The sequence below is a fragment of the Carassius auratus genome, chromosome 15, assembly GCF_003368295.1.
Source record: "Carassius auratus strain Wakin chromosome 15, ASM336829v1, whole genome shotgun sequence".
Taxonomy (NCBI): domain Eukaryota; kingdom Metazoa; phylum Chordata; class Actinopteri; order Cypriniformes; family Cyprinidae; genus Carassius; species Carassius auratus.
The window spans coordinates 18,338,971-18,627,328 of NC_039257.1; the positions used below are offsets into that span (position 1 = coordinate 18,338,971).

The window sequence follows — 288,358 nt, forward strand, 5'->3', positions numbered from 1 at the left end:
AAAGTAATAGGTCAATGACATGACAGTATATCTTTGAAATTATTCAAAATACATTGCTCAAGACAATTTGACCTTTTTATGACGAGCCAAAGTTAGCTTCGATTGTAAAATCTAGTGGTGTGATTCCTCCCAAAACTGTATGAATTAATAAATTATGAAAAACATTTTGATTGAAATATGAGTTTTACTGAAATATGTATTTAGAAACATAAAAAGATATTATTAAAATGTGTATAATTACACTTTTGATGAAGATAGTAAAAAAAAAATAAAAAAAAAGTTTTTCACCAACAGGAATATAACGTACTGTACATTTCTAAGACCTTGGCAAGTGTTGTAAACTATTTATTCATTTATTTAATATTTACTTTATTGTGGATACTGAACTTTTATACAGAAAATATTGCATTCTTTTTTTAAACATTTTCTTGCACACAAAGATTTGAAATAAATCAGAACAGACTCTGTTTAGTTTCTTATTATCTATTTCTAGAGCTATATTATGGATTAGCCAGTGCATGTTATTTAAAAAAAAAAATCATTTTTGTAATCATTGTAATTTTGTAATCATAAATCTAAATACAGTATGTAGACATCCAAAACGCCCCTTTTATCACCGCACGTACCGCCGCCGCGACGTCTGTAAAGTGCATTTGCAGCTTTTGACCACCGCTGTGTGGCGCTTTAACCACAAGTTATCAAACAAGCGCATCAAAGCACATTTCCGGCTTCAGTCACGGAAAATGAAAGAAAAACACTATAGTTAAAATATTTGAAATATTTAATGTGTAATATTCACAGATGAAGTTTGGTACTTATGAAGTTATGTGCATTTCTTAGAAAGAATTCAAGCAGGATAAATGTCAAGCCTGTGCCTGAGTCTGTGCTTTTGATTTCTCTAGCTACATGGTATTAAACCATATTTTAGATTTGATACATTTAAAAGGTGTGGAGTGTTATTTATATTATATACGAATTATGTCTTATATTATTCAAAAGAAATTGTGGTTTACTTTGCATCGGAGCATTACAAGTGGTAGCCTATTTTAGGGGGATTGGCTACATGGAAACAACTTTGCCACAACTCTTCTAAATGTTAAGAATCTCTAAACTTCTTCAACAATTCAATCAGTTCTTAATGGATAAAATCAAGTACCAGGTTTTTTTCTTTCTTGATGAATATTTCATTAGACTCGCTTTTAATTTACAGCACTGACATGGTTAGTGAACATCGTTTTTTTATAATGACTTTAGATACATTTCAGAACTTTCTTTTGAAAGTGAACAAATCAGGTAGCTTAGTTTTCATTTTTATAATTTCTGTATTTATGGGCCATAAATAAATGAATAAAACCAACTGCCTCAAAGCATGAATATGGAATCAGTTCTTCACTGATTTTAATAGTACCCACTTGTCTAATGTTTTCTCAACACTCTTTCAAGGTTCATTTTACAGTCAAGTAGGAACAGATGGAGAGCAAGAGGAAGTCCTGGAGGAGTGTACTGTATTTCAGCCCCGAGCTTCAACTTCAAAAGCATTTCATTGGAGAACATGCTTCTGACTAAGAGCTTCAGAAATAATAGTCATTCGCTTGAATACACATTCGCTCTCTCTCTCTCACACACACACACACACACGCACACACACACACACACACACACCAATATGCATTATAAATGCAAAGTCATATGTTATCCATTCTTAGGGCAACCTTACATTTCATTGGTATTTGTATATATATGGCTAATATAATTTGCTTATTTTACAATATATCCATTTTATTAGAGTTTTTACTTTTTACATTTTCAGATTTTATTTGAATCCCAAAACTGGAAAGTTTACTAAAAAAAAAAGTTATAAAAAAATAAATAAATCATGGAACAAATGAGACACCATATACAGCTGGCCATGTCTGAAGATATGAATCTATTATTCACTATTCTCACCACTGTTGAGTGTAATGCGCTTTCATGTACTGGTTTATTTATTGACATGTCTAAAACACTCTCATCTCTCCAGGAATGATGCTCGCATACAGAGATAGAGATCCTAAGGGTCTCTGTCAAGTTTCAAGACATTTTAATCCAGACTTTCTGAAGTATACTTCTGTAATCAAAATGCATCTGTTGCAGTGCAAAAAAAAAAAAAAAATATTCCTGTACTGCTTCATTTGATGGTCCATAAATTTGTTAATAAAAATGACAAATATTTGGTGGGGCTCTATTTTGTTTTGCCAGACTCTACCCTCCTCTAGAACCTAATTTCTGTGTATGAATATTTCAATCACTTGTGCAAAACTACAAACGAAAATTGTAAACACCTCATTACACAATGTACAATTAGATGCCAGAACCACTTAACGTCAAACTCCACACTGAAGGCATTAATTTGCAGTTGCACTTTGAAGCAAATTGACATGAAATAGCTTAAGACAGTGTACTTTTTTTCTGTGCTTTGGAGATATTTGGATTTATAATGTTTGCAAGCATCTAAAATCCTTTAACTTGGGGCTCTGGAGTAAAATAGCTTACTAATCCAGGAGTATTACTATAAATGCAAAGGATGTGAAGACTGTACCATACTGCAGCATATAGTACAATATATAGTACAATTTTCAAATGTGTGCAATTATTGCCATTTTCACATAAAATAAATTAAACCAGTGGTCAAGGGTAGGGTTCTGGAAACCTGTTTGAAAACAGTTATTTAAAAAAAAAAAAAAAATTAAATACGATTCAAATCACAATGACGTGAAATAAATGTAAACACAAAATATTCTTTATTTTTTCGTCTTTAACTAAAGACTACACAGATTCACTGCTGTAGCTCTAAAAGGTATCTACATTTGCATTTTATTTACAGCCCATTTCTTGTCATCTTATTTACATTTTCAAAGAGAAGCATTTAGAAACACAGTGTTGAGAACAAACGAAAAGTCCAAATGAGTCCAAACATTTAGAAAAAAAGAAAAGCCTTACGATGCATGTCAATGCAATTAAACACATTGCATTTTTTTCTTCATTCATCATTGTTTTTAAATACAGCGATATTGTCAGACAGATGTTTTCACTGCATTCAATGACAGTAAAATAAACCAGAATATGCTCGACAATATTATACATCTTGAAACAATTGATCTATTCATCTTGGTGACCATTCTCAAGTGATTTCCCCAAGAGTGACAGCAGGGGCAGATTCATAAACCAGATGCTAACGTGAAGCGCCAATGCACCATCATGTCCGACATATTAACACAATCCATCCAGAAATAGACACTCTTTGAAGTGTCCAGATGATGGGTTGACGTCCATTTCAACCTCTAAATGATGCACCTTCAGGCTTTAATGCATTTCAGGGAGCTTGCAGACCTTCACATTCAGAGCACTTAAGACGTTGCCCCATGCTTGGGAGACCCTCGGGGCAAAGGCTGTTCACAAGGGTTGTCACCTTTCCTTACCACAATGTGTAGTGCTTGCAGCACTAAGTACATTTCTTAAAAAAAAAAAAAAAGGAGTCTGAGTGCATGTTTAAGTAATGCGTTTTTTTTTTTTTTTAAGCATTCATGCCGTTTTACGCTTGAAGCATTTATTTCACTGACAAACATGAGGATGTATACTCCTCTAAAAAACACAGCACTAAAATAAATACTGTCATTCTTAGGAATGGTCCATATGCAACTCTTTGTTTTCACCATGAAAACAAATTAATTGAATTGACCGATTTTCTGGACTTTATTCCATGTGTTGAAACACTAGGCATTGTTCAAGTACAACAATTAGCGAGGGACAAGTGTTCACATTTCTGTATGCTTTCACAATTTTTTTTTTATACTGTTTTGTGAATGTTACCATGAAATAACTTGTTGCTTTCAAACTATTATATATATATATATATATATATATATATATATATATATATATATATATATATATATATATATATGTATATGTATATATATATATATATAAACAAAACAAAAACAAACTTCTTCATAGTCTCAGTAGCTCCCTTCCTAAACCTAGTGAGCTGCTTTGCTAGGCAGCAACCTAACAAGAATGAACCATCATAAGTGATTAATCTGGATCTCTGCATGGCACACAAATAACATAAGAGAATTGATTGTAATACAGTTAGCATGTTGCTACGCTATAAATGCACTATATTCTAATATGCATAATACATAGCACAGAAATATTGGATAAGAGTCCATATAATAGTAGTTCAGATAACTACTATTGATACTTTAAAGTAGTGAGTTAAATATACAAATATTTATAATCAACATCTCTCTCAAATTGTTGGCCATCTAGAATTTTTTGTACTTGTCTTCAAAACAAAGGACACATGCAACGCCGCCTTGAGACTAAATCTAACTGCCTACTGGAACATCTGTCTAGGTTTTCATATGCTGTCTAGGTAGTCAGCTCACTAGGTTTTGGAGCTAATATCTTTTAAACTGTGTTGTTTCATTTTCAAAAGTACCTTTCATCACATGTGCTTACTATTTCCTATTTGTTTCTTAAATGTCTGTAAATTTTTCCAGAATTTCTAGACTTTATTATTCTTTTCCCTTTCTATTCATGCTTTATGCCATTTGGTCAAAATTAGAAATTCAAATAATAATAAACAAAATAATGTTACCGGCAAGCCACCCCCAGTCCCAAAATATTACAAGACACCACGACAGGTTTTGAACATGAGATGGGTTTAGCTAGAAGTCTGAACTGGTAGTGGTGCACTGCAAACACCAATGTCCTTGTTTAAGTATGACACAGCCGGTGGGCTTTCAAGTATAAAAAGAAGCGATTAAAAGAGGTCTCTCCTTGGCTGAGGCGCAGGAAAAGGCAGAGTGGAGTGAAGCTCGTGAATAACAATCTGCTCGTCTGGCAGCAGGCTGAGCCAGTGAGCATAATGCATTACCAGCTTTCTTCCTATATTCCTTTGAGCAAACCCACAAACTTGAAGGCAGAACCGAAAAAAACTGCTGACACTGCCATATGCCGTCTTCTAGCAGCCACACTTAAGGGGCAAAGGGGGTTTAAGAATTACCAAAAGAGAGAAGGGCACTCTGCTGTTGTCGACAGTCGACACCATGTACATCATGTATTAAAAAAATAAGTCTGGCACAGTCAACATAAAAATAAAGTAACATAATATGGTCACAAACGCAACTTGTCTTTGGCAAGAAGTCCTGGACGCTGAGTCCGAGCATTGGTTCCCCTCGCGTTCATGTCACCTGCGACCCATCTCAGTCTGTCGCAAAAACTGGATGTTATTTACGTTGTCGGCCAACTCGGGGAACTGGTCGACTGATACTATGTAAAAGCCCTCGTAGCTCTGAACGCGTCCGGTACTCAGGAGCTGCTGCCTCTCCCCGTCCGTCCAAGCACGAGAACCCTCTTCACCATGCCGTAGCCGGTGTCGTTCACGAGCCCAGGCGGCCACGACGACCCTCTGACGCGCGAGCTCCAGCACACGGACCTTCTCTTCATCCTGGCTGCTGCCGTAGCGGACGTTGAGGCAGAGCATACCGTATTGTAGCTGGATGTCGGTTATGCGGCGCGAGCGACCGCCAAGGACGGTGTTGACCTGCGAGACAGTTACGTTCACACCCGTCTCTAGTGTGCGCTGGCCCACCGTCATGCCCAGCAGAGACAGATCGCCCTCTACTGGTCCCGATTTGACAAAGTAGTGCGTGTCCAAACCTGCGATGGTGAAGTGTAAATCCTGTAGGTAGGTGGCCTTGTCTAGGACCGCCGCTATCCGCCGCCCATCCTCGTTGGCCAGGCTAATGATGTCTGCAGTAACACGTCCCTCCCGGATGGCTACTTTCACACCTTTTCCGAAGAGCGAGGCCCCAGTGGCGAAGAGTGTGCGGAGAGGGGTTTGAGGGCAACCAGAATCACTCGACCCGTAGATCTGGTCGAACCGCTCCAACCGGACGAAAGACTTCAGCTGCCTCTGGACTTCACATTGTACCCCAAGAACGGACTGCAAGAAGACAAACAAAACCCTGTGAGTTTCCTGGCATCGGTTTAACATTGATCATGGTTGACTACTTTTTTTGAGTGAATAAATTAAACGTATGATACCGCATCTTCAAAACAACATTCGCAATAACCGTTGGTCAGAGTGAGGATTGTGGTGGTACTGATTGAATGTGACACGTTGCATCTCGGCAAAACACTGTACATTGTAAATCCTTGCATATGATTTTCACATTCATTATGTTATCTCCTCCAGTAAGCAGGCATCATTGCGCCCACCGCCGTTGCTGCCGCTATTTCCTGGGAGTAAGTAACATTTCCTGATGGTTTGTGCAGGATGGGTGATCTCAGCGGGAAACTCATCCTACCCCCGCGTTCAGCTGCTCAACTTTCCCCTCAACCAAGAATCGTGCTGCTTCATTAACACTTCAAACATTTCACATTTCCTGATATAACTATGTAGCATAACTCATTCTATTTTATGTTCAGGTGTGAAGAAGTGTGGATCAGGGGATTTTTTTCTCTCCAAATGAGCTGATCTGACTCTTCAACTCTGGAATAACTTTGGTTTGTAGAGAGTAAATAGACTCTCTCTTTAGGCCAACAATAAAGTAGTGATAAGTCATGCTCTCGTTTAATGTGACTTGACGGGAAACCCTTGCCCCAAGAGAAGATTTAGATAACCATGAGGGACCTAAGGGTGCAGATGGATTGTACTAGACCTAGAAATAGTTTCAGACTCCAGGGCACCTCTCCGGAAGAAGAAACAAAGTCCAGCTGAAGCTCTGGCACTGGCACAAAGTTCTTGGGTTATCTGATATGATTCCCTCAGAGTATATGTCCCTTTCTTTCCCTTTGCTTCATTTTTGCTCTCTGAGTGTCGCCCTTCACAATAGATTAAGTTACCGAACTTGGAAAAAACAAAAGGGCTCTTCAATGACTCAGTTGTTTTTCCTAGACAGTGATGAGATTAAATGGACAGCAAATGGATTCTCCTGTACCTCACATGTTTCTCCTGATTAAAATTCCCTGGTAATCTCATATGCACATTCTCTAGGATTTCAGAAGATATCTCAGCATTGTCTCAAACTGTTGAAATCTTCAAGATAAAATTACTAGAGCTGCTATTCACATTGCATTTACAGTACTTGAAGCAAATATTTTAAGCATTTAATGAAATGCCTGCCTTAGAGGTATACTTCACACCGCACCACAATATGTTTGTTTACTCCACCAGCATTTTTATTCTGGTCACAGTTCAGAGGGCAAAATGAGATAAACGGATGGTGGGGGTTGTCTATGCTGCAACCTACCTATTTGACTTTTCTCTTACCAAAAAAATAAAAAATAAAATAAAAATATAATTCAAACAGTACTGGGTGGTTAGACAGCATGGAGGCCTATCAGCGCAGGGCTCTGATCAAAGTCAAAATCAATCTGCGGACATCCAGTGGATATCAGCCAGAACATTTACATCATTTCTCATCCACATAGGTCTTTAAGACCCTGGGAGTTTAAACTGCAAGGAGAAACGGAGTGATAAAAAGTCAGCGCTCACTATCCAGCTGTTGCTGGAAATTTCCAGAGCACTAAATCCATCACACTTAGTGTTAGAAGCAGCAGAACTCCCAAAAACCAAAAACCTCCAACAAAATTAGAAAGTGCTGGCTGAGAGTAAGAACAAAGGACTGAGCAGGTGAATCTCAAAGCCAGAGCCAATATTTCACACCGAAATTCTAAATCTATATTCAATTATATTTTGTCAAAATGACAACAAAGTCTAACTTTGTCACCATTAATTCCATTGGGACAATTTCAGTATATGACAATTAATGACATCCTGGACAGGTAATGATATCCTGTTAATAAGAACTTGGAGAGAATGAATTGTCATGAACATAATGTCCCACAAATTGTATTATAACCCATGTTCTTTATAAGACTATTTCAGTTGTTCTTCCGTGGGTACATGGTAGTAGGTTTATTAACAGTTGCAAAATATGAAATTTCAGCCAGAAAAAAAAAATGGAGCAAAAATAGCTAGTAATGAATGGTCATTTCCTCTATGCCTTCAGATACTCTGCACTGCAGGTCTTGTAAATGTAACATGGACATTATGGAATAAACAACCCACTTTAGACTCTCAAAAGAGCAGCAGTACAGCTGCAAGGCCATTAGTAGATTTTTTTTTTTTTTTTTTAATGCAGCTGCTGTAAAAGCCCATAAATGATCCCACAATTACATTGGCAAAAAGCAAATTGGTTGGCAATTAGAATTGTTTACTGCTCCCTAATAAAAGGGAAAAATCTGTGTGTGGGGTTGAGCTAGAGAGAGCTGATTTATGGGTAACTCAGTAGACTTGACTATGTAAAGGGCTGCGGGACACAGATTGTTCCTTTTTCGGTCTCACTTCGACAGTAAAATTTAATTCTCAGAGTAAACATTCAAAAGTTTTACGGTCACGTAAAGAATATAAAAAAACAACATTTGAAATGGAAAATTCAAGCAAGGTTTTGGAATTGAATTAGGCTCTTTTGAGAGAAGCCTTGAAAGAGGTATTGGATACGCTTCTGAGGTTCCCATAGGAGAGGAACCCTACGATGTACATGATAGAGTGGGAGTCTCCCTTGAGGGCTGAGATTGCTGCCCAACAGAGTCCATCGTTGCATCTCTGTATTGTGTCCAAGTTGATCTGAAGTCAGCTCACACCACTCCCAAAGAAACAAACCTTCGAGTGCGATTCTTTTAACTTTCCACAGGTTTTGAGAAGTGGTCACACTAGAAAAGTTTATTTCCCGCTCTGTTGATGGTTGGATCCAATGGCCACAAGTAACAGTTTTTATGTTTTGCATTGGTGTAGACCTTTTAAATACATGCTATGACAATTTAAACAGCTTTGTATGCAAGAGCACGCTACGAGAGGAGAATGTGTGCTCTTGATTAAATTATAATGATTGGTTCCCAAAAGAGAATTCATTAGGACAAATCTGGTTTGATACCTTCTACAACAGAGATACTCTGTTGGGAGGTGAGTCTGTATGGCCTTCAAAACCAAACAGATGGTTTTCCCTCAAAACTAAACAACATTTGGGGTGTCTAAAACTTAAAAGTCCTTTTTTGGATACTCCAGTTCTCCTTGAATGCATGAAAGCCATATGAAACCTGCCAGGCTGACGGCTTCAAATAGCTCTATCACATTAGATTTCAAATCTCATATCTCAGCTGTCCTGAGGCTCACCCATGTCGCTCAGCCTCAAAAAGCCTTATTATAGAGCCTGATAGTTTGAGGTTGTGCTGCGTATACTGTTTGACACGTGGAATGGAAGTTCTTACCTTCTGGACTGGACTTAACATACAAGCCTTATTAGTTTTAAAATTCAAGTAGTTTAAGTTGCTTTTGTACATCGATACAGGCCCTAGAGGTGGGCAGTAAACATTTTTTATAAAACACTATCAACACAATATATACAGTACAGACCAAAAGTTTGGACACACCTTCTCATTCAAAGAGTTTTCTTTATTTTCATGACTATGAAAACTGTAGAGTCACACTGAATGCATCAAGGGCTATTTGACCAAGGAGGAGAGTGATGGGGTTTCACACTTTTTTGTTATGTATATAATTCCATATATAATTCGACACGTGTTAATTCATAGTTCTGATGCCTTCAGTGTTAATCTACAAATTTCATAGTCATGAAAATAAAGAAAACTCTTTGAATGAGAAGGTGTGTCCAAACTTTTGGTCTGTACTGTATTTTCATTACCTTATCTGGATATTAAAAAAAAAAAATGGGTAATGCATTAAATGGCTGTTCTAATGGCTTGATAAAACACAGTACAAGGGAAATACAGTAAAATAATGCTACAATTTAATAACTTTTCTATTTTTAAATATTTTAAAATGTAATTTATTCCTGTGATTCCTGTAAAGGTTAAACTATTATCAATCTTAAAAACTGTGATAATACTGCTAAAAAGCTATTTAAAATAATTTTAAATAGAATACGGCATTTCACATAGAAGGATATGCCAACTTCTCCAAAAGTATTTAACATGTCAGCTAGCAATAATACTTTAAAGCCCTATATACGCTTTATCTTCTCCAAAGAACCATTAGTTTGAGCAGGGACAGCTTAAGAGGTAAGGTGTCCTTAAGAACAGCCAAAAGAGCCATGTCCAACTGGCTTCTCAATTATTCAGATGGCTTAAAGAAGGCTCGATAATCAGTGCATGTCTGAGGCCGAGAAAACAGGGAGCACTGAGACAAAGAAGCAGAAAGATAGGGAAAGAGAGGGAGACAACATCTTTTAGAGGGCTAAAGAGTGTGAAAGACTGAGCTGAAATCAATGGCTGCTGCTGGAGGAAATTTGGAGTGAATTTCCCTAATGGCAGTCCTATTAAAAGAGCTCTTTAGCTTGACCCCTTTCCCTTGGCTTGAGGAGCCAGAGCAGAGGCCACGCTTATTTGCACAAGGATCTGGGTTGATTGCTGTGAACACCTTTGGGAGGCGGCAAACTGAAAGGTCAAGGTACTGCAAATAACAGCTGAAGTTGGAGTCAAAAGCCAGGTGTGTTTTTAAAGAGGTGGACAAACAAAAAGACAAATTTGTTGGATAGATTACCTTGGTGCTATCCCACTCCTGAGTCTTCATCTGAGTGTGAATGAGCTCATAAGAAGGCTCCATGGTGTCCATGGCAGGTTTGTGGTAGCCAGGGATGACGTTGTATAGCTGGAAACCAAATGTCACTAGCCAGCTGTTAACATCTGTTGAAAGAGAAATGCTGCAATGAAATACACTTACAGCAGAGAAAAAGGTAACTGCAGCGCTCAGTGATAATGCCTGTATAATAATTTACTCTATTTGGGGTGAACTACACCACAAAAGCGTGATTCATTGCAAATCAGGACACATGCCAAGTGAGCTCCTTCTTGAAATAAGCTCCCGCAGTCATTACAGGCAACACTAGTTTCAGAGACTGGACTAAATATGATTAATCCTCTACAGGAAGTGGCACATCTCCAAAAAAAGATGATAGCATTTTGTCCACAAACAAAAATCACTAAAATTATATCCGGCATGTGAGAAAATCGATGTTTGAGATCTGCTGGTTTGCTTGATAATCATACATATTTCACGTCGTGACCATATGTGTCACCCTTTCTTTAATCAGAATATGTATTTTTATTTTTGTGCATATTCATAGGCATTAGCATGAATAGCGAATCATAGTATAATATACAGAGGGTCTGAAGCTTACCAGAATCGAACGGCCTTTTGATTTTTCCCTGCTGCATCAAATACATTAGTCATGGACAGAAGAGACATTGCTATAACAATGAAGTGCACACTGACGACTGCTCCTTTATTTAAGGCTGTGTCACTTGATAGAGTTGTTTTAAATATGAATTTGATTAAGGACAATGAAAGGACCCTTCTGCATTTCAGAGGAATGAAAATGTCAAGGCCATCGTTCATAAAAGGCTGACAGCCCACTCAAGTACATCTAATATCCAGCAGAATCTCTAGATTTCCTTATTCAAAGCTAGCTTTAATGATGTAGGCTACAGCCTAGCGGTTAGGTGTTTAGCTGAGCTTGGAATATGGGTGGTCCACAGTAATATTAGCATACATATTCTATATCCTTCTGAAAAAAAAGGCATAAATTACTACAGTAGCACATGCTAGTTTAGAAAAGGCTGGTTAGTTCTGGTATAGTTTGAGCACCAGTATGTGCTTATTTGCTTGGGAGCATAAAATACAGATTTTCAAAAGAAAAATCATAAGAAACACAACAAAGTTGCATTTTGGAGAATGGTATACAAAGCACAAAATAAGCAAGTAACCAGATATAGTATTTTGTAGTAGTGCTACATGAAAGGTAAAAAAAAAATAATTCTGAAAAACTATCACAAAGTTCACTTTTGCTGCATCCAAGGTAAGGGTTAGGGGTTGCTTCAGCACTCCAAATAAGCTCAGTGTATGCATATTGCATATGAATATTCAGAGAACAAGGGCTCATCTCACCACAAATCTTTTCGACAGGATACTCAAAAGAAAAACACAAAGGAACACACTAGAACAAGGCTGCTCTAACAAACAACCGATATTGTGATTTTATAGAGTTCATTTCCTTTGATAGCAAGGTCACAAACCAAGGCTTTGATTTCAGACAAAAAACAAGCACGCATTCACTGTTTTAGACAACAAATGTGACTATAATATTTTATTTTCTGCGATTTCACTTTCAAGTGGAAAGAAAGGGTGAATCAGCCCCTAGCTACTAGTTCCATGGACGTCTTTGTGTTATTTGTCTAACACTGGGGAGTATTCACTACTATTTACATCCTGCACAAGCTGGGGAAGCAAAGACTGATGGGATATTTCAGAGGAACAACCTGAATGAAGAACAAAGGGGACTTTGTTGTGCTGTCATTGCTCTCAAGCAGTGTATGTGGAGGCAAGATCACCCCAAGCTGGGGCTGGGACGAGAGCCTGAAAAATAATCACTCTAGTGCAAAGATTCTTGGCACCAGGTGCTCATGGTGTTTTAGATGGCTGAAGGTAAAATGTAACACTTAAGTTATTTACAGGCTATTGAATTGCCCTCCCAGCCTTTTGCCTGAGGCACTTGGGATAGGCTTCCTCAGCCCTATGACCTTACACAGGACAAGCCATTTTTTGATAATAAATGGATGGACTGATGTATTAAAGAATGTTCACCTCAGTCTATTCCAACACAATATTTATTATAAATTATTTGTTTACCTGTCATGTAGCACTTGGTTTCTTGGTTGTTGCTCAGTGGGTTGTTGTTCTTAAACATGTAGAGGTTGAAGGGCACAATGTTGTTGCTGTTGAGTCGCTTCCAAACATCATGGTCAGGAGTGGTCCATCGGCCTGCAAGAACATCGTAATCTCTGCGTCCCATGTGGACAAGCTTTGTAAGGGGCTCATAAAGGCCACTCTGATAGCCTATAACTAGCTGGAAACTTGGGTTGGAGTCCAAATACACTTCCCCAAAAGCTGTGTGCAGGATCTGTTTGATCATGAGACCGGCACCACTAAATACAGCCAACGGTGTACCAATGTTGTCACAGGCCACGTAGAACTCATCTCCACTGCTCAATTCCATAGCAAAGAGGTGGCCCTGAAGGTCATAGTAGAGCGAGGTGATCTCTGAGCTTGAGTGATTATACATGTGCGTGACTCTGGTGGGACTGGACAAGTCTGCGTAGAAGAATTGCAGATGGTGGCCTTGGCTGCTTCGACTGGACACTCTCCTGCCCAAGCCATCATACCGGTACTTGATGGTCCATCCGTTAACTTTGTTGTAGGCTTTAACAAGCAACCCAGCAGAGTTATACTCAAAGAAGTCATTGCCTCTCTGCCGGAGAAATCCATCCTCGTCCAACCGGTACTGCACGTCACCTAATCGAGTAATGCGGTCCCGAATGTCATAGCGTAGCGGTGTAAGTCTGGCACTATTACCAGGACTAAGGAGGTGCAGATTTCCATTCAGATCATAGCTGTAGCGCCAAAGAGGCTTGTCGTTGATGGACACCACCTGGAGTTGGCCATCAGCATCATACTCGTAGGCATAACGGGTGGTATTTGCATAAGGCCCTACTTTAAGCTCCTTGGCCACCACTCGCCCCATGTTGTCATACTGTACCATCATCCAGAACATAAGCGAACGGAAAATCTCATACTGCACCTCTTTAACTCGTCCATAGGCATCAAAGTGTTTGGTGTGAGTCATGACAGCTGTGGTAATGATCTGGTTAATGTCATAGTAGATGACTCCAAACTTGCCAAACTGCTCAGTTTTACCTGACACGTCATCGTAGCGATATAGGTCAATAGGCAAGGGGGTTTCATTGATGACGGCTTGCATGCTGGTGACTCGGAAGCTGTTGTCATAGTTGTAGTCAAACCGAGCATTCACCATGCCCTCCTCACTGAAACGAAAGATTTGTCTGTCGATGAGTGGTCCGATCTGCCGGTAGCGTATGGTACATGCAAAGCCTTCACTTTGAAGCCCCACCGTTTTCAGCATGCCTGCAGATTCATCGTAAGAAAAGGCAATCCGTGTTGTATCATAAAGGATTTCCAGCAGGCGGGAGAGTTTCCCATACTTGTAAATGACTCTACGCCCCGTTCCTTGGTGGATGGTTTGCAGGAGCAGTCCATCTTCGCTGTAATCTTGCAAAACTGTGGCGTTGCCCTCAGGTGGCTTGTATGTGTTTCTGTAATAGCCGATGGAACGGGTGGTCTCCAAGGTCTGTCTGGCTACATTGGGCATTGTTACTGAAGAGAGGCGATCGTTCTTGTCAAACTCGAAGATGTATTGTCGCTGACTGTATAGCAGAAGCACCATGGACTGCCAAAGAAAAATGACAGAATTATGCTCAGTAAGCAGATTTAATGGAGCATAGTAATTCCCAACACATTCCTAGAGCACTTCAAACAGTTAAATGTGTAATTCTCCACCCAGTGAAAGTGAAGGTCACTAAGTACCCAGGAGTCACATTGCATCACATGACTAGCTGCACAACAAACCATAGGGTGTCACAGAATCGCTTCAGGGTGCATAAAAATTACAAATATGCTGCTCTACAACACTGACTGAAAAATGAAGAAGGGCAAAATCTCATTTAATGAGGATTAAGTCATCATACCCCCCCTCCCCTGATACCATTTTTAATAATGTCACCTTATATGGAGGTCAGTGGGAGGATATTCTGGAGTTTATATTTTAACAGGAAACAGATCTTCTTCATCTTCTTTTTTTTAACTTTGAAGTTATTGATCTTACCAGCACATGGCCATTTTAGAATGGCAAGAAACATTAAATAGAGCTTACAATCAATACTTTTAAACCCATGTATTGGGATGTCAGCTTTTCAATGTACTAAACAGCTGCCATTTTCGAATTACACGGTAAGGTCTTGCATTTCTCAGATATTGGTTCTATTTAACAAGACAGTGACATTTTACTTTTTTTTTTTTCAGTGATATTTTAGGAACAAGTTCGTTGTCAGGCTGCATGCAATAACACATAACATTAAACAGGGATCATTGCTAAAGCACATAATGTTAAAGCTTATTAATGTAACAAATTAACAGGGTTCAACAGAGATCTAGCAATTATTTTTCAACCTGATAATTTTCCAGATAAAGATACTTACTTTTTCAAGGTAGGTGTAGCTCCATGACTTTCCATCTGCAAATGTCTTTGAGGTGATTCTCCCATTTGGGTCATATTCCATTCGGACTGACATAGTGCCCCTTTGGATGCCTGCGATGTGGCCACCTGGTGAGTAGGTGACATTGACACCATTTAGCCGACTACTTGGAGCCCACAAAGTGGGTCTTCCTGCTTGGTCATAGTGAATCCTCAAGGTGAACTTCCTGTGGTCATCATAGACTTTCTCAGTCCTGGTTACTCGGTCAAAATCCATGGATAACAAGTTCCTGTTATGAACCTATACCATAAAAAGGAAGATAGGCAGATTAGGCCTCTGAATTCAACACATGGACTTCAACAACAGTCTTCTCTGAAACTCAAGTTATGTTTTACTCTAATTATTTGTTTACTGCATACCTCTAGAGGCCACAAGCTTTTTAATTGAATTGATTTCATTGTTTGCTGCATGTTAAAATGAAAAGAATGAGAAAAGCTCTCAGTATAATCATCTGTCTTGCCTTTTGAGGAAGGAATTATTGAGGGGTAGATAACTTCCATTGTATTTGAAGCAGGAGGAAAACAATAGCACTTGATGTGTATATGAAGTTCAAAGCCCAGTACATTGTTTGAATGATGTCATACTGAGTTTTGGGCTCAGTCCGAATGTGTAGAGCCCTCTGACCCCAGAACATGCTGAGATCAGAGCTGAGAACCAGTCCTACATGGCTAGTAATCCCAAAAGCACACACAGGTCAAAGCGGGAGGGGTGGGATTTAAGGATTTAGAGGCCTTAATACCTTCAACCCTTTGCACAATGCACTAGAATCTTTATTGCTGTGATGTGAATTTTGGTATTGGTGGATAATAAATGGGGTAACCAGCTAGACCTAACTCAATATCAACGTTGTATTAGCAGGTCCACAAAGAACCTACACTTGCTGTTGAGAATTACAATGCAAAAATAAATAGCACTCTACATGGTAACCTGAAAGTACTATGAAATCGGCTAAGATATTTACGAACAATTTTCATTATCTGGCATGAATTCAAACTCAAAATTTGCTGTGAAACTTATATTTTTTCCAAGCAAACCACTTTGTTGTATTATGTTTGCAGGGTTGAATGAGTACTGACTAAACAACCATCTGGAAGTTTGGGCCAAACAGTCTTTGAAATGCATTATAATTAAACACTAATTTCCCCATATCTCTTATCAGTGTAATGTGTCCTTAATTGATCTTGGTTTTTATCATCAGGTACTCAGGAACCCGGCTTGGCTCGCTGCTGGCAAGGCTTAACAGAGTCTTAAAGTGATTTTGCGAGTTGTTGTTGGCTTTGGTCCAGTGGTATGGCGGAAGGGGGGAAGAACAGCAAGCAAGAGCTTTCGCTCTCTCTCTCCTCCTCGTGGGCATGCTGGGAGCTCTCATCTGTGAAGGGACAATTACACTGGGGCCAATTAATGTCACTAATACCTAATTGAGAGGATTATTTTACATTAAAAGCAAGCAGCTCATGAATAGGAGAATTCCCGGTGGGGGTGACAGAACAAAGAGGTTGACAGAATAAAGGGCAGATATTTTTCCCTCCCCACTTCTTTAAGCCTCACCCACCAACTGATGAACATGGCCCCCATTTCTCTTACTCTCACTTTTTCAAATACAGCCTGACTCTTTGATCTGAAGATACAAAGATTGAAAACTTACTCAATCCATCAATCCTCCATCCATCCATCCAACCACCCACCCACCCATAAACAGTTATTATTTGTGCTATTCTTTTTGGTTACATAATTCACTTAAGTGTTATTTACAAGACATTCCAGGGCATCAAAAAGCCAAGCTTTTCTGGCTCTGAGGATGAGAGAACTTTTGTCAAGGGACAATTTGCCCAGAGTAGGATGACAGGGGACTGAAGCAATAGGTTTGAAGAAAAAATTAAAGATAGAATGAAAGTGAAGGTTGGATGCTCATGCCAGGCTCTGGTTGAGCAGAGGCCCAATGGGCTGAAAAAAAAAAAGCTCTTTTGGCAGTGAGATCCTGGGTCTCTGGAGAATGGAAACCCACTCAAGGGGAATGTCTTAAATTGGACATTCCTTTAAATGGACTAAGCTTTAGGAAAGTAGATATATGGTGGGAGGAAGGAGATTGGACTTGGGTAGAGTTGGGAAACAGGTGGTTTAAGAGAGAGTGTCTAAAACTCCCCAAAAAGGACATCAAGACAAAAAGTACTACTTCTTACACTAAACCATATTATTCCACATGTCACCTAAGACACATTTCAACAGTATCTACAAATATTTTTGTATGGGACTCATTTTGACACTCAAACGAAAATCACAAACAGCAAGTTGCCCAAAAGTTATCATTCAAAAGATTGGGGTTAGTAAGATGAATAAAATATTAGCATTAATTCAGGTAGAGTGCATTGAATTGATCAAAAGGGACAGATAAAAGTAATCTACATCGTTTAAAAGATTTCTGTTTCAACCCTCCATTCATCAATTCCTGAAAAAAGTACTGTTGTTTCCATAAAAATATTAAGCATTACTAATATTCAACATTAATAATAATAATAAGTAACAGGTTACAGGTGCTATTCCCTTTCACTGCACAGAAAAAAGCAGCATGGACATTCTGTAAAACATCTCCTTTAGTTGTTCACTGAAGAATTGACAGAATTGTCATTTTTGGGTGAACTAACCTTTATAGTTGATGTTTTGATGACTGAAATTCCAGAAAGGTTATCGTATAATTCACACACTGTATTGGGGAATGTTAGACAGACACTTGCCATGTTTCTCCCTCCCTTCTTTGACAGCCGGATGAAATTTGCATGCTTTGCTGATCAAAATACAACTACTTTGAGATTACCCGACTGGTTGTCAAACAAACAATGATTAAAACTGGGAACAAACGATAACACTTTTTTTTTTCATAACTCGGCTAATTATGAGAATATCTTAGGACTGTCACTAATGCACTTTTGTTAATGAATATACAACTTGTAAGTAGCGTTTGTTTTGATAAATCACCATCAATAATTCAAATTTCCCATTCCGTATTCGAAAAGTCAACAAACCTGTCAAACAGCATTTGATATTCTTCTCCACTGTAATAAAAAATGTATTCAAGTTTTTGTTCTTCAAATCCAATATTTGCTCGTCGCTTTGCCAATCATTTATAATTTCCCCCATCCGCTGCTGTGGTAAGAACTGTAATCTTGTTTGCTCAGTGCGATTTGTCTCTTCCTTCAGTAAACACACTTGCCCACGTGTTGGTTTTGTTTGTTTGGAGGCAGTATAGGACACCGTTCTAATAATGTAAAGCAAACATTTAGAGAACTGTCAGTCGAGGCCTTGCGTTTAAGCCTTCAGTGGTTTTTGAGATTTGAGCTCGCTCTGAGGGGACAATTTACACTACTATTTTTCCAGAGCCCCGTTGTTGTCAGGAGATGTGGTTGCTATGGAGACAAGAATAATTTTGGCCGCCTGGCAGCTGTTCTTGATGGTGTGTAGTAGCCGATGTGATGGACATGTGACCACAGTAATGCTTCAGGCTGCTAGTGACCCACATTTCTACTAGGGCTGGGTATCACCAACTACATCTTCATTCAAAACACACTGCAATATAAATCAAATGATTCAATGGATCACAATGCATCACAATATTGTAATTGGAAGTCGTTTAGCTTCTGGTTTGTGAGACGCCTCATAGAAGCTTTGTTAACTGAACTGTGGGAAAGATTATGAATGCACACATTAAAAGTCATTGATATACTGTATGGTTAAAATCACTGTAATATAATTTTCCTAAAGAGTCATTGTAATACGCTATATGCTTTTGTAAATGTGTCCATTCAAATCTCTTTCTGATCTGCCCTTAATTCTCTTGGCTTCATGTCAACTTGACAAACATCCTCAAAGCCAGCAGCTTCACCACTCAAACACCACACACACACACACACACACACACACACACACACACACACACACACACACAGGTAATATAACTTGACGTCACTCAAATATGCTCAATGACCTCAGAACAGATTATATATATATATATATATATATATATATATATATATATATATATATATATGTATATATATATATATATATATATATACACACACGCACGTCCTGATTTTGCCAAGTTCGAAGTGTTCCTAGGTCAACATATTTTGTTGACCCTGGAACAACATTTTACTCCAAAAATATATTCTTAACCATATCCCTACACCTAAACCTAACCTTAACCATGAGTAATCCCTAAAATCAGAGGAAATGATAGATTAATGACACTTATGTACAAGCACCAAACACTGATTTTAAGCGTAAACTTCACAAAATCTAAAAACTGGTTCTTCAAATCTGATTGGTTAATCACAATGTTGTTCCAGGGTCAACAACGATGTTGTCCCAGGAACATGTCTCACTTGGTAAAATCAGGTTCTGCATACACACACACACATATATATTACTGCTATTAATTGATTAAAAAAAAACTAATTAAATGGCACTTCATTTATGAAATCCCACCTAACATTAAAGTTTTTAAATATACTTTATATTGCAATAATTTCACATTAGAGCTTCAAATTAATGTAAAAACTGATACCAGTGCTACTGATGTCTCTATAAAAATGTTTTCCCCCTAATATTTAACCATTGACTACAGCTATCCAACATTAATGTAAAATTGAGAGCTATCAATTTGAACATTTATTAGAATAAAAAAAACTTAAAACGATCTTCACATAAAGCAAGTAATAAATGTCATATGTACCTGTGCCCTTCAGCAGCAATATACAGACATTGAAATTTAAGTTATCAAACACTTAATTCTAAATTAAATATAGATGAATCCTTTTAGATGATAGATGATTTCCTCTTTTTCTTTTGTTCTTTGATTGAAAGACATCACAGCAGCTGTATATTCTGTTGTTTTGGCTGCTATTTCTTTAAGAGCTGCCGCTGCTGACAGTGACGCAGATCTGACATACATTACATTTTCTCTTTTCATTCATTCAACTCTTTTTACCTTTTCTGACCCACTTCAGGTCTTATAGTCATTACTAATTAATTGACGAGATCAATCGAGGATATTAGATGAGGTAGACAGTGCTGGGCTGCTCCAGGACAGTTTTGAAAACATTTCGGAGATATGTTCTTAAATGTGACTCATATAAAATATATTACATGCATGCAGAGTTTTAAGGTAGCTTTAATTGCCTTTTTGGTAACTTCATGACTTAACTGACCACAACATTACATGCACATAGTTTATTTCACACTTTGATATTAAATTATATAGGTTACAGTGTGTGGCGGCATGCTCTATAAGCACAGTACCATTTCTGAGCTCAGTTCCAGTTTGATGTGGTTAAAAAAAAACTTGTGTGACTGAGTAAATGCACTTCGTGTCACAGAAACAGCAGTTTTGAGTGGGGTGGCCAAGCCTAGCTCTGCCCCTGCGTTAATTGCGTTAAATATTTCTAATGTTTTCAACTGAAAAAATAAATTGCCTGTGTTTAATGCAGTAATTTTGAGTGCTGTCAAACGATTAATCGTGATTAATCACATCTAAAATAAAAGTTTTAAAAAACTAATATTCATTTTCACTGAATTTTCAGTATCATTACTTCAGGTTTCAGTGTCACAAGTTCATTCAAAAAACTTAATCTGCTCATTTGATGCTCAAGAAATATTTATTATTATTATTATTACTGATAAAACAGTTGTATTTGAACATAAATTCTGCATTTTTTCTCAGGATTCTTTCAGTAACAAAGTTCAAAAGAACGCATTTATATGAAATAGAAATCATTTGTGGCATCATAAATGTCTTAACTATACATTTTGATAAATTTAATGCATTCTTGCTGAATAAAAACATTAATCTATAAAATCCTACTGACCTCAAACTTCTAAATGGTAGTCTGTACATGCACATATCATCTTGCAAAAGCTGTGAGGTGGTCCCATTACTGGCAGCAAAAGAAATATGAAGACATCAGATGCTGTCTGAGGAAACCCTCAGGGTTTTGATCACGAGAGAGTCAACCCTGCCCTAGGCACTGACCTCAGCCCTCAGGGTCGTAGAGACACGGCTGGTGAATGATGGATCGACCGCTGAGACACATACAAGCGCTCACATGTGCAAACTGACCTTGGAAGACAGCTACTTGACCGGTAAGGCCTGGCTAGACTCTACGGGGTAGCCATAATAAGAGTGATCAGTCTAAAGGACAGGCGCAGCGTGTGTGACTCCGAGACTGATGAGAAGAAGCAGTAGAGATTATAATCGAGAAGCAATTACTGCAAGTACAGGGGCCTTGATGCTCGGATGAGCTGCTATGTGGAGGTGTGAATGCGAGGTATGGAACTGTGCCTGTGTAAAATTAACTCGGGATGAACAGATGACAACGTTGAGGTAACGCTGGGGTCTGTTCACAATTACATGACTATGTGAGGCTCTGATGACAGGTAGGCTGTGGAGTTAGACTCTCAAAAAACAATGATAGTTTTTATATAATGAATAGAATAAAATACAAATGCAAAATGTAAGATGTAAAAGATTAGGCAACAGCAAGAATAAACAATTTATCTTAGTTTTAAAATAGCAGGTATTTGAGCAAAAGTAATGCTATGCATGTTTACTGATATTTCTTATTTGATCCAAAAAGCTTTTAAAGGTGGCTTAGTGGTTAGAGCGTTTGACTCCTAACCCTAAGGTTGTTGGTTCGAGTCTCGGGCTGGCAATACCATGACTTAGGTGCCCTTGAACAAGCCACTGAACCCCCAACTGCTTCCAGGGTGCCGCAGCATAAAAAATGGCTGCCCACTGGGAGTGTGTGTGTGTTCACTGCTGTGTGTGTGTGGACTTTGGATGGGTTTAATGCAGAGCACAAATTTTGAGTATGGGTCACCATACTTGGCTGTATGTCACTTCACTTCACCATACTTTCAGAGTACATTGACAATGTAAGTTCTTACATTAAAATGTAAAACAAATTCTTTCTGAATTTTATCACATTAGATATTCTAGGAATTCTTTCTCAATTTTATCACATTAGACCATAATTAGATACCTCTATTTACAAGATTAGGTGTTTTAGGGTATAAAAGCATCTTCTAAATGACTAAATAGCCTGTCAACAGTATAAAGAGTAGCTTATGAATTAATCTCGAACAATTTGGCCTTGGATGTGTTGCCAGTGGGCTTCATAGCTCTCATAATTCCTTCTTAAATTTGTCTAAAACACTTCCACATGCTGTCTAATAACATTTTCCAGTGACAGGAAAGAACTGCCAGCTTTTAGAAATAATTTGACGCTGGAATTCATGTTGTAAATAAGAGAAAATAAATTCATATGCAGCAGCATTAAATGGGGAAAGAAAAGTCTGTGACGTTCTTACCCTGAGTCTGCGTCCATACACTGTGACCTGTCCCCGTGCCTGTTCTTTCCGTTGTCTCCATTCGACCAGGTTGAGTCCGTTGTCGATGGGCAGAGTGACATTTCTCTTGCTTATGGTCGGGTTGACTGTTCCTGACAGCAGGTGAGGCTCCGTGTGAAGAGACACTTCCATACCATTGGCCAATACCAGACGCAAGGAGCCATCCAAACCAATGTAGTAACTGTTTTTGACTTGATCTACAATGTAAAGACAAACAATCTAGTCTCACAAACTAATTGTGGAATTATTACCCAACACTGAATCATAAATGAAAAATGTGTTTTCATCTACTTACTCACTCAATGCAAGTATCAGTAAAAGCTGACAGGATTTTACAGACTATGACTAATCTCCACCCTTCATTGGTTACATTCTGTATTTCGCTCAAAATGGCAGCCGAATTCATGACACCACTGTTTGTTGAACACGACCAGGCAGACAGTGAAACAAAGGGATGATTCAAAGCCTAGTTAGTCTTTGAGTTGCCCTCAGAAGACCAAAAGAGAGAGAGTGAAAGAGAGGCAGAAAACTATAATAGTTGAAGCCGTCTGCCTGTGGCAACTGAGATGCAACTAAATCTGAAACTGTCTGTCTTCATCCCCAGGTGGTCTCACTAAGCGCTTTGGAGGGACACAGAAGATGGAAGACAGTTAAAGAGAAAAAGGGGTTGAACCTGAGAGAAATCCAGAGCGAAGACAGCGAATGGGAGAGAGACTGTTAACAAGAATGGCGTACCAAATGAGAAGATGTCAGTGAGTGCTTTGATGAAACTCATTACTAGTCAAAGGGAATTAATGACGCAGCAAAAGCAATGCAGACAGCAGCCATACAGACAAGCTAGCATGTGAAGCTAACATGTAGCTAGTGGAAACTCACCTGTTAAAAACAAACTGAATTATATTAAAATTAAATACAGTGAAAGTCAGCGTTTGTGACAGAAAACAGTCCTTTTACAGATAACCAAATCAGATGCTGTCTGAGGAAACCTGAGGATAAACAAATCATTTAACAGCCATCTTGCTAATACCCTCAGGTGGCTAAGTTTTACCTGCACCTACAGTACATCTACTTTATTAGGAATAACACAGATTATTATTATCTTTATCAATTAAAATGTTACATCTTTCAAGTATAAATAAGTAATTGAGACTATATCTCACAATTTTGCGACTGTATTTCTCATAAACAGCTTTCATTGTCACAATGACGTTATATCTCATAATTGCAACTTTGTTTATAGCAAAAAAAGTAATTATGACTATTTCCAGCAAAGGCAACTTCAGCTAACTACAACTAACACATTTATATCTAACGATTTGACTGTTAATATTTTAAACTTTATCTCAAAATGTATTTTATTTTGTTAGAAACAGTCTTCAATAAAATTCAGATATCATATCTGATAACAATGACATCTTAAATTTAGTGTCTTTATCTCAAATCATTCTAAACAACATAATAGGCTTGCTTTTAATTGAAAGGCAGGACTTTCAACTCCCATGAGTTGTCCGTTTCGTCCTCTATACTATCTTTGAAGATGAACAAAGTTGTGCATAAATTGGGTCATAGCAATGTCAAATGTATAAGCAGCTCTTGCATATTTATCTTTTTGATGGCTTATTCAGGTAAATAATATTGGTGCCCTGAAAAAAACCTCTGACTGAATGACCTGGAAATCGAACACATGCTCACTCAACCTTGGAAAGTCAATAAACAGCACAAGGTCACAACCTCCGTGAAATGCATATCCAGACTCTGTGTTGGAGCTAAAGCCAAACTGGTTTCCGTTTACAAAGCAGACAATGGTGAATTAATTAGCAGCAAAGCGTTTGGCAGTAAGCCCTCTTTCTCTCCCTCTCTCTTTCTCCAGCAGGTGTCCAGGACAAGGTCACCATGCGTAGGTGACCATTAGTTTAGTCTAGGATAAGAACATCAGCAGAACTTTACGCCCTCTACCTCTTCTCTCAGAAGCAGTCGTGGGTGAACCAATTGAAGCCTAGGGGAGGAGGACAGCCCTTCAAATCAAACGCTCACAGGAGCGCAGAAAAATCTTTACAGTTTCTGAGGAAATAGAGCAGGGTACAGGGAGTTCAAAGCTATTTATTGGGAATCGATGGAGCGCTTGGTTAGGTGAAAAACAGGATATCCAAATGCCAAAGTATGCAAGGAAAATCACAAGCTAGAATGGCGGCCCCTGACCCCGACCACACCCCTAAGTCTCGAGGGCCAAAGTGATTAAGATTTGGTTTTCTAAGATGGACAGGAAAAGCAGGAGCTTGGTGAAAATGGGAGACTGGAACAAACAAAAGTGTTGGACAGGAAATCAATAAGGACTTCTTTCTTCGTGAGTGGGCGGTCTTGCGATTTTAGAGAAAATACAAACACTCATGCCTCTATTGATTTCATTGCTTCCCACAAACATATCAATTCTGCCTCACAGTTATTTTACTTTATGTACAGCTACTAAGTTTCTAGTATGTAAGAAAAGAAAGGAAGTAATTACTTTTGGGTGACCTGTTCCTTCGTTTCTTTATGTAATAATTTGTATAATGTGATATTTGGAAGAATCCTCTTTAAAAAAAAATCATTATTCGGTAATAATCTCCCCCTCTAATGAGCTTTTGACTCATGTACCACTATGACTGATGCTACATTTACACAACAACGATGTAGTCAAAAATTGAAACGTTTTTCCCTTGCGTTTTTAAAAAGTTTCAAGTATACACAACAACGTTTTCAAAACGATTCGCATTTACACATATCCGTGAAAACGGCCAAAAACGCTGTATTATGTATACCAGGCCAGTAGTTGGCACTGTTACCTTGTTAACAAACAGTACCTGTAGGGAAGTGACTATTATATGTTGAATATAATGCGTTTTCGCTGTTGGTTGTAATATTCGTGAAGTAAATCCACACTTTGCTGAAGAAGTTTTAGCAAACTCTTGAGCAGCTACAAAAGTAACATGATGTACTCCGCCATTGATGTGTATGTTAGTTCATGCTTGCCTTTAAAATCGACATGTACTGTGCATGTTTACAGTACATACCTAACACATACTACGTCACCATTTTCGGTAGCACTTTATTTTACAGTCCTGTTCCTCATGTACATACTATGTACTTAATATAGTAATTACAATAACTATGTAATAACTACGTACTAACCCTGAACCTACCCCTAAACCTAACACTACCCCATGTAGTTACCTTGTATTACCAGAACTTTCTTAGATAAATAAAATGTAAGAACACTATAAGTACATGTTAGTACACGTACTGTAAAATAAAGTGCAAACAAAATTTCGTTGCGTAAAAAGGCCCCTGAATCATTCAATTCAGAGTGAGTGAGCTTGAGAAACTGATTACTTCAGTTCACGCCCAAATCATTAAGTCTAAACAAATGATTAAATTAAAAAAAACTTGATTTATTAAAATTATTAATTAAAAAGAACTAGCTTAAAATTACATTTCAATATTTTATCCAGACCTTACGTTCAGTTCAGTTACATAATGATTCAACAGTTCTTGATTCAACAGTCACTGAATGGCTTCAGAAGCCTTGACATATAAGTACAAGTCATGTTAACTACTTTCATTATGATTTTATTTATTTATATATTTTTTCCATTTTTTGAGCTGGTCACATCATACAGGTTTGGCACAACATGAAGGCGGGTATATGATGGAAGAATTTCATTTTTGTGAACTAACCCTTGAAATGTATTGAATTTATACTATCTAGGCTAATTCTTTAACCAGTTCCCAAGAATTGTCCCCTACGATGTGTTAAATAAGGGCTACACAAACTAGTTTGGAAATATTCTTACCTTGCATGAGTGTGTAGAAGGTTCCTGAGGCCGAGAGGTTTGTGGTGACCGTGACGTCCTCTTTGTTGGATCCCTCGGTTTGGACTCGCACAGTACTGTCTGTATCAGTGCGGTAACTGCTCACCCTGCCTGTGGGGTAAGTCACGTTTGTCAGCCGTCCATAGTTGTCATACCTGAAGAGATGGAGAAAACAGTGTATGAAATAAGATGGCTCAACTTGTCTTTAATGAGACCAACTGTGGATTTCAATCAAATGCAAGGTCTGGCTTTTTAATAAGGGACTGTCAAAGTGAGCTGTACAATCAAGAGAATGGTCTAAGAAAAATGTAACTGTGTCGCAAAACAAAATATTTTGGAACATAATGGAAGAGGGTTAAAGGTCCTTTCTCGATTTTTGAAACTGTTTACCACTGTGGCAGACATCATTAATTTTCTAGTTCGGTATGCTTTTGCAAGTAGCACAAAAATAACACTTCAACGTCAATCTCTGCAACAAAACTGACCTTAATTGTTAAGCAACGGCTTGAAGAACTTCTTACACAAGCTCATATTTCCCAACAGGCTTGCTGTATTTGAATATGGCCCTCATGGCTTGTGAAGTTCAGTGCTTAGACTTAAATGAAAATTATTATTTTCTAGCCCTTATGTCATTCCAACCCTTTGTGATTTTCTTTTATCTTTAGTGGAAAACAAAAGATGATATTTTGAGAAATAACTGTTTGGGTCCCAATTTTGTCTTCAAGAGTCTTCTTTTGTGTTCCACAGAAGAACGAAAGGGTGGGAAAATGACAGAAATGTCATTTTTTTCTTTCTTTCATGAACTATCCCTTAAGAACACGACTAGTTTGAGCTTCAAACCAACTATCACTGTAGAGCAGCTGTACAGAGTCAAATTTATTAGCTAATCTGAAATTGCTTGGTTCTGAAAATAAAATGCAATACGCCAATTTCACTGGGAGGAAGAACTGAGTGTACAGCGGTACTCTTGCAGACAGATATTTCGTCCAACTAGATGTGACAGCAGCAAGTTGTCTGTGAAAGAAACCAACAAACATTAAAAACTTCAAAGATAACAAATCTGATTTGGTGGAGATACTTATTTTATTTTCTATGACTTCTTTGGGATTTGAATCCAATATTTCCTTAAAACACAGGTGCTTGGACCATCTAAACTATAGTACCAATTTCACAGGCTTTACAAAATGTGTCTCCTCCATTTTCATTTGTATAGGTAATAAAGAAGAAAGCTTCTGTGATACGTTTCTTATCATCCTCTTTATTCCACATCCAAAACTCTTTTCATCGCATCATTTTTGCTGGTCCATTTTTTTCAAGAGGCAGAGAAAGGAGGTTAGGGGCTGGCAACTAAATAGAAGAGTGAACGACTGCAGTCAACCCACAACCGTTTTGTTCTGTTCTCTGGCAAGCAAACTAAATTATCCTGTTTTCTTCTCCTACTTTGTTCCTTTCCTCCCTATATTTTTTATTTGTCAGCCTCCACGTGAGCGCTCTCTCAGCAGGCCGAGTGTGGAGTAAGTGCCGACTGATTCATCTCGGTGACCAAACATCTCCTTTTTAGAGCAACAGTCTATTGTAGTCACAGAGAACTGACCGCCTCAAAGCACCATGGGATTGAAGTATTGGTCGAGATGTACCACTGAGTCACGGACACTGTTCACATTACAGGACACAAATACAGCGGGGGGAAGAAAGCATTTGTAAACAACAGTGTGATCTGTCTGAGACTCTTTGTGTCACATGACTGACATGAAAGCATGAAAAAGTATGGACTCTTTTGGTAAGATTTTATTTTTTGAAACAAGTCTTTTATGCTCACCAAGACTGAATGTATTTGATCAACAGCACAGTAAAAGAGTAATATTGTGATAAAAATGCATTTTCACACTTACAATGATTACATTTATTACTACTTAAAATAGTAGAATTAAACATTTTCTAATACATATTTTAAAATATAATTTAATCCTAGGATGCAAAGCTGAATTATCAGAATCATTGCTCCAGTCTTCAATGTCACATGATATGACAGAAATTATTCTAACATGCAGATTTTCTGCTCAAGAAACGTAATTTTCTTCTTATTATCAATATTGGAAACAGTTGTGTTGCTTCATATTTTTTGTGGAAACCATGACAGAATTTTTGAGGATTTTTAAATTATTAAAACAAAAATGAATTAAAAAAAATGAATTAAATTAAAGCTATACATCTAGCAGACACTTTTATCCAAAGCGACTTACATTGCATTCAAGCTTACAATTTTCGTCTAACGTGTTCCCTGGGATTCAAACCCCCAACCTTGCTAACACAATGCTCTACCACTTGAGCGACAGGAAAAAAATAAATAAAATCTATTTAGTTTTAAATAAAACTTATTCCTTTAAAGGTTTTTATTCTTGCTGAATAAAAATAAAAATAAAAACATTTCTAAACCCCAAATATTTAAATGGACGTATTTTCTTTATTTATATTTTTTAAACCTGAGCATATTTACAACAATATTTTATACGAATATGGAACAATTTATAATGTTATTTTTGAATTCATGTTTAATTCACTGTTCCAAAGCTCAATGACACTATACAATCAATAAGATTAAAATAAATAAATAAACCTAATGTATTTAATTACAATTATATAGCATTTTTGTGAAAACTCAAAAGCTATAATACAAATATTTTAAAATAATTTTTAAAAACATTTGAGTCAACTGTTTATTTATAGAAATTAATGTAATATATAAGATTTTGAGTACAATTAAAATGTCATTCCTTTAAGGATATGGTTAACTGCAAATACTGTTTAATCAGTAAAAGAATGCAGATGTTCCAGAATAAAATACAAAATATTATTCTTATTATTATTATTTTAAAGAACTCTGTTAGTACACACAAACGCACATTTCCTCCAGAGTTGAATAGACCCACACCGTAGCAGAAGTCTTTGTTATGCTTACACTCCTCGCCGTACAGTTTCTGCATGAGTCCTGGCCGATGTAACGTCCGCAGGCAAACACGCTTCACAGGGACTTAATGAATTCAGGTGGCAGGGATGATAAACCGCATCTGCCACACTTTGGAGTGTGCAGATAAATTGTTTTAGCTGCTCTGTTTTAGTGCAGGAAAACAGTGACTTTGACCCTCAGATGGCAGCTTGACCTTCAAAGTTAATTATGCAAAATAACATATCAAATTACAAATTACAAAAAAAAAAGAAAAAAAAAAAGAGGGGGGCAAAAAAACAACAACCAAGCTTTCTTTATCACAAAAGACGACCTCATGTTGCCAGAGGGAATGGACGGATCTAATTGCTTAGGAAGGGAAAAAAAAAAACAACAGAGCAACTATTCCTAATGTTAATTATTGTTTTTTCTCTTTCACTAATTGCAATTATTCAGTAAATTAACTTTGCCTGCCATTTGTTCATTTGGCAAACAGGGTATTAAATAAATGATATGACAGCATGGGTCTGAGACAAAGGACGAAAAACTGAACTTTCTTCAACGCTTGAGGCAATTCCACTTACGGCTGGTTATCTACAACCATTTAATGCGCCTTATCAAATATGCAGCATTTGTACATTAAAATAAACAGTACAATCAATAAATGCGTGTGAAGAAGTTTTAAATTAGTTTTGCCTACAGTCAAGGTCACATGAAAGTAATGCTAATGAATGTGCTACATGAGTATTAATGCAAACACGTTTTGTTGTAATACAGACCGAGAGCTGAGTCAAAATAATTTTCTCTAGAAAAAGATTTACATTTTAGTAGGGCTGCACGATTAATCGCATTTGATTGTCATGCATGTAAAGACAAGACATGCATGATGGAGCGTCACTTACTCGTAGTTCGCTGACAAGCTACGCGATATCACGTTCATAACCGAATACGATTCATCTGCGATTATGACGCGGTATTGCTTAGCTTGTCGGTGAACTATGGTTCTGTGTAGTAAGTGCCGCTCCATTTGAAAGCAGGTGATGGATATTTAGTAGTAATCACAGAACCAGCTTTACTGATGAAACACGCATGACAATCGCATGCGATTAATCGTGCAGCCCTACATTTTAGTTAATCTGGAATTAGTAACAAGGGATGGATTTACTGTTTGGGTGGGCATCCAAAAAAATAGTGGACCTTCAAGCAAATTGAAAATTTATAAACAAAATAGAAAACTTAGACGGATAGCTAGCTAGTCTCAGCCTCAGACGTCACGCCCATGGACCGTTGGCTAAACGTCTGATTCATATGGGACACAAAAGAAGAAACACTTCAGGGGTGTCAAAGTTGTTATCGGATTGGTTGAATTCTACAGGATTTCTGCGAGACGTGTATGTCACATTCTTTAAAGTTCCACCTGGAAACAAAGATACCATGGCACCAAACCCCCTCACGAATGAAGAAAGCCGCTGTGTTAACTGTGACGACAAGCGCTTATCAGGATCAACTAAATGCTGGATTTTCAAAAGTATGTAAAATATTTAAAGTTCACAACATAGAATCTTTAAAATATGTCAGATTTGTTATTGTGGCGACATTTTCACACATCAAAACGTGACGATGAATGAAACAAATTGCGATTGGTTGTTTGACATGTCAGTTAAACGACCTCATGGGTGGACCTTGGCCAAAGAAAGCTGCCATGAATTCCAGAACTTCAGTTTGAAGGTCTGGCTACGCGAGACTATACATTAGCTAGCGTGCTTGTGCCATCACTGACTTCACAGAATAACATGCCTGGTTGAACAAAACAAATTATAACTAATGCAAAACCAGTATTCAGACTTATAGGTAAAAACACAGATGGAACATTAGTGCCACTGTGGGCCATTGGCTGAAACTTATCAGTTTATTCTGGCTCTATATATGTTATAAATATTTGACTTTTTTATTCATATAATCAAAAAAAGTATTTAAGATTAGATTGCGTAAATGTGAAACGAAAATGAGTGCCTGAACTGCAGGAACTCTAAAAACAACGCTGTTGGAGATACTCCTGAAACCAATTACCTTACAGCAGTTGACTGAAGTCCAATAAACCACAGAGACCTTGTGAACTCTTGACTGTATCTACAGTAACATGACCCTCAGCCAACCAAGACCTTTGCAATTACGGTGAGCAAGAGTAAATTTAGCTTCCAGTAGCTGAGAGAAGCTCGCTGTGAAGTATGCAGTGATAAATGTGAAACTCTGTATGCAGCCAGAAACTGATGTGTCTCTTTAAGATATAGCTTTAATAAGTATAAAAAAATAGTGTGAAAATAATTATTGGCATTAAAAAGGATAAAGTTTAAAATGTACTAATTAATAAAGAAATAAAATATACATGGAAAATGTAATAATAATAACAATAATTTTTGTGTATTACATTATTACATTATAATATATATATATATATATATATATATATATATATATATATATATATATATATATATATATATATATATATATATATATATTATTACATTATAATATATATATATATATATATTTGACGTTCATATATATTTTATGTGTATGATGTATTCTACAATTGATGTGCCATGGAAAAGTTATCAGCCTTTAGTATAGAAAACAAAGTATAGAAATTTTACTCACTCGTAGAAGGTAGTCCATCCGTCTTCATTGCTTTTCGTGGCCAGCAGACCTGAGCTTCCATGATAAGTCATCATGGCAAGCTCTTGACCCTGGGCAGCAACACTCTTCAGTGCATTATTAGTTCCAATGGTGAACCAGAACGTCTGGCCATCAGGACCCATCAGCCAGAGCGGCAATCCCGTCGTGTCTCTACGAATGGTCACTTTGTTTTTATTCTTGTCCATGATGCTGCTCAGGTCACCATCGCCAGAGTAGGTGAAGTTGTACAGGTAGTCTCCAGTGGTCAGGCTCTGAGTGTAGATGTGACTCCCGTTCACGTCAAACAGGTAGAGTTCGTCATCGATGGGTGAGGAAACCTCATACATGTTGAGCGGGTTGAGGAACGCTTTGTTCCTCCTGACATATCGGATGCGTATGTTACCCAGGTCGGCGATGAAGAGTTCTCCATCGGGTGAAACCGCTAATGAGGAGGGTGCGTTTAGTTTGGCATCTTTGGCGTAGCCGTCGTCGCCCGAGTAGCAGTCGCAGTTAGCGTCGTTCTTGCAGTCGCAGCCACTGGGGGCGCCAGCGAGCAGAGAGATCTCTCCATTGGTTGAGACCTGACGGACTCGGTTGATCTTCTTCTCATCCGACTCAGAGATGTAAAGCAAGCCATTGTGGGAGACGGCAAGAGCGTTGGCAGATTCCAAGGTGGCGTGGATGGCGATTTTACTGACTAGGAAGTGATCTAGGCCGGGAACCTGGCAGTGCATTGGCCTCCCTGCTACAATCCTGACTTGATGGTTCTCTGAGATCTGCAGAACTACATTGTTGTCCAGAACATAAAGCGAATTGTCCATCGGGCTCACCGCCAGATCAGTGGGCCATTCTAAACGCACCTATGGGAGACAGGGGGAAAATACAATGTTATAATGCGACATTAAGAATTTAATTTACTTGTTAGGTTTGGCAGAAACTATTTTAAAAATACTTATTTTAATAGTTAAATAGCTACATTTCTGTTTGTAGAGTGAGTGTTGCACTTTTTTCTAAAGAGTAGGAAGTGAAAACAGAAATGCCAGATGCTACATTAATTAAGGAAAAGCAAATACGAAAAAAAAAAAAAGGTTCAAATAGGTCACAATTGCCGCAGAAGACAGAGTTGAGGCTGCTTTATCTGATGAACATGAAAGTTATAAAGGGAAGTTGAAATGTTGATAAGAAAGGAGAGAAAAAGTGAGTCGAATGATTAGATTAAACCATGGACTCCCAAAAAACTATACTTGCACCTCCCCACACTTTTTCTAGCTTTGGCTTATTAATTTCATAATGGAAAGCGAATGCACCAGGGGAACAGGACCGAAACAAAACGTGGCACACGTATCAAACAAGACCTGCTGCTGCCTCCTGCTCGGCTGACTAAATTATGACTTATTGTTCTGAAAATAATACAGCAGGCTTTTAACATAGAAATGATTGAATCTGGTGAATTTGCACAGACCCTTTCTTCACTAGGGGACTGTAATCGCTCTCTTAGGGCCCGAGTGTGAAGTGTCTTATTTCAATAGTGTTCTTGGCACGCTAACAAGGCTGGCTGATTAAAAGATGCTTTTAATGCACTCTGAGAATAGACAGAAAGCTACCAAGCTGAGCTTAATATTAAAAGTATTACATAAAAGTCGCAAACTATACTAATCTGTAGACGTCGAATGGCACATGTTGGCTTTTATGGAGAAGTGAGAAAAGCTATGTTTAAAGTTTTCTAATCATAACAGATTCCTAAATGCGACTGTTTATAACTGAAGAGACAGAAAAAACATTATGTTGACATTTTCATCAGAGACTCAAGCAAGCAGATGTGGCATTTAAACTAAAAAAAAAAAGAAATAGATTCAAACTTTATTTTACAGACTTTTTTTTTCTTTTAGACTTTACTTATTATGATATAATAATTAGTTCTCTCAAACAATTCATTTAATTGAGATAAATCAAATCAAAAACAAAAGTTTTGTTTACATACTGTAATATATGTGTGTGTACTATGTACATTTATCACACACATACATACAGTATATATTTTTGAAAATATTTACGTGTATTTACATAAAAGAATATATAAATTATACATATTAATATATATACTGTATATATTTATTATATTTATATCAATACACACACATGCTGTATATATTTAAGAAATAATTTATGTTTATATTTTAAATATATTAATCGCAATTAATCATTTGACAGCACTAACAATAATGTCATGTATCATAAAGCAGCATGTTACATTTTCTGTCCATTTTTTTTGTCCACAAAACAAAACAAAAGCATTTTTTTATTTTATTATAATTATTGCATTCAAGCTAACCCAAGTCTGTGTAAATGTCAAATTTTGGTATGATCAAATAAATAGTAAAAAAAAAAAAAAATCTAACTGAATAAAATATAAAAATCTAATTTAGCTTTAACTTAAAAAAAAAAAAAAACTGACATTACAACAATAATGAAATAAAATACAATAATCTCCAAAGTGTAAGCACTTTCATACATTTTGGTATTTCATGCAAACAAAAACCTTGATAATTAGGAATATCAGAATATCAAAATCAGGCACATGAGCTAACAGACTGCATTACATAAAAACTTCAAAACTGCAATGGCCTTGCGGAACAAGAAACTGTTAAAAAGTAGGGACAAGCCATATTATAGCTCATCTCTCGAGTGCAAGGATTTCAGTATCCTGAAGATGCTGGACTGTCCGATAAGTCCTCAACAACATAAAACATAGCACTCAATACACCATTCTGCCCTCATTCCTGGAAATGATGCCCGCACCCTGAGCTGATCTATATCAAACTGCCTCCTGGACGCTGGTCTGGAGTAATCTATTGGCCACAACCACTGCCATGGCTTAAGTAGCACCACGCATTGATTTTAAGATACGATTAAGTCACAGTAAGACCCGAAGAAAGAAGACTCTCACTGCCTAACTGAGTCACCGTGTTCTGTTCAATATCGGTCAGTGATATCTCCCCCGAGCTGAAGCCTATAACACACACACACACACACACAACATGATATCGAGATTTCTTATCACGGCAAAGGATACATATAATAAGACACATCATGGAGCAGCAGAGCAGAAGAGGATTTGGTGATGGACAGGTTTAACCGAAACCAAATGCCAATTTAAAACAATCAGGAGGGAACGAGGAAAGTTACAGAGTATGACGAGACGTCAGTGAAAGAACATCATCTGGAAAGCATCGAATTTGGTTTTAAGTGCAATATGTGTGTACAAATCTAGTAAAGGTCTATTCTAGTCTAAACCAAGGCTATTCAAAATTTTTAATGTCAAGTAACCCTGAATATGATTTGAGAAGGACTCAAAATGTTTTTAGCAGATGGTTTTTTATCCAAAGTGACTTACATTGCATTGAAGCTAACAATTTTCTACTAACATGTGTTCCATGGGATTCGAACCCACAACCTTGGACCACTTCAAGAAAAACTATACAAAACTATATTTTTTGCGGGAAACTTTAAATGTGATTTCCTTAAGTAGGACGAGTTTATTTTGGTCTTGGAACAACACTGCCAATAACCAATCAGATTTTAATGTTAGGCACAGGGTCCGACCAATAAGATTTCAGAGTTAGGGTTAAGTCCCAGGTTAGGGATTCAACAGCACTCTAACCCACCAATCACTTTCAAAAAAATTCCAGGGTAGGTTCAGCAATAACAATATGATTAGATGATGACTTAATGCTACAAATTGTATTCCAGGCCCAGAAAGGATGTTCATTTCAGGGATCCTTGGTTTTTTGCAGCATATTGCATAAAAAAAAAAAAATTAAAAAAAAAACTTAAGACATTTTCCTGATTGAAACGCACTAGATGAACAGATGTCTTGATGTTTTTGTGATATCAGGGTAGCTCTTTGTTTATTAAATCCATTTTCTTTGGAACAGTGGCGATTAAATATTCAGCGCCTGTGTGTGTGTGTGTGTGTGTGTGTGTGGGGCGGAGGTGGGATTTGATACCTCTCTGAGTGATAGACAGGATGTATCATCTCTATTTCTCCATCTACTCCTCACACTTTCACACACTAGCAGAGTGAGAGAGAGAATAAACTGCTCACACCCTCGTAAATCCAACACTAAAACAGCTGCCGTTAAATCCTTCAACATACGCTGAAGCACGCGTAATGAGAACACGCAGGCTTGACCTTGTCCGAAAGCATGTAAGCCAGCTTGCATCTCAAAGAGCCTTTTCAAAATACACTCCTTACTGCGACATTTCTTATCAATCTTGATTCACGTCATAAAAAGGAAAATAATCATTCGCTTAGTTTGAAGTCATGCTGTTTCGGAGCAGCCGTTGCTGTAGATAACAGGGTTGCGCACCATTTAAATTCCAATCCAATTTCTGAGGTAGCAAACAGGATGCAGAATTTGATGTAACTAAGCTTTGCCCCCCTTAAACTCTTAAGTTACTATCAACACTACAATGAGCTGAATCGATAAGTAAATGAATAACATCGTCAAGCTCTTAACTACTCAAGATTTTATTTAATTTTTTTTTTTTAAACTGAGTACTTAGCAAGTGCTCATTCATCAAAGTAACTGTGGAGACATTTATAACGTTACGTAAGATTTCTATTTGAAATACATTTTGTTCTTTAGAACATTCTTTTCATCAACACATCCTGAACGTTGAAAACATGTCATGGTTTCCACAAAAACACCAGTTTTTATCTTTGATAAATAATATTAAGAAATATTTGTCGAGCAGCAGATCGGCATATTATAATGATTTCTGAAGGATCATGTGACACTGAAAACTGCTGAAAAATCAGTGTTGCCATCACAGAAATTAATGACATTTTAAAATGAAAACAGTCCTATTTCGCAATATTACTGTATTTTTGATCAAATAAATGAAGCCTTGGTGAGCATAAAACTTTTATCCAAACACAACTTCTATCCTCTCTGTATACACTGTGTCACTATTATAAGACTTATTTTTTGGATAATATTCTATAATATTAAGTTATATTATTAGTAGTGCTGTCAAACAATTAATCGTGATTAACTGCATCCAAAATAATACTTTTTGTTTACACACACACGTACACACACACACATATACACACACACACACATGCATATGTTTAAATACATTTAAATATTTTCAAAATATATACTGTATGTGTGTGTATTTATATATACATAATACATATACACAATAAATATATTATGCAAATAAAAGCTTTTCTTTTGAATGCAATTAATCACTATTAGTCATTTGACAGCACTGTTTTTATATAATAATACAGTATATAATATGAAAACTATCTAAACACACATATACTCTTATAGTCTTACTGTACACTAAACAAGTCCAAAACATGAACATATGTTGGGTGGCAACAGCTGCTAAGGTAGGATTTCTTAGTAATGTTTTAAAGCAGGGCTAAGCGAAGGGTCAGCCAAATTCATATTTATTTTACATTTTAATTTGAGGAAGGCCAGTTCAAATTGAACTAAATAAACATTTTATGTAGAGTTTACAATCAAATTCATTTTTCTCCTTTTTTTAAATTCTAAATTTCACCGAACCCCAGTTGTAAATCCCTGAATAGCGTACCAAAAATAACAATCACTGAAGTAAAAAAGACATTTAAATACTCCCATTCCTCCGAGAATATGCTTTTATCACCATATTTCTACGTTCACCAGGGGATGAGGAGAATATTTATTCCAGAAACCAATGTAAGAGTTGAGGAGGAACATTCTTGCCAAGTCTCAAATTCATAGCGCTCGTGCAGGGTGCCTGCGCTGCCCGAAAGGCAAACAAATTTGGAATATAATGCGAGGTGTGCTCTGAATGCAAGATCTGAATAGTAAGTGGAAAGGAATGAAGCCATCACAGAATTGAAGCTTCCAAGGGGGGCTTATTGGAAGCGGAGATATCGGGACCTAAAGAGCATCACATGTTAATGAACTCAGCACCCGGCACCAAAAAATATGATATTTTTTCTTGGATCTAGGTGAGAATTGGCAGGCGGTGTATGAGAGGGAGGAAACAGGCTTCAGATGAGCCCTCAAAAGTGTGGCAGCAGCAGGCTTAAGTAATGCGGCGGCGTGTTTGATGCAGTGAGTGTGTGCTGCACATGCATTTTTAATGGATGCTTTTTACTGTCTGAGTGTCTTTGGCAGAAGCTGGTGTGATTTGTCATCATTGAGGCTGGGACTGCAGTGGTCTTTCTGTGAGTGTGTGTGTGTATGTGTGTGTTTCAGGCTAGAAAGGTTTTCTCTGTGGTGCAGCTGGAGGTCGCCTCCCCAGTGATCCATGTCCTCTCAGCAAAATAAAGCCTCTCAGTCAGGCGGCAGAGGCATTACTGAGCAAACCGTAAGCTGGACAGGTATACAGTATGCAAGCAAAACCAGTTCTCTTTTCATTCAGTTTATGATCTTTATACTGTGGTTTTGAAAGGTCATCAAAGATGAGACCATAAAAATATGTATCAAATTTCATTGGTTGTAAGTTCTATCCCACAAAAACTGTCAAGAATTTGCCTGGCCTCACAAAGTAAAAAAAAACAACAACTGTCAACACTGAAAGGTTTCTTTAGCAGCACATAATATTAATATGATTTCTCAAGGATTTATGTTGGAGTAATGGCTGCTAAAAAATTGGCTGTGTCATCACAGGAATAAATTACATTTTAAGATATATTCAAATAGAAAACTCTTCTTTTAAATTGAAATAGTATTTCAATATATCAACATTTTTACAGTATTTCTGATCAATAAAGCATTCTTGCAGACCGGGTGAGTATAAAAGGCCAGAACTTTTGAATTTTAAATCAATATTTAATTTAAATATATCAATGAGTCAAAGGCTCCATATTACATTAGCAAAGTTTAACAAATTACCATTACTGTAATATGAATAAAGAAAATAAAAATAAAAAATACTATAATGCACAAAATGATGATTTTTTTTATTTAAAGCTCAATTGTACGTGTAATCAAACAAAAAAAAAATACATATACATATACATATATATATATATATATATATATATATATATATATATATATATATATATATATATATATATATATATATATATATATATATATATATATATATTAAATTAAATTAAATTAAGTTTAAATTTAAATGCATGCATTTGGCAGACGCTTTTATCCAAAGTGACTTACAGTGCATTCAGGCAATCAATTTTTACCTATCATAATAATAATAATAAAATATTATATATATATATATATATATATATATATATATATATATATATATATATATATATATATATACAATACTATGATTTTCCTCTGTATTTTTTATTTTGTGTACTGCAGCAATGAGAAATTGCTTTCTTCAGTCTTTTAGTATAACAGCAGCTTTGACTCACTGATAATTTGTATTTGCTAAATGTCTGCCATTACCTGTCTACATCTACCTGTCTACATCTACCTGGATTACTGCCATTTTCAAGAGACACCTTATACGGTCATGACAAGATTTGAAAAAATAAATACATATTTTTTTCTTTGCCGGAAGTCCGCCTTGCTGTGTGGTTCTATTTCACTTTTCCAATAACGATGCTATAACACAGACTTTATGAGTTCAGTGCAATGAGTCATTAATCAGTCACTGAACATTTCAGTTTGCATAAAACTGCATCAAAAACATAAAATTGGGTAATGAAATGTATAATGAAGACGTTTACTATACAATCAAGGCAAAGGCTTACTGCAGTCAACTATATTTTCTTTGTCATTATAACCGCAGGCGTTGTTGATTGTCTTGACACTGGGAGAACGTTGCAGGCAAAATAAAGTAAAGGAAAACCAAAGCAGCCGAAAATGCTCCAGGTCTGGACCTTTAGGGCAGTGTCACATCCCAAAATGATACTTTAGAGATGGCAGTCAGCGCAGTGTCCTTGCCGGGGGTGACAGGTAACATTTGGATTGGTTAACAGCGCCTAGGGTGGCGAGAGAGTGCGCGTCTCTGTGAGCATGCATACGAGCGTGTTTTTGGGATGGAGGGAGCAGCGCTGTCATTCAGGTTGTAGGTCAGCTTGAAACTGGGTTTCGGAGGCCTGCAGCTGTAGGCAGCATCTGGGTTACTGGGACCCAAGGGAGCACAGAGACCCCTGACCTGCCCGGAAGAGATGTCAGCTGCAACCCTTCACCCTCAGTAAGGCTGACATGATGACTCCACCGAACATGGTGTGCAGAACAGTATAGTCGTGCTGGCCTTTCACAAATCCTGCCATAAACTGGCCTTTATAAAGAGCCCTGATGGGTGAGAAAGCCGCAGAGGGAACACAAGAAGGCTACCCACCTGCGAGATGTCCATCACCGAGTCACAGCTCAGGGGTCGTGCTGAGGTCAAGTCGTTGAAGCCCAGCAGGGTGGATATGATCCCGTTCTGATCGATGCGGCGGATCATGGTGCCGTCTACAAAGAAGATCACGCCATACTTGTCCACAGTAATGCCTGGAGACGAGAGAAAGAAAAAAGGTATGGATCCTTGCTGATAGGACTGAATAATGATCAACAATTAGTTGAATTGCATAGCTGTAATCCAAACGCTACATAGCTATCAAGAAGATGAATTTATGACACAAATCTAAATAAATAAATACAACATTTTTATAAATAGTTAAATACAGACATTTAAGCCAGGTTTTGTAACACCACATAATATATATTTACAATGAAATTCAATTACAATACAATATAATTCTCAAAACCATAAAAAAAAAAAAAAAACAAAAAAAAACAGAAAATGGTAAGTGATAGTATTTGTTATAATAGCATTTGCTGTACAACATTTAATGCATGCCATTGTAAATAAAATGCTAATGTAAAAAACTAATAATATAATTTATTGGTAAAAATAAAATTTAACTGGAATCACCTTTAACATAAGTAAACAAACAAATGAATGAAAGAATGAATGAATAAATAAATGAGGGTAATATGCCTAATTATGGAAAAAAAAAAATCTAATAATAATAATAAAAAATGTAATCTATTAAAATTTTTCTTATTTCAATAATACATTTCTATGACAATCATCACTAACAAAAATAAAATAATACAATTGTAATACCTCTATTTTTTTCTTTACATTTTGATGTGAAATGCGACCTTTGCAACTTTCAGATTCAAACAAACAAAAAAAAAGTAAAGCAAAAACAATAAAACAAAACACAACACATCAAAACAGGAACAACAGGAATTTGCATAAATGCTAAGAGCATATTCAAATTTGGAATGATAAATAAAGTTGGAATTATAGAGCTATAATTTTAAGGACAGAATGGAATGCGTATCTCTCAGCATCAACATGCTCAATAGAAAGCCAGAAGTCTAATAAAAAATCCATGCGTTCAATTCATTATTTATGTCTGAGGAACAACAACCAGGCATTGAGCAATGCATCCTGGGGAAAAGAGATGCGTGTGGTGCTGTTCAAGCTATTTAAGAGCATGTGAATCATTTCAACGTCACTGCGGATGACAAAGGGGTACGTGACGCTGGGAACATCCTCTTTCATTTGCATTTTATAATGCAATGATAATCACAGCTTCAATCACAAATGTTTCTTAATTCTCAAATGATGGAAAGCAGACTAGGAAATGCCATTATATTATTGCTTTGTGTTGGTGAAAATAGAAGGAAACATTAATTCGAGCCCCCACAAGATTCCCCTCAGAGCACTACATATGCTACACTAGGAGTATGAGTCCTCTCTATACTGGAAAACTGACAAGCGTATGCAAACCACAGGTTTTGCTATCAATTTCATGCTGTGGTTTTGGGGTTTGCTCTGAATTTGTTGCTTAGGGCTTGTACTGGTACAAACATATGGAGGAAGCAAATTTTGGAGAGAGTATGTGGCTAAAGCAAAATAGGCGAAATTGCTTACAGCATCTTTAATTTAAAGGAATTTGCTAATAGCCTAATGGGAATGATGGGAAAATTGAAACAGTAATGCTAAAATTGCTGTCCGTTTCTGAAATAAATCAACAGTTATTCAGATATATGGAGACTCACCTCTAGGGTTGTTAAGTGTGGCCTCCACAGCCTTGCCTCCGTCCCCGCAGCGAGTCTCATCGTAGGGTAGACACTGATCGCCTGTGCCGGCCACCAGCTCTAGATTCTTTGCCACATCTTTCACTGTGTTCAGAGATTTTACTTTAAACACCTTCCTGCTGCTGGTGTCCGAAAGATACAGAGCCTCCGAAACAGGACTAGTAGCCAGGTAATATTTGTGTGCAGGACTATTGCTAAAAAAAAAAAAAAAAAAACATCAAGCAAAGAAAACCAATTAATTTGTGTAAAGTATGTATTTGTAAGACTTGTTTGAGATTTCAGATTTGGCAACACTTTATTTTTAAGTTGTCCTTACTACACGTTATAAAAACTATAAATTATGCATAATTGCATGCAAGTAACCCTAATCCAAACCCTAACCATATAATAAGTACATGTAGTTATTTAATATTACTCAGCACTTAAATGTGTCATTACACTGTAACAAGGACACCTTAAAATAAAGTTTAACCCAGATTTATAATTGATAAAATGTATTCATATGATATGTAAATGTAATTATAATGCAGTAAGAGCAGGCTTTTGAAACATTTCGACATTGTAACATGTGAATCGTGTATCATGTTTAATTCCATGCATTACAAACCGCCTCAGAGAAGGGAATTTGCAGTGAGGGTTTATATATAAAAATAGGAATCAAGGGTTGACAGATCCACTGCCATGGCTTGAGACATCTCTGCCATGTTCTCTTCGCATCAATCTTTTATGCATTTACTCTCATTCCAAATATAGAAACGCATGTAGTGTGTGTAAAGCCTGTGGTTAATGCAGTCGGCCCAGCATCTAATGTGCTGCCAGTGCACATTCAAATAGGTATGCCACCAACTCCCCTAAAGGGAAACTTTCTTCTGGAGATGCATGTGGTCTAGAGCTGTTATCTAAACACATTATGCATTCCTGGAGCAAAAATGGCCCACAGGCTGAAAAAACAGTCCATTACATGGTAAAACTGGACAGTCAAAGTCATCCCTCACAACCACACAGGGGGCTAAAGAACATGAAAGCCCAACAAAATGGCTCCAATCAGGCTAGAGAGGGTCTCACGAGTGAAAAAAACCCCCCCCTCTGATCTGGATGCAACGTACTGAGTCTACTCTCTATAGTGTACTAATCATATTCTGAGATAACAATAGAAAGGCTAGGCACCTGGACCGAAATGTTACACTTTTCAAGTTAATTTGTGATATGCTCTAATTATACTGTTGCTCTGCTGATGGCTACATCTGTGGTCAAGGACTGCTTGTGGTGAAATGTGGATGAAATTCCCCTAAAAATGTTACTTCAGGCTTGTGAAATTTCCATCAGCTGAAGTACAGTGAAAAACAAAGAATTACTGTACTGGCTGATGTAACATATGTTTCAGAAAAGGTGAAAATCATAATGTTCAACTCGTGATAAATGCGAAAATGTGTGAATATTCAGCAGTTGAAAACGTAAAACGTTCTCGCCTTTCTGGAATGGTGTCTTGAGGGGTTAATTGGTTTTGAACAAAGTGAGAAAGGTCACATCGTGAGAACAAAAATGTTAAGTGAAAAGCATTCTTCATTAGATGACTAGCAATGGCACATGCTATCATATCACATCATATCTGCCAAGAAATATCACTGCTTACAGCCAACTTCTGTTTAGCATTTAAAATCTTGAATTAAAATTTAAATGGGAAAGGTCATTCAAGACAGCAAAAACATTAATTGAACAATATATTCTTTGTGAAAAGTGCCACTCGGTTGATAAGATTGTGTTAGTATGCTAGTGATAACTAGCCAACGTAAATGCTATGTGACACAAAAGCAATCTTGGATCCAGATTTAAAACTTGAGAAAGTGAAAAAGGTCAAAATATTGTGAACAAAATGTTATATGAAAAGCATTCTTCATGCTTGCACTGTGACAAATGCCTGCTATAAGCCATTGTTGCTAACAACCAACTTGTCAAAGTATAAACATTTGGAACTTAAAGTGAGAAAGGTTACAGCAATTGAGTGAAAATGTTAAGTGAAAAATATTCTTTGTATAAAGTGGTACGTACCCCCTGCGTTATAGGACTAGTTCTCTCAAGATAACTAGCCACTGCAAATGCTACGACACTGCTAAATACCATCATTGCTAACATCCAATTTATCTAAAGATTAGCATTCCAAACCTTACAAAGTTAGAAAGGTCACTGCAAGAGTACAAAAACATTCAGGGACAGGCATTCTTCATAAGATGACTACCCTAAGCAAATGCTACAACACCCATCCGCTAAATACCACCATCCCTAAAAAACAACTTGTCTTTAATCCATATAAAAAAAAACACCAAGTTGAAAAAAGCTGACACCAAGAGAATAAAAGCATTAATTGAAAATATTTGCTTCAAAAGAGTCACACCACTCCTTATGAAAATTAATTAGTTTTTTTTTGGTGCATTGATTACCATTTGTATAACCACACTTTTACTACAAATACCATGGTTAAACTATGGTTAATGTAGCAAAACTATGGTTAATTTGTGGTTACCGCTGTTTAACTATACTGACTATGGATTTCTGGTTTTATTTGTATAAAAACCATGGTTAACTTTATAATGTACCTATAGGTCTACTCTAGAGATGACTAGCTACAGTGAATGTTATGATACACATCTGCCAAAACCATCTTAGCTAACACCAAATTTTTCTAAGGATCAGTATTTAAAACTGAAGAGTTAAAGGCCACTGGAACAGATCAATCACATTCACCATTCTTCTGCCATCTTTACTAACAACCAGCCTGTCTCAGGATCCACATTCAAAATCTTACAAGGTTGGTAAGGTTGCTGAAAGAGAACAAAAATGTCAAGTTGGTAGGGCTACAGTAGGTTAGAGATGACTAGCCATAGCAAACACACATCTGCCATATAACATCATATTCAACAACTAACCTGTCCTCGGATCAGCATTTAAAACCGATTAAACAAATCCGAAACATGTTCCCCTGAAATTCTGTGGCTGTTAGTGTCAAAGCCCAGTGGGCCAATGTGAGAGTGTGGAAAGGAAAAGTGGCAGGTCTGCAGCATTGTCAGCTTCGGTCTATTATTCAGACCGACAACTGACCTTCCAGAAGATCGCTGGAAACAGGCTGCTTCGGTTGACCTGGGGCTTGGCATGTCACTGTGTGGCTGCTGACCATGCTGAATGATGTCCTCGGTTTGGAAAGAAGGTAAAACAGATTTGTCAAGAAAAATCTCAATCCCATTCTGCAAGGGGGGGCGTGACCCTTCGGGTAGATGCTTTTCAGTCCCAGCAGTCTCTGTGTTTCACTTTGTGTTATTGGAGGCATGCACCATTGTGCTTTCTGTGATGAGGAGAACACCCTGACCTTCATAGGCTCCATCTATATTCAACAACTAAAGCCAGTCTGGGGAGGATAATTGGATTTTTCAGCATGTTGCTGTGACGATGGAGGTGAGCGACTCTTGTGGAAAGGGGGTCAGCGGGTATGTCAGAGAGATCATATTCTCTCATCTGTTTGCACATACATAAACACTGAGATGCCTTTATTTGTTTTCACACAACAGTGATGACTCTTTCCTTTCTGGTTGCAAATATGATTTTGGCCTTTTCAGCAGTCATTTCTACACAGGTATATTTCTAAAATGAATTATTGGAACGTGTTCTGGTGAGTGATTTAGCCCGAAGCACAACTTTTACAATCAAAAGAACAAACACAAACCTGGTTCAAGGCCGATAATACAAAGCAGCACCTACAAAAACACTACAAAGCATTTAGAGGCCCTTTGGACAAAAAGTGACTCTGAGAGAAACACAAATGCTTGTTTACTTGGCAGACAGTTTGATGGACATAAATGCATGAGATCATTTTTTAAGAGCGAAACAGGGGAATTCAACCCTGTTCCTGGAGGGTCTCAGCTCCGCAGAGTTTAAGCTGCATTATAGCTACGATATTTTATTTTTCTGCGATATATATTGCGATATGAAATCTAATATAATTTTTTCTTACAAACAAAAATGGGGTGATCACACCTGCATTCTCATTTTAATTTGATTTAAACATTGACACCGTCATGTCAAATGATTAATATGCGCGAGGGATAGAGAGCAAGACAGCGCTCGTGTTGTTTGAAGACGGTGAGCGTGCGGCCGGGGCTCGCTCGCTCACTCTCTCTCTCTGTCTCTCTCTCTTTCGCGCTCTCTCTCTCTCTCTCTCTGTCACGCTCTCTCTCCCACTCTCTCTCTCTCTCTGCCCTGTTAAACTGACAGGACTTAAAAACACATGCAAATGATAAACTTTCACTCTATGATGGTTAAGCTGTGCAATTAATCCGTGAATCACATTCGTCAAGGGCCGGGGAGCAGCTGGCCCATTCAGTTAATGAATAACGGATCAACTACAGAAAGCCTACGGACAGCGTACATAGCACATTCTGTGATGTGACTATCGTGGATTCGTATATCGCAATATCGATGCTTAAACGACACATCGTGCAGCCCCAAGCTGCATTCACACCATTTCGTAATTCCGAGATGACAACATGTGATGTTCTACTATGAGTTGTTCCAACTCCTGGGAACAGAGAATAGGGTATATCTGGGAATAGGGACTTTAAGCAACAGCCACTGATGGAATGGCAACAGCACTCTGATGTTGTGTTGTGCATATGAGACTGTAACAGTTACTTTGTGACATTCTACTGTAACCATCTACTACGGGAGAAAAGGTTTGCTGTAGTCATTACAATGTGACAGATTAGGCTGGTAAATGGTTTCATGGTATATAACATTGTAATTGCATCTCTATACGATTCTACCATTAGTCTTTTATTTAATCTCTGGTGATGTGTTTTAAACTTGAGATAATAAAAAAAAAAAAAAAATTGTTTGTACAAAGATATGTCTGCTGTTGGCAACAACACCTCAGGTAGCACTTAGACTAGAGCTGATGTGATGCGGACAATGTAAGTATTGCCCAAACATCCTTCTCATGATCCATCATTCATACTTCAATAAATGACTGAACGCCACATTGAGCCATCTTGTTTATGGTTGCTCAGTGATTTTTACGTTCTCTGCTATGGCGGTGTAAAAGCTTGCTTTCCGGTCATCTTAGCCGTTCCATTTGCAGATGTTGTTTAAAATCCCTAATATTCTGAGACATACATCTTGGACCATGTGACTACTATACCACCTGAACACACCATCAGATTCATTTATGTGCAACTTAAGTGCTACACCCGAGTCCATGAACAGCTCTGAGGTTGCAAAGTGGAAAACAATGTGAAGCTTGAGTAGAACGCCAAATGTTGAAATACGGTAATTATGACATGGCGTGAATGCAGCTTTAGTTCGAATCCTAGTTAAGCACTCCTCAACCTGTTAATCAAGGACTTCAGGCTTACAAAAAATTTCCAAGCAGTCGTTTTGGGGAAAGTTGGAGACCCTTGTTCCGAAGCACAGCTGGTCTCGAAAATGTTCATTGATCAACAGATGCCTTCATGACAGAGCATGTTCAAGGTTCTTCTTGGTGGCATGACAAGAGTGTCAATTTCGTAGGCCCTTGCTTTTCTTCCATTCGTCACTGGAATGCATCTTCCCAATTGAAATAAACTGACTTGCAGTGATTGTCTTTGTAGTCTAGTGCATTGGTTCCCAATCATGTTTCTGGACGCCCGCCCAACACTGCACGTTCTTCATGTCTCCTTAATCAAACACAACTGATCCAGATCATCAGCTCATTAATTCAGTCTCAAAGACCTGAAATGGATGTGTCATTAAAAAGGAGAGATGCAGAATTTGCAGGGTTTCGGGGGCGGGGGGGGGGGGAGCACTAACATCTACTATGTTAATGCTCAGCTATCAATGCAAATATGCAGTAAACAGTATTGAGCCATTTACCGCAGCATTGCACATGTGCCCATATCTAATAGTGACATGATGAGCGATGCCACCCCTTGTCTTGACGAAACTGTCCACAGGTAAGTCACGACCTGAGGACGCAGGGTTAAACGGAGATTTCATCATGAAGGATGGCATTTTTGAAGCCCGCAGGTGTCCTGAATTTACCCAACCTCTCGCCAAGAACCCACTCATATCCTGTCAGTCATACGTGAGCTTCATACTGTTAGCTGTCACACTGCTGCCTGTCAAAACCCACAGCTGGTTGTGCCACGCATCCCATATTAAGGGTTCATAACACCACAGGGAGGATGTGGGTTATATTTGAAAGCTTAGATCGAAGTTTGATGCCTGATGCTTTTTTTTCCTCGATACCACGCTGCCATTTGTCAAATTAAACATGTTAACGAACTGTGTATTCAGATCCGACGGCGATTTAAATGTGTAATTTGTCATCGGGTGAAATATTACACTGTATTGTGGGTAATGCAGCATGGGTACTTCTAATGGGGAGGGGTGGGTAATTGTATTCTTTAAGGAAGCAGAGTCCCCTGAGGGTGAGAAATATTTAAAACGCTGATACCGGGCTTATGCTAAGCTGGTAACTGCTGTTCCTGTCATGATCCTGGCTCCCTTTCCCCTTTTCCCCTCCCCTCTCTGATGCTTTTTCTTCTCTTCTCTTTGCACTAATCTTTCTTCTCTCGTTAATCTCCTTCAGCTGCTCCTCATTGCGCTACTCTTCGCGCTTGGCTTCCCGCACCTGTTTCCTCTTCTCCTCTGATTAACACTCCTACATCTTTCCCTTTCCTCCCTACCTGCCTTGCCAGATTATTCCCCTAAATACGCTTAACTGGTATGTCTTATTCCCTGTCGTTTTGTCCCAGTCTTAGTCCTGTTTGTTCGGGGTGCTGTGTGTGTGAGCCTGGAAGTTTAGCCGCTGCTCGTCTCCTGACCTGCTGATCTCTCCCTCTCTACTGCGAGGTTGCGGAGCTGTCCACCTTACTCAATCCGCCGGGGCGGCCGGTGGCTTTTGCTTTCTCCTTTTGTTCAAAGACGAGTTTTGGTTCCAGTTTTGCCCTTTGGGCTTTTTTTTCTGTTTGCATTCCCTAATACTCTGAAGCTCCTGAGTTTGAACATTAAAGACTATATTTGCTCCGCGAATTTCTCTCTCCGGTCCTCTTTCCTCACAACAGAATAATCTGGCCATTATGGACCCAGCAGGAGAGCATCCGATACAGACGGCCGTCGAGATCCAGGGAGTTATGCTGGGTAAACACGAGGAGGAATTATCGGCCGCCAGACAGGCCGTGGAGACGCTGGCGGCTCAGGTGACGGATCTGGCTAGACAACTCCACCAGTGTAGTCTCAATCCGCCAGCCCTGTCCGGATCCGTTCACTCCACGGAGCCTCGCATTAACAACCCGCCGTGCTATTCCGGTGAGCCCACCCAGTGCCGTTCATTTTTAATCCAATGCGAGGTTGTGTTTTCCCTCCAGCCGTCAACCTATTCTGGGGACAGGGCCAGGATCGCCTACGTTATCTCTCTCCTCTCCGGACGGGCTCGCCAGTGGGGAACGGCAGTCTGGAAATCAAGGGCTGTGTGTGTCGAGCGTTTTTCCCTCTTCAAGGAGGAGATGATCCGTGTCTTCGACCGGTCTGTCTACGGGGAGGAGGCCTCCCGCCTCTTGTCTTCTCTGCGCCAGGGTAAGCGCTCAGTTACAGACTTTTCTATCGAGTTCCGCACTCTGGCAACCTCCTGTGGCTGGAATGAACCGGCGCTGCTCGCTCGTTTTCTGGAGGGGCTCCACGGGGGTATAAGGGATGAGATATTGTCCAGGGAGGTCCCTACTCGCCTGGATGCACTGATCGACTTGGCCTTACGCATCGAGAAGCGTTTTGACCAGCGCCGCCGCGCTCGGGGTCTGGAGTCCGCCCTACTGGCCCCTCCGCCCGCCGATCCCCTGGCACTTCCCTCCTCTGAACCTGAGGCCATGCAACTGGGCGGCATCCGCATTTCCGCTGCAGAGCGAGAACGAAGAGTGGTCAATCGACTCTGCATGTATTGCGCTTCACCTGCGCATTTTGTCGCCGTGTGTCCGTTAAAAGACAGAGCTCGTCAGTGAGGGGAGGGCTTCTGGCGAGCGCAACCACTCTAGTCTCTCCTCCTAACTCCTGCACCACCTTCTCGATCCATCTTCGCTGGCCTGGTTCCTCTGCCTCCTGCAGGGCTCTGATTGACTCCGGGGCCGAGGGCAATTTCGTGGATGAGTCATGGGCTCGTGCGCAAGGTATTCCCCTGATGGAGTTAGATGCACCCTCTCCCCTATTTGCTCTAGATGGAAGCTCTCTCCCGAGGGTTAACCATGAGACTCCACCCTTAACACTCACTATCTCCGGTAACCACCGTGAGACCATATCCTTTTTAACTTTTCATTCTCCTTATTTCCCAGTAGTTTTAGGGCATCCCTGGCTAGTACTTCATAATCCCCAGATTAACTGGATAAGGGGTACCATCCTCTCTTGGAATGTGTCTTGTCATGTCAACTGTTTAACCTCTGCTATTCCTCCTGTATCCTCTGTCTCTGTGTTTCAGGAAGATCCAGGGGATTTGTCTGGGGTGCCGGAGGAGTATCACGATCTGCGGATGGTTTTCAGTCGTTCGCGGGCCGCTTCTCTCCCCCCTCACCGCCCTTATGACTGTAGCATCGACCTTCTCCCGGGCACTACGCCACCTCGTGGTAGACTGTATTCCCTGTCGAGGCTAGAACGCGAAGCTCTTGAAAAATATCTATCGGAGTCCCTGGACGCAGGTACCATAGTTCCCTCATCCTCTCCCGCGGGCGCCGGGTTCTTCTTCGTTAAGAAGAAGGATGGTTCCTTGCGCCCCTGTATAGACTATCGGGGCCTTAACGAGATAACTATTAAGAACCGTTATCCATTACCCCTCATGTCATCGGCCTTTGAGGTCTTGCAGGGCGCCAAATTCTTCACGAAGTTGGACCTTCGCAACGCCTATCACTTAATTCGCATAAAGGAGGGGGATGAATGGAAGACCGCGTTTAACACGCCCCTTGGGCACTTTGAGTATCGCGTTCTCCCGTTCGGCCTCGTAAACGCCCCCGCGGTTTTTCAGGCGTTGGTAAATGATGTTCTTAGAGACATGCTAAATATATTTGTTTTCGTCTATCTAGATGACATTCTTATCTTCTCGCCCTCCCTCCAGGTGCACGTCCAGCAGGTTCGCCGCGTTCTTCAAAGGCTTCTCGAGAATAGGCTGTTCGTCAAAGCGGAGAAATGCTGCTTTCACGCGCGCTCGGTCACCTTTTTGGGATCGGTTATTTCAGGGGAGGGCATTAGCATGGCCCCCGCTAAGGTTAAGGCGGTAATTGACTGGCCAGTTCCTGATTCTCGCGTCGCCTTGCAGCGTTTCTTGGGGTTCGCCAATTTTTACCGCCGCTTCATTTGCAACTACAGTCAGGTCGCCGCGCCCCTAACCGCCCTTACCTCTGTCAAGTCCAGTTTTGAATGGACCGAGTCCGCCCAGCGCGCTTTTGACCGCCTGAAGACCCTTTTCACGTCCGCTCCCATCCTAATGACCCCTGACCCCTCCAAACAGTTCATAGTCGAGGTTGACGCGTCCGAAGTAGGCGTTGGAGCTATACTCTCCCAGCGGTCTGCCTCCGATGGTCAGATCCACCCCTGCGCTTTTTTCTCGCACCGACTAACTCCCTCCGAGCGTAATTACGACGTGGGTAATCGTGAACTACTCGCTATCCGCCTCGCGCTAAGTGAATGGCGTCAGTGGCTAGAAGGTTCCTGCGTTCCTTTCTTGGTATGGACGGATCACAGGAATCTCGAATATATTCGTTCAGCGAGGAGGTTGAGTGCCCGTCAGGCTCGTTGGGCATTATTTTTCACCCGTTTCGACTTTTCTATTTCCTACCGACCCGGCTCGAAGAACGTCAAGCCTGATGCTCTGTCCCGCCTCTTCGATTCCTCAGAGTGCTCCGAGTCACGCGTTCCCGTTATCCCCGAGGGGCGTGTGATTGGTGCGGCCATCTGGGGAATCGAGAGACTAGTCAAACGAGCTCTTTCTCACTCCGCCACTCCCCGTCGATGCCCCTCTAATCTTCTTTTCGTCCCTGCATCCGTCCGTCCGGCTGTCCTCCAGTGGGCTCATACGTCCAAATTAGCTGCCCATCCCGGCGTTAGGGGCACCCTGGCTTCCATAGGCCAACGGTTCTGGTGGCCCTCCCGCGAACGGGACACTCGTAGTTTTGTAGCCGCCTGCGCGGTGTGCGCACAGACGAAATCTGGTAACTCCCCTCCGGCCGGCCTTCTTAGACCCCTCCCCATTCCCTCACGCCCGTGGTCCCATATCGCCCTTGATTTCATTTCGGGTCTTCCCCCGTCGGCTGGAAATACCGTTATCCTCACTGTCATCGACCGCTTCTCTAAAGCAGCGCATTTTATTCCTTTACCCAAACTCCCCTCCGCCAAGGAGACCGCCCAGACTGTCGTTGAGAATGTTTTTAAGCTACATGGTCTACCTTCTGATGTCGTCTCTGATAGAGGTCCACAATTCGCTTCGCAGTTCTGGAAGGAGTTCTGCCGTTTAATCGGTGCATCCGCTAGCCTCTCGTCCGGTTTCCATCCTCAGACTAATGGTCAGGCCGAACGAGCCAATCAGACCATCGGCCGCATATTACGTAGTCTTGCGTTTCGCAACCCAGCATCATGGTCTGAACAGCTCCCTTGGGCTGAATATGCCCATAATTCGCTCCCGTCCTCGGCCACTGGGCTATCCCCTTTTCAAGCTAGTCTCGGTTATCAGCCACCCCTGTTCTCGTGCAAGGACTCGGAGTCCAACGTCCCGTCGGCTCAGGCGTTCGTTCAGCGCTGTAAGCGTACCTGGAGGAGGGTCAGATCCGCTCTTTGCCGTTTTAGAGACCGGACCCTACGTATCGCTAATCGCCGCCGAGTCAAGAGCCCTAGATATATTTGCGGTCAAAGGGTTTGGCTGTCTACTCTTAACCTGCCCCTCCAGTCGATCTCACGCAAATTGACCCCTCGTTTCATTGGGCCGTTTCGAGTTTCTAAGATTATTAGTCCTGTCGCGGTCCGCCTCCAACTCCCTCCCAATCTCCGTCGTGTCCATCCTGTTTTTCATGTGTCTTGCATTAAACCGGTTATCCGCGCCCCACCCCGGTCTTCCACCCCCCCCGTTCAGGTTGAGGGATCCCCTGTCTACAGGGTTCGTAGATTATTGGACGTCCGCCGCCGGGGGCGGGGTCGACAGTACCTAGTGGACTGGGAGGGTTATGGCCCCGAGGAGAGAAGTTGGATCCCCTCCCGGGACGTTCTGGACCATTCGCTTATTGATGATTTCCTCCGCTCCCGCCAGGCTTCCCCCTTGGGAGCGCCAGGAGGCGCTCGTTGAGGCGGGGGCACTGTCATGATCCTGGCTCCCTTTCCCCTTTTCCCCTCCCCTCTCTGATGCTTTTTCTTCTCTTCTCTTTGCACTAATCTTTCTTCTCTCGTTAATCTCCTTCAGCTGCTCCTCATTGCGCTACTCTTCGCGCTTGGCTTCCCGCACCTGTTTCCTCTTCTCCTCTGATTAACACTCCTACATCTTTCCCTTTCCTCCCTACCTGCCTTGCCAGATTATTCCCCTAAATACGCTTAACTGGTATGTCTTATTCCCTGTCGTTTTGTCCCAGTCTTAGTCCTGTTTGTTCGGGGTGCTGTGTGTGTGAGCCTGGAAGTTTAGCCGCTGCTCGTCTCCTGACCTGCTGATCTCTCCCTCTCTACTGCGAGGTTGCGGAGCTGTCCACCTTACTCAATCCGCCGGGGCGGCCGGTGGCTTTTGCTTTCTCCTTTTGTTCAAAGACGAGTTTTGGTTCCAGTTTTGCCCTTTGGGCTTTTTTTTCTGTTTGCATTCCCTAATACTCTGAAGCTCCTGAGTTTGAACATTAAAGACTATATTTGCTCCGCGAATTTCTCTCTCCGGTCCTCTTTCCTCACAACAGTTCCATCATCCTGTCTGACATTTCAAATGATGTGCCCTGACTCTGGTTTCCTTAACGCGCACAATTCTTTAATCATTTTTTTCTGTTGCAGTAACCCACTTTGAGAGTTTACCCATGCGTCAAACTGGTCTCCATTGATCCACAGTACCAAATCAAAGCTCAGTCGTAGCACTGCCCATTTTACTGCTATCCAGAGAGTACGTGTTTTAATGCACTCCTTAGTACGCCTTCATTTACGAAAAAACACGTCCTGTGCATTCCACAGGCGGCCACAAAAGCAACTCTACATCAAAACAAAGACTGCATGGAGTATTTAGCTGAAGTTCATTCATCACAATAAATAGTATGACTCTTTAGAAGAGCTCTTACCTATGTCTGAAATCTTTATTTCTGTATTTAGCGAGAGCAGCATGAAAAGAAGAAAGTGGGAAAATAGGTTAGCTCAAAGTGTTAGTACTTAATTCATGCATTAATGTACAGAGAAAAGGTTAGAGTAGTAAAATTATACTACTACTATAATTCTACAAGCATATCTACTGTATTCATAATGAATAGAAAGGATTCCCTCATAGCACACATACTTATGTAGCCTAGGCCAGTGATTCTTAACTGGTGTGTCACTAGAGAAAATGGGTCACAGGTCTGTGCTTATGTGAAAAAACTAAGCTAAAAACAAAATGTATGTTATATTGCACACTTTTTTATTGTATGGTACAGTCTTGCAACAACACTTAATCCAGTGTAAACACTAAGTAAACCAGTTGAGAATGTCTGGCCTAGATGTCTATTTTCTGAATTTTATCTAGAAATGTAATGTATAGAGTTTGTTTGTTCTCAGTTCATCTCTAAAACGCATCCAGGTGGCTGCTGTGGCTTGTAAAGTATAAAATGCAAATTTACTAACAAATGTCTATGCCCAATAATAAATTGACGTTTTCCAAATTATTTTTTCTTTAACAGATATCTTGAAGATGTATGTGTGCTTATTGGGTCAAAGAAATGAATGATTTTTTTGCAAGGTTCATATTCATCCTATACATTTCTGAGCAATAGCAATTACATTTAAACAAATACTGTGGTTTATCCCGGCAAAAATGAATATTCAACAAATCCAATGGGGGTCTTTTGCAGCCGGACAGGTTTGCAATGATACCAACAATAAAATATTCTTTATTCTCTATTTCTTTAAAAGTAAAAGGCCAGTAACATTAATCCTGTTTTATAAGTACTGATAGTCAGATATTTTTTGGTTTGTGAGCAACTTATCTAACAGGATGTACAAAGCAAGTTGTCATTTTGGTGGGTATGCGAATACTTGTGTTTCTATACACATGCAGAATGCCAAACCTGAGCTCCAAGACACTCGTGACATTTCCCGTGGTGAAGATCCGACGGAGGTAGTTGAAATCCCCCACATACAGACTACCATCCGACCCACAGGCTAAAGCTACAGGTGCGAGCAGCTTGTTTCCGTCCGCAAGCCCGTTGCAGCTTGGACAGGAGATACTGCGCCTTCGCCCGTTACCCATGATGCTTCCGATGACAGGGGGCTGCTGGGAAATGAAGATGTTCTCGCCGTTACCCTTGTGCAGGATACCTGAGAGCCAAAGAGAGAGACGTCATAAGTGTTTTGTCCATTCATTCAGAGCAGCCTTCGCTCTGCAGTAAATCAACAGGTTTTATCGGATATGAGAAGCGGAGGTTTTAAAGCGGATTCAATTGTGCACAAATTTAATGACATTAAATGTGTTTGTATGGAGCTTTTCTCTGTCACAGAGCTATGGGACAGCTGCTGGCGCTTGAGAAAGGATTTTGCTAAATAACCAGCAGGATCGAGATGTGCTAAACGGAACTGAATTCATTTATCGAAAGGAGTTATTTTTCACTTGCACAGCCAGATGCTGCTGTACAGAGCCCAGCTAAGTAAAGGTTCACAGTCACAGCATGAAAGACAACTTCCTCTTATTATCAGTATCACAGTCAATCTGAATCTCCATGGCATGCCTCAATGAATCTCCAGCGCTGAACAGTTCACCGCAAACGCCACTCAAAAGTGGCAGAGTGGCAAAGTTTGCGAAACTCAATTTCCTGTGATTTTTATTGTGCGCCGTATTCTCCCCGAGCACCTGTTGAATAGTGCTGTGTTTTGAGAGATGCTAAATAACAGCGCTTCCAGTCTGCCCATGCTGATTGGCTGGAAATGCAGGTGGGTTTACTGGCATTCATGCAAAGGTTTATTCTGATCAAGCTCGAAAATTCACTGCAAATTTCACTGTGTAAAAAGCTTTCAGTTGAAACCATGCATTTCCTTGAAGCTTTAAAGCAATTTTGGAATACATTTACCTGCTGGTAAAGGTTTTAGAAAAATACAAATTACTGATCAGTCACATATCAGCTTTTGCGCCGAAGAGTTTTCCAGATAAATGTGGAGCTGTTTAAAAAAGTTTTTGTAAATTGAATGGATTAGGCATTAAAACACAAAAAGTCAGAGAGTGAATCACTTTATTTGGAAAATAACTTTTCACAAACCCTAAACTTCTAGCAAAACCTCACGAAATTGTGTGGCATGTTTGGTGTGAATAGTTTTACGGTGAAAAAATAAGTTAAATTAATTTTGCCTAACTTTCAGGTGTACACACAAAAACGTGAGATTTTGCTTCAGTGCGTTCATTTTCTTTACGTTTTACAATTTTTTGTACATTTTTTTTTACAAAGCCTGGCATTATTTTTTTGTCTGATATATATATATATATATAGATTTTGTAATTTTTTTGGCAGCAATTCAAGTTTACATGAGTGTGATTAAGTTTCATTCAGGTGTAAAAACTTTTCATAGAGCCTGATAAAATTTTGTTGTGCACTCTGTGTGAATAATTTGACGGCGGAAATTACCGGAGCCAAGGAGAAGCAATTATGAAGAGGACATTAAAACAAGTGTAAACGAAATGGTTGCAAATTCACTTGGGAAAAGAGAGGGTAAGAGTGAGTTGACACTTGAAGAATTTGAGCAAATTTTTACCGGAAGTCCTCACGTCGACATCGCTGGGTTTTAGTGACAGACCAAGCTGCCACCTGCGCTCCTAACACTTGTGCTGAAAGTGCGCCTCATTTACCGAGATAAGTGCGCCTGTGCGCTGTCAGAAAGACTACTTGACAGGAACTGAACGGAGCAGTTTAGGCAATCACCGATTTCAGAGCCAATTCAGCACCAGTAGGAAAACTGACATGTTCTACTCCAATAAGGAGTTGCTGTCATACGGATATAATCACTGAACCGATTTGAGCTAAATAATAATGACACTATTGTTTTCTGTAGAGCTGCTAATAGCTGAATTGAACATTTCATGATTGACTGTTATTTTCCTGTTTATCAATTTGAATCTGTATTGTATAAGGTGCTATACTGTATGAATTCATGTGATAACATCTGGTCACAGTCCAAGCTGTGTCTTCTCAAGCAACACATGTTTGTCTTCAGCAAGTAGTGAGCATTTCTGAGAGTTTCCACAATGGGGAAAACCCTACAAATCGAATCATTAATAAGCAACTGTGTGTCTGTAAGCAACTGAATATCTTTCATGTTTCTAGATGTACTAGCTCACCACTTTGGATATTTAGAGCATGATGTTTGTCCACGCTCCAGCCGCCCAGGTGGGATGCAGTGGTTTCGTATCCTTGCAGGATGGCTGTTCGCTTCTCCCAGAGGATCAGATCCGGACAGGATTCATACTCGAAGCCCACCGACACTAGCAGGAGTGAATTAGAGCCACATTTGAACTTGAGTGACAACAGCTCTGAGAAATGAGACACTGACAACGTCATTCTCCACTTACCGAAAGCCTCAGACAGCCCATACACTTTCTGGCTGTAGACATCGGCCTTGTCCCAGACAAAGTCGTAGGAGAGGTTGGGTGTAGCTGAGAACCACTTCCTGAAGAGCCTACCCTCGACGGCCACCATGAGGTGCACCTTCATCAGGCTGAAGGGGATGGTGGAGTGGGTCAGGGTGATCCGCAGGAGGGACTTGTACCCCGATGTCCGGCTGCTCAGGTAACTCAAACGCACATCTGTACCTGGGATCCGCACTTCCTCCTGGAGGGTCTGGAGAGAGAGAGGTGAAATTGTTCATTTTAGTCACAAGAAAACAGAGCAAAGAGTAACAAATTTGCTAATTTTGTGGGGAATGAACCCTGCTGAGAAGTGTTTGCATTATTTAGCATCTCCGGTATATACGCAAATGAGAATGAATTAATTTTTTCACAGCAGACGTTTTATTATACAGTGCAAAAAATACCAATTATTGGGTGAATCTAGGGCATATTTCACCTCAAAGAGAAAGAATAAACTTTTGATATAAAAAACGCTTTTATATATAAAAAAAATCTCCAAATATACACTACTTTGGTTTGGGGTTGAAAAGATTGTTTCTGAAGAAGTCTCTTGGCTCAACAAGGCTACATTTATTTGCTCAAAAATACAGTTAGTCAGTACTATTGTGAAGTACTGTATTATTACAAGTTACAAGACTTGGTTTCTATTTTAATACGTATACAGTAAGTCATTCCTGTGATGGCAAAGATGATTTATAAGTATATAAAATATACACATATATGTATAAAATATATACACATACACACCATTTTTTTAAATTATATTATACACATTGCTTTCCAAAAAAAAAATATAATAATAATAGAATAATGCTGTTTATTTCACCATATATTAGATAAATGATCACACATCATGCCAATAGTCTCTGTTCTTATGGTGAACCTCTAACAAATATCCTATTAAAAAATAAAAATAACATAAGTATATACATACTTTATATATATATATATATATATATATATATATATATATATATATATATATATATATATATATAAATAAATATATATATATATATATATATATATATATATATATATATATATATATATATATATATATATATATATATATATATATATATATATATAAACAATTTGAACTTGCAATCTAGCCCTGATGAAGGCAAGTGCGATCAAAAAGGTGAAATATACAGTATTAATTTTATTTCTGATTTGACCTCTCCTGGTGTGCATTAAAAAAAAAAATACTACTACTACTACTAATAATAATAATGATTTTTCCCCTTCCATACACTTTGTAGATTCTGTAAATTTTCCTTAGAACAACCATAGTTCCACCTAAATGTTTTTAATATAATTTTGGGGTTGAAATGTGACCCAGAAACCTGTAAAATACTTAATTATCGTAAAAAGTTAACAAATTACTCATTGAAAAGCAATACATATGTCTAGGTCACACAGGCATCAACAACACCTTCATTTTCGCACTGGAAGTCAGTTCGGAGATTTGGTGGCTCTGAGGTTTCTCATTGCTCACAGCAGAGCTCTCATTAACTCTCAGCGTATCGCTCCTTTATCACAGTCGGGCACAAAGCTGACCAATAAACACAGCCGATCGGTACTGCGTCAATAAACACTGATAAGAAAAGCTCCTCCATAGACATTTCCGTTTGTAAACCTGTGAAAACTCTCTGTGTGGGTGTGTGTAGAGGTGTACGAATAAATAGCCTGAAGATTTGGGATGGGACAGATCTGTGCCGATATTAATAGCCCAGACAAGCACAATGCATGTGAGGCTGACTCATTTATCTTGTTAACCAAATAAGACGACAAAATAATTAGAAAGGTGGCATACAGGTACAAGTAGAACAATCAGTACTCAAACAAACACACACACACATGCGTATTACAAAATATCTATTTAAAGGATACAATGAAATGAACATACATATACTCACACACATAAAACCTAGATGACAGTCAACGCAAGTCCAAAACACAGATATTTTTTGCAAGCACTGACTGTGAAGCACCTCCAGGAGTCAGACTCAAAAAGCTTCCATGCTGTTTTTGTCTAAATGTAATTATAGTTCTTCAGAAAATGTCTGGCGTAGTAAATTGGACTGTGTATGTCTGCCCAATTACACACAGGAGATAAAATCACAGGACTGCCACCCCAGACAGATCCTCCTACATTCCCTTCTGATGTACATTTCCCAATATATGCCGCTGCTGTCTATCAGAAAATCATTACGAAGCAGTACCAGTCTGGGATCAATTGTGGCAAATTACCAAATTTTTTCATCAGTTTGAGACAGCCGTCGAATTCTGAACGGTTTGTAACTGTCAGACTAAACGAGAATCAGACTGTTTAAAAACATTAGTCTTAAAAGTTAAGATGAAGACAAAAATATAGTTAAATCAAAACAAACAAAAAACAAGCTTTTTAAATACACAAATTGGAATTGAAAATGTAATTAAAGTTTACATTTGAGTTAAAAAAAAAAAGTGTTGGACTTTATCCATTGGTTGTTGATTAGATAGCGGTAGATCAGAATTTTAAGACGAATAGTAAGAAAAGAGGCGGAGTTTAAGAGGCCAAAATAATAGAAGAATCTAGAAGTCTGTCATTTAACTGGAATCACGGAGTACAAAGATAAAATAAAAAATGTATATATGTCAGTGCTGATAGCCTTGTGGGAAGCATGCCTACATGTAGCACTGTTGTGCTACGGGTGTCTTGAGTTCAAATCCCGGCTGGAGGACCTTCCAGATCCCGCCCCCCTCTTCTCGCCCACTTCCTGTCAACTCTGAAATTTCCTATTATCATAAAGTCATAATCGTGAAAAAAAAAACTGAAAAAACAAATGAATGTATGTATAAATCACCTACAGTAACATGGATTTAAAACTTTATATTTTCATTTAGTATGTTTGTATCATGATGCATTTTCTAGAACATTTAGTGGGGGTAACTATATTGAGAAGGAATACATTAAATTGGATATTTTTTTGTCAAAATTATGTTGCCCTGCCCTCATTATTTTGGTTGCATTAACTGATCAATCGTACACATTTAGAATTGTAACACATTTTTCACTTCCTCTCTATAGCTTATCACCTGGATCTCTGGAACGATGTTGCCCCTCTCGACGCAGGTCCCTGCGAATGCTGTCAACGGGGCAGGCAGGACGATGGGCATGGGACGGGTGAAGCTGCTCAGGTCACAGCTGGGGATGTCATTGACCTCATGTCTCATCACGATGGTGTCCATGACAAAGAAGCGTCCCCACGGCAACCACAAGGTGTGCTCCTGAGTGATGAACGGAGCGCGCTCAAACCTCAGGGCTACAGCCACACCCCCGTTACTCACCAGGTCAAAGCTGAAGAAAAGACAACATGTACAGTTAGACACGGAGCAGCGACTGTGATAAAGCCATTCATTCATTTTCAATAATGTTAGAATATAAAGTAGTTTTCTTTTAGAAATTGTAACTTTGCAGTTGTGGTTATCAAAATCTGGGTCGGTAACCGCAAGGTTGTTGGGTTTAAGCCCCACAAAGAACTATCCATTAATGATCACCTTTATCCCCTTAAGTAAAACTTCTACCATAAAATTACTCTTCCCCTTATATTATGTTGCAAACTGACCCGTTTTGAGTTCTCACAAATAAAGGCTAACCTATGGTGTTTTAACAATCTGATTTGTTGTTCAATGTGCATACAAAATGTATTATGATTATGATATTTGGAGGTTCATTTGACCTGCATATTTAATCATTAATGGCAGCTACACGGACCCAAAATTAATTTTTTGAAATTGTCAATTTCTCAACTACCCTTTGAGGCTATTTACACTTATGCCTTAACTCTTATGAAAGAGTTTCCAAATTGGATGAACAACTATTTTGAAATAAACATTAATCATTTATAAGCGTCTATACCATATTTCCATACCATAATTCTCTACATCTACCAATCTATTTAATTATTTTATTCATACATGTCAGAATTTAGAGTGTGTGGATCTGATTCATTAATTACAGTTATTTGCTCAAGTATGCCAACTGTCACACCCTTGAAAATGGTGTCTTGATTTCCTATTCAATAAAATTGCAATGGCATTTCCTTATCTCATAATGCCATTTACCAACATTTTAATCAACATTATTCGCCATTACTCTGTACTGTCATCAAAACCAGACTTAATAAAGGTTGTAATTCATTATGTTTCTCTAAATGACAGGATTCCATTGAAAAGGACTCGGCTTCAGTTAGTCGGGACGGTTTTTATCTGGCAGCTCCACAATGTGACTGGAATACAATGAACCACTGGCTCAGTCTAATACACTGTGCTTTTGAATTTGCATTAATAAAATCCGCATGAATGGGTGGTGTGTGATGTCGTTATTCTCTTTTGGGGAATAAACTGGCAAGATTCCTCTTCGCCGCAGTAGCCGTGCGTATGCCGCTGAGCGTCTTTGTTGTGCTTTGATAAAGGAGGTGAGAGGGGAAATGACATTTAAGGGAAGGGTAAAGTATTATTGATCTGTGCATCTGAAGCTGTCTGCGCTAACATAACTTTACAACAATGCTACAATGGCAGAACACGCTCTGCATATAGAGTCGCTCTGATCAGAGAGCTCTGTTGTTGACGCTGCTAAACAGAAACGAAACAGGATGCTGTATGCAGGCTATCGTGTGTGCGGCTCGCTAGATGACTGATTGTGTACAAACCCAGAATGCTACTCTGATCTGCTTTCTTGTGTATCATCATGGGGAGACACACCTTTACAACACGCTCTGGTAGAAATGAAAGCAAAAATGCACTTTAGTGCCAAATACGGCTACAACACAAACAGCCGATTAGCAATTATGTGATACGTGGACTCGCAGAATGCACTGTACTGTGTGTCTTTGTTCTCAGGGTTTGGCAGAGATGCGGCGTGCATCTGTAGTCACACCTCACGCTGCTTGAACATTAATTCAACTACATATCCCAAAGGGCTATTCACAGAGCTTTCATTGGCACGGCTGATAAACAAAGGTCTGCTTTGCCCTTGTTGTCGTGCCCTTGCTAAAATGTGAGAATTTGTCTGTGCGCTGTGGGAGTTTGAACAGAGCGTGCTTGTTAGGGAGTGTCTGCGAGAGACAGCCTGTGTGCGTTTTTATGCAGCTGTATAGAGTGCACGCTAATCTGCAGTAACAGCTAGCCAGCCAGTCACATGCGATGAAAGATGTGCACAAACATATAACCATTACACGGGCACACACACGGCCCTAAAGGCTGCCATGCCAATCGATGAGCGATTCACAGGCCTGTTATCAATCACACAAGCACCTCAGGCAAGGGTGACACACTTTATTAGTGCATTCAGCCTTTCAGTGCACACTTTGAAGGGACGCAGAGCTAACCCAAAGGGGTTAGCCAGATCGATGGCTTAGACCCCAAACAGGTTGAAGCCACCCACTTCTAGTCCTCTTAACTGAACTTAGGCTGTTCACAGAGTGGCATAATTTGGTTGTGAGTCCTGAGAGCTATATATGGTTGAATTCACGAATAAATTTGTTAAGACAAGCACATTCTAAAACTGACTCCCTTAAAATTTTCAACCAACTGCATTTTGAGAGCAAGGGGAGCTTTATTTTAGTTATTTGTTAGTATAGACATAAATGTAACTATTATAATACAATTAGTATTATTACATAAAATTTACCATGGATTTACTTCAAAACCATTTACTATAGTTAAATCATGGTAACCACAAAATGACCCTGGTTTTGCTACACTAATTACTACTACACTCTGTGATTATACAAATGGTAATTAATATGCCAAACAACACGATTACTACATCTTTTCCTATAATGAAGCCACTGTACATTTTCCCAAGGGATAATGTACCTGAAAACATTTTAAAATTTTAGCTTTATGTTTATTCAGTTTACATGCTAATCAGTTAGCCAACCGATTAGCATGTAAAAAAAAAATGAAACAAAACAAAAAACAGCATATGCTGGTTAGGTATGTTTTGATGCTGGGATGCTGGTTAATGCTGGTCATGTGCTTGCAAAGGACCAACATAAATCATTAAAAGGACCAGCATAAAGCAGCATCCCAGCGTCAAAACATAACTATGCTGTTTTTTTTCAGCAGGGTAGGTGATTAGCCTAGCTGTTCAGCTTAGCATCCTGTTAACTTATCCACCAATTAGCTTAGCAAACTACTTAAAAAATGTCCAGCATATAGTTTGCCTAGGATTTAATCCAGTTTTTCTTTCTTTTTTTTCCACTGTTAATTTGCGCCATAGTTGCCACTATCCCAGGGACAGTAATGAACAAACATTCTTCCAATAATGTTATCTGTTCGTTCTGAATGTTTTCAACATGTTAGCACAGAAACATAATTTATAATTGTTCATGGACTGCTTTAGTTGGATATTTTTGTAATTATTATTATTATTATTATTTTTTTACATTACTTACTGCTTGTTTCAGATGCTTAAGAGAACATTCAAAAGTCAAGTTCAAATTGAATAAATGATAATGAAAAAATAAATAAAAAATAGAATGTGTTTAGAATAGAATGAACTTTTTGACATTCTTAGAACATTAATAATGTTAAAAATTATGTTTTCATAACTTAGTGGTAATATTAATTAAACATTCTTAGTTTGTTAGCTGGACCCCCCCAAACCTTATTTTTATTATTTAGAATAAAATATTGTTATATTTTTGGTTCCAAGGAGTATTGAATCTCTCATGACTTCGACTACTTTAATTATCATATGACATCTTCTAAGTCTGCCATCTATAGTTCATTGATTCTTGATTACGTGACACAGCATTCTGCTCTCTCCTTCAGGAGATCAGGGTTGCTTAAGGGACTCTCAATGCATCAAAGCAGATGTATAATAAATGGCTTTTAGGATGTCAAGAGTCTGACTTTTGCAAAAATGTTGTATTCCATGAATATCCACAGCATGTTACTTGGTCATTCCTACACTAGTGGTTGGCAGAGAACCAGAGGGACCTCTTTGGAAGTGGACAAAGAAGTAATTTAAAAAGTAAAGGCACCAGTATAGAACAGACCACAATCAAACAAAATCAGTTAAGAGAGCTTTCCCATTTTTAAGCAAGCAAACAGGTGCACTGGTGATTTCATGCCGTACCGAGTCTGTTCTTGCAGTGTTTGATGGGCTGTTATGGGAGGGTGACCATGTGTTTACGAGCAAAGAGAGGGAAAAAATACAGAGAGCCAGGGAGATGGAAGATTGTTTATGGCTACAGAAACCACCATCCAAGCAAACAGGCAAAATTTGCAATGGTGTGCTGGGAATAAAATTGTCCTCCAATTTTATTTCCAGCATATTATAGAGCATTCTGCCATACAGAAAGCAATTAGCATGCACAGATGTGGGTTAAAGGTGCATGCATAATGATTGTGATATGAAAAAAAAAGTTCAATATATTTACATTTTAATTGCTAACCCAGATCTTTAAAAACCATTTCATCCCATGCCATAACTTACCTGCCGTCCTGTCTGGTGATGGTATACCCATAGGCTGGTCTGTTAATGAAGCTGATATTTACACCAACCAACGGAGTCCCATCTGAAGTCACCACTTGTCCCCGGATAACACAGGCATGACTGTGAGGTTAAAAAAGTAAAATCATATGGAGTAAAACAGGTCATGTGGTTTTACAGTGTAGAAAAGCATCAGATGCTATTTGTAAACACATATAATAAATTAAATGAATCCCAAAGCTCCGAGGAAACCTAAGCGGAGTTTCCAATCCGAGAAGCAAAAGATAAGAGCAAAAAAAATAAAATAAAAAGGGATAGTGTTTGTGCCATTCCTGCTGTTTGAGAGAACAATGCGGAGGTATGAGTGCTTTCAGTCACAGCAGATATCTGGGCTTGAAACTGCCTCTATCTGATGTTATCTGTCTGCCTCAGGAGCTCTGACTTACTGATCGATATGAAAAAGTCAAACACTGATTCTTAAAATCCTCGCTCTTAAAAACAACTCCCCGCTTGACACAACTTCTGACTCATAGCATTAGAGATTTTTTAAATCAGGCTTCATGCTGTTCAGGCCGGAGATTACAAAGAACAAAAAAAAAAAATCTAATTTATATATTGAAACTATTACACAAATGTTAGAGCTGTCACATTTTGTAAGTTCATACATTTCACCTGCCGCATGATCTAAGATCTTTAATTAATTTGATTGAATAATAGGCATATCATGTGATCTGCTATAACTGAAAGCCAGAAATCAAGAATTATCCAAGAAATGGCCTACGAAGTAAAATATGATATTAAAGTACCTTAACACATCAGCAACGTTAAAGAAAAAAAATTACACATTGGGGCTGTTTCTAAGAAGGTATTAGGTATTAAACATTTGCCAGGTAGCGGAACAATTAACACTGGTGTGTAAGAGGCTGGCCCCTTCCTGTCCTTACTGCGGGCAAGATCACAGACCCAACAATATCCCTGTCCCAGGGAGGCTAACTTTATGCTAATTTAAACAGCCTCTCACCTTCAGCAGTCCTTGGCTCAGCTCTGTGTCCCTGTAAACAATGCTAGTAGAGATAGCGCCCAAGTGCACAGCCCCACCACAATGTCTATTATCAGACCACGAGCGAACTCAAGTAGAATAGAAAATAGAGACTGAACAAGTGACAAAGAAAGATTACTAAATAAAAGGGTGGAAAGGTAGAAAGGGAGAGAGGGAGATAATGTGTGAAGCTTTTGTCTATCTACAACATTGCTCGAGGTGACAGTTTGATTTAGAGAATTCCCATTCAGAAGGGGCAGCTATGCAAGTTTTCACAGGAAGCACTGAGTGGAACTGAGCCGCAGCGAAATATGCCAAGCTGATTCAACAACTCCACGACAAATGATTTAAATATGGACAATAAATGGATCTGAAGAAGATAAAGGAAGAAAAGTGAAATGGTCTAGACAAAAAAGTTCATTTATTCAGCAAACGCTATTCTTAAAAAAAGAAGGAGGTTTATAAACGACAGAGATATCACCTTGTGTAGCGCTGCGTTGACAACCACGTAATAGAAGCAAATTGTAGGTTGTGTCTGACTTGATATTAGAAGAGACATCTTAAATAACTATGAAGGAAAGCACACTAAACTGTCCTGAGAGGCAGCTTCTGGGAGCGCTAAGAAGCATTTTTGTACGTACAGAGTGGTCTGAATGCTTATGCGTTTGGGAAAGGCAAACATATTTAATGGTCAGAATTAATGTTTGCAAACTCCATTGAAGCAGATTTAGCAAATAAAAGTTGCAGCAAGTTTCTTTAGCACTGTGAAGCTAACAAGCTAATTAGATTTGCATATGTAAACAGCCACTTTTGGCGCTTTTCGACTGCGTGGTACGGCTCAGTACGGCTCGGCACGGTTCGATCCTTCGCTGGCTGTGCTGATTTAAATCTAGCGGTTATGTTGTGTTTGTGTTGCAAGATCAGTGACGCACGCAGGGAGTGACGATTCTCTCCGGCCAATCCGTGATCAGCAGAGTTTACACGTTAGGTTTTGGTTACAACATCACTAGGAACCTCGAATGAGGTGGTACTAATAAAAGTACCAGGGACCAGGTACTGTTCCCAGTGGAAAACCCCCCAAAAGTGAACCGTATCATATCATACAATGCAGCGGAAAAGCGCCATATGAAACTAGGGTCATTATCAGGGCATTGCTAAGCATTAGCAACAACCCAAAAGCATCAATGTTCCTAATTTTACAGAAGATGCTGTCAGTTCATCTGCGGCCCTCGTTCCTGTAAACAAACATGGTGTTATGCCATAGCAAACACTGCTAATTACTTTAAAAACTTAGTGAGAGGGGCAAAACATAAAAACATGCTCCCTCTCTTGCATTATTTCAGCATACAGCAGTTCTTCCCTTTCGCAGAAACTGCAACATGCTCTAAATAGGCTAAATGGAGAGAAATAATGGGCCATCTCAGGCTGCTCCTCTTCTCCATCTCCGCATGATGGTAAAAGGGGCTAAGCACACTCATATGCAGCAGGTAAACAACTCCAAGCAAACACATTTATTCTTTTGTGTGATTCATGGTGTTCAGATAAACAGATCACATGCTGTAGAAGTTAGAGAACATTGGAAGAACATTCTAAAAGTTTTAGACCTTGTAAAACAGGGATGAAGGGTGACTTTGATCATTACCAGCCATGTTACTTTCTTGTGGTTGGACATGTGGATTTTTGTAATGTCTCTGTGCAGGCAGAGGTGGTTGTGGAATCAATAAAGAAGCCTGATCAGGTGATGGCAAGGGGCTCTTTTAGACCGACTGTGGCTATGTCTTAGAGGTCCATCTGGGCTGCTGTCAGCCGGTCTCATATCTGTCAGTGGGTGGAAGAACTAAGAGGTAATAAATAATATATCATCCCTGATATTTTTAGGTGAATTGAGGTCTCCGATCTTGCAGCTGCTGGCCGACTTCTATGGCTTACAATTATTTATGTCTATTTTTTTTTTCTTGGGAGATGATGGTGATGAAAGGTAGGCCGAGACTCCCGTCTTGAAATAATGAAGAGTGTATCGGGAGACTCCCTACAGAGCGTCGCAAAAATGTCACCTTGGAAAAATGTCACCGGGTAATACAAGATCATTTCATGAATACCGGGTGACGTAAACAAAAGGCAATATCAAACAAAGTCCAGTGTTTCATCTTTGCATGAGGTTATGTGCATCGGACACTCTGACACATCTTGTTTGAGGGCACAGTGATTTATGCAATGGAAGAACGTCTGGCAGATAGGACTGAAATGGTGCAGGAAGGACAGCGCTGGACAGCTTTGAAGTGATCAGAGTCTCATTAGGACAGCGCAAATTAGACAAAGGGAGCCCATATTTGCCAGAGGATCAGTCACGCAAAGCAAAAGGCCATTTGGTCCAGAGTCTGAATTGAACTGTGGGAAATGCCCATTTAAGAGATGTAAAAACAATACCCTGCTCACCATAGTTCAGGGAAGGACTGTTCACTGATCCAAAACCCCTCTAAACAAGAAATTTCCTCTCGAGTTACCTAATGAACAAAGCAAGACAAGGTCTAAAAACAAAAGGCTTTGAATCGAAGACCTGTTTGGCACATTATGCCTTATGGAGATATGAATAAAAACATCAACGCACCCTGGGCGACAGCATTAGAGACATTCTCCATGGAGAGCACAAAAAGATACTCATTTGCTTGTTACGTTTTCATTTTTTGCCTTTGAAATGTCAGCTCTGCTTTCATGAAAGGAAATGTGGGGATACTCTACGACATTTCAAAGGAGCACAACTTTTCCCCAAGTCTCTGGCATCGTCTTTTGTGCTCATTTCAATTGAGAACACAAGGAGAGAGAGGGACGAGACCAGTGCACGAGTGGGATGCAAATGCAAAAAGTTGCATTCAATCTAGGTATTGTTTACAGATAAAAAGGGAACGCCACAAAATGGAGGCAAAAGATGAAAAGTCACATGGGATCACACAGTGACAGCACTGCTCTCTCATACCAAACATCTTTGGGGCACCTTGGGATGCGCCCCATGCCCTGTTTGTTTACAGGAACAAGAGCTGTAGATGGATTGACAGCATCTACTTATAGTTACCGATTGATCTAAATATTACCACTATGGGGAATTGGGATTTGGGAGAAGTATGGAAAATACAACTTAAACTGCAAGAAAGTGCATTGAAACCATTGCTCAAGAAACACTTACGTGCCATCGAAGGGGTTGGTGCCAGGGATGACGTGGGTGCTGTCCCGGCCCACCAGGAAGCGGACACGCTGGTAAAAGGACTGCAGAGTACTCAGAGTGGAAGAGATCTGGGTTTCCTGGATAATATCCAGTGGATCAGGAGAGCCCACACACAGAGAAGTGGTGTGGCATGATGTCTGCAAACAGCAATCTGGGTCCATACAGTCCATCAACCCATCTGATAGAGAGAGAGAGGGTTTAATCTTTAATAATGGGAATGTAGTGTCAGCAAATTAAGTGTTTCTTTTCACAAAATGACTTTGATGGAAGTGAAAAACAATTTATCTGCTTATAAACTGCCTTCACTTAGAAATGGCTAGATATACATAGTTTCTATCTGGACAAAGCTAATTTAGGTGGTTGAACAGATAGACTACCAAGCTGGTGGACTTGGTTTCCTGAGGTGGATCAGCTTGGTCAAGTTGGTCAGAGGTCGTAGACCATCATAGACAAGGTGCCACATTAACAGATTCAATTAGGGCAGGGTTAAGGGAGTAGGTATAGGGCCTTATTAGACCCAAACTGTGGACAAAGGCACCGGTGAATGTTTCAGAGACCAGCCTGATCAGGTATGACCTGGTTACCAAAAATGTTCAGAACCTGGTGCACAGATGCCTTCCAACATGCTTATTCTGTCCAAGCTAACGTCATTCCCCAAGGTCAGTATCTTTAAAGGAAATTAAAAAGATTGAATCGTCCCAAGACGAACATGGGCGAACTGTTAGCAGGATCTTGAAAACTTCTGAGATATAACTGCCTCTTTTGGATGGCTTTTCTGTGCCCTACAGCTGCGTTACTGCAGTAAGTTAGAGCCAGTCTGGCTGCTTCTTTCATTTTCCCCCACTTTCCAACAGTTTCCACACCTTTACAAGCAGCTCAGCCTCTCCCTCCTGTAATTCAGCTGAAATAATTCAGGACTTCAGGCCATGCTGAGAGGAACCCTTTAATGTACTGAAGTGGGTCATCCCTTATTCTCTAATATCTCTCTCTCTTCCTCTCTCTCTACTTTCAGGAACCTCTCTGACCAGATGGGCCAAATTATAAAAATAACACCTCTCCTGGTGGAAGCGTAAATACAGCTTGTTTCAGTCACCGCAATAGTACCACCAATTGACTTCCAATTGACTTTCCCAGATAGCACACGCACATCTGCGAGATATCTGTTAAAATATCTCTAGATCTGGAAAGCATCTGCGGTATACACACATCTTTAAGATGTCAGTTGTACAAACATTCGAAATCAGAAACATCTTAAAGACATCTAATATGTTTATTTGACATCTGATAGGAAAAGTCCAATTGCAGATGTGCAAACACTCTAAAAAAATAGTACAGATGTAAATGCAGATGTCAAATAGACGTCTGCGAGATGTATGTGTGCCATCAGGGTTACAACTAGCATATGTGCTAGCGCATTCTTATTTGTATTCTACATATTATTGCCGTTTTAGATTCAGTTAGGTATGCCTAACTTTTCCTTTTATCTGGATACCCTCACAACCTGCGGTTTTCATGTCAATATCTAAAAAGCAATTATTTAGGAAGGTCACAAAAGCACCTCACGTCTGTAGTTGCATCAAATGCTAGTCAGTGCTAAAACCAGGGATTTGGCAACTATAGCAGAACAATGAAATGTGATCTCTCCAAGGAGTTGCTCTTCAATGCAAAGATGTTTTATGCTCAGTGTGGTTTGTGACAGGACAAGGCTACCTTTGATTTAGAGGCCTGGCAGGGGGTCGGTTCTAAGCTGTTGCTTGCTGGGAAACAGAGGCTAGGTGATATGGACTTGGTATGTCTTTTAGCTTGGGGAACTTAAAGCCTATGATTTTGACTAAAACAACTCACTCTTCTACAAGTGGCCCACAGGGAAGGTCTGACCATTTTCAGTGCTATTTAAAGAGCTGCAAGCTTTTAGCTCAATGAAGGTGCTCAAGGCAAACTCTAGATCTTAGTGTTCTTAGTGACAAACTGACAGCAGCGCAGGCCCCATAAACAACTCTAGTCTAGGCAATAGAATTAAAAGAGAAGCGAAGTGAGGAGAAAAGAAAAGACCCAAGCAAAGACTGTTAAATCTTCATAATAAATGTCAAGGCAGCGTGTTGTTTGTGTTGTACCTCCGTCATTGTCCTTGCCGTCACTGCATGCCGTCTCCATTGATGTGTCACAGCCTGCTCCCCGCCAGCCAAGCTGACAAACGCAGTACCAGCCATTATTACCCAGCGTGCATCTGCCGTTGCCATTGCACAGACCAGGACAGCCCTCTGTGCACACAAAAGCAGAGCATACACATTAAGCTACAACATGCAAGGCCTAGTTACCAGACGAAAAAGTCAAAATGAAGGGTTGTGGGTCAAAAAGAGTGCTGCAATGATAACTTCAGGTGATTAACCGATACACCTTTATAGCCGTTATATACTATAGAGGCAGACTCGTACTGCAGAGCTCTTCCAGATCAATACATTCTCATTAGTGTTGTACAATAGATGCAGAACTCAGCTCTAAAGAGAAAGAGAGAGAGCAAGAAAAAGAGGCAAGACAATGAGACGCAAGAAAGGTAGAGGCAAAGTCGAACCTGAAAAAAAAAAAAAAAAAACTCAACTAGATAAACAGTAATATGGATAACCACAGTGTTTCTTGGGTAATATACAACTAAAAGCCTTAACTTTAGATAGTAGACTAGTCTTAAATGTGGAGACCATATTCTAGGCCATATTCCAATAATGTGAATGTCATGACAAATTTGAAAATAGGATTTCGCAGGGCTGTGCTTGAGCAGGGTGGTGAATGCTGACAGGATGTAGATAGCACAGGTGGCACACGGTCCTACAGACATGGTACGCTCCATACATCAGCGTAAAATGTCTGTCATTGTCATCTGTTTCCTCCTCTCCTCACTGCCACTTATCAGCTTCCTGTCCAATTCCATTTCCTAAGATGAAAACATAGACGAAAGACGAGAAACCCCTGTGCCATCGAATGTAAAATCCTGACATGTTTTTCACAAGCCAAGAGCCGCTCTCCAAGATGTCTGAGCTGACCTATTTTGTCAGCGACAGTTAGCACAGCCACCGCTCGAACATCACAGAGACTAAAGGAAGGGAGAGAGAGAGAGTGGGAGTTTGTATAGAGAAAGAACGGTGGAGGATGCCTGATAAGAAAGAAATCCGAGATGCCTCTAAAAGCCATGATCATTTCTAAAGATGGCTCAATGGGGAATGGCATGCAGTGTTTTCATCTAGGCTTTGTGCATCATGAAGATGCTATGCTCAATGTTCCAAGACAGCTGTGCTTCAATAACTGATATTTGATAGTACATTTAGCAGCATATGACCCAAGAAAAAAAAAAAAGTCTACATCTAAATGGAGAATCCATCAAGAAAGTGGGCTGTAATGCTGACTTACATAATTAAATAGCTGCACAGATCAGCACAATGTCATGCAAATATAAGAAAGAGCAATGGAGCTGTAGCATAGTGGTTAGAGCACATGCTCTGGCAGGGTGAGCTATGATACTCTTAGGTAAAGAATCCCAAAGAGCAATTTTGATGACTTGCATGATACGGTTTAAGCATGCTTTTGAAAGAATAGACCACCATCCCGCAGATTCTAAGTTCTAATCCCAATTAAACACACCAGAACCAGTGAATCAAGGTCAATATGCTTGCTCGAAAGTTCCAGCCAGGTGTACTGGATCGTGCTGAAGCTAAACTCTTCAAGCAAAAGCATGTCCCACTCTGCACAGTTTGGTTTCTCTTTTGCAGGACTTACACCTACTTGATGCTTTGGACTTCTCATTCGAGTACTACTAAAAAGTCCACACAATGCTACTGTATGTCAACAAAGTGTGCACTTTGAGGACGAGTAAGATGTACTTGCATTCACAGGCGCCAGCTGACCTCACATCGGTGTAAGGTTTATCTTTTTGTGCTACAAGGCAGGCAGTGAAAGTTATACGCTTTGCTAACAAGCAAAGGATAAGCCTGACCAGAAGACAGCAGGTTCCTCCTTAAACACCCAAACAGACAAACAGCTGCACAGTCTGCAGTCGTGAGACGTCTGAATGGTCTGTTCTGAATGCTTATTAAAGAGATAAATAAATAAAGATCTGTACTCTGCTGGCAGCAGTTCAGCTTAATTGGCAGCCCTTTCAGAGAGAGGCCCCTGTGGAGCGCACCCGCGCATCAGGCTGAAACAGCTCCGGAGGGCCATAGACCGCCTCGCGCGACCCCTGCAGTTCTCGCTAGCCACACAGCCTCTCTATGTGGGAAGAAAGGGAGGGAAGGGGTGGGCTCACAGAGCAAGAAAACCAGAGACATCAAAGGAAAATACAAGAGCAGGTAGGGGGTGTGGGCGGCTCGTGGGCCCTGGCATCACCGGTGCATAGCGTGCTTTAATTAGAGAGGCTGCCGCTTCAGCACCTCTCAGAACCCCCACCCCTCCTCCAGAACCCCCTCTGCTGTACTGCACAGCTGCATTGAACATCCATTATGCATGGCGCCGGTTGGCAAGGTCTGTGACCCTCCACCAGCCCTCCCTCCTTGGATCCTGTGGACCATCCATCCCCTTGAGTTCCATAGCAGGGATGTGGCGGGTAAGGAGACGCTCCAGCTATCGTGCCGCCCACTCAGCGGGCACGAAGGTGCTAAGTGGCAAGGTGGCAACGCAGCGCATTGGATATGGTGGAACAACAGCAGCATGATGCGGAGAGCACTGTGGTAAGTGTGGCATGAAGCATGGGCTGAATGAAATTGAAGCGCAATTCGTTCAGGATGAGCATTATGAAGGATGGGCTAATGAAAATATGATGGATGACAGAACATGAGAGAGGAAGAAAAGATAGGACAGGAGGAGTGCCATACCTTTCACTACCTTATCCAGATAGTGAGCTTTAGGGGGAGATAAAAGACAAGGACATATAAGGGAGGTTTTGAACAGTGCTGCTTCCATGACAAGACACAGACAGCTAGAGGCATGGGCTAGTTGCTCGAGACTTCTACATTTACAGAAACACAGGGGTTGCAAAAGCTATGGCAAGGACAATAACATGCATAAAGCAACACGTCACATCACAGGCTGGGAGAAAGTTAAAGGTATGGTGTGACAGGGTAGAGAAAGAGAGAGATGAAAACAGATGTAGAGAGAAGTCTCGGTTTATCAGAACACGTATTACAGGTGGGAGATTTTTTGGCGACACTTTCTGATGAAGCCTGTATATATGAACCATTATAAAGCTCTTCTGAATAGGCTGAGTATTACAATTGGATGCATAATGCATAATAAATATATTCAGAATGTATTACATGCAGACTTTTTGGAAAATGTCACCATTATAATTTGTAAACAAATTGCATAAGTATTTTTTATACAGTATATACAAGTACATCCTTCAGGTTTAAGACTGTGTAATGATGTCAAAAGCTTATAAAGAAAAGGCATGTGACTGATGAGATGACCACATTCTAATCCAAACAGAAGTGGAGAGGCAAGATGTCATCTGTCGAACATTCTGTACATTACATCATGGACCATCACACTTACTGCCTTTAATGGTGCACGCTTTATGAGAAATATGATCCCTGCTATGGTACACGCATGAAGAACATCAATAATGTATCAAGAGAATATTAAAAGACGGAATAGTAGTTCACTGGCCCCAGAAATAAATTAATAAATAACAATACTCCTGCATTTCTGGTTTTACTGATCTGGAACTTTATAAGATGAAAATAGAAACCGTTTTCTTTGCTTTGTTCACCTCTGTTGTTTCATGAGAAGCTGTTTTCTGAGGCGTCTTTTCTTTTTTGGGCCACTGACTGATAAACTAAAAATATACAATATCAGATAAGAGTATGTAAATTCCATTAACAGGGCAGATATGTCATGAATGTTTTTGGATAAGACGGAGAGGGTGAGAAACAAAACGTAGAACAGAGAGACACAATGATGTTGAGACGGAAACACTGAGAGACAGTCTCACAGACTGTTTACTGGCCCATTCATATTCTTTAGCTGAGATGGAGAACAAAAGTCAAGAACTTAATGTGATTTCCAAGACACCAATCCAATCAGCCAATCAAATTTTAGAGTTACGATTAAGATGGTGTTAGGTGCAACACTGTTATCAACCAAATTATAGGTCACACTTTATTTTATAGTATGTGTACTTACATGTACTTATAGTGTACTTACATTGTATTTATCTAACAAACTTCTGGTAATAAAAGAGAACTACATGGGGTAGGGTTAGGTTTAGGGGTAGGTTCAGGGTTAGTACCTAGTTATTACATAGTTATTGTAATTATTATAATAAGTACATAGTATGTACATGAGGAACAGGACTGAAAAATAAAAAAAGTGCTACCAAATTATATCTCTGTGAATAAAGGGGTACGTTAGGGTTAGGTAGCACTTTCAACAAATAAGGTAAAAAAATTGGGTCTTTACATAACCTTAATTCTTTGCAACCTGTTACCAAAATGTGTTTTTTTTTTCAAGTAAACATCTACAGAAATCCAAATAATTTACAATAGCTCAACAAGGTAACATGTTTGACTATAAGTTTTGTAAACACTGTATGATAAAAAAGATATGTGCATAAGACTAGATACATTTTAAGCTATAGGTACATTTTGGGACCACTGGGGACATGTGTTTTTGTGACCCATTTTGTCTCCAAATAGTAAGTACAAGGTAAACAGGCAGGGAGAACTGCTGGTCACTGTTGTGCATGTTAAATAAGAACATTATGTTTGGCTTAGCTTCATTAGGGGCTCAATAATCCACGCCAACCCATATTTCAATTACAAAACTACCCAAAAAAGGTGTCATCCTGCCCTGGCGGTGACGGGGAAAGAATCCATCTTTTGTTTTGTTATCTACTGTCTAGTAGCTTTAGTTTAACACTTAAATATCCTAAAATTTGACCAAGGCACAACCTAATACACCTGGCTCAACTGGACGTTTTGCCTCAATGAAGTAAACCTAAGTTGATTTATTCATACTGAATAACAAATATATCAAGTATGATACAGTAGGGTTAATAAAAGTAATTATTTATTGAACCATGTATTTAATAAGAGCGACAAATCATTTGAGAGAGTGTGTGACAGAGATTTTATCATACGGCATCCCTTACTTTCAGTCTCTCATTTCTTTTAAGTTCAAATAAAACTAAATTAAAGCTAAAATGTCAAGACAAAACAAAACTGCAAAAATAATGAATGTTTTAATGTTTTCGCAGTTTCATTTCCTAACATAGAGAGTGTCTTTCCAGTGACTGCTCTGCTTGTGCAATGCAAATGTTTGTGTTTAAAATGAACTAATCGAAAGGAACGACAGAGAGAATAAGAAAGGAGGGAAATGATGAGCAGAAATGAAAAGACACCATTCCCACATTAAAATGCATGAAGACAAGCCTCATATCCTTGAGCAAACCTGTTCATGCTATGCCGAGTTGCACAAATTCAATTACGCATGCTTCTCTCACACCTCCTCGCCCGCCCCTTCCCCACGTCACGAAACTTCACGCACACATAAACGAGCGCATCCGTCTCACCTATAGTGCAGTGTTCTCCGTTCCATCCGGGGCTGCATTCACACTTCCCGTCCTTGCAGGTCCCGTGCTCGCTGCAGCGTGGGTGACAAGCTCGTTGTTCGCACCCGGCTCCCATCCAGCCCTCGTCGCAGCGACAGCTGCCCGCCACGCAGATGCCATGTCCACCACAGTCGGCTGCGCACAGCTCTGTGGGACACGAGGAGAGAAGGGGTGTTACCGAATAGTTGTTGGGACAGGGGGTAAAGAGAAAGCAAATCCAGGAGTGATTGTCAGTGATGGGACGGCCACGCTCCACTACCTTGTCTGATGGGCACTGAAAAGAAATTCCTACACCTCATAAAGGGGGCAATCCCCTTTGGACAATACAAATCTAATAAGACCATTACAAAGCAGGGGTTCGGGGACTGTGGGAGGTTTAACAGGGCAGATTTTCTGCTGTGTCTCGTCCTCCTTTTGTGTAGTGGGGAGTAGGCAAAAAACGGAAGCAAAAAAGAAGAAAGCCAAAGAACAAAATCCAATTTTGACTTCCCACAGAGATGGAGACACACTGGATTATTTAAGTCGGGTTTACTGCATAAGTAATGAGGTAAAAGCTGAGGCAGCATGGCACAAAATGCTTTTCTATAAAAGAAGGATCTGGGAGACAATAATTGAAAGTTTAACACAAATTCAATCTAACACATGAGATTTTCCACAAATTAAATCTAACACATGAGATTTCAAAAATAAAACGGTCTCTGTCTCCATGGGATTTGGGAAGGTTTGGCTGTGTGAACCAATAGTGCCAATTAATTCACTTAACACTTTGTCAAGTGAGTTTTTAATTCTGAAAAGGTATAGGATAAAGGTTTGGCATAAAGCACAAATCATCAAGTGAAATGGTAATTTTGTAAAGCTCACAGGACTAGTTAGACTTCATCAACAAGTATTTTAAACAGCATTTTTCCCCTTCTTTTTTTTTTTTATAATTATCATACATGCAACTTCTGATAAGATGACATGGAAAGTAATACACCAGAGAATAGTATAACATAGACTACTGAAGGCAAAAAGGTGATTAATAAGTGAGAGACTTTAAAAACGGCCATCAGTTACAGGACTTCTACACATTTTTGGTTACACTTTGATTTCAGGGACCAATTCTCACTATTAACTAGTTGCCTGTTAGCATGCATATTACTAGCATATTGGCTGTTTATCATTACTTATAAAGCACATATTAATGCATTATTCTGCATGACCTTATTTTAAGATCCCTTGAACCTACTGCATACCTAAACTTACTAACTAATAATAAGCAGCAAATTAGGAGTTTATTGAGGCAAAGTCTTGGTTAACTTGGATAAATAGCGAGAATTGGACCCAAGCTAAAGTGTGATTTTTATTTTTATTTTTGGTAGCTCTGAATTAATGGATGAATGAATGGTGCTTACAATTAGTTAAATTAATCTAATTTTATGTGTATATGTGTGTTTAAAATATGTGTGTGTGTGGGCATGTGTGTTTGTATTCAGTTCTATCAAAATTATTGTAGCATATACTTTTGTTGGTGAACAAAATGCAATATCTTCATGCTATGCAAAATAAGTCAAAAATAAGGGCCGTCTTCAAAACACAGAATAGTGATTATGTGCCTAATTTGTCAAATCTATGCAGAAGGGAGGCAGAAAGAAGATTGCCTATAGGCTATTAATGAGTCAATTATGTTCATGTTTTGTCATTGTTACAAATTAAACAGAGTTAAGTTAGTCTTTTCAGATACAAACCATAACATGGCATTACCAGATTTAAAAGCTTGAAGGAAAAAAAAAAGAATCCTTCCCTCATGCTAATTACAGCACTGGGCCTTTGTTAAATTATGTAAATGCCCGTAATTTCACATGCAACATTTCAATTAGAGGCATCCTGATTGCATTTCATTCAGAGCTGCTTAAAGTTGTCAAGTTGACACACAGTAGTTCGTTTCCTCTGGTTCTTGCTCTCCTTTATTGTCCCTCTCTCAGTTTGCTTAGTATTTTGCCCTTCGCTCTGTCGCGCACACAAACAATCGCTTGATTATATGAGTATCGTTTTCTCATAACAGTGTTCCTTAAAGCAACTCTCATAAAGGTAACACACCAGCCAAATGACAGGATGATACCATCTGCGAATCGTTCCCACAATGCTTCACTGCAGGGCAAAGACGCTACTAACGTTGTACAATAATTGGGTAACTCCTGCCTGCGTCCTTTAATGGAGGAGGAGAACTAATTGATGCAGATCTTGATTGTTTGCAACAGCTCATTTCAGAACGTGGTGGAGCTGCCTGGCTGCCCACATACTAGAGCTGAAAGCTTTCTTATTCAATTACCAACACTGACCAAGAGAACTGAGACAAAAAGAAGGAAAAAGCGGGAGAGACAAAGAGAGGGAGGAAGGGATTTTCATCTTGTGTCTTTATTTCCTTTTAGCTTTGTGGCATAACATTTATTTTAACCCCCAAATTTGTTAGAAATATTACTTGTGCAATTAAAATGTATTTTATTTTAACAAAGCTGACATTTTTCACAGTTTATTAACAATACATTCATATTTGTCAGTGCTAAATGGTTGCCAGAACGTTTGCAAAAAGAGGTAAATATTTTATTTTATAAATGCTCATATTTTTCAAAGTTTATCAGTTTTTCAGATCAAGCAGGTTGTTTGTACAGGATGAGATACTTCTAGTTACTTTCAAGGGTCAAAAATACTCAATATTTATTTTCAACATGGAAATTGCTCTGTGAAAATGTTACGTGCTATACTGAAAATATTCATGATAATTTTGTTCACATTCATTTTTTATATGAGACAGATTTTTAATAATATTTATGATTAGCTATTATCAATTAATTTGTTAAGCTTTTTTCAAATGTATTTGTTTAAGAGTTTTCTTAGTGTCCGTAGATATTTTTTACTGCTGTTAATGTAGGTAAAAGTCAGATTGAATTGTCGTTACAAACTATTTTACTTTCATAATTTAATAAAAAGTGCAAAAAGTAGCATGGACCTTTTAATGTGGAGTTTACCCATTGAAAATTGGGTAATAAACGAAAAAATAAATAAATACTAAAAGTAAACTAAAGTAAAAAAAAAAAAAAAAAACACACTGATGAAAAACTTAAATACATAGCTGTGGCTATGTGGCTTTATTTCCCCCAAATGTTTTCAAGCCATTACTTTAATTCACAATTAATTTGTGACAAGTCTTAAACGATTTTATTTTATTTTACCATAGCTCACATTTTTCAGTTTACATGTGTTCTGGGTGTTTGTACATTATTGGTGAGTTAAAGCAGAGGCAGGCTGACATAGGCAGAGGGTGAACCAACTCCAGGGTAAGGCTTAAAGCAGCCAAATGTATTAAACTTAATAAACCCCTCTTTTCAGGCAAGAACCAGACATGGGTGTCATGTAGGCTGAAAAAAAAAAGGTTTAATGGGACCGAATTTTTCTTTAACGGGATTACAATTGAATAAAACATTTAAAAATTGATAATTATATAACATTTTCCTTTTCAAACTGTTGTTATAATCATTGAAGCTGTATAGTCTGTAAAATGATTCTTTTACTTACATTGTATGCACCTCTGCGCTTTGTTGTTTATGATGAGAAAATTCGCAAGAGTCAGGAATTCAGTCAGCGAACGAGATTCAGTCAGCGAGTTTGAACGATAACTCATCTGAACGCCTCTGATTGGCCATTGCATTCCAAAGCTAAACAGAATTGTGTGTGATTGGTTAAAATGTGCAACACTGTAAAAACACCTAAAATCAAATAAAAAATACGGCGCATCTTGAGCTGATCTTAATTCCACAACCAACACTATCTATTCATATTATTTTTTTTTTAGCAACATACGTAACAGATTCAATTCGTTTGTTCAGGGGCATTTTTGTCCAATTTAGTGGCTTTTTAGCCCCAAGTCCCTGTGGCCAGGGGAAGGCTAACCCCTTTTTCCGCAGACTCTCACGACGATTCACACTGGAAGCGTATACGTACAGTGTCACAGCAGCGGCACCCAATATAACCATTTCAAACAATGGGTAAGTTCTTTCAACATTTTTAGTCATGCTGCATCTTTCGTTGAGAAGCCAGGCTTTAAATGGCTATTTCCAGCAAAGCCAATGGATTACCTAATAGGTCAGTCTGCTTGGCATTAAAGAGAAAATCATATTTGCAGATAGTTGTGCTTCAAAAGTTAGCTGAAGCAAAATTCCCATTAGTCCTCGGATCTCCTAAAGCTTTGTGGTGTTTACAATAGCAGCGACCAAAATAACTATATTGCATCACTGCTTTGAGCACTTCTGGAGGGATATCAATAATAAATGTCCTTGTTTCAAAAATGGTTTAGTGAAACAGCATTCGGTTTTCTTCTTTTTGTGACAGTAAGGAAAAAATAATAATTTTTAGTAAGCGCATATACTTTTTGAGTGTTTGATCCAAGGTTATTAATTAAGATTACAAAAAAGTTATTAATTGAAATAAAAGATAAAAATAGTATCAATAATAATGAAAAAAGCACATAACCAAATTAAATATAATTGAACTAAAATTCAAATGAAAACTTAAAATATAAAAGTGCAAATATTTTCAATCTTAATAGAACAAACAAACAAAAGCAATAGTATGTAAACAACACAGATTGGTGGACATGTATATTTAATGAAAATATTTAACTATAATTCTACAATTTCTACTGGTAATTTAGCAAAACTGACAAATAAATAAGACAGATAGATAGATAGATAGATAGATAGATAGATAGATAGATAGATAGATAGATAGATAGATAGATAGATAGATAGATAGATAGATAGATAGAATTGACGATACATACACAAAAAAAAATTCAGACACACCTGAATTAATATTTAATGTTATTTGTTATTGTTTAATTGTTTTTTTATATTACATTTTAATTATCTAATCAAATTAGTTAGTTTTAATTAAAAAAAAAATGATTGTTGCATTGCAGATAACATATTTTGACTTGTATAACATTTTTTAATTAAATCTAAGCATTTAGCAGCCGCTTTTATCCAAAGCAACTAACAGTGCATTCAGGCTAACATTTTTTACCTTACATGAGTTTCCTGGGAATCAAACCCACAACCTTTTGCATTGTTAACACAATACTCTACCACTGAGCCACAGGAACACTAGTGAAACATAGGAACATTTTTATTAAGTGTGTCCAAGCGTCTGCCATTTAATATATACAGTATGTATTTTTGAAATACAAATGTTCAATATTAGTTTTGTAAGCAAAATGTTTAGGTGTATCTCCTGGTTTCAAACAATTGTACTGGTGTCTTTCACATTAATAAAACCACAAGTGTGAGACTCTATCTCTAAAGCACACTATCCACAGGCCGCTACTTAACACAATCTGGCTCTCACCGTCCGCCTTGAAGTGCCAAACCGCTTTTGCTGTATCAAACGCTGCTGTTTCACCCCCACCTCCTGATGGAGGTCTAACTAGCGTGACCGAAACAGCTCAAATGTGGAAAAATCTCTGTGAAAAGCTGGTCAGGCATGACCAGGAGAGGGGTCGAGAAGAGGGGACTAAATTGTTCTTAAACCATGGAGAATTTGACCAAACTGCCTATTTTTGATGAGAAAATAGAAAAGAAATGGCACAGTGCTAATTTTATCAACCAAGTTGGCTTAAATCAGAAGGAAAGAAATGTCTTCGACGTGTTCAGAAATTTAAAATTTTAGTTTAACCTTCTTGTTATAGGCAAAAGACTGAATGTTTACTGAAGCGATTTGCATGCATTGTTTTCGCAGAATTTTCTCAATCACACAAGCTGAGAACACCGAGGTAAGTTAGGTGGAGCATGAAATTACACCCTGACACCTGTAGTCACCGCTGTCATGGCAACAGGTGGCATGCAGATTAGCAAAGATCAGCTGCATCAGGGTTCATTTAGAGGGTTTACGAGATTTTAACATGAACCAGTTCATGCACAGACACGCATAAATATGTGATGAACCGCTCACGAAGAGAGATTCAAGGTGTACGATTTGCCCTTTAGATTAGTGTGATGCTTACACTGTACCACATACTGTGCTCTGATCAGATAAAGCCGCTGTTTGTGCAGGATGAGATACTTATATGATTAGTAATTGTCATGGGTCAAAAATACACAATATTTATTTTCAATTTGGAAATTGGTCTGCGAAAATGTTGCGTGCTACTCTGAAAATATTAATTATAATTTGGTTCGCATTTATATTTTATATAAGACAGATTTTTAAGTAGTATTTCTGATTAACTATTATCAATTAATTTATGTTATGCTTTGTTTTAATTCATTTGTTGAAAAAGTTTTCTCCAGTGTCGGTAGATATTTCTGCGGTAAATGTAGGCAAGTCAACTTGAATTGCCGTTATTAACTATTTTACTTACATAATTTAATATGTGATAAAAAGAAGCATGGACCTTTTAATGTGTATTTTACCCATTGACAGTTGGATAATAAACCAAATGAAACTAACCACAAAATTAAGCAAAAAAACAATAAATAAATAAATAAATAATGATTATATATATATATATATATATATATATATATATATATATATATATATATATATATATATATATATATAAAACGGATAACAAAATTAAACTAAATACAAAATTAAGCAAAAAACTAAACAAAACAAAAACATTGGCTATGTTAAAGTACTAACATTTCCCAAAATAAAACTAAAATAAACACATCTAAATAGAAATTTTTAATGTTTAGACAAACACACACACAAAAAAAACAAAAAAACAAACAAAACAAAAGCACATATCAAAAATAAAACTTTTACTAAAATTAAAACTGAAAATATAAAAATAAAAAACAATACTATAATAGCATATAGATAAATAATGATTGGTGCATTTAAATTAAAATAACTAAATATAATTCTTCCTTGCATTCATTTAGTGAAAATAGCAAACAATCAAACAAATGAAATAAATACGTACATAAATAATGTTACAAGGCCGAAATAGGGAAAACCAAAGAGTAGACATAATAATTGCATAGGACATTATGCTATTCTACCGCTGTACTGACCTGTGGAGCAGTCGTGACCGGTCCAGTTGGGGTCACAGTTACAGGTGTTGGTATCAGCCAAGAAAGTCCCATGTCCAGAGCACTGCTCCATACAGGAAGCACGTGGACTCTCACATCCAGGACCTCCCCAGCCTACAAAACAATGGCACTCTCCGCGCACACAGACCCCTCTCCCTGAGCAGGTCGGGTCCAGGCAGTCCACTACAAAATAGAAAACACATAACGCAGGTATTAACTCATTTTCACATCAAACGATAATTCAGAAACTGAATTCAAAGTAAAAATCCACCAGCGAAGCCATTTCCCATCAGACCAAACTCATCATCAAAGACAAGCGTACTAGATCTAGCTTGAACAGATGCATGTATTCACATTAAACAGCCATATCTCAGTGTCCCCTGCTGATCCTCTTCCTTTCAAAGTATGACTCAAGCCTTAGTCATCCATCCCAGGCCAAAAAAAGAAAAAAAAGAAAAAAGATGGTATAGCTCTCGTGGTGGAGAGCGTGCCACATGCCTAGCCACGTCCGAGGAGGCCTGACACTTTCAAAAACCCGGAGAGAAACAGGATTTACAAACGGTCAAATTAAATGGCAGCATTCGCTGTCGTGCAGTAAACTGGCAGGTGGGAAGAGTGTTGCCCGTTCTCTCTCTCTCTCTGACTCCTCCAGCTGCTGGTAATGAGATTTCCTCCCAGCGCCGGGAAGGGAAAAGACTGGCGCGGTCGGAGCATGTTCTGCTAAATTGAAAAGCGATGCTGGATGTGGTCCCCCCACTTACTGTGAACCCAAAACCAAGCGTGACAGAATGCAAACAAGGACACCTACAATGGCCCGTGGGCAAAAAGCTCCACTTCCTGTACCCACGTTACTCTTAAATTCATTTCTAATCCTTGCTGAAGAATTTACTATGGATCAGTCACCCCAGACAAAAGTTTGGAAGACGGAGGTTCGCAAAATAAAGTAAAAACTGATTTGAATGAACATAAAACTTAATTCGCAACCCTTTTGACTTGAAATGTGATGCATGTGATAAAAAGGATACTTCAGGAACAAATTTACCATTCAGACCTGAACTGACAATTACTTTTCAATTCCTGTAGCAACTTGGATGTAGCAAACAGAATGCACAACAAGGATTTTTGAATTTGAATGCAAGTAACATGAAAATAAACTGAAATTCAATGAAAGATATAGCTGTTCATTTATCTCGACAACTCATGTTTGTCAAGATTTTTTAAGTCAATTTTTGATGTATTGGGAATTCACTAGGAACGTATATTAAAGTAAACGCACTGATTTCATTAACTTCAAAGCATCATTACTCCAGTCTTCAGTGTCACATGATCTTTCATGAAGATTTTTTTAATTATTATTTTCATTGTTGAAAAAAAATTATAATAATGAAACCGTTACATATATACCATATTTTTTGGACTATAAGTCGCACCTGAGTATAAGTCGCACCAGTCCAAAAATATTTCATGACGAGGAAAAAAAAGATATATAAGTCGCACTGGACTAAAAGTCGCATTTATTTGGAACCAAGAAACAAGTGAAAACATTACAGTCTACAGCCACGAGAGGGCGCTCTACGCTACTTAGTGGTAGACTACAGGAGCACTGAGCAGTATAGAGCGCCCTCTCGCGGCTGGAGACGGTAATGTTTTCTCTTGGTTAATTTCTCTTGGTTCATGTCAAATTAATTTTGATAAATAAGTCGCACCTGAATACAAGTTGCAGGACCACCTAAACTTTTAAAAAAAAGTGCGACTTATAGTCCGGAAAATACGGTATTAAAATTTTTGTAAAAAAAAAAAAAAAAAACTTTTTAAGTTTAAAACAGCAGCATTAACAATTAAAAGGCTGCCACTTTTGTTATAAAAAATAAAATAATTAAATAAAAATCCTGACTCCAAACTTTGGAACAGTAGTGCATATCAATTAGAAAACGAAGGTATGAGCCAAGAATGTGCCCTCACAGATGGCTAACATGAGACCAGCTGGGACATGATGGGAAAGGAGGGTTGGGGTCGCTACATTGCAGACTCCCTTTACCGTGACACAAATGGGTGGAGAGGCCGTTCCTATAGATAAGCAGGAGTTCAGGTCTCTTAGCAGATGGTTTGGGCACAAGGCACAGAGATCATAGGCTAAATGACAAGAGCCTCTCTCCTGGCAATTAATCATCACCGCCTGAAGGTCACGGCGAAGAAAGGTAGAACCGTTAAAGGGCCAGCGTCGGCATTCTCTTCCTCAAACGGCCGACGGTGAGACCCGAAATAGAATTGCCGGGGGTCAGAGGAGTCTGAACATACCATTTGTCAAAATCGGCCAGATCATTTTTCATCTTGAAATGAGAGCCGTCAAAAACTGCCAAACACAATGGCTACTTTAATCTTATCTCTTCAAGCCTCGGTCGGCGCTCTCGTTGGGCCGCTGTAGTCTCAGTTCAGACTTCTCCGGGCAAATTCAACTTATTGGATCTTGACACAAAAGAATTTGTTCATCTCCTAATGGATTGCTTTGGATCTTCAGAAGTATCCATAATGCATGTAAAAGGAGCGGGGAGACTTTCCAGGCGTAACGAGAACAGTCAGATACTTATGGACCCGTTACAAACTCGAAGGTCATGTACGCCCACCTTAAATATTCAGAAGGGTACATATGCATACTAAAAAAGGCCAAGAAGGGCCTCTTTTTCCATTTCTGTGCAATTTGGTGCATACAAATTCAGATTTTTTCTTCATAAAAAGGGCAACCACATCTAAAATAGAAGAGACATCCTTACAACAAAAGTATTATGGTGAAGTTACACATATAATGGCTAAAAGTTTATCTCCCCAATTTTAGGAATATACTAGCAAAGTAAAAAAACAAAAAACAAAAAAAAAACACATGCGCATATATATATAGTCTTTAACAGAATCATGATATGCTGATTTTGGCTGATTTAGTAATCAAACATTTTATCTAATTTATTGTTATCTATGTTGAAAACAGATTCATATTTTGTGGGAACTGTGATGCACCACTATAGAAAGGTTTAGGATAGGAAAGATTTAAAAAAAGAAAAGAAAAAAAGTACTAATTTTATTCAGCAAGCACACACTACATTTATTTAAATTGACAGTACACATTTATAATGTTCTAAAAGATTTATATTTCAAATTTTTCAAATAATGGAGTTTTTTCGAACTTTCTGTTCATCAAAGAATCCTGAAAATTTAAACATCACGGCTTCCACAAAAATATTAAGCAACGAATACAAAACAATTGCAATGTTCATCAGAAAATCAGCATATCAGAATGATTTCTGAAGGGTCATGTGACACTGAACACTACTACATTACAGGGATAAATCACAAATTTGTTGGCCACTTGCGGTTCAAGGCCAAGACGGTGGGGTTTAGAGAAATAAAAACAGTTTTTTTTTTATATTGCATATTAATATTGTTTTTCTTTTTAGCTTTGGTGTGCACAAGAGACTTCCTTTAAAAATCTTTTTATGTCAAACTTTTAATCTGTAGTTTATTGCTTTTCACCACATTTTCTGTTACCTTCTTCGCAGTTCTCCCCTTTGTAGCCGGGATTACAGATGCAAGTTCCCACAATGCACGTGCCATGTCCGCTGCAGGTAATGTCGATGCACTGGTTGGTGGGAACATCACATTCGGATCCTTTCCAACCGCTGTGACACATGCAGCGGCCTTTCAGGTACTGACCGTTCCCACTGCAAAGCACTGGACAGGACGCTGGAAAGAGTACACACAAAATGGTAAAGGTCTGCCAATTGAAGCTTCAAAAAAATAAGTAAAAAAAAAATAAAAAAATCTGCTTGTGCTGGTCTGCTGGACTCATGTCTGTGCAAAAATCAATGTGACCACTGCAGCAAAAGTTACAAGTGGTTAAAGTGAGTGAGACCATATTGATCTAGAAGTTTTGTGTATGAACAAGGGATTTGTTCGCGATTGATCAAGAGACCAGAATACACTACAAACATGCAAACAGGAAAGAACAACTGGATTCTAATGTGGAAATCGATTTTAAAGTGACAGGGCACAAGAGAAATCAGCCAAAAACAAGCTACAGCTACTCCATAACCATAAATGTCCAAATTAATATATTTTTATTGTATTTTATTAAGTCCTTTATTTATTACTCCTCACACATTCTTACAAATTGACACGCACACATACATATTTATTATTATAGTTACTCGTTTGATTACAATGGTGGCTAATACAGTGTTGAAAACGACGGTTATATTTTTAAGCAAAGGAAAATGTTGAGTGCCAGAGAAAGTGAAAACAGAAAAGACGGCGGGGATGAAGGACTGAAAGTAATAAAGAAAGAAATGGAGGTTAATGGAGGAGCAGGCGAACAGAAATCTCACCCCTGCTGCAGTCGGGTCCTCTGAAGCCAGGAAAACAGTGGCAGTTTCCGGCCACACAGTCTCCATTTCCGAAACAGTTACTAGGACAGTCATCGATGGAGTCTGCAAAACAACGTCATCAAACCATGTTTGTCAGAGGGATGCACATTCATCAGTACTTCCCTCGCTAGATGCAGTTTATTCTCCTTCCCTAAAAAATGTGGGTGTAAAAAAAAGCTACATTTTGGCGGTGTAGGCTACTTCATGTTCTCTTTGAATTTTAAGGGATCCTAGATATTTCAAAATAAGAGTTTTTTTTTTTTTTTCTGAGAACTTTCAGAGCTCAAAACTATATACCCAGGCCATTTATTGAAACGGAGCAGGGAAAACCACTCCAAAATAGAGTCGTATGAGTTGCATCATAACATATATTGCTTTTCATAACATATATGCATCAAAATATATAGGTGAAGTGTGACATTTTTTCATGTTAAATTACTTAAGAAATATAAAGAAATATAAGAAATATAAACACTGATGGGCCTGAACAGTCTGACAAAAACATTGGTTCAACCAATGAGGTGAATTTAAGGCGGAGCTATAGTTTGACCAAACAATAACCGACGGGTATGTGTTTAGGAAAGCATCAATATTTTTTTGTAATTTCATATGACGCTAATGGCACTATTGGCACATCAATTCAACTGACAAAAAAGTTAAGAAATTTTTTTTTTACTCTATTCATAAATAAGGGAAAATAAAGTGTGACATTTTCTGTGAGCTATAGCAGGTCTAAGGTGAAGTGGGACTCATGTGCAGCCACTTGACGAATTTACTTCAGCCTAATGGTGAACTTAGCATAATTAGCGTAGCTGTTTTTGTGAAACATCGCTAACATTGACCATTGCAAGTGCATGACACATCCAGTAACACAGCTAATGGAAATTCCATCCAACTCAATTCCCTTTCTTCAGTCTAGCAGGCTTATGTTAATGCAAGGGATGTCAACATGTCAATTACAAGATTTCTGATTTCAAGCAGGAATAAATATAAAAGGGGCATACTACAGATTGCGTATCTATTAGACAGACTCCTGGAGTGAAGAAGTGGCACTTGATTCTTGGTAGACACATCTTAAATCCACATACTGACAGCTCTCAAGAAGCATTTAGATATCTATCTTAAATAAGCAATCTTGTTGAATCGTGAAATTAAGACTTTGCTTATGAATATTAATTAGTTTGCTCATAAATATGCAGAATGGGCTGTGTAATATATGAATGCAGTGATTAGGTCTGTAATACTGGAAGTCTGAACTGACACGCATACAATGATATTAGAATATTTCTATTGCCAGTTATTTTTTTTTTAACATAAAACTCATTATAGAGTGATTTGCAGTTATTCTTGATGACCAATCAAGTCCTCAAATGAACTTGTGACATTTTATTTGCTAACTTTATTCCTACATCTGTCGCTATCTGTCCCGGGATTCTGTAGCTCAGTGGATAAATACATGGATCAACTACCAAATGCTAAGCATGAATCACTTTCTACGACTGATAACAACTGCAACGGAGGCACAAAAAACATTAAAGCAAACAAATCTGTGCCAGATTGTTACTTGTTATAACACACACACACACACACACAAAAAAATCCCTGCTTGAGAACTGGAAAAGCTTCCTCTGTATTGCATATATATATATATAATTCCATAAAGTGGTTGGGACAAATCAATCAATGGCGAAACTTAAATGACGATATGCAATTACTATATTTTATGAAATGACATTTTTGACACGTATGGCAAATCCATGCTCATTTCTTTGCAGCTGAAATCAGACGCAACCTGAATTAAACATGAAATAACAGTGAAAAATATTCCCTCTCTAAGGCTCCCTTCGAATCGCTGGTGCGCCCGAGGCTGAGCTCTCTCGACAAAGATGCTTTTGTGTCGGACAAAGGGCTAGAAATGTGAGCCCGGACACAGCCTTCTCCTTCCTCAAGAGAGTCAATCATCGCAGAGGATGCAACAGACGGGAAGCTGAACGAGGGAAGGGGGGAGAAAAGAAGAAGGGAGGGTGGTAACTAGACTGGGCTGCAGAGAATGTTTTTGAAAGAATTTTAAAGGCACAAGTCTCTTAATGTGAGAGGAAAAGGCTGGCGGATTGGCTATCCCCCTGGTACGCCTGAGCCTATCAAGACTTAGTTAGGGATTTTGATGGCTTCCAGCCTCCATTTCTCAGCAGAGGGCACATACAGGTCTCTAGAACGCCTGCTATGAGTGACTGTGCATGTGTAGTATTGTAAGAAAAATTAAGTCGTTTGCAATTACGTCCACAGATGCACTTACACATGAAATGGCTTTTCGCTTCGTATCTGTTTTGAAAGATGCTCTCCTCATGTATCAGTAGAGCACAATCCATCTCTCCCTGCATCTCTTTCACTTTCACATAAAGCATTTCTGACACTACTGATCTGAGTTCAGTACCTGCAGTCCAGACCCTGCACTTCGCTTCAGAACTGTCACGTTTAATTTCATCTCTAAACAGTGACTGAGAAGTCCATGTCCAGTCGTGAATTTGAAGAAGATGGAGTCCATACTTCTGTATGCTATTAACCCCAAGTATGATCAATAGTAATGATGATAACACATTTAATCTCTTCTACTGATCGGACATTAATTACTGCTCTCTGCTCTAGTATAGCATGAGACTACTGTCCTTGGCTTCAATCTGTGAAAAATATCTAATATTAGAAAGCCGAGGGACCAGAGCAATCAGCAAGGCAAAGCTAGAGATGCATCCTTGATAACTCTGACAACAGAAGACCACATGGCGGGGACAAATGAGACTGTGTCGCACATGGGACGGACACCTTAGCTTTGTAATGAGGAGTCATGAGAATTATGGAGCGAGAGAAGAGAGGCATAAAGAAATAAAGAAATAAAAAATGAGGAAACAAAAATAGAGAGTCACAAAGAGAGGGATCCAGAACAATAGAGATATTCAACACTTCAGGTCCCTTATGGACCATGGCATACGTGTACCCAGAGGAAATTTGGATTGCTCAGAGGCTGCACTTATAGCTCCGGAGACTTCATTGAGATGTCAGGTAATGTTTCATTTAAGGATAAAGTTTATCTTACCAAAGATTCCAAATATAAACACAACCGAGAGAGTTGTTGACATACAGAAAGGATATAGAATGATGAAATGAATGTGGATTGTACAGTACTAGTAAAGTGGTCGCAGAAGACTACTGGAAGCTGACATTTAACTGCATAGTTTGAAACTGTTGGGCCGAATTTGGGAACTCTACAGATGCCACGTGAGATTAAAAGAGTTCAAAGTCTCATTTTGCTCTCCATTTAATTTCTCTGCAGTCTAGCAAAAAGAAACAGACATATTAAAAAGATCTAATTTGTAATTATATATATATATATATATATATATATATATATATATATATATATATATATATATATATTAGTGGTGGGCATATATTATTATTTTTTTATATGGATTAATCTAACTGTAATCTTCGAATTAATCTAGATTAATCTAGATTAAAATGGCTCATTTGAATTCTGCCGAAGACATTCAGAATATGTGTGCTACCCAAATAAAATAATGACTAAAAGTAATGTTAAGACGCTTTAAGAATGGGTTTCTAAGACATGTTGTGCATTAGACCAGGGGCTCGTCAACAAAAAAAAACAAAAACGGAAGGCCCCCCCCCAAAAAAAGAAAAAATACAGCAATGTTTTAAAAACGTCTCAAAATCACAGTTTACTATGGGGTTATATTTAACGGTCTTCAAAAGCGAAAACTTTGTCTTCAGTTTAACATTTAGTGTTTCTGTGCTGAAAACTGGGTGCAGTTTGAAACCCTGCTGAAGGTCGCCATCCATCTGACCTACTTTCTTCTGGTCTCTCTCACCCTCTCTATCTCTTATTTTTTTCACTTTCTTCACCTCCTCTTTCTGCCTCCCTCTGAGCTCCACAGCTCAGAGTCAAAATCAACTCAGGCGTGACTCCTGTTCCAGACCTCCTTTCTCTGAACCCCACCGTCTTGGCTTTGAACCGCAGGTGGCCAACAAACTCCCAATGGTGGCTACATCCAAGAGTACCGAACACAGGACAAACAGACCGTCTCCTCCTCTCCTCATCTTCTGCCACTCTAAACCACCATGTCATGTGTCATTTATACGGTATTGTATTCCATCCTCATCGGGGGAGGTAAGGCACAGTGCCGTCTTTTCCCCATGACGAGCCTGAACAGCAGAAATGGATGTGTGGCAGACACACTTGCATCGATCGACAGGCTGGCAAACCCCCCTCCCGTTGCAGATGGACCAAGGCCCAGGAGCATTTAATTAAAGAGCATGTGAGAACAGCTCCCAGCTGCCACCTCCATGAAAGCTGGAACCTCGCGACGGCCTCAAGCTCTGCCCTCCCTCCTGAGGGGCTCGCACTAATCAAAGCCGCTTTCAGGACGCTGAACGGAAAGGACAAAATCAAAATCACCTCAATCAGTGATGGCAAAGGATGGAACGGCAAAGTCTTTAACATCAAAAAACACATGTGAATATGATCAAATAATGAAAAATAATATGCATATGGGGAACGTAAGGGTCGTCAATCAGAAGCTTTGAATCAAGGCTAGTGTGTTCTATGCAAATAGACAGCAAATTGGAAGCGGGATTTGCTGGGAGGCACTCAAAAAGTAACAAGAGTCTTACGAGCCATCAGTGAAGAACACACGCAGGCATAGTGAAGCACTGCTCATTTCCGCAATCTTTCTTATTCAAATCCACCTTGATTACTCTGTAGAGGTCTAGGCTGGCTGAGATGGTGATGCAAAACGGGTAATATCAGTGATGGCAGGCTCTGACAAGTAGCACGGTGCAGGCGAGAATTTCCTCTGATGCCTAATTCATATTTGATTCGGGGAAAAAATGTTGGTTCATTTTGGCTGAGATTGTCTGTCAAAGCCATTTTAGATTGTCTAGGCTTGCAATGGCTACATGAATTACCAACGTTATTTCATTTCGCAAATTGGCATGTCAGTGAAGTGGTGCCAAACCATTTAAGCAAGATTTATTTTGGCCGCAGTCTAAATGACAACCTTTCCTTATATCATATATGGTATACGTATCACAGTGACTTGGGCCCTATTTGCACAATAACTGATTTAAATAGAAACTTGCATGCAATGTAAAATCAACATTTTAAGTCAGTGATTTTTTTCGCTGTCTGATTCAAAGATTGGTTAAGATTGTTTGGTGTTTGCAATATATATTGAATGTTTTTACAGAAAACTGGCATATCAATGAAGTAGCACGAATACATCTATGCAACAGTTATTTTGGCTGCAATGTAAATCATTATCTTTCTTTATCTCGTCCATATCATGGAGACTCAGGCCCTTTTTGTACGTGAACCGATATAAATAGGAAAATTAAGTAATTTCAACATTTTCAGGGATATAAGTTCATTGCCATCTGGATTACCAACAGTTTTTTGCAAACAAAAAGGTTGTGTGGCAATTTCAGTTCTGTCTGAATCAATATGTCCAAGTTTACAAGGGAATTATTTAGAAAATCTTTTCTAGAGGACTACTATTTGACAGCTTGCATGGTAATAAGAAATATCTATGCTTCAGAGAACCAAAGAACCACTGGTCATCCCATCCCATTGAATACGAATTGGAAGAATAAGACAAATCAAGAGATTGGAATTGGTTCAATTTGCCATTTTTATGGCAGGTTATGCATAACATTGGATTTCATCAGCAAAGTTGGAATGTGTCATGTACCCGACCACGAGTGAATCAGAATTCCATGTTCATCAGAAAACATGGCTATTAATACTGAGGCACCCGTGCAAATTTTCTTTTACATATATATATGTCACCTGAGAAACAATTACCATTTGCACATTTAAAGTTACACCTGTTGTGTTATTTAAAGCAACGTCTCCATTTAGTGATGTACTAACCGATCGCAGTTGTGAGAAAGGACACCTGCTCCGTCTCCTTCCCATCATTGTACACAGCCAAGTGCCAGATGCCAGAATCCATGTACTGTATAAAGCCTGTATCGTGACTGGTGAGTGGCATCAGGCTCCGCTGCTGGGCTGGAAAAGGCGGACCCTCAAGGCCTGGCAACCCTTGCGACAGGAGTCGACGGCCATCCAACAGCTCCACAAAGTCAAACTGGAGACAAGGAGAGACAGACAGACCATAAACAAGCATTAGGAATGACACATGAGCCTCCAGGATCTGATAAGTCCTGCACGTTGGAGCCAACAGGAGCATGGTCTCTAAGGGCAGATTGAGACTGTGAAAAGAGGACTAATGCAAGGTGTGAAAGGACAGCTGCTAACGCTGTAACAATTTATGCTAATATATGTACAATTGTAAAATCTCACGCCTCAAAACTGTATGGGTTATATGTTACTTCTTCGAAAAAAAAAGTACTGCATTTAATTTATGCTGATTTCTTTTTTTATTTATACTTAGGAGTGAATATTATGACATTTCAATTTACTAAATATTACAGGCATTTAAAGTAGTAATGAGAATCACATGAGATCTCATGGATTTTTCTCAATACTGTTGAAAGAAGTCTTTTATGCTCACTAAGGACACATTTATTTAATAAAAACCAGTAAAAAACAGTAATACTGTGAAATATTACATTTTAAAATAACTGTAGTCGATTTTAAATATTTTTCTTAATATGCTGTTTATTCTTGTGATGGCAAAGCTCAATTTTCTACAGCGGATTTCAGAGTCACTTGACCCTTTAGAAAGCATTTTAATATGCTGATTTGGTGCTTAAGAATTTTTTCTTTTTTTTTTATTATCAATGCTAAAAACAGCTGTACTGCTTAATATTTTTGTTGAAACCACTTTTTTTCTGTATTCGGCTGAACAGATATCTCAAGAGAACAACATCTATTTGAAATAAATCTTTTGAAACAAGTATAAATGTCTTTACTGTCCCTTTTAAACACATCTAATTCAACCCTGCTCAATAAAAGCAACCATTTCTTATTTTTTATTATTATTGTTTTTAAATCAATAAATCAATGAATAAATAAGTAAACTAATAATCTCGCCCCCAAACTTAAAATATACATAAAAGTATTGCATAAAATATAATTTGGGATGACATATCACCAGGACATTCTTATTTGACATTTGTGCATATGCTAAATGACAAATCAAGCAATATCACTGAACATAATGGAACACCAAAATCTGAAATCCAATCATACACAATTAACCTTACCATATCCACATGTGTTATTAAGAAACACACTTGCAAAATAAATCTATTCACACAAAATAGAAGAGAGAGAGAGAGAAAGTAAAATCTCTCTTATTGGTTAGCTTAGATGAATTAAAAGAATCTGTCAACCAAGGTCTTGGAGTAATTTCCAGGGACACAATACCGCTGCACATATGAACCAAATCAATATAGGGAGGCTGAGATGTTCTGTGCTCGATACTGAAATTAAGTGTCTGCTTATGTCAAAGTCTTTGAGATGAGTCTTTGAGACGATAATATGCCACAAAATGAAATGAAATCTTGGGGGAATATGCTACGTCTATAAACAAATGAATGGGAGGGTCAAACAAACAAAAGTGGATCCTTCATACGGTATTTGATTTAATTTTAAAAAGCCCTTACACCTTGTGAGGAAAGAGGAATAAGCTTTTTGTGAGGCTGTTTTGTTGATATGTGCAAATTTCAATCTTTCTTTCTTAGTCTAATATGCAGACAAATTACATAGTTTAACCAAACTTCGTCTGATTAATGGCAGAGGGAATGTTTGGGAAACATCTTTGTCATATAAGTCCATCTAGTTCCACAGGAATTATCCAATTTAGCTTTCAAAATAAAAAAAAATAAAAAAAAAAAACGTCAACAATTAGCACTTAGCATTTAGCATGCACGCTCTGGCCTGAATAGTTTTGGGATTTTCTCTCATCTCTTTCTGCTTTCATTCTCATTAAAATACAATAAAGATCAACCTTTGGATTAAAAGACAGAATGAACATTGTTTAAATATTATCTGAATGGACTTGTCTGACCCACCTGTGTATGTGACGGGGGTAGGCCTCTCCTCCCGTAGATCCCCACCAAGGCATCTTTACTGAGGGACACATTGAATTTGAGGTACATGGGGTGGTCGATAAAGACCTGTGACCTCCAGAAGATTCCAGGCGGGATCAGCTGGGCGACTTTGCGGCCCACGTCTATCTCACCCATGTCTATGAAGCTGTCCTCCGGGAAAAAGCCATCTAGTTTACCTGTGGAAAATGAGATCTATCAGTCAGCTCGACGCCTCATAAATCTACTATATGGTGCGAGCAGAGGGTCAGTGTACCGGGTGAATGACCCTCTTGCTGATTTTCCATCACATCAGGAAAAAATAGCCACGCTGAACATATAGAACTTTCCTAAGCTGAAACTTTACAGGTACATAAACTCAACATTGTGTGTGAGAGATGTATATAGTAAGTTTTTTACATTATTTTGTAAACAATTGCAATAGTACTTTTTATATGGTTCAGTTCTTATACATCCTCAAACCTTCATTTAAACACATAAAGTCTATTTATGATTACAGATCATTTTCTGTTTTCATGGTTTTGATTTGGAAGTTGACTCAGCCTCGCTTTATAATAAATCAGTTGTTTATATATTTGTTCTATTTTTTATACTATCAATTATTTACTCATCAGAATATTTCAGAAGCAGTGCCTCCCTTGCGTCCTCATAGAAAACGCCCCTGCACCTAATGCTGATGTACCCTCCTCATTGGACCCTGAGGAAATGGCAACATCTGCTCGCTCAGGTGGACTGCCCAATTTCCGCAGTGATGGCGACAAAAGCAGACATCCTTGCAAAGAGAGCCCAGAGGACTCTCAGGCAGCTTTCGCGTCAGGCTACACGCACTACAGCAGATGGCAGTTTCCTCAAAAGTCAATCATTTGCATAGTGCTATATATGGAGAGACAGGACACACTTTCCTGTCTTCCAATTTACCACCTCCACATAACGCATTACCACATCAGTCGCAATTACACATGTTGTGGAAATTCAGCTATGTTGCATATTTTGCCATTGGCCGAAATTTACAAAATCTGTCAAAAACATGACTGAAAAAAAACTAAAAACAATTATATATTCCATAAAAAAATATAAAAATATTATTTTTTCTAAAATTATTATTTTTCTATTAGCATTATTTGTTACTATGATGCAAAATTTAAGGCAATGCAATGAATATTATGTTGTGTACATACAGTATACACTGAACAAAATTATAAACACAAGACTTTCGTTTTTGCCCCCATTTTTCATGAGCTGAACTCAAAGATCTAAGATTGTTTCTATGTACACAAAAGGCCTATTTCTCTCAAATATTGTTCACAAATCTGTCTAAACAGTGTTGTGTTTATACTTTTGATCAGTGTATGAAGAGTTTCATTTTTTTTTTTTTTTTTTTTTACAATTTTCAGAAATCATGTTTTTTTTTTGTGCATTCCAATTTATCTCAATTAAACTGCGGTTGGGCTATTTTTTATGTTGTATTTTTGCATTGCTTTTAATTTAGGATTTTTAAATGTAAAGTAAATATAAATAATAATAAACATTGCATTACAGCAAAGGCATGAGAATCATTGAGAATTATGAATGGTTGGATTTTTTGTAAAGTACAATTTATAAATCTGAACAAATTAAATTAAAAAGAAAATAGGGAGGAAATACTGAATCAATTATTATTATTATAATTTTTTTTTTTTTTTTTTTTTTTTTTACAATTACGATTTCCATGGCACATGGCAAAACAGAAACATCCGGTTGAGTTGGCAAATGCATGAATTTAAACAAGGTCTCACTGACACTTTCCAGATAACATGTTTATGGGTAATTGAACTGATTACTAGAAGGTGCAAGATGGTCAGAAAACCTCTCCGGTACAGTGTTTATTTAAGTTAATGCCAGGGATGTACAGCACAGTGACACCGGATTGATTTGCTGTGTTCCTGATGACAATGTTACTCTGACAGTCAGAATTAAAAAGCCCGGCCTATCGATTTCCCCTCAGCCGCAGATGTCACTCAAGCAGAGGCACCGTAGCAGCCTCCGTGTTTGTGGTTTCACTCGCTCCCTCTCTGCCAGCTGCTAAATGAAAAAAGACGTCTCTGCGACTCATCTATATGGTAATGGTCTGATCTCCCACCTTTTGTTCGAGGCCTGTGGCAAATCAAATGGCTAAATATGGGTCGCGCTCATGGAAAAAGTGAACTTTTCCTACTGTACGAACTTCCGTCTCCATGACCGTGGGGGTTAGTGTCTGCTTTCTTCCGCTGCCAGGAAAACTCATGTCCAGTCTTGGAGATGAAAGGAATGCATGGCTTTCTGGATGGGGCAAGTTCTAATCTGCCTTGAGCCCCTGGATACTCAATCCCTAAAGCTGTGCCATTCGTTCTTCCAGGAACAAATAATACCCTTCCCATTTTCCCTTCAACTTTCACTGGATTGTAATGCAGATCTCATGGCAAGCAACTGAGACTGGTCACAGCATGGAGCTGGCTGACAAATAATCCTGGATCTTGAAGTCTTTGAAAATCAAAAATAAGACGTTATAATACTGGCCAGCACTGAGCGAAATTAGCGGGAGATGAGTTCATGCGAATCTGGCAGGAAATTAGCTTGAAATGTTGGAATGTGTTGTCGGATATGCGATGACTGAAGGGCATGAGTTCAAACGCTTGGCCAAAAAAAAAAGGCTTAAGGTTAATCAAAACTGGAAGAACTTCTCTTTTTTTACCAATCAAACTTGGTTGGAGCTGCTGCCTTTTCACATCAAGGCTTCTATTTATCTGCACCCTAATAGGGATCACACTTTGACAAATCTTATATATATATATAAAAAAAAAATACATATATAAAAAAAAACATGAAACGCCATTCAAAATCCATTTATCTAAGCAAAACAGAATATTCAACATGAAAATGTAAAGCAGAACTTGGGAACTGACTGGACCATGTAAACTGGACATTGGACAATTGGACAAAGTCAAATCTGAGTGTGTATAACATCCTCAATACCACTGCGAACAAAAAACTAAACGCAACATTTGAACATTTGTGTTGACTTTAAGACATCAGTCTTGGACATACCGTCATCTTTGCTTCCTCTGTCCGGAAACTCTAGACCTGTGTTGCCCAGAGGCGGCAAGCCCAGATCTGTAGGCAGATGTAGGCCACTTGTGTTGTCTTCCGTCAGCTGATATATCTGCCTCTGCATTGGCTGCAAATGCCAGTTGAGTCCGAAGAGGTGCATGGCTGCGGAGAAAGAGCAGCAGCAGATGGTAAATTTACGTGTGTTGGAGCAGTGATTACTGAGCATGTGCCTTGGTGTACATTATTGTAATTAAATTAGATTCACTAAGGAATCCTATAGACACTGCATCAGAAAATTAACATCCTGAAGGCTGTGGGTAATTAAACCAAGGCTGTATGAAAACAAATGTGTTTTATGACATGATTCATCTTTTGCAGTTTAAGATTACCTAGAGAGCCACAACCCACTGCAGCTTAATATGCAAATATGACGTCATGGCTGTTGGATTTTCCAATGGAAATTCTCTCAATGAGATTTTCTAACTTAAATTTTGTTGAGTTTAGTAATGTTGAAAGTAGTATCTTATGTTCAACAAGGTTGCATTTATTTGGTCAAATACAGTAGTGAGATATTATTAACATTTATATTAAACCATCATTACTCTAGTCTACAATTTTACATGATCTATGATAATTAGAATATGCTGATTTCGATGCTCTAGAAACATTTCTTATTATTATAACCAATGGTGATTTTTTTTTTTTGCTACTTAATATACATTAGGTGGACAACTGAAATGCCTATTCCTGCCGTCGCAGGGCCACGGTGTTAACTGCAAGTCAGTTGCGTGTTAAAAATGTTCACGAAACAACTGCCGGGTGGTATGCTATTGTTATTAAACAGTCATTACATATTATTTATTTATAAAATTAGGCCTGCTTTTATTTTTTCTGAATGTAATAAAATGCGACATATTTTTTTTTCCACTCAAAAATTGTGTTTTTAAAAAACATGCAGCAAACGAAAATAGGTGATCAATCGGTTAAAATTTGTTACTGTAGGTTAACAAATTCGTTGGTTAAAATTTGTTAATGTGTGTTAATCTAGGCTATGCTTTTAACTATTTGCAAGTTTCGTGTTTATCCCATTTATTTTTTCAGAACAAAAAAGTTTCCTGCCCCGTAAACATTGTGCATGCCCATTCACTTTGTGCGCTCTGGCACAGAACCCCACGCTGCAATTTTTTAAATGTATTTTTTGAGTTTTACTTGACTTGTATAAAAGCAAGTAGAGAAGGCTCCCTTTAAAATCACTGAAGTTGTGAATCAATGAAGCTCTTTTTTTACATTGTGTACACTTGATTATAATGGGAGAAATTGAGTTTAAACGTGAGGAGATTTTATTAATCCATCCATTCTCTTCAGTTTCAGTGATTTAGCTAAATCATAGCCAGGTTTAATTTATTTGTTTCTTGCTTTAGTTTGGTCTAAACTATGGGAGTGAAATTATTCAGTGCCTCACGTTTTACTAAAATAATGGAAATAATTTCGAAAACACACAGCAATTTCTTAATCAGTGTACAGAGAGATATCTTTTCCCCAAGTAGTTATCTGTCAAAATAAAGGACAGGTAACGAATAACAAAGTATGTGCATGTTTTATTCTGTTTTATCTCTTCTAAGAAACGAACATAACTTCTTATGTAGGCTACTATATTTTCATCTGTGAATATTAAATATTTTACCTACATGTTTTTTCGTTCTTTTTCCGCCGACTGCAGTCATCAAATGTAACACACAACTATTTGCGAAAATGTGCTTAGATGCATGTGTTTGATAACTTGTGGTTAAAGCACCATTCAGCGGTCAAAAGCTGCAAATGCCCTTTGCAAACGCTGTGCTCGTGATGGTAGAAAGCACATTCTGGTTGGCCACCTACTGTATTTGTGTAAACAGTCAAACACTACCATTAAAAAGTTTTGGAATGAGAAATTAAGATATTAACACTTTTATTCACACTGACAATAATGAGAACCATTATTAATGATTAGCATAACAATAATTAAGCTCTAAATCAGCATACTGTATTAAAACTGATGTCTGTGACTAAAGACTACGGTTTTGAGTGCTGAAAATTTAGCTTTGCCACCACAGGGATAAATTACTTTATATTCAAACAGAAAAAAAGGAAAATAATAAATAAATAAATAAATAAATGTAAAAATATTTTAGAGTATTACCGAATTGCAAGAAGAGAATATTACAAGAGCATAACAGACTTTAGATTACGGAACACAAACACAAATTCAATATTAACTAAAACTTTTCCATCAGTAAACCTCAATAGTAGTTATGTTTAGGTTTAGGTTAAACTTTTGACAAGTAGAGTATGCACATTTCTTTAAGTCACTGTGAAAACAACAGAGGTACCCCCAGCCTTGGAGAAAGAAAAATTTTTGTATAACCCACAGAGAAAAGCCAGAGCCCACAGGGCAACTTTTATTTTCATCCCCATTAGCTTACTAACACCCCCGTGGCTAAAGAGACAAGGAAATGATCAAGTCAGCAAGAACACAACAAGAGGTATGGATGAATGCATGAGCAGCACCAGAAGACACAGTGATATTTCACAAGGTCAACAAAAGAAGCAACCACTGGGATGAACTCTGGTGGCGCAGTGAAAAGGGAAGGAGGGGCCAGGCATGATGGATCACCAGGACGTGAATGGTCAGGACCAGCTTAGCCAGGCAAAACCTTGTCCTGGAAGTCTTCAGTCAGCAAATAAAATGCCAACAAAAGGCCTTGGAGTGCTTTCTTGCACAGAATGGAAGTTCTAAGCACAGGGTGTAAATAACCAAAAATTTAATTAAGATTGTGATGCTACAGTTGAATATAGGCTGTATATCAATAAACAAAAAATAAAAAAGAATATACTTTACTGGTAATTGGAAAGTACACCCTGGTTCACGGTCAAAAAAGACCAGAGCAGCCTGATATAGCAACATTTGCTCTAGTATTGGCTGGACTACTTTGTTAAGAGTTAAAGGGGTCAAACGACATTGCTAAAAAGAACACTGTTTTGTGTATTTGGTGTAATGCAATGTGTTTATACAGTTTAAGGTATAAAAACACAGTCTTTTCCACAGAATGTACATTATTATTTATCTATGCCTCGCCTTTCTGAAACGCATCAATTTTTACTAAGCTCATCATTCTGAAAAGCTAGGTGTATGCTGATTGGCCAGCTATCCAGTGCACTGTGATTGGCTGAATACCTTAAGCTTGTGTTATAAATGTTACACCCCTCACCATACTGTGATGTCGTGTGCTTAGTGCCCATTATAAACAAGGCATTTGTTGCATCTAGTGTGGACATAATTACTGATTATAATGACTTATACTGTCTTTTTACACGTTGTATTGCGTATCGCACTGTGTAAACATAGAACCATGTCTGCATTTGTAATCAGAAAAATGACAAACAACAAGTGCTACTCTACACCGCTCAAAACTTGAGTTTGAGTCATCAGTGGCAAATTCTTTAAATATGTAAACCAACTTACAGGCTGTGAGTCAGACGTGTCTCAGCATCTCCAGAAAATGGCAGCGGTGGCAACAGCGAGAATAAAATGTAATGCCTCCTTTCTATGCGTGAACATTTGGGTGGCATAATGCAAATATTCCCACATCGTGATGTAGATGGGGGGCTTGGGGGTTTTAGAATGAGCCGTTTTAGGTAGAAGTGACTGACTCTTAGCTTTTATAAAGAATGTTTCTTTGGATTTGAAACTTTAGTTTTTGCAACTTTACAGATCTTGTTTATGCAACAAGAGCTTGGAAAAAAGGACAATTTAAAATTGCATCATACAATACGACCACTTTAAAGTTAAAAAGTGGAGAAGAAAATCTAAAATAGTACAGTATCTAGGCACTTCTGGCATACTTTGCAGGGATGAGATATTCTTACTATAGTACTGATAGTATGTATATTGGGATGCAGCCACAGTATGTAAGACAACGGAAGTCGACACAGACTATGGTGGACTATGGCGATGTCAGAGTCGATAAAACAAATGATCTCAAGCCTTGTCTCTTTCCCATGCTCCATTTCTCTCCCTACGTGAGTTCCCATTTCTCCTTCGTAAGTACAGGGCTGGTTTCAAATTGCACAAGTGGCTTTCTCTGCCATACTCTCTTGACAACCTGTAGTGACAATTCAGGGCTAAAATTACTTTTCCGCTCCACTCAATATTTCAGAGAGGTGACAATGTATTTGTTTTGTGTAGCGGCAAATATCTTGTCTCAATCAGGGTGAGAAAAGGTCTAAATGAATGATTTATTCTTCTGTCAAAGAAACGTATAGCTGGAATAATTTCCACACCCTCACTCAATCTTGATTTTTGTGTGACAGAACACTAAAATTGTTCAGCCGATTTGTAGATTAAATAAAACAAAAACAAAAACTAGGAATAAATGTATTGGTGCTTACAAAAAAAAAAAAAATCTCATAACCATAAAAAAATTAAGTAACAATGAATGACTATCATATTCCTTGTAGGTATATAAAGTGCTGATTTAAACACCTTAAAAATCCAAGTCCAACCAGATGAATCAGGAAATGTCTGGCACTGGACTCCAGACTGGCACAAAACAATTAATGTATTCATTATTTATCGTCTTAAATATCATAAACTGTTTCATGCAATTTCATGGTGTTGAGTGTTGTTGTAGGTTGTTGAAGGATCTTTTATTTCAAAATAAAATCATACATACAGTATGAACATAACTAGAAATCTGAAAAAGTAGAAGTGTTGGAGGTACAGTCAAACTAAAACTATTCAGACACCTTCAGCATTTCTCATATTATCACTGTTTATATGCTGTAGTTTAGAAAATGGTAATAAAATATGACAAGAACTGTCAGAACAAATTCATCTTGAAAATGTCAGATAACTTTGATACAAAGGTATGTAATGAATTCGGCTGAATAGCTGACAGCTGTCATTTGTTATCTTTATTTTATAAATGCACAAAGTTTTGTTGTTATTATGACTGTATGCAAAAAAGTAGACCCTTCAATTTGACTGATGTATTGCTCTTATCTGTACGATCAAAACTGAAAGTGTAATTTAAGTTATTTTCGGGGTTATCAGGAGAAAATGCCTCATAACGCGTATATGTGTTCATCGACTCCAGAGGGTTAACTATACTATTAGATAATACCGATTTAGGTCAACCAATTACCAAGCAATTATTAATTGTGTTCATTCTGTGGGGTAAAAAGGTCGCGTTAGCAATAATAATAATAAGAAGAAAATATCCCACATTTTTATCTTACTGGTAGTTACCTGTATGAAGAATTTTGTTACAGTTTTCTTTATTTTGCTATCCTCAAAAATATATAAAAAATTGTATGTTATCTGAATAATTTGTTTTGACTGTACTTTGCTCATTAGGGTTGTGTGTGTGTGTGTGTGTGTGTGTGGGGGGGGGGGTTGTGATACACCAGGTTCATCTTTAATAATTTGACTAAGAGAGCAATTCCTTACTGAGTAACAGCTGATTGGTTGGAGTGGTGTTTATGGAGGGAAAGATGTGCCCGAATTCATTTTCAAAGAAAAACAAAGAGCTTTGTCTAATTGCTTCATTTGGGCCTTTGGTTGGATACTCTTTGCCCTGCTTTACATGTTGTAAAATCAATGATCCTTAAGATTCTGCAAAGATGTGCTTGCCCTAGCTTAACCAGAAGTATCGGATTGGCAGTTTTAAAAGCCCAGCGCACAGCTCACAGACTGAGGATCAAACTAGTCGTGACAAATGGAGAGTTCTGCTTCGCATCCCTTTGCATGTTTGGCCATTAATTAAAGCCATATTATGTGGTTACCACCCCACATTTACTAAATGGTGAAAATGTGGCCTGAAAAATGATGAAGCCTTTGACAGGCATTGCCACGACGGATGAGAGTGGCCATCCTCCGTCTTATACAATCAATAGCCATTTGGAAAATTGCAGGCCGCGCATTTTGTTGATTGCATTCAGACAGATTCTGGCAGTCCTGGAAAAAGGTCTGAATGTTGCCTTTACTTTTGCAAGAGAGCATTTCGGGAGGTGATAAAAAGTCGTTGCTGTCTTGAGGACAATATAAATGCAAACGATCGGGCGCCTCCGCCCCCGTCAGTACTTCTGGAATTGACTATGTCAAAGGCAGACAGACATGCTAAGAGACAGATGGCTTGGATTGTCATCACCCAAGATCGAGTAAGGCATTCCTTTAGCTCACTCTCTTCTGCTGCACTTTGATTTGTGGCTCTGCGGGAGGAAGCGGGGAGTGCAGACTGTACGCATGGGCAGTGGGGGTGGACAATCGAATCAAAGGCATCATGGGTCTAGGTGTCATTCCAAATGTCCAAGTAATTGCTCCTTCAAGGGGCCCATCTTCCATCTGGACCCCTTTGCAACTTCTCCTGTCTAGCTCTGATGTAAAATACCTCACACACTTCCCGGCTACCCCCCGCTACCAAACCTCATTATGATTTATGTCCGAGCTGTCCCGGTATCTATGATTCCAGAGTGCGTTGGGAAGAGTCCAGCTTATGAAATATGTTTCTCCGGCTTGCCCAAACTCTTCCATCATATAAACTCACTCCCTTTCTCTCTCTCTCTCAGCTGTCAGCCAGGCTCCCTGAGCAAGGAGCAAAGCACAGAAAGGTGGAAGCAGACTAAGCTGGGTGTTTTTTAATGAGGGTCTCGCTGGAACGGCAAGTGGAAAGACCCCACGACCTGTTGAGAGTAAAACGGCAGACATGCTGAAATGCAAGTCTGGACACATAAAATGTCCCTGCAATCTCTACTTTGGCAGGCCACTTTGGCAGATCCGTGCAAGCCAATTAGAAAGCAGAAAGCTTGAACAAACTACTGCTACATTCTGAGAGGAACACAAGCTCATTATTGTTCCACTTCTGTGTTTCAAACATTTGCAACACCTCCTGAGAAACAGACAACAACAAAAGACCAACTATCCCACATTTACCTCCAACAAAAAACAGCTTTATCCCAGGACAAAAAAAAAAGAGGACAATGCTAGGATCTGGGGGCAGAGTGTCACGTGTTGAGAAATGCCATTTCTTGCTCATCCATCATAGAATGGACAGGGCACATTAGCAAGCATATGGTTAATTAATTCCCCTTAGACACTTGAATGGATGAGCGTTGAGCATGGCAGCTCTCAGTCCTCTCATTAGCAGTCTAATTACTCTGACACCCCTCCTGCAAGGATCCTGGTGCGCAAGATCATTGGGACTTTTGGGCAGCCATCTCATATACGGCTATGGAATTTTACCAAGAAACTTATCAGAAGACAGAAAGGCCAATGTGAAGATGCCAGTCACCACTTTGGCTAATTGAAGCAAGACAAACATGATGACATGTTTAAGTAGTACCCTTGTTTTACACATGGTTAAAGTAGGTATTTGGAGGGTTTACATTTATTATAACGAAAGGTTGTAGAGGAAAACTACTTAATTTATTGAAGAGTTTGTTCTTGACTAAAGAAAATGTGTCTTTTTATGGATTATCTTGAAGGTTACTCACTTACTTTCGTTGAGCGCACATGGATTTAAAGCCCTTAAAAATACACAAGTAGGTGTCAAATCAAATCAACACACCAGTAAGACCTTAGAGAGCACTCTTGAGTGTTAAGTTTCCCCATTCATGAGTGCCTCATCTTTTCACCAAAATTCCCAGTGGAGCCTCGTCTTTTCTATGTGCCTTCCTCTGGTCTCAGTTCAAGTTCAGACTGTTGACTATAAATGAGAGGCAGTGAAATGCACATCATCAGCAAGTTAGTAGATCAAAAAGTCTTAAGTCATTTTTCACTTTCACACTGAAGCTTAGAGGAATCTATCAGGGTGAATAATATCTCTACACTGGTCAGAGTGCTTGTAAAGTATGGCTACAGAGAATGAACTTTTCCAAAATATCTTGATAAAACAGCTTCGTTTTGGAACTCGACAATTTACAAGGCAGTTTCTGTCCACCATGATTCAACCCTAATTGCAAAGAAATACACCTGGTGCTAAGTGCTCAAGGGTACCATGAAGACCAAGCAGGACTATGATCTAACTTCCCATTTGCAAAGTCTTCCACAATTAGGTTAAAACAAGTCTCCTCATTATAATTTAGGCTACCACAAGCCAAAACTTTGCTGTGACACAAAGTCCTATAAACACTACCAGTCCTTTCAACTCCAGAATATCAATCCATTGACAATCCAACACCATAGATTGACAAAAATACATTTAACAGAAGGTAAAACTAAAAATGCATTAGGCTGACTGTAATAATGAAGAAACAAAGAGACAAAAAATAAAAGAGTGGCGCTTCAAAGTCAATCGACAGTTAGAGTGAGTGTCTTGTGGCTATGACTGAGGTTGCATATTGGGCGGTACAATGAGGGCCCAGCACGTTAGGAAATGAACACAGAGGGAAGCTGATGACCTTCAGATGCCGAGGACATAATGACCTGCTTAATGAGCATGCCACCACTGAGAAAATGGCACACCACTCCCAATTCTGCAATCTCACTCCTTTCAAGGAAGCAGTTCTTGCAAACTCCACAGAAAAAGAATGGGGGGTGGGGGTAGCAATGGCAAAACTATGCAGCAAGTCAAAAACATCTGTCAGGAGGTTTAATTGGGTTCATTAGACAACACAGCTAGAGTTTCCAATTACAGGCCTACATAATTAATTGCACTTGAAATTAAATATATTTTCTCATCAGCTTTTAATTAAACGTGACCCCTTGTTGTTGATTGAATCCCAGATTCTCAGGGTGAGCTACATTTTCATGCGTGTTTACCTGAGGTGCTCAGGGAGATGAGCTTGATTTTGGAAGAGGGTTAGGATGGGGTGGGGTGTCTGTAGATCAGCTGAGACATCAGCTTGGTGGGCTTCGCAGGGCTCCTAACAAGGTCAAAGCTTAACTAGCCCTCTAGCTCACTCAGAGAACAACTTCATTAAGCACAGTGCTTCGGCATTTAATGTAGACAACAGTATTTAGCTTTGTTCCCAAATTTTGTGAGCTGCTGCCTTCTAAGTAGACACCACTTAAAAGTCTTTTCAAGACGGAAAATAAATACTCTACATAGGCAGAAATTCTGCATGGAACACAAATAGAGCAGAAGGCACACAGGAGACATGCCTCACAATTAATTGCTTAAATAAGTTAATGAGGAAAGAATACATTGCAAAGTGTACATTATGATGAGTTAAAAAATCTTGCAATGCTTTCTACCTCGTAATTGAGCATAGAGATGCACATTTGAAGACAGTACAAGGACAGGTTAAAGCATGAAGACAGCTGCCAACTGTTTGGAACAAAGGCCCTTTAACCTGGAGGACATCTATGATGACTTAAACCTCTAGGTAGGCAGCCTACTAGTTTTTTAGGCTCTCAACACATATCAAGCCACTGCATTATATACAACCTACATGCTGCCTGCTACCTAAGACAGCATCCTAATGATTACTAAAACTGATTTAAAACATTTTACATAGGCAGTTATTAAAGGGATAGTTCACATTCAGTGGTTGTCACCATTGCATTCCAAAAAAAAGAAAAAGAAATAATAATAATAATAATAATAAACACTATGTTGAAGTTGAACTATCCCTTTAAAGTCAGTCACAAGCACACAAGATTACCATAAAATAGAGCTGAGCAATTTTCAGTTTACATACATTTAATTTAAGTTCCAAAACCCTGTATAGAATCACAGAGTAGCAATGTTTTTATTTATTTTTTATTTTTTTTATTTTTTTAAGTCCAAAATAGATGCGTGGATGGATGGTTCATTTCAGTTCTATTACACTGTTTTTTTTTCCCCCTCAGTGCCTAAGCTATGAAAAGCTGTTTATCTCTAATGATGAAGACACATCTGTGTGATCTCCATTCGGATCCACCTTGTGCAAATGACTTTGCACTCAATTTTTCCCCCCATATTTTCAACTTCAAAAAAAAAAAATATATATTATTTCATTCTGTGGGCTTTACATGAGATTGCACACAACAATTTACATTCTAAGCAGACACACATTATGCAAACCTATTTCACGCTGTCCTATAAAATATATTGGGTTATACAAAACATTATTGTTATTATTGATTTACTCTTCAAGGTATGGGCTCTCTTTATTTGGAACTGCTAGACTAGCTCTTATTTTCTCACTTGTACTTTGGATTTTCCACTTCTTTCATGGGATTTTATAAAACATAACAGAATTAATAGTGGGCACCTAGTAATATTCAATTACCAGAGTTCAGACTAATATGGTGCAAAACTAATACAGCTGCAATAAATCACGGACAGTTAATAATTCTCTTTATTCACTGTTTTACTCCATAAATGTTACCCACACGTGAAAAATCAAACCACAACCAGCATAAACTGTTGCTATGGCTCAATCATATCTCACTTTATCTGTTGTCCATTATTGATTTGGTTCACTGACCAAGCTGAATACAGTTGTTGGACACTGAAATGTACTAACAATGTCAGAAATCAATGATGTTAACTGTAATCTGCAGATGCTGAGCTTTCAAATGATTGAAAAGGGAATCGCATACAGCATCTTTATGTGTCGCAACTCTAGCACAATGTGGAAACAAAAATCATATCAGTCTCTTTCAGTGAGGTGACGCACTGATAATCATCAGCAGCTTGGATTCAGAGCCGAGATGTTTCAATGACAAAACATTACTTCAGCCTTTACAATGATCTTTAGTATTACAATAAGATTAGAATGCATAATTTATGTACAAACCCTATTTAACCAATCAAAGGTGGTTTGTTGACCATCAAGTTTTGTCTGTACTTTTGGTAGTTTTGGTCTCCTTTCAGATCAGCTAAACTATCATAAATCAACTATGAGCTGCAAACCACCTTAAAGTTTTTCTTTTAAGAACCAAAAAATAAGCACACATCATTATACCAATACCTTTGATGCAATTTTAAGGGTGAATGAGAACGTAGAGAGGTAACTTACCAATGAAGTAAGCCAACAAGAACACCAGGGTGACGGAGATGAGGATGGCACTAAGGGCGGCACATTTCCAGTTGCAGTTATTATAGGGTTTCTTCAGGCTAAAGGCAGGCCGTGAGAAGGTGTTCCGCGGCAGGGGCCGGGGAGGGGGAGAGTAGACCGTGCTGGACGTCAAAGGGTAGCCAGGTGAAGTCGTGCAGTACAAGGGCGAAGTCCCGCCAGGCTTGAACAGAAAGTGTCTGCAGAGACGCAGAAAATGCTATTGCTTATGTTCACAAAAATGGGACATTAGAGAGCACTGTGTGTGGTAAGTGTTTTCTCATCATGGTAAACAGTATCTGTAGAGAAGGTAGGCTTGATTCCCCGCACCGGTCAGTACTGCTGTCGCTAAGCACTTTTCCAAGCTGTTGCCATAGCCACATCTGAGCACTGGCAGCAAGTCACACTGTGCCCCGTGGGGTGCGTTATATCGTAATTCTGAATCGATATCAAATTTAATTTACAGCACGAGTGACCACAGTGGATTCTTGTTAATACAAACCCTTGTAGTGATTTCTAATTCACCTTAAGGGTGCGTGTGTCAAGAAGCTGTAGGATATTGCAGGATGTACATTATCAGGACAGCTTATTCACTGTGGATGGCATAATCTATGGTGAAGTCATTGACTTTGAAAGCACTATCAAGCTATACTGACCAGACGAGGGGAAACTCAGAAACAAACCACGTTAGGCTAATGAGGTACAAGAAAACAGAATAACAGACTTGCAAAAACTCTTAGTGCACACTACAAGACAGAAGCTTGTCATATTGGCACATTGCTATGGAGGATCGTAATTAGCAATACAAATAAAATACAATTGTAAATTGTCCATTTCTGTCGCAGCCAAAGCCTCGTGGGCAGTGCTCTAGAGTTAGATTCTTGTCTTAATGTCCTTTTTCTCCTGATCCCATCCCTAAATGTTCCCATCTCTCCTTCGTTGTCCTGGCTCAATAAAATGCATCTAAAAAAATTAAAATAAAATAAGCCTTTCGCTGATTACTAGCATTAAGTTTGTACGTTAAATATCACAAATGTGAGATAAAGAAAGAATAAATAAATACACACTATCAGGCGACTCACCAAGAATTGCACCTGCCGTAGCTCCGATAAAAGGATAGTTCACCCAAAAAGTATAATTGTGTTCCCATTTACCCATTCTCATGCTGTCTCAAATCTGTATGATTTCACGGTAACAGGGTTCAGTCTTGTAGTGCACACTAAAGGACTTATGAACCGTTCCTCTGAGAAGAATGCTAACACATTCAGAGTTAATTAGAAAAGTTGTTAGTGTTCAGAAATAATTTCTGTAAAAAAGAAACATGCAATTCATACAGTAAGTAATGAAACGTTAGATTCTGTTACAAAAGTCACTATGTAATGGAAAACAAGTGTGCACAGGTACCACTATGCAGCATGGCAAAGCAGATTCTGGCAGTCGCGGTCAGATCATGCAACATACCCATCAGTGTAAGCCCCGTCGCGGCGAGCTGTGGCCAGAATGTCCATCTCTATAAAGTTGTCCTGTAAAGTCTCTAGGAATGTCTGCTTTGCTATGTTTCTACACACAGGTGGAGAGATGGACAGATGGAACGAGAGTGAGACATGCGTGCAAGAGCGAGACAGATGTGCAAACACAAAAATGTGATCACCCAATGGCATTCTGTATACGGACAGAGTGAAGAGGGCGACAAGGACAAACAAACCCCAATTTCCAATGACAGGGTGCTGGTGCCGGATCCGGAACCCAATTTGAAACTGTTCCAATGTATTTCAACTGAAGTAAAAGCAGTGCTCAGGAGCAAACAAATAGCATACTAATACTGTTCTTTAGCTATTAACATCAGAACATCAGAGAACAGACAGCGGGAGAATCTTCACATCAAAGAATGTTTTTTTTTAAACAACTTCTCAGTCTGGCTAGACTGATGTTAAACAAAACTAGATCAAACAAAAGTAGATCTTTACTATTATCTTTTACAAAGCTGTTTATATTGGAAGAACCCACTGCAATGAGTATTTAATTAAACAAAAGTTTGTTCCCAACCTCTAATCCAGTTGCATGGGTGCTGATGTTTTGTACAACAGACAAATGTATCTCCCACCGTGTGGGGAAAGAGTTTTAAAAGTTAAATTGTTTTGGAAAGTGATGCACTGAGGTTTAAATAACATAACCGGTTATGAAAACGCTCGTCTCTCCAGTCAGTTGAAATGTGGGTCGGTTCTGAAAGAAGTCCACAGGTCCCACAGCTCGGCACCAGCACTATTTCGGTGGAAATGGGCAAACAGAGACATCCTTATGGAACTAAAGTTCTGTGTGGGGGGTTTTATCCCTGTGAAACCCGGCACGCCCCACCCGAGAGTGCTCACGCTCTTTTACCACACATGTACCTTGTGTTGTACGACCCATGCCCCTCTCTGCAAGCGTCCTGTTCTTCTCTGATAAACATTAGAGTATTCTGGCTCCTTTATGATTGTGGTTAGAAAAAAACAAGGCATTACTTTTCCATTCATTTCTTTACGTTCTTTGTGTTTAGGGGGCTGACACGACACTTTTCAGAAAGAATCACACATTACACTGACAGAATTCCCAAGTGGTTACTCTAAATCCTGCTCTAAGATGTGATTTTTTTTTTTTTCAGATTTTAAATAATAAATGGTTCCATAAAGCAGAGGTTTATTAACATTCAGAGAGGAACTCAGTGTGCATTCAGCGAAGCATGTCTGCAGTAGCTCCGTGCCCCCTGAGACGGCTGTTCCATAAGGGGAGACTGAGATAATGCAATGGAGAAATGAACCATCAACATGCATTGGGCAGGCGCAACACCTTCAGTTCAACAAGAGAAAATGTTTGTTTTCTTTTCTTCAGAGCTGTTCCAGACTGCCTGCCTGCTTGGCTGATTGTCTTTGGCCGGCTTATGTACATTTGTTGGTTTGCTCGGGCATTGGGAGGCAAATTAAAGTTTTAAACGAAGACAAGAAGGGCTCAGAGGCCGGTTTGGAGGAGTCAGAAAAGAATACATAAAAGCAGCCAATAAAAGATTGGCACTGCCTGGCTCTCGTCCAATGGAAGGGCTCGGTAAGCCTACATATCCAGGGACTCATCCAACCTATTCCAGCCCGGCCCGCTGTACAAAAGTCGCGAGAGGGAACCATTACAAAGCCATTAGCTAAAGCCTAAATGACAGGCCATCTTTCACTGCCCTTGTGGATATTGCTAATGGTTCCAATTTCATCAGAGAGATTCAGATAATTGATCGCTCTTTTTTTAGATAGGAGGGAGCTGTGGGTGGGGTGTGATGTCACTGTTTTACTCAGTTTCCACCACTCTTCTCTTGCCGCAGATCGGCTGGCGTGACCATCTGTTTCCCTATCCCATGGGAATACCTGGTCCAGATTAAAGTTTGGGGAAATCCATGATGTTTAATCAGTCATTATGTTGCTAACTGTCCCTCCGCAAATTCAAATTAACATTCATTTTCCTGTTGAGTGGACCGTTCACACCCATGCTGGTCACAAGCACATCAAGATGACAAAGAAACAGCTCAGAGTTTCTGAGCAAGTGCCTCAGTTCTTATGCTTATTATTAAACAACATAAATGTTAGGATACTTTTTTTTAATCCTACCTCCACCATTATTTCCTTATACTCTATATTACAGCTATTCAAATGAAGCAAAAGGAATGGGTTATATAGTATTTTACATTTATATTTATGCTTTTAGCAGATGCTTTTATCTACCAGTATGATTGTTCCCTGGGAATTGAACCCACAACCTTTTTCTTGCCGCAAACACAATGTCTACCCCTGAGCCAAAGGAACACTACTGTTTTCACTACACTACAATTTTACTACAAAATTCAAAAAATAAATAAATAAATAAATAAATAATATTTTGCGAATTATGAACATAAATAAAGCTCAGTTCATGATGTTTTTGGAAACATTACATGCATTGAGAATAAAATAAATCACTCATTACTGTACAAAAGTATAATGAAAACAATCCTGTGCAGACAATCTTGCTGTCTTTTAAATCAAATTCATCATTCATACATAGTACATTTTTTTATTTTATTTACATTTTTACTTTACGAAATATTATTTCGGAAATGTATATGCTTTACAAAATACTTTATAAATTTACAAAATCTACATGATTTATCTTATAACCAATTTTTTTAAAATGCATAATTATATTTATACTTTTTAGTAAGTACATTTTAAATTAGTAAGTGATTCAACTGAAAAACTAGGTAAGAGGCTCCACAACAAATTAAGAAAGTACTTTAACTCTGCAATCCCAACGGTAAATCATTGCAGTTTTGAGATCCGAGACCTGTGTTATACAGATGCTCTTAGCACAAAGTCCGAAAAGCCTAAAACTTTCACAGCAGCTGAAATATTTATGAGCCATTTGGGTTGGCTGGGTTGAGCAGTGCAGGAGGTGGAGGTAATCTGAGTATCAGTATGTATCATTTCTCTTCAGGCTGGTCTGACAGCCCTGATTTGCCTGCGTCATGCATGAGGAGCAGCCTGTGCAATGCAAACAGACATCTGAGAGGTTCTTGACTGATCTCCTCCACACAAGTGCCTCAGATAGAAGCAAACAGAGCAAGGGCTGATGGGAGATAAATAAGGAGCTGAGTTTTTAGCAAAGCCCCCTTCAGAACCTTGAGAGAATTCGCCCATCTAATGCATTTGGGCTTGAGATATTAGTTTAGCAACACTGCCCGGAAAGCCCAGAAAAAAAAAAAAAAAAATGCTTTTCTCTTGTTGCATATTTAGTCATGTTTTAAATGCATTCTGGCCTGATGCAGGAATTTATGTAAAAACGGAGCCGCATGAAACTTCGGTGTGACAGAGCATAAAGCTTGATTTAATTCCTAATTCAGCTAAACACTTTTTAAGGTCATTCCTACTATCAGCACATTTTATGTCCAATCATACTGCATTTTTATTCATACATACAGTGTAAAAGATTAAAAACTAATTAATTTACAAATGAATAAATTAATTAATATAAATTCATGAGGTTAATTAATCTTTAATTAATTAATTTGCCTGATCTAGTTAATTAGAATGTTTTAAACAAAACAATGTTTTATTGAAAATATTGTTTAAATTTTCAGTTAGTCTTTCCGATATTGCTTTCCAACCTGCTAGTCTTTTGTAAAAGCCCTTTAACAAAGGGTTGTTGCTTAATGACAACAATGTCAGGAGGTGAAACATTTTTTTGGCGGGAAACCTATTAAATAATATCTAAAAAATTTATTTTACTATATAAAATATTAGAAATGTGTAGAACAATATAATAATAATAATAATAATAATAATAATAATAATAATAATAATAATAATAATAATAATAATAATTACTTCAAGCTGACACCTCAAGCTAATTGGCTAACTTTGGCTATTTGTGTTCATCCTACGAGGTTACATTCACTAAGTTATTTACAACATTTTTGCATTTTAAACTGACCAGAGCCTTTTGAAAGTCTGGTATACTGTTTTACAGATACTCTTAATTAACTTACAGCACATTTAATTTTTTTTTTTTTTTTTTCAAACACCAGAACCACACACCAAATCTGCCAAACCATACACTAATTTTAAGCCTTTGACTTAGTTTTCAGTTTCATAAAACACTTTTTTTTGCAAAACACAACATACAATTCTCTATATATCACAAAAATCTAACGGGAATTATTATTATGGCAAAGGTATTTGCAAATGTTTGCTTTTGAGATGTGACTGTGATGTTTTGAATGCAGTGATTCATCTTGCAAGAGGTGTGAGGCATTTTGCATTTTATGTGTGCAATTCGTGGATTTGTGTGTAAAGTTTTGAAAATGTGTGTAAGCCAAAAAAAAAAAAAAAAAAAAAAAAACTGTAAAAGTCAGAGACATCAAAAGGTACTGCATAACAGGAAAGACCCACTATTTCATTGTGCGTCAAATAGGCTACATAAAGATTTATTGAGTATTTACAGTGTAGTTGATCTTTTAAACTGATACAAACAGCGTTAAATGCTTCATGCAGCCAGCATATGCATGCCTTATGCATTATAAAAACCTAATTTAGATACACGCACTTATCGACTATTTAATTTGCCAATTTACCACGAGAACATCACAGCACCACATATACCTGGTCTCTAGGGGAACGTTGCTGTTGAGAAGCCAGTTGTCCTGGGCACTGCCTGAGTCCTGGGCACTTGTAGGACCCTCATTGGGAGCCGAGCTATCGGTGGGTGCCGGGCTTGGGTTACTGCGCTGGGTGTAGTTGCTGCGGCTCAGAGAGCCAATGGAGGAGGCGTGGTGCTGACTAGGGGAGTGAGAGTGTGACAGGGGCAGCGGTGGCGTCCGCAATCGAGAGTGGTTCTGGAACGAGACCTCTGAAAAGAGAGAAACAGCCCGATCAGCAACTAAATAAATTAAATTACTGCAGTGTTCATTAGCATGTGCTGTACAGACATTTGTCTCTAGCGTTTTTCTGATACTGCATAAGTAAACAAGTCAATTTTCATTATCCTACATTTTATTGGAAATGGTATAGTTAACTGCTTAGGCAGCGGTACCAAAACTGTCCTCTAGGGGCGCACAAGAAAATGTTGGTAATGGCAGAATACACCAGGGAATTCCTGCTAGCAGCTGCTCGAGCAACACAGCAACAAATTATCCCCAATATCACTTTCTGATCAGTCTTTTGTAAAAAAAAAAAAAAAAAAAAAAAACAATAAATAAAAAAAAAAATCCCTTTAACGAACAAAAACCTGTTGCTTAATGAGAGCATCCTCCAGAAAGTGACATCGATTTAGTAGGAAACAACAGCAGAAACATCAATAAGCATTCTGTGATGTTAAGTGGTATGAATTGGGTTGTCTTACTATGAAACATCCAATCCTGTTATATAAAATATCAGAAATCAGATGTCAGAACACTGTAAACAAGTATAATACAAACTTAATGACACCTCATGCAACCTAACTTTGGCTTTTTATTTCCATCCTTTTAGATTCTAGTTTTTAACCGTCTCATTATAAAGTTATAATAACAAAAAAATTATGAGCTCAAGATTGACCAGAGCTTTTTTTTTATTATTATTATTCTGGTATACATAAGTTTTACATAAATGCTTCATTAAATCACACTAAGAAAAGTCTATATAAATACAACCTAATGTACTGTGTTAATACGTCTGACACATCTTCTGATTACAAAGGCATTTGTTGCCAAAAAGCCCCGTCCATATTTAGAATTGGCTAAACAAGTAATCTACATAGTGTGAATTAGATATTGAGGCAAGGGACATGCAACACAGACAGCAATTTGCAGTTGCTTTATTTGTATATAATTCTAACAAATACCATTAATGGTAATGCTAATGGTGTGGCTAATTGGTTTGGGCAAATGCATCTGATAAATGCATAAATAAACAGGGAAATGGTAAACACTGTACAATGGCAAAATGTGGAAATTATGTGGTTAATGCATAAATTAGTTGTTACAGTAGATAAATGTGATTATGTATCTGGAATTAGAATTAAAAAGAGAAGCTTACTTGGATAACAAATATAACTAGACCCTTTTCAGAGAAACGTTAAGATGTTGCCTTAAAAATGAAACACCTAGCATACTACTTAATGTTCTGTGTCACATCCAAATAGTGCTTTGGCTTCTACTAACAGCTGGGATCTCACAAACACTCATCAAGCAAAATACGCTGTTGACAATCTGTCATTATCAAGTAGACTGAATTACCCTCGTCTACCTGTTTGAAATTCACGCCATGATCAACTGCAGTTTGTGCGGATGGACCCGACAAGACAGCTTCAGCTTCCTACAAAGCGTTTGTCTCTTAAAGCCACTTTGCGTCATGGGAGATGGGAGCTATCAGACATGAGATTGTGAGCATCAGATTGTGGCAATCCAGACGCAGATAAAGACCCTTGTGTCCTTGTGCGCTCCAAAAGCCATTCATTTCCATATCCGCTAAACCATTCATCAATCAATAAACTAGCGCCTCATTGCGCTATGAACCCTTACTTAACAAGAACAAAGCAGTTTCATTTTACATCTGTCGAAAACACTCAAAACTAGATATATCTCTTTACTGAGAGCTTAGACTGTTGCTTAATGGGAGGCTAATGCCCTAAAGATGTTTTATTTACATTTATAAACAACTTTACCTTCAGTCGCTAAAGCTAACATGCTAAAGATGATTCATTTAACTTTCATTAGTTAAGAACATATATGTTTTATGAGGTGCTATGAGATTTATTAAAGGGGTAGTTCACCCAAAAATGAAAATTCTGTCATCATGTTCTCACTCTCATGTCGTTCCAAACTTGTATGAGTTGCTTTCTTATGTTGAACATAAAATAAGATATTTTAAAGATTGCTGGTAATCAAACAGTTGGTGGTTGCCATTGACTTTCATTGTATCTTTATTACCTACTATGGAAATCAATGGAAACCACCAACCGTTTGATTACCAGCAATCTTCTAAATATCTTCTTTTATGATTTGGGTGAACTATCCTTTTAACAACTTTAATTCATGTTAATCTAATGTGCTAAACATGATTCTAAGCAACTTTCATTAAATGTTTAGCTAATGTGCTACTACTACTAAGTGTTTTTTTTTTTGTTTTTTTTTAAATTACGCTTACCAAAATGCAGATAGTACAGAGTGCAAAACATACTTCTGAGGACATAATTCCACAATACAGGTATGTGAAAAATTGCTACCAATATGTAAATATACTATATCAAAGACTATAGAATACCCAAGACATGTCACTCATATAGTTTTGAATGGGGAAAAATGCAACGCTCAATATGGCCACTCAATCGCAGGAAGCTCCGCCTTCTGAATGAAAGAACCAATCACTAATTGGTAAAGTCAGCGTGCGTCAGCTGCCGTTAGAAGTCCCGGTTACTATAGAAATAGCCAGAGTTCTGAGACGTGCACTTAGGACTGAACATGCACAGTGGCTGATCTTAGCCTGAAAAATACGCTTTTTATAACGCTATTTGAGCAAAAGAAACAACATATATGACAGATTTGTTGTCAGATTTCTTTGGTGATTTCAAATATTAAATTTAATCGTAAGCTTAGGGAACAGTTTTGGAGAATTTGATGTTTCCCCATTCAAAGAGATAGGAGTTGCACTTGAATGCCTGAGAGGCATTTCAAAGATGGCTGCCGAGTGACATACCTTGTCTTAAAGGGACTTTGAATATATGCAACAGCCTTTTAGTAGGCTAACTGACATATATTAAACAAATAAATAGTCGAGGCATACTTTTATTGAAAAAATCAGTCTTCACAAGAAAAACAAACAAAGATTATGCATAATAATGAGGACATCCTTCACAGCGGGATGTCTGAAGTCCGACAGTAATTGTCTTTTGTTACAAAAGCAGAGTGTTGATGGCTGTAGCTGCAATGCTTTTAAGGAAATGAAGACAGAGACGGAACTTCTTAGAAACTGTCAGCACAATCTGGAGAAGCTGTATCTGTAAATTCATTCTTTCTAAATGACTGCCACAACCAATTCTAAACATAAAATATTACATAAACTAGTCAATCATCAGGTTTTGAACATCCTGATATATCCACATATTTTCCTTACGCCTGAGATACATGTGAGTACACACATACTTATCAAAACAATACGCCTCGCAGATACAAAATAATTTATGGTTGCTTGACTAAACTGACCTTCATAACCACTAACTTTTCTATCTTAGCAGAAACATGGACAATGATGTACAGAATAGAGCTTCAAGTAATTAAAAACCCTGAATCATTCCTTACTTTTGAACACTGCACAAAAGTTGCATGCTTCGAAGGTCTTACCGCAGTTTCACACACCAAGTGACACAGTATGTTCTCTGTTGGAAGCATGTCACCGGGGTGAAAGAATGCTAGTTCTCACATCTCTCATATGACTAAATGAGTGCTCTGCACCATGTGGTGAGTGCACATTTCTGCTGAAGATCATTATGGGATGCGTCACTGACAGGGACCACGTTACTTTTTTTATTCCCTTTCATTTTGGGCACCGGGCCGGATCATTTGTCAGAGCCAGTGACAGATGGGCCCGTACCAAGCCGCATTCCCACAATCCTACGCTACCAATTACTCAGAGCTCTGTTGAGTCTCTGAGCCAAGCTGATGATGGCCCTGATGAAACCGGATCAAAACAGACGGAGAGCTGGAAGAGAGGTAAACCATTTCCCCTGCACTATAAAGGTACGCAACGTGCGGGCGTACTACTACTATGAAAGTGGTGACATTCAAAGAAGGTTAATGTCAACAGGACTTGATTATCTGGCTTGTTTGATTGAATTAATTTGTAGTTTTTAATGCTTTAATTTTTTTCTCTCTCCTATTGCAATATAAAATGCAGTATGCAAAAAGTCATTCACAGGTTGATTTCGGAATCAATATAAAAACTGTGGCTCTTAAGAATGTAGCATTCTACTCAGAACTAAAATTTTGCCAGGGAAAATAAATTATAGACGTACAGCCCCTCAGGTAACAACAACAACTGCATGAAAACCCCATTATACATGTTATGAATGCTACAAATAGTAATGGACTTACAACAAGGTTAGGCGATGCATCACCCCATTTCTAAACACTTCACTAAACATCTAAACTCCTGTGTTGTGTTTTCGGAACAAGTTTGTCTTAACGCAGGGTTTTTATTCCCTAAACAGCAGCCAGTAAACAGAAGTGCTGATGCAGCATTGAAGGGTTGGAGCTTTATTTCTATTGAAAAGCACAGAAGGTAAGGCTCATTCGAGTCCTTGAGACAATGAGCATAATAAGAGGAGAAGCAATGATTCAGCAGGAACAATTCAGCGCAGTCCAGAAGGACCTGTAAGAGTGGAAGGTCTTTGATCGATCTAGTTTGCACAATTCCGTTTGCCAGCAAAGAAGTTTGCTTTGCCATTAAAGAACTGACAAATCCGGAAAAGTTCTTAGGTCTCAAATGGTCTTCAAAAAAGAAGCAGAGTATTGTTTAACTTATCATATAAAAAAAAATACAATTTTTACACACTTCTGAGGAGAACATTTACAGAAAATGAAGCCTGTTATAACACTTTATAATATTCTTTACTTATTTATTTTATTCTGTATGGTTGTAATGAGAATCATTCAGAAATATTCATGATTCAGTAAAAAGCACTGTATGTATGTGTGTGTGTGTGTGTGTGTGTGTGTGATATACACATGCATGCATACATACACACACACACACACACACACACACACATTTATTTTATTTAAGCAAAATTTTTACTTTTCTTTAAACAAACATGTATTTTATCTTTTATAAAATATAATTTCGGAAAATAAATCTGGATGTTTTTTTTTTTTTTTTTTTTTTTTTTTAGATTCACCCTCTCTTGAGATTAAGAATATAATAGGCATCTAATTATTCTAGATGACACTTTGCTGGTTGTAAAATTGCTTTATGATTACAAGACAGCAAATGAATAAAATAGCAATTACAAAGGGAGACAAGCAGTTCTCTGTGGAAATCCCATGGCATATTTATGTAGATTAGCAGCATGTTTTAAATGGGGGAGGGGTGTACTCAAAAGAGGTGCAAGAACTTTACTAAAACATGTTAAAAAGCTAATTTGATCTGTGAGAATGTTCTTGATTAGTTTGACTCCGTTTAGCAACAGATCACAGTCCAAAAATATTTCAGAAGCTCAAGCTCAATTTCTCTCAAGCTCAATATTTACAGGCGTCAAAAGCCCATTAACGTTGTCTGAAGTCAATCTCCAAGGAAAACTGGGCTGCTCCAGTCAGCAGTGTAAGTTAACCAACGAGTGACACTAAAACATCAAACCCTGGAGCAGAATTGATTTGTTTATGAATAATTGATAAGAAATGTGGTGATACAAACGTATCTTTAGAGTTTCATAATTACAAAATAAATCCTCTGTGTCCATGTAGCACAATGGATACAAACAATTCCAGTCAAGAGTGTAAAAACAATTAAGTTAATATTATAGTTAAGTTAATATTTAAGTTATATTAATTTAATTGTCTTTAAATAAACTTTACCGAATGGTGACAGGCAGATGGACTGAATGATTGCAAGAACGATAGATAGATAGATAGATAGATAGATAGATAGATAGATAGATAGATAGATAGATAGATAGATAGATAGATAGATAGATAGATAGATAGATTTGATTTTTCCTCATAAAGTTTTCATGAGATGTACCTATTCCATTTGGAAAGTGCAGATAACTTGTAGAAAGTTTACTGGTCATTTTATTTAAAGTAACAAAATCCGAGTCTCACTCTTGACAGTCACACCTGAGAGTGAGAACTCGTATGACGTGCCTCAGACACCCGATCAAACGTGCAATGTGTGAGACGGGCTGCAGAATTAATCTAAATCCCTCCGCAAGACAGACAGATCATTAAACGACGTCCACTGCTGCAACTCCAGCAGCTAAAAATAAGACGAATGCCCACAGATTGTTGAACATTTGTCTATCCCGCTAGCTTCATTTTCTGATCGTGAATGTCTGAATATATTGTGGTGGATCCAGCTTTCTGAACAGCGCAAAGAGCCGACAGCCACCCTGAGTGTTAATGGAGGGTTGGGTGTCTGTGGTTTTCACACATTTTCCTCCATTCAATCATCAGTTAAGGTGTTGTTCCTAGCCATTAGGAAAGACGGATACATGCGAAAATACAAGCTGTCTTCACGGGTTTCATATGAAGGCTAGCAGATATAGCTAACGGCGCTCAGAATCAGTCATGCTCTCAAACTCATCAAGTGTGAGTAACTGGCGGCCTCGCTGACACCTTCGCAGATATACCGAAGGAATAAATACACCAGAAATCTCTCACTGCATTCGAGAACCTGTTGTTTCGAAGATCATGCCGAATCAAAAGCAAATGTGCTGTTTTTCATTAAATAAATATGTGTCATTTTTGTGTCCCCTTGGGTCCTGAAGACATATTTGACGTTGAAGCGTGCAGATGGCTCTGTCTGGCACTTTGTTATCACCATGGTAACCTCACAATGGATTATCTAAATAAAGCGATGATTCAGGAGCATACACTGTACATTTACAATAGGTGACAATGCATTAGGAAAACAGCTGGCTGGTTGCAATTAGAAATATGGACAACGGTCGCATCCAGGTGCCTAGCTGAACGGACTATATAAATAACTCGAATGTTCTCATTAAAAATAATCGCAGGTGAAACTCACAGGAATGGCGAGTAGGAAAAAGCTCGTCCTCGGTGCCCTCTGCAGCTATCCCATTTGTTGCTTATTAAATCTCTCTTTTCCTGTCTGCTGTGATCTCTCCAGTGGATATATGTCCCGGTGCTAGCCCGTAAACCTCATTCGCTTCCCTCACGCCAGCAATGGGAGGGAATGATTAAATAAGCTCTAATGAAACCCAACTGATCTAAATGCGGAGCTGCAAAGTGACCCTGCCGCTTAATTTCCACCCGTTCATTCCTGTCTGGTCAACTGCAAAAGCATGTTGTGCAAGCCCTTAAAGGGGATCCATACACCATTAGTGGCCCACTGTGGCCCGAACCCCATGCTGCTCAGCGTAAAAGGATGCTAAGACAAGGGGGCTCTGTGATGAAGAACAGGGGCTCAGCAGGGAGCCCGTGGCCCAATAGCCATCTCTCCAGGAGCAGGACCCTGAGAGAAAGCCAGGGGCCATGGAGCAACACATGCTCAAAAGAAAGACCTCAAGCTTCAACAAGTCCGTCCCATCAAGCTAACGGGACCTAGCGGGCATAGAGATCTTTCACTCTTTCTTTTTTATGTTTTCCAACTTGCTTAGTCTCAGCCCCTTTAAATACAAAAAAGACATTTGGTTTGTGAACTATAGTTGAGGGAATTTCTGCAACAAAGACGGATGAATGGAAAAACACAATACAGTGGAGAGCGCTTTGGTGGAAAAACGCTACAGATGCTGTTTTTTTGGTTTTAATGTAGAATCACTCTGGGAAAAGTGAAATTGCATCCGTCTGATAACTCCATCTCTAGTTGATAGCTATAAGTAGTTGTCTGCAGATGTCAGGTTTAGCCTTCCCATGTTCTCATGTGTAATTCCTCCTCAATTGCTGGAAAAGCGTACCAAATTCCTCTGAAAAAATGTGCAGTTTTTTTCAATCCACAGCTCGAAACCCTGAGCTAAGCCATTTGAGCTTTAGTCTCAGCACTGGATCACATTTCTGGAACTACAGAATAACCCATGTTTCTGAAGACACGCAAAATCATAACAACACCGGCAACATGAAACTGGGCCTTTAAACTTCCTTATCATTTTACACAAGAAGCTTACCCTGTCCATGCTCTTTCTCTCTCCAGAATTTGACAAATCTGTAACGCTGAGCTGAGTCGGGCTCAATAACAGAGCCCTGTCACAACACAGTTAAAAATGCTTTAATATGCTCCCTTAATATAGAGACAGGGCGAAGAAATGGGGACGGGAGGTATTAACGCATATGACTGTCAACTTTAAAAACATATCAAAATGTTACAGACTCAAACCAACATAACACAGATCTTTCAAGACATCTGCTCGTGTTTACGTGAGGGCAGAGTGATAAAAGTGGGTCAGAAACTGTGAAATATTTGGCACTAACTGCGCTAATTAATCCACAGTGTGCTTTGGACGGCAATTTATGCCACTCAGCGTGAATGTGTAGGCACCTCTTCATTAAAAACCAAGGACTGTAACAAAGGACGTGACCACCTATCCAAGAGTCTGTCATTACTGCATCGCTCTTATTAAGCCTTGAGCTATCTGGCATATCCGTATAAGTAATATGCTAATACTTGGTAAATGAAAGCAGCTGGCTGTTTATTCTCAGGTTAAAAAAGCCTATCCAAATCTCAAAAAAGCGGGGAAAATGGTTAAAATTGACTCATTAGGTGGTTTAAGTAAATAAACAACAGTGCTTCTCTTTTCTTATTATAATTGTGTCCTTGTTCTGTTTTAAAGCTCAGCAAATACAGTTGCCAAACAATCAGAAATGACAATGATGGTACTCTTCAAAAGAGCAGGCTAATTTACATAATTTACCACTTGTTTACCTACAATCACAATGGCTACTTTGACACAGCCAGTGTTTGGATTGACAAGCATATTTACTAGCAGGTGACTCTCAAATTGGCATTTATATGCAAATCAACAAGGGAACTGAATTCAATATAAACACGTTCTGGTGGTTTTCAAAACCTCAGAGAAGATGACAGCTATACAATTTGAAACTGAGGGCAAATAATAAGTTGGGTGGCAACTAATTGTCAATATCAACCAAACTGGAGTCACTCTGAATTAACCAAACAGTATGAACAGAATCATATTTAGCAGTCAAAAACTCTACAGACAAGCACAATGTGCTGCTGTATGAACATAGCCATCAAGAGTTTTGTCTTTTAGTGCAAAAATGATTGGCAGTGCAGGAGCGACCTGACTTCAGATGAAAAGTTACTGACTCGTGAAATGTGAAGTAAAGAAAGCAGGATCAAACTTCACACCAACCTCATGCAACACAGTATAGCCTCTGGCAGGAATCTCAGTTCTTTACTACCAGGGATGCTGAGCTTAACTCCAGCACATAAACTTCCTTTTTCACGACACTGTGGTACGCTACTTTGTCTCAGTCAAATAGAGCCTTATGGTGCCTTGCATAGCTCGGAGGCAAGAGGCCAATTCCTTTGGTGAGTGTGCTACCCCTCACTGGCAGCCCGAGGGTAACCTATATACCAATGCAAATCACAGCCATTTGTCGGAAAGATAAGTCCCATTTTAGCATGGGGGTGCCACCGCTAGGTGACCGGGACGGTAGCAGGCTGCCGTGTGGAGAAGGGAAACTTCTTGCCATGGGAGGGTAATTCATTGCTTTACGGAGGGCCGCATGGAAGCAGGCAGGCACAATCCTCTTGAGCTTGATGTAATTCCAGCCTTAGGTGGTTAACTTGTAAAGGCTGATCAATTATTTACAGCATTTTTTTGTTCTACTCTGTAAAGAAGCCTTGAGGGAGAAGCCGAGAGCTGCTAGCGATGACAGGCTTCATATCGACTGCTCAACATCGGCATGCTCTCTGCTCTCCTCCAATTATCAAAGTGACGTGAAGCTTTCTTATCTGAAAAGGATGTTAACAAATCTTATTTCTAATTTGGTTAGCTGACGCTGTACAAACATCTTGCAGCGCAGACATCAGTTCAGGACAATAAGTTCATAATCACTATATGATTGGTTACAGTTTCCAACTAGAGTATCTACATTTTGTCGTATATTGGCTTTACTGTTAGCGGTGGTAACAATGTTAAAAGTAGTCAAAAAAAAAAAAAACATCAATGCCTAGCAAACAACTTCATCATATTTGAACTTACTGGACCACAATAGCAGCACAATGCGATCATTTCATAAATCCATGTGCTTTTCATCAGCAGCTCATTAGTAAGGACATAGTAACTTGTAAAATTGATTCATTGTGGTTAAAGTTCCTGCTGCGCTGGTCACTAGTCCCTCAGCAGGGTATGCTATTAAGCTTTTTTATCATTTACAGGCTTTCAATTGATTTTATCTTTAATTAAAACTTCTTGACCTTTCTAACACTACACAAAGTTAATGAAGACAACTCTAAAATGATCTGAAACGGTAGCAATCAAATTACTGCAAGAAATACAGACAAACTCAATCTCACACAGCTAAGGTATCAAAACTGCGATCCAGGTAATGCAAACAGAGACGTATATCGTAAACCACTTCATAAGTCACGGCACAGGGTGAAAATAAATAAATGGTCATAAAAATTGAAATGTGTTGTAAATTTGGTATAGACTATTTTCACTCATGATGCACAGTGCATCAATTTTGGAAATCAATAACAAAAATAACACTTTAATTATAATAATAATAAAAAAACTATTTAAATTCAAATTATTCAACTATAACACTTTAGTATAGGGCCAAATTCTCACTATTAACTAGATGCTTATTGATAACATATTGGCTGTTTATTAGTACTTATAAAGCACATATTCTGCTTAAACATGTATAAACTTAACTACTGCTACTAACTAATAATAAGCAGCAAATTAGAACTTTATTGAGGCAAATTCATAGTTAATGGTTTGTGAATAGTAAGAATTGGACCTTAAAATAAAGTGTGAGCTGATTGTATTTTAGAATGAATGGTAAAATGAATACAAGTAAATTGGTAAATTTTTATTAATTGTTAATTTAATTAAAGTCACCCTGTTTAACAAAAGCACTATTAATAAATATGATTAAGTGCTGTAAATGATTAACAGAACAGAAATCTTTAAAGCAGCTCTAAACTGGAGTACAACAGACTGCAATAAATCTTCAGCGTCTCTGACACACCTCACTTCCTGAACCCCAGCCAGAAGCTTCTCTTCTCAGCAGGCCTTAGTTAAGAAAAAGAAAAGTTCCCGCTAACATCTGACCTCCGCTGCTATGCCCAAAATATCCAGAAGAAATGAACGTTCGGCCTGTGGCTTCCTCCACAAGCTCCACAGCAGGTCCAGCAGGGGATGTGGAGACCCGTCTAGCAGGCAGCGATATTGAGAGGGACTCACCGTTAGGAGTTGCAGTGGCTGGAGCGCCGACGTTCCCTGAGCCGGTTTTAACTAAGAACAAATTGGGGCCAAACTCATCTTCTGACTCAGAGTCCTGGCCGGCCTGAGCCCCACTGTTACCTAGCAACCTTCCCTTGCTCTGATTGGCTGCATGGGAAGGGGGAGGGTAAGGAGAGTCGACAGGGGAAGAGGAGGCAGATGAGCAATGAAGAGGAGGACCTGTAGACCACAGACACAGACAACACACGGGGGAGAACTTAAAACACCACATAACCCAAATTAATAAATTAACAGCACAAACATGCAGAGAGAATAAATAAAGGCCATGAATGCACAGATAAAAGCTGTCTGTCTTGATTTATCTGTCTTTGCTCTTTAGATCTGCCCAGTTGACAGAGAGATTGACACAACTGATACAACTTTTTTGTTGCTTTGTTATTTCAAAAATGATTTTTTTTTTTTTTTAGTTTTTTTTTTAAGTTTTTTTTTTTTTTTTTACATTTTCTAAAGACAGATAGACAGACTAACTTTAACAAAACATCAAATGGAACATTCAGAAAGGATCACTGCTGATAAACAGTGATTGAAACTATTAATCAACAGTGAATAAACCAGTCATTGAGTGAATCTCACAAAAACATCCAGGTGAGGTCAAAATCATAAGAAAAAAAAAATTACATTTTGCATTAAGAAATCAAAGTAATTTTAGGACAGTTAAGATTTTAAAATATTAACAGTTAAGTTATCAGTTCACTGTAATTAGTTGTCTTTTAAATAACTGAAATCTGCATACTTTTAAAGCAGTACTATAAATATTTCCATGACATATCAATACTTAAACATATAAATAATTGTAAATTGTAAATGACTTTTTTTTTTTAGATGTAAGAACAACAACATTAACAATAAATATTTTTATACAAACCAAAGCAAATAAAAACGTTATTATTATTTTTCTTGTTGTTGTTGTTTTTTCTTGTTTGTTTGTGTTTATCGCCATGGCAGCTTCTGTGCCTATTTTCAATTTTCAATTATTATATTACCCCCCCCCATCTAAAACTCTAAAACTGTTGTTGTTTTTCTTGTCTATTCATTATTTTTAATATGTAAAATGTTGAATTGCATTATTAGAAATAATTAAAATGTGAAAAAGCACCAGACAATCCATATATATTTTACCCCCAAAAATGTAATTTTACTGTAATGTATTTATTTATATTTATATATATATATATATATATATATATATATATATATATATATATATATATATATATATATATATATATATATATATATATATATATATATATATATATATATATATAATAATAATAATAATTATTATTATTATTATTATTATTATTATTATTATTATTATTATTATTATTATTATTATTATTTTTATTTATTTATTTTTTATATGGAAAATAAATACATTACAGTAAAATTACATTTTTGGGGGTAAAATAAGCCAGACATGATCTCGTTGTTGAAAGGTTTTGTGGGATTGACCCAAATAGTAAAATCTAATTTACACAGGTTATACAAGCAATGATATTACAGTACTTTAAAGAAGTACAACTTTAACAGAACATGAGAATGAAACAGCCTGCTGGGGAAAATACACACACACACACACACACAACTTGATTTGCTCCCATTAAAATTGTGCTAATCTTTTCTTTTCGACCAAACCCTTGTGAGATATGAGACTGCATAAGTACGAGAACAATAGCAGCATTTTTACATACAATTCTGTGGCAAGATATAAATATCCACTAGCGAACATTTCAAGTACAAAAGTACTCGCACAAGTTCACAAAGTTTGCCCAGTTGTAGGACTTAAATGGGGTTTACACTGAGAACAATGTGTCTTAGTCTTTTCTTATATTATCACATATAAGGAGCAGACGAGCTGCCAGGATTATCATTCAAAGTTAAATAAAAATGTTGCCTTATATTTCTGGTACAAACACATGTAATTACTGCAAGGATGAGGTACAACTGACTGAGTGAAAGAGAATTAAGAAACAATTAGTGAAATTACCATATAATTCATTAAAATGCCAATCAAGTCTCCCGACTGTTAAATCTTAAAGATGGAAGCCTTGTGTTCCAAACTCATCATTCATCAATTTGACAAGTCTTAAAACACATTATATAATGGTCCATATAAAATGAGGAGAAAACATGCTAAACAAAAGCAAGTGACATTTTACTTTTAAAGCTAAGTCAAATATTTATGTACTGCTTCGTAAGATAATAATTGGCTGTAACACCGTTCAACTGCAACACAAATAATTGTGTGCGTTCAACACAAAAACATACACTGTTAAGTTCTTCCTAAGAAGTACTTTTCGTCCTGATGTAGAGAGTCTTTACAAGCGATTTCAACAGGAATTCTTTGTGCTTGTGTTTCATGAACGAGCTCAGATGATTGTTTCATCAACTTCAGGGTATGGAATGACACTAAGAGGTTCTTTAACTTTATTAAATGTTTAGGTACTGTATACTTCATTGATTTGATGGTGAAGCATGAAAGTCTCTGAAGTGGAAATCTGTGAATCAACCAGCGTTCAATCTCTGATCTCCTGCCGGGAACACGCCGCATAACAATAGAGACTATTAAGGGGGTTGTAGAACGGGTTCGATATGACTGAGGAGGGAAAGCAATAAGGATTTGTCTTTTTAAACTTGCCTAAAGGTAAAGTTTGTATAAAGATCAGTGTCCATAACCTAAAAAATCAGGTTTGAGGTGTTTCTCTTTGATTCTCTGCGCTGCCTGCACTCTTTCATGCTTGATTCACTCATTACTCTAATGAGCCTAAATTCCCTTTAATTAAGTCTGAATTAAATACACAGCTTTATTTGTAATCTGGGATAATTAATCTGATACAAAAGACAGAAAAATAACCTTCCTAATCATGGATCAAATCAATTTCCCTGAACGGATTGCATAAAAAGTTTGAGTTACTGAAAATATGAAAATCTCAAAACATCCATGGATGGAAAATCTTTTTAGAGACGTTTTATTTCTCATGAATCATTTCTTGTCTGACAGAAGACTACTTATTAAAGTTCTTTAAAAGTGCTGAAAGTCACAGAGGAGCATGAGGAAGTTTTGCATTCCTGTGCACGCGGAGGGGTGCATTTGTCTTGCAGGCTATGGCGGCCTGTTTTTAATTAATTCTACCTTGTGTAATTTATTTTCATTTCTCTGACTTCCAGAAGCGCTATGAAAGAGAGGAAAGGGAACTGGGAAGGTGAAGCAGTCATTTTGTAAAATAAATGTAAATGTATGATGATGATGATGATATGATTTAATAATTCAAACACAATAATATACATTAAAAAAGTAATTTAGATTTTCAATCTTTTTGCTTTTTATTATCATTACATTATTGTTTAGTAGTAGCACAATACTGTAAATCAATATTAATTTAATAATACTTAAAATAATAAGTATAATTGTTTTAGATTTTGTTTAATATAAAACATTTAAATGTATTACTTTGTAATTATTATTATTATTATTACTACCCAATAAATATGTATTAATATTTGTTTTTATTTTCATTTTATTTACATTAATATTATTATAATTAGTAGCGGTAAAAGTACTAAAATCAATATTAATTTAATAATAATTTAAAACTATTTGATTTATTATTTTATGTTATATATTATATTATATTATATATAATCATATAATAAAACATATAAATGTATAATGATTATGATAAATATTATAATTATTATTATCATGTAATTATTTAAACAGTATAATATACATTTAAAAATTAATTTAATTTAAATTTTATTTTTTATCATTATTACATTATAATTTTTGTACTGTAAATCAATCTTAATGTAATAATATTTATAAAATGATTATACTTATTATTATATATTGTTTAATATAAAACATTGAAATGTATTACTTTTCATTGTTATTATTATTGTTATTATTTTCATTGTCATCATCCGATAAAACAAGAAATCAATACTAGCATTATTTCATACTGTAATAAATAAATAACTTGTAACCATCTACTTTAGCAATACTACTACTTCCACTACTACTACTACCATTACTAATAATAAAAAATAGGAATAAAACATAAAATTATTGCAATCAATATTCATTTATGATGTTGAAAATCAACCAGAAAAAATAACAATTTATTACTAACGATATTTATTATTATATGCAAACCCAGATAAAGTAATGAACATTATTAGTAGCAGTATTTCAGATTACAACTAGACAAAAATTGGACAGTTTTCAGTTTGAAGGTTTGAAAGATTAAAGTCTGAATGTTTTGAAGGTAATACAGTGCATTCGTTTCTGAAGCCAACTTAATAATTACAAATAACATTATTTTCTAAGAAAACATAACCAGTGAATGACTATCTTGAAGCTACCTCTGCATATCTTGTTGTATAGAAGAAAGACTTTTAACCTCGAAGAGGTGTTCAATTCTTTAGTCGCTTTATACGTCACAGTACCACAGCAGTTCTCACATACAGATTTCTGTAGCCTCATATCCTCGTATTCTCCGTCTGACAAAAGATGTAAGTTGAGTCAGTTCTCTTTCAGCCCGTTTGCTCTTATTTCAGTTCCTGACAGACTTTCCCCTGTGGCCTGCCCTTCAAGTCTGGCCGTTGACTGCAGCGCTCCTGGGGCACGAGCGCAGCGGGCCACCCACGCTAACACAGGCCCTAATCTACTCAGAAGTCACCTAATTAAACGAGCAGGCGAACTACCGGCGGGCCCCGATTCGCAGGTAGGCTGAGATTTTTCTGTCGCCACAGCAACCCATTGTATCTTCCCATCTCCCAGGAGACCCGGCTGAACACAGAGCCAATTGCGAGGGCAATTGGTACAAACAGCAGGGGCAGCTTTCTGTTCTGCTTGGCCTCAATGCTTGAATAACACCGCCCTGGCCTCTGGGCCATCTTCAGACGTACTTTGCACTCTGAAACGAACATCAAAGCCCGCCGAGTAAAGATGCTTTAGTCAGTGAGGTTTTCAAATAGGACGTCACACCACTTAATTCGCTCTAGCTAAGAGCTTTCGGAATTATGTCATTATAATCAATAAGAATGCATTATCGGTAATCAGTTCGTACCATTACGAAGCCTCTTCCACCAAATTAAACTGATGAAGTCAGACGTCGTATGCGTTATCCAATGCACGCATTATTTTAGCAACAATAACAACATGGCACGAATCAAATGGGAAGATTAGACTAGCATCTATGAGAGTCTGCTGGAGATACTGGATTTCACTTGTAAGCGCAGTTTGATGGCGAACAAAAATAATCGCAGTGCGGATGAAGGGGCATCGATTGCACAACAGCACAGCTGCTGATGGTGAAAAGAAGGCTGAAATGGCAGGAAATGAGTTACTACCACAGTTCTCACATCCATAAAATGGTTGAAGTATACGAGACCATAGGGTAGTATGGTTTTATGACAGTGCTGTGCTTAGTGGGCAAAAAGACCTAAAGAGCAGGTTGAAGCATCAAATATTAAGCACGGCTTTCCACAGAGAAATTCACAACATGCTTTCGGTGCTCCAAAGGTGTGTAAAATTTAATAAGAAAACATTTAAGTAGAAATCATTTTGGAGACGTATCATGGTATTATCTTTGGAGTTTGTCAAGCACGATGTGATCCTGAATGAAACATTTCTGTTCTTTCTTAACCCTAACCATGCAACAAACACCCGCTTACCCCCATTGTAAGGCTTGGAAGAGCAAGGACAATTTTTTTATATAATTTCAATTGGATTATTTTGAAAGAAGAAAGTCACATACACCTGGGATGCTTCGAGGGTGAGTAGGAGATGGACTAATTTTCTTTCTCGGGTGAACTAACCCTTTAAAATCTTAGGGTTGTTTATTATTCTAGCCCTAAGCAACATGCTAATCCACGCTAAATTAAAGATTTTAAACATTTTATCAGACAAAATAATCTCTTTGTGCTGATAAATTTCACTATGACCACTATAAAACTAAGATGTTAGGATACTCTGCACTTTTCATGGAACATTATGAACCAATATGGCCACTGATCTCTGCGCTGTAGAAGTTAGCCTAGCGTTAGCATTCAAGATTCAACAATCTGATTACACTTCAATTTATCCAAAACTGATTTGACAATGTTTTGTGTTGTTTATTGTAGGGATGGGCGATATATCGCATGCGATTGGCATGCGCATTTCGTCAGTAAAGCCGGTTCCCTGATTAGTGGTAAATCGGCAACACCTGCTTTCAAATGGAGCGACATTTAATAGACAGAGCCGTAGATCACTGACAAGATACACAATATCGTGTTCATTATCGAAGGCGATTCATCTGTGTGTGTGTGTGTGTGTGTGTGTGTGTGTGTGTGTGTGTGTGTGTGTGTGTGTGTTTTAATGTAGGTAGTGGCACTTTTTTTTCAATAAACCTATTCAGTATTTATGTTGGAGCCTATATTAGTTGTATGTATTTAGTACACTTTATCAAATGTTATGAACAAAAACTGATTATCTTTAACCCTTCTGAAGAGATAATAGCACTACTGTAGCATGGTACTGTGACATTACCTTTTCTACAATGGTCCTTCATGAATTTGCTCTCACACTAACTAACTGAGAAGTATTACTTTTTATGTGATTTGCAAATAATGTGGTAATTTGTGATATCTAATTGTGTTAAAAACAAAGCAATCCTTACAGAAAGCATAGTGGTGCTACTACAATTGCTTTTTTTATCCATGCTTCATGGTATTTATATGGCACTACACGTACTACTGTGGTATGTGTTTAAACCCCATAGGGCAACCATGATGTATCTACCTTTTAGATACTTTTTACTGAAGTTCGTATTCATCATTGTCAGCATAAAACAACACCCTAAGACAATGCAATCTCTTTGTGGTTCTATATCTAGAAATGCAGAGGTGTTCTTTTGTCTTTAGCTGAGGCACATCTTCATGTTCACTATAACCATTATGGTTACCAAGAGGAAGCCGAGGGCTGAAAAGATTTTACAGCTGACAGGAGAATTAAAGAGCAATAAGTTAGCCCAACTTCTCTGGCTCTTGCCTTCAAGATAACAAGATCTCTGAATGTCTAACACACAAGCACTAAAATTAAGAGTACCATCACGTGACTCGTGTCACTTACACATCACACTAGCTTTCAATTCGCTTCAGGCAAAAAAAAAAAAAAAAAAAAAAAAACATTCCTTACAAGTGTGAACTGAATGATACAAGGTGATAAAAAGTGTGTGCTTAGTTTAAAGCTTTCAAAAGAAAAGTACTGTGATGTTGGCATTGTTAGGGTTAGGGTTAGGGTTGCCATCTGTAGCAATACAGGAAAAAACTAAAATCATTCAGACCAATTGTAAATCCATATGATAAATCTACTAAAAAGAGTCAGCTCAAACTCCCAAAACACACATCATTCAGTGATATGTAGCTGATAAATTCAGCAAAAAAAAAAAAAAAAAAAGTAAAAATTACCTGATATTTCCATATTTGTGAATGTAGGAACACTGTATGGAATAGGAAGGTAATTTAACCTACAGTACTTTAACATTCATTATACTACATAATACTGATATGGTATATGATAACAACATTCATATACCATGGTATTTGTAAGTTGTCCCAAGGTACTTGAAAAAAAAAAATCATGCTAATGCCATTTTGGTATTTGTGTGTTAGTGATACCATGTTCCATTTCTGAGAGATCTGAGAGAGCATATAAACAAAGCCAAGTGATCTAAACTTCTCACAGCAGATCAGAGTATTACTCACTGAAGCGCGAAACCCTTGCATCATTCTGTGTAATGGGAAGAAATAGATTCCTGACGCTAAAACGTTTTCATATCCGCTGTGCTATAATACAATGAAAACCTGCAGCTTCAAAAGTAATTGACCTGAATGTCCACAATTTTTGTCAAGTATGACATGTTCCTGGATAAACATATTTTGTTGATATTACTTTGAAATTGCGGGGTGACAAAGCACTTCAACATTCCCGGCAGTCGCAGAGATAATCAGAGATTATCAGTGGCAGTAACTCCCATCAAAACCTCAGGTGTGGATTTCTCATCCAAAGGTCAAGCTATGTAAGTGCTAAAATCGCCAAAGCTCTCAAATCTGGTTCTGCTAAGAGTAAAAGTTGCATTGAACTACAGCAACAATATCCCTTTAATCCCTTTTGCCATAAATATGGAGCAGAAATACACATATTTGCATAGTGAGAAAGTTGAAAGCCATCCCTTGACATTCAGCATTCATGCACTGATGATTCGTTTGATGGTGAACTCTCTAGTCGATTAGGGTTTTTGGCTTGGACTTCAAATGCATTTTGCCAAGTGACTTTTGGCATATAGAAAATAACCCATTAAATAAAAATGATTTTTTTTTTAGACCACGTGTATTAGCTTTGAGGTCATCAAGCATGCTAGCATACTTCTAAAAGCTGACAAAATTAGCAGATACACACATTTACAGATACACACGTCTTTCTCCTCTGGGAAAACGGACCAAAAATATTGATGACTCATCCTGCACTACAAAGATTTGTCCAATTAAATGCTGTCTAGAGTGAAAAGCCACACCCTAATACCACCAGACTACTTGACTACAAAAGAAAATCATCTCCAAACTTCAAAAGGAAAAATGTCGGCAAAGAAGCACTACCATATTCACTTATAAAAGTATCATCAAGTCAAGGAACCACACAAATATGAGTGGAAGGTGGATTGCAATTGGAAAAGTCATAATTTTCCTAGACTCCATTGCATGCAATCAATATGTTTGCATTTGAGGAGCAGCGTAATGCACAAGAGTTGAGACCAAATTGTAAATACACACCAATGTTTTCTTTCATTGACCATGCGTTAATGGAAATTACATTTCTGCCTAATAAAACATCATTTAACGACCACAGAGACAAAAGCACCATTTAAGACTGACCCAAACAACACATTTAAACCATCACTGCAGCATTTCCTGTTTTCGGAGAGGATGCAATAAAAAACAGTAATTAGGCACAACCAAACTATTAGTCCAAATATTAATCAATATGAAAGTTGACAATTTGTGCTTTCTTCCTGGCTTATTTTGTTCTTATTATATGACTTTATACATAATACCCAATTTTAATTTTTACATTTAAACTGTTAAAAGCCAGACAAAACATCATGTAAATGTTTTTTTTTTTTTTTTTTCTTGTTAAGAGTTTTATAATGAGCCAGGTTTTATTTATTTTTTCGTTATTACCTGTTTTGCTGTGGTATTGCACTTTAATGCTTTCAGTTGATTTGTTAGTCTTAGGGAATTATTTATATAATATTGAGGATGTTAAATAAATATAGATATGTAATTGATGAGATGTACAAATCTTATACCCTAATCCAGTGAGAAAGTAAGACATGGATAACTTCATCTACAGTAGAGACAAGGCTTTTACTGTTTCTCTTCTCAGTCACCCTCCACTGCCTGTCTTTCCTCACCTACTTTATTTACCTTCTCTTAACTTCCCCGTCTCTCTTTTTTTTTTTCGGAGCGAAAGGGACTCCGCTCCGCAATTCTTTGCCTTGCTGAAAGGCGCCATCTGTTCTCCTGCTCAGTGGCGGCACACGACACGAGGGAGCAGATTGAAGCCTGGAGATTGGAATCAAAAGAACACTGAATGGGGAGTTTTTTCTTTCCCCATCTACGCCGCAAATCTGACAACTGTTGTTTAGGTCCCACACAGCTGCCACTATGGAGGCACCTCAGCTGATGAGGCTTTCGCTGAATACACAAGATTTCTGCTCAACACAATGTTAAGGATTTGTGATGCTGATGTCCTGTAACATGGACCCAAAGACTACTAATGGAAATATATTTAAATATAAATATATATATATATATATATATATATATATATATATATATATATATATATATATATATATATATATATATATATATATATATACATACAGTATATATATATTTCTTATCTAAAATCCATTCTGAATGGACAAACAACTGTAAATAGCCAATATAATGTAGAGGTTGACCAATAATAATAAAAAAATGGAGAGGATATTTCAAGAATTCCATGTAAGACCCCTAATTATAGCACTGTGTGAGGGGGAGAAATGGTGTTGTTCACGTGCATTATAATTATATACAATTATATTAGCATTTACAACCATTATAATGCAGCTATTACATTTGAGCTTTGCGGAAATAAACTATAAACTGCAAGGCCAAAATACATATTATTGCAAAACATGTTTAAAAAATGTGTTGCATGAAAGAAACTATACCTAAAACTTTTAAAACTATAGTTGAAAACAAATGATTGCATTTATGCAATGTTGATAGACTTGATAGTCATTGAGTGGTTCTTCATTTGAAATAATTAAATCTTCACCATTTACTTATCATTAATATTGTTGCTGCTTCTGCGGCTGTAATAAAAATAGGCTTGAGTTATTATCTGAAACTAAAACTAAAACCCTAACACATGGTTTAACTAATATTTAATTAAATAAAATAACATATAGTCATTTTTTCATTTCAGCTGGTTTATTTACCTAAGCTAAAATTAAAGCTGAAAAAAATAAAATAATAATAATTTAAATGACAAAAAAAAGTGCAATTAAAAACTGACAAAAGCCTGCAGAAATTACAAAAACTAATCAAAGTTTACATGAGAAAGGAACAAATAAATAAAATTATAATATCATCTGAATGATACTAAGATAACACTGATTGTAATGTATATATACTGTATTGATATAAAATTCAAGTGATCACAATTATACATATATTGACTACTTTACGGCTTACGCAGCTCATACAATCTTGTTCACAAAGTATTTGTGTGCTAATAGCAAATGCTAACATAAAATTTGCAAAACTTTATGCGATTTCTTTTGGCTGCATTTGACAACAATATTCTTTGCTAATCCTAATAATAAAAAAACGTAAATTCATAAATTTCTATGCAAATATCTTACAATATTCTCCAGCCAACAACTTGAACTCAGACAGATATTCTCAGCTCCAAGCAGCAATGTTCCTACACTGATAAAGGCTTCAGAGTCTTTGCTGTCAGGATTTAAGACTGAAATCTGGATCCGTCTGATCTTTTCTTGTCTGCTATTGATGTTTACACTCAGCTCGCATGACATGACAAGGACTGACACTGCCAAATCCCCTCCAAGATAGCCCATTCAAACATCCCTGGGGCTCTCTTTGTTCTGGAATACGAAGGGCAGGTTCACATCTCTTCATCGCTTCACGTTAACGATATCCTCCAAGCTCACCGTCACCATCCTCCTGTCCCTTGCTGGCACGTGGGAGCTCTTTCGTCCCTGAACCGAGCGAGCATCTCCTCTGAGGTCCCATCTCACAGAGCAAATGGCCTAAAAACCGTCTACTAATCGCCTCCCCGGCGGAGCTCTCTAGACGCGCTCCCACATCAAAGAGGCCAGTTCGTGTTAATCAGTTTAAAACACATGTTCCTCTAGCAGTTACTCTGTCAGTAGCCACCGGAGCAAACATGGCTAACCCTAGCCACAACAATGCTAATAACATGTAATTAGCTCGTGTCCTTTCTGAGGTTGTCATTTGCGGGTTGCATTCGGCCTGTTGCGAATGACAAAAATAATCAAGAAATCCATTCGCAATCCTCTTAAAGACTCAAAAGTTAACTTTTGGTGTTGGAAAGAGCAAGCCAAGCCTGCAAATATAAGCAGCTCATTAGTGCTGCATGTGGCTAGCCTGCGGCGTTGATGCGCGAGGATGGCTCCATAGCGCCTCTGTGCATTGAGGGCCTGGCCTAATAAAATGCTAAAATACACCCTGCAGAAAGATGCACACAGCTGATCAAGTGGTTCTAATGCACCGCTTCTATATAAAGGCGTGCGGAAATGTAAAACTTTTCTCTCAGCAGGGAATTATGATGAAAGATGGACAGCTGAACTTTCCTGATAACTACAGATTTATTCACAAGCCAACTAAAGCCTGCTATATGCTGTGTGGTTTTTTGAACCGTCAAGCTAATGTAATGACAGATTGGATGATGTGATCTCAAAGAGACAGAGCAGGCAGACTGTTTGACATGTACTTTATTCCTTGCCAAACTGTACAATAATCTGTAGCCAAGACTTCAGCATGGACAAAGCCGGCTGACAATGGAAGAGAAGCGACACAAGACCAGTCTCAGATATCATTCTGTACTTGCGTCCAAAACAGTGAACGCCATACAGGCTAAAAATCCCTTCATGAATTCAAAGGAATTCAAAGACTCCATACGATGATAAAAATCATTGCATTGCAAATCATGCCATGAGCTTAAAGCATAGTGGTTCATGTCTGGTTTTGGACACCCAACTCCATTCCTAAATTGTTCAATTGAATAAAAGTGAACAGAAGTGTCCAGAAATGTATCAATATTAGCATGAACTGCATAGACCCAACAATAGACAAAATGATTGCAATTGCATAGGCTGAATTGGAAAATTGACAAGTATGGGCTCCAAATGTTTCCTGAATTTGATGCTCTTAGCCAATAATTTGCAGCACAAAACAAATTGCGGTTGGCACAAACCACGTTTATCCTCACTGCAAGTGGACGCACATTTAACAGAACTTTTGTTCATGATTTTCGAGGATGTCCAACATGTTGGCATCATCTGGCTAATTTGGCTAGCTTGTACCAAGTCACAGATGACTTTGAGCCAAAATACTGTAGTGGTTTGATAACAAAAGATGTTTCCTTGTTTCTTTGGAATTGTTTTACCATCCTAACTATGCATTTATAGGTAGTAATATTTTATTATTATTGGCATTTAGCATTGCTTCTTTGTGTTTTCGGTAATAACAAACTTTCAAATCATGTATATACTTCAAAATCTTTCTGCGCAAACTGACAGACATTTTTACCTAAGCATCAGGCCTTATGTCTCAACGGCTAAATGCTAATTTTGCAATATCCCGACTTTTTAAGACTGCATTTCTCCCTAAAGCTCAGTACAAGACCAATCTCTGCCAGCTCGAGCTGTTGCCATGGTTTACGATTAGCTAGGGATGAAATATTGATCCATTCTTCACACATTTGCTGAGACCACCATCCAAGAAAAATGCGAAAACGTACTTGAACTGCTTTCATGAAAGCGAAGAACGCGGCGCATAATAGAAATCATATGCAACGGCACATTACCAGAGCTATCCCGATGAAAACTATTGTATATAAATGATTGATACGAATTGTTTTGCCATTAATGGAATGGGGTAATGAGCCATTTCTGTGACTATTTCTGTCTCAAACATAACACAAATCAGTCACAAAACAAATCTGTGTGAAATAAAAGCATGAAATGTGAGGGGATGAGAAAGACCCTCCTGCTGCGTTAGTTTACACAGTACGTGGGTTGCTAATGGTTTAAATATCAAATGCACAAAAGAGGGATAATATAACAAACAGTATCTCCATTAAATTCTGAGTGACATATCTCTGGTGCAAAGCTTTAATTTAGCAGTAAGCCCCAACCTCACCTGCTTGAAAATGGATACTTGAGCCAATAAGTCATATCATGATGAAAAAAATAATAATAAAAGTCATATCATACCATATATCATTACAATAATGACACAGCCTCTACAGTCTAATTTATTGGAGAAGCACAGCCCACATTCTCATTTGTTGTCCCTTTTCTAAAACAGAATGGCCTGTGTTTGATTTATGTGTTGTTCCTTTTGGGTCCTCTCTTGGATCTAGTAATGAGAAGTAGAGCAACAGCTCATTACAGATACTTCGACCGGCAAACTTCTGCACTGATGAGGTTCGGCTGAGGCCTTGTTTTCCAGTCAGCACAAATTCTGACTGTATGCGCACCTGGGAAGGCCCCAAACTTGGGCCGTCGTTATTATGGCATGAACTTTACACAACTAATCACTACCACTGCTGTCCTTCGTGTGGATATGCCCGTGCAAAACTCAAGTATCAGCAACTCTGTCTCATCCAGAATACACAATAATTCACACGAAATTGCAAATTCATAAGATACGGGTTGGGTCATTACAAAAATATAGAACCTAAATCAAATTCCCGTAAAGATCGAAAGAGTTTATTTCACAGTCCTTCCTGTAATCATTGGAAATCTCAAGTATCAACAACCTCATACAGAATACGCAATAATTCATAAGAAATGGTGCCTTCATTTTTCATAAGAAATCGTATAAGTTGGATCATACAAAATGTAAAAGCCTAACATAAATATATAGCATAGCTTGAAAGAGTTTTTCTTGGTCATTCATGTGGTTGTGCCCTTGCTAAAAGTAATCAATAACATGATCTATTCCAAAAATCCTGAAAAATTATTTGAAAAATTACAAATATATATTATTAATATATATATTTTGTTAACGTAAAGAATTTAGTGTGTTACTCACAGTTCAGATATTTCTAGGTTCATTTCTAGTTTCAGTTCCCGAAAGCTATGATAAACAAAGAAAAAGAGAAAACTCACAGGTTTCTTTTGCTATAGGTCAACCTGCTCTTTAGCTCCAGGCCTCTGTGAATGCGGTCTGTTTGGGGTCAAACCGAGGAAAGCAGTGATTGTGTAACCTGTAAAAAAAAAGCAAGCCATCCATACAGCTGCGATAAGGCTGCCTGTGAGATGTTGACAGCAGGGCTTTGTGAGCAGCTCTGAGGGAAAGAAAAGGCTAAAATAAAACCGAAGTCACACCGAAACCCTCCTGACTGACACTAGGTAGACAGTGGCATTTCAGTACCTCAGTGTCCTTAAAAAGGCAAGCTCGGAACTTCTTTTTTAATGGGCATCGGACCCAAGGTTGTTCGTGAAACAGAGACTACTTTTAAAGACACATACTTGCCAGAAGGTTGAGCTAAATGACTTCTTTCCAGCCTCATTATGAGCATGAATGTAGGAACTGGTAAGATGATACAGAGAGCGGTCTATGACAGTCTTCTAACTTCAAGAGTACCAGCTTAGCTTCAAACAGTTCGTCAAGTGTGTTCTTTTTACAGCAACACAGTCCATTCAATGGCTATCGAAGCTAATGTCTCCCGGCATCTATTTTTCAGTAATCCAAGTGCAGCTTCTGTTAACTTCAGTACTACAAGGCAGAAATTTCCCAAAACTCTTTGGCAATGTTACATTTATAATAGTTTCAGCCTCATGGAATCCGGTTGGCTTTATGAAACATAGGTAGGTAAAAATATATATTTTTTTCTTTTTGCCAATTAATGCTTTAAACAAATTTTAACTAAATTTTTTATTAATACATAATTGTATCATTAGACATACAGTACAGTTGGTTCTTAAGCTTAAAATAGTTAACAAACTCTAGAACAACTCTCGAACAAAATGATCAACTGTCAACAAGGCAACTGGTTCTTGTAAAAAATATATATATATTTTCTGCATTTCAAACATTATTTTTCCTATGAGTTGCTTGTCTCCTTATTCAATCTCATTCTGGGTGTAACTGTTGAATATCACAAGCACAGTCATTAGCTGCTAGATCAATGGAACATACGTCCATCAACTGTCATGTCACTGGCTATACAATTATTACTACTGAAAATATTGCAATTTAGCAAAAGATATTGGCCAGACATTGCTGACAATGCTATCCACTGATTATGCATGAGGTTGCATGCTAATCATATTAGCTCTGACAATCATTTCTCTCTAACAGCACAGAGGCAGAAAGTAATACATTTGTTTTCATTATTACTGCTGCTGAAAGACATTTCATCATTAACATTCATTCTGAGAGACTGGGAAGCAAACCTAATAAAGCTTATGTTCATTTTCCTTTGTTTACTGTTTTTTTTTTTTTTTTACATTTTTTTTTTTCTTTTTTATTCCTGGAGCGGATAATTGCTACATTTTCCTTATAGAATCTAAACTTAATGGCAGAAGATAGTTTGAAGCATTAATACTTCTTAAGTTTTAAGTCTGGGCATTTGAGCCTGTTTTGACATTTATGGTAATTTCAAGTTGTTGTTGTTGTTTATTCTCTCGCTCTCTCTCTCCCTGTCTCTCTCTCTCTCTCTCTTTTTTTTTTTTTGGTTATATGAAGATTACATTTTAACATTAAGTCTTGGTATTTTAAATTTGGGTTTTCTTTATTATTTTTTTTTATAATTTTTCTAATGCCCTTTCCCCCCCCAAGATCTATACTTTAAATCATAAATGTTAGATTCATAAACAAATAATTAATATAAATAATTACATATTTAAAACTATAATAATCTAAATAAAAACAAAGATAATGGTTAGCCTACTATAGATTTGATACCCTTCTTATAGATAATCATATGTCTAAAATTAATCCAGCAATATTTCCCAAAAAATAGCTTAACAAGTGGATGGATTTCCTTTTAGTTCCTCTCAAGGTTTAATCCTCCTCCTCTGCTTGCTATCTTAAGGACTTTTGCTTCGCCACTGTCTTATTTAACTTGCTCACTGGGGTTTTTGGATGGTGTGCATGTACAATAAGCGGTACAGAATAAATTGAACTGGATTGAACTACATAATATATGTATAATGTGCTCTTTCAGCCAAGCAAGCCAAAGCGAAATGCCAAGCCTAATATCATAGAAGAATTGCAATTCATTTGATTGAAATTAGAGTGTCATGTAATGCAATTTCTGGCTTGTTTTCAATTGTGTGCAGTAATGAAACACTATTGTCTCTAGTTAAAGCCACAGTGATGCTTAAGGCAAAGCCTGTTTAATATTTCTAGCTAAGCTGGGAAACCAAAATGTGATGTAGTATGATAAAATAAACCCCATTACACTTTATTACTCGTGGCTTTTATGCATTGTTCCATATCTATTATTTCACTCTTGGGTCTGACTAATACTTCATATCATATCTTTGAGTAACTCTTCATGTACGAGGGTCGATGACACACATTTTGATGACAGTCAGATAAGCGTTAATTACAGTCATTTGAGCACACATAATAAATAAGGAATGTCTGTCATTGTGATATGCAGAAACCCATTTCAAAGATTTTCTGCTGAAGGTGGGGATAAAAAAGAAAACTGCTTCATATATACACACGATTCTTCAACGACACGCCATTTAATATCAATCCAAGATATGAGGATCTGTCCACAGGGACCCAATTCTGAGAAAAACGAACAAACTGCAAGACTAACTGCTGTATTTAAAGACAAGTAACGCGAATATGCACGCATCCCAATGGAATATTTACCAACAAGCAATAAAAAAACATTAGACTAATTTAAGAGAATGTGCCATTTTGGCTTTATGATTCAGCAAACTGCTGTGTTCTTTGATTAGCAGCAGTGCCAGTAGTGTGTCCCAGTATTCAGGAATCTCTCCGGGCTCTGATCAAATGTTAGTGAGAGACGTCTGTGCCGTCAAAACCTAACGCTTATGGAGCACAGCAGATAACAGGCCTGCATTGTCCACCAGGGTCTTTAGAGTCTCAGAATGAGCTGTCAAATGAGGCAGCACTAACTCTGCTAATCCACCATCTGAGGAAAAGCTGCAGCCAAAAGGAGTAAACAAATAAATAGAAACATTAAAAAAGAACCACGAGTGTGATTAATCGAGTCGAAAGTCGCTTGCACTGGTGTCTGCTTTGAAGTAACGTTTGCACTCTCACATCACTCGTCAACAGCCAACTCGGGAATCGGCAGAAAACAAAAACGCATACGGTTTAAAGTTTATGCATACAAGCAACCTATTTTATTTTTTAAAGATGTCAATGGCTACATGAAAGAGGAAATGTTTTGCAGTTAATTATAACAACGATTACTACAAAGAGATGAGTTCATAACAGTGTGCTTTGATGTGATCGCTGCGATGCCATTTAATTCAAAACAACAAAACATGCACCTCAAACGAGAAAGATGTTGATAACATATTGCTCAAAGCAAAATGCAGCTGCAGACCTAATGTGTAAAAATAAACTTGATTGTTATATTTTCTGAAGAATATGGGGAGTGGTGATTGTTGTGTAAAAATAGCCTCCTACTAATGATTGTAATGAGTTGTCCTTGTTGAAAAAAAAAATGTCTGCTGGTCTTAGCTGGTCTCGCTATGTGGCCAGACTGGTCTGTTTACTGGTTTTAGAATGGTTTTGAGAACTTTTTAAGCTGATCAGGCTAAGAGACCAGCTGGCCAACAAACTAAACCAACTGGATAACATCTTGGCCAAGATGAATGACAAGCTAAGACGGCATAAACCGGCACAAACCAGAAAAAATAAATAAATATGTACATATTTCTACATTTTTATCATGTTGCTGTGCAAGTACTATGGGGTTTTGGTTTGGGAGATTGTCTTATCTAAACCAGAACTATTAAAAAACACAGCTTAAACAGGCCTACGGAGTTTAACTTGTGTGTTTTTGAGGGAGTTTGGGAAATTTAGCAGTTGGCTACACTGGGATAATTTGACAAACAAACTAAAAGTAGCAAACCACTACAGATTGTATTTTTTTCTCTGGCATTTTATGATGAATTGTCAACTTTTAAAATATGTTGTGTTGTAGATAATTTAAATACCATGGTCCTTAACGCATTATGTTTTGTTTTTAGAACATGCAGTTCTTGAAAGTGATGGGATCACAAAGGTGTGTATTTAATTTAGCTATACTGGCACCAGTTTCTGTTAATAATACATTTTAATTCATATTACAGTTTTGTTATACTTTAAAGGGACCACTATTATTGTGTTGGACTGCTAGGGCTAAAAATAAAATAAAAGGCTAAGAAACACTAGATTACATGCCTTTTTTAAATGCCTTTTCTTGGTATGAGCAACAGTATGAACTACTGACAAGTAATACATATTGAAAGAGAAAGAAAGAATTAAGTTTGCATTTCCACAGAAAATCCTAAGCTGTTATTAAAAGAAAAGGTCAAAACTAAAATCAGCATGAAATCAAGTGAGAGTGCAAACTCTTTGCCATACCATGAAATACACATTAATAGTTCAGATGCAAAAGCAAATCAGTTCTTAAGTGCAAAAAATAACATGCAATTTGTTACGAGTCACATTCACACCTGACATAACGCTTACGAAGTCACGGCCGAAAGTTTGCAAATACCTTATTATGTTTGGGTTCCAATAAATATTCTCTCTTTCGTTATCTGTTTTTCACACTAGACTGCATAAAAGTGTTAGCATGATAATTGCTTTAGTGGAAAAATAATTATTAGACTATAAAAACAGCATATAAGCAGTGATCTCAAAATAATTTCATATGCAACCTCTGCAAGGTTAACATGGTCAGAGTTATTTTAGCCTTATTTTTATTTATATTTTGTATTATATATTATATATTATTATATTACACATTTTTCTTTTAATTTTAGGTTAAGTAATTTTGTTTTGTGCTTTTGTAATATTTATAAATTTCATTTAAATTAACAAAATGGTTTTAGTTAACGATAACAACACTGACATAGTTACATTAGTTACATAGGGTCTGCAACAACTCCAGACTCTGGGACTTTACAAATCTCTGTGCAGATGGATCCTGGACTTCCTAACAGGCATAAGTCAGGTGGTCAGAATGGGCAACAATACTTCATACCCGCTGACCCTCAACACTGGTGTTCTTCAGGGCTGTGTCCTCAGCCCACTCCTGTACTCCCTGTACACACGACTGTGCAGCCACACACAGCTCCAGCGTCATCGTCAAATTCGCTGATGACACAACGTCACAGCCTGATCACTGACCAATGTTGAGACAACCTACAAAGAAGTGGTGAGCTCCTTTGAGACTAAATTGTGTCTGGTAAGGAGTTTCTCACTCAACATCAACAAGACCAAGGAGATGGTGGTGGATTTCAGCAGACAGAGCAGAGAACACACACCCATCACCATTGACAAGACACCTGTGGAGCGTGTAAACAGCTTTACGTTTACATCAGCGTTCACATCAATGATGATCTCACATGGTCTACACACACTAATGCAGTGCTGAAGAAGGCCTCTTCTTCCTGAGATGGGTGAGGAAGTTTGGAATGATCCCCAGCTTCCTTAGAACATTCTACATCTGCACAGTGGAGAGCATCCTGACTGGCAGCATCACTGGTTTAGAAACAGCACTGCTGGCAACCATAAAGCTCTCCATCTCACATTGTTGGAGGTGAGCTTCACTCTCTCCAGAACATCTACATCAGGCGGTGTATAAGGGAAGCCTGAAGGATCATCACTGACCATCCGTCCCACACACCGCTCTCTGCTACCCTCAAGAAGATGTCTCTGCAGCATCCGATTCCGCACTAGCCAACTGAGGGATAGCTTTTTCCCCTCAGGCTATCAGACTAATGAACAGTCAGAACTAATACACCCTACAGCATACTCCCACTATACGTTATGCAACACACTGCACCTCTAACACAGTTCAATACTGGACTATACCATCCAGTGCACACCCATGACATTTTGCGTACCCAGTTCATGTATAATGTGCTGCACCTTTGCATATTTTGTATACATATGTGTACATACTGTAGAATGTGTACATGCTGTGTAGAAGGAGTATTGCTAACTGTATGTCTAATAGTACACTGTGTGTACTGAGTATACTATGTATGTGTATATGTCACACTTTCATCTGTATAAGTCTGTAAGTATGTCTATATGTAATTGTTCTGCATGCTCCCAAGAATTTCACTCACCAAGGCACATGTGATGTGACAATAAAAGTGATTTGATTTGATTATATTCAAAATAAGGACAATACTATAATTCAAGTTCTTGTAATAGGTTTTTGTTAGCTTTTGAAGCCTGTTTTTTTTTGTCTGCTCACTGCTCAAGGTCAGGTTCTGTAACCTCATCTCTCTCTCTGTGGCTGCTATCTCACACCATTGTACACCATATGCCTTTCTGAAACCCTCCTGTAAGGGAGGAAATATCTCATCTAATAGCAGTCAGATTTAACTTCACTTTGTGGGTTGATAATATGGCGGCAGTGCTCTGGGGATATGGTTCAAAAGACAAGTGAGGTGAGGGAGATAGCAAATATGAAGCCTGCTTGTGCTTCCCTTGGGGACGCAGGAATGGTGATGCACCTTTAATTTAACCAAACTGAGTGGTCAAAAGAAACTGATCATAATTTTTAAGTTCAATTCAGATGCAAGTGAAAGCCACTTGAATCTAAGTGGGTAAGTAATTTACTCAGTAAATCTGTCCATTCCTTTTTGGTGGTGATCATTAGTTTGTCACATTGATAGGATAATCAACTCTGAGCTAACTGTTAGCAAGCTAACATGTCTAAAAAAAAACATAGGCTTAAAAAAATATATATATATAACATACCTGTACATACAAATTCGATGAAGATTATTGTTTTACATATATATATATATATTTCTCTTTTACAAAAATATGACCTAAAAAAGATAATATGTTATTTTTTTATTAAAGTAATGTATGTATTTGTATATTTATGTATGAAATACATTTGTAAACTTACACATTTTGATGTACTTTCATATAAAACATAAACATTCATATTTTTCAAATAAAACTGAAAATGCGTTTATCGCCACTCATTGGACTTTGAATTTCACTTTGGAGATTTTGCAAAACATGAGTTATGTACTGTATAAATTTCATTACTCTCTGATTGTCTAATATAAACCAAACCTGTTAAAAACACAGCTTAAACCAGCCTAGGGAGATCACCTTGTATGTTTTGCTGGTTTTGAAGGGAACTACTGCTTGACAATCAATTTCTTTTTCTTGTTCTTTTTTTTCATGAGGTTAATAGTCTACTTTGAAATAACATTGTTCTGTACATTCCTTGGTAAAAGTATTTTCACAAAAAAAAAAAAAAAAAAAAAAAAAAAAGATCATTTACTCAGTAGTACTTCAAAATAAATTAAAGAATTCTATAGTATTGAATTGATAAGGTATTATTATTATTATTTTTTTTTACAATATGGTAACACAATACCACTTTCTTGGTGAGCACAGTCCCTTCTTACTAGCTCAATATCACCATGACATCCAAGTCTAATTTGAAACAAAACATAAAAAAAAAAAACCCAAGGTAAACAATAGACCCCCCACCCTCTTCTGCCAACCCACCATACTGTGCAAACCGTAATTATCAAGTCTGTGACAGATGCCCAATGGAGCAGCATACACACTACTAGCCAGATTGAAGCAGAGCATATTTTTTCGAAATGAGACGGGTTTTATCATTAAACACCAAAGTCCAAAAGTCTCATATGCTATATGAGGATACAGAAGTAACTTTGTCTAACTGCTTGTCTGCTTAGCTTAAAGTTACAGTGAGGCTGTATAGTAGCACATTTGTCTCATTGTCAACATCCCCAATTACAGCAACACTGATCACTCCCCATGAGCCCCTCTTAACCTCAATCTTTCAGCAGTTCAAAAGCAGTTCAAAGTTTCCAGTGAGTACTAAACCTCAGAAGTGACATCTTATACAGGATCTACAAAGAACCAACGCAGAGACAGTTTCAGTCAAATTAACCAATTATAGCTTCCTCGCTTCAAACAAAAATAAGGGAGCGCAATTGTAGATTGTGCCGTGTGCGTACATCAAACCTCTTTTCGGATCTTCTGATCCTTCTCGCCCTTCAAGTTCACACTGCCGTTTTCAAAGCACAACAGAGACGGTTTCTACACGCCTAATTCTGCAGGAAACTGTCAATTTAGCCTATACAAACAACCGCAAAAAGTCACGTAATGCGAGAAACAAAGGTGGAAACGTTACTCCACCTCTCACAGGGTTCAGCTTCTATTTCCCAATTCCACAACATGCGTGCCAAGCCCCCATAACAGGCATTAACTCGCAATCACATGAAAACATTATCAGTTATACAGCTCCAACGGAAAAATTCTGTTAACCAGCTTAATCATGCATTACATTTTTTTTTTTTTTACTCCCTCATGTCGTCATTAATTTTTCACCTCAAAACATTTTTTGTGTCATTATCATTAACTTTTTTTACATAATGTTGAGGGGTCTCAAAAGACAAGATGTATTGGTATAAACAGAATATGGTAATATTAAAACAAGAAAGAAACCGAGAAAGAGGTATCAAGTCCAAGAAATTTCCGCTTTAATCAAACCACCCTCTCCGGTAGTTGACCCCTTAACTTTCAAATTTCTATCACAGATATTTAACCACTGTGACACCCCATCACCTTCAAAAACACGCCAATGAAGAAATCGATTAAGTATGTCATGAAGATGAGCCCTAGATTGTAAACAAATTTAGATATGACTATCACAGCCATTTTGAGCTGGTGAGCGTCCATTTATTTGCATTCGATTTACACTAATGACCTGAACTTTGAATAGGGCATATTAGGTTACCATGTGATGTGGCTGTAGCTGGAAATATCCTGCTGATCAATGCAAACTCAGCTTTCCCCATTGCTCATGCCGATCCGAATCACACACACTGAACATGAATTGTTCACAAATAGACAAAAGTGAGACTGCTTACTGGTGTTTTTGTAACCGTTCTTAAATTGTAAAAGCTCTAGGTCCATTCACTGTGTGCAAAAGGGCGACTAGCACATTCTTCAGAATATATCTTTTTGTGTTCTATGCTAAAAAGTAAGTATTACAGGTTTGGTATGACATAAGTGCATGTTTTGGCTGAACTAACTCTATAAAATTTCCAGTGAGGTCCATTGCTTGTAGCACTTGCAAATACCCATAAAGCTCAGCCAGTGAAGGGTCTGTGGGGGCTCTGACACAGTTTGCAAGTTGCCCCGAGCAGCCCTTATGTCTAGAATAGGTTCAGCTTGCTGCTAAAATATCAGCCTATGCCCGATTAAAATGACTCAGCAATGGGTCTGACCGTTAGCGCCTGAGGAAATCTGCTTAGACATGAGAGTCAGTATAAGCAGGTTGCACAAACACACTCAATTCGTAATCTATTTGCTTAAGATCCATGCTACATGACAGTGGATTATGCTATATCTCACGAATGTACCTTTGGCGAGATAAACAACACCCATTTGGATGTTAACAGCGGAAAATGAAAGCTAATTGCTAAATGAATCTGAGTGATTCTGAAATTCTCTTTATGTACCAAGACGCTCCTCTGATATTTTTATTCCAATGAGCTCGAAAAGCAATGGCAATGGGAAATAAATTAAACATTAAGAAAGCATTATTTATTTATTTACTTTAATCTCAATGTGATCTAATGCGTTACAATGGCTTTGCTTTGCAAATTGGTGCAGGATCAGTAGAAAACAGAATACATTTGTGTTTTCGCTTGCATAAAAGCATTGTGACGGTATAAGAGCGTACTTTAATAATTACAATATTCAATATTCAATTACAATATTCAAATACCATAATATTACGAGTGCTGTTATTACACTATTGAATTTTTTTTTTCTTAATTCAAATGATTAAATAAAATATTAACATTAGATAAAACTTGTGATAAAAAATAATTTTAGATAAAAATATAAAAATGTTATATTACTACAATTGCCAAAACCAAAAATAAATAATGAAGCTAAATAAAGATATTTAAAATAAATGTAAACTAATCAAATGACAAAAGCACATAACATGAAACTACTATATATATATATATATATATATATATATATATATATATATATATATATATATATATATATATATATATATATATATATAGTTAAAGCAGTACACATGGCAAGGGCTTTTAAATAATAATAATAATATAAAAAAAAACTAGAAAGCTTTTTTTATTATATATAAAAATTTAAATAATACAAAAATAACTATTGCATCGCAAAATGTACATTTCCATTTGTGTTAGTCTAAATATAAAGATATAAAACACAAGAAGGTTGGGTAACTCAATAAGTTTCAGTTTGCTTGCCCTTTAAAGTGCACATTATTAAACATGAGCTCAAAAAACAGTAAACACAACTGGAGTTTCTGCTTAAATGAACGAGATAAAAAGCAGTCAAACAGTCAGACAGACACCTAAAGCTGTGAATAAAGATATACACCGAGGGCAATTTCTTTTTCACAGTCATCAGATCCAGTTTAACGCACATTTGGGTTAGCCTCACCTCAGCATTTCACAACGTTCAGACAGACATATTCCATTTTCTTTTTCAAGTCCATCACTGATGTCTATGCATAAAATGCGATGCAGCACAAAAGAACACCTCTGTCATTTTAAGTAAGAGTCTAATAGCTAAAATGACGCAGTCTTCAGTGCAAAACAGACTATTTGTAAGCTTTCAGGAGACTGTGGAGCAAAAGGCAATTAGTTTTCCGCTGCTGGGCCCTTGATGTGTGATTTATTTTTGGCAGTGAATATGCATAAGGTACACATTGTAAACGAGAGTGTGATTAAGGCTTAACTAACCTGCGGATATAAAGAGTGCCAAACTTGAAGATTTTAAATGCTAATAAACCTTGAAGAAAATCACATTTCCCTCTCAAAACTCAAGGCTTGTGATGCAGATACAGAAGAGGATATCCACAAAATTGTTTAGGTCCAGAAAAAAAAAAAAATGTTGCCAAAAGAGCCCAATTCTCAATGATACTCTGGTCTCTAGATATGGGAATTTTATTTATTTAGTTTTATTTTGTTCGCTTTATCATTTTCCAAGCAAAATGTGAATATCAAATTGCTCAGAAAAGTAAAAACAAGCGTTTTCTCAAACCATGACTTGAGATATCTTTTGTGAACAGGAAATGTAATGTTCCAAAATTAGAGCCCAAATGATATTGTTTTGTCCGGGGCCCATGCTGATACCGATATTAGGGAGTAAAAAGATTGATACCGATATATATCGGCATTTCGTAGTCCAAGTCAAAAAAAATAAAAAAAAATAAATAAATATTATATACCAATATATATATATATATATATATTGGTGGCATATTTGCCATCACCGATATATTGGCGACAGGCTTATATTGGCTCTTAATATTGGCTAAATGATATATCGGTCTGGCTTTAGCCAAAATTGAAAACTGACTATGAATAATAGCAGCAGTGATGCTTGTAAAATAAAAGAATAGTTAGCAAATATTTCATAAACAAATACATATGACTATTAAAACAGTGCTACATACTGAACCCCCCACCCCCCAATTTCCTCTGAAGTCTGCCAGTCAGAACAACTCAAAGGCCATTCAAGAAATAACTTAACTGCAGTTTTTCAAAAGGTTAATGGTTTTATTAAACTTTAACAGATGTGTATCCTGGTGTGTTTAATCCTTAACATATGAAATGAACAACTAATATTTGCATTCCAGTATAAAGATTTTTGTTTATAACAGACTCAATATTTCATGTTGAGATTCCCCATACATTCCTGCAGTTCTCAGAGCAGTTCCTCTAGCGTAATCAGGCCCTGCTCTTGACAAGTTTTACTGTGACACTGTCTCAGTACAATGGGACCTTCTATGCAAGCAAAGACACTCATTGGGCCCTTGGGGACCATTTGGAAGCACAGAGCTTGAGGAGGATGGATCCAGGATGGCTGCCTGCTCTGTTTGGGCCACTAATCTCATCAGAAAGCATCTGACCTCTACTACTGCAGCTCCGCCAAATAGACATGCCTTGGAGATTATTACTAAAAAATGCAAAATACATAAATTTTATTGCAGTTACACATGGATAATTCATAATTGAACTACTTTACTTCAGGAAAGTACTGGTTATTATGTTTATTATCATAAAACATTTCTTAAAATAAAAAAATATATCTATTTATTTTTTGTTGATCTGACTCTGTGCTCAAGAATGTGGTAAAAACACTGTAAAACATGGTTTCTCGTAGCTTATTTCGTACTGTAACAGACAGGATCATAGCTTGGCACGGGTCAATCAAAATGAAGCAAAGACTATCATACATCATACTTCAATCACTGTATTAATAATAAATTAATCTCTATTCACCGCAGAAATATTGTGCTTAATCCATCTGCAAATATACTGGAGTACTGAATTAAATCTAAATTTGTATAAGAAAGGTCACCAGATAATGAAAAGAAAAATATTAGAAGTGTCAAAGACATGGCCTAACAGAAAGTATGCTGTACGCTTCAATATGCTTTTTGCTTTTTTGCCAATATGCTTTTTTAAATCAAACAATTGTCTGAAAGCATGTAAATAAAAAATACAAAGAGAGAAAGAAAGAAAGAAAGAAACAAAGAAAAAATCATTTATAACAATAATTTTACTTATAATACTGACACTGTTTTGAGCTGAATTATAAAAATAAAATACCATCACTCTTAAAGTTCTGTATAGCACTCGGAGGTTAGTGACAAACAGAAAACACAGAACTCGAATTATCATAGTATTACATCGCTTATTTCCATAAATCAGCATTCATGAGATTTCTTTTTTCAACAACCGATCTAGAACATCACAAAATCCGCCTCTTCAAACCACACTTGATTTCCATATAAAAGGGGCATCACACATTCAATCTGAACTGACGTGGTGCTAAACTGGAGACGTCCCTTTGTGCCTTGTGCCGTAATATTGCTCTCAGCTGAAATGTAAAGAGAGCATACAGATATCTGAACTCACCGTTTTCTGTATTTTCATGCTCGGTGTCAGTAAGGGTGAGGTTGGAGTTGGCTCTGCTGGAAAGGCAGGAGCTGCGGCCGGATTTGGTGTTGCTACGGCCCCAGAGTCGGACAGCGTGCTCAGGGGACATGATGCCGTCCGTTTCTGTGTCAGCGTCTGATCCCACGCTCACAGAGTAGTCGCGGTGAGGGAGGCCCATTTCTGTCCTATATGCTGCCATATGGGGCGGCATGGGATCTCCAAAAGCCATGTCTCTGAGAGAGAAGTCCGTCCCTGATACAACACACAAGGACACAATGAGAGAAAATACAATCTGTGTTATGCATACAAGAACAGACTGCAACAGTAGGGGTCTGGAAGAAAAACACATTTTTTCTATCATTATTTCCTATTCATTTTCTCCATCTCATCTCGTTTCATTATTTTCTTTTTTTAATATATTTCTTTTTTATTATTATTTGTTTTTTACAATAACAGAAAAACCTTTCTAAAAAAAGAAAAAGAAAAAAACTATAAGCTCAGAGATTGTTAGGCGATGACAGAAATTCTATCATTTATTTTTTTATTTATATGAAATAACTTTATGTGATTTTTACTTAAATAACTTGACTGCTGCGCTCTTTAGAGACTGAAGTCTAATGTTAGCATCTTGATTCATCAGCTGCTAGAATTCTAACTAGGACCAGTTCAAGAGAAGCATGAGCTCAAGAAAAATTTGCACTGGCTTCCTGTTAGTTTTCGTATTGATTTTAAAAATCTCATGCTCACTTATAAGGCCTTGAATAATTTGGCCCCTCAATATTTGTGAGCTTTTAACCCCCTACACTCATACACGTGCTCTACGCTCTTCTGAAGCTGGTCTTTTAACTGTCCAAACAACACGGCTAAAAACTATGGCTGATCGGCTTTTTCTTCTTTGGCTCCTAAAGTGTGGAATTCTGTGCCCTCTGAGATTCGGAATGTAGAATCCCTTAGTGTTTTAAAATAGTCTCTTAAAAACATACTTTTTTAGAATAGCTTTCATGTGATTACTTTGTTTGTTATTATATTGGCTTTTTATTTTTTTAGTTTGATTCGTTTTTTTTTACTGTCTGCACTGTTATGTGTATCTTTTAATTTCATATTTTTATGTAAAGTGCTTTGAGATGCTACTTTTAAAGGCGCTATATAAAATACAGTTTATTATTATTATTGATAAACAAACATCTTAGTGAGAGATTTGTTTTTAATATCAATTATACTGTATATACAGAAACCCACTCGAACAGGAATTTCATGTAAGGGTGAAAAAATTCAAGGTTGGTTATACAAGTTGGTTATACAAGTTTTTTTTTGAGGGCAGCATAAATCTAAAAAAAAAATTTTTTTTAGATTTATATATATTTATTTTTATTTATTCTTTTGTATGGTATTGTGTGCATACAATGCATGTGAAGTAAAATTCATTAACAGCGTAGTATATGTGAAGCCAGATTTTTCGAACCATTTTTCAACAATTTTTTGCACTAATCAGTAGATCCACAAGATGGCGAAATTGATCAAGGTCACCGTTTCATACATTAAACGATGCAGATGGAACAACAACAACAAACTATCAGACGTATAACAACAAACACAATGGAAAGCAATTACACAATCACAAAGATGGACATGGATGAAATGTTCTGGTATGCATGTGTCGACCATTCGTGTTCGTGCACCCTATCAAAAACTGAAGAGCTATGGGTACGGTTATACATGTACGCTAAGCATTGGCATCAAAACTAAGTATATTTTTTGGCTTAAAGGGTCAGTTCAGCCAAAAAATATACTAAGGATAGTTCTGTCATTAATTACTCACCCTTACGTCGTTCCACACCCATAAGACGTTCAAATCATCTTCGAAACACAAATGAAGATATTTCATTCAGCTCTCTGACCCTTTTTAGACAGTGATGCAGCTGCAACTTTCCCAGGTCCAGAAACGCAGCAAGGAAATTGGTAAAATAGTCCATGTGACACCAAAACACAAACAACGCAATCAGCGTTGTTTACATTCAGCATGTATGTGATTGCGTTCTGGTGTACTTTCCAAAATGGCGGAAGACGGTAACTGACGGTAACGGAAGAAGGGAGAAGAATTGTTGAATAAAAAATGTTATTATTGTTTTCTTTGCGAACAAAAAGTATTCTTGTACCTTCGTAAATGATAAAAATCATTGATGTCACATTAACTATTTTACAGACTTCCTTGCTACGTTTTTGGGTCTGGGAACATTGCAGTTGCATTGCTGTCTATGCAGGGTCAGAGAGCTCTCAGATTTGATCAAAAATATCTTAATTCGTGTTCTGAAGATGAATAAAGGGTTTGGACTGACGTGAGGGTGAGTAATTAATGATACCATTTTCATTTTTGGGTGAACTAACCCTTTAACGGTGTCATCAAGAACTGCCTTTGTCCGAAAATGTGAACCTACGACACCTTAATACACTGTCTAGATAGGCAGTTCACTAGGTTTTAAAACACATTATTATTTATTACAACAGGGTATCTTTAACAGAGCACTCTGACTCCAAACTGACAAAGAATATGCAATATATGAAACTAGCCAACATTTAATCAACTTGGAAAGCCTAACGAGAACTTTAAATTTAAAATGGAGCACTCAAACCCACTTGAGAGTGCAAAACCTCAGTAAACATCATATTCAGAGTGCGCTCGTGTCTGGTGAAGGCCAAAGGTACGAGAAAGAGGAAGCCGTTTAAATGAAGCTAACAGCAAATTATAGATTTATGCCTGAGAGTGAGCACAATAATAGTTAGCGTGGCTGAGAGCAACAACGCATTTAGTATTCATGGAGGGGAAGTGGATATTTTTTCAGGTCACCATCAACTGGACACATTAGAAGGTCATAAAAGACATCAGCGGATCAGCATTCAAGGCACCCCCCTCTCATTAAAGTCCCAGCACGCTAATGGCAAAGCTACAACACCGCATTCGGCTTTCCTTTTATCTCTCCATTTTTAGATACTGCTTTTCAGAACGGCTGGAATATATTACGTCGGATCAAATCGTCATAGGCAGTCTCTCCGAATTGCTCGAATGCAATCAGTCTCCAGAGTGTATCTGAAAGATGTGCTGCAGATCTCGAGTCTGCGAGATGAGCTCCCCCAAAGCGTAAGATAGGTTGTCTCATGTTAACAAGTACATGTAATAGATATGTGCTTTAATATGAAGTAGGCCAGTAAAATGATCAAGGATGCATCGTTCCTCACTTCAAAAGGAACTAATGAGCAGTAAGCACACAGGTCATGTATCAGGGATGATTACAATTTAATTGCATTCTTTCCATCAAAAGTTTTAATAGACTTAATTTAGGAGAATCATCATGCTAAAAAATCTTTCATATTTTCTCGGTTTATTTTAGAATCTCACATTTTACATTTATTTATTTTTATGTTTTTTTCAAGCAGCAGTCAAAATAATGTGCAAAATTAGGTGCTCACCATCAAAATTTAAGTTCTGATGCCAAATATATGTTTGTCTAGACACAAATCGTAAATCCAAACAAAAGAGTGTTCACTGTTCACTTCACTTTTTACTCTAGGGATGCAAACTCATCAGGGGTGGAAAAATGTGATTCGAGTCCCCTGGGGGGGTCTGGAGGCAAATCTGAAAAATATCAGCTTTAATGTCAATTTATAGTAGATTTTATAACAAGGATGGGGGGGGGTAGTTTATTTGTTTGCACAAAAAAAAAAATGTTTACAACACATGTAATAATAATAATAATTATTCTATGTGTAGTCATATTTAATGAGTTGTTATTATTAATTGTTATTATTATTATTACTAATTATTATGTATCAAAATATGTAGATTTTAATAAAAAAATGAATCAATAAAGAAATATTAAATATTTCAAATAATTATATATACTATAGTAACACTATAGTACTGTAAAATCTGAAAATGTACAAAACTAAACAAATTAATTATAGTAATAATACTAAAATCTGGAAAAATACTCATAAATATTCTAATGAATTATTATTATTATTATTATTATTATTTAATAATAATTAATATAAATTATTTATATTATACCACATACAATAATACATATAATTGTTTTAAATATATATTTAAAATTAATATTGATTTATGGTACTTTTACCACCACACTACCACTACTACTACTAATAATAATATGGTACTTTTTGGGGAGTTTGAAAGCCTCTGGTTGCCAGTAATTGTTGTATGTAAAAGAGCAGCATGAAAACAATTTGGCATTAGTGTTCCTCAGAAAAACATAATAGCATTTAGTTTGTAATGACACGAGGGTGAGTCTTTTCATGCGCAGAATGGATTTTGTGTCTGTCTGCTTTATAACGGATATGAAAAATGCAGGCTGCTGGCCGAAGGTAAATTCTGTGGAGACATGCAGCAATCAGAAATGCATTATACTTTAATAGGCAAATTATAATGTCATCAATAACGGTTCTCTTCTGCAAATTAGGCCAGATTGCTTTCACGGCAAATGCAAGCCATCCCTGAGTCCATGCAAAACCACAACCCACAAAAACTTGAGTGCAATTCTACCAAAGTCTGAAAAAATAAAAATAAAAAAACAACTAAAATCAGAACATTTTCCCATTTAAATTGCATTCGGCAGCACTTGTTGCATAGAAATGACACATTACTGTTTTAAAATGCACTTGTTTTATAAATAAGATCCGACATGTGAAATCTTGTCCTGCTCACCTTGCCTGCTGAACTCGTCAGCTTCATGGTGCACCACGTCTTTGACCCGGCTGCCATAGGCCAGTCTGGAGTCCTGGTCAAAAGCTTTGAGGGTCTCGCTGGAGCTGTAGGACTTGGGGTTGAGCTTGCCGTCCTCGCTGTCAGCTGAGGAGCTGGTGTAGCGGCGCTCCGTGTCCCGCCTGGAGGTCAAGGAGCGGTAGGGTCTGCGTTCTTTCACTTCCATGGCAACCTTGTCTCTTTTCTCAACATCAAATGGAGGGAAAGAAGCCAGTTCAGTCCGTACGATTCTGCAAGAAGACACAGATGAGGGAAAGATGTCTTAGTTTACCATAATTATTGCTTTGTTTTTGTTTTTTATTTTATTTTACAGCTAAACCTAAGATAAAAAATTGAATGGAACCACTGTAAAAAAATTGGCATTGGTAAATTGTTTTGTTTATGTTTTTGAAACAAGTCTCTTATGCTCAACAATGCTGCATTTATTTATTTTAAATAATGGTTTTTAATATATTTTTAAATATAATGTATTCCTGTGATATAGAGATGAATTTCAACATTATTCCTCCAGTCTTCAGCGTCACATGATTTTTCAGAAATCATTCTGAGATTCTGATTCGCTGCTCAAGAAACATTTATAATTAATAAACGTTTTTACGGTCACTTTTGATCCATTTAATGCAACCATGCTGAATGAAGGTATAATAATAATAATTATTATCCTACTAACCCCAAATTTGAATGATACAGTATTTAGAATTTATATAATTCATTTATTAAAATAATATAAAAAATAATTGCAACATAAAAATACATTTAATCATTTCTCTTCACTGGATTCGACGACCCAGATATATTAGTTTTTTTTAAGACAAGACAGTATAGAAAAAAAAACTTGGAATACAGTGCACAGATGCTCTTTTTATTCATTGTGTATTTTCTGTGGCTAAACAGTGAGAAACACCAACTATTTGTGTTGTATGGAAAAGAGCAGCATAGACATTCTGCAAAATATCTCCTTTTGCATTCTATGGAGCCAAGAAATTCACGTGGGAATGAAATCATGTGAAGGTGAGTAAACTGTCATTTTCTTGTTGCGTTATTCTTTTAACACACAATGAAAATTAATCTACATCATCGTCTGCCTCATTAATATCCCAGCCTCTTCCTAAAATCCTCATTACAAAGCAAACCGCATTGTGTGAAACATTCACGCTTGTACGCAATATTGCATGCATCTCTGTAACTGACTATGACACTTTGTAGCACAGTGTAAAAACAAAATGGCCGTGTGGAGAGAAATATATTGGTGTAGGCGCACCGTGCCACTGCAGGATCACGCGACCTGACGTCAATTTATAGGTCCCCTGATTTTGCACAGACAGGATATCACCCAGAACTGGAGCAGCGGATGGGGTCTTAAACATGCCGATGTGGATTTATGAAGTTGATTAGAGGTTGGGTCATTGTTTCCTCTCAGGCTCACTTAAGATAGTGAGGTTCCCCTGCTTGATTCATTTCATTTCCTGGACTTGTTTCTGACAATACAAGGTTTACTATCTGTAATAGATTAAACCGCAGGCCGTGCGGTCTTTAGGCATTTTAGAGCAGCATTTCATTCATCCACTGCATCTGCTGATGGAGTGTGCAATGTTGTGTTAAAATAGAACAGACCGTAAAATAATCTTTCAGAAATTGTCACATTTCATGGCCCACATTTCACCTCAAAATGAATAAGAATATATACAGTATACTTTGAACAAAGAAAATGCAGCCTATTTTGTGTACTGTGACATTATTGTTGTGACTATAGACAAGTTATAAAAATAAAAATAAAAACTCATTTTGAAATATGAAGGAAAAATTAAATTGTAAAATACACTGAACTCTAAGTACTTATCATGATAATTTGTTTTATTTGTTGGATTAAATTTACAGTATGAGTACAGATCATGTTGTGATGATGAATTGAATCCAATACTTACATTTTATATATATATAAAAAAAAAATCTGAGAATGACTTTTTCTTTTCACAATTTACAGTAATGACATTGAGACTATACATAAAATACATAATAGTAGTGACAATCATTTAACAAATTAAAAACAAACAAAATTAAACATAATTTAATTTAAATTTAAAGGCAAAATTTAATTCTTAAGTAGAAATGTAAGTACTCAATGTAGCTTGATGTACTGGATTTAATATAAAATATTATTAATACAGGTATAGATAATGCCAAAAAGATTAAATGGATTAAATATTTAATAAAATTACTAGGATTTTCATTGGTGTAATGTAAAAAAAAAAATAAGTACAGCAGAGTAATGTACATGTTACAGGGGAAATGAAAACAATAAAAAAAATCTGTAAACAAATAAAAAAAAAAAAGTGTGTGTATATACTGTATATATATACTGTATATATATATATATATATATATATATATATATATATATATATATATATATATATATACATATAGTCACGCAGGCTATGTTGAGGTTTTTTTTTTTTTACATTTTGAGGTTAAATATGATCAAGGATATTGCTTTGTGTGGTTGACCCGAGTCTCAGTCCCTGTCTAAGCTGGTAAAAAAATAAAAATAAACAGATTCACAAGTCAACCAACGCATCACAAATAGAAGGCTTAATCATAATGGAATTTGGTTCTAGATCCTCTTAGAGTAAAAAACAAAACAAAACACCAACAGTACGAGTGGGACAATATGGCAGACTCACTCTCAGCATTTCCCAGCAGATAAGCTCTTTAAGACCACTGTAATATAAATGTGTGGCACTTCCGCAATAATCCACATAAACTATATCTAACCCCCCTTAAACAGCCTCTTTATTGCCAAGCACATTGTGGAGTCGGGTCACCTTTTGTATGGACTGGCAGCTGAAAAGATGGCTGTGATTAATGACTCGGAGACCTCTGCTCCAGGACCTCCGCTGTGGACAAAAACTGCTTTTCTCCTAAAGACCCACAAGAGCACTTCCACTGCCGGGCCGGAATCTCCAAACCAATTGCTTTTAGGTTCCTAATTTTTTCGCATTTAGAAAGAGTCTTCTAGCTTATGCTAATTCATATAGAGACAAAAGAGCCTTTATGGCAGCACTCGAGGGGCTTTTGTTAAAGTGCATTGTCTTAATTTCCAAAAGCCTTGGTTCAATGAAATCGGCACGTAGTGTGGAGATTCTGCGTAATATGCCGTGCTCCTGAACATCCGAGGTCTCGCGTGTACAAGGGTGTACCTTCGGGGCCATGGGAAAGCTTTCTGTCTTTTCAGTGAAGCAACAGCCGTCACTTATGCTTTGACAGCTTATGTCTAGTGCAAATATATATCTGTGAAAGGGAAGATGCGTTTGACTGACATCTCTCTGTGAAGAACTTCAAGAGCAAACTATTTTTGCTCTCTGTGTGTTTTTCTATGATAGTGTGTTAAGCTGTATGAATAATCTGGAAGAAAAAAAAAAGAATAAAAGTCATCGACTCCTATCTAATCCCTAAAGCCCTGTGGTGGGCAAAAAAAAGAAGAAAAAAAAAAACAGGTTATGACTAAAAAAGTTGACAAAAAGCCCATTTTCAGTCCTTGGATTTGCTGAACTGCTGCTCAGAATGTTAAAAGCACTATTTATAGAGATGAATCAGAGAACTGCACATTACTTTTTTTGTTGCATTTATGTTTATCTACTGTGCACAGGTCTGTATAAAAAAAAATAAAAAATACCCCATAATCACCCCTTTATGTATTCATGTTTTTGCTGGACATAAAGACTACATTCATTTAGTCACAATTATACAATGTACTTATTTATTTTTTATTTTTAATAAAAACTATTATTTTTATTTGAAAATGTAATTTATTGCTGAAGAATCATTTATTTGATGAATAAAACACACAAAAGCATCTATTTAAAATATGAATGTTTTGTAATATATATTTTATAATTTGAATAATGTTTTTACTGTCACTTCTGGTCAATTTAATGTGTCCTTTCTGAAATAAAGTATTAATCTTACTGACGGTAGTGTATTATAAATGTATGTGTTTTGATCAGATGGACACTGAAAGTGTGGCAGAACAATAGCAAATCAAAACATATTTGATGTTTAATATGCAGTTATGTGGAGCAGTGGGCGGGGCTACAAAATAATCAATCAATATTCCACCTTATTAGCCTGTGGCCCAGTTCTCTGAACTCAATCATCGATCAATATTCTTTTTTTCTTTTTTGAAATGTATGTACATTGTTAAAACTGCCAGTCTTATACAGTATATTGATCTTGGCAGCTTTATTTTGTAAGCAGCAATTGAACAAATAATTTGCTATTCTGAAGTATTCAGGAGTTAAATTAAATGTTATTGAATTGTTTTTTATGGAAAATGCTCTCTGTTGTTCAGGTTTGGCTTTGTTTCCTTTGATTTCCCTTCATTTTAAACACAGCTGCAGCAAAGCACTCTAGGGAAAGTAGCAAATAGCATATCCACAAAACAATCTGCTGCTCAGGTATCAGTTTCCTTATACATTCAATGCTATCGATTAGTCTGTATTCCACAAATATTCTTGCACAACCCGTTCCCTGGTTTGGAGCCAAAAAAGTTTAAAAAGTAAAAAAAAAAAAAAAAAATATATATATATATATATATATATATATATATATATATATATATATATATATATATATATATATATATATATATATATATATATATATATATATATATATATATATATATATATATATATAGTATGGGTTGTTTCTGATAAGGGAATTAGGTGGCATTTTGACACTTCAACATATGGATCAGAAAAACAATGTATATTTGAACATCTGCTATGGAAAAAAGTAGAGTCTTGGTTAAATGTCATTAAAGTCAACATGAAATTGCATTCAAAATTACTTTTTCTGCTGTAATAGTTTAAAGCATATATATATATATATATATATATATATATATATATATATATATATATATATATATATATATATATATATATTGCTGTGTGAAACTAGATTTTATCATTTGTTAATTGACATTGACTTAGAATTGGATACACTGACTTGGACTTGGAAGAAAGAATAGTTTTAGTGTATAATTTCCAAACTGTAGATTTGACGTGATGCAAAAGTATTTAATCAGATGGAAGATTTAATAGTTGGAGGGTAACTAAAATGCTAGATGTAATCAGCCATAAAATATAATTGACAATTTTATACAGAAGTGTTTATAAAAGTCATTTCCATCATAAAAAAAAACTATATATATATTTTTTGAGAATTGAGATGTGGTAGAAATGACAGTTTTCTGGAAATTTTTATAGCTTTCAAAGAATATGGTATTATCCTAAACGGGTTTATGGTTTATTAGTAAAAAGGAAATTAATTATATGGTGTATCATTTACTTCTCTCTAAAAAAAAAAAAAAAAAACTAACCAGTATAGCAGTTTAACATGAAAGAGCCCAAAACTCTTCAGGGAGCAGTCAGGGCGGTTCGAGGTCCCAGGCCTGCTGGGGTATTATTCGAGCCCCATGTCCCAGACGGGTGGCTTATGAAGCCCTCCTACTATGGCTGAGATGAAAGCGTTCCATCTATATGCAAATGGATTCGGTCTATTCTTGCTACAATTAGTGTGTGTGACAGTGTGAAAGCGAAGCTACTGAGTTCTGAATGCCAGCGTGGCCATCTATCTGTTGAACTGTTAGTGCCTTGATACTCGTCCAACAAAGCAAATTGTCTCAACCAATGTTATGGGTTTGGGGCGGGACTATCTGTTTGTACAACCGATGGCCGACAGACGCAATGTTTGGGGAAACCATTTTCTGAAGTTAGTGGCACAAAACCACATACTTCACCTCAAATGATCTTCAGAAATGTCAAGTTGGAAGAAAAACAAGAGCGAGGATGTTCATATTAAAACTTACCTTGGAAATGCATGTATTGGCATTTCACAAACTATAAAGAGAATAAATCAAGCCCTAAACTGACATTGCACAGATATCCTCCATGCTAGTGCAAGTTAACAAGCTTGTTTACAACCCCGCGTTCAGTTTTTGAGGTCCTCCTACTCAACATCACTTACAGGCGAACAATAGCAGTGTTGGAGCCAGCGAGTAGGTTCACAATTGTGTCCCTGCAGGTTTTAAAGTGTGCTCAAAGCTGCAGGCGAGCACCCCTCACTCTTTTTGCGAAGCTTCATTCACATGCCTGTCCTGTGCTTAAAAGCCTGCTGGGTCAACAAAAAGGTTTGCTTTCAATGGGTAAGAGTGAGAAGTTTATTGTCGCGGGGGCTGTTATTGATGTGTTCATGCGTGTGCGTAAGAGACCGTCTCCTTCTGGGATCAAAAAGGGAACCCCGCTAGCATTTAGAACAGAGTGCGTAAAAGCTTCAAGGTAAAGCAAAGTTCCATTTGCAAATCGCTGGGACGCGAAGGTTTCAGGGCGACGGGACACTAAGTTTGCTTCGGTAAATAACCAGCTTTCTGAAATGGGTTCGGGAGTGCATTTATTCGCTTTTCGTGCAAACGCATCTCCCTGACCTTGACCATGAGCTACAAAAATGTCTGAATGTCGCTGAATCAAAGCGATCAGCAAAAATGCTGCCTCTCCATTAATAACACAACAGTGAAAGACTCTAAATCATTTTCATGAGGTGACAAAGCCATAAAAACACCAGTGGAAGGGGATGTCAGTGGAATCGGAGATAATTGGCAATGTATGGGGTTACGTATAATGTGTGTGTGTGTGTGTGTGTGTGTGTTAACACAACCTGAGAGATGCTTGAACATCACAGAATATCACGGATCACGTCTATGACCGTAGGAAATACATCATCCCGACTGGATCCTTGAAGAGCCAATGAGCCAAGAAGTGAATTAGGGGCAAAATAAATAAGGGCTATGAGAGTGTGAGCGGATGAAATCAGCTTTAGGTCTGGAAAAACAAAACTACATTTTACATTTTTTTAAGGACACGCAAAGGGTTCTGTTCAGAAACCCACCGTGAATAAAGTGTTGGGTGGTTGCCAGTATTCCTTTGGCATTTCAGCATGTTAATATGGTTGCTAGGGTGTTCTGGATGGTTTCTAGGTGGCCAGAGTATGTTGACTAGGAGTGCGACTTTAATACAATTGAATGATTTATTTTATTTTAAAGTCACAGTGAAATGGAAGTAGCGACAAATCTTTTCAATCACTTTTCAATTTTACCAAAACATGGCTGCCTTTAAATCTGTTTATTTTATTAATATTTGAAAATGTAGTTAAATGTAACAATAAATAATTAATTAATGAATCAACTGCATCAAAGCAACATCTGGACAAGGATTTCTTGAATCATCCACAATAAAATCATAGCAGGCATTTCCAAAATAAAAATTATTTAAATTTAATGCCGACTTTTTCTACATTTAAAATATATTTTTTATGCAATTGTATGCAATGAGGATATCAATTTTATGTATTATATATATATATATATATATATATATATATATATATATATATATATATATATATATATTACTCAGTACTTAAGTGTATAATTATACTGTAACAAGGGGTAGTGTAACTAAACTGTTTATCTACTTTGTTTAAAATGATAGTTAATAAAAAAAAAAAAAATATATATATATATATATATATATATATATATATATATATTTTTTTTTTTATTAACTATCATTTTAAACAAAGTAGATAAACAGTTTAGTTACACTACCCCTTGTTACAGTATAATTATACACTTAAGTACTGAGTAATATATATATATATATATATATATATATATATATATATATTAGGGGTGTAACGGTTCACAAAATTCACGGTTCGGTTCGATACGATTCACTGGTGTCTCGGTTCGGTTCGGTACGGTTCGGTACGTTTTAGATACAGCAAAAAGAAAAAATTGGCAGATACATTTCCTTGATTTAAAAAAAAATATATTTATTAAAACTAACAAAGTATGTTTTTTTTACATTGAACAATGATGGAGCTATTCTTTACCCATCTTCTATGGTGTTTTCTTAGTAGCATACTGTATAAAACAAAAACAGCTCCTTATAAAAAAAAATTTAAAATGTTATATTATTGTTGTAGTAGTTATGAACAAATACAAAGATGTAACTTTTTATATGGAACTCTATAACTCTTTATATTGAGTGTGTTTTTACTCAATTGGTTCTCTATAGGGCTTTTGTTTTTTGGCACAAAGCAGGAATTACGGTCTGGCTGAAATTAGCTCGTGAAGGAATATTGGGGCTCAATTACATTAAGCATATTCTTAAAACCTGCGTTTTCCACTACAGAGCGCGCTCGCTCACTCAGTACGCGCGGCGCTGGACCCTGGGCTCAGCGTTGCCCTTCAGATACAACGCGATTTGGGCTGCACTATGCCAAGAGCAAAGTAGGTGGAGTTTTCAAAACTGCCCGTGCATACGTTCTATTTATAACAGTTGTTCTATCTAATAACGTGCAGGCCTGTTAATTGTATCGTACTGCTCAGGAAATTCCGATACAGTACAGTACTAGTCCATTTTGATTTCCGTGCTTGCTCGGATGCCCCGATCGATTGGTAAAGTGCACCCAAACACCAGACCTGTTGGTTATTGGAGGATCTTATATTTCTGGTCTGTTAAACGCATTGGCCATTTTGCAACGAGCCTTCAGCGCGTACTGAGTGAGCGAGCGCCTGACTGAGTAGCCTATATAACATATGGTGTTTTTTTTTCTTCGGGGGTGTCAGGGGCGTTGCCTGTTACGTCGTTTGGGTTATTGAGCTACCTTGTTGAACGCATATCATTATATTTCACAATTTTTTATTTATTTTGCAAATATAATTAATTAGTCCAACGAACCGTTCGGTACATAATGCGTACCGCGTACCGAACCGAAAGCCTCGTACCGAACGGTTCAATACGAATACGCGTATCGTTACACCCCTAATATATATATATATATATATATATATATATATATATATATATATATATATATATATATATATATATATATATATATATATATATATATATATGCCGTATATATATATATATATATATATATATATATATATATATATATATATATAAAACCCTAACTATATGGTTATAGGGGTATAAATGAGGCTTGGTTTAGGGTTACTGCATGCAATTATGGGTTGCACTTTATTTTACAGTACGTGTACTAACATGTACTTATAGTGTGCTTACAGTGTATTTATCTAAGAAAGTTTAGGTAATACAAGGTAAATACATGGGGTAGGGTTAGGTTTAGGGGTAGGTTCAGGGTTAGTACCTAGTTATTACATAGTTATTGTAATTAATATAATAAGTACATAGTATGTACATGGGAAACAGCACTGTAAAATAAAGTGCTACCCAATTATGCATACCTTTTCTGTTATTACCATGGTAAGTACATGTAATGTGTAACAAGGAAACGGCAAAATACAGTACAGTTTTGCCACCAGTTTTAAATGTCTATTTGGATTTTATTTTCGCATGTAAGTGGCGTTTCAAGTAGTCCATACAAAAGAATCCTATTGCGGTCTATAGATAAGCCTCGGCTCTTCCTTCAGAGTAAACCTATGGGATTTTAGCCTGTTTTATTGTCTGCCAGGTGAATATCCTTCATGTCTGCAGCATAAGAAAAGAAGATGAAGGTATGAGCAGTCATACACAAGTGATGCCTGTCTGAGCATGCACCACAACTGAAGCAGAGAAAATGAATGGCATTGTTGCAGTGGTTGCAGGGACAGGTGGGTGTTCTGTGCCACTCCGGCTCATTAGCGAGCGATTACCGCTCATTACGCCCCTATGGCCAGACTTGGCTTGATTTATAACCCCGGAAGGGTTGAGAGAAATCTTAATACTCGCTTAAGCAATAATCAACTGCTTAAAATCCCTCAGCACTAAGCCCAGAATCCCTAAACTCCAAACGTGTTGATTTAACACAGCCGGAGCCATGAGAAGGGAACGTGGCCGTTGTACTGCAGCCCAGCTCCACTATTCTCCGAAAAATCACTAAAGCAGACAAGCTCACTCGCATTCGCTTTCTGTCACGTCCTTCTCATGTTCACTCACGGCAGATCTTGTACAGGATGACGAAAGAAGTGTTTTACTCTAAAGGAAAACAGCATAAGTGCAGAATTTTTTTTTTTTTTTTTTTTTTGCTTCACACTAGCGTGGTTTAAAAATACTTCACTGCTTCCTTGAGGTGGAAATGATTTGGCAGTGATGGGACCATCAAATGCCTTTGTGTCTTCCTGCATGGCAAGCTGTGTTGTCTTGTGCGCTCTTATTATTATTTTTCTGCTGTGTGGCATCATGTTTTTTTCAGTACATCGCTGGCAGCTGGAGAGCTGAGTGGTTGTGTGTGTGACAGGAAGTAGATGATGAGGAGGACCTGCCGTTACACATAACGCAAGCGACCATGACAAAACCAAAGAGATGAAGTGAACCATTCTTGCATGCATAAAATAAAATGGCCTCTTTAATAGCGAGCAATATTTTAATTTGTTAAGTATTTAGTAATTTTAGTAATTGTTAAGTTAAGTAATTGTTAAGTATATTGAAATATATTATATTAGCTGATAATATAATATTTTATTATTTGTGTCTCTCCAACAAATGTATTTTTAAATTCCAAAATAGCCTTTTTTGCTGTTTTATCAATTCACAGTAAAGCATTCTCAGTGATTACTATTTTTAAGCTCAGAAATACTGCACATTTTTAAGGCCATCAAGACCATCAAGGGAGTCTGGCATACAACACAAAAATAGCAAATAAATAAAATCCTGCCGAATATCTTTTATTTAGATTATCATTAATTACACTGACCTCGTTAAGAAAAATAAAAAAATACAAATAAAAATTTCTGACATCAAAATATCTGTCTGTTTTCTGAAAGAAAGCTGATTGGAATTAATCACTGGAAAGAGGGTCATACTTTAGCTTTCTGTGAACTATCTTTGCTGAGTAATTCTTTGTAGTCAGTGATGCCGAAACCCAGATCTGTCAAGCAGTCAGCTAAATACGGTCTGCTCGCCAGGCTCAGCGTTAAATGCATATAAAATCAACTTAGTTTGAATGCTAATGTTTGTGATTGGTTCAATTTGCATGGATTATCCAACATTTTTCTTAAAATAAATGACTGGTCTTATTGTGAATAATTCAGCACTGAACTGCATTTCAAAGTACTAGAAAATGAATATCATAGTAATCTCTCATCAAAATGTAAAACCTTGCTTTGCCTCTAAAACTAATTCCCATTTCTGATGACATCATCAAGGCCTCGATCAGCGCCCATCTAGCCATAGGCCCTACATTCATTTCAATGGATGAAGTCAAGTTTCTTCTTGTGATGTATTTTTGAGTGCAACGGACTACTGAACATTGTGTAAATAAAATAGATTGTGAATCCGGTTCTTTTACTGTCAGTATAACAATATGTGCTGTATATAAATAAGCAAGGCTGAATTCCCCAGCCAGCATTCTGAATGACACATGATTGCACTGAAATCTGAACCATGTGAGCAAACATCCTCCCCCACGACACTCGTCGGGATTCGGTCTGATTTAAGGTGGGGATAAAACATCAAATCTCTACGCAGCTTACCCCGACCGCTGGGCGACAGTTTCCAACCCTGCCAGCCAGAAAGCTCTTTATGGAGATCTTTTCAAGCACCACATGTACCCACACACACATTTACACACAGTTTACAGTTGGAACAGAACACTACTTCGAAATAGCCAGGGGTTTTATACATGTTATATTTTTTTGAGGGGGCACTCACTACCAAAAAAATTACCAATATTAAAACTATAAATAATTATGATATACTGTTATGTATAATATCATAAATGATACAGTTTTATTAATATTAGTAATAGTAGTGTTGGTAATAGATATAGATATTTGTTATTATTTTCATTAAACATGCATAAAATACATGCAGTAATGACATGAATATTATTAGTAGTTACTAGTATTATTGTCAGACTTTGGGACACGTTTAGCCACCGTAGTTCTTCCTGGGTTTCCTTTGATAGACCAACGCTTCTTTTGCGTCATCGAAGGGTAACGCCCCTTTTTGGGGTAAAACATACGGATTCCTGATACAGAACTCGCTACAGGGACCTTTTGTTTTTCTTTGTTCGTATTTGTGTACAGGCCTGTCAGACACAATTTCAAACAGATATTGTTTAGTCCTAGCCTGTGAATATTTCAAACGTAAAATCAGTTAACAGCCAAGGTAGCGTGGCTAATGAAAGCTAACGTTAATCACGTAGCTGCTAGCAGCTTCGTATTTCTAACTACAACAAAACTGTCAATAGCTTAAATCAAGTGAAATATGATCCAAGTAAACCACTGACTCCTCTTGATATAGCCTCATCGTCTAGTTTATCATACTGTGAGTGTGTTAATGACAAAAAAATAGGCTACTTGGTGATTCTATGAGATAATGGTAGCGTTAGATGTCCATATTTGGCCACTGCGAGGGGTTATTAATCCAGTTTTCGACCATTTCAAAGGGACACCTCTGTAAACACCGTATCAAGTAGCTTCTTTAAATACCTCTCACGGTCCTCGGTCGGCAAAGAGAGTGTGTATGTTTTTGCAATTTTTGCAAAAGCATCAAGAAATTAGAGCGAGTTCTGTATCAGGGGAATCCGTTTGTTTTCCCCCAAAAAGGGGCGTTACCCTTTGATGACGCAAAAGTAGCGTTGGTCTATGGTCTTTTTTCGTTTGATAACTTTATGATTCCATGCACCCGTGTTCCCCTGATTGCCCTGTGTTTATAAGCCCCAGTCTGTTCAGTTTGGGTTTGTCGGGTCCACTTGCTGGATGTCGTGTGTTTCCCATGTTCCCATTGTGGATTTACCCCTGTGATTCAAGTATCAAAGATAGTTAAACGTTTCTCCGCATCTCCATTGTTCCTCCCACAGCGAATCATGACAATTATTAGTGGTAGTAGTAAATATTCTTATGCTTATTTACTTACAATATTAACTGCATAATAACAATTATTAGTATTATTATTACTACTACTACTAATGCTGCTTCTACTACTACTACTACTACTACTACTACTACTACTACTACTACTACTACTACTATCATTACTACTGCTATTATTTCTACTAATACTACTTGTTTTGCAGAAGTTTTGGGGTAATAGCGGGAGGTATTTCCATGAGAATACAAGTGTGTTTGGGACATTCAATGAAAACAGCACAGAGCCAGTTTTCTGCTCTCTTTCATCACAATGATAAAATAAGGGCCGGGAGCTCTGCCCCAAATTTTCTCAACTGCATCTGCCCTGAAATCAGACAGGCAAACAGACGCCTCACAGTGACAGTTTGATATACTACCCAGCATCAGGTTTCCCCAAGTAATGAAAAGGCAAGCTGAAAATTGAGTCTGTACACCTGTATTTTCATGTCTGCTCTGCCAACGATCCCCAACACAAAGAGAATTTTTTTTTTTTTTTTACTGCATTCAGGAATCTCCAAAGATTTTCCAAGGATGTGTTATGTGTGACAGTGCTGTCTAGTATCTTGTTGTTAATTTGAGCCATAGTTTGAATGTAGACACAAATTTGAATGCGGTCAACTGATATGTTTTTGTGTTACCAATATCGCATGGCATATAAGTTTTGGTTAGTAAGCATATAGTTGGTAAGAATTTTGGTTTTTGTACGTTTTTGAAAGAAGTCCCAACAAGCTTGCATTTATTAGAACACAATACAGTAAAACAGTTACAAAGTGAAATGTTACAATTTTAAATCTCTTGAAAAGTAAAGGGCTTCCAAGTATATGTAAAAAATGTCCTTGGATAGATAAATGCAAATCTTAAGCTCACAACGGCCAACTCATGAACGTTTGCTGAGCTTGATAAAATAAGAGCCTTCTCTATGAAACCATTACTGCAGCAGCTCAGATGGAACATCAGAAATGAAATCGGAGAAACAGTATTCTTAGGCCTCTGTACACTCATCTTCCTCAAGGGTGCTGTCTGAGTCATTTCCCCCACTTCCATCTAACCACAGATACCTTCGTCTTCAAATGCAACTCAGTTTTAGGTGAGCAATATCCATCAACACCAATATGAATGAAAAATATTGGTAGTGTTATAGTGTACGGCTTACATAAATGACTTCTGTGGATTAGGAAAGTAAAAATGTAACTACTTTGGTTTAAAAAATGAAAGTCAGTGGGGTTACAAAACTAAATCCAAAAAAAAGAAAAGTTTTATACATCATGTGAGAATGTTATTTTTGCAGACCAACATTTTAAGCCATTTCATTCAAAATAAACTCTATAAAAATGAATGTATATGACAGGACAGTGACTAAATTTAAAGGCCATTTTTCACTGACTGGGAGCATGACGTTTGCTGTCTTTGTAAAAATGCTCAGCAAGATAATTGTCTTGGAATTGAATTATTGGATATAATAAGGATGCCAAAAGACTGAAAGCACATATGCTGCTTTCATCCTTTCATGCTGGGCATCTGCTTCTGCTGTAACTAAAATAAGATTTCAAAAAGCCAAACAATAACAACATATGACAAAGTATGACGTTCCACATGTCTGAAAATCGAATGAGTCCACAGTAAAGCTTTTCAATGCAATGGGCTAATGACTTTTCAATGGCCCAGCTATGACATCACAATCTAAACCAAACAGATTATGGTATTAAGTGCGGCCCAGGATGACTGGCAGTCGAGCATGATCTCGATTTAATAACAACTATCATTACCATCATAAAGAGCATGGTTGTTCAACCACTCAGGCAAAAACAAGACAGAGATTGTCTTGTCTGTCTCTTTCTTTAGGGCTTCATTACGGACCCATGACAGTGAGACGTCCTTTCAACCGCCAGGTCAGTGCACTGTATCTTTTATATATTAATCTAATTCCACCGACAAATTAGGATTGATCACTGCAGCTCTGGGCCACAGTCATCATCCAGGATCTAATCAGAGCGTAGAGGTTTGGAGAGGGGCGCTGGCTGGGGTTGCAATGCTCCATAAATATAAAACATATGAAAAGCGGAGAGCGGCGGTAACACCGAGAGGGAAATCCGATTAGCCCCCCCTCTCTCTCTCCACAGGTGTGCTTTCAGTCCGCCGCTTAACAGCCTGGCAGCAGCCTGCAAGCACGCCACGCTAACACTTTCCCCATCTATTGTTCGCCTCCAGAAGGGGCTACGGGCTCCGTATGCGGCCTGACGGATGTGAGCGAGAGGTCTCGCTTAGAGGGCTTATGGGAGAATAGGACAGAAGGATTTACTGGGAGCAGGCTCTTTCTTTTGGTCAAAAATTATTCTGAATTAACACAACACAATCTCATTTTCCCAGCCGGTAGGTTGTGACCCAAAGATGGCCCTAAAAACAGTAAAATGCAGTGAAACAAGTGACCTGCGAAACAAAAATTTGGGATTGGTATGTTGGTATGAACTTTTAACCTACAGTAAATAAAACAACTTACATAGCCAGGAGGGTCACTCACGCAACAAAGTACGTTTTTATGCACCCTTGTGTCTCGATACATTGGAAATGTATATACATAAATACACATATATATATATATATATATATTAAAGGTGCAATTTGTAAGATATTTCAGCAAAATATCCAAAAACCACTAGGCTAGTGTAATATATTTTGTCCAGCTGATTACTAACAATATCTCTAATGTTTTCAGCTACTTGTAAATCATGAGAATATTCTAAACAGTGACACGGGGCAGTGCAGTCAAGTGTCAATGACGTTAGTTCCCCTTTGTTACCACCTTTACTGACGTAGAAACCACATGACAACAGTTTCGTGGACAAATGCCGAAGTAACTTCGCGACAAACTTCAACTCGAAAGAGATGCCGATCTGTTTTGATTTGTATCTTTACAGAAAACGTAGGCTATTATATAACGATCAACAAGATTAGTATTATGGGGCATATATGCCAAACGCGGGGCATCACATCTCTAGACCCGCGCAAGGACGCATCTGATCCGTCGTTTGATTGCGTCTTTGCATTGACTTTGTATCACAAATCGTTGAACTCACGTTAAATGCATGATTTATCTTTCCGTCTGATTGATGTCCGTCAGCGGTTGGATAGAAGACAACACATCCCATCATTCCACGCTCCTTGTTAGCGTCATCAAACCATGCGATTGTTATTGTTTTGATAGTGTGCCCTCTCGTGGCAGGTCCGACAACCTGTACCTTTAAAGAAGTCCATTATTCTTACTAAGGCTGTTTTTTTTGTTTTGTTTTTTTAAACAGAAACATAGTAAAAATATAAATACTGTGTAGTATTACAACTTTAACTGTTTTGTATTTTGATTTTTTTTTTTCATTAATTAATGTAATTTATTTATGTGATGCAAAGCATTCCTCCAGTTTTCAGGGTCACATGATGCTTCATAAATTTGTAATATGCTAATTTACTGCTCAATAAATGTTTATTATTATTATTATTATTATTATTATTATTATTATTATTATTTATTAGCAATATTGTTTTTTTTTGTTTGTTTTTTTTGTGAACAGAAAGTTTAAAAAAGCTTTTATGTGTAATATAATTCTTTTGTAAAATCATGAATGTCTTTCTTGAAACTTTTGTACAATTGATAGCATACATGCTAAAAAAAATCTGTTATCTCTTTCTCATCTTCAAGTTCTTCCAAGGCAGAATTACTTTACAGGAAAAAAAACAGTAACGGACAATATCTTATTTTGTGTATAATTTAGTTATTCCATTTTGAAATAACACAAGAGTTAGTAAAAGACAGATATTTTTTTTATTATTATTTAAATTTAAAATGAACTACCACTTTAAGAGAAAAAACACACTGAACAAAAACACTGGCTGCTGTGGTCATCTGTTTAGCGTTTCGCAAAGGTTCAGGGTGTGCTGAGTTGACCGTTTTATTGTTATCGTGCTTGCATGTGAAAGTTAATGAGCCGAAAAATGATTGAAAATAAAATGATTGGAGGACTCCTAAAGGAACGAGTGAAGTGAGATGGAGAGGGTGTTAATGATAAACACACACTCATTTATCTGCAGCGTTGTATAGCTGAAGTCCAACGCTAATTAATCAGTGCTGATCTGTGTCAGATTCTAGCTATGGGAAGCTGTTGCTGTAACCTTCAATCCACAAAACACATTTCCAATAAAGTCTCTTGCAGTATTACCATTAAGGGAGATCAAGTATAATGCACATCAGATCTCTGTGACCTGAAAGAGGCCTGCAAAACTGAGGCAGGTGGGAATTCACTGCTGTCTTTGAGATTCTAAGTGGTAATGAAAATCCCACTCACTCCTCGACAGCTGTTAGCGATAGTGACCACGTTCAAAATGCCATCAAACCTGCTAAATGCATCGCCCAGAGATCTCGAAAACCTGCCACCAGCTCATACGCCTATGTGATAAGTTGGCAACAGAGCCCAAAGCTCTTTGGATACCCTAGAGCCTGCAAGAAAGCCATGTGGCCACCGGTCGCTTGATAGAACTGACAATGATCATCTTAACAAGAATCACATTTTCCTTACAATCCAACAACTAGGAAAAAAATTAAATCCAGTCTTGTGGCTATTATGGCCTATTTTCACCTCAGAAAATTGTTTTGTATATATGATACATACTGTATATAAAGTACAATAACATTTATGAGACAGAGTTACGATCACAGGAAATAAAATTGTAATTCTCAGAAATAAAGTAACAGGTGAAAATTGTGAGAATTAATCAACTTTGCTGCAGGTAATGACACAAAAAAGTGGAAAAGTGGCATAAAAAGTTGCAACTACAAGAAAAGAAGTTGTCGCAATTATGGGTTATTTGCAATTTGATACTTAAAAAGTCAAAATTAAAAGAAATAAGGTTAGAATTTTGAGCCATAGGGATTTAATTATTAGAACCTAGTGCGGTCAAATGATTAATTGCATCCAAAATAAGGTTTTTTATTTTTTCATAATATGTGTGTGTACTGTGTTTATTAGTATATTGTACGTACGTACGTACGTATATATATATATGTGTGTGTGTGTGTGTGTGTGTGTGTATATACTGTATATATTTCATATAAATTATATCATAAATACATATATTTCAAATATAAATGTAACATATTTTTCTTAAATACATACATACAAAACCTTTTATTTTGAATGCCATAAATCACGATTAATCGTTCGAAACAACACTATGAGAAACATTGACGAAGTTGCAATTCCAAGATATTAGGATATATATTGTCACAATTACTAAAAAAAAAAGTCACGATTGTGAAAATTGTGTAAGACATGTAAGACAAAGTCACAATCATGACCAAAACAACTACAATTACAATTACAGGAAATAGACGTGCAAATCACAAACTATAAAAAAACGTAATCACAAGAAACATTCACAATTATGAGAAATTAAGCCACATTTATGAGGAAGTCAAAATAGTTGCAGTTTTAAGATATTAAGTAATAACTATAGAACTATAGTGACAACAACAAGAAATAAAGTTGCAATTACAAGAAATGAAGCGTTATATACCATTACAAGAAAAACAGTCATGATTACATTAACTTTTTTTTTACTGACAAGTACAGTAAAATGTACATGTGGACACTGGTAAAAAAAAAAAAAAAAAACAACCTTTAAATAACAGTTTACCAATGCTACTGGTAGACTTGAACTTGGTCTTAGAGATGTCATATTACACATTTACTATTTATTTACTGCACACTTTTACTGAAAAAAAAAACACCTCTTTAAAAAAAATTACAAAAAAAAATTATATGCCGCCGGCTATCTAAGGATCACAGAGCTTTCTGATTAACTTCGCCCACTTCAGTTCTTCATCTTTACATTGCATGGTGGGGATCAAGTCTAACATGACGACATCTGAGAGGATTGTGTAAATCAGTATAACACAGAAAGACTCTCTTGGGATGATTCACTACTAAACATAGCATACTGTAACTAAAGCCCCTGCTTATAATCACATAGCAGAAGTTAGGAGCAAATAAAAAACAAGCTGTCTATCACTTTACGAAAACAGAGTAAAAAGAGAGACCTCCAACACCCATTTTTCCTCCCCCCAGAGCAATTTGAGATCTACATAGTTGTAAAATTAATTTGGCCAAAGCACATTAATCAATTCCAGCAGAACTGTGCCGACTCAGTCCATAAATGAGTATGCAAGGTGCAAATGCAGAGGCACACAGTAAAGCATAACTCACTCATGGCACACCAAGTTATTAAGTAGAGGGGGGGGGCCCTGCTCTAACTCCTAAGGGTGTCCTTTCTCTACACCCCCCGAAACCCGACTGATTACTACAGAGCAGAAGAAGCCAGTTATGAGCCTGAATCCCATGGCTGTACTTTGCATTAATTAGCCCGTTCACTATAGCCCTTGAAGACCCTCTAGCCCCTTCACGCTCTTTAGACACATTTACTGTTTTAAAAAATTGCTTTGCGCAGTGTAGGGGCCCGTTAAGATTTCAGTTCTCGTAAACGGTGTAATTGCGATGCAACCAATTATACACCAGCTGAAGCAAAACCTGTAGGTTTCAATTTGTATTTAGGCCTGGGAAATTAAAACGGGAACTTTAAAAAAAAAAAAAAATCTACTGAAAGCAAGCAAGTGCACAGAGATGTAAATACAAGGAACACTTCAAGAACCACAATACCACCAAATCATAAGAATCCACCTCACCAGAGGTGCAGATAGAAGACTTACAAAGGTAAGCCCCTCTTACATGGGACAAACTGAAGAGCACGTAGGATCGAAGGACAAAAAGGCTTTTCAAGGGTGCTCATTGTCTTATCCATAGTGGGGTCATGAGGGCCATGTTGAGCACAGAGGGCATGGATGCTCTCTCAGAGGGCTTTCACTCAACATACTACACCAACATCTCTTCTACACAAAGAGTACCTTCATCTTTCTATTGTTCATATGCACCTCCATCATGCTACCTTTACAAACTGCTTTTAAGATCTCTGAAAGGAGCATTAAAGGAATAGATCTCTACAACGGCAGTTCATAGCATCCATATTCGTTAAGTTTGAAATAGGACAAATACACACAGCATATGTACTATGAAAGAAGTTCTGAAGACTTTTACCACTATCCTCCAAGTTTTTTGAAGTTAAAATAAAATAATTTGAATGAATAAAATAAAATAAAATAAAATAAATTCCAGTGTAACCCCGTAAAAACAAAAAATAAAAAATATATATTTATTGTATCTGAAATGTAAAATTAGAATTGTGACAGAGTTGCAATTTAGAAAAAAAAAATGATAATAATAATTACTTGTGAGAAATAGTGGCAGTTTGCAAATTGTGAGAAAAATAAAGTACAGAAGTTACAAGAAACTAAGTCACAATTACAGGATACTAGGTTACAATTCCATAAACCGAAGTCGCCATTAAAGGAAATAAGGTTACAATTACTAATAAAAAAATAAAATAAAACTAAATAGTTGACACATTTAAAAAAAAAATTCTGATCTATTTAATTTTATATTATATTGTTATATTATATTAATATTTTTTTTTTTGTATTTATTATTTTTTTTTTTCAAAGGTGCTGGGGGAGACATAAAGTCCAAAATAGTGAAGTGGTATAACTGACTCATTAAAAAGATATATAAAAAATAAAACAATTTAATAAAACTGTTAACAGTTTGAGAGACATTCATGTCTCATCTTTTCATATTTGTCATTGATTCAGCTCTAAAATCTAGTTAAACAAACACAGCTGAAAATAAAATGAGCCAAAAACGGATTGGCTGAAAAACACGAGGTAAAGTCAACAATGGCTTCTTTACAGAACTCTTCCTTTACAGTCACCAAACGCACTTTGCTGAGAGACTCATCATTAGCAAAAGTGAATTTCTTAGCATGTAAACAAGAAACCCAAGTGGGACGGATAGACTTAGGTGTAAGAAATGTCTAATAAGGCAGAGGCCTGTACAAACAACTCTTAATTAAGGTGTGCGCGATCGGGAGTCTGTGTGGAGGCTGGCCGGGCGTTCCAGATGGCAGGTTGTTATTTCACCATGCCCTGCTAATGCAGCAGGATGCGACGGCGGTAACCTGAGCCGTCCCCAGAGGCCCCTCCATTTCTCAGCACAGTTGTGGAATCAGGGCCAGCGCTGCCACCATTGTCACGGGAGCACATCTAGCCCCCTCCCGCTGTGGAGCGTCGCCCACCCCAGCCTGGTGTTAGCTAAGGGCAACACAGGAATACAAAATGTTAACAGCCAAGCTTCTGTTAACAAGTCGCTCCAGCTCACTAGCGGTTTCAAAGAAGTGGGTGGAGGGGGCCGTACACATCCCTGAGGAAAGGGGAGAAAGAGCTACTAATCATCCTGACACAGGATAACACGCCCCATGCTAGCTACATGCACTCCTGCTAGTTAATGGCGCGGAAAAATGAAGGGATTTATATGTTCAGAACAGTCGCAAGGTGGATTGATTGATGATATTAGCATCATGATTACACAGATTTATTCTGTGGTCTAAAACAACATGTGGGTATGATTTCATGACTACATGCAAGTCATTGTATGAAGTGAACTTGTGATGCATTTTTGTATAAATTAACAGATTTGGGGGAAAGATTTAGCAAATGTTAGGAGTTAGAAACAAAGATGGCTCTTTGTAGAAAATTGATAACTTACATATGTCTTTACTGATCCTATATCCTATATTGTGCAACACTAAGAACTGCATAACCATCACGCTTCTGAAGTAAATCCATGCACGCAGACTTATTGTTATACTAATTCTGTAACGCTTGAAAAATATGATTTTCCCTAGCCAGCATTCATAGACTGACCTTGAATCCTTGTTTTCTATTAAAAGTGACACTTGTGCATTCATCCACGTGTCAGATCTACTAAAGACTGCACTGTGTAAGCCGTACAGCTCGCATTCTAGAAAACCCACATGCCACAGCAAAAGAATATGCAGTTCGATGAAGTGAAGTCTTATTTTACAAGGTTAAATGTCTGCAGGATACTGGCAACAAACTGAGAAAAATGTCCTTCATAATCCCAATAGCCAGTGGAAAATAACTGTACACTGTTCAAAAAGGCAAATGAATTCAAACCATAAATTCGAAAGGCGCTGAGCCAGCAAATGCAAATTAGTTTTTCGTTACGTGAAGCAAAAACAAGCATCAGTATTCACTTCTGGAGAGTAAACCCATCCATTTTTCCCTGATTATCTTGTCTCCGTGCCCTTCTGGTTAGATATCCTAAAAACGGTCAATGGAGATTATTGTGCATTTTGGGCAATTATCCCACTATTGCCAAATGTCAGATAACTGCGTTTCTGTATTCATGCTGAGCGGAGCAACGCTGCAGTAATAATCGCCTAGGGTGCAAGTGAAGCTGGTGTCTTTCATCTTAACACTTTAGTATTTGCCATGGTTACCTTGGTTTCTCTTCTGAGAAGTACAGTAAGTCTGTTCTTTAAGGAGCTCCCAAGAGAGCGAGGCGCAGTATGCATGCTGCAGTTAAATGTTTATACTGTTTATTGTAAAGCTCAGTGAACTTTAGCTAGCTTTAAGTGATATTGCTGTAATGATACAAGAGTCCCCTGGAATTTTCGACAGCAGCAAATATTTAATACAAACAGACCTCCTTGCAAAAAGTTATTTTACTGGTTAGATAAAATGAGTTTTAGTACAAAAGGACCAAAGGAAACATCACTGACACTAATTAAAACTCTAAATGGCTTCCAGTGGTAACGGAATACAACTTGTCTATGTGATCAAAATGATTTTTTTCGACTGGAAGACAAAACTGTCGAAAAAATAAAGATGAAAAATAGAGTTTCATTGAAAGAGAGATCAGAAGACTTTAATAAACTTTAGATATTGCTATAACAATGTATATAAGTGTCCTCTGGAATTGTTTGGACAGTAAAATGTTGAATATAAACATGCGTGTCCTAAAAATTGAGTAAAAAGTTACTTTAGTGGTTGGATAATTATGTCATGCTACAAAATGTGTTATCCCTGACACTAAGTAAACTTGAAATTGCTTCCAGTAGTGACATACTTTTCTAAGCAATCAAATGAGCAATTTTCGCCTGACAAAATAATTCACGTTCATTTAAAAAGAGATAAAAAGATAAACCTTTGCAACCAAATAAGCACTTTTTTTTGGCTCACAGACAAAAATACAGGGGAAAAAATAAACTTTCATTAAAAGTCAAATATAAAAACTGAAAACTATTTTTTACTATAACTAATTGAAAACAGTTTTTTTTTTTTACTATAGCTAATTTAAAAAAAAATTATATGTACTGTACGTATTTAAACTGTATAATGTAAATAATAAACATTCTATCAGCCATTCTTTTTCTCTAGATATATGGAGTCACTACAAAACCCACATCAGGCAACTAACGTCCAAATTTTGTCAAAAAGCTTTAAATAAATCCAATTTGTTTGATTAATGAAGATGCAACATACTCTACAAGAGAACAAGTCAAGTTCCAGTATTGTCAATCAAGACGATCAACATCATTACTACTATTCACACTTTGCCTGTGCCTACAAATTGACGACAAGCTGACAAACACAAGCACTGACCTTAACACATAACAAGATCCCAACAGACACCATATTTGTCACCACATCAAGCGTCACCAAAGATCAATATTCCGCCTACATGCGTGCATTGTCAATAAAAACTGGCACATAAAGCAATGAAAATGTCCATGTATAGGATTGTGAATTCACAGTAATTAAAAAGAATGAGAACAGATGTATTTGTTGACATCTCCACGGAGGATATCAACACTTCAAAGACAAATGAAACGCTACTCCCACAAAAAGCACCAGAAAAGTGCATGCTTATTTCCCTACTCTTGCCATATATCTGTGTCTTTAGTTAATGTAAAAGTCGCTGGATATCATTATTGCATGTAAACATCAAAGCATTAATTAAATCACTGGTGTGGCCTTCAAAGACACACTATAATTTCCAAACTCCACATTTATGACAGTATCGTAAAACCTAACTATTTGCTATTTACCACCTACAGTACATAGGTAGCATGCTAACCAAAATGGAAATGTGTAAGTGACTTTGAAACACATTTGAAAAACATTTCCATGCGCAGTCCACTCACTTTTTTACTCTTTTTAGGAACTGCTAACTGCTATTTCAGTCCAAAGTAGTCTGCTATTAGCATGTTGCTAAGCTAACATGCTCTAAAAGGCAAATAATTAAACACAATATCACAATAATTATTTTGATCAGTACTTCTGGGAATGTTTTGTAATGAGCATTTTGGATGTTATTTTCTTCTTTTTCTTTCACTAAGCTCACTGTAGTATATTCTGGGATTGCATTATTCATAAAAGGCAGACACAAATCTGGTCAGAATTAGTTATCTAATAAGGAACTATACTTTTGCTGCCTCCCTTTTTGGAACAGCCCTTGTTTGGGAGAGCATCTTTGATGCTTTAAAATGCTGTCTTAGGCAGCTTATGTCGGCAGACTCACAACAATATGATGCTTATTTTGCAAGAAACGTCAGCACTCGTCTTGGACCACAATAGTATTGAAGTCATATGTTTGTAATAAGATTTTTTGTTGTTGTTGCCATTTAAAATGAGTCACAGCATGCAAATGCTGATGTGAATGTCAGATGACTTTAAAATACATAAAATGTGTAGAGGCAAGCACATCAAACTGCTTAGCCATTTAAAATGCATGTGTCTCTTTCAGCTTACTTTTCACACTAAAAACATTAAGTCCAAAATGAACTCTTCCTGCATATGCCGATAGCAAGTGAATTAAGAAAATGAACTGCCTATAATCATCTCTGGCCTTTAGTTTATATTTTGCATAATTTCATTAAAAGGATTTATTTGTCTTTTCCTGTGATGAAAGATGCATTTATTTTTTTATTTTTTTAGATTATTATCCACTACTGTCCATTTGTAAAACTAAGCATATTTAATGTTAATGTTAGTGTTTAATGAAGGTCAAACAAATTATTATAATGAGTCATTTGACTTTTATCCTCATTTTACAAAAGGTCTGCGATTTTTTATATATTTTTTTCAATCCTGTTACCAAAATTCTTTGTAAACATTTTATAAATATCAAAATAAAAAAAGTTTGAAAGTGTATCTTTCACTCATTACAGCTAGCAAGTTTGGGATCAAGTCATTGTTGACTTGTAGTTACTGATAAACTTAGAAATTTAATAACAGGTAACAGGGTAACAGGGTTGAAGGTTGAGTTTGAGAAAGGCATCAATACCAGAATTTTTCCAAAAATGTAGAAATTCGAAATTAAATTATGTTTAGAAAAAACTAGGCCAATGTTTGGTGTTACGCAATTGTGCAAAATATGGTATATCACATTTTTGCTACATATAATTATTTACTCTGTTCTACTATAATGACCTGAATGTCAATTCAGGTCAAATGACTTTAAATGTTATACAGTCAAGAAGTTCAAGAACAGGAACAGGTCAAAGCACTTATATTTAAATGAAGAAACTGGCATTTGAGGTCTTTGAAATGCTGACCAATAATCTGTATAATTTATTTTTGCATAAAACCATTTGTTTCCCCAGTGATGACATTGATTGACACACTGTATCTCTTTTGTTTGTGTTAAGCATAAATATCAACTATACAATCCCATTTTAAAATCCTTTTTCAAGACATGGACCACAGCTGTTCAAGTGATCCCAGAGCAAATATATTTTACAGATTCATAACTATAATCTTGGGTACAGACATTACTAGATTACTGGTAAAAAAAAAATCCTGACCACAAAGCAGACTACATGCCTCATATTAAATGCCCTTGTCAGTACACGGCTAAAAGAAAAGGTCAAGTAAAGGATATGGTGTATCAGAGAGAACAGTCGTGAAGTGAAAGCTAGAAAACCATTCATTATCCTTTAAGAGCAACAACGTGGTTTCAAAAAGGTAGTGTGAGTGTTTACTATTGGTAATATTACTGTACAAGTTCACCTTTCACACCTACAGAGCACTATTTCACACACTGACACTTTCAGATACATTAAAAACAGTTAAAAATCTTACTGAAGCTTGCATTACTACTGTCTATACTCAAGAGTGTACCATAATAAGACATCAGACTTACAGTTTCAAACAATATGCAATGATAAAACAGACAAAGTTTTCATCGGAAGATAACACAAAAAACCTACACCATGAAACAGCCATTAAAAATTTGTGAGCATTCTGGATGCCCTTAAGGCACAACCTGTCTTACTGATAGAAACTGAAATACTACTGAGAAAAACTGCATGTTACTTCAGATTTGGATGCACTAATTCAAAGCATGCCGAAAAGGGCAATTCCTGCCTATGGGTATTGCCAGATTGTATTAAATCAACAGTTACAGCACTACAATAGATAATCCATTTAATAACAATTATGTTCCCAATTTTGTCCCATTTGTGGTTTCAAAAGTGAGTCCACACCTAAAAGGCAAATTAAAAAAAGGAGTTAAAATGAAATGAAAAAGAAGAAAGAAAGAAACACGCACTCTTAAAATTTCCACAAATATATTTTATAGACTTGTCAATGAAATGTTGATCATCAACCTCAGGAGGTAAAATCAAACTGTATTATAATTATACATTTTATTTTCTATTCTCATTAGACATTTTTGCATTATTTGCATTTTTGTTCTATTACCAACATTTGGGACAGGATTTGGGTCGAATTAAAACCCAGATCTGTGTAAAATATCAAACTGCAGCTCAATCTAATGAAAAAAGACAGTAAGACAGTAAAGTGTAAGAAGATCATATGAAAACATATGCATTTGGTCAAATTAACATCCAATTTGCCACAATGTAAACTAGTCGCACATTGTCATGAGAGTGTTTTGGTAACAGGGTTTCAAATTTATCCATAATTACGCTGCAACTCTGGGATAAAATACAGATTTGTAGTCAAGCTAGAAATGTAAATTTTTGTCTTTCAAAAACAGAGTTGAAAGTTGAACTTGACAAGTGTGTTGGTGCTACAATATGTGTAAAAACTGAGAAACAGCATCCTGTCAAGATGTAGAATCAGGCAAAATCATGTGGTAATGGTGGTGCACAATATTACATAAATATTACATTATACTTAAGAAACTAAAATTAGTTGATTATTAAAAATTAGTGATTTGTAACTATATTGATTTGAATATCAATTAAATTCAAAAGACTTTATTTGTAAGATACGGTCAAGACATCTGAGGTAGAACAGATGCCTATTCTATTTTATTAAGAGGATACAGCCATTTGAAGTCTTGGAAACAAGCTTCTTTTCCTGCTCAATTAATTTTTTATAAAAAAAAAAAAAAAAAAAAGTTTCAGTAACAGTTCCAACAAAAGCAAAACAAAGGATGTCTGCTCCGAAAATGCAATAAGATACAAAAGTTTAGCCATCCTGAAAAATGCCAACTATCATTACAGATTTTTGCCACCTCTTCACAACTTCACAAGCTCAGTGAACTTTATTTCTGGATTATGCAAGAAAATCTTATTTTCTTTCAATAGAAAGGAAGCACTGTTCATGACACTGTAGGTGGGTGGCAGGGCGGCAGGTCATGAGCCGGAAGACGAGGACTGGAGCTGACATACTCCCTTTCATCAGAACTGCAGGAAGATGATCCATTACAACAAGAAGCGTTCCGAGCAGGAATTCCAGCAGAGAAGGATCTGTCCTCCTCCAGAGCTCCAGGCCTTATAGTCTTCAACAGAACAACTATGCAGAAGAACTCGCATCACTGTTTATACAGCAACACTGAAAGCATAAGTGATATACTTATGATTACTCCATCATGACACACTTCACTTTAAAGTCAGCATTAGAGCAGAACTGACCATATTCATTTTTGTGATTAATGTTATTGGTCTCATTGGATTTACAATCCAGTCGACTACCAAAATAAAGTCCCATACTAAATTCACTTGTTCAATAAGCCCCTTTACTATGGTCGCAACGCCTCACAAGTAAATCCTTAACATTTTCACTGCAGTTATCACATTAGTTATTCAGTGTCTTGTTGGTGCCCACAACAGTATCATGGGAGAAGGGATTGCTGTTTATTCTGTGCATCTCTGCTTACTTGAGTACATACACTGAATTGTAAGAAATGAAAACTGACATGCCCCATTCTAATAACGGACAAAGCTTTTACAAACCTTCCCTGATTCTGTTCTTCTGGAAATCCGTCAATACTATTTTCACAAAACTAATTAACACACAGCCTTGCAGAATGAATGAAAAGACAAAAAAAAAAAATAATAATAATAATAATTCAGCATGAATTGCTACTTTTGCTATTATAAATAGCCATTATATATATTTCTTCTTTTTTTTTTTTTTTAGGTTTACCAGGGGGTAGGATGGGTTGTAAATTTGCACAGTTGCTTTTTGTTTTATACTATTATTCACAGAAGAAAATGAAATAAACAATTGAGGTTTACATTAAGAAACAGGGTTTTTGTTCATTGCATTTCTCTGGAAATTCAGATTCTACTCATAAATTACAAAAATCTGTGCTTTGAACTAACAGCCTTTGGATTTTGAACCCAGATATTTCATCGTTAAAATACATGACTCCTTACACTTCACCTTTGCACCTATAGTAATCTGATTCATACATAATCCACATTTATTCCCGTTTCTTCTCTCCTAGCATTTGATGGATCTAACCTGTTTCTCTAACGCGGAAATGGGCCCAGGTGAATTAAGTGTTTTCAATCTTCCTACCAGATGAGATGCAGAAGAAAAATATAGTATGCTTAATATTTATTTGCAAACACAAAAAAGTGCCTGAGGGCTTTAGATAATGATTTTTCTTTTCTTTTTTTTCCAAGGTCAGACTGCAGTGTGTTTGAATCCAGTGACACGGTGCCAACGCTCGTAACACAAAGCGGCCTGCCACTCATCAATGCCATCAAGTCGGATCAAAACTGTCGCCCGATATAAATGAAAAATGATATCAAAACAAGCAGAGGGACAGAAAATGAACAAGAGATGTGAGTCGCTCTTCATAAACCTACAACGAGCCAAATGCGCAAGACAAATCAGGGACACAAGGATAAAAGGTTTATCACGTTCCAACTGGGTTCAGTTTCAGCCTATTTATTCTGTGCTCAAAAATATTAATCGGGGAGATGGGAAGCACAACTTCCATCTGGATATTGGCCAATTCAAAAGATTAAGCCAATACAATTGAGCTCATTTTGTATTTGTGTAATTTATTATCTGAACTGCTCATGTTTGGCTCAGGTTTGAATGCTCCGTATTACATTAGACACTCACATCTGCACAGAGCCATGATCATTCACACCCTGGTATATATTTTTAGCAGCTTGAAATAAAGGACTGAATATGAATGAATGTGAATGAATATTAATGAATATTAATAACCCCATTACTAACCCCATTTGGTGGCTGGCATTTTTATTAGTCAATTTTAGAAAGTTTCATGGAAATGGATTTTGACACAAATCTACTGACACTTACCCATTCCGTAATTTTTCTGCTCGTACTGCGCCCCGGGTTTAGGTGTCAGATAATGAGTGTCAAAATGAAAGTGGGTCAGAGAGAGGTAATACATTTGAATTCACCGAACTATATTATTTTATAGTACATCATGATATCGTTCTTGGGCAGTATGATGATATCTGTCAGGAGATGTTAAAAAATATATATAATAATAATAATAACAATACTCAACTACCCAACTTGACAGAAGAAATTATACACTATTAATAAGTTTGGGCTTGATGAGATTTTTTTTTATGTTTTAGAGGTATTTGACAAATAAAAGTTTAATAAAACAGCCTTTATTTCAATAAGTTAAATCAACTCAGGAATGTGTTTTGAGTTTTTCCAGTTCGGAGTTATTTATGAATAATGTTCTATAATTTCCTCCAGTCAATTGCCAGCAGTTAACTGGTTTTGATTTGTACACGGATCTGCGTGTCAATTGAATTATCCATGTTGAACACGAATAGGTGCCATTTAATTTGTTCTGTTTACTTAAGAGTCAATTCTGTTGAACTAAGTGATGGTTATCCAGATTTAATCATGCTCATACATGCTGCTTTACGTCTACAAAGAGAACATGACATGAAGATCAAGGTTCCATGTCATCCCCCATCCAGCAAGATTTTCTGAGCTACATAATAAGTACTGCTTTGTTTGCCAACCAAAGGACTCCCTCAGAGCCAGACCGAAACCAGTCACTATGTCTCTGTACTGGTCAATATACTGCACAGACACAAGGTTATAATCACCTTCAGTCAAATCAAGTCACCTTTATTAATATAGCACTTCATGCAATAAAGATTGCGTTAGAGCATTTTTACAATATTAAACGGTATTAAAGCTGCAGTCGGTAACTTTTGATGCTCTAGTGGTTAATAAACAGAACTGCTTGCATCCTGCGGAAGAACATCGTAGCCGGAACTACTTCTCTCTGTTTATGTCTATGAAGAATCACAAAGGTACTGGGTTACTCCGCTGCGGTACCCCTGAAGCAAATCTAAAATAGTCTGAATATAAACACACTTATTATAGTTGTACGCTAATGATTCAGGACAGGCTAAAAACACGGTTTGGAAAATTGACTCATGGTGTACTCGCTTATTGTATACATTTTGTAAATCTTGAACACAAAAAAAAGTTCCGGACCGCAGCTCTGATTGGTTGTTTCTTACCGGGAGCAGATGATTTTCTGCAAATGGCAATAGGACCACTGGGAGGTGCCAGAGGAGCTTGATTTTTTCACGGATTATCTGTCTCATATTCTACTGTCAGGACATAATGACAGGTTTCACAAATACATTTTTACAAAAGTTACCTACTTCAGCTTTAAAGGTGCACTAAGTGATTTTTGAAAAATGCTTTTGACCACAACGTCAGACAGAGTCCCAAAACACACTTGTAGCCAATCAGCAGTAAGGGAGCGTGTCTAAGGGAGCGTGTAGTGATAGAAAGAAGGGAGCGCTCAATTTGAGTGCACAGGACGCCTATTAGCAGATTGTCTAGAAAGAAATGGCATTACAGAAGAAGGATTACGATCAGGCAATAGGTGGGACCTGCATAAATATTGGAGAAACTTTCCAGCGGTGGAGACGACGCACGAATCGGACGCTGAGGTTGAGCTGTTTCTTCTTGGTAGGTGAGGAACGTTGATTTTGTATTGTTTCACACAACTTACCCGTGCTGGATTTTGTTTGAATATGCTTGTGTCATCTTCACTTGTATCCGTGATCGTCGTTGCCTTGGTTGTGTACGTAAGTTACATGTGGGGTGGAGATTTCAAAATAAGGGCGAGGTCCTGTTGGGGCATGGGCGTTTTTGATTGAATGCTTTCAAACATCAACATTGTTCGGCAAAAATCGCTTAGTGCACCTTTAACGTGGTACAATATGTATTTATTTACCGGCCTATTCCTTTGTTCAATCGTTTTTTTAAAGTCAAGAGTTAAACTGAAGTCTAAAGAGACCGAAAAAAAATATATATATATAATTCTTTCAGCCTTAAAGATCTGTCAAGTAATTATCACCTTCCTCTTGAATCTTAAGTATACGGCTTTACATGGAAGAGGTACGATTTTACACCTTTCCACACAGGAGTTATCTTCTCTCCACAGCTGGTGAGGAGACATTAAAACAAAGAACTCAGAATAGAACACAGCCATAGCTCCAGCCGTGAGGGGCTAATCGGTTCCACTTCAGTCTCTAAAACCTTTAGAATACACCAGAATGACTCAGTAATGCAGCAGAAGAATGCATGACTACACATTGTGGTGTTTAGAAATGTAAATTCAAGATGTATAACGAAGATCAGATGCAGTATATGATGGCTGTAAACAGCAAGCAGCTCATGCGAAGCGGGGCTGAAGCTGCCTGAAGTAATAACGACAGATCGCTCAGCATAGCAGGGTTATTTGATGGAAAATGCATGCTAATGTTTTTGCATTGCTGATCCAGCATGGCAGCAAAATGACTCTTTCAACAGTGGCTCCGCTGTATGAACACAAAACACCGAAACAAGAAGAGACCTTGTAGCTTGTACGGTTGACTTACAAGACTGATCCTACGACAAAACAAGAAGCAAGGGAACGAGGGAAAAACAACAACAGCAAAACACACAAGCCAACAGAGGTTATTATTCATCAACAGCCTTAGGAACATTTCACAGTGAAAATGCATGAAATATTTCCTCACCTTAATGTCATTCCAAATTCTTATGACTTACTTTCTTCCGTTGAACAGATATTTTGGAGAATAGGCTGGTGGCACTTTTCCATGAAACTTACAATAAACAGTGACTAAAGCAATCAGGGATTAAAAATTCTGCAAAAGAAATAGCAATTATTGAAGTCCAATTTATGATTGAAAGGTTCTTTTGAATCAGAATTCCAATTGAATTTCAATGAATCGTCTTATTTAGCTCACAAAACGTGAATGATTAAATTCACATATCCAACTTCTGTTTTCCTTCCCAATAATTGGGAATATTATTTGAATATTATTCATTGTAATAAATAAAAAACTCAGCACACTCTTTATAATTATAATATGTTGCAATTCATGAAAAACAAAGCTGTTCAGATTTGGAATGACATGACAGTCATAAAATGATGACAGAATTTTTGCATGAGCTATTCCCTTAAGATTTTTCTCTATTTTTTTTTTTTCCTTCTGTGTCAAGCCGATGATGCTTCTAAAAAGGCAGACAACGTAGCATTACGCAGCACAGGGAAAAAAAATGGAAGCACCAAACGTAGAGTGCTTCTATTTTAAAGGTCATTCTTCCTCACTGGTGTCAGCCTCTTCGTATGGGGAAAAAGTGAAAGGATAAACTCTTCTGACAGCCAACAATGCATTATGTATGGCTAAGCTTTTTATAGGCCTTACTGTGCTACTGAAACATAATTACATATCTCTATTCATCTGTGCATGGGCCAGAAGAACACCACTTTTAAAAGAGATTTTAGATGCTTTGCTAACTTTACCCATTGCTGCCGGTTAGCCATTTTTCCCCAAAAAAACTAACATCAATATTTTGGAAAAGAGGCTTATAAAATGGCAAAGGATTCATTTGGCACCATCAGTTTGTCCTCAATAGCATTGAGATTCTGAGCATTCTAAGTATTCTAACAGATTCAAATGGAAACAAAGACGAATTTAGAGACATTATAATATAATTGGTACATCAATGATCTGTGTCTCATTCTTTGCTCTGAATTAAAAGTCAAAAATATGTTCTGAAATCATATAGCACAGCTATTTCTGTATAGGTTTTTGCATATTCCCTAAACATGAACCACTTCAAAAAATAAATAAATAAATAAATGAATGAATGAAAAAAAACACTAGATTATGAGCACCGTTAAGTGCTTGTTAACAAAACATAAAAGCTAAGGTAGCTTTGAAACAGCCCTTTACTGAACTAACAGTAATTAGATGAATCTGCATGTTTACAAAACAGCTGCGTATTAAAGATCATCTGCAGACGTTCCAAACCAGACATGCTGAACTACACCACTGCCCCCTGGGATTTCTTTTCGACGTAGATTAATAGCAGAGCTTTTCTGTAGTTCACTTATGGATGGGGTCAAACAGAGAAATGCATTGCTGCAATTGTGGACTGAACTTTTAACCTACAGTAAATAAAACAACTTACATAGCCAGGAGGGTCACTCACGTCACACAGTACGCTTTTATGCACCCTTGTGTCTAGATATATTGAAAAACTAAATTATATATATATATATATATATATATATATATATATATATGAAGAGTTCAGATGCAAAAACCTCTAGATGCCATCTGAAATTTTCATCTAAAATTAGGGTTTTTATCAAGCGCCTATGCTTAGGTTGAGTCATTTTACTTTAATGGCAATGTGCAGGTCCTTTTCCAGGCTATTAAAGTGAAATAAGTGAACATAAATATAAGAGCCTGAAAAAATTCCTAATTTTAGATGAAAATTTCAGATGGCATTTAGAGGCTTTTGCATCTGAACTCTTCATATATATATATATATATATATATATATATATATATATATATATATATATATATATATATATATATACGTATAAAGCTCATAAAAGCATGCCAATCATATGTTAGGTTTCACAATATCAATATTAACAAAACAGGGTAGAAGACAGAAATAGATTTGCCATATATTTGCTATGCACCAATTTTAAAGAGGAAAACTTAATTCATCAAGTCATATTTTGAATATGAAAATGTAAAATTTTTAAATAATGACACTTTCAAATGGTACTTTGTTTCTTAAACAATATTTATTTTAAAATCAATTTTCATTGCTATGTTTGACATTTTCATGAGTATATATATATTTTTTCTAAATATGCCTACACCGTTTTTTCCATCCAGTTTTATTTTATTTTTTCACTTAACTATGATAACCTTAAGGGGAAAATGGAAGTTTTTTTCCATTTCCATTTTGAGGTGACACTCCCAGTGTGAAATCTAAAATTAAAACAGAAATTTGTGGTGTCACTAAATGTCATCCCATAGCTCCCTCATCTGTCTTGTCATGCTAAAGTACAGTCAATGATACAAGCCAAAAGCACTGAGCCACCTTCCAGGCAGGCTTGTGGGGCTGATTAATATTTATAGAAAAACAGCTTAAGGGCAGCCCCCCTGAGAACTATCATCCCACTTTGCTGCCTAACACTCGCAAAATATATTGACAAGTCCCTCTCAGCACAAGGCCCTGCCCCTCGAAAACCTTTCTAGCCGAGCACGCACTAGGCCTTGAACTGAAGCCAGTTCTCTCAGGAAACAAAGTGATGAGAGACTCTGCTTCTGGCTAGCCAAGCTAGGCCAATTTACCAATTCCCTCTACTTTCCTGTTTAATAAAGTTTCTTCACTGATCATGTCAGAGACCGCTTTATTGCTAAAATCGATTTTCATGCCTGGTTCAGCAAAAAAAGAAACATGCGTGTTTTCTTATTAGTGCAGTTTGCTAAGGCAAGGATCCCTATTACTTTTGATCTTACTTGCGGTTAGGCGGTTAAAGTTTAGCACAAGGGGTGCAGGGCTGACGAAGCATGTGAAGGTGCATGTAGTATATACTGTAACAATGCTAGAATTTATCAATGCGGTCCAACATATATCATGCTCTGTTTGTATATCCTACCACACAGGTCCCTCATGAGAAGTTGACAAATAGCATGTCCTGGAACTTTGAACAACAAATAACACAGAAAAAAAGGAAAATTACACAAAAAACTAAATGGCAAAAACAAAACACCACAAAAAATAACAAAAGCAACAAAACAAAAGCAAGAAACAAAACAAACACCATTACAAATAACAAAACAAGAAACAAACACCACTACAAATAACAAAACAAGAAACAAACACCACTACAGATAACAAAACAAGAAACAAACACCACTACAAATAACAAAACAAGAAACAAACGCCACTACAAATAAAAAAACAAGTAACAAATACACACCAAACAAACAAATTCATATATAAACATTACAATAAATGTTTATATAGTATGTATAAGGAATATGTATATGATGGTTCAGTAAATTATATATGTATAATCCTGCATTTTGACAAATCAGGTCAAGTGAATGCAGTTACTGTAATCTGTACTCATAAAAACGGCATGCAAGAATAATACATGAAAGTATTGGCAAAAATTTAATGTGAACTGCCATGTCAAAAACATTCATGAAATTCTGCATTCCATAGATGTGTGTTTATTACATACAACAAAAATACAATACTATTACAGTTGGCCATTTCAAATATACTCCGTGAGCGAGAGAGAGGAGTAGGGATGGAGCGTGGGAGGTTTAAAAGCAAATTAGAGCAGATCAATATTTCTGTCTGACTGGCTCAAGACTTAGTGAAGTGGCCTTAACAAAGTGCTGATATTCTCCCGCCATGTGTTACGGCTGACACATGATTACAACTAAGCAAACAAATGGACAAGACCCGTAAACCCACTGCCAATCAAACAAGAGGCCATTCTATATATTTCCTCTATTCGTTTCTAGCAGGAAAAGTGAAGCTACATGAAGGATAGATACTGTGATTTCACCATTGTTAAAACATCACCATTTTTAGCATAGTTATTTTTGGATCAAACATAACAGGACTGTGCGAGTACATAAACAATTGACACAGAAATTCATTCTGATAGGGAAAAAGGTTCACTGTACTGGTTTCAGTTTCTCCTTTACTGTAGCTGTGGCTGGTCATTTCCATTGTTCAGTTTCATTTCTCACTTATAAAGCTGATTCAATTTTCTCAAATGGCCACCCATAATTATCTGCAGTGTCTGCACAGCGTTTCTGCATGAATGCACCCTGTTTATGAGAGCAGGCCCACATGCACAGGGGCCAAATTCCTTAGTAAGCCTTTTAAATTGTGTGACCGTAATTGCTGTTGTATTAGATGGCTTAGCGTGCCTTTCATTTCAGAATCAGAGCTGATTTTGCTTAAAGACCCTCTTTCTTTGATACATGTACTGTATATGATGTCTTCATTCTTCGTCTTTTCTCTTCCTGTGGTTGTGTAGCTACCGAGCAAGATGTCTGAAATCTCTGAAGGCAAAACAATCAATCGATTGCAAACTGAAATGAATCACAAGAGCACATTATCAGAGTGTTACAGGGCTCCAAAACGTGTTTTTAAAATAATCACATAATAGAAGAAACTGTGGTATAATAGTGATGTTATTACTTTCTTGCTGAACTCTTGCTGTGCTTATGTTAATGTTGGAGAGGTTACATTAAAGAGCTGAGTGCACATGAATGCCACCATAACTTCATAATTACATGTGGGAAACTTTCTTGCTATTGAGCACAATAAATTGAAACTTTGAATGTCATTGTAAAATTTAGTTTTGTCTACTTTTGGCGAAGATTAATGATAAACTTGGCAAATATCACTTATTTGGTGGTTAATGAGGGGATAGACTAGTGCAACCCAGCGTTATTAATGTTAACTAATATATATATATATATATACATACACACACACACATACATATATATATATATATATATATATTCATTTATTAGGGATGTCACAATATACTGGTATTGACGATAACTGTGCTATTCAAAGCAACAATTATCAATATTGTGTTAATTTAGTGTTAATTTATTATTATAATAACAATAAATTATGCATAATTGCATGCAAGCAACCCTTAACCAAACTCTAATCATAACCCTAACCATATATAGTAAGTACATTTTGTTAATATATATTACTCAGTACTCAAATGTATAAGTACACTCTAACAAGGACACCTTAAAACCCACCTAACCAAACTAAATTTCCCATTATTCACTTTGTACAGAAATGATAAAATATCCAGACAAAGCATCAGCCTCCAAATGTGCGTACATATACACGTATATATTTCTATCTTTGTCGAGAATTTAAAAAGAAATTTATTTTTCAGTAAATCCATCTTATTCCAATTAAAATCACATGAATGTCATTGCCATAATTGCAGTTCATGAACTCATGAGTAGGAACTTTCCAGAAGGACAGATTAGAAAGTCTAATGCAACTATGAGAATATCAGTTTTCTACAAAAGTAGAAATTATTCCTAATCAACTTAGTTACAGCAAATTTGATTCTAAGTTTTCATCATTCCTAGAACTAAAAAGCAAAGCATTATTTGGTATCCAATTACCCATTAAGATAAATAAATAAAAACACTATCAAATAAATATATTTACAAATTAATAATAATAATAATAATAATAATAATAATAATAATAATAATAATAATAATAATAATAATAATAATATGGCAGCACAATATTTTGGGCTTAATTTACAGGGTTCATAAGCATATTATTTTATTTACAGTTTCACAGTTGGACAGTGTAAAAAAAAAAATAGATTTACAAAAAAAATGTATTATTAAACCCAAAACTGTTGTTTAATACAGTGAAAAGATTACAGAAAGATGTTTTTACTTTACGGCAAAAATGTAATCTATAGCAAGATTTACTAAAACTGAATTATATATAAAAATAAGCAATATTAAAAAAGAAAAAACTGAGAAAAAAAACATTTACATATACTTATTTTATGGTAACAATTTATTTTAGGGTCTCTTAACTAGTTGCTTATTAGCATGCGTATTACTAGAATACTACTACATTTAGTAGTAGTAATTATTAATGCATTATTCTGCATGACCTTATTTTACATCCCTAATCCTACCCAAAACCTAAACTTAACAACTACCTTACTAACTTTTAATAATCAGCAAATTGGTAACTTTTCGATGGAAAAGTCGTAGTTAATAGTGAATAAGTGTTCCCTATTCTAAAGTGTTACCCATTTTTTTATTGATTATAAAGGGAAATTGGTAAATTGGATTTAGGCCTTAAGAGTTAAAGCATGACATGGCCTACTTATAGTTGTTTCTACATATTAGGCTGGGAAAGATTAAAGTATTTCAACATCGAAAAAAAAACTACACTTCAACCATAACGAAGGTAACCACTGCAGTGCATTACGATTCAGGCCATTTTTCTGCAATTTCCTCTCTACACTTACAGCGTGGACCTCTCAATGAGTAACTGCCGTCCAATCGGCCAGAAATGACTCTAAACCTAATGTACTTTATCTAACGTAATATTATATGACTTTCAGTGATTAACGGCTTGGAACATTACGCAGCCATTTATTCCAACAAAAACATTCCTACCGTAATGAGTGCCGCAGCCTGCGTGACATTCAAACACAGTCCTCACTTCTGGTGTCCTTTCAATGGCAAATCACTGGGGTCTAATTACCTGCAAATTAACTGCCATTTCACCATCTTGCATAAGATTATGTGCCACATGATGAAACGCCACTGGGGAGTCTAATATGAAGAGAGGAACCCATACATGCAGAAAATGTGGGCGCCACTTTGTTAGTCTGATAGCAGGAAAATTTGTGACGGCTGTCAGAAAGAAGTGCCTGGATAATGTAACCCTCAAACACCGTAAGGACGTCTTATTATTTACACGTCACTTTGTTCTCCGTTCCCACAGCTTTGCATAGTGGGCCGCTCTCTCGTTTCTGCCTTGTATTTGTCTCGCACACACACTCGTGCTCTCTCTCTTCCTCTGTTTCGCTCTCGCTCGCATACACACTCATCCCTGGAGTCTTTCTCGACAGAGGAGGTAGATATGCCACAGGACAGAGCATGTTTCGTCAGCGGCCCTGGCTTAGTCACAACCTTTATTTTCTCCGCTCTCTAGAGCTGAGGTTGCAACATGGCCACTGGAGTTCATCGCTGCCCGGCAAAAGACTGAATCACTCGCGATAACAAACACAAAATGTGTCACTTCTTTGTTTTATGATGCAACCTCACCCAAAAACAAACCTTAACTTATGGCAATGTTTAAAGTCAGTGTGAAACCACAATCAAATCTATTTTTATATGTGCCCAATTGTGCTGAATGCTGCCAAAATCATTAAAAAAAGCTGTATATAGTCGGTTTCAGGAAATGTTAAGTCATGCATTATTGTGGGCAATAGTTTGTTCCATTAACGATCACTGCCACCGATTTAAAATACTCATGCACAACCATACGCAGGTTGTGCTATTTTGTAATGCTATTTGAAACACCAAATTATTTAATTAAACATCTTATCTTTGGGGATGCAATATCCCAAAAAATCTTGAATTTAGAAAATAAGAAGAAAATAGCAGTTGAGAACAAATGTATTCTTAAGAAAATTTTGTGAATCCAATCCCTGGTCAATTCATCTTTGCATGTTATTAAAAAAAACAAAAGTGGTAATATTGCAAACATGCCCTCAGTCTGGCTCCATTCTTACTTTTCTTGGATCTTCATCATATTACAGATAAAAAATTTTTGTAAATGGCCTTTTATGTTAACTTTACAGGTAATGTGCAATTTCTTTTCCACTAGTGATCCCAAAACTAATAAAAATCTCCCATTGATCAGATACAAATTTAGCCCCGCCCCAGTGTAATTGGGTATAGTATCCACATCCATATATTAATAGTATCCACATTCTTTTTTAACATGCAACTAAGCTATTTCCTGTAGTAAATAACTAGATAAATAAAGCACAGTATATGGCAATTGGAAAATTAATATAGCTTTTTTTATGATTTTTACTGGAGTCTCTTATGCTCATCAAGGCTGTATTTAATTGATCAAAAAAAAGTTATATTGTGAAATATAAAAAATGGTTTCCTAAGTGAATATGTCATTTATTCATCTGAATTTTCAGCATCATTAATCTCCAGTGTCACAAGAAATCATTCTAAATAATATGCTGTTTTATCAACCAGTGATACTTATTATTTTCCATTCTTTGATGAGTTAATGTATAAAAACAATAGCATTTATTCAAAATAGTAATATTTTTTATGTCTTTACTATCACTTTTTAACCATTTAACACATCCTTGCTAAGTATTATTTTTTTATTCTAAAAGAAACAATTTTCTGACACCAAACTTTTGAATAGTAGTATTGAAACACAAAATTTCTATTTTGATTAAACACTGTTCTTACCCTTTTTTACCTCAACCTTACCCGCATCCCACCTCAATAGCAGCAGACGTGTTTTGCAATACAGATTGAACACAATAAGTACATTGCACTTATTTTTGCCTAATATAAAGTGTGACCTTATTTTGTTTAGAATGAAAAAATGAACAAAAAAAAATTTAGGAAAGGGATGCACCTGAATTCAAAACTTCATTAGCCACATGATCACTATGGCTCAACTACTGCTCCAAAGCTCTGACTATTGGTTTATAAACTGATCATGTTTTACAGTACTACCTTACTTCAGTATTTGTTCTCTGAATGTAATATTAAAAATGTCTTTCCACTGTCATTAACAGAGGCTAGATTCAGATATATATACTGTATGAGTCCTTAAGCCTGTAAAGCTTCAGTGATCTTATAATAGTTTCAAATTTCTCTATTAGTCCTTGAAAGAAGCTTTAATAATTGCCAAGCACACATACCATTTCACATGCGTAAAACACCTTGCTACATACTTTAGACAGACGGGTCATTCTAGGGGGTGTTTTTCCAGACACCTGAGCAGAAACATATGAGGCGCATTCAAGTTTGTGACAGTAAATTAAGCTCCGGCGACAAAAGCTGAAAGCTGAGTCTCATGCAAGAAGATTGCGATTAGCTTCCAGTGACTTATGTGAATCATCACAGAAATTGCTACATGTGTAGCGTGAAATGCTGGACACAATGGATGCACTGTTTCTCTCAGCACAAGAGAGGTAACATGAACCTCCATCCTCTCTGGAAAGTGGCTCAAGTGCACATATTAAGGGCCCCCTCCTCCGAAGCCCCCTCTTCCAAAGACCGCTTCAGGAGCAGAGGCTGCCTGATGGCACCGAGGAGATCCTCCAGTAAGAACAAGGAAAAAATAGCCACTATGGAGAGGCAACATCAGGCAGGCCTTTCATCGAAGAGAAAATAAATCAATATAATACAAAGATGTTCATTAGGGGTGTCTGCTAGGGCAAGAATCACTTATGCTATTGCTCATACATAGGGTCAGGGATTGAAATACCCCCTGACCTTAAGAATTAAACTTTGGCACAAGGGTCAATGACAAACAAGAATCTTCAAAAAGAAGAAAAGGGAAATAAATAAATCTCTAACAAATATGCCTAGTCCTTGGAAATATAATCTATAATAATAATTATAAACAAAAAAAAGATTATTGCCATTGCTGAAGTACAAATAAAATGATCAAGTCAATAGATTCGCGAATTAATGATTCCTTTGAACCGATTCAATTTAATGAATGGTTTAAACAACTGACCTGTCCAAAACTGAACTCACAAGACGTCTAAATTGGTGTATTAAAAAATCTGTAACACTTTACAATAATGTTCTATTTATTAAACTATTTAACTACATTATTTAACATTTAGTATTACTAAACTGCACTTCTACAACATTGTTAATTTCAACATTTAGGCTATAGCCTTCATTGTTGAAATCAAAAGTTGTACAGTATTTGTTAACATAGTTAATGCACTGTGAAGTAACATTACCAAACAATGAACAGCTGTGTTTTTATAAACTAAGATAAACAAAGATTAATAAATATAGTAACAAAAGTATTGCTCGTGGTAAGTTCATGTTAGTTAATATGTTAATTCAAACCATATTCTAAAGTTACTAACAAATAATTGACTCTAACTTAAATAATACTCTGATGTTTAAATCATTTAAAATGAGAATGTAAGTGTGCTCACCCCATTTTTGTTTGTAAGAAAAAATTAGATTAGATTTCATATCTCAATATATATCGCAGAAAAATATAATATCGCAATGTAATTTTTTCCCAATATCGTGCAGCCCTAACTCAGATAACTCTAGAAACCATCTAGAAGTACTCTAGCAACCACAACAACACCTTAACTTTAGGTTTGAATATGAACAAGCAACAACCATATTTTCACATTTTCAAACAGCATCCACATATAAAACCCACTTCAGTTTTCTCTGCATCTAAACAACACCACAGAAGTGAATCAACGCAGGGGGCTGTGTCCTCACAGGATTGTGGGAGGCAGATGTTTCGGGGTTCAAACACAAAAGGTCCTGGGGTTGAAAAGCAGAGTGTTGACTGTTATCAAAACACAACGGTGCGAAGAGCATTCATCACCTAACTATTCAACCAATTGGCCAGCAAAGAAAAACAGTTGGTATTAAACACATCCATGTGAATCTTTTTCTTCCCTGAGATGAGTAATAAGGTCATTTACAGGCCAGGAGGTGCATTAGCATTGCACAAACAAAACAGACAATGCCACAGTATACAAGGATAAATGGAGAAACCTCAAATCTGACCTCACTCTGGCACAGTACTGCTGCTAATGGCAAATAGCCAGTAATTGATTAATCGCCCAGCGTTCAAAGGCACCATTTCGTTCACATGTCAACCGGAGCAAACCCATCATTTGTTTTACTATTTCAGTGTTTCGACTGCTATTTTTCAAAACATCTTCAGCTTTGAACGTACGATGGCGTGGTGATCGGCATTTGTGGGATTTTTCTATGGGTAACAATAACAAATGACTTCCCAGGGGAAAACTGTATCATCGCTCTTTCAAATCTCAAGAGATTTCACTGGAGATTTCAGTTATTTTACATCTACACACCTTTTTATCACCAAAGTCCTTTGGAGTATTACAATTCTAGTCTAAATCAATAAGATAACAATAAGGCCAATATTAAGATTATACTATTGTGTCTAAATACTGTTCAAAATAAAACATTGAAAACTAAACTCAATTATTTTAAATGCTACAATTCAGGCATAGCAACACTGTAATGGAGCATATGAAAATATATATTTATTGTGACATTTACTAAAGATTGAAAAAAAAAGAAAAATTGAACATGGTTATTAGTTGCTTAGATTAACAATGGCTTAGATCTCACAAAAGACAACCACTTTTTAAGGACTATTAACTACGAGTTTTGCCTCAATAAACTCCTAGTTACGGTTTATTAATAGTAATAAGAGAAATATGCATGCAAAAACATGAGAAATTAGTATCAACTGATGACAATAAATATATTAATATTTTATTAATCTGGATATGGTAACAATATATTGTGAATGCACACACACACACAAAGGGTAAAAAAAACAAACTAGTGATATACTGTAAAGGACAAGTAAAAATCTTTCAAATGAATGATAGCCGTAGTTTGACAAATTTAAACACAGAGATATTTTTGAGATATCTTCTAAAGATCTCGAGAAGAAATGTGAGATTACTTTGGGTCTGTATATCAGTAGAAACATCTGAGAAGCTAAAAGTAGAAGCCCCTATATAATCTCATTGCTGTCCAGGAGAAACAACTCAGAATTTATTTCCTATGGGTTTACAAAGAAACACTGCCTCCCTCATTTCCCTGAGCAAAAAATACAACCTTTATCAACTGACGCTTCTATGCAAAACCTGAAATTACAGTACATTTTCTTTTGTTCTCGGCAGCCAGCATCCCACTTTAAAGTAGCATTCTGACACATCTGAATACAGTTAGAGACATTGTAGAGAAATCTTCTGAAGATCTCAAAAGGAGTCTGAGCTCATCTGGGAAACCAACAAATTAATCCAAAATCTCCATGTAATCTCACTGCTGTCCAGGAGAAACAATTGAGACTTTCCTTTCAAAGGCTTTACAAGAAACAACGCCTCTCTTGTTTCTCTGGGATAAATTAAAACCTTCATAAACAGATGCAAAATACGTAACTGCAGTATACATATTTCCATTTTGGCATTAAATAGCTTGGCCGTCAGCATCCCATATTGGGGGGAGTATACCTGGTGAAATTGCATGGGAATAGGTGCCCAGACTATGAAGCAGGATCTCTTGAAAGTCATTTGAATGTAAATGTGGCAGCTGTTGTTCCTGATCCCACTTTTAGAATACACAATGTCCAAGCCCACTGGAGTGAAGAAAAAGCTTTTCTTTCCCCCAACTGTGTGAAAAAACACACAGTCGTCTAGAGAAAAGCTAGAGTCACATTTCATAAAAAACACCCAGCTACACTTCACATAAAAAAAAAGTAATGCCGCAAAGCCCTGACAGCTGCGTAGCAATACCAAGAATGTGGCTGCTTCAATGAGAATTTTCCTAAGATTAACCAAGTTTCACTAAAAGGAGAGAGAGAAAATTCCCTCATTCAGCAACTCGCAGCCCTCATTCAGCAAATTGCGACTGCTCAGTTGACCAGTCACCGTTCAGTGATTCTGCAAATGAAGAGCGCTACGGCATTTTTCCCCCCTCTCTCCCAACTTTCAAGTCCAATAAAACATTGCTATCTCGACAGGCTGCCATTAGCCTTGTGTACGATAAATCACAGCTTGACAGACTGCAGCTTCGACTAAACATAATGCTCCGGGCAAGCAAATACACCCCCTGCACCCTATGCTCTCATCATCGCCATTAATAGCATTCATGTTGAGAAGGTGAACGGGAAGGCTGCGTTCGTAAAGCCCAGCTAATGCACCAACTGTACCGAGTGACAGTGATTTATACGCTGTCTGAGAGGGACAAAGCAAAGCTCTGATCGTTTGAGCGTGCGAAAATTAGCGGATTCCTCCCAAAACAAGCGACCGTGACAATGAGCTTCGTTTACAGTAAGATCTGCGTTTCCTGTCAGAGCGACACGCCATTTAAACAAACAGAGGTGGAAAACAATGATGTATTGTTTTGATTGAGGTACTGTAAAGTCGCGAGTGAGACCTTTTGGAGCGCTAATTAACGGATGCCACGGAAGCTGTTGGTTGTTTGTCTTTGCAGGATTTCAGGAAAAGTGTTATATCAGGCAATTAGCACAATTTTTTTAAAAAAAAGCCACGGTAAGGACTTTTAAAAAGACATGTTTATCTGCTCGTTGAACAATTTGAAAAATGTTGGTTGTTTAACTGAAATCCATAGTGTTTGTAGAAGTTTAAAAATCACCAAAAATGATTTGCCTTTCTACTAGACTTTCAATTTATGTTTACCCATATGACCAAAAAATATATAATTATATTTTTACAATTTGTTGCATTAAAGATTTTGCTTTTTTTTTTCTAAATATTTAGATTTTTTCTCTCTTTTTTTCCTTAGGATTTTGCATTTCCAATAACCCATACTATACAACAAATTAAACAAACTGCCAAACTGACACATTAGCCTATACTTTGAATGTATTGTATTTTAAATATAAAATATCAAAGAAGTTGCTGAAACCTATACTTGTAGATTAAAGTTATACAAATAAAGCATTATTGTCAAATTAGGCATCTTTCCTAAAGACTGCACTTTTTTATTTTTATTTTTCTTCTTTTTTTTCTTTTTTCTTGCATAAGTGCAAGAGTAAACATTTAGACTTTGTTAAATAATATCCATACTTAATGTACTGTACATTAAAAGATGCCCAATTAGACACATGATTATTCACATTTCTAAGGAATTATGTATTCCCTGCACCAGTATTTGAGCTTATCCTGCTATTGCATTGTCCTCTTTGTCTGCATCCAATCCTTTAAAATAACATGGTATCCCATTCACAAATGAAACATTTCATTTAGAGCCAACAAAATTGTACCTTGCCAAAAAGAAGAAAGAAATCAAGAAATCAAGCAGAAGACAAATGACTCGTTTATTTTTCAACAAACTAGCTTGCAAACTGACAAGTTGTTATTAGGACAAATTGGCATTTATAGTTTAGGAGTAGCCATTGCTTTCAATCTTGGTATATAACAGGGGTGGTGGTATTTACAGCACTATAAACGGACACACAATAAAACCCTAATTGCATTAGCAGTCAGTGAGGGTCACACAACTTTCACATTGATCTCAGATAGATTTAGCACACAGTAGGTCACAATTATAATCCAGGTCATTGATCCAATATACATTTGTTCATAACCACCCCCATACACCAAAAAAAAAAAAAAAACATCCTTATTTTCATTACTATCCAGCAATGTACTTAACTATAGCTTATGGAAACACTACTAGATTGTGTTATCAAAAGGATTTGGCGGAGAATATCTGAGTTCTGATAACGTTCTTCATAATCTGATGAGAGATCTCTGTTTTCTGTTTCTAAAGGCTGATTTATAATTCTGTGTCGGACCTACTGCGTCGACGTGCAGTACACATGAAAACCACTAGTCTACAGTGTCTGAGGGTATGTTGATGGTGTAACCTGCCATACCACGACAAAAGCCATAGAAGAAGTGGCTCGTAGGAGAAGCATTATAGCCGTGACACCGGAAAATAAATATCAGATCATGAAATCATTATTTAAAATTACATGTAGTATAATAGAGGAAAAGACATGTTCTTTGCTTCGTTTTATTTTATATAAGAAGTTGTAACATTAAAATATATTAAAGTGCACATAAACACACAAAACTCAAGTACATATGGAGGAAGGGATTCTAGCAGACCATTCACAGCATTTGCAGTCCGCATAGAATTGTTAGATTTTTGGAGAGCTGCACGTTGGGCTACGGCGTAGGCTACGGTTTAGGATGTGCATCTATGCGTATAGGCCAAAGCATAAGTTCCACGCTGAAGTACAAATCAGCCTTCATGCCATGATGTCAAAAGCAAATGTGTCTAGGTTGATACTTTCTGAGTGAAAATTGTTTAAAATTAATCATACACCCGTTTGTTTGTTGTTGTGTTTTTTTTTTTTTTCTTCTTACGTTGCTTTTGGGAAACACAGCCCAAGTTGGTTTTCAAACAGTTTTCCACAAAAAAACACCTTTTCTGCCATTGGTTGGGCAAACTGATAGCCACGCCCCAAACTCACACAATTGGTTGAGCTGAGATTGCTTTCTTGGGCTGGCTCAAACAAACAGAGCAATGTTTTGATAACTCCACAACATTTACAGAAGAGATCATGATGTGTTTACAGAATTTACAGGGGGGGGAAGGAACCTACAAATGGTTTGTTTATTTATTTAGCTGCCTCTGCATTCATTTAAAATTGCACATAACCTTTAAATGTTTGATGTTGGGTTTAAGACAAACTGAAGAATCGCAAGAATAGTCTCGAGTAGGCAAATGGCCAAAAAGCAGGTGTATCAGGTTATGTTTCTGAGCAGTGGCTGAGAAGGAAAAATGCCTCACTTGCACAAGAGTCTTGTGAAGACAGTGATCAGATGTTTGTAGCACTGCGGGGATAAAGAAACGTGGCAGGGGTGCAATTCTGGGGCTCCTTAATAAGAGGAAGGTGCAATGAGCAACACTTCACACACTGTGTGTCCACCTTCCACTGATGCCTACGCTCTTTCACAATAGCTCAGCTATGAAGGCTTATTACATGAGAGACTCCGCATCTTGACTTGAAGAGTCACTGGGGAGCTCAAGCAATTCATTGGTTTGTTTCCATCATTGTTTCGTCTCACTGCGGTTCCTCAGATGGCTTCAAACAAGTCAGTAGTTTATGAAACCAAACCAAACCCACAGAAAAGAGCTTGGACCATTAGAAAATGGGCATTTTGATAAATCCATCAGCAAAAACGTACAAAAATTATATATAAATTATATATATATATATATATAAATATATATATACGGCCTCAAAAACATCATCAGAAAGTCTACATTCAAGTTCATTTTCATAAGGATTCCTCAAGGAACACTGCATAATGTAAAAAAAGAAAATGATTAGAAGAAGATAAAAGAGAAAAGAAATTAGCCTGATGTTTTTCTTCATTCTCTTTGTAGGGGCGAACAAAGAGAGAGTTGCCTGGGCTTTTCTTTTCATAGAAACCGCTTGTGTGGTGACCAGGGTCCTCATCAACGTGGACCATGACAACGGGAGAATACAGGGCCGTCCTCGAAAGGTCAAACCAATGGGGACCCACCAACTTCAGACTCATTTAGTACCGCTCACAGCACAAACAGAACTTGGGGTCTCTCGAATTTAACCCCATGAAGCTTGTTATCCTCAGGCTCAAACACTTGCAAAATTTCACATTAATTAATACCTAACTTTATATGTATCTGAAGATGATTCGATTTGGTTACTTATCTTTGAATTTTTCCAAGAACAGAGGACCTAAAAAGAATCTTGAACTCTTAGGGTTCACTTAGAAATGATCCAAACTATCAAACCAACAAAATCTGTGAAATATTCGGAATAATTGGACAGTTTATTCAAATGTCTCCTAGTGAATTTCTAATGAAACAAGTGTTCTTACAGTGTAACCACCGGTCTAGTTCATCGCATTCACTATGAACATGTCCCACTAAGGTTTGACAACCATAAAGTGTCCAGATACTTCAAGACATCATTAGTTTTACCATTTAAAACCCAACCATTGTCTTTTGTTAGATGTTCGACTTGCATGTGTGCTATATTTCCTCATAAAAAATATATAATTTAGTTTGATATTCTGTCCTCTATTGCATTGCCATACATTTTAACTGTGTCCCAAGAGATTTTGTGTATCATTTATGTATAGTGTGCAAGAAGAAACATCTCTTCTATCAATCTACAATCAATTTTTCAACAGCCCTTCTGTTATGTTGAAAATACTAGGCTGTGTGCATGCGCATGTGTGCTACAGAATAATAATAAAAAAACATATTTAACATCTCAAAGCATTTTATTCTCTCATCATGAGTGCTTATTCCTCAAGCAGACTTAATGTAAAAATGACAATGACAATTACAAATATATATATATATATATATATATATATATATATATATATATATATATATATATATATATAAATGAAGTGCCCCTGTTAAGTGCACGTACATTTAAGCAATAATTGCCACATTTCCCCTAATATACAACAGCAATAGCAATGAACTCCCCTCACAATGAACCCTCAGACCCCAAATAGGAGGGTGTTAGAGAGTAGGAGTAAAACTGGAGCTATAAATGCACATTTGCTTCACAGGATCAGTCCGTAAACGCAGTACCCCACTGCCAGAAACACATCGGCAACAATCCTACCCTAGATATCTGAACACTACCTTCTCTATATCTGTAAACTATAGCCATCCATCCAGATTACACCCCTCAGTGAATGATACAGGAGTGAAACATGCAGCAGTAAGCAGGTACACCCTCGGCCCGTTAATATGGGATGGGTGTTGAGTTCAGATGCTGGAAAATGCCCAAAATGTCCCGATCACTGAGAACAAACTTCTGTTTAAAAGGTTAGACTGAGTGTTTAAAAAGGCAGAGATATGAATCATTCATCCTTAAGCAATAATTCATGGTTTTACATGGTTACAGAGTGCAGCCAAGCCCTCTTTACTTTGCACTGCCCTTCTATGTTGCAAGTTTACAAGCTGCTCCATAATAAATAAACAGAGGAGGCTGTGCGTAATAGTATCAAGCGTCAAACCAAACGCTCCAGCTGTTTCTGCAACAACACGCACTTTTCTCGTGAACATGCATCTCACCATTGCTGAAGAAGAAGGCGTCTATCCAGCGTCTTGCAGGTTGCGATGATGCGATCGCTTTTCCGGAAGGTGTTATGCTCTTAATATCGGTGTCTCATCATCATGATCTCCCGTTAGGAAAATGATCAGGAGGGAAAATGTCCAGGGCGCCGCATAGGAGAGAAAGAGAGCGAGCGCAGGAGAGAGAGAACAGTGCGCATGGATAAGACGAGCCGTGTGTTTTACTGCGGAGAGCTGGAGGGCGAATAGCGTCCGTGTGCTGTAGTGCTGAGTCCGTGCGCGCTTGCAGTGGAGAGCAGTGCAGCAGGCTGGAGGCTGGAGGGAATGCCGAGGAATGACAAGCGGCTTCCACCATCCACAGTCGGCTCGTACCATGTGTGCAGACTGGAGAGGGGGGTGTGCGCGTGAACGCGAGCGCTTTTTGCGCGGGTATATACATCTAGTATACGTTATCTACACTGAATATATGTTAGTAAAACATGCAAACATACTAGCCTACAATAAAAACGGTGTTTGGTTTACCTTATACGATAAATGTGAAACTGTACTGTAAAAAAATACTTATTGTAATTTTAGCTACTTTAAAATTTTAGAAGAATATCGTATGCATAGCTTACAATTTTGCGTATATAACGGTATATATTTACAGTAAAAATTCCTTAACATTTTTTTAGTAAATAAAAATATTGTACACCCTACAGTATATAAATATGACAGATTTACGAAATCTACATGAATAATAAGCAATTTCCAAATTTTTTTATATATATATATATATATATATATATATATATATATATATATATTTTTTTTTTTTTTTTTTTTTTTTTTCGAAACAAAGTGTTCTATTTCACATGTTATGCTGTTTACTTTGTGTTTATGGGAATTCGTATAGTGTCGTTGTGTATTTGTTTTGTGTTTGTGGATTGACTTTATTTGCTCCTGTTTTTTTTTTTTTTTTTTAGGACTTTGACTGTACTATGCCACTTGTTATTCTCAGAAGCCATTAGGTCTATCAAACACTGAATAGATAAATAGACTGGTATATTAAACATGTTTGTTGCTCTCAGCAAATATTGCTCATTTAAATAATCAGATTTTACTAAAATGACATCTTTTATACTTTGCTTAATTTGAAGGTAGAGGCTATTTATGATATATTAAGACATTAAATATGGGTCCTGCCGGCTAATCTTTATTAGTTAAAATTAAATTTGAAAAAAATGCTTAAAAAGTGGCTTGCAAAACTTTTAAATTAGCAAACCAAAGTGCACCATATAATTTAATGGCCTTAATTTAAAGGCCTTTTTTTTCTCAGAATTTAAAAGATAGAGCCCTTGTTTAACACAATAATTATGTGAAAGCATTATAATCACATTGGCAGAAATGCAGGCAAGAATATATTAAAAACTATATAATGAAGTTAAATGTTTACTGAAAAGTTTTGTTCTCAGCACAAGAGACTCCCACAATATCAGGTCAGGGCAAGTTGTCACATATGGTATATTATAAATTCATTATTCATTAAAATATTTGTTGGCCAAAACAATAGTTGACTGTTAGATTTTTGTATATGTTGTTTTTTATATGTTTACTTTTTTGCTGGAAAGTCTGTAATGGAAGGTTTATTATTATAACAACTTATCACCCCATGTATGTGACCATAATCACTATTTGGCCATTGTTTGATTCTCAAGTGTTCATTGAACTGTATATTTTTTATCTGGACAATAACAGTTTAGATGTTTCAATATATATGCTTTTTTTCTTCTTTATGATTTGTATCTCTACAGAAATTGACAAAAGTATACTCACCTTGAGAAATATTAAGTGGAATAAAATGTGTGACAACTAGACCCAGACTCCTCTGTATACAGGGGAAGAAAATTAAACAGTTAAATCAATTTATAACATTTTAAATGATTGTGTATAGCCATTGATTCAAATAAATCAGGGACTAATCAAACAGAATTAATACTTGAACAATAACTATACTTAGGAAAAAAAATTATCAATATAAATATCTTCGAAATTCTGTAAATATTCCACATCAGTAAAACGGTGTCTACTTGTTTACCTTTAATCACATACAAGTGAGTTAGTGAAGGAGATCTCATAAAACATTTTTGCTGCAACAACCTGATGCCAGAAATTTGTAGGTTAACATAAGACGCAACCTTTGTGTTTTTCTGTTTTACTTCTTTTGTTTGGCCCCGCACGTTTAAGTAAGTCTTGCCCTCCAATCCGAAGCTATATGAAAACTCCTCTATTCCGCCTTGCAAGGTTAAAAAGAATGGTCAAGGGTCTCTATCCCTCCAAGTATGTTTGGTTACCCTGAGAACAAGAGAGAGGCCAGGAGGTGGTATGTGTGGGGTTCAATTCACTGCATTATCCTCTGAAAGCTAATCTCGGGCAAGCTTAGAGCGTCTTACCGCTCCCTGACTGTGAATGGGTAAGTGAAAAGTTAAATATTCTTTCACATGTAAAACTGGCAGGCCAAGTTGGGATTGTGAACGTGTCAGTGTGGGATTTGGAGACCCTTGGTTAATATAAGCAACAGGAAGACAGGGCGAACCTCATTATCAGAGGGTCCATATGGGTCTGTATATATGGGGGCCCTTACTATATGTGACCCTGGACCACTAAACCAATCTTAAGTCGCTTGGGTATATTTGTAGCAATAGCCAACAATACATTGTATGGGACAAAATTATTTATTTTATGCCAACAATCATTAAGTAAAGATCACGTTCTGTGAAATGATTTTGTAAATTTATTACCATAAATATATCAAAAACTTAATTTTGATTAGTAATATGCATTGCTAAGAACTTCATCCGGACAACGTTAAAGGTTTTTGCACCCTCAGATTACAAATTTTCAAATAGTTGTATTTCAACCAGATATTATCTGTCCTAACAAACCTTACAAAGATGGAAATCCTATTTATTTAGCATTCAGAGTCAGATAAATTATGGCTTTTGAAGGTCATAGAAACGTTGTTGTTTATTTTGATATTGGGGCAAATAGGAACACAAAAATGATTTCTTAGATTTTCCGTTTATCCAACTATGATTATATCCGCTTCTGAGAACCCATGTAAAAAGTGTCCATAAAAAGACAATGTACATCAAATAAAAGCAAGAAACGACTCTCTATGGAGTCCTCGTTTTAGTGAAACAAAAACAGTGCTACCAGTGACTATCATTTTCTGAAGTGAACGACTCTATTAGCAGGTTCCTTCAAAGAAGAGTTCAAAAATATGAGTTATTGATTTTAATCAAGTCACTGAAACACTTCTCTGTATAATTCACAGCATTAGCGAGAGAGACATGTTCTTTTAAATGTAAGCAAAATGAACAGACTGCTGCAGGGATGATGTTTTTTTGCGGGCCAAAACCCACAAAAGAAATGGCCTTTATCATTTTATTATCCCATATTCAATGGACTGTTTTGAATATAGGGTTTTGGTTAAATGACTGAAATAAAGTGGCTATCACAAGCTCAAGATATATTCATATTTCTTTCTATGACATAAAATACATCGATAATACCTCCAGGCTGTCACACCACAGTACGGAGCCCCGCACATGACGTGCAGGAAAAAAAAACAGTAGGCTAAAATTGTGTGCATGATTTACTAATTCGTTCCCTCAATGTAGTAAAACGTGCACACGATTACTATAGCATTCCCTCGATTTACTATTTCGTTCACTCGGTTTATAAATTGTGTACACAATTTAGCAAATCGAGGGAAAGCAATAGTAAATCTAGGGGACGCAATAATAAATAGAGGAAACGCAATAGTAATCGTGTGCATTTTAATTGTGACTTTAAAAAAAATTTTGCGTGAAGTTTGAACCAGTTCAGATGTGCATCGGGCCAGTGTAAAATCATAATACATTTTCTTCTTTGCGAATAGTTTGTTTTATAGGCAAAATTAAATTACATCGATACCAAACGCCCACTGACACTCACGTTATGTGCCAACGTTTTAGTACATTGAGGGAACGAACTAGTAAATGTTAAAAAGGCGTAAAGTTTTGTTCAGAGCTTAAATTTATGTAGTAATCCAAACGGCAGTAGAAAATCATTTTGGGTTTTTGTAGGGAACTAGGGTAATGCTAACTTCCAGGTCGGCCTCTGAAAATACATAATATCTGCAGCACTCCTAATACTAACTGAAATGTACCCAAATTAACTGGAATCGTATCCAATTGACAGCTTGTGGAGCAAAGTCTAATTGAAACAAGAAATCTAGACTGACAATTACAGGTTTTTCACATTTTCTCAAATCATTCCTTGTATTTTAGTTGCAGTTAAAATTTAATAATGGCAGCTAGTTTCTTGCAAACTCAAATTCCACTGTAGAGTGTCTTTGGGTAAACATATGCGTACAAAAAGAGAGCAGGCTTAAACAATTGGAATGTTCCGCTCTCAAATCTCCTGTCATCAAGTCTTACCTTCACCTGGATCAGCGCGGGCCTGAAGGCACCATCAGCGGCGCAGCTCTGGCTTCTCTCCAAGCATGAAAGCCCAAAAGACACAGAGGCTACAGCAGATTACCAGGTCATTGCAAAGCGCTGCCCTTCAGGCACAGGACACCCTACTGAGGACAGCATCAGTGCTAGCGAGCTTGCATTGAGTTTCAGCAAAAGCAAAAAAAAAAAAAAAAAATTAAAAAAACATTCTGTCCAACTACTCACAAGAGTCAGTGCAGTTTAGTCTAGTTTAAAACAAAGTTTTAGATTTATTTACTTTTTTTAGCATTTTTTCAGATAATATTTATTATAGTTACTATAGTTACTTAAAACTAAAAAAACATGCAAAATGATAACTGAAATAAAAGAAAAGAACAGACAAAAAAAAAGTTTTCAAGGCAACATTTCTCATTTCAGTTGAGTTAAACTTAAAAAAAATGTTTTGTGTTTGTATGTTTATGGTTTTAATTAGTTATAGTTCATTCACCAATAGAAATGCATAAAATGCAAAAATCAAGCGCCATTTATACACAGACACGCCCACACACACACACACACACACACAACACAAACAGCCCTAAACAGTTGTAAACAAAACTTTGGGTGGGATTTTTATTTATTTATTTATTTATATTTAATGTGAGAGGATAGGGGATGGACTTTTTTACTGGGGTAATCAATATTTTGATTTTATTAGTTGCTTGGACTCTCATTCTGACGGCACCCATTCACTGTAGAGGTTCCACTGGTCAGCAGCTGATGAAATGCTTTATAAATGTATCCAAATATCTTCTGATGAAGAAACAAACTCGATTACATCTTACTCCATCTATTACTTATAATAGCCCTGGTACCAGGTAAAACATAAGTGCAGTTATGAAATCCTAATGCATTTCTGAATGTCTTACACAATAACCTTTTTGCAGTGCCACAATTCTTCGTTTCCAAGAACACCATGGCAAAAACAAAAGCATCTCTCTCTATTTTACCTCTCTTTAACATGTCATGTTGAAAAAATGCTCAAAACCCTTTTCAGATGAGAGCTATGGATAGCGAGCAAAACCATCTGTAGGTATAATCTCGCACATTTAGATGCTATTCTCACAGTCATTTCCCGGGGAATGGCTCTGTTATCAGTAAATGGGTAGTTTCTTGATACCGTAAGCATCCTATCATCATTGGCCAGGGTGATTGGATCTGGTAATGTGCTTGTTGGTCGTAAAGCATTGGCTGTTATTGTAAGATTTATTTTAATAGCATTTTGGTAGTTGTATTGCTTTTTTGATCAGTTATTTGATTATTATTTATTAGCAAACATGACATTTGGACAATGTGCACTGGTGAATTGCTCCCAAGACAAGACTAGGAGCGTGTGAAAAAATAAATGGTTCAGTTTTAATTTACAGACTTGAAAGTCTCTTTACAGCAATGAATATGTAGATATGGAGGTCGTAGTGGTCATTAGCATATTATTCATAATAAGTTGCATAGATATTTTATTGTGTTTTATTGGATATCTACAGAATGGTGAGCGAATATGTCTTGTTTTGATGATTGTAGAAGGAGTCCTGCATTACATGCATCATAAAACCCATAATTAGTGTTGGCTTGGATGTATTCACCCACTCCGTATTAATAAGATAATCAAACTAAATCATTGTAATACTCAAGGGGCAAAAGCAGGCATATTTTTACCAGGAGAAACAAATAAAAATAACTAGAAATAAATAAAATTAATTCAGTTCATTTATTTATTCCAGTGTAGGCTGTATCTTCCAGTGAGCACATTTAAACTTAAAAACTCATGAGGGGCTTGATTACCTTTCATCATAAACTTTCATCTTCCAGAGCCAGAATTTTCCTATTGAAGTGTGATTAATTCAGCAGCTTGGGGAAATTCACAGCAACATGGTACAGCAACATGTTGAGACAGTTGACCAGCAGAAATTAGATGAAAAAACAAAACAAAAGGGAAAAGGAAAAGCTTAATGTTTTTACTGTACTGTGTTTTTAATTATGTTAGACTATCAGTACAAGTAAAATAGTCAGTGTAGTCATACATTGATTATTTAAAGTGCCCCTATTAGGGATTTTTGAAAATGTCCTTCAATGCACCATGTCAATCACTCTAAGTGAATGAAAACATTGTGAGAAGATTTAATCTGAAAGTGGACCGTGTATAAAGTTCTTGTTTCTCAAAAGAAAGAGTTGACTCTGAATAACTGAAACGAGTCATTTTTAAAACGCCAAACCGTTGCGTGTTGACATCAACATGAAACATTTAGCATATTGCCTGCACACTTGTAGTGTGACAGTATATAAATCATCTCAATTTATTTGTTAAAATATTTTTTTGCTAATAAAAATATGGAGAAATATAGAATAAAACAGAGCTGCGGTAATGACATCTTATGTCAGTAAGGACACAATGTTGAAGTTCAATGAAATCAAAAACAGGCTACTGTAGAGAACAACAGTAAAAGTAAATATTTCACAATTCACAATAGACTGAGTATTTGTTTTCAGGTTTGTACCTTGAACTTGTCTCTACCGTAACATAAGGTCTTTACCGCAACACCTACATTTGCTGCGGAACATATTGTTGCTAATTGGAGACTAGCAAGGTCTACTAAATTAATTTGGACTTTTTGCATCTTAATATGAATGAATTAAACAGTAATATACATTTATTTTAAATACGGACACAGAAAACATGATTGTTACCTTTTATTTTTTGGATCTTGTGAGTGAGGTAGTGAGGTGGCCCAATCTGTCAGCAATGTGCTCACATGCTAATTTCTATTTCCATTGAACTTTTTTTTGTCTTTGATAAAATGTAATAATAATATCCTTTTTTCATTGTTGCGGTAAGGACTCAAAAGTGTGGGACAGGCACTTTTAGTTGAAAACATTATTTTTAGTTAAAAAACCTTAAAAATTAACAGTAAATAATAATAATAATAATAATAAAAATTAAGATGCTGTAAATTAATATATATATATTAAACCATTCCATTTGAAATAATGTCACATTGTAATTCAATTAGCTTATTTTATGTATCTCAACATTGTGACTAGAGTTGTGGCACATGAACAAAAATGGTGTTTGGACTTATAAATGCTTCATAATTTTATATGAAAAAGTGTTTTTTGATTTTGCATGCATGTTAATCTGTTGTTGGGGACTCCCAAAACCAAAATATGAACCTTTCATAACCCACAATAGGGGCACTTTCTATTGTTTAAAGGTTATACAAATATATACATATATAACCGTCAAAACTCAACTGATTATCATAAGTTTGGAGTAATGCAATTTTTATGTTTTTGAAAGTACCTTTTATGCCCACTGAGGCTGCATTAATTTGACGTACAAAAAGTAGAGTAAAAACAGTAATATTGTGAAATATTATTATAGTTAAAAGAACTATTTTCAGAAATTTTACTGTTCAGAGTGGACAGTCTATACATGCCAAGCTGAGAATGAGATTCAGAAACCTGAAGCAGTTATCATGCATTTGGGGAGTGCGAAATGTTCTCATCTGTCAGCAACGGTATACACAGCCAAAGTCCTAAAACGAATAGCAAGACAAATGAGAACAAAAGACTAAAAAGGTACCAAAAAAGAAGCAAGATGAGAATGAATATCGCTGGAGGGAGCTGAGAGCTTCAAAGCACTTGAAAACAGTGATTCAGCCATAGGCAGAATGCTGCAGGTAATCACATCTGTGCTGATATTTAGACTGCATGATTGCCAGTGTGATATCGAAGTATAAACCCAATATACTAGAATTTAATATTGTGTGACCTGACATTTAAGACATGGTTACATCAACAGTTACTTTTTTTTTTTTTTGAAAAATATTTACTGTTGACTAAAATTTCTAATGACCCAATTTTATTTGATTACTGAGTTGATATGTAGCAAAGAGATTTTATTTATTTATTTATTAAGACACACTAACTTTGCAGACTCACCAGTAAGTTGCAGTGTTGGGGAAAGTTGCTTTTAAAAGAATGAATTACAATACTGCATTGATCCTTAACAAATTATGTACGGTGCAGTCTGATTGGTTCTAATTCAATCTGACATAGTCACATCATTATTCATATTATTAATTTCCATTTCTTTTCACATCAATAGCCAATGAGCTTGTTGCTCAATATTTAAGTCTTGGCTAGTGCTTGCTGCAGCATTTGCAGAGTGCTTTGGAAACCCCTCACCATCCCCAGCTCCACCTGTATAGATCTGCTACAGTGTTATTTTATATACGTTACATGTACAGCAGCAGTAATTGTCTGTGGATGTATTCTGCCAAGACAAAACACATTAACATTACCATGTATTTTACCATGCTACACTTTCAGAGAGTTGATATGACAGATAACAATAAAAAAGTAACTAATTGCAATGCATATTTACTTTTTATGGAATCTAATACATTACATTACTTTTGTGTTTTTTTTTGTGTTTTAATTTATATATATATTTTTAGTCTTATACATTTTCTTTTTGGTGTGAAAAGGCCTTAACAGTTGCCATATATATATATATATATATATATATATATATATATATATATATATATATATATATATATATATATGGCAACTGTTATATATATATACACACCAAAAAGAAAATGAATAAGACTAAGTACGAAGGAAATGCCTCTGCCTCTGCACCTATAATAAATTACTTTACTAGTTACTTGAAAAAAGCAATCGGTTTACATAACTTATAAGGTATTCATCTTCTGGTGCATTCCTATTGCATACAATATTAGTGTATGAATTAGTGTTTTGGAAATAAATGTATTCAAATAGCAGAAATAAATATTGTGATTTGCCTCTTGTCACTGGAGGTCTAATTGCTAAACCAGAGGCAGAAATGGCAAATTGCACATTTAAAAAAGGTTGAACAGAGACATAATATAAAAACACACATCAGACGGAAAGCCCGAACCACAAGTGCTTCTCAGTCAGACAGCATCATTTTCTAGGTTGTTTATTTAAAGAGCTTGTGAATGAGACACTGGGTGATTTGTTCCTTCGATTACTTGATCCAACTTGTCATTACCACCATTGCACTGTTTCCAACTTTCACATCCAATTGTAACATGTCTACTCTCAGGGATAGCAATTTTCTTCCGAACGGTAATAGGATCAGGGCCTCAATGCCACTTCCACATGATTGATGAGAGATTAAAAGGATTATTGAGGTTGAAGGCACTTTTAGCACCCTACCGGGCTCCAATTTCCAGCATTGAGGTGCCACCATGCAGATGCGGGTCTCGGTGGAACACAAGGAGATTGTAAAACTAACGTTTTTGATGTGAGCAGCAGGTGGATTTGCAGTGAAATTGAGAAGGCAATCATCTAAAAGTCAAAATGAAATCAAAGGAAAACAGAATTGTTAAACTAGTCAGGTTAACCCTTTATTGGGCACGACTAGAAAAAAATAATAATTTCAGTTTCAAGTTCCTTTCGGTAATAATAGCAACAAGCAATGTCATCTATCTATCTATCTATCTATCTATCTATCTATCTATCTATCTATCTATCTATCTATCTATCTATCTATCTATCTATCTATCTATCTATCTATCTATCTGTCTGTCTGTCTGTCTGTCTTTCTGTCTGTCTGTCTGTCTGTCTGTCTAGTCAGTCAACACATTTTTAATTCTAAAAATTAAAAATGGAATAAATTACATTTGACAACATATTTAAATAGAAAACAGTTATTTTTGAACTGTAATATTATTTAATGGGAATTAATAATACAATGGGAATGAGAATTCTTTCTGAAAATAAGTTACAGGCCACTGTCTTCTGAAGATTTGGAGTTTTGGAACACTGTTCTAGTACTTTTTTTTTGTCAATGTTTGAATAATTTGTTATTCAATATGTTATTTTTTATATTTTTCCCCCCTTTTGTGTTCCACAGAAGAAAGATAGCACAGGTTTGGAATAACAAAAGGGTAGGTAAACGGTGACAGAATTATATATATATATATATATATATATATATATATATATATATATATATATATATATATATATATTTTTTTTTTTTTTTTTTTTTTTTCATTAAGACAGTACAAGACTTATGAAACAAATTTGAGACTGGCTCAATCTGGATAAACCTGGATGTTCTGTCAAGCTCTGGTTATATATATAAAAAAAATATATTAAACTTTGATACATAAAAATATCATCGCCTAAACCTTTTGCTCAGAATCTCTGATGAAGAAAAACTTATATCCACATCAAACATTGTGTAAGAGTCATTGAGGCCTAACAATTATCACAAAGCTTGACTTTTTTTTTTTTTTTTTTGATTAGATTTAACTTTATTGTCACTGTGCAGAGTACAAGTACAGAGCCAATGAAATGCAGTTAGCATCTAACCAGAAGTGCAAATAACAGATTATATAAATAAATATAGAATATGTGTATATAAATTAATCTTTATGACATACAGTGCAAGTTAAGAGGTAGGAGGGCAGAAACCAGCTGAATGCAAATGACAACATAGGGTGCAAGTAAAGTATAAACAGAAGGTGCATTATACAGTGTGGTGCATAAATAGCATAAGTTTATATATGGCCAATGACCATAACAGTTTAAATGGCATTCAAAGGTACATGTAGAAGTGTTTTTTAAGCATTAGGTGGGATGTGGTCTTCAGTGCCTGAGATTGGAGTTCAGTAGGCAGACCACTGAGGGAAAGAAACTGTTCCTGAGTCTGCTGGTGTGACAACGAAGACTCCTATAATGTCTCCCCGATGGGAGAGGAGTGAACAGTCTGTGATTAGGGTGGGAGGAGTCTTTGATTATACTTCTCAGTCTCCTTAAGGTAGTGTTTGTGGTAAACGTCTTTGATGGACCGTAGCCTGGCACCAGTGGTGTATTGGGCAGTTTTCCCCACCTGCTGGAGGGCTTTCTGGTCCATTAAAATGGCAGTTGCCATACCACACTGTGATACAGTTTGTGAAAATGCTTTCAATAGTGCACTGGTAAAAGTTCAAAAGGATATTGGGGGACAGGTGAGCTTCCCTTAGTTGTGTAGTAGTTACTAATGAAGTAAAGGTGATGTTGTGCCTTTTTGATCAGTATGGAGGTATTTAGGGTCCAGGAAAGATCCTCAGAGAGATGGACATCAAGGAAGATGCTAGATGGTGAACCTCATCCCTATAGGCTGTCTCGTCATTTCTGCTGATCAGGCCTACCACCGTGGTGTCATCTGCAAACCTGATTATGGAGTTAAAGTGATGCACAGGTATGCAGTCATGGGTGAAAAAGGAGTAGAGAATTGGGCTCAGCACACAGCCCTGTGGTAAACCAGTGTTTAAAGTGAGGATGGAGGATGTGTGGTTACTGATCCTAAAAGCCTGGTCTGTTGTTGATAAAGTCCAGGGTCTAGTTACAGAGGGAGGAGCTGATGCTAAGATCACAGTGCTTGGAGATCAACTTGGATGGGATAACAGTATTGAAGGTGGAACTGAAATCAATGAATAGCATCCTGACATATGTGTTGGTTCTGTCCAGGTGTGGCAAGGTAGAGTGGAGAGCTGAGGTAATGGCATCCTTGGTTGATCTGTTGGAATTGTAGGTGCACCGGTATGGGTTCTGTGTTGGGGGCAAGCATGTTTTTAGGTGGGAGACCCAGCCTCTCAAAAAAACTCAGCAATTATTGGAGTAAGAGCAACTGGGCGAATGTCATTGAGGGCCAGTGCACCAGCATGTTTTGGTATGGATACAATGGTGGTTGTTTCAAAGCAGTTGGGAACACTGGCTTGGGTCAAAGAGAGGTTGAAAATGTTGAAGACCAGCTGTTCTGCACAGACCCTAAGCACTTGGCCAGGGATGCCACCAGGGCCGGCAGTTTTATGTGAATTCACCTTACGCAAATTGGAATGCACATCACCGGTGGAAAGTGTGAGCGGCAGGTCGTCAGATGTGAGCACAGATTTGATGGGTGGTTCTGTGTTTCCATGATCAAAGCGAGCATAAAGTTTTTCAGTTCATCAGGGAAGGTGGCATTGCTGGCTGGGGGTGTGCTGGTTTATAGTCTGTTAGGGCATGAATGCCTGTCCACTTGTGCCGAGGGTCATTGTGTTTTCAGTTTGTAGTTGTATTTAGCAGACTGAATTTCCCTCTTCAGACTGGACCTGGATAAGCTGAATTCAATAAAATGTAACGATTGTTCCATGTCTTCTCATATCAAAGCTGTATCAAACGCAACTGAAAATAATTGGAAGGATCCAAACACAGCTGATGGTTGTGGATTGGCAGATGATTTGCCCTTCAAAGGTTTTTGACCTCCACCGCTGCTTAGCATTGGAAGGTGACAAAATAACAGCCTCTTGTCTGTCACAATCAAGTGACAACTCTCAGCACTCCAGCACTTTAATGTGAGCTGACGGCTGGTGTTGCGGCCTGCGGTTAAGGCACTGCATTAAGTCAGCCCTCAGCCCAACTCAGCACAGCTGACATTTATTTATATGTGACTCCTGGGGCATGAGTCTAAGCCGGTCTCAAACATGTCACCACACACACCTTGTGTAAACAGAATCATGCATGTATGCCCAGTGTGATCATATGATTCATGGCTCACTGGTGAGCTGCTGCTGACTGTGGCAGAGAGCTGGATGTTAACCAATGGTTCAAAACATAGACAGTGACCTTAAGACAAAATGACAGTTACAGAGCAGTTGTGAAGAAATTGTCTTTCTTCTGAGGGAACAGAATCCAGTGGACTTCAGTGGATCAATGTAGCATTAATGGCGAACTGGTTGAGCGAGGAAATCTTTATTACTATGAGAATAATACCAGTTGTCATTTAAGAGTCTATTCTAAAATAACAAAACATGAAAAAAAAAATGTAGTTTAAAGCAGATGTAACAAGTTCTAAGAAATGTGATAATTGTTAATTACACACACATATATATATATATATATATATATATATATATATATATATATTAGTGGTGGGCCGTTATTGTCCTTAACGTGCTGCGTTAACGTGAGACTCTTATCGGGCGATAAAAAAAAATATCGCCGTTAATGTATTCTCAAAGTTGGGTTTGGAGCTGGGTCTATACTGAGCAATCTATGATGACTTTCACCTTGATATTGTATATAACCAACTGGCTGAGGCCAGCCTAAAAAGATGCTCAGGACAGTTGACAAGATTGACAGATCGAGAGCCACGTATCACAGACATCGGCACTGAATCAAGCTTTCTTCTGCGAAGTTCTCCTCAAAGTCCCTCCTGCACCTGAACAAACAAATACAAATCACAGTTTGAACAAACAAAAAGATGTGAAAGAGCCCAATTCAGTACTCGCTGTGTTCTGGTGTTCAGGGCTCACGCAGAGCACTGAAAAGCATTAGCACTCGTTAGCTTGTCATTAGAATTTTCATTTGAACCTATCGCTGTTTTCTTTTCTCCTCTCCTCTCTCTCGCTCCAGTTTTTCACAAGTTCATCAAACAACCGCAGTAAGAATATTTAATCAAGCACGGTGAGTAATGGCTTCTCCTGCTATTGTTATTTGCACCTCTTGTCACATGTACAGTTTATCTATCTCTGTTGCAGATGAGGGATTCACATGTGATAAATGCAGGGATATATTTAGGCTGACAGAGAAGATTTCAGAATTAGAGACACTAATCCAAATTTTAATTAAGGACAGTAAGAATGTTTAGGGCTCTAGATATGGCTTTAGATGTGTCTAGCTCAGGGATTCCTGTACATTCAAAACACCGCTCTTCTGTTCCGATCAAAACATTAAACAGGTTCTCCCCACTCAGTGATGCACCCACTGAGAAACCTGATGAAAGTGCTCTAGTTATTGGTGATTCTATTGTACAGAACGTGAATATAGAGACAAAAGCCACCATAGTCAAATGTTTACCAGAAGCCAGAGCGCCTGACATCTTGGCAAATTTAAAAGTGGGCAGACCTGACCTGTTGAAAAGAGATGGTCTTCATCCCTCCTGGGGTGGCGCCACTTATCTCTCTAGAAATATGGCAAATAGTCTTAGTGTTTATACTTGACTAACTGGGGCCCAGGTCAGGAAGCAGACAGACTGGCTAAACCGACCGTCTGCTAGCTGCCTCACGTCACAGAGGTCAACTAATTCTCAGCACATAGAGACTCTTTCACCTAGATATCACACTATAGAGACTGTGTCTGTTCCCCGAACTAGAAAATACAAAAAACGTCCAAACCAAGTTAAGATTAACAGTTTAACTGAGGTACAACAAATAAAAAACAGATGCAATATGGATAAACAAATGAGAACGCTTGGCTTATTGAATATCAGATCCTTTTCTATGAAAACACTTTTTGTAAATAATATGATCACTGATCATAATCTAGATGTGCTCTGTTTGACAGAAACCTGGCTAAAACCTTAGGATAACATTATTTTAAATGAGTCCACCCCCCAAGATTACTGTTATAAACATCAGCCGCATCTAAAAGGCAAAGGGGGAGGTGTTGCTTCAATTTATAACAACGTTTTCAGGATTTCTCAGAGGGCAGGCTTCAAGTAAAACTCGTTTGAAGTAATGGTGCTTCATATAACATTATCCAGAGAAACAAATGCTAATGATAAATACCCTGTTATGTTTGTACTGGCCACCATACAGACTTTATTAAAAAGTTTGGTGATTTTACATCCGAGTTAGTTCTGGCTGCAGATAAAGTTTTAATAGTTGGTGATTTTAATATCCATGTTGATAATGAAAAAGATGCATTGGGATCAGCATTTATAGACATTCTGAACTCTATTGGCATTAGACAACAGGTTTAGGACCTACTCATTGTTGAAATCATACTCTAGATTTAATACTGTCACATGGAATTGATGTTGATAGTGTTGAAATTATGCAGCCAAGTGATGATATCTCTTGTAGTCGAACCATCACTTCTACCACAAAAGACTGCTTTTTAAGTTATTTTCTTGATGTATTCAAATTCCTTAGCATATCCAAAACCTCAGAACAACTTGATGATGTAACAGAAACTATGGACTATCTCTTTTCTAGCACTTTAAATGCAGTGGCTCCTTTACGCTTAAGGAAGGTTAAGGAAACCAGTATGACACCATGGTATAATGAGCATACTCACACCCTAAAGAGAGCAGCCCGAAAAATGGAGCGCAGCTTGAGGAAAACAAAACTAGAGGTATTTCGTATTGCTTGTTGGGAAAGTTACCTATCTTACAGAAAAGCATTAAGAACTGCTAGATCCGATTACTTTTCTTCATTTTTAGAAGAAAACAAACATAACCCCAGGTATTTATTCAATACAGTGGCTAAATTAACGAAAAATAAAGCCTCAACAAGTGCTGACATTTCCCAACACCACAGCAGTAATGACTTTATGAACTACTTTACTTCAAAAATCGATACTATTAGAGATAACATTGTAACCATTCAGCCGTCAGCTACAGTATCGAATCAGACAGTGCACTATAGACCCCCTGAGGAACAGTTCCACTCATTCTCTACTATAGGAGAGGAAGAATTGTATAAACTTGTTAAATCATCTAAACCAACAACATGTATGTTAGATCCTATACCATCTAAGCTCCTAAAAGAGGTGCTTCCAGAAGTCATAGATCCTCTTCTGACTATTATTAATTCCTCATTGCCATTAGGATATGTCCCCAAAACCTTCAAACTGGCTGTTATTAAGCCTCTCATCAAAAAACCACAACTTGACCCCAAAGAACTAGTTAATTATAGACCAATCTCGAATCTCCCTTTTCTGTCCAAGATACTATAAAAGGTGGTATCCTCACAATTATATTCCTTCTTAGAGAAAATGGTATATGTGAGGATTTCCAGTCAGGATTTAGACCGTATCATAGTACTGAGACTGCTCTCCTTAGAGTTACAAATGATCTGCTCTTATCATCTGATCGTGGGTGTATCTCTCTATTAGTTGTATTGGATCTTAGTGCTGCGTTTGACACAATTGACCACAACATTCTTTTGCATAGACTTGAACACTTTGTTGGCATTAATGTGCATTGGCATGGTTTAAATTGTACTTATATGACCACCATCAGTTCATAGCAGTGAATGAAGGTGTATCATATCGATCACAAGTGCAGTATGGAGTACCTCAAGGCTCAGTACTAGGGCCGCCACTCTTCACGCTTTATATGTTACCCTTGGGAGATATCATCAGGAAACATGGTTTTAGCTTTTACTTTTATCCTGATGATACTCAACTCTATATTTCTTCACGGCCTGGTGAAACACACCAATTTTAAAAACGAATGGAATGCATAGTCGATATAAAAAACTGGATGATGAGTAATTTCTTACTGCTAAATTCTGAAAAAAAAACAGAGGTGTTAATTATAGGACCTAAAACTCTGCTTGTAATAACCTAGAACACTGTCCAAGACTTGATGGTTGCTCTGTCAATTCTTCGCCATCAGTTAGGAACCTAGGTGTGCTATTTGTTCGCAATCTTTCCTTAGAAAGCCACATTTCTAGCATTGGTAAAACTGCATTTTTCCATCTCAAAAATATATCTAAATTATGGCCTATGCTCTCAATGTCAAATGCAGAAATGTTAATCCATGCATTTACGACCTCAAGGTTAGATTATTGTAATGCTTTATTGGGTGGTTGTTCTGCACGCTTAGTAAACAAACTACAGCTAGTCCAAAATGCAGCAGGAAGAGTTCTTACTGGAACCAGGAAGTATGACCATATTAGCCCGGTCCTGTCAACACTGCACTGGCTCCCTATCAGACATTGTATAGATTTTAAAATATTGCTTATTACTTATAAAGCACTGAATGGTTTAGCACCACAGTATTTGAATGAGCTTCTTTTACATTATAATACTCTAGGTCCGCTATGTTCTCAAAACTCAGGCAATTTGATAATACCTAGAATATCAAAATCAACTGCGGGCGGCAGATCCTTTTCCTATTTGGTGCCTAAACTCTGGAATAACCTACCTAACATTGTTCGGGAGGCAGACACACTCTTGCAGTTTAAATCTAGATTAAAGACTCATCTCTTTAACCTGGCTTACACATAACATACTAATATGCTTTTAATATCCAAATCCGTTAAAAGATTTTTAGGCTGCATTAATTAGGTAAACCGGAACCGGGAAAACTTCCCATAACACCCTATGTACTTGCTACATCATTAGAAGAATGGCATCTACGCTAATATTGCCTGTTTCTCTCTTTTTACGAGGTCACAGTAGCCACCAGATCCAGTCTGGATCCAGATCAGAGGGTCACTGCAGTCATCTGGATCCAGTACGTATCCAGACCAGATAGCTCTACTGCCCTGAAAGGCAGCGGAGACCAGGACAACTAGAGCCCTAGATACAGATCCCCTGTAAAGACCTTGTCTCAGAGGACCACCAGGACAAGACCACAGGAAACAGGTGATTCTTCTGCACAATCTGACTTTGCTGCAGCCTGAAATTGAACTACTGGTTTGTCTGGTCAGAGGAGAACTGGCCCCCAACTGAGCCTGGATTCTCCCAAGGTTTTTTTCTCCATTCTTTCACCGATGGAGTTTCGGTTCCTTGCCGCTGTTGCCTTTGGCTTGCTTAATTGGGGTCACTTCATCTACAGCGATATCGACTTGATTGCAAATAAATGCACAGCCACTATTTAACTGAACAGAGATGACATCACTGAATTCAATGATGAACTGCTTTTAACTATCATTTTGCACTATTGACACACTGTTTTCCTAATGAATGTTGTTCAGTTGCTTTGACGCAATGTATTTTGTTTAAAGCGCTATATAAATAAAGGTGACTTGATTTGACTTGGCGCAGAGAAAGGCGTCTCAAAACGCTTGAACACCGAATTTGCTTATTATTTGCTCTTGTGCCGACAAATACATGCAAAATATGTCAAAATATCCACCTTGGAAATTATGCTAGAAAAAAACTGTCAGTTATTTCTTAAGTGAAAGTAAACAGTTGAGGAAAAAAATGGGATGTGTATTATATTGGATGCGTTCATCGTCTCTTAAGGTGAAAGTGAAAGTGAAGTGACATTCAGCCAAGTATGGTGACCCATACTCAGAATTTGTGCTCTGCATTTAACCCATCCGAAATGCACACACACACACACACACACACACACTGTGAGCACACACCCGGAGCAGTGGGCAGCCATGTATGCTGCGACGCCCGGGGAGCAGTTGGGGGTTCGATGCCTTGCTCAAGGGCACCTAAGTCGTGGTATTGAAGGTGGAGAGAGAACTGTACATGCACTCCCCCCACCCACAATTCCGTCCGGCCCGAGACTAGAACTCACAACCCTTCGATTGGGAGTCCAACCCTCTAACCATTAGGCCACGACTTCCCCCAAACAGGCGTGAGCAGGGAAGTGACCGTGCCTAATTTAGCTACTGGCTGCTGTAATGTTATTCCAAGGAAATGAAAATGAAAAATCACTCACTGCTCTTGACTGAATTACTTTGCAGTTTTAAAAGTCAAACCAAAAATTATTCAGACATCAGATATAATTTTTGATATATATAGCAAAACTGTAATAATGTGAGAAATGTTTAAGGTGTCTGAATAAATGTAGGTTTGATTGTATATTACATTTTTACACTGAAGACTATCCAGTGCTATTTTACATTTAATTATTTGGTTTCTGTACCTTGACACCTACAAACTTGAAAAAAAAAACTTAAACATTGTGTAAATAGCACAAATAAATAAAAATAAACAAACATACAAATTAAACAATTTCAAACAGGGTCCATTGGTACAACCTTCACCGGGGCCCCACTGACCCCAGCTACGGCCCTGCTCACGCCTGTTTCACACATACTCCATCTGCAGTGCGTATGCAGTGCGTGTGCATTACGTATGTGGTGCAGCATGGATAGGGATGAGTATCGTTAAGGTTTTAACGGTATTACTATTCTTACTGATACTGCTTAATGGTCCGGTACTTTAACTGTATTCTTATCGGTACTTTGTGTTGTGTTACTTTGTGTTGTGTTAGGCAGGCGAAAACTTTGCATTTCTCTGTCTGCACATAATGCACTTTTGAAAGATGCTTTGACAGATTGCTTGTGTTTCCGCACTTAGATGCAAAAATGTTGTTGCACTTATGACAACCAGCGTTGTCTGCATCAACTATAGCGAATTAGAACCACACTTTGGAACATTTTACTGTCTCCGCCATCATCACTCTTTGTATTAAGCAGGAGTTTTCTTACTGTAAGGGGCTGTTCACATATTGCGTCTAAAAACGCGTGGAAAACGCTAGGCGTGCCGCTTTCTGATTTTTTTTTCACCAAAGCCTTCGGACACTTGTGCTCCTGAGGCTTCTGCCATTGCTAAGCAACCATGACCTGCTCTCTCCATGAAGACGCGGAAATTTCAGCAATGGATAAATGGATTTGCAGCACTAAAAACTACTTGCAGTAGCTCTGCTACTAAATTAATATAAAAATCCACATACAGCTATCAGCTGTTCCTTCATCTTGGCTGAGCTTTCAACGTTGTTACAGAAAAGGTGAGGAAGTTACATGAGCTGCAGTGTGCTTGCAGCATACCGCGCGCCTACATTTGAAATAACGAACTTGAGCGCGCAAAAGACGCGATATGTGAACGGCCCCTTATGCGTGTGCACGCATGAGAGATCTCGCAGATTTCACAGACAAACGTCTTATTAATATAACGCAAATTAGAAATGTTTGCACTGCAGACGGAGTATGTGAGACACAGGCTTAAGGATGTTTACACCTTGTGCAATGTGGAATTAGTTTACAGCTTTTTCAAGCACTTTGTGATGCATTTTGGAAACAGGACATGAGCCCCTTTTCTAATGCACCACCTACACGCCATCCCATCTCTTCGGAAAGGGGCCGCTTGAGTCGAGAGAACACGGTCGGTCCCGTTGATGACCACGAACCCATGCAGGTGGGTAAAGCTCGGCTGTCCCGGAAAGAGAGAGAGCAGTGGAGGTCCCAAGGACTGTGTTTATATTGCGGTGGCTCGCAGCATTCCATCTATTCCTGCCCAGTAAAAAAGCCCTTCTGGACTCTGGAGCCAAAGGTAATTTCATTGACTCTCTCATTGCACGTCACTTGAACATTCCAGTCCTTCCTGTGTTTTATCCCATCCATGTCACCGCACTCAATGGCCAGGAACTGCCACATGTCACCCACTATACTGAACCCATCACTCTGCTCACCTAAGGCAACCACAGTGAAACCATATCGTTTTACGGACTCCCCCGTAGCTCCCATTGTTTTAGGTCACCCCTGGTTAATCAAACATAATCCACTTGTGGTAATCCCTGGTTTATCAACACTGTCACATTGTGGAGTGAAAGTTGTCATGAGTCTTGTTTGGTTTCTGCTTGTCCTGTTGTGCCTGTTTCTGTCTTTCAGAAAGAGAACATGGTGTAATCAAACGTGCCCGCAGAGTACTTGGGCCTGAAGGAGGTGTTCAGTAAGTCCAATGCTGCTTCTCTTCCTCTGCATCGTCCCTATGTCCCTATTAGTGCCAGGTAAGTCTCCGCCTAAAAGCAAACTTTACTCTCTTTCTATTCCAGAGAGGGAGGCCATGGAGAAATACGTTTCTGATTCCTTGGCATCAATGTTCATCCGTCCTTCCTCTTCTCCAGCGGGGGCGGGATTCTTTTTTGTGGGTAAGAAGGATGGTTCTCTGTGACCTTGTATTGACTACCGAGAGCTGAACAACATCATGATAAAGAACACCTATCCTTTGCCGTTGATGTCTTCAGCTTTTGAGAGGTTACAGGGAGCATCCGTATTCACAAAATTGGATTTTCGTGACGTTTATCATTTGGTCCGCATCAGGAAGGGGGATGAATGGAAAACCCCCTTTAACACCCCTAGAGGGCACTTTGAATACTTGGTGATGCCGTTCTGGCTCTCCAACTCGCCAGGGGTTTTCCAAGCACTCATTAATGATGTGTTGAGAGACATGGTAGATCAGCTTATACATGTTTACCTGGATGACATACTGATTTTTTCTTCATGTCTCCAGGAACACGTTCAACACCTCAGACAAGTACTCCAGAGATTACTTGAGAATGGGTTTTTTGTCAAGGCGGAGAAATGCGTATTCCATGCACAGTCTGTTCCCTTCCTAGGGTATATCGTCTTGTCCGAGGGAATACCTATGGACCCTGACAAAGTTAAGGCTGTGATAGATTGGCCATCTCCAGGTTTCCGTAAGGCCCTACAGCGGTTTCTGGGGTTCGCCAATTTCTATCTGTGTTCCATTTGCAATTTCAGCCAACTAGCCTCGCCTCTAATGGCCTTGAACTCCCCCAGTACTCTGTTCAAGTGGTCGGACACAGCCGAGACTGCATTCACCAACCTCAAGAGCCGCTTTGTTTCTGCTCCCATCCTTGTGGCCCCTGATCCACACGGCAGTTCGTGTTGGAGGTCAACGCATCAGAGGTGGGGGTAGGAGCAGTGTTGTCCCAACTTGCTGCTTCGGACGATAAGATGCATCCATGTGTGTTTTTCTCCCATCGGTTATCTCCTGCTGAATGCAATTATGACATTGGTAACAGAGAATTGTTGGCCGTCAAATTAGCTTTAGAGGTGTGGCGTCACTGGTTGGAAGGTTCAGGGGTACCTTTCATTGTTTGGACTGATCATAAGAATTTAGAATATATTAGAACTGCCAAAAGACTCAATTCCAGGCAGGCTCGGTAGGCACTTTTTTTTATCGGTCATTTTGATTTTACTCTATCATACTGCCTGGGTTCCAAAAATGTCAAACCCGATTCTTTGTCATGTCTTTTTGATCCCTCCGCCCGAGTATATTTTACCTGAGAAAATAGGTAATCTCAGCACTCGTATTGGAGGTCGAGTCGAAGGTCAAGATGGCCTTAGAAGGGGTAACGCCTCTGCCCGGTTGCCCGCCGAATCGTTTATTTGTGCCGGAGGAATTACGGTCCGAAGTCATTCAGTGGGGTCACTGCTCTAACGTTGCTTGTCATCCAGGGATAAGCCGAACCAATGGGTTAGTTAAACAACAATTCTGGTGGCCACTTATGGCTTGTGACATCCACAATTTTGTTTTGGCTTGCTCAGTTAGCGCCAGTGTTAAGTCATCTAACCGACCTCCTGATGGGCTCCTTCAACCACTGTCTGTCCCTTCGAGACCCTGGTCCCACATCGCACTAGATTTTGTTACCGCCCTCCCGCCCTCTAATGGCATGATTGTCGTTTTGACCGTAGTGGACTGGTTCTTGAATGCGGCACATTTCATTACCTTGCACAAATTACCAACCAAGGAGACATCGGTCACTGTCCTAGATCACGTCTTTCAGCTACATGGCCTCCCGGTAGAAGTGGTTTCTGACAGGGGATCCCAATTTATATCCAAATTTTGGAAAGAATTTTGTAAGTTGCTACAAGCGTCGGTTAGCCTGTCTTCTGGTTATCATCCCCAGAGTAACGGGCAGTCTGAGCGAGCCAACCAAGATTTAGAGAGGATGTTGAGATGTTTGGTCTCCAAGAATCCTTCTTCCTGGAGCCAACAAATCTCTGTGGTGGAGTATGCTCACAATTTGTTACCAGTGTCAGCCATGGGCCTCTCTCCATTTCAGTGCAGCTTAGGTTACCAGCCACCAGTTTTTCCTAGTCTGGAATCTGAAGTCACGGTCCCCTCCACTCACGCATTTGTCTCCCGTGTACGTTATGGGTCAAAAAGTGTGGCTTTCTACCAACAACATTCCTCTGCATTCCGTCTCTAACAAATTAGCTCCCAAATTAATTGGCCCGTTTACCATCACCAAGAACATTAATCTGGTAACAGTCCGCCTCAAACTACCTCCAGCGTACAGAAGGATACATCCCGCCTTTCATGTGTCCAAAATTAAACCTGTGTTTTATTCACGTATTAATCTGCTTACCCTGGTTCCCCCGCCGCCACGTCTCCTTGATGGGGAACCGACCTATTAGTTTCAATCGTATTCTGGAGTCGAGGCGGAGGGGGCGAGGATTCCAGTACCTGGTGGACTTGGAAGGTTACGGTTCGGAGGAGAGGAGTTGGGTACCTGCTAGGGACATACTGGAGCACTCCCCTATTGATGATAACAATCAGCAGGTAGGCCCTTCTGGGAACTCCAGGAGGTGTTCTGAGGGGGGGTGGGGGTGGGGGTGGGTTGGATACTGATCTCTGGGTTTTGCACTTTGTGGGTGAAGTCTGTGTGTTACGCGTCAGCACTGATTAGTTTGCTGGTGTCTCCGTTAATTGCCATCAGCAGTAGTTTTCACACATTACTCATCCCTATATAATGGCTTGTCTTACGTCTTGTGTTTCTGAGACCGTTGTTTCCTGTTTTTTGCCTTGCTTTCTTATGTGTTCTGCGTTTGGATGTCCGTGTCTTCCCCCGGAACCCCGTCCACTCTTCGCAACCACCTTCAAGCAACACGACTTACCTTTGGCTCGCTTCCCCGCAGTTCCTGTGCCTCCCTCTCCTGCTGCCTACTCACCTCCGCCTTCCGGACTCATCACTTCCCTCCACCATCTTGGACAGTACCTTCATCCCAGCGTTATTTGTGTTCCAGTTTTGTATTGTCTGCATTATCTCATTAAACATTGTTAACTCGCACTTGCTTCCAGCTTCTCCTTAACCCAGTCTTCACAAGATCCTACAATATGCATATGTCAAGATTATACCAGCCCAACTTAAGTATTATTATTGTTTAATTGAAATGAATTTTATATTTGGAGATTTCCATTCAATACAATTTATGTATGAGCTGTATTTGTAATTTCTTTAAATGATTTAAATGTCTGAAAAAAAAAGAAGAAAAAGACATCAGAATCACTTCATGACATAATTCTTACTTTTGGTGAACAAACTTGGGGGATTTTTTGTTCAAAAGTGTTATTTTGGGAAGCTAGAACTTTTTTCTATACTTCATGTTTTTTGTCACACTGTAAAATATCAAGCCCGGTGAGATTTTCCATAAAAAAGCCAAGCCCAAGACAGACTGTGCAACATCAACTGCCATTTATGTCAGAATGTAAGATATAGGCTACTGTACATCTAAGTCTTAGTTTTTGTAACCCAGATATCTGTCTGTGTGTGTGTGTATTTGCATACATTTGCACAGCATTATTATATGCCTTTAAAAACATTAATGTGCCACTCCTTTAAGAACAGGCACATTTTGAGCAAGTCAGCATTGATTGCTGGCCTGCCAGTGAGTCACAGAGAGAGAGAGAGAGAGAGAGAGAGAGAGAGAGAGATAGAGAGACGGTTTAAAATTTTGAGATACAGTTCTAATTTTTTATGTTGTCGTCCCTTTAATTGGTGAGTTGATTGCTGATGAACATTAATCACATATATGTTAATGGAGTTATATGTTTTGATGTTTGATACTTGCTGTATAACTTAGTTGACTATTGCTTTGAAGCAAACAAATCTAAGGAAACATTATATTTATTAGGCTTCTGAATGGTTTATTATTAATAGTTAGTAAGGTGATAGGTATTGGCTAGGATTAGGGATGTGGGATGTGGTCATGCAGAATATGTGCTTTAATAAACAGCCGATATGTTAATAATAGGCATGCTAATAATAGTGAGTACTAGTCCCCTTACTAAAGTGTAACCAAAAAAAAAAAAAAAAAAAAAAACCTACAATAGTAGCTCAACGATATTAAAATACTAAAATAACACTGATGTGAATATACTCTAATGTTCAGCTCTGATCATGCATGACATCGTAGTCATATCCTCTCAAAGGCAGCATTGTTTAATAAATGTCTCTCACTTGCGAGCGAATCCATACATTGATATGCACACAGACAATCAGACTCTTCTCAGTGATTAAGACTTCCACAGCTGTGGTAAAATGAAGAGGTGCTCACTTCACCGCGCCATTGAAGACTTGATCAGCTCAGGGGCTGACAAGCCCCCAAATTAATCTTTAATCAAGAGCCTGTTCACTAAAATCGGAAGCAGCTGAGTGCAGTCTGCATATGTTGATGCACTTGGCAAGAACTATTTCTGAGTAGTGTTGTGCCCTTCTTGCGGTTTTGCTATCCCAAACCAATTTATGAAAAGCTATAAAACTGATCTGCTTTCACAGACAGCAACGTGTGCTGGTCTGCTGCACCTTTAACACTAATGCGCACCATTAGTAGGCAGAATCATTACTGGCGAAAGGGCAGGATAGATGGTAGTGCTCTTGTAAATCAGTGTAAAGTCTCATGGAGTCTTCAGGCATGAGATGAGCTTCTTATTACTGATGTTGTGTTGCCGTTGTACGATTAAAGAGGAAGCTGATAGAAGCTGCAGGATTTTTATTTATTTTTTACTTTGCACCGCTCGCATACAGTACAGTACTCTATTCTGAAAAGGGTTAAGCATTGATGAGTAGAGTGAAACTTTCCAGGGCTGGACTAAATCTAAGTACTCTTGGAATGCTGCATGGTCAGAGTATAGAGGAAAACTAGTACCACAACACTGATGGTCATCAGTATATTTTCAATGTTGGTTCTGGTGTGTTGATTTTTCTACTATGCATTCTCAATTAGTCTAACCAGAAACCATCTTTGTCAACCATCTTCATCATACAGACCATGTAGGTTTACCACCATATAGGTTGACAATTCAAGCTTGGCATTCTAGCTGGTCTTTCAGTAGCTGAACTGTTGGTTAATTTGACATCGCAAACAAGTAAAAATGTTTTTTTTTTCTTTCTGTAAGCATTCTGCTCAATATTGATTTAATGATTCACTCAGCTCATGATACAATATAATTAACGATACAGACTTCACTAAACAATTTTCTCATGATTGTTTTAACAAAATGAGATTTCAGACAAATTATAAATTAGAAGGTGTCCTTTTATTATTTCTCAGACAATATGCTGCACATTTCTTTGTGAAATTGAAAAATGTCAAATAGTAAAACTAAATTTTGAATTGTAAAAATGTTAAATAAATAAATCTCTCCATATAAACAAACTAAACTTTTGCCAGTGTTCTTTCCATTTAAAACGAGAGGCAACTAATGCATTTTAATCATTGCGATAGATGCATTTAATTTCAAACAACAATGCTGCATATAGTACATGCAACATGAGCCATTTTTTATTTACCGTATGTTTCGGACTATAAGTCGCACCTAAGTATAAGTCGCAGAAGTCCAAAAATATGTCATGATGAGGAAAAAAACATTTATAAGGCACACTGGACTATAAGTCGCATTTATTTAGAACTAAGAGAAAACATTACCGTCTACAGCCGCGAGAGGGCGCTCTATAGTGCCCAGTGCTCCTGTAGCTTACCCCTAAAAACATTAACTGAAAACAACTGAAAACTATTAACTCAAATATTAACTTATCAAAATCCAAGACCAATAACAGATATTGGTAATCTGAAATCTAAGGCAAGTTATTCAGCTAACGGTACACAATAGTACACAGAACAACAGGCTGAATAGATGCCCGATATGTTAACTCTCGCAGCTGTAGACGGTAATGTTTTCTCTTGGTTCATGTCAAATTAATTTTGATAAATAAGTCGCACCTGGCTATAAGTCACAGGACCAGCCAAACTATGAAAAGAATGTGACTTATAGTCCAGAAAATACGGTAAATTTGAAATTTGATGCATTTCACTTTTTCACTTTTTTTTTTTTTTTGCATTGACTTTTCAGCTGAGCTTGTCAATGTCAGAGTCAAATGTCAAATTTATTCTAACTATTTAGTTTTAAAGATTGGTAAGAAAGCTCTGCAAGAAAGACAATAAGAATTAATATTTGACATTTTTTTCAATGGAAATTTCAAAACAGCAGTAATATACATGTGGTGATGGAAAAAAACTTGAATTGGAGTAAAGAAGATACTGTTTTAATTTTTCATTTACAGTCTGCTGAGAAGTCTAATCAAAAAAAAAAAAAAAAGATAGAATACTAGATTTAAGCTGCATTCAACACACTTTATTTGAAAGTCCAGTTCTTATCATTAATAAGCCATTAACTACAACTTTTACTAATATATTTCTGCTTTTTAGTAGTTAGTAAGGTATATCTACGTTTAGGTATCGGGAACGATTAGGGATGTAGAAAATGGTCATCCAGAATATGTTCTTCATAAGTACTAATAAACAACCAATATGTTATTAATTGGCATGCTTATAACCAACTAGTTAATAGTGAGAATTGGTCGCTATATTAAAGTGTTACCAAATATTATTTGCAAGTAGTATTATTTGCAACACATTAGTTATTAGACTATTTTTCTTTATTCTTCTTTTTTTCCTTTAATTTACTCTTTTTGACAAATGCTATTTATACTGAAACACTTAATAGATGATAGAATATAAAAGAAAAAGGTGTTTGTAATAAACTCAATTTATTACATATGTGGCCAATGTTATTATAGAGGCTTTATTTTATTTTTTTAAATATTTGAATTTTGTCCTTTACTCCACTGAAGACAGGGTTTTAAACATTTGCACATAAATATCTGCTGACATTGTGTTTACTTTCTTTTTAAAATTTATTTATAATCATAAATTATGTTAAATTCTCGTTTCACGTCAAAAGTGCAATATTCTGTTACACAGACCAAACTGCTGGTCTAATTTATAGTGTTTTAAAATATTTCTTAAAGCTTGTTTGATTTTGCCAAATCAAGCATACAGCTCAAGCGTATCTGCATAGTAATATCATGAAGGCTAGACTGTTGAATATTAATTACTTTACATAACTGGGCATTCTAGGAGGTTACCCAGCAACGTCAGGATAACATAATTAATATTCATGAAATAAACAGTTGCATTGTCATGACTTCCCTAGTGTCCAACCCTTTTCAAGCATCAAAAACCAGTTTGATTACTCAGAAACAGCATTTAGTCACAAATGTTACTCTTGTGACCACAAAACCAGTCATAAGATTTTTATTTTATGCCAAAAATCAATAAGATATTAAGAAAATATCATGTTTCATGAAGATATTTTGTAAATTTCGTACTGTAAACATACATACATATATATACACACACATATACATACATATATATATATATTAGGGGTGCTCCAATCACGATCGGCCGATCGTTAATGAGCATCTCGTCAGTAAAGCCGGTTCTCTAATAGATGCGCATAACGATCGGCCGATCGTGATCGGAGCACCCCTAATATATATATATATATATATATATATATATATATATATATATATATATATATATATATATATATATATACATACATATATATATACACACACACACACACACACACACACACACATACATACATACACACATATATATATATATATATATATATATGCACCCTAACATTCCACATTTTAAAATAGTTGTATATCGGCCAAATATTGCCATTTGCTAACAAATCCTACATCAGTGGAAAGATTTTTGGTTTAGCTTTTACATCAGTGGAAAGCTTTTTTGTTTAGCTTTCAATTTTGAAAGATTGACCTTTCTGGCTGGTTTTGTGGTCCAGGGTGACATATATGCTGTGAGCTTGCACTTTTAGGCCACATCAGAACTAGCTTCATACAATAGTGCCGAGTGGTGCCTCTCCACACACCTGTGACGTTGCCAGATACATCAAAACAAACACTCTGCACCTGAGAGACAGATCCAAATGCGTACGACCTTCAATGAGAAGCGTCCAACTGACCAAATGCATAGTTAGTGTGACTATCGCTCTTGACACAGGCTCTCTACTACTTTCTAAACGAAAGAAGCATGTTTGACGGGGCTCAGCTGAGGACCATTAGAACTCAGTTTGAATCTGCATCAATGAGTGGCTCTCAACCGCTCTCCAGAGAGACTATCTACTTTTCAAGGTACGGGGAAAAGCCACAGATACCGCCGAAATGTCACCGCCGTCGAATAGCATTGTAAAATGTGTCATATTAGCATACACCTCAGTGAAACGACATTGACTACGCTGTGAAAGCGATTGCGGTGTTGGAGATGGAGAAGGCCTCTCGTCTGCTGCTCCCAGCCAGTGTGTTAGTGCCTGAGCGATTGAGCGAAAAGGAAGAAAGTTACGAGGGTCACTACTAATTCTCATTCCTGTCACTAATTTCCTAATTTCATGTTAATTGCTCTGAAGGAGCACATCATTACTTTAAGATCCCCTTCCCTTTTGTTGGCTACTGAATGGTGGCTAATTACTGTCAGCCGTTACTGCAGGCTTTGATGTTAATGAATTCATGCAGCAAGAACGCTCAGAATTCCACTGAAGTTTCAATTGGAGAAAGGAAAAGCAGAGATACGCTCGGATTGAGCTCAACTGTTACAATCAGACCACAAAAGTTTGTTTCCAACATTTTATGACATAAAATGGGTTATGTGTGCTTAAGGCAAGCATTTGTTGGTCTATATATATATATATATATATATATATATATATATATATATATATATATATATATATATATATATATATATATATATATATATATATATATATATATAAAACTTTTCTTTTAAGATGCCTATGTTAAGATGTATACATTCACATGTATTTAAGAATAAAAAAATTAGTTTAATTTAATTTAGTTTAAATTTAGCACACATTATACATACATACATACACCAAAAGAGTGTTTTAAGTACATAAACATGTAAATGTATTTGTACTTAGCACAAAATACATTTATAAAAAATAAAAAAAAATCACTAGGGAACTAAAAAAATTATTAAAAAAATATGTAAATTATACATATTTAATACCAAAAATTAAATTATAATAATAATAAAAAATACATTATATTATACACAGTTGATATCCGAGTCTCTGACAACTAAAAGCTGCTATTGCATTCCTCTAATTTAATACAATATTTTCCAGTACAAATTATATTCAGCATAACTATTTAAGTGAAAGTTCAGCTAAAACAAACAAACACATATTTAGAAATGGGACATGTCATCAAAGTCTAAAACTTAGTTTTTTCTTTCACTGTATAAATTGGATTATGAATTCTGACTGTTTAATGTGGCTTTAGATGACTTTGGATCCCACAGTTTTTGCAATTTATGTCATAATTTGCATGAGAACTCAGCACGCTCATTTTAATAATTAAAGTACGTCATTTCATTGATTTACAGTTGACCATATTTTAGATTCATAAAAAGTTGTTTTATGGTTATGATCTTTAATATATTAATCCTAATGCAAGCCACGTCCATCACCGGCATATCAATGAAAATGTTATACTCCATCATTTCGCTGTATTGAATTTCATTTTTCAATGCTTAAGCTCTTTTATGTAAATGACTGCCGTAACATTTGTTTAGTGAATTTAAAATCAAATCTATCTTGACTGTGTTGGCATATCTGCTGAAGTGTTGCTATTTTAATGCAACCCATGCATTATCTCAGCCGTAACATAACCGCTGTGTGACTGTCTATGCAAGACTGATGCTTTACCTATGGTTCACTGGCTGTGTTTCAAGCTGATTTTAATGTCCAGTGATCAGTGTAAAGCTCTGCTTCATGGTTGTAGCATGCTGGCCCGTGTTCTCTACATGAGCTAGCGTAGGTGGTAGTTTGAGGGGCATAAATATTTACAGAGATCTCTGCTAGAGCGCATTCAATCAACCAGCTGATCCATGATGTCGGCCCTGATTAGCTTTAACTCCAAATATAGTCTGCCCATGGAGAACTGACCGCCTGATGCATATTGCACACAAGACCAGAAAGTGCTTTTGAAAATTGCAAGCTACAACCAGATTACTCAACAGCAGAACTACGTTTATATGTTTATTTACCTACCTGATCCAAATCGGTTTAATTTTTAGTAGAATAATTTGAACTAATTAAATGTAAAATAAATTATTGATATATGGCAGTACCCATCAGCTATCAGCCTGTGAGTCAAACCTAACATGTAAATAGCTCACTTGCAGCTATACATATTTAAATCTGGCTATTCACAGCTAACAGGGAACATTGTCAGAGTTCTGGCAAAGTTCTTTAAAAAAAAAATTAAGAACACACATTATTTCAGTAACGTTAATAGAACATTTGTTCAAAAGTTATCTTGTCTTTAATAATGTTTTTAAAAATAACATTAAAAAATTTGCTAAAAAGTGCTAAAATGTTAGCACAAAAATTATTACTTTTTAAAAAATGTTTCAGTTTAACTTTCATCTAATGTTAAACCGATATATATATATATATATATATATATATATATATATATATATATATATATATATATATATATATATATATATATATATATATATATATATATATACACACTCACAGGCCAGTTTATTAGGTACACCATGCTAGTTGGCTGGTTGGACCCCCTTTTGCCTTCAGAACTGAATTCTTCATGGCATAGATTCAACAAGGTGTTGGAAACATTCCTCAGAGATTTTGGTCCATAATGACATGGCAGCATCACGCAACTGCTGCAGATTTGTCATGATCCATGATGCCAATCTCCCGGTCTACCACATGCCAAAGCTGCTCTATTGGATTGAGATCTGGTGACTTTGGAGGCCGTTTGGGTAAAGTGAATTCATTGTCATGTTCAAGAAACCAGTCTGAGATGATTTGAGATTTGTGGCATGGTGCATTATCCTGCTGGAAGTAGCCATTAGAAGATGTGTACACTGTAATCATAAAGGGATGGACATGGTCAGCAACAATACTCAGGTAGGCTGTGGTGTTTAAATGATGCTCAATTGGTGCTAAGGACCCCAAAGTGTGCCTAGCAAAAAAACCTCCACACCACTACACCACCACCACCACCAGCCTGAACCGTTGAGACAAGGCAGGATGTATCCATACTTTCATGTTCTTTATGCTAAATTCTGACTCTACCATCTGAATGTCGCAGCAGAAATCGAGACTCATCAGACGAGGCAAAGTTTTTCTAATCTTCTAATCTGTCCAATTTTGGTGAGCCTGTGCGAATTGTAGCCTCTGGTTCCTGTTCTTAGCTGACAGGAGCAACACCCGGTGTGGTCTATTGCTGCTGTAGCTCATCTGCTTCAGGGTTTGATGTGTTGTGCATTCAGAGATGGTATTCTGCTTACCTTGGTTGTATAACGAGTGGTTATTTGAGTTACTGTTGCCTTTCTATCATCTCTAACCAGTCTGCCCATTCTCCTCTGACCTCTGACATTAACAAGGCAGTTTTTGAAATACTCAGACCAGCCCGTCTGGCACCAACAACCACTCCACGTTCAAAGTCATTTAAAAACCCTATCTTCCCCATTCTGATGATCGGTTTGACTTTCAGCAAGTTGTCTTCACCACATCTAGATGCCTAAATGCATTGAGTTGCTGTCATGTGATTGGATGATTAGCAATTTGTATTACCAAAAAATTGAACAGGTGTACCTAATAAGGTGGCCAGTGAGTGCATATTAATGTCACTACTTACTAACGTTTTGAAAATGTCTGCAAAATAACTTAATGTTTCAGAACATTTAGAGAATATGATCAAATGATAATAATATTACTAGTATAATTAAAAATGGACATTCTGAATATTATTTTAATCTAGTTTGCAAAACATCCAGTTTTTTATGTACTTTATATATTATATTATATTATATTATATTATATTATATTATATTATATTATATTATATTATATTATATTATATTATATTATATTATATTATATTATATTATATTATTACTGGGAATGTTAGCCTAATGTTTTTAGAACATTTTTTTTTTTTTCATTTTAAAATCATTTAATATACTTGAGGTTCTCAGGACATTCAGAAATAAGTTTCATAACAGAAACGGAACGTTAGCTAAATAATTTTTAGAAAATATTTTTGTCAGCTGGGTTCTTGTATTAAAAAACCAACATCTTTACTGGACTGCTCTTCGCTTTCATCCTGTGATGACCTCACTGGTGTCATGTGACCAGAGTGTGGGCTGCACCTGGTTTTAGAGACAATCTTTTTTCCCTTCTATCTCTGGCTCTCAGTGTCTCTAGCTTTGATAAATGGGTCTGCATTGATGAGCAACTGGCTTAGGGTCATCATGGCTCTACGGATTCATTTCACAAAAGATCTCTTTACCGAGCTGTCAAGCATAAAGATACGGTAGATTCTGGCTACTTCAGAACCATATGCTATGGATAACCAGAAAGGTTTGTGTGCATAGATGAGACCATCTGTTTCTTGTTATACACACTTAAGTCTTTTGTCCAGACCAAAACTTTTTTTATTACTATTGTTATTTTTATTTGCATTAAGTACCCACTGATTAAATATGCACAAGTAAAACTTCTCAAAGAAGAAAAGTGCTTGAGCTATCAAGTAAGTTTAAACAAAAACATCTGTTTAATGTGAACTGCTTCTGCTTTTCATTTCTTTTCTTTTTCTTTAAATGTGTCATTGAGTGTTTCTTCCTCTTTGACTTTCTGAAGTATGAAAGTATGAAAATAGTTCCCTAGTTTCTGAACACAATTACATTTTGCATAATTTGAAAATTTTAATAGGAAAGAACTCCAATTGCAATATTCTGTCCACTAGTTATATTTACCTTGAATTATCTTTTTTTTTTAATTATTATTATATGTCATGTGTCATATTTCATCTAAAGTTTATTCATTGAAACTATTTTCTTGACAAATGAGTAAACCTTTTAAAAATGCATCATTGGGGCAAAACATTTTGGTGCTGTTGAAATTACGTTACAACTGTTGGTCATAATGAATGTATAAATTTTGTTTTATATATTTTATTTTTATTTTATTTTAAAAATAACTTTTTTAAAAGGTTTGTTTCTTTATATTTTATTTAGATGATTATAGTTTTAACATTTCATAATAATTCACAAGCCCAGGGACAAGTGTAAACCAATTAAATTTTATTTCAAATTAGAAAAAATAATGAAGGCATGCTAAGACAGTTATAATGTGATGTTAACGAAAATAAAAACGAAAATAAAAGAATCAGTTAATTAATTAATACAAAAGAACATAAAAGGGAATAGAAACTATATATATATATATATATATATATATATATATATATATATATATATATATATATATATATATATATATAATTTTTTTTTTTTTTTTTTTTTTTTTGTGAAATGTTTTCCTTGAAAGTAGTACTTGTGCCTAAATTTGACTACTTTGTTATCTAGTGCTAAGACATTCTTATGTTTTTAAAATGTGACATACTTTTGTCCAAATCATTTTTGGGGCCATTGTAGATATATATGCAGGGAATATATATATATATTTTATTTTCAAATGTTGCTGATTGTATGTATAACTGCACATTATGGCCCAGTAACACCTTGTAAAGACAGCATAGCTGATTCAAAAGATAATAGATGTGGCCGATTGTTTCATCAAGCCGAGAGGGAAAGCTGGTTTCTTTATTGTCTCTTAATTTGCCCTTTTGTGTTGTCAAGAACAGTGTTCAGTTTCCCCAGCAACAGCTCCATATAATTTGTGCTCTTGCCTGATTGAATTTTTCCACGGAACATGTGCTAATTGTATCCATAAACAGATCTATTTACGGATGAGCTGTAAAAAAATTACTAGCATAGTACTTGCCTGGCAGATTTTCTTGTCTAACTGATTTAATAACCCTACAAAATTCACTTTATTTATGTAATATTATGTAATACTACATGAAAAGAGCCTGTTGTGGAACACAGGATGGGAAGACCCAATCCTGGCATGCATACATGGAGCATGAAAATCTCGGATTGCATTCACCCACGCTCACATCTTAGGGGTCGGCCATGCTAAAATGTCATTGCACCATGTGGCCGGCACCCACAAGCCAGACACCACTTCACCACCGCCATGGTGCGAAGACTTTGATAACGTTGTCCTTTGCCTGCCCCCCTCGGAAGGCATGCACAATATACGGGCAGCCCTGCAGAAAATGTCAATGGTCAATTACGTCAAAATAATCCACTCGTTGGAATAGCAAGCATATCAAACCCCAGGCTTCAGATATTCATGCATAGAATCTGTGGACTCCATCATGACTTGAAAATGAAGAAAGATAAAAACTCATTTGCCTCGCTGGATCATTTTTAACCACCGCTGAAATCTTCAGGCCTTTCATGCATAAAAAAATAGTGACAACCCCCAAGTGAGACGTTTCTGAAGACGAAAATAACATTTTTCTTTTATGAAAAAGTGCTGTTGTTGCAGTGCTGGGCTGCTAAACAACTGCTTTCTGTTTTAGTTTAGTTTATTTGTTTGTCTTCTATGTAAACACCATTTTTAAGGGTTTAGCGCAGGGCTGTGGGGCCATTTTGAGGCGGTGATGTTGAATTTGGCTGGACTGAAGATCTGTGGGTCATTAGGGAGTCATCCACGGCACTCTGTTAGAATTCCAATGCCATCTTGGCCGCAATTGTTTGGCCGCCCTCTTTACTTCATTAATGCACATGAACTACTCGCAGGCAAACTCAGCAATGCTAATGAGCATATTAGTTTTCTCCAGGGCCATCCGCTGTCTTTTCTTCAAGTAAATAGTGGATTCAGTTCTCACAGCTGCAGGGGGACGCAGAGGAACTGAAGGTGTTCGTCGGTGACTGCAAGGTTAGTGAGTCCACGGGGCTGTAGGAAGAACACTGATGAGATATCATTGTTCACAATTACTAACCTCACACACCAGTGGCATATGGTGTTTGTCAAGAGTGGGGAAGCTCAAATGTTGCTCATTAATGGCAAAATACTCCGATTTTTCTTTCTTTCTTTTTTTTTTTCCTTTTGCATAAACATTGTTATCATGTATTGCAAACCTGGCAGGTCTGAATTTAAGGATCTAAGGATTCTAAGGGCCACTGGGCCAGATATTCTAACAATCTGCACCAGTGCAAAGCTTCTTTTGGCATATAAAAAAAAAACAAAAAAAAAAAACAAAGTCCTGTTAGGACTTGCTAAAGACACACATTGCTGTAATGAGAATAAAAAACCATGGATACAGATATTGTTGTACAGTATACGCATTTACTGGTATTAATTAATGCCCCCCAAAAAAGAATGTCTCAAGCAAGCCATTTTGCATTACATCACTTGCTCACCAATGGATCCTCTGCAGTGAATGGGTACCATCAGAATGAACAGCTTGAACAGCTGATAAAACATCCCAATAATCCTTAAGTAACCAACATGACTCCAGTCTATTAATTAACATTTTGTCAAGTGAAGCTGTGTGTTTGTAAGAAACAAATTCATCAATGTCTTTTAACTTTAAAACTTTGCTTCTGGCCAAATATGAGTTCAGTATCGACAATAACACTTCCCTCACCCCCTCAGTTTATTTAGTTTTGCTAAATATGCCAGGCATATGGGTCATTCCAGGATATTTATTATTTATTTGTATCTTATAACAGTGTATTAAAATAAAATTAATTTCTTTTGATAAGTAAAATTTAATCTCGCTCTCCTGTTGCTTCAACATTCATTGCACATGATGTTAAAGTCACAATGAAATCAAAATGGACTTTTCTTTTTATTTGATGGAATATTACATTGTTTATTATAAATGATAATCTATGTACATCAGTCCAACCCAAATATTCAGATGTGTGCAGCACATTTCGCGAAAGACAATGGCTGATTCCTGTGACTGTACTGATTAGCCTACAATGCCGGTGTCTGTTTCTATAAAGATGGGCAATTAGAACTTTGCATGGACAGTTTGGCACTCCTGACACACAGTCTGTAAGTACGTTTACATATGTTAAAGGGTTAGTTCACTCAAAAATTAAAATTATGTCATTAATGACTCACCCTCATGTCGTTCCAAACCCATAAGACCTCCATTCATCTCCGGAACACAGTTTAATATTTTAGATTTAGTCCGAGAGCTTTTTGTCCCTCTATTGAAAATGTATGTACGGTATCAAGGTAGAATTATCATTGTCATAATTCTATGAGGTTTTTCCACTGATGATTCAAACGAATGTTTTGACTGCTAGAGCTTGTTGTATGTCATTTCTCTGATCACAAATGCAGACATGGTTTTATGTTTATGAAGAGCGATATGCAACGCAACGCGTAAAAATACAGTATAAGTCATTATAATCAATTAAGCCCCCACTGAATGCAACAAATGCCTCGTTTGTAATGGGTTTTATTGGTTTTGTCTCACCGCGCTGGTGTCCTGACATTTTATCCTACTCGTCAGGCACACACAGAATCACAGTGTTAAGGGGCGTAACATTTCCATTACACACTTGAGGCATTTGGCCAATCAAAATGCACTGGAATACCTGGCCAGTCAGCATACACCTTGCTTTTCAGAATGATGAGCTGTGTAAAAGTCCACACGTTTCAGAGAGGCGGGGCATAGAGGAGAAACAATAATGTATAAATAATGTGTTTTTTAAACCTTAAACCACATAAACACATTACATTACACCAAATACACAAAATAATGTTATTTTTAGCAACTTCATATGAGCCCTTTCATATTTTTTTCAATATTTTTTTTTCCTCCTAATCTTTAATCAGAAGAACTTCCCCTTGCACCACTATCTGTTCTGTTTTCTGATGATGTCTACATTGGCGTGAGGGCAGGACAACTTGTCACTTACATGATATTACAACAATAGCAAATGACAATGATCCAATCAGTTCCTGATGGATCAAATTAAATCCCACCCTACATTTTTCTTGTCTTAGAAGCCGTTTCACACAGATATATGTCACAATAGGGAAGAAAAGACGATCACATCTTCCATTTATTGTTGTTTGCAAACCCTGATCAAATTTTGAGAGACTCTCTAAAGAGTGAAGCCCTGTGTTGCCGCACACTTCAGTCAGCCCTTGCGGCAGTTCTGCTTTTGAAAGGGTCTTGTCCCAGGGACAGTTTTGCACCTTTTTTCCGAGAGTGTAGGCACATAGTCTTAATTTATATGGACCACTTTTATGGTACTTCCCCCTAAAGCCTTGGTCTCCACTGAGACTGTGTTCAATTGCATTGAAAAGAGTAACCAGTAATATGTATATACCCAGTCACATAAGCAGAAATGTCAAATAAGGGTGAAAGATTTTCCCACGTACATTTCTCAAAGGGTTCAGCTCAGTCACGTCAATTGGTTTGAAAGTAACTTCTATGCTTTATGCATCACTAACATTTTGACAATAGACAGCACCCTTTTTTTATATGTGAATTTTCACCAATTTCTCAGGCAGTTCTCACCCTGGTGAATCATTCTGCTGCCTTTGACATCATGAATCATCAGATCCTTTGGTCCACCCTCTCATCGCATCACAGGAACTCCACTTCACTGGTCTGAAACTTATGTCACAGGTCTTTCATATTGCCTGAGGAGGGGAGGTATCCAAAACATGTCAAAAGGTAAAGGGTTCCTCGGTATTCAGTTCTAAGACCCTTTCTCTTCTCCATATACACTACATCACTGGGACCCATCATACAGGCATATGGTTTCTCATTACCATTGCAATGCTGATGACAGACAGCTCTGTTTCATTTCAACTAGTCAATCCACCGGTAGCTGCAAAAACCTCAGACTGCCTGGCGGACATCACAACGTGGATGAAAGATCATTCCTTGCTGGTGGAATGATCTTCCCAACCTGGAATGCCTAATCCAATGTTCTGAACGATGTCTAAATCTGTGTTACTTGGCACAGTAACGATGTCTCTTAATCTCTTTTTGATTAACCACTTGGAGCTTGTTGTATTCCCTGTCTGTTAGGCAACTTAGATAAAAGTGTCTGTTAAATTATACATTTTGCTCATTTGGCCACACCTTAAAGGGATAGTTTAAGATATTTTGAAGACCCAAACAGTTGATGTTAGCAATTGACTTTCATAGCATTTTTTTTTTCATTCTGTGGAAGTCAATGGCTACCATCATCCAACATTCTTTACAATATCTTCTTTAGTGTTCATATGACAATATATTTACTTATACAGTTAAAAACACTTCTAATATGCTAATATGCTTCACAATTCATGCATAAAGTATCTATTGTTGTTGGCTGTGGCTCCAATCAAATCGTCTTTGTCTTATTTTGGCAGACTCACTTTGTCATAATGGGCCTGTAAATCTTATTGATGTCCATTAGTTGAAAAACAAGTAAACTTCAGACACGGAAAAGTGACAAAGAAAAAAGTGAAAAAAAAAGAAGAAAAACTATTGAAAAAGAAAACTTTTGAAGCAATTTCCATCATAGAAGGCTTATATCTACAAATGACTGGTTCTCTTTTGTGTCTCACATCCCTGCTATCTATCAGGAGAAACCAGACTTAGATCATATTTAGAAGCTACTGCACGAGTTAGAAAATTGCTTGATGCAAATCCTCTGAGGTAGTTGTGTGCATGCTAATTCAAACAGGCAACTCATTTCCATACACAAATTGAAGAGTGTAGTTTAAACCACATCCATATAATCTTTTCCTGCTTTGTAAGAACGATTTATGTTAAAGCTATGCACTCTGTCCTGTACAATCATATCATGCACAGAATCACTGTAGACACTTAAAGGAACTATACATCATGTTAACACGATTAAATGAGCATATTGGTGCTAAACTAAACAATGCTGGCAGATTTCAAGCTGGACAAAAGTAAAGGTCAAACAAATCGGCTACATATCTAAAAAGTAGCACCAAAGTTATGTAAAACCAGGCTTTCAAAAAAAAAAAAAAAAAAAAAAAGTCACCCACTAACAATATATGTACAAATTTTAGTCTGTGACTATATGTATATTTCTCATTAGTATATACTGTCATATATATTAGCTCAACAGCACTGGGGGGAAATGGTGGGTTTACTGAAGTGTTTTTTTTTTTTACTCAGAAATTGCTATTACATTTCACAAATAATAGTAATAATAATAATAATAATAATAATAATAATAATAATAATAATAATAATAATAATAATAAACGGCAATAACACATTGAATTAAAACATGTGAAGCAGAAAGATTGAAAAAGTATATATTTTTTGTTTTGTCAATCGTATTCCAGCACTGGTTTCTTTCTACATTTTTTTTTTTTTTTTTTTTACTGCATACTGTTTTTTTTTTCAGTGTCAGCAAAGTCAGATTGTGCAGAAGAATCATCTGTTTCCTGTGGTCTTGTCCTGGTGGTCGTCTGAGACAAGGTCTTTACAGGAGATCTGTATCTGGGGCTCTAGTTGTCCTGGTCTCCGCTGTCTTTCAGGGATGTAGAGGTCCTTTCTAGATGCTGATCCACCATCTGGTCTGGATACGTACTGGATCCGGGAGACTGCAGTGACCCTCTGATCTGGATACAGACTGGTGTTACGTCTGGTGTGGAAAGAAAGGCAGAGAATCCAATCGCGAGTAAATGATAAAGGTTTATTATATTCAAGTACTCATAAAATGACAATAGACAATATTGTTACTTTCTAAATTCATAATTCTTAAAAATCTACTTGACCATCTCCTCTTCATCTGTCAGTGGTGCTGGTGCAGGTTCTCCCCCCATTTTGCGAGCCTCTCCCTTCTTCCTTTCCACTGAGAACAAGTCAAGTCAAGTCACCTTTATTTATATAGCGCTTTAAACAAAATACATTGCGTCAAAGCAACTGAACAACATTCATTAGGAAAACGGTGTGTCAATAATGCAAAATGATAGTTAAAGGCAGTTCATCATTGAATTCAATGATGTCATCTCAGTTCAGTTTAAATAGTGTCTGTGCATTTATTTGCAATCAATGTCAACGATATCGCTGTAGATGAAGTGACCCCAACTAAACAAGTCAGTTGATCATTTCATTACTCTAATTAAGAAATGTAACAAGTTTTATCAGAGAATATTTAATAAGCCTAAGTGGAAAGAGCATTGAACTACGTGGAAAAACCTGCTGTGCATTGAAATTATATTTACTGTAATATGTCAAATGTTTATAAAGTCATGTAGCCTACACCTTTTTTATTTTTTGCCGTGTGATACCATGAAAATGAAATTTAGTTAAATAATTTACAGATTTTACCTCTGATATTATAAAAGTGATTAAGAATTAAAGTTATTTATTGACTCGGAAGTATGCAGAAGTCACAGGGAGCACATGGGGTGCACTTTTTGTCAGTGCTGTTGCCATAGTGAATCATAATTTCGGAGCTCCATTGATCATTTCTTCTCATAGTTATGGTGCATGCAAAACCTACTCAGAGTCGACTGAACTAACACAATTTAGCTGTTCTGTAACCAAAAAATCTCAGTTTCCCATATCAGGGTAAGTCAGCTCAGGGTTTGAGATTAATCTCAGAGTTGGTTGAATCTCCTTATCGAAATGGACCCTACTCAAATGGGTTACTCAAATCTTGCCCTGGAGGGCCAGTGCACTGCAGAGTTTATCTCCAACCCTGATCAAACTCACCTACCTGTGATTTTCTAATGATCCCAAATACATTGATTAACAGGCTTGGGTGTTTTTGATTAAGGTTAGAGCTAAATTCTACAGGAAAGTGGATCTTGTGGGCCAGATTTGAGGATCCCTGCCCTAGGTTTTCCTGTTTTGTTGTGTTTGTCTCTGCATGTGCTCCCTGTAACCCCGTTTCTCCCTCGTCAAGTCAAGTCAAGTCAAGTCAAGTCAAGTCACCTTCATTTATATAGCGCTTTAAACAAAAAATGATTGTATCAAAGCAACTGAACAACATTAATGATGAAAAAAGTGTGTTAATAATGCAAAATGACAGTTAAAGGCAGTTCATCATTGAGCTCAGTTCAGTTTAAACAGTATATTTGCAATGATTTGCAATCAAGGGCAATGATATAGCTGTAAATGAAGTGTCCCCACCTAAGCAAGCCAGAGGCGACAGCGGCTAGGAACCAAAACTCCATCGGTGACAGAATGGAGAAAAAACCTTGGGAGAAACCAGGCTCAGTCGGGGGGGCCAGTTCTCCTCTGACCAGACGAAACCAGTAGTTCAATTCCAGGCTTCAGCAAAGTCAGATTGTACAGAAGACAAGGTATTTACCGGGGATCTGTTTCTGGGGCTTATCTAGGTCTCCGCTGTCTTTCAGGCCTGTAGAGGTCTTTCTAGGTGCTGATCCACCATCTGGGCTGGATACGTACTGGATCCGGGTGACTGCAGTGACCCTCTGATCTGGATCTGGTGACTATGGTGACCTCGGAATAAGAGAGAAACAGAATAATATTAGCGTAGATGCCATTCTTCTAATGATGTAGCAAGTACATCAAGTGTTATGGGAAGTGTTCCCGGTTACAGTTTACCTAATTAATGCAACCTAAAAATTAATGAACAGATTTGGATATCAGAAGTGTATTAGTGTGTTATGTGTAAGCAAGGTTAAAGAGATGGGTCTTTAATCTAGATTTAAACTGCAAGAGTGTGTCTGCTTCCCGAACAATGTTAGGTAGGTTATTCCAGAGTTTAGGCGCCAAATAGGAAAAGGATCTGCCGCCCGCAGTTGATTTTTATATTCTAGTTATTATCAAATTGCCTGAGGTTTGAGAACGTAACGGACATGGAGGATTATAATGTATCAAGATCTTGTTCAAATACTGAGGAGATCACCAAAGCCACCAGATCCAATTATCACGGATAGGTGGTAGGCAGGGGTAGGTGCGGTTCTCTCCCAGTGCTCTTCCGATGCTTTATCACGTGTTTTTGACCGTTCTGAATGCCCGTCTACTCCAGAGTGTATTTTTCCTGAGAGATCTCCACACTCAGATGGGAGATCGAAATCCAAGGTCATGACGGGCTTAGAAGCGATTACGCCTCCGCCCGGCGATCCACCGGGTCGATTATTTGTGCCTGAGGGAGTTCGGTCCTACATCATACGATGGGGCCAGGGTTCCAGTGTAGCTTGTCATGAAGGTGTTAAAAGAAACAAGTTTTTGGAGCCAGCAAATTTCTTTGGTTGAGTACGCACATAACTCGTTGCCAGTGTCGGCAGTGATGGGGCCAGGGTTCCAGTGTAGCTTGTCATCAAGGTGTTAAAAGAACCAAGTTTTTGGAGCCAGCAAATTTCTTTGGTTGAGTACGCACATAACTCGTTGCCAGTGTCGGCAGTCATGGGGCCAGGGTTCCAGTGTAGCTTGTCATCAAGGTGTTAAAAGAACCAAGTTTTTGGAGTCAGCAAATTTCTTGGGTTGAGTATGCACATAACTCGTTGCCAGTGTCGGCTACGGGCCTATCTCCATTTAAGTGTAGTATAGGTTACCAGAAAACAATTTTTCCCATGTCTGGAATCCGAGGTTGCGGTCCCCTCCGCTCACGTCTTTGTCCAGAGGTTTCGTCACACATGGAGCAGAACCCGCGAGACTCTGATCCAGGTGGGAAGATGCACCAAGCCGATTGCCACCGGTCTAAGCCTCCCGTATACGTCGTAGGTCAAAAAGTGTGGCTTTGATCCAAGAAAATTCCTCTGCGTTCCGTGAGTAATAAACTGGCTGCCAAATTTATTGGTCCGCTGACTGTCACGAAAATCATTATTCCAGTGACGGTCTGCCTCAAACTAACTCCCGCGTACAGGAGGGATCACCCCGCATTCCATGTCTCCAAATTGAAACCTGTTTTTCACTCCCATAATCAATGCATCCAACCACACTGGAAATCCTGAAGAAAATTCTAATTATTGGGTTACTTCCAGAGGTTGCAGCAAGATATCATCAAGTGAACATCATTTATCAGATAAGCCTAATTTAAGCCTATTTCTACAACACCAACCTACAATCCAGTGAAACTCCTCTTTGACGAATTTGTGCCAAGAAAAAAAGAAATATATCAGAAAGAGTGTGAGAGCGACGTACACCTTACTTATCAGTTTGCATAAAGAGGCCTTACTAACGTGCTCTGCATCTCCCACGTTTAAAGATTAAAAAAATAAAATAAATAAATGCTACTGCTCAAATAAATATTTATGTGAATATTCCAGGAAAAAAATAAAACAAAATTTCCTGTGATTGTATGCAGCCTTCTCGTCTAGGATACTGTATAAGAGGAAATGCCATTTTTGTCACGTTGCCAATGTCTACATAATAATAATAATATGCACAGTGTATGAATACATGCACTACAAAAAATAATGATTTCAGGAAATAACAAATATGCTTGTTGCCATTTGCATGTTTTACCTAAAATGCACTTAAATGCATTTTCCCCCAGTCTAGGCAAAATAAATCATTTAAAATTAAATAATTTTTTATCTATAGAAACTGCATCTTAACGTAAGAATTTTTAGATATTTGTACTTGAAATAAGACAAAAATACTTACACAAATGCAGTGTGAATAAAATAAAATAAAATAAAATAAAATAAAATAAAATGTATTTAAACATCACTTACGTTTTAAAAAGGGGAAGGAAACCATAAGAAACTCTTGGTTCACTGAAGAAGGTTAGGTTCATAGAGTAAATTACCATGGTGACTGACTCTTGAGTATAACTTCTTTCAGAAACGGGCTTGACTGCTTTCTCGGATTTGGCAAAACCTCCCATTCTGAAGCTTAAAACATTAAGTTTTATAGTGTCATAAAGTCACAAACATTATCAAATATTATTAATTATTAATGTATATTACAATGTATATTATACATTGTATAATGTTATATGGCTGCCCACTAGAACAGTGCTGTAAATGTTGTTAATGAGTTAAAAGGGTGTTAAGTTCAAATCCAGAAGAAGCATACTTTTAATTAAGAATCCAATTAAAATATAATTTTCATTTAATGGATGTGTATTAGCTGCAGTAGAGAATTACTTTGATCTGATCGGCACACCGCTATTATCATCCCTCCCACATTGTTGGCTTCTAGCAGGTAAAGAGACTGCTTATCCTGTTTCTGTGAGGCAGACAGATAGCAGCCAACGTGAGAAGAGGCGGCAAAGTGAAGCTCAGCGAACTACTTGGAAAAGTTACCTGCAAGGTCACAATTCATTTTCAGTGAGAGTGGGCGCAATCCTGTGACTGTCCCGACGCTGAGGTTAAAGTAAAGCAACATTCTTTTAAAAATCAAGTTTAAAACACACAATGTAATCTTAGTATTCATGTTGATTTCTTGTGTTTTTTAATAAAGTTTATATAATTTTTCTGAGGAAAGTTTAAATTTTATCTCTGTTTAAATGTCATGTGGTGTAAGTATATATAAAAAAAAAAGTAATAACTTTTTAACACCTAGAATATAAACTGTATTTCTTCTCAGAAGTAAATAAATAAAATTATATAAAGAATTCATAAAAACCAACCAACAGATTAGTTAATTTTATCTCTGCATATTGATTTAAAATAAGATTTTAACATTTAAAAAAACTAGTTCAAATGTACCTTTTAAATCATGAATGTCTTGTAGCTTAGCTTTGAAATTGGCTTCCCCGTCACTGATTATCATGAATTCCATTATAGAAAGAATATTATGTCTGGTTCACTTCCCTTCACATGTTCTCTTTTGTGTGTGCGAGAGTGAAAGATATCAGGTTCAATCATCAGTAGCGTGATATTTCTTCATCAGGTAATATAATCCACCACATGTGTCTCAGCAGGGTAGCCATCTTACGCTGGTGGGAGGCCGTGGCTGCAGAAACTGGATTGTTAAGGAGACAGACTGCAACCGACTGTAGAAGAAAGCTTGGGAAGAAAGGTCACAAGATGGAGAGACTTGGGAACGAGAGACAGACTGGTGAAGCGCTTGAGTTAGTCGATTGAAGGAGAGATCAGAGCTTTTATGTGGGCTGGAGGAAGACCTCACGGGAAGGGATGGATAATATGGCCACAGAATGCCGAGGTCAAAAGGGGAATCCCATCGACAGCTTGAGTCCCAATGGATTACAGAAGATAAGAATATAGGGATGAGAGTTTGGACACATCAGTGCAACTGAAATACAACAGAACACACACAAATACAGAGCCAAATATGCATACATCTGTTATAGATCCTACAGCAGCCATTAGCAGACCTATGCCAGTTTAATCTCTCGGACGTATACACTACATGTTTTTATGATTAATCCTAGAAAACACACTCCTACACAACTGTATTTAATTTAAAGGTGACTATTTTAAACTATTTTAAACACATAAAAGTTAGACACTTTAGTTTGAGCAATATAAAGTCTACTGTATCATATTTGATATGCAAATTTCCAAAGTTGCAATCTACTTTGTGCCTTCTGTTGTGTGATTGATAGTTCATCCTTTTATACTTAAAAAAAAAAAATATATATATATTTTAGTATAGTTTATCAAGATATTCTGTCTTTCTGAGGTAAAATCTATAGATTTTTATAAAGTAAATGTAAGAAGTGCTTAGTTGTACTTGATGATCAATAAAAAAAAGAAAAATGATACATCAGGGTTTTGAATTATCATCAGCTCTGAATTATCATTGCATTATATGTTTTGTCTCCCACTATAAAATCTACAGATCTTTAATCATGGAACTAAGCATTTAAATATCTCACCGAGACATATTATTGGGAGATATAGAGGGACAGCTGCACTTCTTCTACCAAAAATACAGCAAATGTAAAGGATGATTCGTGAAATGTACTAAAGCTACTGAGAAAAACTGTATTAGGCATTTTATATATATATTTTTTTGTTCAGTTATAGGAACTGACTGTGAAACTTAAAAAAAAAAAAAAAAAAAAAAAAAACTTGTGTTACAGTACATATTCATTAATTAATCTTTTTAACATTAATTATACTGTAATTAAGGTCAACCAGGTAGACTGTTCTTGGTCAGCCAGGTTTAGGCTGGTATACCCTTTTGGTTAAGCTAATGGGGAACTAATTAAGCTAATTAACCAGTTTCTAAAAACTCAATCTGACTAATAATGTTTAATTCTTTGATTTAATGTGAATGATTTACTGCTGAATGTTGTTATAAAGAAAACATAATAATAATTGTAATATTTTATTAAGATGTACCTACTTTCTTGCTGAATATAAAACATCCTATATGAATTGGAAATACATCATATTAGGAAATTAAAATGATTTGCGAGTGTTGTTTAATTTTAATCAATAAGCTTTAAAAAAGGTTGGAATGGAATACACTAATTTGTTTGTTTATATGCTGTGAATAGTCTGTATCCAGCTGCCTGGAATGGAAAATGATGAGTTAGCATTGATTTCTTACAGGGCTGGCTCATGATGCAACTCAAATCTTTCCATCTATGGCTGTTATGAGATCAGGAGTCCTCCATCTTGCAACAGCTTACCAGTAAAACCTAAAAAAAATCCTGTGTGTCAAAAATATAGGCTAGTTTTTCTTCTTCTGCAAATTTAGAGTGCAGAATATAGCAAGTAGGGTGTAAAGCTCAGTACACACTGTGCAATTTTGACAAGGAGATGATTTGATTGAAAACTCAGAAATTGTACAATATTTGACTTTTAGTTTGAGTCCTGCAGTGACTGCTCCTAAAAACCTATCTATTAAAGAACTGAAAGGAAATTCTATCAAGAATCAGTTGTAAAAGACAGACATTCATTTAAGAGTGTAAGTAGTGAGTAACCAAGATTTTACCACAACTTTAGTCTCATCTATCCTATAAATCTTGTTCTGCATATATACAGTATACTAATACTCAAACACACCTGCACTCGTTCTAGAAAAGACATCTGGCGATTTTCCACAGATATAGTATGTCAGAACTGACAGCTTCTTAAATGATTGATTCTGGGATTGTTGGCAGTTCATCTTAAAATGACCATCAAGGTCACCAGACACTATCTGGCCACCGATGACCAATGAGTAATGAGGAAATACTGGTGAGAACAAGAACAGACAGCCTTTATTAAAAGCCCTTACCAAGATGCTGACTGAAGCAACAGCCTTTTTCAGCTGCCACAGCACTAACAGAGCTCTGTAGACTGCACAAATTGCATCACAGTGTTTCATCCACTGAAATGTCCCAAAATATCTCCTAAATGTCAGTTTATTATAGCTACCTAAGAAAATACTAATGAAATGCACTGTATGCTGTTACTGAGCTTTTAATTTATCCACAGAAGACTCTGCTAGCTTGTTATTGATGCATTCAGTCCAGGACAGTTAAGTCAAACACGTGTGCATTTACACTTATTTACAGCACCAAAGCAAGTTGCAAATGAGGAACTCTACAACACAGGAAAATCATGCCAAGATGACAGTGTTGTAGCACAGAGTTCCAAAATTATGTGGGTGTTACACAGGGGCGCTGCACAAGATCCTGGGCCCTTTGCATTGGCAGTCCTAAATAATGGTCAGTCATTGTCAAATTTGTCACTGAAAATACTAAACTATCATTATTTAAGTACTTTAGATGTTAATAGCATTAATAGTGCGTGTTTTTAAAATGTTTATTATTAAGCATTAATATGTGCTTTATAAGTACGAATAAACACCCAATATGCTAGTAATATGCATGCTAGTTAATAGTGAGATCTGGTCCTTAAAGTGTAACCAAGTGTATATATAATTTTTTGGTCACACTTTATTTTAGGGTCCAATTCTCACTATTAACTATTAACTATGACTTTTGCCTCAATTAACTCCTTATTTGCTGCTTATTAATAGTTTATAAGGTAGTTGTTAAGTTTATGGTATTAGGTAGGATTATGGATGTCATGCATTATATGTACTTTATAAGCACTAATAAACAGCCAATATTTTAATAATAGACATGCTAATAAGCAACTAGTTATTAGTGTGAATTGGACCCTATACTAAAGTGTTACCATTTTTTTTTTTTTTGGACAGACCACTAGTAAACATGTAAATATCCCACATACAGTAATGTGTAAATGTGTACTTTTGAAAAGGATATATGGCATACATAAGCATATGGCATACTGTTCAGTACAGTAACTGTCATCCAAAATGTTGCCATAGTTTAAATCAGAACATCCCTCCAGAGTACACTATTATATTGACAACATGACTAAGCAATTTGACTGTCTTATCCGTAAACTATGACACACAGACTTGTCATTCTGGTGGCACTGACATGTTCATTGACACAGATATTTATTTTTGAGAGATGAACTACGGATTTTCAGCAAGAGACTGGCTTTAGCAGGTAATCCATGGTGTTTTGCTATTTGTACAAGTTGTTTTGAGAAATGCACTTACTGTTTTGCAAATGTAAAGGATGATTCGTGAAAAACTGTATTAGGTATTAATACCCTGAGTGCCAAAAAGTGACACCAAGGGGTCCTGACCAAGCAGTCAATATGTGACGAGTTTGCAGTGAGAATGCGATGAAACATTACTAGTCACTCAGATTCTTTCGTTTGACAACTTTTCAACTTTTCATGTGAAATTCAAAAACTTTTTTTTTTTTTTTTTTTTTTTTAAAGAAGCAAGATATGTGCAGTGCTGTCTTATGGCAAGCATACACTACAGAACTAAAGCTTGTCACCATGCACACACTGAAAGACAGTTGGTGTGCACTCTACACAACAGATCATGGATTAGGTGTGTCAGTTTCAAGATCATTGTCCTCCTCTACATTTCATTCTCACCAAAACTCACATACGTAGTAACAAGAGAGTTTATCCATGCCAACATGCCAACAAACAACAGGATTGAAGGACCTGTGGTTGCTTTCATAGTCATTTGAAAAATATGTGGAGACAGATTTCTTTTCTTTTTTTCTGGCTCCCGCTTTCCACTGCTACGTCCTCCTGCTGTTCCTTTACAATTTCTTGCAATTTCATTGGCTGCTTCGTAAGTGCTCTCTCATAAGGCTGCATTCTTTTTAACCCAGGCTCTTTTGAAAAATGTGCCAGTTATGACATTTCTGCATAATAAAATTGTTGCTTATTTGGATGTTTTTGGCACTATCAAAATGAAATGATTGACATCAAAAGCTCATTCAGTTTTATCTGCCAATGTTTTACTATGTTAGTGGATGTATTGGAAATGAAATAAAAAGTTAATGCTCTGAATGTACCACTTACATTAAACCAGCCCCTAAATGTTAGATGAAAATGCATTTTCTCAAGCAACCATGCCATTTTAGCTTTCCGATACAAGACTTTGAGCTCTTTAATTGAATGTCATAGCTTGTATTTCACACGACTCTTATTTGAGTGCTCTACATTGCAAGTATTATAAATAAACAATTTGCTCATAATTAATTAATCATAATTTCTATGAAAATGTATAAAAGTTGTTGGTGGTTTATGGCCACTGGTCTTCATTTTAGTTGGACACGGTTGTAAATTGAACAAATAAGTAATTATTTAATAATAATTAATTAATTTTGTAAACTTACATGCATTCAGTGTGTAAACAGAATTTTATTACTTTTTAATTTAAGGGTGAGCAGATCACTAGAGTTTGTAATAGTGTAATTTTATTTATTATTATTATTATTATTATTATTATTATTATTATTATTATTATTATTATTATTATTATTATTAATTATTGTAGCACTTTATTTTACAGTCCTGTTCCCCATGTACATACTATGTTCTTATTATAGTAATAACAATAACTATGTAATAACTAGGTACTAACCCTGAACCTACCCCTAAACCTAACCCTACCCCTACCCCATATATTTACCTTGTATTACCAGAACTTTCTTAGATAAATACACTGTAAGTACACTATAAGTACATGTTAGTACATGTACTGTAAAATAAAGTGCAACCATTATTATTATTATTATTATTATTATATTTCATTTTACCTTTGTATTATGTATTTATGTGCTGAGCAGGGTTAACATCATAAATAAAATGGTTGATAAAAAAATAAACCCATGTAGTAATGATGAAAACTGAAAATAAAATAATAAAAGCTAATTAAAATATGAATATTACATTGGCATATATACATCATAATAAATAACATTTGTGCTGAGTGAAAATTTCTTTCAGAATCCCTCCGTGGGGGTATGTTTGCCTTAGCGAGTACATTTATTTGTTTCCTGCATTCCTTGTTTTTCAAGACGTTGCTAATAAAAACATTATGGTGTCAATATATGCGCAATTGTTTGCATAAGATTGTGTGAATTTTCACCCCTGTTACCAGCAGGAACCATTACTTCTGCGGTAGGGGCCTGTGTGTTGGCACTTCTGTCTGTGACATGAAAAAAAAAAAAAAACTTACAAGTGTGAACTCTTTTAATAGCAGGTCTTGCATGTGTCTCGATGAGAGTATCTGTACTGATTGCCTGCTGTCTTGACGCTCGCTTTACTCATTATTATTAGTTCAGTTCATGCAGAGGGATTGCAGCTCAAACTGATAAAAACAACCTGAGAATATTCAAAGACCCGAGCTGTGGAGAGTCAAACACAGCCGACTGTGGAAGAACAAGACTGAAACCATCAAATCTACAAGACGAATGATAAACATCAAAAAAGCATAGTGAGAAATGAAAACAACAACATCAAGGAAACAAATTTCTCTTCTTCATAACTCTTTATCATGTTTAATAGGGGTTGTGCATCATACATCCCCAGAGGGAAAGAGCCAGACAGCCTGTTGGTCATCATCTGCTCAGGGTAGACTGAAAAAGGGCCAAGATGGGGGTTGGGAATGGCGGCAGCTGAAAAAACAGTGCCCTGGAGACGGCTAGTCCAAGGCTACCCATAACACAACAGCTGGGATAATAGGAGCGACACTGTATTGAGAAGAGAGGCGCGATGTGCACATCTGTGAAAAGAAAATAGCAGACTACATATCCAGACCCAGAGCAAACAAGACAGCGGGGGCCCTGGGGTTCAATTTAAGGTGTAATTGGAGGGAAAACGTACATTACTGCCTTTGTCTTTCAGAGTGTAAAAGGCAGGCAAAGAGCCTAAATGAAGGTTCCAGTTGAGCGTAAGAAGGAATTTAGAGGTGGAGAGGTTGATTCTGTTTGATTGGGGTCACCGTAAAATATCTCTGTAATAGCAGCTGTTAGCAGTCCTGCTGCAAATGAGCCATTTGCATGTGCCTGACTAAAAAAAGGTTTAGTCAGAAACAAAGATTCTGTCAAATTTACTCACTATCATGATCAAGCTTGGTTAAATTTAAATTTAAGTTAGTCTCACCACATCAAATTCAATCTGATATGGTGATGTCAAAAAAATGTATATATTGTCATAAGTAATCTCAACATTCACAAGGGCTAGCTCGTGATTTTATTGTTGTCCAAATTCAAAATGTCTGTGTTTTTCTCCTACCACCTTTGTAAAAACTCCTGGCTGAATGTTTTTTTTTTTTTTTTTGGACAAACACCAAGGTTGTATTGTAATTTTACTACCATCCAGAACCACATCTCTGAGTTTACAAGAAGTTATCAGCCCAATGGTTGTTTTATAAATACTTTTTGTGAAGTAGTGTACTGTAATTGAATTGAATTCATTTCTAATCTTTTTGCATTCTATCTAATTTCTTTTTATTTATTATACAAATATATATATATATATATATATATATATATATATATATATATATATATATATATATATATATATATATATATACCGTTCAAATAAACACCAGGCCTCTGATAGTGGCTGGGGGCGTGGTCAACACAGTTAAATAAAGGCCAGTCTTAAATAAAGGCAGGGGGTAAATTTGTGTGGATAATCATCAGAGTCAAATAACGAACGTACACGCCCACTACCGGAGCATTTCTCATTCTCGAGTCAAGAACTGGTTGCATCGGTTTTCGGATCACCAATACACTGAACCAGGAACCGTTTCTGTCGGACGCATCCGATTCGAGAACCTGATGATACTGCGCATGCGTGATTCAGCGTGAAGAAGACTGACAAAGAGCACGAATATAATAATAATAATATATATATATATATATATATATATATATATATATATATATTCTATCTGTTTTCTTTTCATTTATTATATTATTTAAAAGCCCTTGCTACATGTAATGTGTTAAGCTAACTGAGACTTGTTATAGCACACATCAACCTGCTATCTTGACACACTTCCCACATCTTTTTTCAAAAGTGTGTTTAACTGCTTAGAAGCAGATCTTTTAGAAGTCGTGAACACCTCACTTCTTTCTGGGACATTTCCAAACTCCATAAAAACTGCAGTTGTTAAGCCCCTCCTGAAAAATATCAATTTTTATAACACCATTTTGAGCAATTTTAGACCAATATCTAACCTTCTTTAAAATAATAGAATGAAAAATAATAGAAAAGGTAGTTTTTTAATCAGCTGAACAAATAATTAAACTCAAATGGATACCTGGACAATTTTCAATCAGTTTTTTTGACCGCATCACAGCACAGACACAGCACTCATTAAGATAATAAATTATATTCGCTTAAATTGTGGCAAAATATCGGTGTTGGTATTGCTAGATCTCAATGCTGCGTTTGACACTGTCGATCATAACATACTACTAGAGAGACTCGAAAACTGGGTCGGGCTTTCTGGGATGGTACTCAAATGGTTCAGGTTATACTTAGAAGGGAGAGGCTATTCTGTGAGTCTAGGAGAGCATAAGTCTAAAGGACGTCCATGACATGTGGAGTCACACAAGGCTCAATTCTTGCACCGCTCTTGTTTAGCCTGTATATGCTTCCACTAAGTCAAATAATGAGAAAAAACCAAATTGCCTATCACAGCAATGCTGATGATACCCAGATTTACCTAGCCTTACCTCCAAATGATTACAGCCCCATTTACTCCCTCTGCCAATGCATTTATGAAATTAATAGTTGGATGTGCCAGAACTTTCTTCAGTTAAACAAGGAAAAACTGAAGTCATTTCATTTGGAAACGAAGATGAAGTTTTCAAGGTGAATGCATACCTTGACTATAGGGGTCAAACAACTAAAAATCAAGTCAGAAATCTTGGTGTGATTCTGGAGAGAGACATTAGTTTCAGTAGTCATGTCAAAGCAGTAACTAAATCAGCATACTATCTTTAAAAAAACATTGCAAGAATTAGATGTTTTGTGTCCAGCCAAGACTTGGAGAAACTTGTTCATGCCTTTATCACCAGCAGGGTGGACTATTGTAATGGGCTCCTCACCGGCCTTCCCAAAAAGACCATTAGACAGCTGCAGCTCATCCAGAACGCTGCTGCCAGGATTCTGACTAGAACCAGAATATCTTTGCTAATATCTGTGCTAAAACACTAGTCACATTTAAATCTAGACTTAAAACTCATCTGTTTAGCTGTGCATTTATTGAATGAGCAATGTGCAATGTCCGAACTGATTGCACTATATTTTCACTGTTTTTTTATGTAAAATCATTTTCTAACTGTTTTCAAATTCATCTTAAGTAAATGTTTTAATAATTGTAAAAGTTTTAAAATTGCTTGTTTTATTTTTGTTGTTTTTCTTCATGATTATTTTACTTTCTTTTATGTAAAGCACTTTGAATTACCATTGTTTACGAACTGTGCTATATAAATCAAGCACAGTTAATTAGTTCAGTCAGGCCACGGAGGCAAGGCTGTGAACAGCTGATGCAGTCAGCTGTCAAATCGCTCCAATCACCACCTCTCTCCTATTAGACATAGGACATATACATATACATGGCACTACTGCTCGATAAGTATGCTCAACGGCTCGCAAGGCTCAAATTGCTCACGAGAGAAGATGAATGAGAAGGAGATGAGAGAAAAAAAATTATAAAGGAAAAGGGGCTGCTGTTTTCTCTCGCTGGGAGATAACCCCTTGCCGCGATACCTGAGGGGGCCAATGTTATTCATCAAGCGAAGGAAAAACTCCCCTCAGAAGAAAGGGACTGCTGTTCTCTCCAGCTGGAGAGAACACCCTTTGCTGCTATGGCTGCATGGGACTGATGTTCATCCTTCAGCAGAGGATGAACACCCCTGTTACTTAAAATAAGAGGGGACTTGCTATTCTCTCTCTCGTGTTTTAGAGGGGAGAATACCCCTCTCCTACCATAGGCTGTATTAAGGACATCTCTATAACATTATCATTCTCTTTTGCAAAATTTCGGGGGGTCTTCATGCTACTCTCCTACAACTCATACCAAGCTCAGGGACATGCTGCTCATTTGTGGTTCTCCCACTGGAGAAAATACCCTTCGCTGCTATTACCAGCAACCTTAATTATAGAGAGGCCCGCTATTTTCTGCCTCAATAGAAGGGAGAATATTTATAAATGTAATTACAGAAATCAGTTAGATATAATTACTTGCAGGTATTTATTATTATTATTATTTTTACACAATAACCGGACTGTTTCAAATGATTGATTTAAATGTAACTACATAGTGTCACATAGTCACCAGCCACCCCAACCACATTACAAGCTCCTCTCTAAATCTTTTGTTACCTCCTGTATCCTGAGCCTTATGTGCAGTACTTTCCGGCTGTACTTACCTGTTTAGTCGCCTGCTGGAATCACCAGTGGATTTACCTGCTTGGACTTTTGAGTTTCTTTTGGACTGTTCTGAAAGAGGAATTGAGAATGAGTCTATCACTTCAGTTAAGTTAGCTTCCTATGACTGTTTACATTCCTGCTTACCTGTTTCTGTTGATTTCCTGCATATTGGAATTAAAGAAGCTCATTTACCTTGCACTCAGCTTGTCCATCTCGTTCCTACTGTGACACCTAGTAGTTAAGGCCACCTAATATAAAGTGGGATCAATATTTAAATAATCAAATAATAATAATAATAATAATAAATATATTATTTTATAAGAGACATTTTGTTTACAGATGACAATCATGTGACTGATCACGTGAGCAGTGTGTTCTCAGTTTCATATAAGATCACAGAATTTGCTCCTCCAATATGAAAAAATATGAATATGCATTCATGAACTCAAAGTGGATTTGATTACACATTACATGTACTTACTGCATAATGCATAATAATAACATGCAAGTAACCCTAAACCGAATCCTAACCCCATAGTAAGTACATTTAGTTAATTGATATTGCTCAGTACTTAAATGTAAAATTACACTGTAACAAGGACACCTTAAAATAAAAAAAGCGTAATCAAAACTAGTATCTAAATGATAATAAAATAACACTTATCAGATGAATAATAATAATAACAATAATAAAAGTTTGTATATTTACCATGTTAGTACGGTATTATTGAAAGTACCATATAAAGACAATGAAACAATGGACTTTTGGTAGTACCTATTGCAAAGCTCACTAAAGGAGATCGACATTCTTGCATTTGGCTCCTAAACTATGGAATAACTTTCCCAATAATGTTCACGTCTCAGATACGTTCTCTCCATTTAAATCTAGATTAAAGACACGTCTTTAGCTAAGTGTTCATTTAATGCATCGCATAATAACTTTGTTGTCCAGTTACATATCTGATCAAATGTGCATGATTATTCTTTACTCTGAATGTTGTGAACAGCAGCTATGTTAATTTTTCTTTATTTGCTTTTCTATTTATATCTCAGGTGACCATCCGGAAATAACAGAAGATTGTGCAAACTTTGAATAAACATGCAAAACTGACACTTTTTTTCCTTACATTGCAATCATTATAATTACCTATGATTATCACCTGCCTTAACCATGTTCATTGTTTCTGCTTGAATGTGTCTTTATCTAACTGAATGATGCAGAATTGTACATTTCTGGCCACATGGATATTATTTTGACAGTCACCTCTGATAACAAATTATTCTTAATTTTAATGCTATACAAATAAATATGATATAATAAATCGCCATCCAAATGCAGGAGATTTATCACAAAGGTGCCATGCTAATTTATTTTTAGACATCCCAATGAGAAACAATTACCTTTCAAATAGGGCTTTTGACACACAGTAATGAGGGTCTATAAGGCGCTTCTCTAATATACCATTTCCCATTTCTGCATGTTGGTTGCACCACATGACTTTTGTTATTCGCACCACATGACTTTGATTTTGTGGACAGATCAGTCTTGTTAAAATATTTTTTTTCTCTAGTGTAGATTACGCCAAGCTATATAATATGGTTTTCCTTTCATTCAATTGTATTTATTAATTCTTTTTAATGAAAATCGTTTGTTCTTTATGAAATCAGAACAGTTTTATCACCAACATGTTTGACTTTACAACACAGAGAATATGAAAATTATTTTTTTAATATAGTATTTAAAACATGTTCAATATACAAAAGGTGAACTCAAGTCACTTCATGTGCAAATTTGCTTCTCATTTTTTTAAATATATTAATAGATATAAGAAAAAAAAATCTATATTTTCTTCGAACAAAATACTCTGTAACACTGTAAAATATACTGTAAGAAAGTCTGCTTGCAAAAAGGAGATTGTAAGATTGTCACTCTATTGTTTTTTATAGTCTTCAGCACAGTGAATTTTTGTAGAGTTCTTTTACACTTGTTTGCTATTTGCTTGGGTTCCAGTGTAGCTGGAAATGAAAAGATCCATTGAATTGAATTCCCTCAGAGTTTGCAGGTCATGTTGCAAGTCCTTGGGACCACCTACGGATTTGCTAAACCTGCCAGTATATGACATTTATACTTTGAAACTTTGTTTATTTTCTCTCTCTGCGGGTCCAGAGTCCTCGGGAGTCAGGTTGCAAGGGTTTGGAATGCCTTCACACAGTACAAAACATGAAAAAGACTCCAATACTAATACAGAGATGGGAAATAAATTGACATTCTTCTTTTACATGCATGAAACTATCAAAAGTTAGGGTTCTATTGCAGTATTTAACTCCTCTTTTAAACAAATTTACAAAATGGAATAGAAAATTAATTAGCTTAAAAGGTTTTCTAATTCGGTTTTAGTGTATTGTTTTTATTTGTTATCTACAAATAGACATCATAAAATAGTTTGTCATAGACCTTTTATTGCCATTGTGGAAAGAACTAGGTTTTCCAAATGTGCAGTTGGATAATTGAATGAACAGCACAACACTTCAGTACTGGAACATACTGTAGGTGAAGTAGCAACTTTACAGTTTTTATCAAACTTTTTATCAGTATTTGCACTATTTACCTAAAAAATGGTCGGTTATTTTTGGTCCTCTTATAAGAACGCTAGCATATAATATAATAGCCACACACATTAAATGAAACCTACAAAACTTTTGTTTTCCAATTTTAAAGATAAATTTAAATGAAAACAAGTGCTCTTTGTTTGGTGCTTTATCAACTATCCAGAAATTGCTGTGCTATTTTCACAGCAGCTCATATTGCAATAAAAATGCAGACATTCCTATTAAGATACAACCATGTCCGAGTCGTGCTATGAATTTCAAGTCTGTTGCTATCTTAAAGTGTGCGTCTTTTATTCCATGAAGGGCTGCTACAATCCTTTTATCCATTTATGACCTCCCCTTTCTGCCACGTCAGGATCAGGCTTTGATAGCAGCAAAAAGCATTTTCCACGACAGATGTACATTAATGGGTGTTCCCAGTGCCAATAACATTCTCTTTAGGCCAGCTGGATTTGAAGAGGGAAATGGGTCTATTAATTAGAGAAATTATAGTTCAGTCACATGAAGCTTTATACCAGTGCTTCTACGCAATGACGGCATGTTGGGAAGGAGGAATATCCTAATGAGAGGTCGTGACCTTAAATGCTCTAGAAGCAAACACTGCCTGATCAGCAAACAGATGGTTTATGATAATAGTTCAGGAGTGCATGTGTGAGCATTTTCAACATCGTTTTTACTTTTTATGTAATGTGCATTACATTTGGATACTGTCAGAGCTGTGGACTTGTCTATGTGTGTTTTTATCATTGGGACCCAGTTTCTGTCTTCTATGGTTTGTTAATTGGTTTCCAGGTCTAGTTTTTTTCCCCATGTGTTCAATGTCCTTTTTAATTCAGTCATTCCATACACCTGTATTTCCCAATTATCCTAAGTTTAAAACCCCAGTCTATTGAGTTCAAGTTTGTCGGAGATTATTCGTCTACCCGTGTGTGTCCTGTGCTCCTGTTACCCCTTTGGATTATTGAAATTAAAAGAAGAGTTCTGTCCATTCTGTGTTTCCTTGTTCCTCGCTCCTTACAACAAACATATTGTGACAGAATCATTCAGAAATCATTCTAATATGCTGATTTCGTACATTTCTTATTATCATCAATGTTGAAAACAGTCAGACTGCTTCATATTTATTTTATTTTTATTTACTTTTTTGGGACAGAACAGAAAACTGCAATTGTGTAATCGTGTGTAACACAATGTCTTTACTGTCACTTTCAATAAATTGAATAAAAGTGTATATATATATATATATATATATATATATATATATATATATATATATATATATATATATAGAGAGAGAGAGAGAGAGAGAGAGAGAGAGAGAGAGAGAGAGAGAGAGAGATTTAATCATTTGATCAACACATTAGTTATTAAATGTATTTGTTTTTTGTTTTGTTTTTTGTTTTTTCCAATATACAATTTTTTTACATTTTAAAATGAAGAAAATCTAACATACTATAAACGTTTAAGGTTTAGCACCGCACTGAAAATATTATGTATTTTTTATGATTTTTTTTAATTAAATTCTTAATATTTGTTCTTAAAATATTTGTAAAAAGAGTAATTAATTTTGAAATTAAAGGTACATTTACACACAGTAAACTGTTATTTTACACAGTGTCATTACATTAAGTAAAAATACTGAGGCAGAATCAAGACATTGAGTTCTCACAATCTTTGACTAAAATGTCCTAGATGGTTGGCGTAGTTTATCAGTTTCAGTCACACTCCTGCCATCTCTGAATTGTGATTACAGGGTTGTCAGGATAGAGTCAAACCCTTTGAGACGGCCTAAAAAGGTAATTGGAGGGGAAACGCTAATGACACATTTATCAAACTGAACCAACACCTTAACCCACTTCTCAAATGACCTCCCACACAACACTGAATCACTGTGAATCACGGCGTATACAGAGCATCACTGCATTAGACAGGACTCCATGCCCTCCATTAAGGAGTTTCCTGCACATACATCTGAAACTTTTCTTTTTAAACCAGAGAATTCAACAACCTAATCTTAAAAAAGGTCTTTCATTTAAAAAAAAATATTGCGCTTCACTGAACTGTAATATTATATTAACACAAAAAATACAAAATACCTGTGTGAAAAATGCACCTAATGGTATTAAATGTATTTAAATAAATAAACAAATGAATATTTGTCCAATGAATGAATGAATGGATGGATGGATGGATGGATGGATGGATGAATACTTTCATAATTGTGTAACCTTATTATTGAAGTATAGATTTAAATACATGATATACAAGTTTTAATAGAAACTACAATATTTTAGACTATTATAATAGAAACCACATTATTTTAGTTTATCATTCATTTTTGTCAGTGCAATCAGCAGTAAACACGTTTCAAAGACAACTGAATTATGACTTTACATTAAAACATTTACTAAGAACTTTGTGACCACTGACCAAACATATTATTTCTATAATAAGTACTCTTTTTTTAAAAGTGTTTTAACATACACTTTCTTTTCATAAGGGTGATCATTGTTATATTCTACCTAATTGCAATCATTTATTTCATGTTCTGTAATATGATCTTTTGTTTTTCACTGAGCGTGACACTGTTTGCAATTTAGTAACTTGAATCTTCATTTTCAGATGAAAAGCTGTGTAGATCTTATGAGGAATGCTGTTACATTCTCTGCATGCACACCTCCATTCAGAGGACGCAATTCAACACCTGTTGCTTGAGTGTTGGTAGCACAACTGGGAATTATGTTTGCGCGCGCCTCAGCAATCCTTCCAAAGCTATTATCCCGAGGAGCCAAGCACATGTGGAAACGAAGCAGCCAGAGCAGGGGAGAAAAACCTGCTATTCCTGCAGATCAATAATGGTATCTATGTAATAACATGCTTGCTGGAAAGGATGAAGATTATTAGTGTAGGTCTTGCTCAAATATACCCACAAGTCATTGCGTTAAGTCGCAAGGCTTCATCTGATTCAATTTGTAATTGTTTACTCTGGAGGGAAGATTACATTCACAGGGGCCAACGTTACTGTGATTTGCTAGATTTTCTTTATTGAACTGACCAATATACGATGAATTGCTCAAAGTTAGAAGCGGAAACATTGCTGAAATGTAATTAAAGGAAAGGAAATGGAGTTTTGAGCATCTGTTATGAGAAACGCAATCTTGCACACTACATTTATGGATTTGGCACTTAACAACACGATAGCATCTACATTTAGATTTAAAGAGGCTGTTATGGCAGCGGGAACCACCGGGGCCTGTGAAGAACTGCATCATTGACTTTGAGTCATGTACAGTATCACAAATAATGTATTTCAATGACCAAACAACTGTGCTGAGACTGTGGCCGCTCTAGCTCTCACTCAGCAAAGTTTCCAGTCAAATGTCTGATTACACAAATTGTTGATTTCTCTAAAAGTGTTTTTTTAATGCTGGTTTAAAACAAATCTTTTTTTTTTTCTCAGTCAATTTTATATCAGAAATATTTGTAATAGATTTTTTTTATCCAATTGATCTTTATTGAATCCATCCATCCCCTGTCAAGAAAAAGTGTTTAATTATTAATATTTTTTTTTTCTCTGGAAAATATTGGTGTACATATTTATTACACTGAACAAATGAAAGGGTGTTGAAAGAGTTTTCACTCAGACATAATACATTTCACAAATAATTAGAATCAGCAAATTTAGCATTTACACATTTTGAAGACGTTTTGGTAAAACACACTGACTAAGCTTTATTCACAACTTTGAAAAATATTTTTAAAGTAGGGAATACATAATAAATACTATAATAATACTATAAACCTTTTTTTTAAGTTTCATTTGATTTATTTATTTATATTATTTTTATTTTTTAATAAAATGCATTAACTGGAATAAAAAGCAGTGGGCCTAAACAGCATCTGTTCTCTGGAGCTCAGGTAATTCTGCAAGTGTTTTCACCTTCATTTGTCTTAATTCACTACAACCCTGGGTGCCATTCTGTAGCACACTTGTTTTTAATCATGGATGCTGGCCAGAATTTGCATACTATCTTGTTCTTGTCATTATCGTGCCAGCATAGGTCATTTTGTTAAGTCATCCACTGTCCTCTAAGGAAAATTAAAACTCCAAAGTTTTCACATTGGAACAGTGCTGCACTTTAAAGAACTGGTGTAGGAGTTACTTTAAAACAATTCTCACTCAGAAACTGCTAGTCATTTTCACAAATAATAAGTAATGCAAGTAATAATTGAAATATGAAACTTTTCTTACATGAATGTTTATGTACAACATTTGCAAGTTCTGATACCATTTATTATCATTATTATTATTATTATTATTATTTCAAAATAAGTTAGATTTTGAGTAGAGTTAACTATAATTACAGTTATAACAACAGTATTACTGCACCAGTATATGACAGTAGTTATTAATGTTCTGCATTTCTGATTTGAGCTGTGCGTGCTGAAGATGACCAGTAGAGTAACACATTTAATAGCAAGTTTTTAATCAATGGGATTAAACTCATCATTTCATATAGAATAACCTTAGTTATTTATACGACATAACATTAATATTAATACTTACAGGCCATCCTCAAAAAGGGCCAGAATGCACACGAATGTGTCTGCACGGCTCTGAATGAACTCATTTTGTGGACACATTCTTCACGCAACAATATGCAGAAACATGGCAGCTAAACTAAAAATAGATTCAGAATGGTGTTCTCATTATAATGGTATGTGTATGACAGTCCCATTCATAGTTATTAATAATCTGCTTTGTACCTGCTCGCGCTGCGCACTGAAGAGATAATCACTGTAGTACTACAGTGACGCGCTTGACTCAAACACATGCATCATATATCAGGTAAATAATATATCCACGATATATGTTTATACACCGGATTAAATGTTTTGAAATCAACTGTACCCCACCTGATCGAAAAAATCCAGTTTCTGCCTGTGTCAGTTTGAGTCTTGTTATAATCCCATGCCACCAAGATTCTCCTCTGTCGGTCACGGATTATGGAAATTGAAACATAAATCTATTGAGGTGGTTATATTAATTCACCCACTTCAACTTTAACCTCTAACTTTAACACTCACTATTCTAATTCTATTTTTAAAAAATAATAATAATAAATCTAACTACCTTTATAATCTTTTTGTATTCTATTTTATTCTCATTTATTATGCAATTGTGTGTGTGTGTGTGTGTGTAAAGACGTCTAACACTAGCTTACTCTATTCTTTTTTTATTCTCTTTTTTCTTTTTATTTATTATATTATTTAAAAGCCCATGCTACGTGTACTGTGTTAACCTAACTGAGACTTGTTATAGCCCTTACATATCATTGCTCTTTTTGTTGTTTTTGATCCACTGTCCTCATTTGTAAGTCGCTTTGGATAAAAGCGTCTGCTAAATGAATAAATGTAAATGTAAATGTAATGTATTAAGCATTTATAACACATGAGTTAAAAACGGCTCACTATTTGGCCAGTATTGCGATGAAATCAACTTTTTTTATTTATGCAGTTATAACTGTTTATCTTCAATTCATAATGCACTTGTAAATGAGTAATTAGTCATTTATGAACACTTTTATTAAACTATACACATTTATTATTAATATACAAATTAAAAAAAAATTGATTTATATTTTTATTCTTTCTTGCAACTGAGCAACCACTGAAAGAGGAAAATAGAGGCTAACACACAAATAAGGAAATAAGGCTAACACACAAGCTGTCTATCAGTCAAGTCCGAAGCAAGATGCATGCAACCCAAAGCAAGACATTATGTCTTCAACGTCTCAGACTCACAGAAACATGAAAATAAACAGGAATTTTCTGACTTTAAATATTCTAATCAAGGGTTAGAATGTTGATGTCAAGATAATGCTTTGATGTCAAGATAACACATTAAAATGTAAATGGTGTTTCAAATCTGTCCATTTAACAAAGAATGACAAAGACACAATCGAATAGTAATGCTGTTTCATGAAGCAGAACATTTCTAACTAATGTATGTAGACTTTCATCTGCACTGGCGAGTGCTGATATCTGCAGAGATCCAAATCTGATCATAATTAGTCATGCTCACATTTCCATTCAAGACCCATTTTCACACACTGGGCTCTGCATTAAAATGAAACAAGAGTGTACCCCTCACATTATGCATTCGCAAAGAACAAGAGTTATTCCTGACATACAGCCTCTGTTTTTGAAAGGGAACCAAATTAGCATTCAGCCTCTATATAAAATGTCATTCTGGGACTCAGCCATCTTCATAATACTATAATTAGAATTTCATACGCATTATCATCTTCTCTTGATGAGATAACTGCATTTATTGAGAAATCTGGCTTGTCCACCACTGGTAGCCAGTGATTCCAGTTTTAGATTATAACTTCTTAAGGTGATTGGTACTTGAATTATGGGAAGCCTTCAGGATGTGATACAGTAAGTTTTAGCTATTGGTCACACGATGAAAAAAAAAAAAAACTTGGTTTTTGGTTCAGATTTTACACTGGATGCCAAGTGGGAACCCAACACACTGCTAAAACATATGGATGAGATTGTGCAAATTCATTATTACTTCAACAAAATGTAATAATATTAATATTAATATTAATATTAATATTAATATTAATAATAATAATAATAATAATAATAATAATAATAATAATAATAATATAAATAAATAAAGTTGCAAATTGGCAAACAAATTAAGTGTGGTGTCTACAATTAATATTGCATTAAGCTTAACAGTATCAAATAACAGCCATCAAATTTGATTGGACAGAATTTTCTTTGTACTTTGTACTAGTTATATCCTGTTATTAAAACAATTTATTTTGTTATATTACTGTATGCATGATTATTAGTTTATTTCATTTGCAGTTAGATTTATTTTTCTCAGCTGTCCAAGACCCTCTCAAAATAGACCTGTGACCCACCAGTAATTGCCAAAGAGATGTTGCCAAATACATTAATGATTAAAAATAATCATTTTCAGCTATGTAAATGGCAACAAAAAAAGTTAGACAAAAAGTTGTATTCACTTAGAAGAGTTCAATTTGTTGTGATTTATTATTGGGAACATTTGGAAACTTTTGGAAAAATGTGCCTCTATATAGTACATTTTAGAGACAATCCAAAAACATACCAATACATACAATACACTGCAGTTTCCAACCAAAATTAATCAGTTAAACACCAACAACTTTTTATTCCTTTGCAAACTAATTATATACACAATTCAATTTCTGACACAATACTGCTGCACGTTATGAACTCAAATCACTTTTGCCATTGTGCATTGTGATTTCTAAACCATACATTATAATACATTTGAATGTTTGCATCACATAAGCTGCTCTATATGTATGGCTTTTCTGACATCATAAAATTTCTCAGTAGCGCACTTTGGAAAACATGCACTTTCATGAAATGAAAAGAGCTAGCTAAAGTTGCATGGTTGCTTCAGCAAATGTGTATTATTAAAATATTTTAAAAATGCCTTATGTTAATGCTGTTTGTTAGGTTTAGTGTAGGTGGTATATTATTTTCAAATACAATACAGCATTAATATTCATTAACATTAAATTTCTGAACTAAACACACTACTAACACCACGCACTAAACAATTTTAAAGTGTCGCAAGATGTGCAAAAAGCAATGTAATAACATTTTGTAGAAAATTCACCACAAGCATTTGTTTTCCAATGAGTCTTGGGTTAAAGAAATTCTATTGTTTGCGACCATATGAAATGTGTGTATCTTGGTGTGGGTTGTTGTGTAGTTGAAAGCACGGAGTTCAGCCCCCTTTAAAGATCTTCTATAACCTCCCAGTCCTCCAGAGAATGAAAGGAAAATGTGCCCTTTCTGCAATGGGGGAAATTGCTTGTGAAAAGCCAATGACAGAATTCTAACCTTGGCCACATTCAAGGTCCCCTCGACCAGTCAGTCCACTGTCGGGTCTGATAGAATCAACAGCATTGTGTGTTGGTTTGATTGACAGGTCAGGAGGAGACATCTGTCTGGGGTGAGGTGGAGTCCCTGGATGTGACACACACAGCTCTGTGGATAAAAACCGCAGCCTTTGAGATGCACATAATGCCTACAGGCCTGGCAAAAAGAGTGCTGTGAAAAACAGATAAACAATCTGCACTGATAATAAACAATATGCACCCAATCTGCATTAAAAATAGTCTCCGATTTGAGACTCGGTCTCAGATATAAGAAACTGTGAAATGCATTTGGCTGTATACTCATTACAATGCGAAAAGGCGTTTAGTACAATCATATTACAATTTTGTATAGCTCTAAATGTCTTATTTGAGATGACACATATTTCAATGCCTACAAATGAGAGCTGAAATGGTGTCAGAGATGGCCTTTTTCAGGATTTTATCAAAGATTAAATGTGTGTGTAGTACCACTTAACTCACAACAACATTTAGCATATGCATATTCAAATTACAAAAATGAGCATTGTAGTTTGTATTTGAAGTTTCTAAGTGGCTTATTATTTTCTGTAAATGACACTTGATCCAGGCAATTATAGTTAAAGGGGTCATATTATGCTTTTTTAAAGATCATTATTTTGTGTATTTGGTGTAACAGAATATTTTGACATTCTTTAATGTAAAAAAATACAAAATTCAAATGCTGTACATTATTGTAGGTCCTCTATGCCCCTCGTCTCTCAAATTTTCTACAAAATCCCTCCTTCCGACAAGTGTAGTCTTCTCTGATTGGCCAGCTGAACCAGTGCATTGTGATTAGCCAAACACCGCAAGCAATTGTCGGAAATGTAACGCCCCTTTCCATAATCGCTAGCTTCATCTTTCAAAATAAATGTAAAGACAGTTAATAATGTCATTTTTTACCATCAGTTCAAGCCCGAAAGGGGAACAGAGTGGTCTGACAGACACAGTGATGATGCTCGTATGTGTTTGCAGTACACAAGCCACGAATGTTTAAGACAACTGACTCCACTGTGTGACCCTTTCTCTCTTTCTTACACACACGCACACGCACACACAGACACACACATGCGGGCGACATGCAAAACTCTGTAACTCTGCAAACTACTGTAATAACAAAACTTACTCACAGTCGCTGATCCAGAAACGCCAGATGTCGTAGCAAAGTCAGAATTACCTCCTCTCCTAGGTTCATGAAATGGTTGTCCATAAAATGCATTGCTGTTCTGTTGTAAGTAATCTTAAAGATTCCTAAATGCATCTACTTTCGCAAGTTCAAGTAAAGTGCTTTTGTTTTTCGCCTAGATATTTTGTTTTTCGCCTAGATACACACATCTTCCTAACATGGCTGCTTCAACACTAACTGCGGTCACTGAAACCATGCCTTAACTTTGAAAAAGAATATCTCTTTGGATTTGAGACTTTAGTCATTGCAACATTACAGACCTTCTTCATGTACCAACAGCTTGTTAAACTCCAAAGAGAAAGAAAAAAAAAAAAATACATCATATTGTAATGTGATTTTTGGGTTTTGTTTCATGTTCCTGTCTTCATGTCTCTTATTTTGTAGTTTGTTTCATGCTGTTAGTGTCATGCTTCCCTTGCCCTCTTGTCTTCATGCTATTGGTTTCCTCTTGTTAACGGTGTCATGTTTGGATTGGTTGTTTTAGTCATGTGTCTTGTTTCCCATTGATTTGTTCATGTCATGTGACTCTCATTGTCTGTTATAAGTAGCCATGTCATTTCCATTGTGATTGGTCGTGTATTGATGTTGTAACCTCAAGTCTGTTCATGCCTCATCAAGTCTGTTCAAAAAAAATAAATAAATAAATAAAATTACTAAACGTTTAAAATAAAATACAAACAGAATATAATATAAAAACTAACAAATAAAAAGAGTTAATATAAATAAACCAATTAATTATTCTGTAATCATGCCTTACACCATGTCTACACCGGATGCGAGCGGCGCAACAAAATACATTATAATTGGCGATGCTGTCTACACTGGATGTGGCATGGTGTGGCATGACATGACAAATCTCTGACAGTAAACAAATGCCGCATTCTATTTATGATGTACTGACAAAAAGTTACAATTATTTTTAAAGGTTGCTTTGTCACGTGCAGTGTAGACAGACTTGCGACAACTGTCGCATCTGGTGTAGACACGGTGTTTTGCTAACGAAACAAAAAGTGTGAAATTATATATTTGCAATTATTTCATTATTTCTCAAAGAAAAAAATACAAGCAATTACTACTACTCATTCTAATACTCTTTAGCAATGTTATGTTCATAAATAGGCAGGTCAGCGTTGTTCTCAATTGAGAATTAAATTGAGAAGGCCTTTTGAATTTCAATTCAATTCCTGGATTTGAACTGTGGTAGCAAACAGGATGCAGTTTTGCAATTTGAAATTGAATGAAACAAATTAAAATGGCTGCACATTTTGGTTACACTTTATTGAAGGTGTATTTAAACATTTAAGTACTGAGTAATATTAATTAACTACATTACTATGTGGTTAGGGTTACGATTTGGCTTATGATTACTTGCATTTAATTATGCATAATTAATTGTTATTATAATATTAAGTACATGTAACATGTATAACAAGGACACCTTAAAATAAAGTGTTACCTATGATTTGTTTCTCTAGTAAAGCATTATTGCAAAAGAAGAATGTTGACTTTTTAAACATTTTAAAAGCAAATTTGTAGTTACTGTTAGAATCAAATTATGACACAAATCAACAAGAACAGGTTTGTATTATATGCATTGTTGCAAAATTACTAATGCTAAAGAGTCATGTGTAGTTTTATTTTATAGAAGTCGATAGTTGATGAGAATGTACGTACAGCACAGCACAAATTTTGACAAGACATTCCCACAGTAAGAACATATTTACATCAGTTTATCAGGGGACCAAAATAATACATCAAACATTAGCATCTTGCTGCATGTCTGGCCAGCAGGCCAGTGTGTTCAAACAGTCTCCCCCAGGAGAGTATCTTGAGCAGATTCTGAAAGTGCCGCCCACAGGAGGATTGGGTCTGCTCGAGCGGCCGCTCTAATTTGACGTGCGCGTTTGCACGAGGCACTTGCATTGTCACTCACTTTAAAGTGTCACAACCCCTCCAGATGTACATCCTCTCCTCCAACTCTTCATTGACTATGCTTAATTCATTACTGGCCCCTATGATTCCCATGCTTTCTCTGGAGATTTGTCTGCGGCTGATTGTATAATTCACGTATGTGTTGATTGCCGTCTGTTTATGGAAGGATGCTGTCTGTTAAAAGGGTCAGCATGATTACTCTTTTCAAAGGAGGTTAGAAGCTGTCAAACTAGCTTCCAGGCCAACTGTTTCAGGTTCTGTGCACGGCTCCTGGGGCCCGCAGAATGCCCTTGCCTGAGTCCCTTGACTCAAGTGTATGTCAGCTTCTGCGGTTGATTGACTATTTATAAGCGAGTAGTTTGATTGAAAACACAGTCTTTCTAGAGTACCGGCCATGTATACCCTTGTGAAATGACAGCCCTACTTGAAATTTTGTTGGCCGTAATTAACAGCCGTCAGGTAATCTGACAGAAATGACAAAACTGAGACTAAGAAAGGAATCAGTGACAACTGAACTGAATCAGGTGCCATACTTGAGGAACTCCATCACAGTAAATCCACAGTATGCACACCAAAAGGTGTTCTGTGTTATCTGATCAGAAAATGATCTCTTAAATAATAAATTACGATCTCTTAAATTAAATATAAAATGTATGTAAACTCATAAAATAAATGTATGTGTAAAAAAATAAAAAATAAAAAAATAAAACTGTGTCCAAACGAGTCCTCAAAAACATTACATTCACTTCACAATTAAATATTTTCTACATTATTACAAGTACATTATTTCTGTTATATTGGAAGTACTCTTTTGAAATATGTGTTAAAGCGTACTTCTTTTTTAGCTTTATGCAACTAGAGTCACTCTTTTAAATGTCAGAATGTCACATAACATCACACTGAAACTAAACTTCACTAAATGGCAAGCTCCCATATGTACTGCTGAAAAATCCAATTAATTCATGTAATTACCTATTATTTTCCCCAGACAATTCATCTAAAAAATCATTCAACAGTTGGAGTCCTTATGCAACATCTAGATCTTCTTTTGTTGGATTATGACTTTTTGTTCATTGCTGTTTTACACTCAATCATATGCATATAATTGAATTATTAATTGTCTAATCTATTCTATTTTTTATTTATTTATTTAAGATTAACTGTTCAAGTATTATTATGGTTCTTGAATTCTTTTTTTTTTTTCATCTCTGAAATCTTACACTTCACATTCCCAAGACTTCTGTACATTACAAAACATTTTCCAATAAACTCTGGAGGAATTGTGTATGTTTCTTTAGAAAGAAAGAAAGAAAGAAAGAAAGAAAGAAAGAAAGAAAGAAAGTGTGTGTCAATAAACAGGAAAACAGATCACCAAACTCATGCCATTGATAATTTGGCCAGTGATGTATGTATAACAGCAATGAAACGTATTAAAAATCCAGTAATTAATTAGTTTGTTTATTTATTTATTTGAAAAGCATTGAAGTATTAATTGATAAATATCATGACATTTTTTGGAGAATTGCATCATATGACATTTCAGACTTTAACTAACTGATATTTTAATATTTAATTTTAATCCTGACACACAGTCACGAGAGTCTGCAGGGATGCTGATATGATATTATTTCCTGTTTTATATTTTTTTTCTAGAAAACATTTTTCCCCCTGTATGTTTATGTCTATAATATGATCTTTTTTGACTTTCTACCCTCCAGAAGAAACTGACCCATGCAGCATCATTGACCCAAATATTAATAAGACACCATGGCACTTACAGTAAGATTGAAACTGGTTGCTCTTCACCTAAGTCAGATTCTTATTGCTGATTTCTGGAGTGCGTGCATGGACACACAGACTGTAAGAAACAGACTTCAGAGCAGAGTGTGTCAGAGTGGAGAGATTCTGGGACTGTTAATGGAGGAGTTCCACAGCCAGGCAGTGACTCTGACCTTGGTGTAATCTCAGTGATCTCATGAATGATTGATAAATAAATATGAAACTCAAATCGTCCTCAGAGGCTGAAGAAACTAATCTCATCAGAAGCATCTTTGTGAGTGCCTGTGCACCCTGGTCTGAAGCGGACCTGTTTGTTCTCGCTGATTAAATGACAGCAGATGAACTCTCTGCTGAAGATGGGGTGACCAAGACTAAAGCATTCATTATATGCTAAATGGATATTCCACCTAAAAATAAATTCTGCCATTATTTACTTACTCTCATGTATTTCTCAGTGTTAAAAAAAAAGTGAATATTGTTTATGGACCGCATTGACTGGAACCTTTTTCTTTTTAGGCAAAAACAGTGAAAACATTCTCCAAAATAACTTATTTTGTGTTCCGCAGAACATAGAAAAGAATACATATATATATATATATATATATATATATATATATATATATATATATATATATATATATATATATATTATTATTATTATTATTAATATATATATATATATATATATATATATATATATATATATATATATATAGACAGATAAAATCTAGTTTTAAACAGATTCACATTTTAAAAACCTAAGTACCAATTTCAAGAATTTTTTTTTATTTAATGATCATAAAATGTCATGTGGTGCAACCATCAAGTGGGGCACTGACCAGAGCCAATTAATGCCTGTCTTGTGCTTTGAAAAATAAAAATAAATACAGAATTCATATTTTCTAATTTTATTTGTCCTATCTTATAATTTTTGTGGATATAAGGAGTAAGTTTAGAATTAATTATTTTTAATTACTATATTGAAAAAGAAGCTTATTTTGGTGGACTTCAAAGTATCGCGGTAAGTTACGTGAGTGGACTCTCTTCTCGTTCTGTTCCCGCTTTAGTCATGCTAAATAAAGAAAATGGACATTTGTTGTTTTTTTAATAAACCCACTAGTAAAAGTGTGGAGTTTTCTAACTCTGGCACTTCAACCATCAATTCCACTGCTGCTACTGACACAGCAACCGAGGCCAGTGTAGCAGCTGATTCTGTTCCCCTCTGACTGTCTGTTTCCCCTCGGGTTGCCAGGTCCGTGTAATAAACCCAACCAAATAGTTAATCAAACATTTCCCCAAAGTAGCCTAAATTCCACGGATTTGGCAACATACCCGCGTGCAAATGCACCAAACACACCTGGATGTAAGGAAAGCAAAAAGGGACAAATTTCTTGCTACACTGCAGCATAGTAAAATGATTCTCACACTCCCGTTTATGTTCTTTTTTTAAATTATTAATCTTGCAGTTGTTGCGTTATTTTTGTCTTATGTTTTTACATTTCAAGTTGAAAAACCTCTCGTCTTAAATTTATTTTCAAGTTTAAGATTAAGGACGGTATTTTGAACTATTTGACTTGCCGTACATCCAGTCACGCTTCTTGCGCACGCTAGTTCTGATCGTACGTATAGTAACTCGGCAACTACGCAAGAATTTTAGTATGTATGCGTAAGGGAAACAGACATTCCGAGGGGAACAGAATCGACTGCTACACCGCATCTGCTGGTAGGTGCCCCCCCACGCACAAAAGTGAAACTCCGCCTATGCAAATACTCCTTTTGAAAAATATTTTTAAATGGTTGTTTCAAGAAAATTTTATTTAGAAAAAAAAGTATTTTTAAGTATCCTGTTTCACTAAGTATTAAGTATTTTTTGGGGCATTTTTCATTGGGGGAAAATATGGAAGCATTCTTCAACAAATCTTCTGTTGCATTCTGCAGAAATCAGAAAGTCATTCAGTTTTGTATCATCATAAGTAAACAATGACACAATTTAAAATTTTAGGTGAAAGGTAAAGGATAAATTATTTGTCATTTTATATGTCCATAACTACTATGTTCTTACATTTGAATAAATCATTTGGTACAATGCACTTTTTGTGTACTGTACATACATGTTTTTACACTCAACTTACACCCATACCCCAACTCAATAGCAGAAAATGTGTTTTGCAATACAATATGAACATGATAAGTACATTGTACTTATTTTTTAAAGTAGTTAATGCCACCTAATGTAAAGTGTGAGCAAAAATGTTTGTGCTAGTTTTTTATTATATTATTATTATATATTTGGTCTATTTGCACTCTATTTAATCCCACTGCTGCATGACTAGAAGAAACATTTAAGACCTAAGAGAGATCATATTTGATATTTTCTACAGGATGTGTCATAGATAACAGGCATGCAATATATATATATTTTTTAATTGTTCTGTTACCACAGTTATATATTTTTTTGCATATGGCAATTATTTCAAGGATCAAATTGTTAAATAATCCCAATGGTTTCACACACACACACACACACACACACACATATATATATACATATATACACACACACACACACACACACACATATATATATATATATATATATATATATATATATATATATATCTGTCTATCTGTGTCTCTGTCTATCTATATATAAATCAGCATATTCACAAACAGCATCCATTCTAAAAGAAGCATTGCCTTACAGACACAGACAGATATGCCCTCTAGACAAAGGGTTACTGACTTAACAAAATTCAGCACCACTGTTGTTTTGCTTTAAGCTTAACTCTCAAACCTCAGCAGTTATCTGGGGTTCTATTCCACAACAGCCCCAGACAAGTGCTTTAAAATAACTTTTGTTCCTAGACAATAGACAGCATTGAGCTGGATTGTTAGTCAATACTAATTTCAGCCCTCAGCATATGCTCTTCCAGAAGATATTCCTCCATAGATTTTTTTTCTTTCTTTTTTTCTTTATTTATTTTATTCTTGTCCTCACTCTACATTACAAGGATCAGAAGATAAATTACTCTTGTATCTTTAGATGTTTAGATGACCTCTCAGAAGAGAGCCACTGCTGGGCAATGTGTAACCTAAAACCTGGGCAACATTATTCCATTCCCGGCCACCGTCTGACCTCCTCCATCTCCTCTTTTTAATGAAACACCTATACAGATGTAGTGATATTATTTAAAAGGATAGTTCACCCAAAATAATGATAAAAAAAACTGTTCTAATTTTAACCCCCTTTACAAACCTGCAACATTTGTTTTGAATAATGTACGGTTTGCTCTTTTACAAGCAATTGCAATTAATGATGGCTTTAAAGCTTCAAAAAAAGATCCAAAAGTATCCTGCAAGTTGTCCAACCATGTTACAGCATATTCTGAGTCTTTAGATTTTTGTTTGAAAACAGTTTCCTTATTTCCTGGTATTTTTCCCCTCACCTTCAGGATCAGCTGATTTATTGAAAACATCAGAGACAAACAAATTATTTATTCAAAAATTTGTCAAGATTTTAAATGAATGGCACCTTAGATTGGATTTTATCATCATTTTAGAACACTTAGGATGCTTTTATGGTGCTTTTCTTCCATTTGAGGCTTAAAAGCCTCAGTTTGCACAATCCTTTTAAAAATTCTCCTTTCATGTTCAACAAAATAAATAATGTCATATATGTCAATTAAATGATTCATATGTGAAGGCAAATCTGTCCAAAAATTAAGAATGTGTGTAGTATGCATGCTATGTAATGTTATGTTATGTTAATGTTACATAATGTTAATGTTATGTAAATACTGTAAATTTAGACATACTACTTTGAAACAATTGTATTTTCCTACTATATAGTAGGGAAGTATGCTTGCCTTGATGCGGCCATTTATTCAAACAAGGTATGACTGTCTTGGAGTCATTGTGTGAGTCACTGAATCATTCTCTCAACCAAGTCATTGAAACTTATGGATTAAACTGATACAGTAGTTTGAACAAAAATGGAAGTTCTGTTCTGTTCTAATTACTCACTCTCATGAAATTCCAAACCCATAAGACCTTGTGTAACGAGTTATAGTGAATACAGTTTGAATGTAACACATTTTTCTTTTTCACTAAAATCCCTTTTATTGTATTATTGATTTATTTCTGTTTTTCTTTGAGCAGTGTATGTCGATACTGTTGTTTATTGTTTAGAGACTTTTATTATGAAAGTTCCTGTTGGCGCTGTACTGACGCCATTTTCAATCGAGTGCGCACTTCTCTTCAGTTCGCATTGTAATTGCTGATGTGAGGTAAGCGTTTGTCAGAGCTTTTCATTTTATCGTTGAATTAAGTTTGAAAAGTGTATAAACTGACTAAATATTGTATTACATGTGCTTCTGTGACTGTATGCAGTGTTGTGTTATACATTTTATGCGTGAGTGGATTAAGAATATGAAGTTATATCGTGTGGGCTGTATGATATGCTTTTGAGTCATTAATTAGCTAACAAATATTATATCATACAGGAATGTCTTTGGAATGCCCATGAACTTTATTCATATTAATCCACAGGTATTTCACTCTTATTGTTTATTTTCTTTTATATTCTTGTACTATGTTAATACTCTGTTTCAGTGTTAATTGTGTCTTTCTCAATTGTTATATTCAATTGTTAAAGTGGGTTCGCATTGTAATTGCTGATGAGAGGAATGTCTTTGGAATGCCCATGAGAGAGATTTGAACTTTATTCATATTAATCCACAGATGGAGTAAAGTTATTGCTGGGTATCACTATCAATAAATCCCCTTTGGTGAGCAGAAGTGAAAGTGTCCTGAGCCTTCTTGCACACAACTCAGATGATAGTAGCAGCGGTCAGAAAAGGACCGGTTACATTGGTGCCGTGACCCGGATGAAGATTTGCTTCAGGATCTACATCAGTCAGGTCACCGAGGGACGCTGCTTTGAGGTTCACGGTTTTGTGAGTGAAGAAATTTGGGATTTTCCATATTGACTGGTGCATTTCCTCATTAAGTGAATATTTTTCTCAGACTGATATTTGATATTTCTTAAGTTTATTACATTGGACGTTTATTTTTTGTTGGAATTATTTTATGTACGAAACCAAACATGGCATTTAGTTTAAATGGAGATGATTTTGATGAAACAATGACTGAGTTGGGTCTTGGTAGGGGGAGAATATTTGGTGACACTCCAGTCACTCCAATTGAAAGGGAGAGTAGAGTGAACAAAATGCCTCATGTTTTGTGCTCCACACGTGTAACTGATAATGTTCCCAATCCAACAGCTGACACTTTGCCCTTAGCTGTTCCAGACATAAATGATCCAAACTGGCAAGGGTTGATAGCACATATTGCTCAACAGGTTGGTCAGACAATTTTAGCATCTCAAAGGGAAGCTAGTTATGTGGAAGGAGAGAATAGAGGTGCACAAACACAGAGGTTAGATACTTCTAAGACATTATCAGATATTCCTTCACTTAACTTGACTGGAGTGAGATTGGTCATGCAGTCAGAGGCAAAGGAGCCCCCAGTTTACCGTGGAGATTCATCAGACAAGCTTGGGGTGCATGAATGGGAGGACCTGATGGACACATATCTGCGAAAGAGAGGAATACCATTAGCAGAGCAACATCAAGAGATTCTAAGCAGATTAATGGGTAAAGCTAAAGATGTTGTCAGAGTTACTCTTCGTTGTAATTCAGCTTTAAACCCAGTTGAGAATCCAAAGGTTATCATAGACATCCTGAAACAACATTATAGTGATGTCAATTATTCATGTATGCCCTTGGCTGATTTCTATGGCACTGTTCCATTAGCAGGAGAAGGTCCTGTTGAGTATTGGGTGCGGTTGAATAAAGCAGTGGATCTTGCGGAGGAAGCATTAAAAAGGCTTGGAAGACGAATGGAAGATCCGTGTCAAGAAGCGGCTATGATGTTCGTGAAGTACTGCCCTGACTCCACCCTAGCTTCAGTGTTCCGTTTCAAAGCTCCAGATAAATGGACTGCAGAGGAGATACAAGAACAGCTTGACAGGTACCAAACAGAGTTGAAAGAGCAGA

General features: G+C 36.9%; 1 protein-coding gene across 8 annotated transcripts; it reads right to left on the reverse strand.

The window, feature by feature from the left end:
- Window positions 1-4,983: 4,983 nt before the first annotated feature.
- On the reverse strand, window positions 4,984-211,434 carry tenm4 (teneurin transmembrane protein 4). Of its 8 annotated transcripts, none has more exons than XM_026282777.1 (31): window positions 211,060-211,434; window positions 161,007-161,293; window positions 156,263-156,535; window positions 128,673-128,891; window positions 117,188-117,434; window positions 113,426-113,500; window positions 111,000-111,235; window positions 100,014-100,178; window positions 96,915-97,129; window positions 94,807-95,023; window positions 88,824-88,925; window positions 87,988-88,182; window positions 84,430-84,630; window positions 77,333-77,518; window positions 71,892-72,038; window positions 69,739-69,955; window positions 65,522-65,641; window positions 61,111-61,372; window positions 57,970-58,237; window positions 57,739-57,882; window positions 55,484-55,733; window positions 54,506-54,526; window positions 42,174-42,406; window positions 40,453-40,607; window positions 32,092-32,969; window positions 26,469-26,641; window positions 22,600-22,835; window positions 15,181-15,477; window positions 12,758-14,372; window positions 10,613-10,755; window positions 4,984-5,992 (listed from the first exon to the last, which is right to left on the reverse strand). In XM_026282777.1, the coding sequence occupies exons 2-31, from the start codon at window positions 161,227-161,229 to the stop codon at window positions 5,234-5,236; spliced, it is 8,472 nt and encodes a 2,823-aa protein (XP_026138562.1). In that variant the 5' UTR covers window positions 161,230-161,293; window positions 211,060-211,434; the 3' UTR covers window positions 4,984-5,233. The 8 variants fall into 8 exon arrangements, with proteins under 8 accessions (XP_026138562.1, XP_026138560.1, XP_026138566.1 ...); XM_026282775.1 differs by lacking the exon at window positions 113,426-113,500 and adding an exon at window positions 112,497-112,595 and having other exon boundaries at window positions 211,060-211,433; XM_026282781.1 differs by lacking the exon at window positions 54,506-54,526 and adding an exon at window positions 112,497-112,595 and having other exon boundaries at window positions 211,060-211,433.
- Between the last annotated feature and the right edge of the window lie 76,924 nt (window positions 211,435-288,358).

Coding starts and splice junctions, on each gene's coding strand:
- tenm4 (XM_026282781.1), bottom strand. CDS start 161,229: ATGGAAGTGAAAGAACGCAGACCCTACCGCTCCTTGACCTCCAGGCGG. Junction 113,501..117,187: donor AACGTTCCCCTAGAGACCAG/GTATATGTGGTG, acceptor ACAATCATAAAG/GAGCCAGAATACTCTAATGT. Junction 14,373..15,180: donor GCTACACCTACCTTGAAAAA/GTAAGTATCTTT, acceptor TTTCTTTGGCAG/TCCATGGTGCTTCTGCTATA.